This window comes from Plasmodium coatneyi, chromosome 13, assembly GCF_001680005.1.
Source record: "Plasmodium coatneyi strain Hackeri chromosome 13, complete sequence".
Lineage (NCBI taxonomy): Eukaryota > Apicomplexa > Aconoidasida > Haemosporida > Plasmodiidae > Plasmodium > Plasmodium coatneyi.
Window position 1 is genome coordinate 514014 of NC_033568.1, and position 288358 is coordinate 802371.

General features: G+C 38.3%; 45 protein-coding genes across 45 annotated transcripts; 23 read left to right on the plus strand and 22 right to left on the minus strand.

Annotated features, from left to right (window-relative positions):
• Positions 1–6504: 6504 nt before the first annotated feature.
• PCOAH_00048590 (Pvstp1) lies at positions 6505–10430 on the plus strand (the record flags this gene model as incomplete). Its single annotated transcript, XM_020061642.1, has 6 exons — positions 6505–7122; positions 7286–7874; positions 8088–8138; positions 8266–8364; positions 8539–8714; positions 9477–10430. 6 exons carry the CDS (start codon positions 6505–6507, stop codon positions 10428–10430), a joined length of 2487 nt encoding a protein of 828 aa, XP_019917298.1.
• A 1779-nt stretch (positions 10431–12209) lies between these two features.
• Positions 12210–13488, plus strand: PCOAH_00048600 (Proliferation-associated protein 2g4; the record flags this gene model as incomplete). The annotated part of the gene is made up of 2 exons (XM_020061643.1): positions 12210–12321; positions 12464–13488. 2 exons carry the CDS (start codon positions 12210–12212, stop codon positions 13486–13488), a joined length of 1137 nt encoding a protein of 378 aa, XP_019917368.1.
• A 771-nt stretch (positions 13489–14259) lies between these two features.
• Positions 14260–16773, minus strand: PCOAH_00048610 (Transporter protein; the record flags this gene model as incomplete). Its single annotated transcript, XM_020061644.1, has 1 exon — positions 14260–16773. The coding sequence occupies one exon, from the start codon at positions 16771–16773 to the stop codon at positions 14260–14262; it is 2514 nt and encodes an 837-aa protein (XP_019917470.1).
• Positions 16774–18515: 1742 nt separating this feature from the next.
• On the plus strand, positions 18516–20504 carry PCOAH_00048620 (Uncharacterized protein; the record flags this gene model as incomplete). The annotated part of the gene is made up of 1 exon (XM_020061645.1): positions 18516–20504. The coding sequence occupies one exon, from the start codon at positions 18516–18518 to the stop codon at positions 20502–20504; it is 1989 nt and encodes a 662-aa protein (XP_019917161.1).
• Positions 20505–20863: 359 nt separating this feature from the next.
• PCOAH_00048630 (Uncharacterized protein) lies at positions 20864–22981 on the minus strand (the record flags this gene model as incomplete). Its single annotated transcript, XM_020061646.1, has 7 exons — positions 20864–20935; positions 21087–21151; positions 21313–21387; positions 21493–21542; positions 21671–21798; positions 21930–22274; positions 22469–22981. 7 exons carry the CDS (start codon positions 22979–22981, stop codon positions 20864–20866), a joined length of 1248 nt encoding a protein of 415 aa, XP_019917263.1.
• A 1292-nt stretch (positions 22982–24273) lies between these two features.
• PCOAH_00048640 (Uncharacterized protein) lies at positions 24274–25119 on the minus strand (the record flags this gene model as incomplete). Its single annotated transcript, XM_020061647.1, has 1 exon — positions 24274–25119. One exon carries the CDS (start codon positions 25117–25119, stop codon positions 24274–24276), a length of 846 nt encoding a protein of 281 aa, XP_019917408.1.
• A 3340-nt stretch (positions 25120–28459) lies between these two features.
• PCOAH_00048650 (Exosome complex exonuclease rrp41-like protein) lies at positions 28460–29200 on the plus strand (the record flags this gene model as incomplete). The annotated part of the gene is made up of 1 exon (XM_020061648.1): positions 28460–29200. One exon carries the CDS (start codon positions 28460–28462, stop codon positions 29198–29200), a length of 741 nt encoding a protein of 246 aa, XP_019917146.1.
• Positions 29201–31201: 2001 nt separating this feature from the next.
• PCOAH_00048660 (CorA-like Mg2+ transporter protein) lies at positions 31202–32656 on the minus strand (the record flags this gene model as incomplete). Its single annotated transcript, XM_020061649.1, has 1 exon — positions 31202–32656. One exon carries the CDS (start codon positions 32654–32656, stop codon positions 31202–31204), a length of 1455 nt encoding a protein of 484 aa, XP_019917203.1.
• A 2284-nt stretch (positions 32657–34940) lies between these two features.
• Positions 34941–37373, minus strand: PCOAH_00048670 (DNA mismatch repair enzyme; the record flags this gene model as incomplete). The annotated part of the gene is made up of 1 exon (XM_020061650.1): positions 34941–37373. One exon carries the CDS (start codon positions 37371–37373, stop codon positions 34941–34943), a length of 2433 nt encoding a protein of 810 aa, XP_019917307.1.
• A 2320-nt stretch (positions 37374–39693) lies between these two features.
• On the plus strand, positions 39694–42190 carry PCOAH_00048680 (Uncharacterized protein; the record flags this gene model as incomplete). Its single annotated transcript, XM_020061651.1, has 6 exons — positions 39694–39862; positions 40068–40175; positions 40307–40445; positions 40748–40850; positions 40999–41932; positions 42063–42190. The coding sequence occupies 6 exons, from the start codon at positions 39694–39696 to the stop codon at positions 42188–42190; spliced, it is 1581 nt and encodes a 526-aa protein (XP_019917455.1).
• Positions 42191–50709: 8519 nt separating this feature from the next.
• On the minus strand, positions 50710–55934 carry PCOAH_00048690 (Uncharacterized protein; the record flags this gene model as incomplete). The annotated part of the gene is made up of 7 exons (XM_020061652.1): positions 50710–50766; positions 50910–51015; positions 51179–51294; positions 51453–51588; positions 51678–51742; positions 51844–52060; positions 52168–55934. 7 exons carry the CDS (start codon positions 55932–55934, stop codon positions 50710–50712), a joined length of 4464 nt encoding a protein of 1487 aa, XP_019917189.1.
• Positions 55935–57650: 1716 nt separating this feature from the next.
• Positions 57651–58203, minus strand: PCOAH_00048700 (Uncharacterized protein; the record flags this gene model as incomplete). Its single annotated transcript, XM_020061653.1, has 2 exons — positions 57651–57672; positions 57827–58203. 2 exons carry the CDS (start codon positions 58201–58203, stop codon positions 57651–57653), a joined length of 399 nt encoding a protein of 132 aa, XP_019917250.1.
• Positions 58204–59717: 1514 nt separating this feature from the next.
• Positions 59718–64450, minus strand: PCOAH_00048710 (Lipase; the record flags this gene model as incomplete). The annotated part of the gene is made up of 2 exons (XM_020061654.1): positions 59718–59796; positions 60012–64450. 2 exons carry the CDS (start codon positions 64448–64450, stop codon positions 59718–59720), a joined length of 4518 nt encoding a protein of 1505 aa, XP_019917148.1.
• A 1823-nt stretch (positions 64451–66273) lies between these two features.
• PCOAH_00048720 (Uncharacterized protein) lies at positions 66274–69660 on the minus strand (the record flags this gene model as incomplete). The annotated part of the gene is made up of 1 exon (XM_020061655.1): positions 66274–69660. The coding sequence occupies one exon, from the start codon at positions 69658–69660 to the stop codon at positions 66274–66276; it is 3387 nt and encodes a 1128-aa protein (XP_019917458.1).
• A 1904-nt stretch (positions 69661–71564) lies between these two features.
• On the minus strand, positions 71565–77396 carry PCOAH_00048730 (Uncharacterized protein; the record flags this gene model as incomplete). Its single annotated transcript, XM_020061656.1, has 3 exons — positions 71565–72300; positions 72413–76802; positions 76928–77396. 3 exons carry the CDS (start codon positions 77394–77396, stop codon positions 71565–71567), a joined length of 5595 nt encoding a protein of 1864 aa, XP_019917356.1.
• A 2877-nt stretch (positions 77397–80273) lies between these two features.
• On the plus strand, positions 80274–83669 carry PCOAH_00048740 (Phosphoenolpyruvate carboxylase; the record flags this gene model as incomplete). Its single annotated transcript, XM_020061657.1, has 1 exon — positions 80274–83669. One exon carries the CDS (start codon positions 80274–80276, stop codon positions 83667–83669), a length of 3396 nt encoding a protein of 1131 aa, XP_019917205.1.
• A 683-nt stretch (positions 83670–84352) lies between these two features.
• Positions 84353–85036, plus strand: PCOAH_00048750 (Uncharacterized protein; the record flags this gene model as incomplete). Its single annotated transcript, XM_020061658.1, has 1 exon — positions 84353–85036. The coding sequence occupies one exon, from the start codon at positions 84353–84355 to the stop codon at positions 85034–85036; it is 684 nt and encodes a 227-aa protein (XP_019917472.1).
• Positions 85037–85362: 326 nt separating this feature from the next.
• PCOAH_00048760 (Uncharacterized protein) lies at positions 85363–88062 on the plus strand (the record flags this gene model as incomplete). Its single annotated transcript, XM_020061659.1, has 1 exon — positions 85363–88062. The coding sequence occupies one exon, from the start codon at positions 85363–85365 to the stop codon at positions 88060–88062; it is 2700 nt and encodes an 899-aa protein (XP_019917411.1).
• A 1071-nt stretch (positions 88063–89133) lies between these two features.
• Positions 89134–91113, plus strand: PCOAH_00048770 (ABC transporter; the record flags this gene model as incomplete). Its single annotated transcript, XM_020061660.1, has 1 exon — positions 89134–91113. The coding sequence occupies one exon, from the start codon at positions 89134–89136 to the stop codon at positions 91111–91113; it is 1980 nt and encodes a 659-aa protein (XP_019917308.1).
• Positions 91114–91778: 665 nt separating this feature from the next.
• Positions 91779–94584, plus strand: PCOAH_00048780 (Dynein-associated protein; the record flags this gene model as incomplete). Its single annotated transcript, XM_020061661.1, has 4 exons — positions 91779–91887; positions 92016–92234; positions 92522–92633; positions 92679–94584. The coding sequence occupies 4 exons, from the start codon at positions 91779–91781 to the stop codon at positions 94582–94584; spliced, it is 2346 nt and encodes a 781-aa protein (XP_019917338.1).
• A 969-nt stretch (positions 94585–95553) lies between these two features.
• Positions 95554–96786, plus strand: PCOAH_00048790 (Arginine n-methyltransferase; the record flags this gene model as incomplete). Its single annotated transcript, XM_020061662.1, has 1 exon — positions 95554–96786. The coding sequence occupies one exon, from the start codon at positions 95554–95556 to the stop codon at positions 96784–96786; it is 1233 nt and encodes a 410-aa protein (XP_019917233.1).
• A 2491-nt stretch (positions 96787–99277) lies between these two features.
• On the plus strand, positions 99278–99802 carry PCOAH_00048800 (Nascent polypeptide-associated complex subunit beta; the record flags this gene model as incomplete). Its single annotated transcript, XM_020061663.1, has 1 exon — positions 99278–99802. One exon carries the CDS (start codon positions 99278–99280, stop codon positions 99800–99802), a length of 525 nt encoding a protein of 174 aa, XP_019917133.1.
• Positions 99803–101643: 1841 nt separating this feature from the next.
• On the plus strand, positions 101644–102129 carry PCOAH_00048810 (Ribosomal protein L21e; the record flags this gene model as incomplete). The annotated part of the gene is made up of 1 exon (XM_020061664.1): positions 101644–102129. One exon carries the CDS (start codon positions 101644–101646, stop codon positions 102127–102129), a length of 486 nt encoding a protein of 161 aa, XP_019917237.1.
• Positions 102130–103527: 1398 nt separating this feature from the next.
• On the plus strand, positions 103528–105030 carry PCOAH_00048820 (Uncharacterized protein; the record flags this gene model as incomplete). Its single annotated transcript, XM_020061665.1, has 4 exons — positions 103528–103816; positions 103969–104677; positions 104802–104876; positions 104964–105030. The coding sequence occupies 4 exons, from the start codon at positions 103528–103530 to the stop codon at positions 105028–105030; spliced, it is 1140 nt and encodes a 379-aa protein (XP_019917342.1).
• A 336-nt stretch (positions 105031–105366) lies between these two features.
• Positions 105367–107655, minus strand: PCOAH_00048830 (Uncharacterized protein; the record flags this gene model as incomplete). Its single annotated transcript, XM_020061666.1, has 1 exon — positions 105367–107655. One exon carries the CDS (start codon positions 107653–107655, stop codon positions 105367–105369), a length of 2289 nt encoding a protein of 762 aa, XP_019917444.1.
• Positions 107656–108395: 740 nt separating this feature from the next.
• PCOAH_00048840 (Uncharacterized protein) lies at positions 108396–109885 on the minus strand (the record flags this gene model as incomplete). Its single annotated transcript, XM_020061667.1, has 4 exons — positions 108396–108680; positions 108775–108865; positions 108966–109104; positions 109213–109885. 4 exons carry the CDS (start codon positions 109883–109885, stop codon positions 108396–108398), a joined length of 1188 nt encoding a protein of 395 aa, XP_019917176.1.
• A 1670-nt stretch (positions 109886–111555) lies between these two features.
• On the minus strand, positions 111556–112211 carry PCOAH_00048850 (Uncharacterized protein; the record flags this gene model as incomplete). The annotated part of the gene is made up of 2 exons (XM_020061668.1): positions 111556–111866; positions 111971–112211. 2 exons carry the CDS (start codon positions 112209–112211, stop codon positions 111556–111558), a joined length of 552 nt encoding a protein of 183 aa, XP_019917279.1.
• Positions 112212–112920: 709 nt separating this feature from the next.
• On the minus strand, positions 112921–115779 carry PCOAH_00048860 (DNA-directed DNA polymerase; the record flags this gene model as incomplete). Its single annotated transcript, XM_020061669.1, has 1 exon — positions 112921–115779. The coding sequence occupies one exon, from the start codon at positions 115777–115779 to the stop codon at positions 112921–112923; it is 2859 nt and encodes a 952-aa protein (XP_019917382.1).
• Positions 115780–116855: 1076 nt separating this feature from the next.
• Positions 116856–118550, minus strand: PCOAH_00048870 (KIR-like protein; the record flags this gene model as incomplete). The annotated part of the gene is made up of 3 exons (XM_020061670.1): positions 116856–117110; positions 117579–118379; positions 118467–118550. The coding sequence occupies 3 exons, from the start codon at positions 118548–118550 to the stop codon at positions 116856–116858; spliced, it is 1140 nt and encodes a 379-aa protein (XP_019917117.1).
• An 11035-nt stretch (positions 118551–129585) lies between these two features.
• PCOAH_00048880 (KIR-like CYIR protein) lies at positions 129586–131326 on the minus strand (the record flags this gene model as incomplete). Its single annotated transcript, XM_020061671.1, has 4 exons — positions 129586–129602; positions 129983–130286; positions 130408–131175; positions 131297–131326. 4 exons carry the CDS (start codon positions 131324–131326, stop codon positions 129586–129588), a joined length of 1119 nt encoding a protein of 372 aa, XP_019917414.1.
• Positions 131327–136674: 5348 nt separating this feature from the next.
• Positions 136675–141175, minus strand: PCOAH_00048890 (KIR protein; the record flags this gene model as incomplete). Its single annotated transcript, XM_020061672.1, has 4 exons — positions 136675–136893; positions 137036–137946; positions 139029–140130; positions 140699–141175. The coding sequence occupies 4 exons, from the start codon at positions 141173–141175 to the stop codon at positions 136675–136677; spliced, it is 2709 nt and encodes a 902-aa protein (XP_019917151.1).
• A 22-nt stretch (positions 141176–141197) lies between these two features.
• Positions 141198–186002, minus strand: PCOAH_00048900 (KIR protein; the record flags this gene model as incomplete). Its single annotated transcript, XM_020061673.1, has 12 exons — positions 141198–141206; positions 144458–145219; positions 155611–155673; positions 156161–156637; positions 160906–161328; positions 162429–163207; positions 171400–171643; positions 171845–172579; positions 181123–181287; positions 181475–182299; positions 185069–185839; positions 185988–186002. 12 exons carry the CDS (start codon positions 186000–186002, stop codon positions 141198–141200), a joined length of 5268 nt encoding a protein of 1755 aa, XP_019917384.1.
• On the plus strand, positions 158693–159584 carry PCOAH_00048910 (KIR-like protein; the record flags this gene model as incomplete). The annotated part of the gene is made up of 2 exons (XM_020061674.1): positions 158693–159475; positions 159570–159584. 2 exons carry the CDS (start codon positions 158693–158695, stop codon positions 159582–159584), a joined length of 798 nt encoding a protein of 265 aa, XP_019917281.1.
• PCOAH_00048920 (KIR protein) lies at positions 165059–166242 on the plus strand (the record flags this gene model as incomplete). The annotated part of the gene is made up of 2 exons (XM_020061675.1): positions 165059–165070; positions 165460–166242. The coding sequence occupies 2 exons, from the start codon at positions 165059–165061 to the stop codon at positions 166240–166242; spliced, it is 795 nt and encodes a 264-aa protein (XP_019917179.1).
• PCOAH_00048930 (KIR protein) lies at positions 177884–179289 on the plus strand (the record flags this gene model as incomplete). Its single annotated transcript, XM_020061676.1, has 3 exons — positions 177884–177904; positions 178091–178840; positions 179023–179289. 3 exons carry the CDS (start codon positions 177884–177886, stop codon positions 179287–179289), a joined length of 1038 nt encoding a protein of 345 aa, XP_019917446.1.
• Positions 186003–187595: 1593 nt separating the features above from the next.
• PCOAH_00048940 (KIR protein) lies at positions 187596–190759 on the plus strand (the record flags this gene model as incomplete). Its single annotated transcript, XM_020061677.1, has 4 exons — positions 187596–187604; positions 188012–188890; positions 189215–189370; positions 190322–190759. 4 exons carry the CDS (start codon positions 187596–187598, stop codon positions 190757–190759), a joined length of 1482 nt encoding a protein of 493 aa, XP_019917427.1.
• Positions 190760–191583: 824 nt separating this feature from the next.
• PCOAH_00048950 (KIR protein) lies at positions 191584–193138 on the minus strand (the record flags this gene model as incomplete). The annotated part of the gene is made up of 3 exons (XM_020061678.1): positions 191584–191874; positions 192140–192964; positions 193115–193138. The coding sequence occupies 3 exons, from the start codon at positions 193136–193138 to the stop codon at positions 191584–191586; spliced, it is 1140 nt and encodes a 379-aa protein (XP_019917325.1).
• A 1677-nt stretch (positions 193139–194815) lies between these two features.
• PCOAH_00048960 (KIR-like protein) lies at positions 194816–196076 on the plus strand (the record flags this gene model as incomplete). The annotated part of the gene is made up of 2 exons (XM_020061679.1): positions 194816–195415; positions 195819–196076. 2 exons carry the CDS (start codon positions 194816–194818, stop codon positions 196074–196076), a joined length of 858 nt encoding a protein of 285 aa, XP_019917224.1.
• Positions 196077–199470: 3394 nt separating this feature from the next.
• Positions 199471–201129, plus strand: PCOAH_00048970 (Variable surface protein Vir7-like; the record flags this gene model as incomplete). The annotated part of the gene is made up of 3 exons (XM_020061680.1): positions 199471–199870; positions 200044–200117; positions 200287–201129. The coding sequence occupies 3 exons, from the start codon at positions 199471–199473 to the stop codon at positions 201127–201129; spliced, it is 1317 nt and encodes a 438-aa protein (XP_019917119.1).
• Positions 201130–203420: 2291 nt separating this feature from the next.
• On the plus strand, positions 203421–205096 carry PCOAH_00048980 (Uncharacterized protein; the record flags this gene model as incomplete). The annotated part of the gene is made up of 6 exons (XM_020061681.1): positions 203421–203792; positions 203929–204024; positions 204167–204241; positions 204428–204659; positions 204795–204886; positions 205022–205096. The coding sequence occupies 6 exons, from the start codon at positions 203421–203423 to the stop codon at positions 205094–205096; spliced, it is 942 nt and encodes a 313-aa protein (XP_019917297.1).
• Positions 205097–205648: 552 nt separating this feature from the next.
• Positions 205649–206884, plus strand: PCOAH_00048990 (Uncharacterized protein; the record flags this gene model as incomplete). The annotated part of the gene is made up of 1 exon (XM_020061682.1): positions 205649–206884. The coding sequence occupies one exon, from the start codon at positions 205649–205651 to the stop codon at positions 206882–206884; it is 1236 nt and encodes a 411-aa protein (XP_019917276.1).
• A 4534-nt stretch (positions 206885–211418) lies between these two features.
• Positions 211419–212666, minus strand: PCOAH_00049000 (50S ribosomal protein L7Ae; the record flags this gene model as incomplete). Its single annotated transcript, XM_020061683.1, has 3 exons — positions 211419–211976; positions 212102–212413; positions 212664–212666. 3 exons carry the CDS (start codon positions 212664–212666, stop codon positions 211440–211442), a joined length of 852 nt encoding a protein of 283 aa, XP_019917182.1.
• A 2122-nt stretch (positions 212667–214788) lies between these two features.
• Positions 214789–216346, plus strand: PCOAH_00049010 (Ribosomal protein family L5; the record flags this gene model as incomplete). Its single annotated transcript, XM_020061684.1, has 3 exons — positions 214789–214861; positions 215225–216009; positions 216317–216346. 3 exons carry the CDS (start codon positions 214789–214791, stop codon positions 216344–216346), a joined length of 888 nt encoding a protein of 295 aa, XP_019917449.1.
• A 1602-nt stretch (positions 216347–217948) lies between these two features.
• Positions 217949–222198, minus strand: PCOAH_00049020 (Uncharacterized protein; the record flags this gene model as incomplete). The annotated part of the gene is made up of 3 exons (XM_020061685.1): positions 217949–218063; positions 218235–219482; positions 219575–222198. The coding sequence occupies 3 exons, from the start codon at positions 222196–222198 to the stop codon at positions 217949–217951; spliced, it is 3987 nt and encodes a 1328-aa protein (XP_019917387.1).
• Positions 222199–224107: 1909 nt separating this feature from the next.
• Positions 224108–226504, minus strand: PCOAH_00049030 (Palmitoyltransferase; the record flags this gene model as incomplete). The annotated part of the gene is made up of 10 exons (XM_020061686.1): positions 224108–224217; positions 224344–224407; positions 224512–224550; positions 224709–224777; positions 224920–224960; positions 225141–225177; positions 225498–225680; positions 225819–225943; positions 226094–226243; positions 226426–226504. Coding segments are annotated over 10 exons (897 nt in total), but the record flags the coding sequence as incomplete, so codon positions are not given.
• Positions 226505–288358: the final 61854 nt, after the last annotated feature.

Below are 288358 nucleotides of genomic sequence, written 5' to 3' on the forward strand. Positions count from 1 at the left end.
GAAGAAAATATTGCCGAAAGCGATTTCAAGCAAATGAAAAAAGTACATGATTATTACCACGACTATTCAACCATAAAGGAGCAACTTCTGAAGCATGGATATCAGTGTGATGACAAATATTACAAGCATCTGGAAGACATTCTTACAGTTTATGATAGTGTGAGTAATAAATGTAACGCGGTGTTCCCTAGTAAGTGCTGTAATCACTTTAAGAGCATGTTCAGTGACCTAGAGTATAAGAACCTACTGATGAACGCACGTAAGGTAGTGGCTGTCCCAAAGTCCATGGAACAACTTTCTGCACCCAGTACAGGAAGTACAGCACTTTCTACTGCTGTCTCTTCTACACTAGGCACATTAATAGGATTACCAACAATGGCATTCCTGCTATATAAAGTAATGATCATAATATAAATGTATATATATAATACATATATATGTACACACACACACACTTTAAAATATGTGAATAATAGTATTCCTATTAATATTTTCCCTCCCCACCTCTTTTTCCTTTTTTTTTAAAACAATGAATATAAGACGTTGTTCTATACGTATGGTGCATATTTCTAAACCTTCTTTCACTTCCTAATTCTACTTCCTTTTCCTTTTTCCATTAGTATAATCTTCTACCTTCCTGGATACAGAACTCTTTTGGAAAGAGTAGAAGCAGGAAAAGAAGATCAATAGGACGGAACTCTGGCAAAGGAATTGAAAATTTCACCGATTATTCCACGGACGGAACTTCAACAATAGGTCCAACAGAATATTCCACACAGGGTTCAACGGCAGATTCTACTGATGCATCTACCATATATGACGAGCAACCCAGAAGAAGAACAAGAAGAACAGAAAACACTGCGCAATATCCACAATCAAAGCAAAGGAAAAATGTGCATTATCATCGTATGTAATGTTAGGTGAATGTGGTGTTCCCACCCCCCCACATACGTCCTTTCCCAAGGGGAAGGGAGCTTCATATATAACCGAACCGAATAAATTTATGCAGTGTACAAAAAAACAAAAGGATACACACTTTTTTTTCTTCTTTGATTTTTCCTTTTTCTCCCTCTTTTCCACTTAAATTTTTTTCTGTTTCTTCCTTCTTTTCTTCTTTCCTTCTTTCCTTCTATCTGTTCTTTTTCTTTTCCTTCTTATTCCTTCTTTCCTTCCCTCTGTTTCTTTTACATTTGTATGTTTAAATAACAACTTAAGATAAGGTATCTCCAAAAACGGGAGCGGAACATTAAAAAAAAAAAAAAGAAAAATGTGCTGACCTTCCTTAAAGAAATATTAATGAATTTTAGAAAACAAAAAAAAAATATTATCAAGTTAAAAAATTTTTGTAACAAAATGAATAAGCATTTTTTTAATTCTTCAGTAAAGAAGAAATTTTACCAAACAAATCAAAATAAAGTGGGGAAGAAAAATTTTCACTTTCACTTACATGAGGTACACATGAACGTAAACAATTCCGTAAAATACAAGGGAAGAAAAAAAAAAAGGGAAGATGCCACTCTGCCCTTCTGTATTTTATGAACTACATGGTTACTTATACTTCATGAGGGAGACATCATATTCAAGGTGTCACATACAATGTTCTACATTCCAAATGTATGTTACATTGCGATGTGTTACATTACATACGTTGATAACTTATATTATTTCTATTCTGCCTCTGTCCCTGATGTTGTTGTCTACTATTTGTTCCTCTTCTGTTGGATGTTGGTCTATCAGTATATATGGTAGAAATGTCTGTGAAAACGGATTCAGTTTCTATCATTGAGTCCGTTATTGTTGAAGGTGCTACTGTTGAGATAGTGTCATCGCTTGTTACTGTATCAAAATTTTGTTTAATGGACCTTCTTTTACTCCTGTTCATATTACTATTATTGCTATTCCCGAAAATGTTTTTTATTCCAGAAGGTAAAAGATTATACTAATGGAAAAAGGAAAGATGGAGGGGGGGAAGGGAAGGATGAGTCTAAGGAGGAGGAAGGAAGGAATGTCTAAGGAAAGGAAAGGAGGAAAGAAGGAATAAAAAGGAAAGAAGGAAAGAAGGAAAGAAAGGAAAGAAGGAAAAAAAGGAAAGAAGGAAAAAAAGGAAAGAAGGAAAGAAGGGAAAAAAGGAGGGAAAAAGAAAAAAAAGGAGAAAAAAATTAGTATTAGAGGAAAAAAAAAGGGAAGTGGAGCCAAAAAAGAAGATAAAAAGAGAAGATAAGGAGGTGAATAATTCCTTCTTTCTCCTTTCTTCCCTCATTACTCCTTCTCCCTTCTTTTTTTTTTTTTAATAAGAAGAATGTATAGTGTATGTAAGTAAAGGAAGAAGGGAAGAAAAGGAAAAGTAAAAAAAATGAAGGAAAAAGTATGGAATGGTGTGGTAAGGTAATTTCTTCTCCTTCTTCCCTTTTTAAGAAATTGTCAGAAGTGTATAATAGGAAAAAAAGAGGGAAGGGAAAGGAAGGAACGGGAAGGAGGGAAAAAAGAAGAAAAGTTGAAAAAAAAAATAGAAAAAAAAAAACAAGAATGTGGGTAATTCCTTTTTTTTTCTGAAGCAAAGGAGTGCATAAGAAAAGGAAGGTTGCTTCCCTTTCCTCCTCACTTCTCCCTATTTTTAGAGAAGAATGTAGTGTATATAAGGAAGGAGGGAAGGTAAGGTTGCTCCCTTGTTTTTAAGGAAAAAAGATAAAAAGGAAATAGGGAAGTTTAAAAAAGGAAAAAAGACGTAAAAGAAAATGAAGTTTAAAAAAAAAAAAAAAATTTGAGGAAGAAAGGGAGGTGAGTAATTCCTTCCTCTTTTTGTTTTTTTTTAAAAGAATATATAGGAGGGTTGTTCGTAGAATGCAGCGTATAAGGACGGTTGCTTTTTTTGAGGAAAGAAAAGAAAATTAAAAGAAAAAAAGAAAATTATAATAAGGGGAAAATTCCCCCCAAAAAAAAAAGAAAGGAAGGTGGATAACTTCTCTTTCCTTTTTTTTCAGGAGGAATGCAATGTATACAGGGAAGGACGAGGAAGGGGAACTTTGCTCACTCCTTTTTCCTGAAGAAAAAGCTAAATTCAGGAAATAGGAAGGGAATTGTGGGTAATTCCTTCTTCCTTAAATTCATGTAAATAAGGGGAAAAGTGAGAATGCACATATGATGTGTAGATTAGTGAATGTATATAAAGGACGATTCATGAAGAAATATTATTGAGTAATATATAGGGGAAACGTGGAGCATAACATTAATAAAGAATTATGTCAAAAAATGAAGAAAAAATATGGAGGACATGGCTACGGACGTGGATCCAGAATATGGGGAGTCAGAAGGGTTCAGCGAATCAGGTAAGGGAATATGGGAAGCATAGGAAGAGAATAGGGAAAACTATGAATGTGTATGTACATAGGAATAGATTATAGAGGAACATAACGTAGAACATACGTCCATGTGTGTCTAATTTGTGTAAATATACTATAGGAAAAATTATGGAATGATTTTAAAGGAACATTTCAAGATTTGATCAATAGGTTAAAGGAACGGGAACCGAAAGAAATAAAGGATCTTTGCGCTTCAATTCCTCATAAGCGGGGCCAAGATGAATTATATAAGAAGGAAGTATGTAAGAGTATAGTAAAAATAAGATTCTTCATGAATGGAATTAGGGCGGGAGAAAGCAAGGGAAAGGGAACTACTGAGGATATAAATAAAATAGAAGCCTATAAGAGGTGTGTAGTAGGAAGTGTAAGTATATTAGAGTTCTTTCAAGGGTATTGTAAATATGAGGAAGTGGCGAATTATATAAAGAAAAATGTGAAGGAAAAAATAAATAATTACCGGAAAGGGGGGAAATTCCAAGGATGTGATAGTATGGACACGGAAAATATAATCATGGGGGCGAATTTTGTGGGAGAAAAAATTAAAGAATGGGTAAATAGCGAAAAAGGAGGAATAAAAGGAATGACTACCGTCGAGAAAGCAGGTAATTACCAGTGTAACATAGAAAGGCAGAAGCAGAAGGGCAAGGAGGCAGCTGGGGAAAATAAGGAAAATGTTATAAAACTACTTGGAAGAGAAAATGAGGGAGGTTTGAATGAATTAATGCATACTAAAAATAATATATCAACGGATGCTATTGAAAAGATGTTAAAGAAAATCAAGGAGCTGCAAGAACAGAGGAGAAAACAGGACGGATGCCACGGGAAGGAGAATGATGGACTCAGTGACGACGAAGAACGTACGCATGAATAATATTCTATTTTGAATGTTTAATAAGTATACATATCCTAAATATATGTTTCCTTACCCTATTACAGGTAGGAAATATGGAGTAAATATTAATGAATACGTTTAATTCATATGCATTATTTGACCCTTTCATACAGTTACTATTATGGAATGGTTCACAAATTTTTTCAATAATCCATCGGAAGATGATGAGAACATTGATAAGAAATATAAATGGAGGGAATACGAAGCATATAGTGCTGTGTGCAATGATGGGAGTGATAAAGACAAATTTGACCCAACTAAATATGGGGATTTTTGTAAAATAATGTTAAAGAATTTAATGATGGTGACGAACAAAGAGAACCAACATAATCCGCCAGGATTTAGTAATCCGCAATGTAGTAGGGAGAATATTGCGCCATGTGATTTACTGAAGTTATGGATGTTACACATGGGTGATTATTGTGTCCCCCGTGAAGTAATGAAGTATGTCTTTGATGCACTGAATGCAATAAAAGACTCTTGGGGTGGGGGTTCCAATTATGAGGAATGCAATTATGGTAATGTTTCAAACCTATATAGGGGAGAGAAGGATATGGGGCATGAAGTATCCAAACTATTACGCGGTAGTATGGTAAAAGAAAAGTTGGGTGAATTAAGTAAGAAAGACTGGTGCGATGCAAGTAAAGTGCAGCATCGAACACGGGACGCAAGAACAGGAATACATCCACGCGCAGATAAAACTGCACAGGGGGTACCAGACCCTGACAAAAAGGCACTGCAGGAATTAACAAAACTTGTTCAGAAAGTCGAAGCAAAAGTAAAAGAGGAGGAAGCTGAATTGTCACAAATTATTGAACAAGCCATGAAGGAAGTCGTAGGGGACTTACCGCAAACAAGATCCCCCCAGAATCCACCTCCTCCACCACCCCCAAGAAGTCCATCCACCCCAAGTGCTGCCTGCAGCGGTAAAGATAACCTATGTGATCGAGCAAAGTGTGTAGCAACACAATGGGGAAACGACAGACGTCGCCAAGATCAGGGAAATGCGAACAACATTGTAAGAAATAACATTTTTCACTAAAGTTTAGAGATATTCTAATGAATAGTATGTCTTATATATAATGAAAAAGAAGAAGGAACGGGCATGAACCTTATGTGTGTACCGGGAGTGTATATATATGTACTCTATTCTTCCTTTATTTGTGCAGAATACATTTTGGAATATCGACATCCAAAACAGAGTGGGACAACTGTCTACTGCTATGACTAATGGGAAGGAGACAGAAGAAGAATGTAAAGATGTCGAGGAAGATGGTGGCAAAAAGGATGGTGTAAATAGGAAGGTGTGTAATTATATTGTGAAAGGGTTAAAAAAAATATATGGTGTCAAAAGTGGAGGTAGTACTAGCATGGATAGGAATAATAGAATATTTGATCAAACTATGTTCTGCCTAATGCTAAATGAATACGGAAAACTTCTCGGGGAAAAATGCTCTACCGCAAAGGACGCAGTGCAAAAGGCATTCACTGCTGGGAAGTCTCTTCATGAATCTGGTACATGCACAGAGAAACCATGTGATAAATGCGAATGGGACACTTGTGCAGGTGGCACTGCTTATGGGAAGAAGATTCGAGACGAGGTGGAAGAACTGCTCAAACAGGATGATAAAATAACAAAAACTGTGTCTACTATAGATATTTTATGTAAGAAAAATGCAAAAACCAGCATCTGTCCCTAAGGGCAGTCTGCGAAAGCGGCTCCATAAACCAATGTTCCACCAGGATCGACATCACCACCACCAGTTCCAGCACCATCACTACCATCACATTCAAGTACTACTCATTCTTCCATCGTGTAATCCTCACTCTTCCCTTTCTATAGGTAAAGACTGCAGCAAGGAACCTACCTTATGTGCACGTGCACAATGCGTAGCAAACAAATGGGGTGTACACAATGAAAAGAGTCCAACCTGGGTAAGTGAATACAATATTATATTGTCCTCATTCGAATTAAAAGGAACACAGTGTTCTTCATTAGAAAATAAAAGGGGGAACACAATATATATTGTCTTCATTAGAATTAAAAGGAACACAGTGTTGTTCATTAGAATCAAAAAAAAAAGGGGGGAGAGTGGACACATATAATAATTATAAAGGGGGAGATGGACAACATAATAATTATAGGGTGCATATAATTATGGGGTGAACAACATAATTATAGGGGGTGCATATAATTACATAGCATACATTTGTTTTCTTCTCCCCTCTCTTTCCTTCTATGAACAGGAAAAGATGCAGGATGACATTAACGAGGAGGCCACAAAAATGTTTAATAAAATATCTGAGGATAGCAGCAAAGATATTCCAGATTATTGCAGTAATCTTACACTGCCAACTAGTAGAATAGTCACTGACCCAGAGAGAAGAACATGCCAATACATTACGGCCGGATTAAAGCATATTTATGGTATTGAGGAAGGGAAAGGTGAAGGTCATGCCAAAGACAACAGATCATTTAAGCAAACAATGTTATGCTTAGTTTTGAACGATTATGCGGATAAGTTGCAAGGGGAGGTGAAATCTCCCTGTAAGGTCGGGGAAGATACAATAAGACAAGCATTCACTAAAGGGAATGAAAAGATAAATGATTGGTGTTTCCATAAGGGTCCGAATGGAAAGGGTGATTGTGTTCAGTGTGATAGATATGACAAATATGCAGAGTGCGAAATAGGCGATGGCCAAGACAAAGAAGAAGTGGGGCCTAAGTTGGAGGAGTTGTTCAAGAATAACATCCAAAAAAGTGAAATACAAAAAACTCTAACTACTATAAGTTCCATAAATAACTTATGTGAACGTTCACAATGTGTAATAACACAATGGGCCAGGGATAGAAGGACAGGGTCCAATACGGTTTGGGAGGTTTGGAAAGGATTCGTATTGAACATTGCTGTCTAATTTGTGTAGAATTGAAATTGGGGGAATATATATATTCACAGGGGAAATGGAAATGTTTTCGTGAAGGTACAATTTATACTTACACGTACCTTCCTTCTTTTTTCCATTGTATTGGCAGAGTGCAGCCTGGGATGATGCTAAGGGTAACATACTGAAGGAACTGTCTGAAGCAATGACCACTAATAGTAAAACTGAGGAAGATGAGTGTAAAGACTTTCAGGGGAAAGATGGATCAGATGATGTTGCTAATAAAAAGGTATGTAATTATATTGTAAAGGGTTTAAAGCATATATACAGTATTACAGAGGATTTGAAGGGCACTACTGATCAGCGCAAAAAAAATTACAGAATATTTAAACAAACTATGGGCTCTCTAATATTGAATGAATATGGCAAACTTCTTGGGGAACAATCATGCATAGAAGAACAGGACGTACAAAAAGTTTTTACTGGTGTAGGTAATCTTCACATATATGCGTGTACGGAGAAATCATGTGATCAATGTAATTGGGACCCATGTTCAAATTTTATAATTGGACAGGAGGACACCAAACGGAAAGAAATAAAAAAAAGACTCGAGAAGAATGAAGACATAAAGAAAACTCTGGATGCCATAAGTGATTTATGTAAACAACCTGCCAAACCTGCCACAGCAGCAAAACCCGCTGCTACGAAACCAAGCGGGAGCGAAGATCACACAAGTTCAGGTAAGAATGGGCCACAGGAACCAGACTCTGTTACCTACACTTCCACTGTGGACCGTCTTGACGGGGTGACTTCCACCATAACAACCGCAGTTACCAGAGCTGGCACACCAAACATCGATGATGATGCACATGAAGTTTTTAGGAAGTTGAAGGAAAAGTTTCCCACAATAACAATGGATGGGTCCCCCACCTATCCTCATTCCTCCCCTTCAGGTGCAGTCCAAACTAATCCTGGTACCTCAGGTCCAACTCAAGCTAAGGATGGTAAGTGCACATAAAGAATGAACACTTCCTTTCAAGAAATTTGCATAAGAGTACACTTACAATCATAGAGTTTTAGTACCTTCCATTATATGGAACTAACATTACCTTCCTTTCATTCACTTTTCAGGAGCAGAGGGTCCAGATAAACCCAGTTCATCGAGCACTAGCAGTACAACACAACATAGTGGTGACCCCTCTGCTAGTGGTGCTGCTGGTGGAGGGGGAGGTACGCAAGGTTCAACCGGTCCAATTGGTCCAGCAGGTCCCGTTGGTCCTGCTGGACAACCTGCAGTTGTCCATTCTTCCTCTAATGGTCCAGGACAGCAACCTCCTCCTCCACTACCACCCAATCTAACATCAACTCAACTGACACCACTATTACCATCATTACCAACAACAGCAAGAACAATATTACCTAAACTAGGACCAGGGGAAAATGGTAGACTGCCATCCCGCCCTTCCAGAAGGGTGGTGGAGAAAGAAGGAGTGCTTGACCCTTCCGACCTCCTTACCCCATACCTTCCTACCATTCCTGTGTTCCTTGGTATATCTGCTATGACCTACTTACTCTGGAAGGTAAGAAAAGGAAAGAAAAGTAAAGGAAAAAAAAAAGAAAGAAGGAAAGAAGGAAAGAAGGAAAGAAGGGAAGGATTGAATGAATGAGTTAATGAGTAAAAGAGTGTAGGATTTCGCATTTTAGGGTGTGTGTGTAGGATTTCGCATTTTAGGAGTGTGCGTGTAGGATTTAGCATTTAGGGGTGTTTGTGTAGGATTTCGCACTTTAGGATGTGTGTGTAGGATTTCGCATTTTAGTGTGTGTATAGGATTTCACAATTAAGATTAATGTTTCACGGTATAAGAACAACAAGGTAGCATGATATTTAACTGTTTAAGTGTGTAAAGAACAGCAATGTGTCATGGTGTTCAGCTGTTTCAGGGTATAGGAACAACAATGTGGCCTGGTATTTAGCTTTTTCAGGGTGTAATAACAACAATGTGGCCTGGCATTTAGCTTTTTCAGTGTGTGAGGTCAACAATGTGGCCTGGTGTTCAGCTGTTTTAGGGTGTTAAGGACAACAATATGGCCTGGTCTTCAGTTGTTTAGGGTGGGGTATGCATCTAAAGTGTGGATGGAAAAAAGAAAAAAAAGAAAAAATTAAAAGAAAAAAAAAAAAAAAAGGAAAGAGTGAATGAGTAAGTTGGTGTAAGGTTTCACACTTAAGGGTGTGTGTAGGATTTCGCATTTAGGTTAAAAGTAGTAATTCTTGTTCTTAAAACAACATTCTACACTCTGAGGAAACATTTTCTCTCTTTTTTTTTTTTTTTTTTTTTTTGTAGTATTTTGGAATGCTTCGTAAGACAAGAAAACGTTACAAAAGAGCTCGTCAAATAACTGGTCCAACCTTGCAGGAACAAATTATTGATCATGTGGACGACCAGGTAGATGGTCCACATGCATATACCTTAGTAAAGGAGCGAAAACGAAGATCAACGCCAAAAAAAAGAAGGAAAAAATGTTCAGGTCGCCGCATGATTATTGATATTCATTTAGAAGTCTTAGACGAATGTCAAAGGGGCGATGTGACATTAACGAAGGAAGATTATTTCACCATTCTTGTTCAAGAATTTATGGGAATCGAATTCATAAAAAAAGACTTTGTTCCAAAGGAAGAGGTTTCTATGGTTGATGTTCCTAAGGAAAGTGTTTCTAGGGAAGTTGTTCCTAAGGAACAGGTTCCAAGTTTAGATTCCGGGTTTAGGGAGGAAAACTCTGTTCCTAAGGAAGATATTACCATGGAACAGGTTCCATGTTCAAATTCCGAATTTAGCGAAAATGTTTTTTCACAAACTACATATTGGGTTAATTGGATCGAAAAGAATAAAGCTGTGTTAGAGGAAATTAAAACACAACCTTGGTTTTATGACCTAAAGGTAAGTTGGAGGGAGCATCAGCGGGAACATGCTGACCGCAGTGAATTGAATGATGATAATAATTTTTCATTTGAAGAAAAAAGGAAAGAGTTTTTTAGGAGTTGGGTAAGGAAGCAACATGCCCTTATGGAATTGAACAGTCAAACAGCAGATTGGTTCAAGCATTTGTTGGGCAACATGGAAGAGTTGGAACCGGAACAGTTAGAACAGCAAGAATTGTGTCAAAAGTCCCATAAGAAAAATCGTTTAGCTGCCAAATTATGGATGCTAATCTTGGCATTGTTGTTTGAGGAGTGTGGAAGGGAAGAAAATGTGTGTAATAAGGAATTGTATTTAGATCATTTATTACAAAGTGTTTGAAGAAAGCATATGAGCATATAAGTAGAAATGGAATATGATAGCAATATTCCACTTTTCCCTTCCATTAAGCGACATACATAATTTGTTATAATATTTGTACTATTTGCTACTTTTTTCTTTTCTTTTTACAATGTTAATCATTTTGTAAATTTTTGTATGTAATTTCCTTTTTTTTCTTTTTTCTTTTTTTTTGTTCTTTTTGCAACTTCCCATAAATTGAACCCACTTTTTTAATCTTCCCACATTTTCAATTTTCAATTCTCACCTTTAAAAGGGGGGGTGCATATTTTCTATACTTACACAGTGGTGAGAGCTTGAGGGCCATCCACCTTTTGTTGTGTGCGGATACTAATGCGTTGGCAACAATGGTGTGTTCTTGAGGAATGTGTGCGAAATGGAAGGGAAAAGAAAATGTGTCCCTGTGTGCGTATTCGATAAAGATGTTGAATATTTAGATCATTTATTACAAAACACTTTAAAAAGTAAAAAAAGGGACTTGTTCCCGCAAGTTTAGAGTAAAGACCAACCGGTAAATCCGCCTAGAAATGAACTTAAATGTAGAAATAAACCTTTTGGGGGGAGCTCCTTCCTCATGTCATTTAGCCATACGTTCACCAGGGGTGTGCCAATTGCACAGGTTCCTGGGGGGTTCAAAGATATGCGCGCCTTATATACATACGGACGAACGGTACAATCGCCCACAAAGGGGGAAAGTAATAAAAAAAATAAATAAATAAAAATAATTGTAAACTGAAGAACAAACTGCTAGGGGGAATAAAGAAAAAAATGAAAAACCGTTGCAAAGGAGTATTTTATGTAGCATCGGAGCAATGACGAAAAAACTGCTAAGGGGAACGGAAAAAAAAATAAATAAAAGAGAATGCGTGGTCCGATTTAAAAAGGTACAATGAAGCGTTTGGATGTGCCTATGTAAGTGATGGTACACTTATGGGTGTCATGTAGTCACATGCCCACGGTATTGATTTTTGCTTATAGGGAGGCAACACCGTTACGATGAGAAAAAAAAAAAAAAAAAATACAAAATGGGGACGCAAATGGTGGCCAAGGAAGCGTACAAACAATTTGTAGGTCGAAGAATGCGAAGCGTAAGGAGGGAAAAAAAAATGCCACGACAGTTACTCAATTGTAGCACGCGTCGCCTGCGCTACTGCGTTAAATAAAACCTCTGCATTAAGGGAAAAGCTGAAATTGAAAATGCATCCAAAATGCAAACAAAGCAGAACGTGGGAAAATGCAAAGTTGCTAATATTTGTGAAAAACGTAAAAACATATCCTACGCAAAAAAAAAAAATAAGGAAAACTGTTTGAGCAGTACTACCTTCATTGCGTATGACGGTGCGCATCTGAGGCAACCTTCGTGAATCGAACTTTGGCAATTACGACTTTGCTTGTTCGTTACTCCTGTGTTCAGCATACAGCGCACAACATTACAGTGTATGATGTATATATGCGTTTTTTTTTTTTTTTTTTTTTTTTTTTTCTTTTCCATCTTCCCCTCAACCCTCTGTAATTGTTTCCCTCGCTACGTTCGATGTATAGCATACGGCGCGTACCGTGTAGCGAATAACGCAGAGAGCAACTTCCTTTTCGTTGATCCACTGCCCTACAATAGGCGTACATTTTTGAGGCGCAATCACTGTTTTGACCCTATACGTACTTCCCCGGTCAGCCGAAGCACCCCTCCTTTCTGTAATCCCTTCGTTGTGCCGCTTAACGGCTCCGTCCTGCACGTAAAAAAAAAAATTAACCCAAAGAAATATGGATCAAACACCAGACGCTAAGCCTGAAGAGATCGACTTGGAGAAGTACACCCACTCCGGGTCCATCGCGAACACCACATTGAAGAAAATCATCGAGAAGTGTGTAGAAGGTAAGTACGGAACACGTAGCTAACCAAGGGGAAGGGGCACACTACTGCTGTGCCAGTTTGTTCTTGCTGTATCATGCCCCTCTTCTGTTTTCCCCCTTTTCGATGACGCGACCCCTACACGTTAACCGTTCCATCTTTGCAGGTGCCAAGATCTGCGAGTTATGCGACTTTGGAGAGAAGGTACTGAAGGAAGAGCTAGACAAAGTGTACACAAAAAAAGAAAAAGGAAATAAAGTGGAAAAGGGGATTAGTTTCCCCGTGACGATTAACGTGAACGAAGTGTGCAACAACTACTCCCCTGCACCTTCCGAGAATGAGGAGACCATAAAAAGTGGAGACATTGTTAAGATATGCTTGGGCTGCCACATAGATGGGCACATCAGTATGGTTGGCCACACCATCTACATCGGCAACGAAAATGAAGTCATTGAAGGTCCCAAGGCGGAAGTATTAAAGAACGCGCATACCCTCTCGCAGCTATTTTTGAAAAGTCTAAAGGTTGGAGTAAACGCCAGTGACGTGACAAAAAATATCCAGAAGGCATGTGAAGAATTAAAGTGTACTGTAATTCCCAACTGTGTAACCTACCAGATTAAGAAGTACATCTTGGAAGGAAGCAAATTTATTTCGCTAAAGGAGAACCCTGAAAATAAAGTTGAAGACTTCCAGATAGAATCCGACGACATATACATCGTCGACGTGATGGTCACCACAGGGGATGGAAAAATTAAAGAGAGTGATCATAAGACTACCATTTATAAACGGGAAGTGCAAAAGAATTACCACTTGAAAACAAATTTGGGTAGATCCTTCATCAACGAGGTCAATAAAAAGTTTCCCGTCCTTCCCTTCCATGTGAAGCATGTAGAAGATCAGCGAGCCGCTCTCATCGGTATCCCCGAAGCATTAAGACATGACCTAATCAAACCGTACAATGTCTACACGGAGAAGAAAAAAGAATTTGTGTCTCAGTTTAAGTACACCGTTATGGTTAAGGAAGAAGGAATTAAGCAGCTCACTGGTATCAAGTGTTCTCAACTGAATAACTGTAAAACGGTGAATGAGATCCAGGACGAGACGTTGAAGGCCATTCTGGCTACGTCCCTAACGGCCAAGAAGAAGAAGACCAAAGGGAAGCCCAACGGGGAAGCGTCCCAGGATAACTGAATAGCAAGTGCACGAGAAACGTTCCTCCATGTCCCTTTTAGCATCACGCGAGTGATAGCCAATCGTTTGGTCCATACAGCAAATGCGTGACGGAAATGGCAGCAGTGGTAGCCACATTCGGTGGCCACTTCCACCTTGCCCTGCGCGCAAAAACTGCTAGCATATAATTAAAGCAAAACGAAAACGGTACGTTTGTTTTATTTTGTTAATTTATATATGCGTATCATTATTAATTTTTTCTGCTTTTTTTTTAAACTACACATTTTTTAAAACAACAGAATTTATAAGTTTTTCCGAAGTGGGAAGATTAACAAAAGTGACATAAACATATGTGGGGACATTTTTTTTTTTTTTTGCTCCACCCCAAAGGGTGGCCTCAAATTTGAATGCGCCTGGAGGGGGCGACACTTGGGCATTGTGGCAACATGGACATAAGCATATAGGCACACACATATACATGCACGTACGTGTATATATGTATTTTTGCACCCATTTCGCGGCATCCGAAATCGGGCAGACGGCCGTGTGGAACGACAAACTGGCGCGTTGACAAAAAAACGCCCGTGGGGGCCACATGATTGATTGATTGATTGATTGATTGATTGCACACAAAAAAAAAAGAAAGGTGTGAAAAAGAAGGGAAAAGATGAAGTGCGCGGTGGGTGGCCTCTTCACGTTTTTTCTTCTTCCTTTTCTATTTTTTTTTTTTTTTCCCTGTTGGCTAGCTGGAAAAAAAAAAAAAATTTTCCCTGCTGCTGCACACCGTGCCCCCTAAAACAAATTGTTGTACAGCTTATCCTTCTTGTAGGTAAACTTGAGCACGTAGAGGAGGCAGAAGGATATTAACCATGGGAAGCACGTCAGGATTAACAAGACGTTGGACAAAACGTGGACATTGTGCTTGTTCACATTCACGTGCACGTTGTTGACCTTCCTCTTGTCGATATAATTATATCGGTTGAGAAGGAAAGAGAGAAAAAAAGTGCCAATGATGGAAGACCCAATGTTCTCGAAAGCGCTCATCAACGCCATGACGAAAGCAGTGTGTCTCTGTTTGACAATGTCAATTATGATGGGTTTATGTGTGCCTATATTTATCCACCCACTTAAAATACCCATAAAGAGAGAAATTATAACAAAGTACATAAAAGAATCCGCTTCCTTGGGCACAAAAAAAAACATCGTGAACATTAAAATGATCCGTAAGCAGTGCGTACACATTCCTATCCTTTGCCGATTTATGTCTTTGTTCAATTTATAAATATAGTCGCTGATAATCCCAATGAAGGGAGAAATTAAACTCGCACAAAGCCAACTTAAGGATATGATTAGGCCACTTCGGAAATCCGATATATTACAGTACTGAAAAAAATAAATCATTAAGCTGAGGACATGTTTGGGGATTCCATTTAACATTCCCATGGTGATCATTAGCCAAAAACTGTAATTTTTAAAAACGTATTTAATTTCGTATAGGTATGAAAATTCATACTTCAACTTTTTATCTTTTTCCTTTTCGTCTTCTTCTAGTAGATTGTCCAATTCTTCTCTGTGTTCATACTTTTCTCTTTCTTCATTTCGCTTTGCAAAAATGGAGGAGGACGAGGAGGAGTTTGTTCCCTTTTTTGTGATTTCATTTGCATCATCTTCCAGCGAGTTTTTTTTCTTCTTCGCGTCTTTCGTATGATTCTTTCCCACAGTGGTACAGTCTCCCTCCCCGCTAACTGCACTTTCCCCGCTGCTACTCCTATTGGCTCCTACATTTAGTGCGCTACCCTTCAGGGAACTCCCCTTCTTCGAAGCCATGTGGCAAAAGGATCGCTTAATAAGATTACTGTTCATCCTCTCGCCGGTCGATATTAAACTAATGGTGTTCAAATCATCATTCGTGCTTGCGCTGTGCCTTACACCCAACTTGCTCGAATTATGTAACACATACTTGCTGTCGTAACTTTTGCTCGTTCCAAGGGGTACGTGACGATCCCCCTGTTCCACCTCTTCCCTGGCCTCTCCACAATTGCCCTTCATGGACTGTTTACCCTTCTCTTCGTTAAAAAGTAAAATTTCTTCCTCCTCTTTCTTCTTCTTCTTTTTCTTCTCCTCTGTCCTTTCGTTTGGCCTTTCCTTACTTGCACCCTGGAGATCCTCCAATTTGTTGTTTTTCCCCTTGCAGTAATTTTCCTCCTTCTCGCTCTCCTGACAGACATCCGTCATGTTGTCGAAGGAGACCAAGTAACTGAAGCTGTAGTTTTTGCTTCTGCTGCGTTGGAATTTTTTTTGCTTGATTAATCTTAGCAGGTATATACAGACGAGGATCGGAAAGAAGGATATTACGAAGTAACATATTCGCCACCCATTAAACCCCAAGTAGAACTTATTGCTCAGGTTGGTGTTTATCGAAATGGACAGCATGTGCGAAATGGAGGAGAAAAAATGAAGGAAGCCAAAAATGGTACTTCGGTTTTCACTAAAAACATTGTTGGTGTAAATTTTCTGAATCAAGATGTATATACATGAGTTGTTGATCCCCATAATAAACATAAAAAAAAAAAAGTACAGGAAATTATTTGACAGCATGATACCAAAAATGACTACCACGTAGACGATGGAAGAGACCAATAGAATGTTCAGTGTGTATCTGTATTCACCCCATATGACTTCGTCGCTGACGTACGTGCTATTATGTTTCTTTTTTTCCTCATTAGTTGTTTTTTCTTCTTCCACTGCGTTCACACCGCTGTTTACACAGGGCGCTTTGTTTGTGCTGCTCTCCTTCGCCCCTTCCTGCGCGCTCTCCCCCTTGAATTGTATTTCGTACTGGGTATCACTCACACCGCTATCCACACCTCCAACCCTGTCCTCCTTGACGCGGTCACTTCTCTCCTCATTGGCGCTGCCACTCGTGCTGACGCTGTTCTCCCCCACGCAGGCCTTCTCATACTTCACCAAAAATATCTTCTTAAAGGAGTAATCGAAAAAAAGCGCAAAAAAAAAATTGAAGGCAGAGTACGCCAACTTGTACATGGTGTTCACGTAGTACAAAGTTTTCACATCAATGTTGAAGTCATTTTCAATGGACTTGTACAAGGAGGGCAGAGTCTGGTCCAGGTACTTATGTATAAAGGTAAAAAACAGACACAACGTAAATGTGTTTACGTAGGTATACTGCAGATTATTCTGGGGGAATAAATTCTTGACGTTGTGAATCATGTTGGTAATTATTGACATGCCCCCTTTCCTCCACTTCCCTGCACCCTTGTTGGTGTTCGTCTCCGTTTTTTCCATTTATTCACTTATGTTGGGGAGTAAAAATTTGTTAAGGGTTGTTCTCGGTGGAGGGGGTTGCCGCTAAGCTGGTCATGCCTCTTTACGGTACTGGTGTGCACGAAACTGAGCAGCTTCCAACTGGCTGTTCCACTTAATCGTGATCCGCCCTACGCCGTGCACATCGAATGAGTGTTACATAAGTTTTAAGTGGTGACGGGTGCACACACAGAACGACAGGCGTAGCCATGGTCATTTCAGCACCCACCAATTGCGTCCGTGCAGGCAACCGGGTGGACAGACCCATATCACGCGATCTGCACCTGGACTGCCTCTTCCCCAAAAAGGAAGGTGAACCAACTAGTTGCACATAAAATATCTTCACAGTGCATACACATGAATGCATAGCAAAGAGAAGTTCGCTACATGGCAACGAATTAAAAATGTAAATGCCAAACGAGGTGAAGGGGAGGGGCAAACAGAAGTTCTATGAGATCTCCCCCCCCTTTGTGTCACTCCATATAGGGGACACTATATTTTACAAAAAATAAAATAAAATAAAATAACAAAGGGAACAGTAAGAATATCAAATGGGGACATAAAAATGGTGTTTACAAAAAAGTTGCCAACAAATTAAGCGCACTTGGATTAATCTTAAACGAAGCGGCGAATTGTTATTCACCAAACGGGTAGTTAAAACAATGTCGTTCTAATCAACCGAAGTGGCAGTTGCATACTTGTGCAATGCGTACAATAGCATTTTGAAAAAAGTCTGCTGCGCTGGGGCTATTCAGCAATTTAGCAGTTTAGCAAATAAGCAAATTAGCTGTTTAGCAATTTGGCAATTTAGCCATTGTGACCCTTTGGCGTTTTTTTTATTTTTTTCCAAATGTTCTGCCTTATTCAGGCTAAAAAATGAGCACCCACTTGGAAGCATATATATTCATGTGGGGTATTGGTGTATGCCCACTACACGTAAAAGGGTGCCTCCCTGGTATGCAAAAATTTGCATATATTTGTACGTAAGAATTGCCTACTTGCATGCGTATACACGCAACGTGGGTGAACCGAACAGTGGAGCAGCGTTCATGCGCTCAACTCGTACTACATCCGTACGCACGTGCGTACTTCGCCAACGCGCCCATATGAAACGTACAAATTCAGGCAAAGAGAAAAAAAAAAAAAAAATTAGTGACCCCTCATGGGCAAAAGTCCCACGCAGCGGAGAGATGCCCACTGAAGAAGAACAGTTTCCCATCGCGTACAAAGCTCCATAATAAGCAATTAAAAAAAAAAAAAAACATCTCTCCATTTATATATCTTTTTTGCAAACCAGTTGGGGAAAACTCGTGGAACTACTTATTACTCCCAAATTTTTGCGTCTCCAATTTTTTTTTTTTTCAATTCCCACCTCTCCCGTTGTTACGCATAGCCTCAATTGTAGCCTCAGTACGGAATCCGTACTGCCGGTTTTATTTGATTTTTTGAAAATCCCAAGATAGAGGGGGAGCGTCACACGTGCAGACTTACGTGCGTGTACTCTTCTGCAAGCTTGTGGGTGTACCATAAGACGGCAATTTTTTCCCCTTCAACTTTGGAATGAATACGAAAGCTCATGCGTACGTATTGCCACACGGTCATACCCTATGCATAGTTATGTGCGTGTAGAGCCCCTCCGTCCAGTCGTTGCGACAGATGGGAAGGCGCATAAAAAGTAGTGTGCCATCGTGAGAACGTTTCCTGGTATATTCTCGTCCTGCAAGATGAAGCGCAGCCAAATGCTCAAAGACACGCTGAAGAAAAGCAAAATTCCAACAGATACCTACAGAAAGCAACAAAAGAAGAAAGAGAAAAAAAAAAAAAAACAGGAGTGGTCCGAACAGCTGGAAAAACTTGTGAGAACAAAGAACCCACATGACGTCAAGGAAAAGTTAGATGCTCTCCGGATAAGGGAGCAGCAAGGGAAGCTCCTTCACGTGGAAAAAAAAAAACTGAAGCAGTATGAAATATTGTGGAATTTGATAAAGGAAAAGGTGAAGGATGGGAGCTACTTCTACAGTAACAATGGGGTGGTGTTCAGCATGAGTGAACAGCACGGGGAGGGCGCTGCAGGCAGCGGTGACGGTGCAGACAGCAGTCATGGTGTAAGTAACGTTGTTGGTGCAAGTGACCCTGTTGGTGAAGACAACTTTTCTGGTGAGCAACGCCAGGATGATGCACCTGACGATGAAAACGACTACGCCAGCTCAGATATCGAAGTGAGTTCGGAGTCATCCGATCAGAATGATGACTCAGGCAGCATGGAAAGTGATGACGTAAGCAGCTCACAGGGTGATGATTTAAGAAGACCTCCAGGGGAGGAGGACCAGGAGGAAGACTTCTTCCTGGAGTCCCTACCCTCCCTACCAAAAGGACTACCCGATGAATTTATCATACCAAACATGAATGCACACCCGAATGGGGGTTATTATCCCAATGCGAATGTAAATAGCTACCCAAATTACCAACCACCCATCCCTTTTAACGCCACAGGGAAAAGCGGTGGGTACTATGCGTATGGCAGTAATGGGTATTATGGTGGGTATCCAAATGGAGTAAATTTTTATTTCGGCCCTGGTTACCCTGCCCCATATGTACATGCCGTCGGGAGGGAAAGCTGCCTAGACAGGCAAGTTAAGAAAGTAGAAGCCATTCCAACAGATGATGGGCAACAAGAAGGGAAGAGCGAAAATTGCAGCAAGGACAACCTTCCCTGCCCTGGTGAAGACAACACGGATCCCACTTCTTCAAAATTGAGTAGTAACGTACCTAACGTTTCGAGCAATGAAAGGGAGTTTCCCCCCGAGGGAGATTCTACTTTAGCCACTGATGGAACGAAGGATGTTAACGCTTCCATGAGCGCCCATGGGGAGGGCCCTGCCATTTGTGCTAACCCTAACCCAGATGAAGGGGAGAAAAATTCCATCCATGACGGTGCGGGAAGCCACCTCAGCGGTGCCGAGGTTGATTGCAAGGAAGCAAACGAAAAAGGTGGCACAGCGCCACCGCCTCCACCGGGTGTTCCACCGAATGTTCCACCGAATGTTCCACCGAATGTTCCACCGAGTGGCTACCCCAACAATGGCACGCACAACCCTTTTATCGCTCCCATCTATGGTACAAACTACTACTACAATTACGCCCACCTGTATGGCAATTTTAATACGGGCCAAATGAACGGAGCCAATTGTTTTATCCCCACGAATAACAACATGGCCATGTGGGGCGCTCCTAATTTAAGGGGGGGACACGGGTATGTTGGCCCTTCAAGGAACTACGGAGATAGGGGAAAGAGGCATAGCAACCCTAATAGGCCTAGAGGGGGGAATCCGGCATCAAAGAAGGCTCGAATGGGAGCAAACGGGGCAAACTATGGTTTCCCTATGAGTCAGCCAGATGAGTATGATCAGAGTGGGCGTAGGGGGAATGCCCACGTAAGTGGTTATGGTGAACGTGGTCAAGGGGGAAGGCGGCCCCATCCGCGGCAACGACATCAAGAGGACCGGACGACGGAACCGCGCCATGGAAAGGAAGAGGACCCACAGCCAACCGCACAGTATTTCGTGCCCATCAATTTAAGACTAAAGAACAAACTAAACGATCTGTGCGAAACAAAAATTAACGCAGTTAAGAAGGAAACAAATGTTAGCGACAAAAATGTTAACCTAGACGTAGAATACAGTAAGTTCATAAAAGAGGTAGACTTGGGGTAGAAAAGAAGTGCCCCCTCCTTCCCCTATTTTCTTAATTCTTTTTTTTTTTAAGGTACAAATGAATTGCAGCTTAGGTGAGGCATTCATTTTTGGCGTACTGTACCAGTCGTACGCAGGTGTTTGTGTAGCTCCACATTTATGAGCAGCGCGTTTGTCTCCATCTGCACATATACGTGTGCGTGTTTGTTTTTGTTTTTAAGTTGATGTTTTCGTTGAAAGGTTGAGAATACTTTTTCTGTGCAAATTTCACGTTTAGTTTTTGCATTAGCAAGGAACTGCATTTTTTTTTTGTGTACATAACCCAGCATTGTTGGAAAAGTGGACGAAAAAGAGGCGAGGCGAACCCCGCCGTGGAAAATTTAAATCCCAATTTTGTTTAAGAAGAATAGGAGGAGCATGTTGAGCGGGATTCCGGGGACGACGTTCTTCGCCTGCGAGTGGGGAGGGACAAACGGTTTCGCTAAAAGGGCTGTAAAAGGTTAGCATGATGTAGCAAAACGTAGCGTGGCGTAGCACATCGTAGCAAAGCGCAGCAGAACGAGCGCTACGCGGGGCCTAGGCACAACCCTCCTCCGGAATTACCAAATAGGTACTGGTCGCTATTAAATTAATGGACATCAGGAGCATTATCAGATACTTGAGGTTTTCTAAAATGAAAATAAATTACATCACATATGGAAAGGGAAACAAAAATATAAAAGGTAGCATGTTTGTGGTGGTACCCAAAAGGGTGCAAATGTGGTGTTCCTCCTCCGCATCCTTCTTTTTAAATGCACCCAAAAAGGAACCCCCTCTTTGACTCCCTTACTGTTGGTCCTGGTTAGCAGTATGTAGGGGATCCAGAAGAAGCAAATTTTGGTCACCAAATAGTTGAATGGTATTCCTGCAAAAAAGAGAAGCAAAGATAATGATATCCATGAAATGCCTCCCTGATGAGCTGCTTTTTTTTGTTGTTGAGATTGCGTTAATCTCCGTTCCGAAGTTTTACTCGAAAGGACGTTGAAGTGGTGGAGAGAAATGTTGTTTTTAAACTCGTTCCTGCGTGGGGAGGGGGGGAGAAATGGGGCTTCGTCAGTTACGCTCAAGTGGGGTTTCTTGGGGGAAAAGACAAGCATGTACACATATATGCACGTATGTGCGGCCGCAGTTAACCCCATTCTTCTAACCGTAACAGCTCCCCGACGTCATATTCGAACACCTTGGAGAGGGTGAAATTTCCCGAGAACGCGAAGGGCACGTAGTTGTTAACGAAGTAGTACGCTGCCAGCCAGATGAACTTGGCGAATGTATGCACCTGGGGGGAAAGGGGGGTCGTAGAAATGGCGTAGGTGGAGGTAAAGCGAATTTTCACCACAAAAATGCGACGGCGTAACGGGGTGAACTCTTGTCCAAACCCTGTGCTGCTCCTTCCCCGCGTGAGCATACCTCGAAGCTGTCTATCGCCTGCGGCAAAAACACAATCGCACTTATGATCACCGCCACGAGTGCCTTGACTTCGTAAAACTTCCCCTCGTATGTCAAATATTTCACAAAAAAAAGCAGGTGAATGTACAGCCGCAGTTCCGTGCCGTGATAAGGATGCAAACTTCTGTCATTGTATTGAAAGACGCTTAAGTATGGGTTGGTTTTGTAGAAAAAGATTAAAAACAGGAAGGAAAAAATTTCTTCACCAGAATGGTTATACTCAACATTTAAAACTTTTTTTAAAAAGAACACAAGAATGAATCCAGAGAAAACTGGGCTTGCCAGAGTGCTGGTTATGAAGACGACCTGCGGTAGAGTGTATGTGGGGGAAGGGACGCGACAATCCGTGTAAGTATTCGCGTGACTACTGCACAGGTGTAACCACTTGGGGCGCTCAAAAATGATGTAACGAAAAGACAACAATTTCGGCGCTAGCTAAACAGCGAGATGGAGGGAAACAAAGTGGTGTCCTCCTCCCCCCCTTCACCTAGCACACTTACCCGACTGACTTGCTTCGCGTATAGAGACAAAAGCACAAATACGATGAAGAAGGTAAAGGCAATTTGGGTCAAACTGGCGTCATTTAAAAAAAATATGTTAAAAAAAAACTTAAATGAGTATAAAAGGTTAACCAAGTAATTTTTTTCGCTAATGCCGTTTTGAAACAGAGACTTGATACTTATGTCCTTCAACTTGTAGCTAAGAATCTTGTCGTAGTAGTCATAGTTGACACAGAAAAGAGACCACACCTTTTCATACTTTAACACATGCAAAATGTAATAGGATACAAAAAAAAAGGAACAAAATGTAAGAGCAAAGAAGTTAATGTTGGTAAAAATATCTTTTAATTCCCACAAAAATATTTTACTTTTAAAAAAAAAACTCCTAATAAGAAAGTGTGCAGGATTATTCGTACTTATAATCATATACAAGCAGATAAATAGCACGCTGATCGTTATTGCTGGTTCCAGGAAATCTATATTAGCATTCTTCCCAATGTTGAAGCTTTCCATTTTTTTCTTCTTCCTATTTATGACCGATTATGTGCTCATAGATGAAACTACTGTCATGATAGCAGGGGAGTTGCACACAATTTTCGTCCACTTTATTTTTTACATGTAGTGGTGGAATTTCTCTTTTTTTGTATGTAGTAGTCTTTTCATGGACATTCTTTAAAAAAAAAAAAAAAGAAAAAGAACGGGGGAATTATTCCACCAAAAATGAGAAAAGGAAACCTTCGGGTCGATTTGCTCCCACGCGAAATTGTTCTCAAAAAGGGGGAAAGAGGTTTACTTACTGATCTAGTTTTTCTTTCCTTTCCCGGGTGACATACCGACATACCCCCCCTCTCTGGGGGAGGTGCACAAATGGGGTACACAAATGAGATGCACTTACCGCGAAGGTGCGTTTTACACCCTCCCCAAGGGCAACATTAAAAAGTGCGCCATCTTTTACGCCGTGGAGCACAAACGAACGTGCGTACACATTTGCTCATTTCGAGGCAGCTTCCAAATGGCGCACTTGTTTGATTATTTCTCTTCTCATTTACGCTAAGGCAATATTACCCTTTACTTGGCCTTTCTTCTTTACGAGCACACTTCCAACTCCCCATGGGGCTCCTCCCCCCCACCCGCCTAGCATTTTTACAAAATGATGCCGATTTAATGCCGTTGTAATAATTTAAATGGGCGTACAGTACAGGAAATTTTGCTCAGTAATGTCCGGGTGTAGAACTTTAAAATAAAAAGGGCTGTACGGCTGAGCAGGTCCTCACGCGCATATGCACGTTTGGACGCTCCCACGACAGGTGTGTATGCGCACACACGTACGTGGAAATGGGTGATACATTGGTGTGTGGCAACATTAATGGGTGGTTGTGCAAAATGTATGGATAAAGGACGATACGTGTGGAGGCTCAAGTAAACACCGTGTAAACGCATGTGCCTTTCCACTTGGTGACATTTTAAAAGCTTATTAAATGGCGAGAAAAAAAAAAAAAAAAAAAAAAAAAAAAGCACGTACGGGTGTACACTCACGTGGTAAGCATGTGTATATGTACATATATACATGTATGTACATATGTATATGTGTGTGTGTGTGCCCTGGAGAGAATTAACGTGCACCTGATGAAGTGCACACATTTGCCATTGTTCATAAAAGGGATGGTTGAACAAAATTAGCCATTTCGTCAAGGGGTAAAGGATTATTTTTTCTTCCCTCCAAGCAACACACCTACTACTATATATGGTGTGTAACACACCATGATACACCGTTCATGGGTGTACCTACCAGGATCAGCAGACGTCTACTCAATCTTTGTCTTCTTTACATCCGTTTCGTCGCTATTCCCCACAGCGCTTTGTTTTCTCTTATTCGTTTTTTCTTCCTTCTGAGGATCTTCAGTATCCTTTGTCTCCACGTCTAAATCTTCTTTATCCAAATCTTCTTTCCCTAAATCATCCAGCTCTTCTTCCTCCAAGTCATCATCCAGTTCATCATCTTCTTCCTCTTCATTGTCATTGGGAACAAATTCTTCATCTTCCTCTTCATCTTCTTCCTTAAAATCAGCTTCATAAAAATTTTTGAGCGTATTGTCTTCTTCATATTCTTCATCTTCTTCTTCATCAGAGCTTAAGACTTCCACTCCTTCCTTATTATAACAGTCTACAATTTTTATGTCCGGTAGGAAGGCAAATAATTCTTTCCTATAGTTGGGGTCATCTGCAAATGGGTTAAACTGCACACCTAAACGAGTTAAATTTTTTAAATCCTTCAAGACTTCAAAGTCTTTTATATTTTTAAAATGGTTTCCTCCAATCTCTAGCGTTTTTATATTGGGGAATGTCTCTACAATGTACTTCAACACATCTACTGTGCTTAAATGGTTGTCCGTTAATTCTAGCACATTTAGGGTTTCGATTTTTGGTAGGTTCTCCAAGGTCTGCATTCCTGTTTGGTTCAGACTTAGCTTCTCTAGGTGAGTAAATTTCTTTAGCAACTCTACGTCTTCGCTTTTTATTGCAGTAAATTTTTTTCCATCCAGGATTAGCTCCGTCAGGTTCTCATACGCGTTTTCGTTCGTCGCCTCCTTTCCATCAGCGGAGTTTTCCTTTTTCCATTTCTCGACGCGTTCTTTAATGGCCTTTTCCATGGTTCAACAGGGGGGTAGTAATAGTGGATAGCGGAGTCGGGGTGAGGAAAAATCAGTGCTGCACAAAAGGGGAAGGAACGGGGCGTGCATAAGTGAGTGGATCTCCCTCCGGGGTAGAAAAAAAATGCGCAAGGGGTACACCACAGATGAATTTCGCACATGCGTGTATAAGCACAGATATATGCACATGTATGTAGGTGTGCGTGCTTGAAGTGACGACGTCCAAACGACACACATGCACCCATCTGGGCACTCGAACAGTCCGAAGACCTCGCTCAAAAAAAAACGGTCATGCGGAGGGTGCAATTGGGGGGACTAAAGTGGGGTACTTAACATGGGTATGGACCGATCTTTGCACACAAACTCCTTTGGGATTCTATTTCCCCACAATCGTTTTAATGCTCGCTCGGCGTAAACAGAAGGGCACATCTAACACTATGAACAATATCATCCAAACGGTGAGCACTTCGTATGTCTGGTCCAGCTTGGATGGAGTACACACTGGGGTAATTCACCAAATGGAACGAAATGCGAGCACATGGGCACACACAAGCAAAGCCTCTTTAAAGCTGCACACTACTTAACACATGTGAACGACGTGACCTCCTAATTACACAAACGATTAATCACGGGGGACGACGCTATGAGATGCAAAACGCGGGCATGAACATACGTCACTTTTTGTACTTTCCCACATTTGGGCTTCCCCTGTGCCTGTACAGGCCACTTCGGTGAAGAATACCAGTAGTGTTTTTCACCCAGCCATTCCTCTTTACGCGAGAAAATAATACGCTCATACACACATGGGAATGTATTGTGCTGCTAATGTGTGTAGGAGCGTATTATTTTCTCGCTCTCAGCAGGCATGGAGGTATTTGCCACGTAGAAGGGTATCCATCCAAGCAGAGGGACAACTCGCGCAGGGATGCGTGAATGCCGTAGAAAACGCGTTACACGATAAGGTATGAAGCCATATAATACGTACACAAATGTACACAAATGAACACAAATTTACATACATACACGCAATCCTTATATGTACTCATCCGCACATTCTGCGCTGCTTACGTGTTATTGCTGTAGCCCTGGCGAAAGGTAAAGTGAGACTGGCGAGCTCCTTGGTAGGGGATTCTCTCTTTTACGTAATAACTGTACTTTGTACTTTATAAAGCTTTAAAACTTAGCAAGCAATCAATTATTCAGTTCTGTGAAAATAAAATGTGATGTAAGTATATCATTCAATAAAGCCGAATGAATGGGAAAAAAAAAAAATCAGAAAAAAAATGAACTTGTAGATATAAATTTAAAGGCGAAATTATTATATGGGCATAATGTGTTATTTTTTTTCTCCAAAAAAGGGTTTCTCATTTTAGGTACGCAGGCACGCAGATGAGCAGATACGCAAATATGAAGATACTGAGATGTGCAGATACGAAGATACGCAGGGGTACGCGAGTGCACGCGTGCACGCAGGTATACCATGCACATATAATAAAAGTGCGGTGTGTTATTTTATTTTATTTATTTATTTTTTTTTTTTTTGAGCCCAGGACTATTTTCTAGCTCTGCAGTTTTGCTTATAGCTTCTCTGCCTTATAACGGAGTGCGTATTAATGTGCGTCGGTTTATTCACATACCGATGTTTGCTTTTATGTGTTCGCCCTTTTAAGCGCAATTTCTAATGCGAGAAAAAGTGCCTTTTTTTTTTTTTTTTCTTTGCATTCTCTTTATTTATACTGCGCCAGCCTTTCTGCTTACCTTCATCCAAACTTACGTGTACCGCGGGGGCCAGAATGCGAAAGAAAAGATATCGTAAAGTCACACACGTTGAAATTTAACTTGGACCAGGGATGAAAAGTGGATGGTACTTCTTTTCAGGCATATGTGTGGAGGAGGAGCTTTGGTGATTATTATTCTTTCTCCGTTTAAAGTCGAAATGAATTTCGCTTTTCACATTTTTGAGGAGCGTTATATGGATAAAGGGAGGTCCATTTTTTTCTTTTTTTTTTTTTTTTTTTTACGTAAAATTTTTACTATGTATGAAAGAAAAAAAAAAAACACTACGGGGTGATGCCGCATTCTCTATGGACTTAAAAATATAATTTCCCGTTTTTTCCCCATTTGAGGTTTCTCATTTTAGCTGACTGACATAGTATGGTTTGTCTCCCCATGTGAAGTATGCCAATGGGTGGGAGAATCACACACAAATGTGCGCAGTAGTATATGTGACGCACGGTGTGTTACGCCCCTCTCTACAGATAACTTGAATTTGTTTCGCATCCAGTGGCTCTTATAATGTTATCCGTTAACGCTCTATGCATGTCTATACCATTTTTACTTTGACGTGCATGCATGTCCTGTTGGAGTAGATACCCGAGTTTATTCACCAATTAATGCGCCAATGTGTGTACAGAAAAAAACGGGGGGTTCTTACCCCCCATCGGTAAGGTGAAAGATATAAAGAGGACGAACAAAGATGCGCATGACCAACTTTTATCCCACTTTGCGAACAATCTCTTTGGAGAAGCGCTGCACAAAAATGATGAGATCACCGCACTTATGTGTTTCTCTCCAGTTTTTGCCACCCATCGATCGTTCAACTTATAACTTAGAGGTGGTCCTTTTTGTGCGTTTCGTGGATTAAAGCAATTAGGCACTGCTCTTGTTTCCTTACGGGTAAGAACGCATCCCCATCCGTATGTTCTCCAACGTACAAACAGGTTGGATGCTCTCCTGTGAAGAATTAATCCATTAACCGAAGAATGGGTGCGTAATGGAATTCGCTACGAATGTTCCCCCCACTTTGAGGCTATAAGAAAAATTTCCCACCCGTTTAAAATAAGGGGTTCATATTCCACCATTTTGGAATCGCCTACCAATTTTGACCTTGCCACTTGAATTCTTCCCACCGGTGAACAGAACCAAGTGCGAAGGTTTTTTCCACACCTCTTTCCGCCAAACGTACATGCGCTCGGCGTAAAATTGGCCAAGTTGCGAAGGGGCTGCGTGAAGGGTTGCTACAACTCGGCGCATATCCACCACGCACGGTGCTTTTTTTCGAATGCGAGATAATCCCCTGGAGTTGTAAAAAAAAAAAAATATATGTATAATATAATGATTCTTTTTTTCTTCTCCTTTTTTTCCCCGTCGCAAAGGAATCCAAGGTCATCACCATCATCCACCATACGCTGCATTTGCGGGCCCCATTTTTTAGGTCAGCAAAAAAGGGCCCTCCATAAAAAGCGGCGGTTCATATATATACACCATTATTGACCGCAAGGGGAAAGGGCCATTTTTCCTGACCCATTTTTCACTCCATAATAAACACGTACATGTCGGTATGCCGCTTGTGGAGTACATCAATGAGGAGGGGTACCGACTTGACGGGAGAAAGGAAGACGAATGCAGGTTGATAAAAATCAGCGTGGGGAACGAAAATATATTTACGGATGCAGACGGATTTGCATTTTACGAAATAGGGAACACAAAACTCTTGTCGTACATACAAGGACCAACTGAATTGAAGAAGTCGGAAGACAAATGCTCCATAAAATGTGAAGTATTCCTCTCTCCATTTAATGTGTATGAAAAAAAAAAAAAAAAAACCAAAGATAGTGTAACAAATGAAATAAGTGCATACATCAGAAATATCTGTGAAAATATTATCCTCCTGGATTTATATAAAAATTCAGAAATAAATATTTTCCTTTACATAATAGAGCGTGATGGAGGGGTGAAACATGCTGCCATAAACACCTGCATCCTAGCATTAATTGACGCAGGCATAGCTATTAAGTACTTTATATCTGCCTGCTCAGTTTTGTACTTACAAAATCGTATCCTTGTGGATGGGAACCAGTTAGAAATAAACTCGGGTGCCCCCGAACTGACTATGGTCATTGAACTCAACACTCATAAAATTGTTTTACTAGAATTTGATGCCGAGGTCCCTATTGATATTTTCGAAGCCATGGTTCGCACCTGCATGGACTGCTGTGTCAATTTGGGCAACGTCATGAAATTAACTGTAAAGGAAAACGCCATCAAGCTGTTGTGTTTGAATAATATGTTAAATGCCTGACCGGGGAGCAGGCCAAATGGCATTCGTTGCACTTTGTACCAACAACCAGCACCTGCGGATAAGACGCATAGCCACGCATGATGGTCTATGGGAAACCGCCGGAAATTAATTCTGGCCCATTTACCAGGTGCGGATATTTCCACCGTATTCATTCGTATGTGTGTACATTTTTAATTTTAATTTTTTTTTTTTTTTTTTTTCCTTGTAATTGCGTGGCCAAAACTGCCTTAAATCTACCCCCAAAAGAAGCGGCACTTCGCCGATCCATTTGAACCAATAAATAAAACAAATAAAATGAAACACAATGCAACATTACATGCAGAGCGTCGCCCCTTTGGAGGATACTCCCCTACGCGAAATGCAAAACCTTCAGCATTCGAGCAATAGGCGGACACACCCCGTTTTGTTTCACCTGCAAGGGCAACTGCCCCCCCAAAAAAAAATAACCCCTCTCGTGGATTATTTTAAAGCACACATAAAGGAAAGCACACTCGTTGCGCTTGGTCTTTATTCCAATGGAAAAAAATGCCAATAGTGAACTGCACAAAATGCCATTTTAATAATTTCCTCTGCGTTGCCTACCAAACGAAGTGAGCATCACCATTGCCCTGCTGTGTAACCGTTGGGGAAAACAAAGCGAGGGAGTTACACCGCATTTCACCTGCACACGCATACGTGTATGCCACACATATGTACAGCACACACGCAATTGAACAAGAGGAAGTGACCAACTCGCAGCAAACATCATTCTTTCTTTTTTTCCTTTAATGTATGCCATCTTCGCATCACCTCAACCTGCTAGTGGAAACGCGTTGTAAACATTTGGCAAATCATATGCTCAGTACTTGTTCGCAAAGTTACTTGTGGACTCCTTTTTTGTGACCCCCAAAGGTTGAAGTTAGAATGCCCCATTTGTTTCCGCCCACTGTTTCATCATAACACACGGTGTAGCAAGCCATCTTTTCCATTTTTTTTTTTTTTTTTTTTTTTTTTTTTAGCTACCTGAGGTTTAAGTAGGCAAGAAAAAATTCGCTCTCCCAATGGACGGCGAATACGCGCACAAGCCACCAACATACGCTTGGGACGTAGGCGTCGGCCTAGATGCTGTAAGACAAAATATTATCGATTTTATTATTTTTTGCGGCTTCATAACAAGTATTTTGGGCTCATTTTATTTTTTTTACTGGTTGAAAACACGGGAAATGAGGAATATGTGCAGCAAAAATTATTAGGGGGAAAAAGTTCCGCACACACAAAAAGTATGTATGTATGTATGTATGTATGTATGTATGTACGTATGCATGTATGTACGTACGTATGTGTAGGGGTGGTGATTACTGTGAGTTTTTAAGACCACCGGATGACCTGATCCACGTTTTTACGGGGGAACTGTAAGCGTGCGGCCGCGCCTATGTTGCCAGCACGCACAAACTCGTGAAAGCATGCCTTTTCACATAAAAATTTTCACTTTGTAAAAAAAAAAAAAAAGAATAAGGCACAGAGTTCACACACACACGCATATGCATGTACACATACGCATGTGCATATATTTTTTTTCACCTTTTTACCAGTCCCACGGGGACACAAACTCAGCTTGCGTAACATGCGAGGTGCTATGACCGGTAAACCGCTCACATAAACATATGTCACAATGTTACGAAAGAGGAAAATGAAACACAAAATTGGGACTTTCCCACATGGTTATTTTCTGCTGTGTGTGTGAACCACATCGGCAGCAGTATTCCCCCACGGTGTCCACACGGTGACTTTTTCCTGTGCTCAAAATTGAAAGCCATTTGCAACACAAATATGTACGTGTGCACATGTGTATGGGGTGGAGCCCCTAAGTGGTGTACTCCCCCCGTTCCCAGGACGCACGCACAGGAAAGCAAAGAAAAACTAAACTGAATTAAACTAAACGAAACAAAGAGATGCTGGTGTTTCACGTACGCTTAGGAGATGCCTCTGGACATGCCCCTGGACATGGCACTATCCGTGGCGCTAAATGTTGACCCGCTTAAAAGACACGATTACGTAAAACAAGCAAAACACCGTTATGAGCATGAGCGAAAAGGCGAGCGTCCAGAACACGTACTGGTCGCTTTCAAAGCCGTTTTTCAAGTTCATCCCAAAAATGGATGCAACGGTACCGACAACGGTTATGATGATACCGTATATCTTCAGCCCTAGCTCTAATTTTAGGACATTATTTCTTGCGTCGTCTAAATTGAGCTCAACCATTTGGAGCACGTCATCTAAAGATTCATCAGTTCTATGAATAATTTTTAAAAATTCATCAATTTCGTGGGAGTAATATTCTAGTAACATTTCTGTGTCCTCATTATTAGGAGTAGGATCACATTTTTCCCATAATTCTGGTTTATCTCCAAAATAGGAAACTTCTAATCTTCGAACATCTTCATCATTATTTAGCACTGCATGTATCGCTTTATATACACTCTGTACCTTCTCATCAATAATTTTTATTTTTCTCCTCATTTCGGTCAATTTATTTATACATTTGTATATGCTTAAATTGTTACTTATAATTTGGAATAGCTTTTCTGCTTCACATATTACGGGTTCTATTTCGTTTTTTAGTTCTTCACATATATCTACAAAGATGGCTTCTAAAATGAGTATCTCAAAAGGTAAAGAATCTTTAATTAACGAAATGACTTTTGCATTTTCAATAAAATATTTGCACATTCTTTCTTCCTTCGCTGCAACTTCAGGAATTGGATTGTTCGTAAATGTCGGAATGTACAGTAGGAAGTCTTTAAATATGATGCACTTTCTATAGGGCAAATTGATAAGGACGCAATTCCTCTTTGGGGATATATCAAATCTGGTGTTGCTATTGCTTGAGAGTAGTTGTCTTATATCTCTGTATTGGGCTAGACCGCTAGAATTTATCGGAGTGTTTTCTCCTTTTATTTGGTGCACTATCTTTAACAATTCATGTGTTTGTAGTGAATATTGTACCGTTTCTCCGCTACTTATTTTATGAACATAGTGTTTTAAATATTTATTAAAGCATTTAATGCGTACCTTGCAGTCCTCATTTTTTGCATATTCCTCCATCTCTTTTCCGGAAGAACCTCCTTTATTTTCTTTCGAGTAGAGGAAATTTTTTCTACCAAAATGAGCATCCTTACACTCGCTGCTTCCCCTTCCGTTTCCGTCTAGTGCGTTTGCATACTTGGAAAATTCTTCCCTGCCGTTCCTTTTAAACCTCGTTTTGAGGTAATCCATGTATATATTTTCACTTCTTATTTTCCTTTCATTCCTTTTCATTAAATTTTTCATATCGTGATGTTGACCTCCGCGGAACTTGGACATCCCCCTTAGCGTGCTGCTCTGCTGTCTGTCCTCATTAGCATTTCCCTTAACTTCCCCGTCATTGTCACTCATGTTGAGCAGGGGTTTGTTCAGTTTTTTCTCTTCAGGCATCATTTATGAAAACGGCAAAAGTGAGGGACATTTGGGCAGTGTATATATATATATGGCATATATTTACGTGCACACGTGCTCAGGGGGTCAACACGCACACCCATGTACATACGTATGTATATATGCCATATATATATATACACATGTGGCGCTAACACGCTTTTAACACAAATGCGTGATCACGCCGCGCAGGGACAACTTCGCCTTTAAGGCGAAAAAAAAAACACACACTGAAAAGGGAGTGGCGGGGAAAATTCACGCACATACTCCCCAACTCCTCCACTCATTTATCCCCAATGCTACACTTCTTCACCATGTAGATATGCATACATGTACGTACGCGATAATAGATGGCACCAAATTATTTGCCAACCTTTGGTACCTTCAAAAACTGAAGGAGTTAATTTTGTTTAAGATTTCTCATAACACATTACCTTTAGCCCTGCATTTTTTTTTCCTTCCCCTTGTAACCTTAACTTTTGTATAAAACTGAAAAGTGGAGTTAAAAAAAAAAAAAAAAAAAAAAAAAAAAATCAGTGCTCTATTTAAATGTAAAGCCCAAATAATATAACGCGTTTTATCGGAACTCTGTCCTAACCTTTCATAACTGTGTTCAGTAAATTTCCATTAAACTTGCATAACTACACCGTTGGTTTTTAAAACGAGGGGGTGTGAAAAGTCAGAAAAAAATATGTACATATACATATAACGAAGTGGAGCGCGATAGGTGTGGGCTCCTAACTACTAAGCGCGGCGTGCGCAATTTTGAAATTTATTAAACAAGGAAATATAGTGTAAAAATCTGAAACGCTCGGGCACGCGCCCCTGTACAAAAATGGATAAATGTATAATACATACCTATATATATATATGAGCGAACCCGCAGGGTACTCATTTATGTAAATTTAGCTTACTATTCAAATTCAAAAAAGTTTACAAAAAAAAAAATATAGCCAAAATGACCTGGGAAGAAGTGGAAAATAGGAAATATCCAAAGAGAAAGGGAGAAAAATTAAAAGGTGCGTTATAACAGAACACAAAATTAATACCTTTGTAGACACCACTCCCGAGGGGAAGTTCACAACACGGGACAAATAACTAAAGGGGCACGATATGAAAAAATTGCCACAACATATGTTGTTCCACATATGTATATGTACTATATGTTTATATGCATACCCGTGGCGAAAGGAAACTTCCCTCCTCGCGCAAAAAGGCCGAGTCTATCACTTCGACTGACGTTACTGCAATTGGTTGAATGTGTCTATAAAGTTTTTTTAATGCATTATATTGTTACTTAAATGGTGGGGAGTAACGAGCAGGTTATTTGTTTAAGGCCGAAAGGAGCAAAATGTGTACCATGTTTTACTGCGCACACGGCCGATATACACATGTAAAGTGCCAAAAAATGACACTTGATAAAAACGGCCAATGCGCCCCTTCTTCTCACTAAGCATAAAAAAAGCAAAAAAATAGAGGGCACTCAACGCGTCAGCTTTTTCGCATTCTATGCATAATAATTATCACTGCGTTTTTTTTTTCTTTATTTTTTCATTCTTTGAAGTGCTTTTCCCTTAGCCTGCGCTTGCTCCCTCATGTGCGGCGCACTTTACGGATGGCTAAATTTTTTTTTCGATGATAAATAATTTATCCAATTTTTTTCCTTTCTTTTGCATGTCTTTGTACTCTCCTACATTTTGCACCTCGCGTGGGGAACTTGCAGCCCCTTTACGCCGCGTTATATTTTCCGGTGCTCAGGAACAAATGGGTTCACATTAAAATTACACATTGCGCCCTTTAACACGCAAAAAGGTGAATAAAACAATGTTAACCACAAGTTGTTGGAATGGCCCCCTTTTCAGAGGAAAAAAAAATATTAAAAAGTTCGGTTGAATATATTAGGCAGTTTATGTATCCTTTTTCATGTCTTTCAAAAATGCATGTTTTCAAAATGGGAAGACAGATATTCTTCCGAACAGAATAGGTGAGCGGGGGAGGTCCCAAAAAAATGGCACATTTGTATTTACACCGGTGTTGACAGGGGGAGCAGACAATGTGTCTCCCCCGTCGGTATATGTTTGCGCCAAACAGTACTAATCAAAACTTTAAAAAAAAAGGTTCACGTACCGACGCACAGATTTTTTTATGCAAATGCAATGCAACGTAGGTGAACAGTTACACACATACCCTTAACGGCCCCACTCGGCGCAATTCTCAGAACACCAATGAGGGTTGGGGGAGAAATACATATCCCCCTGCCCATGTACTGCATGCATTCTTAAGCACATTAAATAGCCAGCTCCTTCAAGTAACTCTTCTTGGACATGAATCTGTCCATAAACTCACTCTCACTGGAAGAAGAAAAGAGGTAATTAACTTCGTCCTTAATTTTCATATAGTTGGAAATTTTATTTTTGTAATTTTCACTAACACTGGAGGATGTGTCAATGTTTAGCTTTTCCTTGAGGTAGTATTTATTTTCCGCTGACTCCAGTTCTTCCACCTTTTCGTAGGCCTTTTCAATCACGTCTTTTGGTAACTTAGCAATTTCAGCAACATTGACACCATAGCTTTTGTTCGATGCGCCATCCTTAATTTCGTACAAGAAGCAGATTTTCTTCTGCTTCTGATCAATAGTCGTTTCGACATGCCTGTTGATGACTCCCTCACACTGATAAGCAATGTTTGAAATTTCATGAAAATGTGTAGCAAATAAACAGAAGCATTTTATGTGGTCCAAAATGTATTTTCCAATGGACCAACTGATCCCTAACCCTTCGTAGGTGGAGGTACCCCTTCCCAATTCATCCACAATGATGAAGGAATTTTTGTCTGCATTTTTAACAATAGCGGATGCTTCTATCATTTCGGATAGGAAAGTCGATATACCCTTTAACTGAAAATCAGAAGCACCTACTCTACACATAACTTGACTAAAAACAGGAACTTCACAAAAATCGCACGGCACAAACATACCTATTTGAGCCAGGATACAAATTATAGCTGTCTGTCTGATATACGTACTTTTCCCTCCCATATTCGGTCCAGTAACTATTATCAATCTGCTTTCTTTTTTATTCATGTTAATATCATTTGGAATGAAGTTACTCAAATTGTGCTGCAGTTCTAACAATGGGTGTCTGGACTTTTTCATAATTACATTCTCGCCATCTTCTACTACAGTTGGCCTTACGTACGGAAAGGGGGAATTATAACAAACAACGGCAAAGGATACTAACACATCCAAGGTGGATACAATTTCTATAAATTTCTCTATCACGGGTGTGTAGGTCGACACGGCACATATAGTCTTTTTGACAATTTCCAGTTGCAACGTGTTGTAAATATTTAAACAATGCTCATACTGTTTACATAGACCTTTTAAAGTGTTAGTCGTGAAGAGGAGTTCGTTTTTATTCATGCGAACTGATATGCATTTTTTTTGGTGTTGAATTAGGGTGGAATCCTTTTTGGATACTCTAAATAGGAATACGTTTGTGTTACAATCTACCAGTCGGATGTCTTCCCTGTTGGTCCTCTTATAACGTCTGTCACATACGTCTGAAAATAAATCCCTTTCGACGTCCTCTTTATGTCTTTTAATTTTTTTCATTAAAGCATTTTTTTCGTTTGATATTTCTTCCAGTTCTTCATCAAAATTTTTAGAAATTAAATATTCTTTGTTTTCTTCAATTTCTTTCAGATCTATGGTCATTTCGATCATGTCTAACAATTTGGAGAAATTATTTAATACTTCATGTAGGGGGTTCACAATCATTTCAATTATCGTTTGTTTGTGTTTCCCTTCAATTGATACTAAGGAAAAGTATATTTCCTTAAAGTCCAAAATGGCATAATACAGCTTGACAATATCCTTTAGAATCATTTCTTCATTATATCTAGAATTCCCCTTTAGTTCGTTATTTTGATTAATCTCCTTTAAGTAGTGATTCAGTTTGTCCAACTCGGGGATTCTTTTCAGGTAATTACAATACACGCTGTTGCGCAAATCATCCTCTTCTATGAACGTTTCAACGATGTTTAACCGTTTATTAATTTCGGCCACACTTGTCAAAGGCTGCGTTAACCAAGACACTAACTTCTTATACCCGATGGTTGTGTTACACTTATTTAAAAATTTTAGCAAACTCGTATTGTTACTGTAACTATGTGTGTTCTTTTTGTTGGGAAGTATATTTAGTGCGCTGATAGCTGCCTTGTCCAATCGCATGTACAGATCCATGTTGTGTATGTTAATACTACACTGGTAGTGTATGTCTTTATTTTCTTTAACTTTCAAATGGTTTATTAAAACCATTAAGCATTTGCATGCGTTTTGTAACTCTAAATGTTTATCGTAATTTCGAACGTCGTCATTTTGTGGAATTATTAATTTTAACTCCTCTTGCAAATTTGATACATCGTATTTTTTCCTCTCCAGGGTATAGGCCTCTATGTTACACATTTTAAATAAATTTAAAAGCCTCTCGTCATCAACCACATCGTTCATGCTGTTAAAAAAGCACTTGTATGGCCTCTTCTGTATCAACAAAGATTCCAAGGCCGTGAAATACCCATTATCAATAAATTCGGTCAACAAAAATTCATACTTTAAATAGTTATAGAAGCATACACCTACTGTTTTCTGGTACTTCTTCGTGTCAATATACAGGCACAATATTTGTTCATCGTTTAGTTCTACCCCCTCGCCGTTTTCCATTTTGTCTTTTCTGCTTATTCGAGGGAAGTGCAACTGCAGAGTTATGCAAAAGGTTTTTCTTTCCCGCGTTACGCTAAATTGGGTAATACTATAGACGGGCTAGGTGCGTTAGATACACGAATGTGCACATACGTAGTAACTATGCTTGGATATGCTCACACTATGTACGTAATTGTATATTCACGTAACTACATCCGTGTGGGCGCAAGTGGTTAGATTTTGCTCTTATTATGACACAGCACAGTGCGCCTCTTAATCCATTTGTCCCCCTTACAAACGAAAAATTGGGATATGTGTGTAGGGGAAAGATACCCTATACACAAATTGCACAACGGCGTGAAAGCTTTAAAGGCAAAATTGGGGGATTTAGTTTATCTCAAATTTGATAAAAATCGAAATGGAGAAAAAAAGGAAAAGGCAGAACAAAGACCGATTTTTGTTTTCTTCAAATGGCCTTTTGGCCTTAGCAATTCACGATATTAGGATACGTGATGTGGACTAAAAAACGTGCGAACGGGTGTACGTGCATACGTCACCACTGTTAACATATCTGTACAGATATACACAAATATATGATTTTTGTGCACGTGGGCAGGCGTATCGTCAGTTATAAACACATATGACATTTCTATTAGATTTTTTCCCCCTTTTTTGATGCGCGCGGAAAACCCATGTGAAAGCTCTCCCTCGGTGGTTTCACTCTTTCGAGTTGGTATTGTACACCATGTACATATATATATTTATATTTATGGGTATACCTTTGAACAAAAATGCCCCCTGCACACTTTCGTACATATTATTTTCACGAGGTGACACTCTTTAGCTATTAAACTTTTATGTACCACAGCTAAGTCCCACTTGAGAAGTAACTTTGCAACGTAAGGTGTATAAGAATATACAGCACAAAATTTGCTTTTTCCTGTTAACTGAAAAAAGGAAAAATGACGAAATGGGTAATTTCAAAATTGATTATGAAAAAATTTATTTAGGTTTTTTCAATTTTCTGAAAAATTTACAATGTTAAGGTGTGTATGAAATTACTTATCTGAGCTTGGTTTAGTTTGGTTTTTTTTTTTTTTATTGTCAAAATGGTATAAGGAAAAGTGTAATTTGCGCAAAACTTTTAAAAAAATTCATGTGTGAAAGACAATTTTGATTACAAAAAAAAATATGAAGCAGGAAATCTCTCTTTCGAAACTCTCTAAACATATTTGCTTGATCAAATTTCATACATATGACGAATGATGCTACTCGCAATCCGAAAAAAGGTGAACATACTTGTCAGTACATATAACCAGGGTGTGCATATGTACTGATCAAATTGATATATCAAAAGGAGCATAAACAAATTACGCACAAAAAAAAAAAAAATCATTGTGAAATTTCATTTTTATACGCTTTAAAAAACAAATGTTCCAACCCGCAAAAGGCGAATTAAGTTTGAAATTGAAGTTATCAGTTCCAGGTTTACAAAAAAAAATTGTGAAGTTCGGTCTCCACTCTTCTGTTTTCTTTTTTTCCTTTTGTGTGTTTAAAATAAAATACTCCTAATTTTACATATGTACAAATGTTGGATTTCCTTAATTTAAAACTTTTTCGAGGAACTTTGATGCAAAAATGAGATTACCACGTAAGCCCTTACAATTTTATACGCTAAAACGAGTCTTCCCTTAAGCGATGTACATTTGCAACTTTTTTAAAAAAGTTTATCATTACGCAGGCAGTGTAAGAAAATTTCTCGTTTTCCGCGCTTCCCGCGCTTGAAAAATATTGCATTAATTTTGTGCGCTTATAAATTTAAGCCGCATACATAAATAAAATATGTATATATAATAATATAGCGATATTTTTCCCCACCCCTTGATTTTAACCTTTTAAATGATTTTTTCCCTTTGCGAATTTTTTATACAATAATATATACTCCCTTGTTTTCTTAAAAAATGTATGTAACACTGTATGAATTGTTTTGAAGAATTCACATTTTACAATTTTCAACTTAAGCAAAAAAAAAAAAATATAAGAACGCATAAGTTTATAAGTGTACAATCCCATTATGTGAACTATGTCATGTTTGCTTTTTTCTCAAACAAAATAGAGGCGCTTTTTTAAGAACAACAAAAGAGGGGAGAAACATAAATGTGACGAACTATTACGTTTTGTTAAGAATAATGTTTTAAAGTACTTTAATGACAAATGAAATATGTAAAAATATAGAACATACACAATTTTTTTTTTTCTTATGCTATCTTATACGGCCGGTGTTCGTTAAAGCATTACTTAATTTTTGAAAAAAAAAAATTTTTTTTTCATCTTCTACATAATGATTTTCTTGGGATTAAATAGTGATTACAATGCTAGAATAAATTTTAAAATAAAATTTATTGTAAAATCAATAATAAAAGTTTTAACTAAGCATTTAGTATTAATAAGTATTTTAAATCTGATCATCTCACTATGCTACAACTATATTGTAAATGAAGACAATACTCGTAAGTGTCGGGAAGAGGAAAAATAAGCACATGTTTGCACATACACGCATGCACATATGTGTATGCATGTACAGAATGACACTCTGCCCATCTGTCAGTCGTTTGTGTCTGTCTTCGAAGGAATATAATTCAAATTAGATGCAAACTCATTTCACTCCATGTTAACACTCCATTTTTTCTCCCCCTTTTTTTTTTTCTTTTAAAGACCAGCTAAATATTGTAGCGCATTTATTAAGAGGAACGTTTGTTAGCTCCGTACCATCATGTTTAACCCTATCATTATTAATATTTTTTAAGGAGCACAGCCTAAACAGTAATTACCCTTTTGAGATGTTTCCATCGATGGAGATTATTGCATCATACCATGCCGAATATGTCCATGCATACACCTGTGTGGATATGTACATATGTAGTCAACGGCTTTTTCCTTTCTTTCCTACACAGATTACAAGTACAAGGAATGGAATTTGATAAACGTATTATGCGTAGTATTAACCTTTTATAGCATATTTTACACGAAGACTGTTTTTTCAAAGGACTATGGGAACAATATATACGATATCCTCTACGTGGCATCTATATCGTAAGTGCATAACAATCGTTAACAATTTTTTGTACATATTTTAGAAGTACATTTCGTCAGCGCATACATATGGGGAGAACATAAAAACGTTCATTTGTTAAAATATGCACAAGTACCATTATTGGAAATTTCCCTCTATTGAGCACAGCAGTGACACAAAATAAAACCTTGTCTTAGACAAAAATAAAACAAAACAATGTTGCTAGTGATTACCCCATTCAGTTTACGCAACGTAATAATTTAAATCTGTCCATATGTACTACACACATATGTTTGTGTACGTCCCCCCCTTCCCATCTTAGGTACATTTTGCAGAAAAGGTTCAATACCAGGAAGTTGAGCATTCATAATTTCCAACAATGCATGAACACGGAAACGAAGAACATAATTGAGCTCATTCAGAAGGTAAACATTTAAATGAATTTTCCATTATTTTATTATTTTTTTTTTCTGCGCCACCTCGAATTTTCAAGTGCATATGAAATTTACGTCACACACAAGTTGAATAAACAGCCCTATGTGCGTGAACACGTAACATTTTCTTCTTTTGTAGGGAATAATTTTAAATATAATGCCACTTGTTTGCTCATACGTACTGAGTTTCATTGTCGACATATTATTAACAATAATTAACAGCATTAGTTTCAACATTATCGTAAGTATACTAACCCACCCATTTGATGTGATATTGAGTTTGCCAAAAATATACAACTTATCAAATATCTACGTTCTTACGAATTTTTCTTATTGCGTCTCGATACTTTCATCAATATGGATAACGGCAATATTGGAATATCATTTTATAATTTTCAATTTTATATTTAATAAATATGACTGTAAAGTACTGACGTCGCTAGATAAATTCCCAATGCATAACCAGTGCTCCTATCATGATGAATTCTTCGTCGTTACGTGCATCTACAACTACTTGAAAGATATAAGCTACAGAATAAAAGGGAATAACATTGAGATAACAAATATGGACAAGAAGACCAAGTTGAAACTACTGTTATTTAAAAAATTAATATTAATTAATGCAAGTTTGAAATATAAAGATGAGATAAGCATCTTGAGTCACTTATGTAACCCTATAAACACAATATTATTTGAAGACAACAAGTTTTGGAACGCCTACATAGATTCATGTATACTGTGCATTGAAGATTTAATTTGTCAATTAAAAAAATATATAAATATTTTAAATCATAACCAAACTATTTATTCTGTTGAAGAAAAAGCAGAACTGAAGAGTGTATTAGAAAAGAACAGAATAAATAAATTAAAAGATACCATAGTATTAACATGTATATATTTAAAAGGAGTTGCCCTATGGTCAATTGCAATAAGCATTATCTGCAAAAATGTCATAGTATCGGTTATTAGGAAGTTATCCTCCATCATAGTTTCCTTATCCTATGTTTTATTTGACTTTTTAAATTTCATCAAAATAAATGAATTGTATGACCCACTGCATCACCTACTTTATGGTAAACCCCCAGTTTATTTTAGCTCGTGTCCTGCGCCCCAGCGCTTGCCACAGTTTTAATGAGCCATAAATATACACATGCATGTAATATATATGCATATTTACCTGCGTATTTCTTTTTCCCTTTTCAGAAATGAATTCCATTGTGGACATTTTTAAATTTTATAAGGAAGATATTTTAGACAACAAGTATCAGTACTCCTACAACTTATATAAAGGATTATCGTATCTGTTTAGAAATAAATCCCTAAGATACTGATTGTTTTTCGTCGTAACAAGACAAAGCACTTAATAATTTTATCCCGTTGTTAAAGTATGTTAATTTTCCCACCATTAAACATGCTATATCAACGTTTATTTTTTTTAGAAACATATTTTTTAAAAAGGCAATTTTCTAAAAAGAAAAAAAAAGTCTGTTACAGCATTTTTCATCATGACTCTTTTTTTTTAGTTTTTATTTGTCTAAAAACATACAAAATTTGTTCAAGCTTTTGTGTATTTTGTAAAAGTAACCTTGTTTTTTCTATTAATGTACATTTAGAAAAAAACAAATTAAATGAATTAAGTCGTTTAACTCTGTTTACGTAAAAACAATTCTTATATGAAATTATACTTATGCACAAGTTTTTACAATACAAAAAAAATATATGCATATTTTTACCGTTTTTTTAAAAATGAAAACTTTCTAAGAAAACTCTAATATTCTTAAATTTTGAATTTCATTTTTTTGTAAATGCAGCCTCGTATAATATTTTGCCGCAAGTTTAGGACAAATTGTCCCGAACTTCACATTATGTATAACGGACAGTTATATCATCCTTTACTATCGATTGAACGGTTGTGATAATTATATCTGCTTTATTAGACTTCATAAAATTATAAAAAAATGAATTCTCCACTTAAGCGTTCTGTTGTTATTCTTTTGCCCCGTATTATATATTCTTTAATTTGTCTATTCATAGTATTTTTCACTATTTTTCACTTCTTACCGTTTCTGGGTTTCTTCGCGTATGCTCACGATTAAAATAACAGGATCCAACATTTTTGTTACTTAATATGGGATAGTAAAATTTTCTTCCTGACGCACGAATACATACAATGTTAACGTATTACACGATTGCAAAAGAATTATATTTGCAATAATGTACCTCATAAATTATGCAGAAGGCAGTAAACATTACAGAAATATTGTAGACTTCAATTATTCTGCAGCTCTTTTGTGAAACCTATAACACACAATTTGTATTGATTTAATTCAAATATGTAAAGGAACGTGTTGTTTTTACATTTGAAAAAGCTGAAATGTTGCCACATTTTATCACGCGTAATGTTAGGAAAGCTTTCTCATCCGTAATTTACCTAATATCCTCAGCTTCAATAAAAATAAAATAAAAATATTTAGGCCCATTCAGTTTTAACACAAGGAATGGCCTAGGCATTATAAGAAAAGATGACCCTATATGCGGCTTTACATAAATTAAAAGTGAATTTTGTTATGATAATCGGTGGCAAATTTTATATTCTTGTACAGCTGGTGTTCTTAATGTTTTAAACAAAAAAATAAATGTGTCACAAATTTTTTTTTCATTTTAAAGCCATTTCAGTATAATATAAAAACAGAACATATTTTTAATATATACAATTGTTTCTGTTCTATGTCTACAGGGTAGGTTCATACATACAGGATTAAACATTTTCTGTTCTTAATGATCATATGTATGATTAGTAAAGAACTTTTTTTTACACTTATATGTGCGAGTATTTTATTTGTTTTAAATTATCACATCATCTCTGTTATTTCTACGAAATTTTCTTCTTTCGGCCTTAAAATCGTGAACCAGGGAATTACATATGTACTAAAAACTAAGAATAGTTAAATAAAACATATTCGATATTGAAATGTGTTTTTATGTAAATAACATGAGGAATAGACAATTTCAGAAATATTATGAACTTTTGCATAAGTTATCCTTCAGGTCACAACAAATATCTGCCAGATGGTTATTGGAGTGGCTCACTTGTGTGAAGACTTAAAGTTTAGTTTTTTTAAGTGAAAAAAAAAAAAAAATCAATGGTGATTCTTCTATTTTTTTGAGCACGTCATTATTAACATTTAAAATGTAATATGTATCTATACAGATGATACTTTCCATGTGTATAATATGCTATTTCTAATGATACGCCTATAGATTCTTATAAAATATTTCAACCCATTAGTTTATTTTTCTTAAATGACCTCCCGTTATTCATGCTTCATTCATGTTTATATTGATTACTATTACCTACAACTTAGTTTATTGCCCCTTGCTTACAGGGAAAAAATGTAAATTCCTTTTAAATTTGGCATAAGCTTTAAAAATATTTTATTTGTCCAAATAACATTATTCCCTCTTTACAACAGAAAACGAGATGTGTTTCATATGAACATAAAGTTTTAAAATAAAAGAAGACACATAATTTTGCTACTAGAAAGATTTCTGCGTCTTGTAAAAATATAAAATTTTGTAGAATATTTGTAATTTCATTTTTCTTTGGTTTCATAAAGAAAACATTAATTTCTGTTTATAAACAAAGATTTATTACCTTGTAGGATAGGGCAAAATAAAGATTTTAATCTTAAGGGTCCCACATAATGAAGCAATTTATAAGTCACATTCTATGATAAACTGTCTACTTTGGAGTGAAAACGCATGTTTACATTTCAAACTATTTTGCAATATAAATGTTTCTTAAAAATACAGTTGCTTTTTTCTAATTAGTTATTCAAAACATGAATAATGATATTCTAAAGGTATGCAAAACATGACAGAAACCATTCATTCTGAGAGAATATTTTACTGTTTCACAATTCAATATTTTTGTGCATACCTACTTTTACATTTTTAAGGAAATAACCAATATGCTACAATGCATGATATATGCATATATATATATTTTTTTTTTTCCCTAAAATGATTGACATTTCATCATACTTTTCATTCTTATCTGTTAGTAATGACACTTGTCTGTTCTCTTATAAAAACTATTCAGTATAGACTATATTACCATAAATACAAAATAGACAAATGCACACTACCAACACTATATTAACATACATTTTCTCCATTTATTGAGCACAAGCTTAATGAATTAGATTTCAATTTACTCCATGGGATGACACTTAAAACAATATAATATACATTTATATTAAAAGAATAAAAGTTCCACACAATATATATAACATAATTAAAACTTCATATGGGGCAAAACAATTATTGAATTTTCCTTTTAAAGATAAATACGTTTGAATTTTAGATAACCCGATATAAAATAATATTGAAAGGTCTATGATCCTTTATCGCATTAGTCATTTCAGAACTAAAGTAAAAATATATTTAAAATAAGACTTTCGCATAAATCGATATATATGAATTAACCTATGTAAACATGAATTAAAAGACAAAAATATTAAATTAAAAATTAAACTGAATGCATAAACTTAATATTTATAATACATATGTTTTGAATAATAGACAAATTAAAATAAATGGTATTACATATAAATATAAATTGAAATACATTAATCAATATATAATTATTATTAATATATATTAAATAATAATTAAAATTATTATAAATTAAATGAAATAAAATAAATAAGAAATAACAAAACTAACGAATAAATTAAATTAAATAAGCAAAAATATAATTAAAATAAATTAATTATTAAAAATATTATTTTTAGTTATTATTTATATATATATAAATTAATAAATAATAAATTTAATTAAATATATCAAATAAAAAATGTTATATTAATTATTAATATAAAATATATTAAATTAAAAAAGGCAAATTAATTATTAATATAAATAGAAATATATATTATAATTAAATAATATAAAAATTAATTTTACACATTAATTATAATTATTATTTAAAAAAATAAATAAGGAATATTTAAGTATTTGTTAATAATAAATATAAACTAAATGTAAAATTATAAACAGGAATTATAAATTATTTAAAGCATATATAATAAATAATTAAAATAAATTAATAATTAAATATATAATTATAAAAATTGTAATTAATAAATAATATATATAACTTAATTTAGAGCGTAAATAAAAATAAATCATTTTATTATTACTTGTTACATAAGTTAACATAACTATTAAAAATTAATTATATAATTAAATATTAAATAATTAACAAATTAAATAAAAATCAATTAGATTACTATATTATTAATCATTAAATTAATAAAATCAATGCAGTATAATATTTATGCAACTATTTATATATTAATTTAATTATAATAATTATTTTAAAACATATAAAATTAATTAATAAAAAATTTTCAATAACATAGTAAATATATATTTATTTAATAACTAGAGGAAAAAATAATGTATACAATAATATTAAATTATAAATATTAAATTATTTGATGTAAATTAAATATATTAAATAATAAATTAATTAATATGTTAAAAATTTTAAGTTATAATACAATAAATAACAGCAATTAATTAATAAAATTAAAATTAAATGAATTATTTTAACTAATTAAATAAATAAATAAATATATATATATATATATATATACTTTAATAAATTTAATTCATAATTAATTATGTAATAATATATATACATTTAATATATTTAATTAGAAAAATAAATATAAAAATTAACTAAATTTAGTTTTTAATATAATAAATAATAATTACACAAGAATTAATAATAATATGTATATTTAATATATTATATTTATTTTAAATAAATTTATTTTAAAATTAAGAATATTAAATAATATTTAATTAGAATTCATACTTTAAATTAATTTTAATATATATAATATATATTATTGCATATATTTCTTTTACTAAATTAGAAATATAATAGTTAAATATAAATAAATTAACACAATTTAAATTATAAATATTTAATAGGTTAATTGTTTTTTAATAATATAAAATAGAATGTATTTAATAATTAATTTATATTTAATATATTGTGTAATAAATATTTAATTAAATTATTTTAATTAAAATTAATTTATATACATTAATTAATTTATTATAATTAACTAAATAAATAATTATTATATAAAATTAAAATGAATCAAATAATTAACTAATATATTTAAATATTAGAAAATAATTATTATTATTTATTTATTTAATTTCACATATTAATATAATTAAATAAATATATAAGTATTAAAATAATTTTAATAAAAATAAATTAATATATAATTAATTATATATATAAATTAATGTATATATTTAAATAAAATATTAAAATTAATAATATTAAATTAATTGTTTCGCATTATAATAAAATAATAATTATTATTTTTTTAAATTATTATATTAAATTATTTCATGGTTTATTATAATAATAAATAATTAACTTTATATTATTAGCATTAAATTATTTTTTAGAGTATTTTAATAAAAATGGAACGATTATTTAAATATATATATATATTAATTTTAATAATAATTTAAATTAAATAATTAATTAACCTGAATAACAATAATTATAATAGGTTAAAATAAAATAATATCTTTAACCATAATTAAATATGTAAATTATTAATAAATAAAATAAAAATAATGAAATGAATAGTAAATTACATAATTAAGAGAATTATTTGCATTAACTAATTTATTCATGATATATACATTATAATTTCATATAAGCATAGTCTAAATGATAAATAGATGACTAAATATAAATTTATGTGATCGAGTTTATTATAATATTAATGCGATATTAGCCATAATCAGAGAATTCCTAATATGACTGGAAATGCAATGAGAAGGAGCAATGGGTATAAATATTTGTTCAGGGACATAATGAAATTTGTTTGTAGCATAACAAAACCTTCCTTTACGTCCCTTTTGTTTTAGAACACATTCTATTTTTAAAAATATTTTATTTCCTTTAAATGACATAAACTCTTTTGGTGTACCCCAACCTAGTTTATTTTTTTAATGATAGACTCTGTTTTTTTCTTTTTTTAGCTGATAGATTTTATTATGTAGTGTAACTTTTGTGTCTAATTAAATATATTTTTATTGTCTTAATTTACAATTATCTTTTTCATAATAAATAAATCGCAATTTAGTGTTTCTACCTGTTGTTCTGAAAAATAATTTACCACAATTTTGCTGTTTTAAAAGCTATGTATGCACACTTTCACGTTTGGCTAATGTTAACATGAAAAGGAGCTTTCCGTAAGCACAGAAATAATATGTTTATGGAAAAGTTAAATCCTTTTCTTTTTAGCAAGAATTGTTTATGAATTAACCATATAAATGTTTTGCTGTCAAAGAAATATGTTTGCACTAGTGTGAATGTGTAATTAAACCCAAGATAGCTTAGATTTATGTAAAGTTTTTCTTTTTTGGAATCAATTATTAAAGCACAATGTATTTTTCTATATAGACGTATGTAATCAGTTATTCTTTAGTATACCACACTGCTGCCACATTATTAAATGAATTTATATATTTATTCATGTGCACGAAACAAAGAAAATAATATGAGCGTTATCTAACCTGTATATAGAATAATTTACAAAAAGACAGAATATAAGATATTTCTTTATAGAAAATGTATAATTATCAATTTAAAAACAAAGAAAAGACAAATATATTGTGTAAATTTTTATTATTATCATGATAAATACTATGTGTATTCATCATGGAACACAGTTATCATATTATGCAGTTATGCAAATTTTGTTTTGCATCTAATATCACTTCAAAGACATGGGCTTTAAGGTACTTCGACAATCTTTTATGGCCTATAAATACAAAAGAATAAATCTTATTTTAATATATTATGTCCTGAATTTATGGAAAAACTAAATACTTCATAATATAAGAATGAGGCAACAACTTCATAAAATTTTACAATACTTATAAAAGGGATAGAGGAAAAATATATAAGATTCATGACTGCTGTAATGGTAATATTTTTTCATTATTTCACAATAACCCACGTCAGTATAAGTGGGAAAGCCCTAAAAATTTGTTAGTTTTAAAATTTGTCCAGAATAAAAAACTTTTTTCATTTTATCACTCACCTAAATATTTATAAGAAAAAATCTTTACTTTTAAGTAGAAGCACATATAGAACGATTAGAGGTTGATATACTAAAAAGGGTATTATTATTCTATGCTTTCAATAGTTTTTCCAGAAATAGAGAAGGGCAAATGAGCACTCTTGCGTTATCATATTTATATATGCGCAGGCGCTTTATTTTTTTTTTTTCTTTTATATTTTATAAACATTATGTTCTTAGTGTAACACACCTAAATCAGACATTTGAAGAGGCTATATTAGTTCACACACTGTAATATATTTCCTTTGTATGAACAGAATAGGAAAGAAAATACACCGGAATTTACATTCATAAAACAAATAACCTTCCTGTCCCCTTTTCACCTTGAGGGAAACATAAAGTATTACAATTTTTTCATATAGTCTTAACCTTTCTGTTAAAATAGAACTCCGTAAAAAGAGAATAGTTTTATTCCTTTGTATTTTCTTAAAGGAATGTTTAAACAAGGCATTCCATTTTTCTGTATGTTGCGTTGCACACTATAAGTTTAACTTTTCTTAGTTCTTTCCTTTTACAGTAAGTGCTATATTTCTTTTAAAATACATTTTAAACTATTGAATACATTTTCATTTTTTGAATCTCATGTTAGAGATGTATAAAACAAGATGATCTATCAAAATGATAGTTCTGACACTTGCAACGTAGGGGAAAAGTACATTTACCAGAATTTTTGTATTCTCTTAAAATAGATATAAAATAGGGTTATCGAAAAACATGTTGTAAAAATTTATATCTTAGGTTATATATGGCTTTGCTCTTTTAAAGATTCTGTCAACTGAAAAGAAGACCTATAATTTGCAAGCATTTTACAATATATTATATAGTACATAATATTAGTACACATAGAAAGTTTCATCTTTTTCATCTAAAGCATGTTTCAAAAGTATATGATACCTGTTGAACAAATTAAAATATGGAAAGTCATTTATAATATAGGATGTTATACTGAAGGAGAAAAAATGCGTAGGTTGATGCAATATAATTGGAAATAAAAACAATATAATGCTGTTAGACATCGCCCAAAATAGAAATTAAAGTGAATAAAGCAGGAAACAATTTCCTTGCAATCTTTGAATAGTTGGAGGACAAACATCATTTTAATGTGTACAACACATACTAAAGAAATATGCTATTTTAGAACGCTATACAGTAAAGATTCGCACTCTACTATGGTATGTAGGAGCCCAAATTACAAATGAGTGGCAGTTATTTTTATCTATCCCCATTTTACAAGTTATTAATTAGTAATTTTTAAATGTTTTTATTTAGGGTTTGGATTTCGTCATGAATAGAATAGCTACTGCAAGTTGGCAAATTTTAAGAAAGGGCTAAGAGTGTAGTTATTTATGAGTCCCTTTCTGTTTCCGTTTTAATTTAGTGAAAGAACAAGATTAACACTACGTTCTTCTTAAAAATACATATGTTACTAAACCTTAAAAATGTCTTTTTCTTTTTAATAATAACATATAAGACCCTAAATTATAAGTTTTTCCAAATTTATAAATATTGAAAAGTTTTTTTCATAAAAACATTTTGACAAACAAATGCATCAATGCATATAATAAAAAAAAAAGGGGTTAAACAAACAAAAAAAAAAAAAAAAAAAATGTTTTATTTATATATACAAACGCTTTTATATTTGTACATGAATAAAAAGACTAATTAATGATAACTGATGCTATTTTCTTAAGCTGTATGTCTTTATCGGATAATTCCTGTAATATAAAAAAAGAGTTACAAAAGCATTAGAACCCGTAAAATGTGTAGCATATCTATGCATTTGATTAATATATTTATGCATGTACATGTCATTTATTGGGTGCAACAAAATGTATATTAAGTACAAAAACATGTTAACCTTTTCTTTGAGAATTAACTTTTGAGTTTTTATTTCACATTCTTCATTTTTTTCGTATAGTTCTTTTTCCAGCTTCATTATTCTACTTTTCATTTCCTCTTCATTCCTGAAATGGCCGAAAGGGTGTGTATGTGTACGATTGTTTTAGTGTAATTAAAAAGGTGCAAACGAGTAATAAATGCGAATTATCTGTCTCTTATATTTTTATAGTGTTAAGAATGTGCATGTATATATATATTTATATGTATATATATATTTTTTCTTATCACTTTTCATAATTCATAATGTATCTCTTTGATATTTCCAAATTTTTGTTGGCGTTATTTAATTCCTCGCTTAGGTTTTTGTTCAGCCCTGTGAAGTTTTCAATTATTAATGCTTGTTCCTGTAAAAAAAGCATGCACATAGGTAAAAATTTTCATGAAAAGTTTGTACTATATTACACGTTAAAGTAAATCCACATTTCCATTACGTATAATTACATTTACATGCGTGTAACTTTGTAAACTATAAAACAGGATAAAGTATTTTTGAAGAAATTACCTTCAAGTCATTGTCACTCTTGTTTATTATGCTTTTCAGTTCTTGTATGTCACTGCTATATTTTTTAATATTCTTATCCTTATCGTCCAGTTCTTTCTTTTTGTCACTTAACTCTTTAACGACAACAATCAGTTTCCTGTTGAAAATGTGAAGAAAAAGGAGAATGTTATTATAACAAGGAAAATACTTATTTCAGTGTAGGTGAAAAAATAAAAGAGCGTTTACTTGAATGTCCCTTCCAGTTCATTGTTTTGGTTTTCTTCTATAGTTTTCAACTTCTCATTTTCACTCTGTATTAAAAAAAAAAAGGCGAAATAAGAAAATCACAAGTAAAAATAGCTCTAATCAAGCATAAGCCTTTATAATGCTTTTTTTTTTTATATTTCATTACAGTAAGCGAGTTAATGACGTTTACTCCCTCATTAATTCTATTTGTCTGATCTGTCAATTTGTTATTTAGTGTTTTGTTTTGAGTCTGTATTTGTGTGTATTTTGTCTGAAGTGATTTTAGTAAAGATTCCATTGAAACGGTTCTGTTTTTTATATTCACATTTTCTTCCTCCGCTTCCTTCTTTTGCAGGTATACCTCTTCATATTTTCTTTGCAGTCTACAAAAGAAATAAAAAAAAAAGGTAATGTTGTTTTGCCGCATTTAGCTTTTACTGCCACAATGCGATGCATTTCTTTTATTGTAGTTCCTTTTCTTGTCGCGTACTCATCTATTATGTCATTCTTCTGCGAAATGATATTCTCCAGGTTGTTATTTTCCTGTAGTTTCCTATTAATTTCCAACTCGTTTTCTTTTCTAATTTTTTGAATTAAGGCATTGTGCGCATTTTGTTTCTCTTCTATTTCTTTGTTTAGCACATTTATGACATCTTTATACCTCTCGAGGTCTTGCTTGTAGAGTTCTAACCTTGATTGCGATTCGTTAAATTGCGAATTTAGGTTTTTTATTTTATTCGAATAAAAACTAATGTCAGATGATCTCGTTATGTTATTGTGCAGTAAAATGTTTAGCAAATACTTTTTGGAATATTCATCTGCGTCCTTCGAATAGAACAGAAAATTGTGTAACAAGAAATTAAATAAATATTGTGTGTTGTATATTGTGTCAAAATAAAAGTTGAAGGAGCTCTTTCTGTTTTTTATCGTTTCGAAGAATATTTTGTCGAAATTAAGGAAAAAAGAATTTTCGTAATTTGCGCTTGCATATTGGTACTTTAAAGAAGGGAACATATTTTTACTTCCTATATGTTCACTGCTAGTAATATTTTTACTTAAGTTTTGGGAATAATTCGAGTTCATATGATTTGGTAAATAATTATCATTCTTTTCGTTTAGCAAGTACCTGTTCTCCTCTTCATACAGATATTTCTTATTCATATCTTCATGTTCGTATGAATTTCTTTTATTTAATTTGTTTAGTAGCGTGTTGTAATTATCATCTTCGTGCAGTGCTAAATTTTTCTTTGAACTTCCCTTTAAGAAGCCTTTATAATCAATAAAATTCTCTGTGTAATTTTCCAAATAGCTGTCTAAATTGTAATAATGTCTAACTATGTTTAAAATGGCTATTTTCATATTTGAAAGTTCAATATTTTTGTCAAAATCTAGAATGGACTTTTTATATAGTAGAAAAGATATTGAATAAACACAGTTATAAATTATTAGAGAATCTTTAGATTCGTACAGGGACGATATCAAAAAGGTTAGCGCTCCTGATTCGTACAAAGCTTTGTGTATTTTAATAATATTCGGCTGGTTGTTATAATGAATATTTTTTATAAATATACTGGACTTCAAATCCGCTGTTTCATTTAGGTTATTGGTTTTTTTATTTAACGAATAATTTAACAGAAGAGATATGTATCCACAAACTAATTTTATATTTTTCATATTGACACTCTTTTTCAGTTCCTCAATGAAATAATCTATATATTCAAAAGTATTTTCGTGTATCGTTTCGTAAAATTTGGTTTTCATTAGTGTAAACAGAAAATTAATAATGACAATGATGTACCTTGTTTTTTCGATATTTTCTTCTACTGGAAAAATGGCACTGGAAGAATAGACATCTGGAATTATATGCAGATTAATCAGTATAGCTTTGATAACGGTGTTCCTTTCATTTGTTTTTATATTGTCAAATGTCCTACAGAATATTTCTTTCTGTAATTTGGCTCCCTCGTTATCGTTATTCGACGCGTAGGAATAATTCAAGTTGTTTACATTTTTCGCTAAATTGCCCATACCTGCTGTTACATTCGCATTCTGCCCATTTGCATTGATATAGGAACTGTTTAAATTTCTTAAACTGTAGTTATTTGTATTTAGATGCGTTCCATATGCGGAGAAATGAGTGTTCGCGTTATTCTGGACATTGTCTAAGTGATTATTTTTTTTTGCGCAAAATTGACAATACAGATGTATCAGCTTGGAAAAAATGAGAGAAATCACTGTAGCCAAATTTTTGTTCTTATGTATAGTTGATAAGAACAGCATGTTTATGTGTTCATTTATGTTACTAAAAATGGAATTGAATTTTTTGTCTTCATTATATTTCATAATGTAATCATTATTTTCATTTAAAATGTGAAATATGGTTATAGACACATTTGGAAATTTAATTAAGATAATGTAAAAGAGGAAGGATATGTTTGTTATTAGTTCGTATTGTTTATTCGTTAACAATCTGGACGAGTACGTGACAAAAATGAAAAGCACCTTCGTTATGTTTATGTTTTCTTCAAAAAAATAGACAAATTTTTTATCATTAAAACAGAATATAAGTGTGTCTACAATGGTTCTCATTCTTATTAAATTTCCATTATTTACGATATTCTCAAAAAGGAGCATGGGGGAAAAGTAGTTTTCTTTTTCTAGTTCCTCCGGGAAAATGAATATATACGTCTTGTACAAGCTGATATAGAAATTTTTGTACACTTCAATATCTTCATATTCATTTAAATACTTGTAATATTTGGATAAAAATATTTTTAACTCATTTAAATCGTTACTTGAATTCATAATTTTCTCTCTCAGGGCGTCCAAGTTCATTAAGTTGTTAATTATGTTTAAGCACTTGAGCAAAATGGTACTGTAGGTTATTCTGTTCTTTCCCAGAAACAATAGTTCTTCTCTGCTGTCAATAAAGGATGGTAAATTGCTATTTGGGGTTCCATTTAGCACGTGAGAAGATGTCAGCACTTGTTCCTTTCGATTCCTGCGAACGCTACTTTCTGCGTGCATTTTCATCATATCAGAGTATAGTAGGGTGCCGTCTTTTATCATATCTTCAAGGTAAAAGTTTAACAAATTTAAAACGTAAAAAAATACTTTGTAAAAATAAACATTATTATTGAATATCTTGAAAGAGTTATACTCCCTTGTCGTGCTTCTAACATAACTTGTCGTATTGTGAACTGTGCTGTTTTGATGGAAATTTGTATTCATCTCATTTGGTGAAGGATGGTTTCGAAAATTCGATGTGGAGTACTTCCTTTTGATGTTGTTTTGAAAGCTATTCATCCTTACAGGATTCGAATATGTGTAGCCATTTTTTTCATTCCCTGCTACATTTAGCTCTTCATTTTCCACTTGCCGAATGTCAAATGTGACTATATTACTTGTTATATTTTCCAAACAATGTAAGCACAGGGTTAATAAATAAATGTTATTATAATAGTTTTCATTAACATTGTCCCGAAAGAAATATATTTTAAGAGAATTATAAAAGGAGGACAAATTTCCACTTTCTGAACTTAGGGAGTATTCAATTGATCTTATAAGGTAAAACAAATATTTGATTATATCGAATTCTTCTTCTCGCTTCATGTCATTGGAGGATAAGTCATCATTTGTGTACATTTTCTGGTTCTTCTCAGCATATGGACCTTTATTCGGCAGATCACCAAGGTTTCTATCACTAATGTTCCGATCACTAATGTTTCGATCAGTGAGATTTCCATTTGGCTTTATTCCATGATTTGGGAATAAGTTTTTCTTAATTGTCCTGCTTTCATTGCTCCTTTCTGCGTGATCTGGACCAATTTTATCATCATCATCGTCATTCGTGTCTTTGCTTTTTTTTACCGCCCCTCGCAGCATGTAAAATTTCAATTTATCTGAAATACTTAAAATGCTAATGTTGTACAGAGCTTCTACATGCCTCTTGTTCAATAAGTCCAGCTTTACGGCATAGTTTTCATTTGCATACGCCTTTTCGCTAGGGTTGTTACTCTCAAAGACGTTTATGACATTTTCGTAATAATTCCTGTACAGATAATTATAATAATTTACCAACTCTCGCATACATTCTTCATTTTCGTTTATTAAGTCTAAATCGTATATGTTATTTTTGTACTCCTCCAGGCACAAATTCAAATATTCTGAGTATTCATAGCTGAAATTTTCCTTTTTGTGAGAGAACCTTCTTGTTTCTTTGCTGTGCAGGTTTGATAGGCTGTCTCTTTTAAGCATCTTTTACTTGCGGCACATTTACAAGGGAACATGCACGTGTGTACGTACGTGAGAATGTACGTACCTGCGTATGTCACGTGGTGTATGTATAAACATATACATTAACCTGTACATGCGTTCACACATACGCATGTATTGGCACGTGCTTTTTTTTACAATAGGCGCGCCCCTTTCTTTGTGTAAAGTAAGCACGCAGGATGAATGGGTATTACATAACAAGATACATTTTCGTTTAACAAACATGGGCCCCCTGACGATGTGTCTAAGATTAAGATCGAAATGGAAAGTGCAAAGTTAAGTTGTAAATTTTGCTAAGAAACTCATATCGAATGTGTGTGTCGAAAATTTAACAGAAAAAATAATCGAACATTTAACCGAAAATTCACATGGAAAATTTAAATGGAACATAAAATAGCTCCTTTCGCTTTTCCTTCCCTTCACAGCCAAAGTGAACATACCATTTAAGTGTATAATGGCATCAATATCAGCATGTGTTAAAAATTAAGGATAATTATGGAAAAGAAAAAAACAGGGCATGCATAAAATGCGCAAAGCGCTTAAAACACAAAGAGGGAAGAATAAGTACAAAGTCAGAAAATAAGTCCTTTTTCTTCTTCCTTTTTTTACTTTGTCAAATATATAATGAAGTTATACTCAAATTAAAATATATAATTTTTAAAAGGGAACTTGACAAATGGATATTTTCACAAAAAAAAAAAAAAAAAAAAAAATGTAAATGTAAGATCAAAAAATACGTGTAAAATTTTTAGATGTAAGCTAATGCCATTAAACATTACATGTATTTTTTCCCTTAAAAAAGGATTTAAATTAAAAAAAAAATTTTTTTTTTTTTGTCCCTTTTGACTTTAGCGGGTTTATCATATGCTGTGTTTTACATATGTATAATTTTTTTTTTTTTTTTTTTTTTTTTTAAGTGTGTGCAATGTTCTATTTCATTTTAAGGAGCCTGTTAAGTGTATAACCCTTCATGATGCTCAAGCATGGTGTGAATATATTGTTTAGCAAACGCTTTTTTATCCCAATTTTTATTCATCCTTTTTGGCATTAACTTCAAGCAGAAAAGTGGCATACGGAAAATGTGGAAATAGTCGAAAAAGTGGAAAAATCGGAAATGAATTAACCACTATTATGCGGACACTTGCAACACTCGCCAAGGCGATGTATTTTTTTTTTTTTCTTATTTGTACGCAATTTTTAAGTCATTTTTCTGCTTCGTAAAAAGCATTACAGATGGAGTTGTTAAGTGTAACCGCGCATGGGAATGTATAAACAACACATTACGTTTAAGCGGTTCTGTATGGCACATAAAAAATTAGTAAAATGGGGTCTCTCTTGTACGATGTTCCCATTTTTACATGGTAGCTAAATAAAAACGTCTCATTATTCATGAATTCCGTGGGGAATTTTATCAATGAACAAATCATTAGTTTTTATTATTCTACTAAATGGGGAAATATGCGGAAGCGCGTCGCCGTAGGGACGTATATGGGCATGCATATTTCCCCCCTTTCTGCATTATTCGACGCGAATATAGTATACAGGATGAATTATTGAGCATAAAAATGGGTAGGAATAGACTTACAGCACATGTTAGTGATGCTAAAGGTGGAAATGCTGTTTTTAAGGAACGCCTGAACTGTTTCCCTTCTCTCTCCTACTTTTTCTTTTATGCTCTTTAATTCATCCAAGCTATCGTCAGGAGGTTGAATTTTTGTACCTGCGAAGGGGGAACAATATAAATGGGCAAATACAAGTTCATATGTATGTGTGTGTAGACTGTTGAGCAAGCATGCCTGCACACATGTGTGTTCACATGTGTACACCCCAGGAGGGAGAAACATCATATTTCATGTCAAAGCTTTTCGCCTAACCTATTTCTTATGGACGGCCTGTAGTAGTTTGATAAATCCCTAAAATGGTTGAACGATGAATTGTCCTTGGAATCTGGTTTTGGTTTGTCTGAGTCTAATGCTTTATCTTTTTTGTCATCTCCTTTGTTCATTTGTTCTTTCATTTTTTCTTTATTAACCATCATTTCTTTTTCCAATTCTTGCAGCCTTTTTTCCCTTGACATTTTCATCTTTTCATCTATTTTGTTTTTCCTCTCAAATTCCGAAACTCTCTTTCGATATTTCATGAACTTATAAATAAGTATAAAAGATATAACGCCCAACACTAGCAGGATCACATTTTTGACTGTCAGTAAATCCACTCCCTTTGCGGGAGCCTTGTTACCCTCCCTGTCCATTTTTAGCACACATCAACACAGCGAAAAAGAAAGAAGAATCAACACACGTGTGTCGGCATAAGCCAACATAATTAATTTACAATAAAGGATTCAATAACACCATTTGACATTTTTACTTTTTATGTTATTGTTATGCAACATAGAGAATAGGTTTGCCCTTTTCAATGTTCGCGGCTGTTTTATTCAGAGAGTTATAACTGCCTTTAACTCTTTTCAGCTTTGCCATACCCCCACCCGCAGTTGCGAATTAACAAAAAAAGAAGGGAAAAGGAAGAAGTTCATATAACATTCTCGTATTAGGTTTAAAAATACAAAAAGATAGGATGTTTTACCAATGAAAAATGGCTTCACATAAAATACGCGAATGTTTTTTTTTTTTGTTTTTTTGGGCGCTCGTTCCATTTGTTCATTTCTCAAGCAGTTTACACATACATCACCGTTATTATAGTATTACCGTTTTAGCAATTTTTAATTTTTCGTTACGCCTTCTGCATGTATGTGTGCCTCCTTTTTTTTTTTATTGCTTTATATGTACATAGGGGAACATATATATGACCTCTCTGGGTAAACGTCCCTCCTTTAACCAGCACGGCATCCCCAGAATTAAGGGGAAATGCTACCCCCCCCTCCCGACGATTTTATTAAAAAGGAAAAGGAGAGCCTTTTAGTTAACCTTTAAGTGTTACCTGTTATTGCACAAGTGCGATCTTAAAATTTCAACATAGCTGAATAAGTGTGCCCATTTTATACACACATGAGGCAAAAGTATGTGACTTCTAACACACCCTTTCCTTTCTGATGAGAACGATGCAATTATGGTGAATTGTGCACCGGTCTTTAACAAAACAAGAAAAAGTCTCACGGAGGCATAAAACCATGTCTTTGTAGGTACTTTCTACTTGCTCGAAAAATAGGAAATTGTTCCATTAACAAAAAGGAAGAAGCATTATTTCTGTTCGCTCATTTTTGTGCACCCTTGACTGCGAGTGGGGGAAAAGATGCCCACCTCGTAAGTTGCTAATGGGGGAGTTCCAAAGCACGTTGCGCAGTTCTATTTGCCACTATCAGTGTGGCTGAAATGGGGCTAACCAAAACATATGTCTACATGTTATCATATATAAATAGTGTTCGCGTGTCTTTAACAGTACCGCAACGCACACTTTATTTTTTTCTACCCAGTTGGGCAACATTCCTCGCTCCCTCCGCATGTGCGATTGAAGACTTTCCTTTTAAAAATAAAAGCAATTTTTTTTTTTTTTTAAATTGTGCACTGGTTTTGTTGCCAAGAAGTAATGGAAACAAATTGTTTGTTAAAAAGGGGGTGGAGAGTTGTTATTGAAAAGGTAACTAAAAATCACTGTGTAGAACAGCAGGGGGGAGTATTATAAATTATACTAAAAATTATGCACACTGTGCAAGAAGCGCGAAATGCGCAAATTATAAGAACTACATAAAATATATTGGTAACTGAAATGTACAAATGGGACACGGGGATGGTGGTTTAAAAAAAAAAATTAAATCCATAAAAAAAAGGATTTGTATCCATAAATCACAGACCCGTATCTGTGAAGCACGGATATACACTTTTTTACACTTCAAGAAAAAAAAAAAAAATTCATGTCATTAACAACTGATCAGGTGATAAATACGACACGTAAAATACAAACTGGGGGGCATCACATAATCTTCTCTCCCGTAGTGCCACTTGTATATACACACATATATACATATATGCACATATATATACGTGTATGAACACAAGCGCGATTCACAGGGGAAGACTACTTTCTCTGCAGCACCTGGACTACTTCTTAGATGTGCTACTTCTATACTTCTGGCTGCTCTGCAATTTTTTCATTAAATCTTCTCTATACTTTTTGTACACCTCCTTCGACTTGGTCATAATTTCGCTGTGCGTGAAATCAATAATGTCGAAGAGGAAAAACGGGATCAGGAAGAAAGTACCCCATTCTGCCTCATTCGCCCATCCGGACAGGAGAGTCAAGAACACATAATAAAAAAAGTAGTGCGTCTGTGAAATGTGTAACTCTCCCAACTCGAGAAAGACATTATTGTTAAAGATATATTTTACAAGGAGGTGTAACATGGAACGAGTCTGATTCCTTTCGTGATGAAACAGTTCATTTCCGTTGAAAATATTTTCACCAAAATCATGATTTAAGGTCTTCAAATCATTAACCTTAAAAATGATGGATAATTTGTTTTCTTCTTCTGGGTCCTTAAAATCGTTGAGTGCAGGAATTGCCATAGTGAATGGTACGGGGTCATAATCAATACTGATGTTATTACTAATGACACCACTTTTTCGGAAGTCTTCGGAAAACTGGTCATCAAAAAACATGGGCATGCCAAAAGTCACGGAGAGCACCTTCACCTTGGGATTATTTTTAGCCTTCAAAATTTTGGCTAAATAAAAGGCGCTCAAATGGGCCATGGCTGCACCAAAGGAGTGACCCGTAAATATAATGACATATGGATTCTCTTCGGTATACTTGGATTTCTCATCCTTTATTTCATTTAAAATGTTCTTCTTTAATACGTGCAAGTATGGCTTCACTACTCGTTTGAAAATGAACAAATACGCCTTGTGCACTTTTCCCTTTGTCAAAAAGGGGTACGAAGCTAGTTCGTATATCACATTTAGCATCCACATGAAGGGGCTGGCTGTTCCTTGAAAAGCTACAATATTTTCTACCAAGTGGAAATTGTTCTTGTCATAATTTGGTAAGGGGTATTTTTTGCTTCTTTTGAAGGATACAAAAAATTGTAAAGGATCAATGTACCTGAAAAAGACATACTTATCTTCCTCCAGGTGATGTAAATTCATTACCTCAGGAACTAAGGCACTTCCCACATGATCAATGTACCACGGGTTGGGGATAAATTTCGATGCTTCCCATTTTTTTATCACATTCCACATTTTATTTATTAAATATACTTTATGGGTAAATAAATAGCACACATACCAAGTTTGAAACATTTTCTTCTTATCTTCAGGTGCATCTGTAATGTCTTTCAGCAGGTCGATCTCAATTTGTGTTTGCACATTTGCGGGGACAAAAATGTCAATGACGTTTGAGTTCAGATATTCAAATATGGGTAAATCTACAATTTGGTCTGTAGTTATTAATACGTTTCTTTCTTCCTCCGTTAGGAAATAATGTTCCTTCATGTATGTTATACAACCAAAACTAATCATAACGATAAAGTTGACTAAATCGTACCAGTCACGATCTCGAGCCATTATATTATTTAGACATTTCGCAATGTTCAGTTCATTTTTCGATTCCTTTACAATTTCTTCATTCAGGAGAAAAAGAATATCCAGTAAGTGTGATTCTTCTACATTTTTAATGCACTGTTTTAGGGGTAACTTCCTAAACTTTTTAGCTATATTCAAAAATATCCGATACAAAATCGATTTCTTCCTCTTAATTTTTATTCTATTAATAGAGGGTTCTTTCCTCAAATGGTGTGATAAGAAACATATCTTTTCCACTAGCGTACTTTTCAAAGGTAAATATTCCCCATTACATATACTAGATCTTATGTAAAATTCTTTAAACATAATGGGATCTACATCTATTTTTGTCAAGTCCGCAAAATAATTCACTTCCTGAAATGTAGCATTGTCTTCCTCATCAGCCGTTGCTACAAAATTGGAATAAAATTTTTCACTTGCCTTTTGTTCATTTACAATGTGTAAATTGTGTAACGAAAAATCATACCCTGTATGGTACTTCATTTTTAAAGCATATTCATTTTTGTAATTTATGTCTACTAATTCTCTATTTCTTATTATTTCTTTGTAAAACTCATTTAGCTCATTTTCTTTCACCATTTCGCTGTATAACTTCAGGTCCTTTTTATACTTTTCGTACACATTTACATTGCTCGGTTTGTATAGGTATCGGTCTCTCTTCCCAAATTCTTTTTCTTCCCCCAAATCGTCATCACTTCCATTTATGTTCGTGCTGACACTTACGATACTCTCCGAGCTCGCGTTGTCAAACTTGTTGCCTTCCGAGGGGGTAGTCACGTTGTCCGTTTCAGTAGAACCGTCTTTTTCTGTAAGCCCCAAAGACAGTTCAATTTGCTCCACTTCGTACAGGTACTGATTTACTAGCTCATCGACGTCTTCCACTTCATCGTCCCCATCGTCTTCGTCGTCCTCATCATCGTCTTCTTCCTCTTCCTCCTCCTCCTCCTCATCACTGTCTTCGTCATCATCATCATCATAATAATCTTCATCCTCATAGTCGCTGTACAGTTCATCTTCCAAATGTAGGCCCTCCTCCCCAAGTTCGCTAAGCACCTCCTCCACCTGTTTGTTCTGTGCGTCGTCACCGTCGATGGGGCTATCTTCCGTGTTGGGATCTTCCTCTTTCGTGTCGTCATCTTCTACTTTCACTTCTTCCTCCTCCCTCTTCGTGTCGCCTGCTTTCCTTTTCTCCCCTCCTTTCTTCCTCTTCGACTTTGCGCTTTTGTTCTTCACTTGATCCACCCCTCCTAATGTTATATTATTCTCCCCTATTATTGGCACTTCGTCTTCATCATTCCTCTTTATCTCAATGCAAGATTCCCCTGCTTCCCCTTCTGGTACAACTTGCCCGCTCGAGGTGTCTAAATGTTTTCCTGCTTCTGAATCAGACCCTCCCACGTCTTCGTGTTCTTCTGCATTAATTATTCCTTCTCCTACGAGATAAGAATTGTTTGAGCTCGTACGAAAATCGAATCTTCCTGTTCCCATAATTTTATCTTCATCTTTTATTTCCTTTTCTGTTTTGTCGTAATCAACAGGTTGGACCATTGGGTAACTGTCGTCTATTTCTTGTATCATTCCCTCCTGGTCAAATGATGTTTCATTTTCTAAGTTTTTCTTTTCACACGCATCTAAATCCATGGTAGGAAATTCCGTCACGGAACATTTCTGTTCATTTAACTTAAAGTCTTCCTCATTTTTTATATTAGTCCTTTTACGCATTAATGGAATTAATTTTGATTTTTTGGTTCTTCCTCTTTTCTCAGCATTTGCTGGTTTGTTTGGTTTACTTTTTTTTGAACTTCGATTCCAGTAGCTGCTAAACCAACCCCTTTTACTGCTTTCTTTTTTTTCGCTCCATTTTTCTTCCTTCAGGGTCTCTTGTGTTACGTTTTCGTAGTTATGGGTGTGTGCCTCCTCTGTTGTGTCTTCGTTTAATTCTTCGCTTGACTCGTCGTTTGATTGTTCGTTTGTTTCTTCGTTTGTTTCTTCCTTTGCATCCTCTTTTGCCTCTTCGTTTGTTTCCTCTTTTTTTTCTTCATTTAATTGTTCGTCTGATTCTTCGCTAGATCCCTCTTTTGCATCCTCCTTTGTGTCCTCTTTTTTTTCCCATCTCGCAATTCGCTGCAATTTTTGTGCATATTTCCTTATGCTCCATGCTCCCGCTGTTGGGGCTATATTCTCTTTGCATTCTTTTCTGTTCACCTCGTGGCTAGATGCACGTTTTTTTGAAATCTTTCGACTAGCTATTTTCATTTCTTCGTGAGAGTTTTCCGCCTGAACGCTCGGACTTGGTACTTCGGTTTGTACACTAGTTGATGGGATGCTCTGGTTGTCTACTTGGGGGTGTAGGTAGTCTGACAGCATCTCTCGATTAGCTTCTTCATCAGTTAGGTGGTCTGATTGAACCACGTGGTCCACATTTAGGTTCGGCAGGGAGATTGACTCAACCCAGTCGTCAACTTCTTGGCTGTGTGCATGGTCTTCTTTGATCCTTTGGTGACTTCTTCTTTCGACCTTTTTTCCTCCTTTGGGTCTCCTTCCGCGTTGCAATTTGGGTTCCCCATGGAATTTATATTTATGTCTGGATTTCTTCATCACATGCTGCTCTTCCTTCTCTTCCTCCTCCGTTGGCCCCTCCTTCCCTGCCTTTACGTCCCCCTCAGCATAACCAACTGCATCACCAACTGCATCACCAACTGCATCACCAACTACACCATCAACCGCACCATCGACTACATCTCCATCCCCCTCGGGCATATCGTCATCCCCTGTAGGAATGAGGTCTTCAGCATACTCAGGGTTTGACTCTTTCAAAGCATTTATGTACTCAGCGTAGCTATTGAACGCAAAGGACTTAACATTTTTTCTGTTAATGGTTATATTACACGAAGAACATGACACTTTTAAAAAGTAGGCTAAAAACAGGAGGTTGAAACAGTACAATAATACGCATGGTATCATTTTTCCTTAAAAAAAAAAAAAAATATTAAATTCATGTTCAAATGATGGCATTTTTTGGAAAGAAAAAAATGTAAAATTTGAACATAAATTTAAAATATATTTTTTTTTTTTCTCTTCTTGCAAATTCCAGTGTGATTAAATTTTCTTGCATCGGCCATTATATGTACTACACCTTCAACGGGGGATTCTTAATGTGTATAGTACAGCGCGGTTTTACAGCGTGGTTTTACAGTGTGGTACAAACCGGGTGTGCTGCCGCCTGCAGCGCGAGGGCGGTGCACAGAAACACTCGTGCACGTAGTAGGTATTCATTATTCATTTCCTTCCCCGCTCTCTTCAAAAGTACTTGTAAATAGCAGAGGGGTAAAGGCACAAGGCAACAACAGTCCTGACGATGACTGCAAGAAACAGAGGAAGAAAGAAATCTATACACTACGCTACGTGGCGTCAAAAAGTTGCAATATAGTAACTCCACCCACCAGTGACAAGATAACTTTTTTTCCTATAATTGGTATTATGTGTTAGGACGTGCATCCACATGGAAAAAAAAAAAAAATAAAAGTAGAAAAGGTAGTATAAAGTTAAGAATATAGTCAGGATGATGTTAAGATAACGCTATCGCGAAGGTCAGATAGAACGTCAAAGTGACGTTGTGGTGACGCTGAAATCGCGTTGAAATGAAGGAAGGAGGAACAAATAACGACATAATATGTTTTACTACATATCATACGAAATCACCACCATCCCACGAAGCATAAAAAAAAAAAAAAAGGCATGAAGAAAAATAATAAAAAAGAACGGAAAGGTAACTTTAAAAAATTAGGCAGGCAGAGAGTTTTCACTGCTTTTGAAAAAGGTTGGTAATAAAAATGGTTGCAAAAAAAAAAAAAAAAATGAAGAGAACCGAGTACATAAAAATATATATTTAAATGACTTGTTCTATATTTGTACATCTATGTGCCTATTTTTATTCCCGTATAATACATTCGTATGTATATTATATGTATATATTATAATATGTACATATATATACAAGTAGTTGACGAAAACGGTTAAACGCGAAATGACAAACTGGTACTTTTTTCAACCGTTCAAAGAATAATCCTGTATGTTGAAAAAAAAAAAAAAAAAATCGAAAAACTCTGAGCTATTTGCAAAATGATTTCAAACGAGGAAGACACTCTTCCATTTAACGAAATAAAATTTACTTGTAAAACGAATTGAAAATTGAGAACAAATATAGTAACGGTGGAGGCATATACGTCCTAATTAGATCGCTGTAATTTTGCGTTTGCAGTTAAAAAAGGCGAAAACGTTCTTCTGCTTATCTGTTTATCCTGTCATATCAATCTGCTGACCTTTTCGCGATAAGCACAAACGAATGCCAAAGAATAGACCCCTTCGATTTCGCTTTTTTCTGGTTGTTCCACTGCAACTAGAATGGGGCGAGGGGGGGCCGCCAAGATATAACGGTTACTTTTCCATATACATAAATGGGTGCATATGCACCTGAGATGCATGTTCGCAAGCCGAATGCGGTGTAGCGCGCCATAGCACATGTATATATAAATACATGTATCTAATATATATACGCATATGTGCATAATATTTAAATGTATATGCGCACCCCGGCCTTGCACAACAGAATATTTCACGAAGGGGGTGGGATGACAAATTAATCTTCCAAAAAATGAGTCGATGGGGCATCCCAAATGGTGTGATAATAACGCAAAGGCAAATCCATGGAGGTACATACCAAATGGGGGGGGAAATCCCCCCCCTCCCCCCGGAACCTCTTTTTCTGCTTATATTCCTCGCTTGTGTCATTTTTTTTTATATTTTTCTTCAAAATATTTGGTATAATTCGCACCCTTTTTAAAGGTAAAATATTCCAGCTCCACTTGCTCACTATTTTCCTTCTTGTTTTCCACTACGAAATTCGATTCGTCGGTAAAGTTAAAAATTTTCTGTTTTTCCTGCTGGTCCCCACCATTTGGTGTGTTTCCACATGTGTCATTTTTTCCGGCCCTTCCTTCACCATAAAGGGGGGATTTCCTCTCTGGCGATGGTGATACGTCCCCCGTGTGTGGACCTGCCTGGGCATCGTTCACCCCCTCGTCTGCATTCAGGAATTCCTCCTTTGTGTAATTCGATCCCTTTTTCATGGTGACTGAAAAATTGACAGACGAGCTATTATTCGTCGCAAAGGATATATCACCATTTACAGACACGAAATCGAGCACGCACTGTGCCTGGTGAATGGTATGAATTTTCTTTATTAACGACTTCACATTATTCGTTGGCGTTTTAAGGAGCGTTTTTAATACGTCTTTTATTACGTCGTCGTAATTTACCTTTAATTTAGCGTTTTGAAAAATTGTTTTAACAATAAAAGAAAATTTCACTTGATCATAAATTTCTTTCTGTGATTTGTTCAAGAACTCTTCTAAACTTAACACTTTTTCGTTTTTATCATTTTCGCTACTTTGCATTTTTTTTTTCTTCAAATAACTGCTGTATAATATTTTCCCCTGCGCGTGAAACAACGTTGTGGGTACATTTAGGGATGAAATTTCCATTAATTTTTTATAAGCTTCCATTCTCCTCTGGTCTACACATTTGTTTTGTATGTCCTTCATGGCTCTCTCTTCAACTTCTTCTTGAAGCTCATCCACCGTTTTGTTATACTTTTTTTTCACATAATCATTTATATCTTGTTCATTCCTTTTTCGCGACTTGATATCCAACACATGTACCTCCAATATGCATTTGACTAAGTCACACTTTCCAAGTATATAATCATTTAGCGTTTCTTCATCACCTGATTCTTCCCCTATGTCCTTTTTTGCATTTCCTTCTTCACATTTTTCGTACTCACTGGGGTCACAAACGTTACGCAGAATGTCTTCCGTCTTTGAAGTTGCTCCTCTTCCGTGTAGTTTCTCGTCCAGGGAATTGATATCGTCTTTGAGCAGCTCCTCTAGGTACTTGTCGAAGTTTTTGTTGAACTGGGCTTCTTCCTCCGGGTTTGCCTCGTCTTCCATGGGGTGGTCCTGTAGCGACTGCGACGACCGATGGGATGGTGACGGTCGATGCGATTGCGCTTCTTCTTCGTCAACGTATTCGTCATCATTATCATACAAAGGGCTGTTATCGTTTAGGATAAATTCGATGTCCTGCACACCGGGGGTATGTTGGGAGTCACCTGGGCAGTTCCCCTCCCTAGTGGTACCCTCACCGGTTGTCACCTCACCCCTAGTCACCTCACCGTTTGTTCGGTCGCCGCTTTGTGCCTCCCCGTCGAAGAACTTGCCCTGGTTGTTCTTCAGAATGTCTTCCAGAGCCCGAAAGAAGCTGCGGCTCTTGAGCTTCTTAATTTCGGTGTAAATGACTTCCCTAAATTTGCTTATGCTCTCCTTGTCGATGTCCTTAACGTTGGGAGCTTCTTCGCAGTTGTTCTGGTCTGCCACATCGGGGGAGGAGTCAAAGTGCGCCTTGAACAGATCCACAGGGAGGTAGGCAGTTACGTTCTTTTTCTCATTTTTGGACAATCCGATAAGAGACTCGTTAAGCCCCAAGGGGTTGCAATTCTCCTTCACCGTGATGACTTCCCCATTCATGGAAATTACCTCCCTCGGTAGTTGATACCCTTCTTTGAAGTACTTTGTAAATTTAGAGCTTTGCAAAAATTCATCATAGTACTTACCCTCCTCCATGTCTTTCCTATTTGTATCATTAAATAATTTTTCATCATTTTGAGGGGTGTATTTCTCTGCCTTTTTTTCATCACACGCTTCTGCGCTGTTAATAAATTCTTCCTCCGTTTTGTCGATATCGATGAGGTCTTTAATTTTATCTCGGCTGCTCAATGCTTCATTAAGTGTTGTATCATCGGAGATTTCTTCTTGGCTACTTTTCCCTCCACGTTGTTCCAATTTGTTTACCTCTTCTCCTTCAACGCTACACATATCCATGTGGTATTCGTTACTCGAACTGTAGACCCACCCCCTGCACACATTCACATGCACATCGTCATTCCAATCCACCTTATGATTTTCATCCACATTTATTAAAACTTCATTTTCTTTTTCCATTTCATTTTTTATGACCTTTAAGAATTCCTTAAAAGTGCTTCCTTTTTCGTAAGGAGGTATTTCTACCTTCATCGGTAACCGGATATACGATTTATTAAATTTTATTTTTGGAAATTTATCAACCAAGAAGGTTAAATACACGTCGTTAAATTTGCCAATCGTTAAATGGTTAATGTTGTTCGTAAGTCTTGGGGATCCGATCAAATGTAGATTTTTCATTTTTTGATAAACCCTAATTATGTCATCATTTACATGCTTCAGGAAAATGTCCAGATAGTCCTCCTTCTTAATGTAATTAATTAAGTTGTTAATCGGTACGTCCTTCAAATAGGAGTATTCGTATTTATTTTCCTTCAGTTTTTTTTGCTTATATTGTTTTACACACATGTCATAGTAGTGTTCCCTCAGGCTGCCTTTAATATGCACCTTCAGCTGAACTTCGCTGCGTTCATTGTCTTCATCAATATACTCGATTGTTAGCAGTTCTTTTTGCATGTATTCATTTAACCTTTGTCTTTTTTCCCTTTCTTCCACAGACCCGTCTTGATCTGCCTGCGTGGTGACACCTTTGCCATTTTGCCCATTCTGATGAACCTCCCTATTCATAACCTCCTCAGCGGGGGTATCTTCCTTGCCCGCCTCCCCCATCGCGAGCCTCGATCCAAACTTGCGCTTTTTTTCCCATACCTCCCCTCTGCAGAAACGCCATTTTGTTCTCTTCCCTTCTTGCTTCCCCAATTGGGGCGTTAAAAAAAATAAATTCCTTGTCAACACGGAATTGCTTACGTTGCGTAGGAAATATTCCCCCAGCAAATTCAAGGGGTACCCTCTACAGTAAGTGCCTTGTTGACCTTTTTTTCCTCTTCCTTTGAGGGAGAGGAATTCCATCGATGGAGTGTCAACCTTTGCGTAATTGTGTCCCCTCGCGCTGAACCTGCCTCCTCTTTTCCCCGTAAGGATGTCGTCCCTCCCCTTAAAATTCATGCTGAGTTTACTTCTTCCCTTTTTATGATTCCCGTGGCGGTTTCTACTCAGGTGCAGAATTGCGTCAATGTGTTGCAGGATGAAGCATACCAGGAGGAACACTTTGGGGGGTCCTCCAAATTTCCCAACCATGTTGCTAATAGGCTTGCTTGGCCAGATTTTGCACGACTTTTCCGCAGGGTGGGAATGGTTATGTGTCCTTACGCCTTTGCATTCACCTGAGTATCCTACCTTCGCATGTCACGCGCATTAACATATTCGCTTGTGCATGAATGTACTTACACACCACTGCAGATGCGCCCCTCTGAATAAACACAGAAATGTTCAGGGGGTCCCACACATACAACATACATATGCGCCTATGGAGCATACCGTTGTGCATGTTTATTTGGTCTTCCTTGTTACTTCGATTGTAACCCTTACAACACTCACTCCACTTGTAAGAACAACGTTTCGGCCAACTGTTGTGCCAGCCAACGTTCCACTTATGCCACTTTGCGCGCAAGTAGCTATTCGCCTAGTTGCTGAGGCAGGGTTCCCTTTGTTATGTTCCATTGGAGTCCCTCTGTGCCTTCCCCTTCCCAGCGAGGTAGACTATGGCACGACTTGGAGCAGTGCAGTGCTAATTCACCTCATTTTAGCTTCGACGCGATATTACTTGGGTTGACTTGGCTCGAGTTAACCTTTCTTTAAAAAAAAATTTTCATTTGCAATTTTTTCCCAGAAAAAGCGCCAAGTGCGCCTCGCAAAAGAAGAGGACACTCCGTATACACCCTGGCCGCTGAGCAAAGCCACGCAGTTTTGCCGTGCGCGTCAGGCCCGGTTCACCCTTTTTTGCTTTGCTATATTGCATCACATTTTTCTGTGCCCATTGCGATTTTTTATTTTTTATTTTATTTTTTAGTTTCCCCTTCGTTTTTTTTTTTTTTTTTCCGCCTCTTCTTTTTCCCATTCCATTTTTTTACCTCACTGTACCAACCACCTTGGCGAAGTGACCCAAATTGCGCATCCCCAATTTGCCAGCGAAATCGCACAAAATCGGCATCACCCTTTTACATCGCACTAGGAGACGCTGAAGTCAAAAGTTGGCCCCTCGAGAGTTGTACGCTTTCGCAACTGAGGAAAGTCGAGAAGGGCGCCGTTTATTCAGTTAAGGGAAGTCCCCACCACGCAAGCGCATACACACACGAGCATACGATCGTTGGAAGGGCATACCATACTCCCCCCCCGTCGAGACCATGTCATACCCATATTACACCGAGTTTTTTGTACGCTTCCCCAAGTTTAAAGAGAGGGAGGAAAGCCAAAGGACCGTGGACCCCAGAATCGAATTGGAAAAAAAGTGCCAGGCAAAATGCGTGCGACCCGTGAATGCGTATCAGAGCTGCGTAAGCAGAGTACAGGCCAAGCCAGAAATGAAGGGAAATTGTCTTGGGCAGCATGAAGAAATGTATATATGTATCGATCACTGTGTGGCGAAGGATCTGTTTAATTATCTCGTATAGCATACTCCACTCCTACAGAGGGTTTACTCCTCTGTGTTCTTTACAAAGCGGATATTCCCCCGCAATATATCTGCGCCTGCTGGGCGTTTTTCCGAGCGCTTTTTGATTTTTTTTTTTTTTTTTTTTCACGTCCATTTTGCTACATTTCGCCATGTGCCACAACATTTTACCACAGTTTACCACATTTTAATTTCCTCCTCCTGGTCACCCACCCTCGCGGAAATGCTTTTTTAAAAACATAATTTATAAGACCTCACGAACGTTGGACGGAACACGGCGCACACGCACGTGCGTTACGGATAAGCAGCCGCCGAAGCGACCATCGTTCGAACGGAACGGCTGCAACAGTTGTAGAGAACTGACGGATAAACGGGTACACACAAAAAAAAAAAAAAAAAAAAAAAAAGTTACGTAAACAAATAGGCGGACTGCTAATACGTCGGCAGATTAAAAAACGGGTTAACATGAAGCGGACGTGGTGCCCAATCGGTCTAAGTGCCATGGGACCAATACAACCCCAATAAAGCGGAGTCACAAATTGGATGTCGTCTTAACAAACGAAACGGTCGTGTCGACCTGGTTCACGCTGCAGTACATGCGCGCAGGGGTGTTGTAGAGGGGGTCTCCAAAACTATGGTCGACAAAATCAATAATGCACTCCTGAATATTCTGTTCCTTATTGTAGGAATGCAACAGGAGGGATAGCTTATCTCTGTTGAGCATGTTTTTTTCGTCACTGGCCGTTTGGTAAGTCTGTGAATCGTTCTTTTTTACCTTCACAGACACTCCCAAATTTTGATACGGGTTATTAATCACGGGGCTCTTTGCATTGCTGGTGATGTTGTCATTTTTTTCGCTTTTTTCGCTTTTTTCGCTATTTTCACTTTTTTCGTTCCGTTCACTTTTCGACATGAACGTTTTGTTTAAACTTTTGGACGAAATGGTTTTGTTTATTCTGTGGAACTTGGAGGCACTTCCGCTCCATTTTTTTTCCAACGTGCTATTCTTGTTGTTCTCATTCAGGCAAATGTTTTTAATAAAGTCGTAAAAGTATTTCTGGTCCTTGGGGTGGATAACAATTTCCTTCTCTTCCGACTCCAGGATGGTATTTATCAAAGTGAAGATCCTTTTTTCATCCAAACCGTTGTTAAATATTTGATATAGCCATGCTGCTTTGTTAAACATTTGTTCACACATTTCGAATAGGAGGAATAATTTTTCGTTAAAAATAATTTGGTACTTTTTCCTGCATGTCCTTTTAATTTCCCTGGAAAAGTTGGTATCGCTGTATGTATTTTTTTTTTTTTTTTTTTTCCGAATTGACTGAGAAATTTTTAAAATAATTTTCCTCCTTGTTAATGTTGAAGCTGTTTTTATACCCTGTCTTCTTTTCGCTACTGTCGCTGAAGTCTACATTGTCACTGCTGTTTCTTTCTGGGTCGTTCATATTTTCTTGTGATTTAACATGGGGAGGATTGCTTCTTAACGGATTGCCCGCTGAGTTGCTTCGGTTGCTATTACCCGGGGGGGGAGTTGTTCCTCCCTGGTTATCCCTCCTTGGAAGGGAAGGGAAGTTTTCATAGCTACTCTTCCCGTACTGCGCTAGGTTATCACTGTTAAGCGGGTTGACTCGAAGAGGGCAAATGTTCATGTGACCCCTCTTCAGGTTAGGAAGGCTTCCACCAGCAGCATCATCCTTGGAAATCGAATTGGAATTGGAATGGGGTTTCCTCCTCCCTGCGTCATCACTCCCAGGGTGGTTCGTTGCAACGTTGTCACCATCCCGACTGTCTTCACCGCCGTGGTTCCCCTCCCACTTCTTCTTCTTTTTCCTTTTCTTCTTTTTATTTCTCCTTCTACCCCCCCTGTGAATACCTTTTATAATGGTAAACATGCTGGCCAGAATGTCCTGAATCTTTCGTACGTAAATCAACTTGGAGTTCATGACAGAGTTTAGGTAAGAAATGAAAAAGACCTTAAATGCACAGTCAAGCAAATCAATGATATTTAAATTTAGGAGGTTATCCAGGTTAAGCTCCCCCACGAAAAAGGTGTTGAATGGACACTTTATTTTTTTTATATAGTCATAGTTGTTCTTCACGTAATGGAACATCTTTTTTAAATAATCCTCCTTCCCCTTTTTGTTAAGGCAGTCATTTGTATTTCCTCTGTAGTATTTCTCATCTATTTCTTTGCATTTCTCCTTTATATAACCCACGTCTACATTTACAAAGTAGCTATCCTTTATGCTGTTGTAGCAGTGTTTGAGCACATTCTGGGAGGTGTAGCTAAATTTTCCTATGTTATTTCTATACCATCTTGCAAAATCCGTGTAGGTATAACTGTCCTTGTTGTTACTTCTTAAAACTTCATGTATCAGGGTGATCATGTCGTCTTGATTATTCACTTCCCTCGTTCCTCCGTTGTTTTTTGTTATGAACAGTTCCATGTTGTTTAATGGGTAAGGGAAAAAGTTGGATATCATCAGGGCGTTTCTTTTGTTCGTCTTTTTTTTCTCTCCTCCTGGGTAGACGCCGCTGCTGCAATTTGGCGCTTTGCCGGCGTTGTCACATATATTCTTACTAGGGTTACTACTGAGGTTACTACTGACGTTGTTACTGACGCTGTTGCTGACGGAGGAGAGGCCACGGGCAGGAGCCGCCTGAGAGCCAATACGCCCAATCGACTCCGTGCTCCTACTATACTCCACCTCCAAATTGGGAGAGCTGTTTTCATTACGCACCCCGTAGACCTTCCTATTGCCCACACTACTACTACTGTCATTCATTTCACAAGAATAAAACACATTCTCCTCATATGTACTTTTTTTAAAAAAATTTGTAAAACTATTACTGCTCTTACTCTGAGAAATGCTTACAAAAGGTTCACTTCCATTTATGTTGGAAAGGCTCCCATGGTTTGAGTTGTCCTTTCCCAAAGGATCATCCCTCTCATTGCAGAAGATACTTAGCGTCTTTTTCAACTTCATATGATTTTTCATTTCGTTTATTTTAAATTGCTGCGTGGAAATGTTTAACGCTTTTATATACTGTGACAGGATGGAGCAGCTGTACGAATAAACATTCAAGGGACCATAGGATAGGAACATGTGGTCGTTGAAAATGTATTCATTATTCTCGTACTTATTTCGTATGTTATCGAAGAACTGGTTCCATATGTAGTAAAATGTTTTTAGGTTGCTCGAGTGGCTGATGAGGTAGAAGAACAGAATGGTTATTCTTTCCTCGTGGTGGCACAGGAAGTACTTTTCCTTGATTTTTAGGAAATCCCTCACTAGTTGCTCTAGTCTGCTTCCGCTGCGTTGGGATGTCTTTTTCTGATCACTCCTGTCACTCTCACCATAATCGTCACTCTGCCCAATATGACCATTATTGCCACTCTGGCTGCTTTCACTGTTCCCCCTCTGTTGCCCCTTCTTTTGCACCCTTTTCCCCCTTGCCTCTATACTACCACGGGGGTCCCTCCCTCGCCTGCCCCTTCTATCATACCAGGAGACGCCCCTCCTCTTGGGAAAGTTGTCTCCCTTCTTTAAAATGAAGTGCACCTCGTTGGCATCCTTTTGGTACAGGCTGTGATACCCTCGGTTGCCCCCCTGGGGGAACAGCTCTCCGTCAATTTTGCTTACGAAGAGTTTTGCCCCGATGGGGTTCTGACTGACCCCCCCCCCCCTGTTCTGATTCATCACCACGTCATTATTTGAGTATCCCCCCCCGCCGAAGGTACTTTGCGCTTCCTCCGCACCGAAGCATTCACTGTGGGTGTTCCTCCTTGGTTTCAATTTCCCTCTAACTCCCCGACCCCGAGGCCATTCATACACCTTTTTTTTACTACTACTAAACATGTTACTAAGAACCTTGTCAATGTAGTACCTGGTGGTGTCCTCCTCTATGTTGAAGCAACTGTAGGTAGCAATTTCCCTATCCCTCACCCACTCCTTGTCTTTAAGTGACATAAACTCCATCAGATAATGCTGCACTGAGGATAACATATCGTTGCTGCGCTCCTTCCTATTGTCATTTCTTTTTTTCTTTAATTCCAACAATTCGTTGAAGTACAGCCTAAGGATGTTTTTCAAGAGGAAGCTGTTTTTTCCTTTGTACTTATCGTTGTTGATGAATCTGATTTTCCAAACATTCATTACTTTTTTTTTTCGTTTCTTCCTGTCCTGCTCGGTGTTGCGGGTATTTTCGTGCGGGTTCACATGAACGGGGCTGCCCCTCAGGTTGGAAAGGCCACTACTCAGATGAGAAATGCCACTACTCTGACTGGAAACGCCACTGCTCATATTTGAAACGCCATCACCGTGAGGGAAACCCACCCCACCCAATATCTTATACTCCATGTTGTTAATAAAGTTCAAGACATAAATGGAGACGAAGGGGCTGGTCTCACTTTTCGGTAAATTCCTGTGGCTCCTCAAAGTATGGTACAGACGATTGATTTCTTCGAAGGTGGATTTCCTTCTGGGTTTGACATTTTCGCCATTTGCCTCATAACTACTATTTTGGTTAGCAGATGGGGAGGGGTAAAACAGCAGAGATGAATCAGAATAATCAGGAGGGCTCTTCTCATAATTATCTCCTTCGTTGTCATCATCATTTTCATCATCGTCGTTGTCCTTCTCCTCCTGATCCTCCCCCTTTGCATCGTCAGACAAGATGTCCACTAATTTTACTTTTTTTAAATGACCCAATTGGTAATAACTTGGTTTTCCAAAAAGGTCATTTTTCATGCTTAACAGGTAGTTCCGAATAGCTATGCTTCGTTCTTCCTCTCCAGGGCGATTAACAATCCACCACCGGAGGGGAGTTGCCTCACCATTATCGCCCCTGTTGTCGAGGGATTCATTTCTCTCCTTCACAAGGCAACAAAGAAATATTCTTCGTCCATAAAATTTTTTTTTTTTAATATAATTATAAATATGGTTTAGGTACATTTGCGGGAAAACCTCCCTACTGTATGAGTTCCTTTTGTGCGTGTTTTTAAAAATGTAGATTTGTTTACTCTTCCTATATGTTTGGTTTTCCTTCTCCCATTCCCATCCTGTTATTCCTGCACTTATTGCACTTACTGCTTTTTCTGCTCTTCCCTTTTTCCCCCTGATCAACCTTTTTAAGAGGCTAAATTGTTTGTTCCTCAGGTTTACGACCCTGAGCACGTGGCTGCAATCTGGCTTGTCAATCAGGTATATATTTTTTATATACACATTTATTTTGTAAACGTTTTTCCCCCTCACGTTGGACAGATAAATGAAAAGGGAGAAAAGGGCCACCAGCTGGTCGTAGGAGAAGCACTTGAAGTAGTTGAAGAACTTGAAGGAGTTGTAGTTCACCTCGAACCCTGTGCCTTTGTATAGGGAGACGTAGTTGGCCTTTTCCAGCACACCGCAGGAAGGGGTGGTAACCCCATTGGCAGTTCCATTAGCAGTTGCAGTTGCAGTTACGTTGGTTGTTGTGCTGGTTGTTGCGTTGGTCGTGCCGCCTGCCCCCCCGGAGTCCTTCCTATGCACCGTTATATACGGGTGCACGCACTTAAAGTAGGTATAATCGCTAGTGTAGAAGTGACCGTGGTAGATGTAGTAGTTCTTGTCCACCGCGATGAAGGTGGGTAAGCAAATCTCCAACTCATTCAGGGCTTGCTCCAACGCGTTTAACATTAAGTTGCTTACGGATTGGCTCTCTATAACGATGTACTGCTCATCCTCCGGGGCGCTCCTGTCTATGAGTTCCAGTTCCACGTATTCATTCACTGCGTGGCGGGGGGTGGAAGGAGCATTAGTGAGGGGGAGGACACATCGGTTAGATAAGAGGCACTGCCCCCCATTTACTGCCCAACCATGGTTATGTCAGGTTAGCAGGAAAAGGAAAAATTACCGAAAAAAAAACGCTGTATGGGAAAGGTCCTGGCGGGGAAAAGCACAATCTCGGAGCAAGTCAAATTCCCATGCAAACAATAAAACGAATTCACCGTTTTCACATTTTCCTTGTACAGGTACGAAGTGTCATTCACATTAAAGGGGATCACATTTTGGCACTTATTATGAGGGTAGTAAATATAATTCAATTTTACACAGTAATCCTTCCTTATCACCAATTTTTTTAAAAAATTACACGTGTCGTCCACCGTGATGAACAGGGAAAGAGGAGCAAGAGGTTTGTCCCTCAGCTCAGCGTTAGCAAATGCATACTTTTTTTCATACTTCCTTTTGGTCTCCAGAATGTTCAGTTTTTTTAGACTGACTAGGATATCCTTTGTGAAAATTTCAAAGTCGCTAAGTCTCGTGAAGTCTGTGTAGTCGTCCTTATAAATCGTTTCGATTTTGTTCCTCTCTATGTAATTCATTTTTGCGCGTTCTGGTCAGGGGGGTTCGGCGTCTTCATAGGTACATGTGTGTGACAGTGCATTCCCTGTATGACCGTTGTGGGTGTTATGATGGTATGACGGTATGACTGTATGGACGCGTGCCAACTGGTGACCTCTTTTCCTCTTCTGGGATGCATTTCCTTCCTCTGTCACTGCCTCCTCAGTGCGATGTGGTCTACAAAGGGACCAACTCGTAGCTGCTCAGGCTGGGCACGCACGTTGGGGAGGCCATGTGCCGGCTCACAGTATGTTTTCTTCATGTTTTTGGCAAATCGGGCATAGGCATCAATGGGAAGAAAAAATACAAACGAGTGAAACAAAAATAAGTCCAAATTAGCAAAACATACGAAACAAATGTGGCAAAAATAGCCACGCGATTAAAGCAAAAAAAAAAAAAAAAAAAAAAAAAAAAACAGTAAACTTCAAAAAAAAGAGTAAATTTCAAGGAAAAAAAAGAGGAATGAATTTCCAAATTTTGGCGAAATAAATTCCCAAGGGAAAAGGCATGGCGTTGGCATCCAAAAATTTGTGTATGTATGTTATTGGGGTGTGGAAGGAAGGAGCCAATCAGCTGAAAAAGAAAAGGCAAACACGCAAACAGGAAACATACATATATGTAATATGCCACGTCATTCAATTCTTCACCAATGGGTAAGCGAGTTATGCACAGTTTGGGGAAATGCCTTTTGGGAGCATAAAAAAAAATAATAATAAATAAAATAAAAAGTCGACCAAAAATTGCGAAACGTTTCACGCAAATGGGATGGGTAACCGCGTTATCCATTTTTGTGTCATCTCACGCTATTTTTTATTCTCACTTTGGGGTACATTTATTTATTTTTATTTATTTTTTTGCTTCATTTTTGGTACATGTAATAGCACCAAGTGGGATGAAACGAGCAAAGCAAAAATTCTCTGCTTCACTTGCAATGCAATGAACGAATGAATGCGAAAAGACCGATCAGCATTTCTTCGCCTTTTCCCCGTCGCTTCGTGCCCATCGCGTGCATGTCTACAGGGGCATGTTAATACGTGTGATGGAGAGAGCCTCCCTTCTAAAAATTGGCACAGCCACCGAGCTGCCAAAAAACGAACGCAGCGCCATACCAGTAAGGAAGCAAATGTTACATCACAGGTGGGAACTTGCCCAGTTTGGGTGACGAACTGCACAGCTCGTTCTTCCTCCTGCTGGACAAGTACATACACGTATTCCTACATGGACACGTGTGTTGTAAGGGTCCCTCATGAAGCTTCACGGGGCAGATAAAATGGCCATCCTGATATCCTAACACACACCAAAGAGTAGCCACTCCATTTACGCAAAAATGTTAAAAAGCTGTTTAGTCGAAAAACAATTATCGTCACAACTGGCGCAGGTGCACACAATTCAGCTGTATGTGGCAAAGACGCTACTCGAAAAACGATTGATATGAAAAGGACTTTTTAAAAAAATGAGAAATTACCCCAATTAAACAACACAACAGGGTTATACCCCCTCTTCTGCTTTTTCTGCGTTGCAAAGTTGAAGGCGCCCCATGTGCAGTAGACGAGGAGAAGGAAGTCTTTACATCCTCAGCATATTGCTAACTGGAAAAATAAAATCCCTTTGGGTTATTTGTCCTCCCCTTTTTTTAACTTACCTTCCTGTGTGTATTTCCCCCCCTCTGTTTATTCATCTTCTTTTTATTTGCTAGCACATTTGCTCATTTTTATGCAACCCTATTTTGTTTTGGCTGCATGAGTGTTAGGGAGCCAAACGTAGGGCACTGAGGGGTTAAGTTTCCTTTCGCGTTAACTTGGAAAACTGCTGAGGCATGTGCACACCTCCTTGGGAATGCTGCCTTCCCACCTCGTGTAGGTGAACTGGCAACTCCGCTTCAACTTCCGCAGCAAAGTTGACCTCAGGTAATTGTCTTCCTTCGATATGCCAATATAGTTCGTGCGAAAAAAGGTTAACTCCCGTTCGTTAAAATTCATCTTGGGGTCTCTACCCGATGCACGAATGTTACTTTTACGTTGTCCTTTGCAATTGCTAGCTAGTCCTGTCGTGACGGCACGATGGACGTAGTTTTTTTTTTTTTTCTCTCCACAACACGGATGCGGGTGCTGTACGTCTTTAATTTTTGCCTCTCCCCTGCGTTGTGCACTTGGCCATATCGGCGCTCTCTTCGGTCACAACGTGTGTGCCTCATTTTCATTTTGGGGACCACCCTTTACTTGGTCACTTCCGCAGAGTTCAGTTTTCCCCCCTTTTTGGCAACGAAAAAGAACCAGTCCATTCCTGTTAGTACGACTGCATGCATGCCCCAACTTGAGAAGAGAAAGGGGTGCCCTCCTTTAGCGGCTCCGTTCCAACGAAAGGGAAAAAGGATCTCTCACACAATGCACCCCAAATGTATTGTATGCACCTTTTTACGATGCACTGGTTTCCTTTTTCCAATTCAACACGTTCATCGCATTTTCCTTATTCCTTTCGCCCTCTCCTTTGCACACCTGACAAGTGTGTGTGGGTGAGTATATACATTTCAGGAGGAGACCCAACATTTTTACTACCCCTCCTGGAAGTTCCGACCCGGGTAGGAATATCATTTTCCACCTGTACTGGCAAAGATCAGTGGAAATATTCTTTGCTTTTCTGAATTATTGACCTTTTGGAGATCCACGCGAGGGTCCCATTTGGGGGAATTGTTCGAACACGCCCCGTGAAGAGCCCCCTTTCTTCCCCCATTGACCTTTTCGCGGGAAAGTTTCCCCCTTTTTAAGCGCTGCCCTGTGTGTGCCTTAGCCGTTCCGCGTTACACATTTGGCTTTTCCCAAGGGAAGGGACGCGTGCCGCAATAGAGTAGCTAGCCACAAATGGAGGACGAGACGAACGTCAAGGGGGAAGGCCCCCAAGGGGACAGCCACGGTGGGCACCACAACACGCACCACAACCCGAAGGATAACCTGAAGGATGACCTGAAGGATGACCTGAAGGATGACCCCGATGAGCGAAAGCTGAAGTTCCTGATCGAGGGCAAAATGGTGGAGACGAAAAACGCAGTGGATTTCATAAAGCCCCTGAAGGACGACATTAAGGCGTTGGACTTTCTCCTCTTCGACATGCTCAAAGATAACCTGCCCAACAAGCTTTTCGAGACCTTATGCACTATCCACGATTTGTCTGAAAAATACAGCGAAAACCAAACGCAGGAAAATTTTAACTCTTTAAAAAGTTCTATATACAATTTGGATGATGAGTATTTAGGGACCATTGTGAATGCCTTTGGGCATATGTGTATTTTATCCAACTTTGCAGAATGGGCTCATAGAGGAAGGAGGAGAAAAGCGTTCGATATGTCCTTCACCCCGAATGAAAGAATATACGGGTCGGTGTATGAAACGCTGAAGGGAACCTTCCACATGCTAATCAAGAGCGGTTTCGACATAAACCTGATTTATGAGCAGCTATGCAATCAGACAATAGACTTCGTACTGACTACCCACCCAACGCAAGCCATTCGGACGTCACTTTTGAAAAACTACATACAGCTAGCTGAATTGTTACTAAAGCTGGACAACACAGATAAAGAATTGTACAAGAAAAAAATCTTATATGATAATTTGAAAACATACTTGCTAGCCGCATGGAAAACGGATGTCATTCGAAGGATTAAACCTACGCCGATCGATGAAGCCATTTCGCTAGTCGACATAGTGGAGAATTGCATCTTCTACAGAATCCCAAACATTATAAGGTATATTGATAACGTCTTTTATGAATATAATTTACCCCCCCTCAAATTGGAATCAAAAATTTGTCTTTTCTCCTCATGGGCAGGAGGAGACAGAGATGGGAATCCATTCGTGCTACCAGAAACGACCAGATACGTCTGCTATATGAACAAAATAAGGGGATGCGAATTGTTCATTCCGATGATAGAAAAACTGATCAGGGATTTAACCCTCCACCATTGCACTGAACATTTTAAAACGTATGTGAAGCTCCTCGAAGATGAAGTTTCTCACTACATTTTCGACAAAGACAAAAAGTACCTGGCGCAGAAATTCCTCTGGTTTTCTCCCTTATCTAAGACGAACAAAAGTGAAATATATAGAAGTGCTCTTCTAGTCGTCTGGGCAAAACTGAAAAGTACCGTGCAAGTTTACAAGTCTCTCATTTCCCACCAACCTGTGGATACGAATTTTGAAAAATTAATGTTTAACAGTTCAGAGGAATTGGAGGAAATCCTCATGGAGTGTTACAAAAGTTTGTCTGATTCTGGAAATGCGCTCATCGCTGAAGGGTACCTAAAAGATGTCATTCGAAATGTAAAGATATTTGGTCTCCATCTGATGAAACTGGATATTAGACAAGAATCACAGAAGCACATTCAGGCCATGGATTACATCTGTGAGAAACTGCAAACTGGAAAGTACTCCCTCCTATCTGAGGAAGAAAAAATCGACTTCCTTACAAACATCCTTCAATCGAATAGACCACTAATACCAAACAATATACAGCAGGAGGAAGACGTCCCTAGCGACTTCCTAAACGTAATAAAAACGTTTGATGTGTGTTCGCAAATTGAGGAGAGTGCACTAGGGGCTTACATCGTATCCATGTGCAACCACGCGTCCGATATCCTCCTAGTGGAGGTCTTCCAAAAGGAACTGAAAAAAAATGCAAAGAGAAAAACGCAAAGAGTTGTCCCCCTTTTGGAAACAATCCAGTCCCTCCAAATGTCTTGCACCATTTTGGAAAACTTAATTAAGAACCCATGGTATAGAACCCATTTGAGAACCCACTTTGATAACAAGCAAGAAATTATGATTGGCTACTCCGATTCGGGCAAAGATGGAGGCAGATTCACATCTGCCTGGGAATTATTCAAGGCACAGGAAAAGCTCGTACATATTGGGAAGCAATACTCCGTGGAGGTTCGCTTCTTTCATGGTAGGGGTGGCAGCGTCAGTAGAGGAGGAGGACCACAACATCTAGCCATTCTTTCACAACCAATCAATACGATAAAGAACTACCTTAGAGTTACCATACAGGGGGAAGTCATCACCCAAGATTTCTGCTTAAAAGGAATGATGCTACGGTCGATAGAAACATACATTAGCGCTCTCCTAAAATGCTCCCTCTTAAAGAATACAGTTCTAGTAAAGGACGAATGGAGAGAACTCATGGACCAAATGAGCCAACTCACCACAAAGGAGTACAGGCACGTGGTCTACGAAAATGAAGACTTCGTGAAATACTTCAGATGTGCAACCCCACAGGTGGAAATAGGAAAACTGAATTTAGGATCAAGACCATCGAAGAGAAAACAAGGAAATGTAGAATCGCTGAGGGCAATTCCTTGGGTTTTCTCCTGGACACAAAACCGAATGCATCTACCTGTATGGCTTGGAATAGAAAAATTGTATGATTACCTCATAGAAAAAAACAAATTAGGGCTCCTCCAAGATATGTATAAAAACTGGCCCTTCTGTACCAGCTTCTTTAACCTTATCAGTATGGTTATGGCGAAGGCAAGTTTGCAAATAACAGAGGAATATGATATTCTCGTCCCAGAGGAGCTAAAATATATTGGTATCATGCTCAGGGAGAAACTGAAAAAAGCCATGGAACTCACTGCACTCGTTACGAATGAGAAAACCTTCTGTGACAATGACATACTGACGAAACGCTCGATCGAAAGTAGGACCAAATGGGTGGTCGTCTGCAATTTAATTCAAATTCAGGCACTTAAGCGATTACGGGAGAGGCAACGTGAGTGGGAACTAGCACAAGGGAAGGATCTACCTAAAAAGAATAGTGACAACACCCCCACAGGACAGGAACAACCGATGACTACCCAAAGCGCCCACCCGATGCAGACACACACAAACGATGAAGAACAAAAACTAAACAATTCATTAACGAAGGATGAGTTGGATGGACAGTATGGAGGTCCTATAAGTCGGAAAAAAAGCAAACGCATTCACTCCTACTTGAGTAGGAAAAAAAGCAAATTAATTCAAAACCCAAAGTACCATCCTCTGTTGGAGTCATACTCCTCTGCCTACATACAAAGTGAAGGAGAAAATGACTTATTTTTTGAGGACCTAGGGGACATGGATCTGTCCTATGGAAAACCCGCCTCCAAATCGTACGATTCCACGTATGATGAGGTGACGAAGACCTACATTGATTACACCTCCCTCAATGATGCCCTCATAGTGTCTATCAAGGCCATAGCTGCGGGCATGCAGAACACGGGCTAGCGGAGGAGGTTCACCCGAACTAGCACATTTACTAGCCGGACACACCCACGTGAATCGCCTACACCCATGTTTACACTTCATACAGGTGCCCCGTTGGGCCTAAGCCAACCTTGCATATGTGCTTGCCAAAATGGTTATATAAATTGTATGTGGTAGTTCGCCACGAGGAGCACTCCGTTCCGGCTATAACCAGTTTGGAGAAAAGTCAAACGTGCAAAACCTTTTTTTTTTTTCATCGTGGAGAAATGCGCTAAGCCCCACGTTACATGCACCTGCGTGTCGAAAAGGTTGCAACGCTTTTGCAAGAATAACGCGACGTTTGCGTTTGTGCTTGCGTTTTCGCTGGTGTTCCCCGTTTTTTTTAAAAAAAAAAAAAAAAAACACCAATTTGGAGCGGACCCACCCAAACTTTAAACGCATAATCGTGATTTAAAAAAAAAAAAAAAAAGGTGTGTCAAAAGTGTGCCAAACGTTGCCTAAAAGGCTTGCCATTTCGATTATCCGCGTGAAAGTGGCCAATACCCTTGAAAACAGGGAGGGGAAAAAATAAGTGCACGCCGTGACGCATAATTCACTACACGTGTGTGCCCATGCTGGTCGGGTAGCTACACATGTAGGCGGGTTGGTTGCGGTCCAAACCCCCGAGCAGATTTAGAAGCAGCACATGAAAGGATGGCGCTGAAATGATGAACCTAGAGAAGGATAAACAGATACTCAAGGACAGGTTACGAGAAGAGCTGCAAAGACTGAGGGGGTACCCAATAGTCCAGTGTGTACTCTCCTCCCTCCTCCAACCAGAGAAAGAGACAAACGGAGGTGTGAAAAAAAAAAAAAAAGGAATTTTATACAGCCAAATCGAATTGAAATATATAGGAAAAATAGTGTATGATACGTTTGTTCACTCCAGGGGTGCAAGGAGGTATGATGGAGATTACGCCTTCCCCCTCTGTTGTGTAAAAAGGAAAGTTCACATTCAGAAGGGAAGCAAACAACTCGTCTTACGCTGCACCGATAGGGACATCCCCACCGAAACGGCATTCCAACTGATTAGCAGAGAGAAAGATTTTTTTATTTTCCTGAAAATTACGCACTATGTGAAGAAAGAAGAACCACTAGGGAGGACACCAGACGGGTCACTCTCACCCCTCATAGTGTTTCTCTACGATGTGACAGAAGCAGGCAAACGGGAAACGGAAAGACACGGAGGAAGGTGCACAGATGGGGTTCCCACCCATGTAGGGTGTCAAAATGGGGGGAATTCTTCTCTCACTCAGTTGCCCAACGTGAAGGGGGGAGTGGTAAACCCGAAAAGGGAACCCCCCCAAAAGGGGACTGCAAAAAGTTCGTTGATCGATACCTGTTGTTAGTTCACTACAGGAGCTATTGCAAGGTGACTCTGTCCCCATTTTTGAACTCCCTAACCACTGCAACATTTAAGCATTCACAGAGGGATTTGCATCCCAATTCGACTTCCATGGAAGAGCAGCACAGGGGTCACGATGAGGGGGGAGACAGCTCCACTTTGCCTACTCCCCATGGGAGGAGAAGAAAATGGCTCAAATTTTGCCACCCCAAAAAAGGAACAAACTGCTCAGAACAAATCTGCCACTTGTTAAAAAAACCAAATTGCCACATACATATTTTTACATGCAAAATCGAAAGAGGAAAGAAAATCTTTTTAACCTTCCACAAAATGAGTAAGTGCTTCTTTGTTTTTGTTTCTCCCATTTTGGGGCTCCTCAACAGAGACCACTTCCAAATTGTGTGTCTGCCGAATGGTTGGCACGGATGCACTACGCCAACTGCGTACGGTCGATCCAAGGAGAGGGATAACTCCCCCCAAGGAATTACCCCCTTCTTGGAGGAACTGTCCCATTCGATAAGAGCTATGTATAAGCAGAAGAAAAAGTTGATCAGGAAGGTAGAAAAATATTTGGCGAATAGGACCCTGAAGGGGTACATAAATTTCCATCACTTCGACAAACAACACATGCAGAAGGAACAACAAATTTACTCTTACACGTTTTATGACATTGAGGATAATTTTTTCCTGACAAAGGGGGAGCACTCTCCAGAAGCGGTTGGAGGAGGTACCCAAGGAAGGCGCCCAAGAAAAACCCCACAGGGCATTCCTAACCTGCTTCAAAAAATCAAACCCATTTTAACCCAGTGTAGCCATTTTAACCCCAAAGTGGATATACATTTTGCTGAGCGGACACTCGAAAAGGTGTGCACAAATGTCACTGATATGCTAACCTGGTGCAGACAATTTAGGACGTCCATAAGGTGGACCAAAAGGAGGGAGTGCATATATATATACTTCGTTAGGAAGGATTTCCCACCGGTAATTAACACCAAACGGAATGGTACAAATGGTCTTCTAGTGGAATGCCCAACTGGGTTTAATCAACCCACCCCTTCTCATAGTAATCATAAAAATATACGAACCAACACCAAGGATAAGAACACCCTTCAACGGGTTCAGTTAGTTTGTGCCTTCCAAGTTTTATCCACCAGAGGAAGAATCTACAAAATGACGAAGAAAGTATGCTTCCTTCTGTTTAGTCTTATTCACAAAATGGAGAAATTTCCCAACTGGGACCTCCTACATATGTTAAGACACGTCCACCACGTGGTTGTATCTTTTCCTTACCTTTACGTTTGTTACGCACAGGAGGGGGGCTCCACCAGTGGGAATACCTCCAATCGAGAGAAGCGCTATGGTCTGGGCAAACTTTCCCTGGCGCACCTCCATCCCCACGTGGGAGACCTGCAACGATTAAAAAGGAGAAGAAAGAAAGCTCTACTTAGGATCTTACTGAAGGAGGGAGAATTCCCCTTCCTACTAAAAATGCACAAACTGCTTCTTTATTTTTACCTGTACGTGATTGGAAATTTGTGCCCAACGTGGCTCAACAGCGGTAGAGGAAGCAGGGGGGCGACCAACGAGGGGGAAAAGGCGACATGCGAAGAAACACTGCTGTGGAGCCGATTCGACGAATTCATCAAACAAATTAGAAGAGAAAAATGGAAGAAAAAAATTTATTTCCATCTTCGAAACTGCATGGAGGTCCTCTTCCAGCGCGACAAAAAGGGTGCCCACACGGGTGAAGAAATGAGTAACAAATCGCACACCTTGGAAGGAGGAGCGAGAGGGACAAAAGGAACGCTCATAAATTCGTTTATCTTGAGGCCCATATGCATGGATGGGCATTTCTCGGGAAATGCAGAAGCTACCCATGAGGGGATGCCAGGAGACAGGGTAGTGGACTACGAGGAGGTCCTCTCTGCTGGCAGATCGACATCCGCTAACGCCGCCAACCGTGACAACCCACCCACGGGGCAACACATCCGAGGGGCACACACAGCAAAAGACGATTACGCCAACTTCTTCAAACTGCGAAACATGAAAAAGACGGTCCGCATATTGGGCCCAGCGGTGATGGAAAAAATGGCGAACAAACTGTACTACATCAGAAGGAATGCCTTTTTAAATGTGAATGCACACAGGGTAGAACTACTGAGCATAGTGAGCCAATTCGAGGAGGATGCAAAGGGTGTTCTATGTGCTGTAAGGGAAGCATCATTTCATGATCGGGGTGACCCAACACCCAGCCTCAACGGAGAAGAAGTGCAAAGATTGTTACACCACATATGCAAAAAAAAGCGAGTTAATAAAAATTTATCTATTTTTAACATCCCCAGTGGGTGCAAGGGAAGGGGAAAACTGCGCCATGTTGGTCAGACCAAGGTGAATAACAAGGTGGTGAGAAGTTTCTTCCGATTGGAGAAGTCCCCACGTGAGAAACGACCCCTTGAGGAGGCACTTCGACGGGGAAGTCGAAGCGGTACCCACAAAGTTGCCCTGAAATATCTGGTCCATTTGGTGAATGGACATATAACCTTCGCTGTGAATATTTTTTCAAAGGATCATAAAAAATGGGGGCCCTCAAAAAGTGGGGTGCACTTTCTCAACGTGTGCAAAAATGATGTAATTAAAAATATGTTAATAGAAAGAACAATTCACTTTTTGGAGGATCTCCTAACCTATGTGCACGAAAATCTCCTCTTCGTGGAGACAGAAAAGACGCATACCCCCAAAGGTTACCACCACTTCCCCTACAATGTGTGCAAAATATTTTGTTACGAATTGAAGCAAGATAAATGTGAGCTGAAAAAAATATACAACGTAAAACCGGGGAGGGAATTTTATGTACACCTTTTTACCTTAACAAGTCAGGCAACTGTCTTTCTCTATTCCACTGGGGGGAGCGGCGGCACCTTGTGTAACCCTTTTTTTGTGAAGTTTTTTGAGCAGAGTAAATTCTACGACGCGTTTTTGGAAAGTACGAATGAGGGGATCTGCGAAGAAAAGCAGCACAGCAATGAATAGCACGGGGGGCGATGAACACCTTGGGGGAAAACATTCTGACCGGGTCATAATTTTTCAAAAAAAAAAAAAAAAAAAACAGCCATTTATTATTACTTTTATTTATTATTTTTTTTTTTTTTTTTTTCCGTTTGGCTACCTCTGCTGCTCACCCGCACATGCAGCATTGCAACGGTCCCAGTTTGCAGCTTATGGTAGGTGACCGTGGGGACCCAGTTTTCCCAGTGTGTAGAGTATACGGCGCAACGACATAAGAACAGGAACAACTGGGCGAAACGTTCTCTGAGCGATGAAAAAAAAAAGGAAAAAAACGTCCACAAGTTTTGTATGCATATTGCTTTTTTCTTTACCTTACGCAAATTTGAGAATGTAGAACTGTGTATATATCTTTCCCAATTTTTTCCAACCCCAGAAACTGCTTACCACTATGTCGTAGTTAAGATAGTTTTCTTCTTTTGGTTATTTTTTTGGGAAGCCCCACAGTGTGGTTACCCCTCGGTTGATATGTATGCGTAACGGGGGAGGTTAAAAAAAAAAAAAAAAAAAAAACTGACCCTTTTTTCTTGTTCACCTACTGACGCTTTGTTTGCCGAAATAAGTGTACGTACATGCGTCTGCGTGGGGGTACTTACCAGTAGGGGTAGACCGCGCAGGGGGGGTGTATAACCCAAGCGCGCGCCCTCGGTCTATACGCGCAAGAGTAGGCACAGGCACACGTATTCAAAGCGCAAAGAATGTACAGCATAACACTGTTCAGTGAAGAAAATTTAACAGCTGTCACAGACAGCGAAAGGTGAAGTAAACTTAAGGCCGAAAGTTTCACCACCCCCAAAAGAAAAGGAGCCGCCCATAAAAGAGGAAAAGCATAACTTGCATTTGCATATTCTCGTGGAAGACGCAACATCCGCAACGCGGGGGACATAGAAGGTGAGTGAAAGCGCATAGGAAACATAAACAGAACACACAACGGGGGAAAGGACAGACAGGTGCCAAGCGCTAGTGGCAGATCATCCCTGAGGGAGAAAGAGAGCACTGCCGCTGTGAACACAGTTAGGGAGCTTCACTCCCCCCAAGATGGAGGCCTCCACGAAGGATCCCCCCACGAAGGACCCCCACGCTGCGTACGACAAAATAAAGTACGAGTTTTCTGACGTAAAGTACACCGTAGATCATGGCAAGCTGGAAATTCTTCACGGAATAAAGGGCATCCTTCTGCCCCAAACGATCACGGTAATAATGGGCCCCAGCGGAAGTGGGAAGACAACGCTGCTGAATATTCTATCCATGAAAGTGACGGACGGCGTGGAGGGAAATTTCCTCATTAACGATACAAACAGGAGCAAAAGTATAAAGAGCTACATGGGGTACGTCCTGCAGGATGATTACTTCTTCTCACGATTAACAGTATACGAAACGATAGAATTTACCGCCAAGCTGAAGTTAGACATTAGAGATAAGAGCAAGTTACGAGAATTGGTACACTCGGTTTTGGATATAATGAGCCTAACCCATGTAAAGGACACCATAGTGGGGGATGCCTTCATAAGAGGAATAAGTGGAGGACAAAGAAAAAGACTATCCATTGCAAATGAAATTTTGTCGAACCCACCTTTACTCCTCATGGATGAACCAACAAGTGGACTAGACTCCTCATCGGCCTTATCCCTAGTAGAGTGCATTCAGAGAATAGCTACCATTTCGAATACTACGATCATATCGTCTCTTCACCAGCCAAGCAGCCAAGTGTTCGGAAAATTCGATAGACTCATAGCAATAACAAATGGGTACATAATATATCATGGGAAGACAACCCACCTGAGTAAGTACCTAAAAAAAGTTGGGTTCATCTGTCCTTACGGGTGGAATATCGCAGACTACCTCATGGACGTATTATGCAACACAAAGTTTGAATCCATCCTGTTGGAAAATTACAACAAGTACCTTCGTTACGACAAGGAGGTTGGATACTACATGGATATCGACTCTATTGATAATAAGGTAATCCACGATGATTATGATTCTTTGCTAGCTAAGGAAGGAAACGAAAGTAGGGAACTGCAAAGCAACAACAAGTCACCAATTGGGGTAAGAAAAAAATCTCCAAAGATTTCTATACAAGAAATAAACAACGCAAGGGAGCAAGACCTGGATAAGCTAAAGGCAGTCGAAGTGTTAATCTCCTTGCAAGAAAAGAAGACACCCTACATTAGACAGAACTTTTTTCTCTTCACAAGGGGATTGAAAAAAATTATAATTGACGAAATAACAATTGTGAAGGTGATCGACTTGGTTGTTATTCTAACTTTGTTTGGTTTCCTGTGGTCCAAAACTTTTAAGGAGGATACGGAAGACGGGATCATTGACACCATTGGGGCCATTTTTTTTATTCTATCTTATTGGACATTCTACCCGGCTTACCTATCATTGTACTCCTTCCCTTCAGAAAGAGAAGTCATAGCCAAGGAGAGGAACATGAAAACCTTCCAAGTGAGCAACTACTTTTTTTCCAAGCTATTTGTGGAGTTTATTTTTTTCTTCACACTAATTGCCTTTTGGGTTCTAGTCACACACCTCATTTTGTACGGGACGCTGAAATTTGGGGTCTATGTAAGTTATGTCTTCGTCACATTATTAAACGCTCTAATAAGTAGCTCACTCGGATACTTCATATCAACCCTGTTTGACAATTTCAGCAAGGCCGTTAGTTTTCTTTCTGTTGTTTTGCTCACCATGACGCTTACAAACGGGTTCTACGTCGAGATAGCCAAATTGCAAATCCCCTTTAGATACCTCCAGTGGTTGTCCTACCAAACGTACTCCGCCTCAGTGCTAGCCAAAATTAAGTTCGACGACGCGTCTATCAAATGCTCTTCGGATAACCTCTCTACTCTATGCCAAACAGATGGCTTTTTTCCAGGCAAGATCATCATAGATAAGCGGTTTGCTACGCTGCACATTTCCTACTCCGTCTTCATCCTCATCAGCTTCTACGTCGTCATCAAGGCGGCCACGTACGTGTCTCTGCGCTGGTCCCACGCGCTCAGGATGAAGTGACGTCTGTGCATCCACTGGAAGACCCAAGCGGGCCACCTTTGCCAGCAAAACGGAAAAGTGCCGCATCGTTATTTTTTTTTCTCCCTTTTTGAAGGCGCGGGTTTATTTCTCCGTTTGGCGGTGTGGCCTGGCCATGCTGCGTAACTCTGCTGTGTGATTTCGCCTCCTACCCCTACTGGGTGCACTCCCCCTTATGTGTTATGCACACTGCACGAATATTCCTGCGCAGCTGTATCGTGCCCCTATTTTTTCTCCCTCCTCACCACTCCTTTGGAGAACGCAAATAACTGAATCGCCACAACGTTTGTAAGAAAAGACACCCGGTGTGCGAACGTGCCATAAAAGGGGACGACACGCATAGACATGTGATTCTCCCCCCCCTTTGGGACTTTCCCCGTTTTCACTTCAAAAGGAAGTGCAACGCAGTGAGACGTCATTCCTGAAACCTATACCGTAAGGAAGAAGCGCGCACGGGGAAAAGTGCACACAAGCGCGTTGGCACAGGGAGTAGTGGAAAAAGCTCTTCTTAACAACGCTATAATTAGTGAGAAGGATCCCCATTTTTTTGCAAAGACGGGACAAACATCGGCAAATGATAGCAGTTTCGCTTTGCCCAACTTCAGTGTGGTTTTTTTTTTCTTCCTCTTTTCCTGCCCCCCCCACGCATGTCGCAAATCGTGTACTTGGACGAAGAGAAAACGCGGGGGAGGTATACCTATCCGAATGGGAACGTGTACGTGGGCGAATTTAAGAATGAGAAGTTTCACGGGCAAGGTGGGCCACAGATCTGTGTGTGGGGGCCACGTCCCTCTTGAGAGGCAAACATGAAAGAAGTGGATAATTTGCACTTCGTTCATACATAAACTGTCTTCCCATTTTACCACCGTTCCCTTGGAAAATAGGTACCCTAGCATTTAAAGACAAGGGGGAGTACAGAGGCACCTGGGAAAACGGAAAACTTGTCCAGGGCCAGTACTACTACAGCGACGGACTGCAGTACGAGGAGCGGTGGAAATACCTGGTGGACTCTCCCTATTTTTTCAACGAAGAAATTAACAAGGACGAAATTATTGTAAAAGAGGAAAAAACGAACGCCTTCTTGGATGATATTTACGACATAGGTACGAGTGTTTCCGCTTTTGGGGCACACCACAACCGGTGTACCTATTAGCCCTCCATCCACTTGTGTGCATTTTTTTTTTTTTTGTCTAGCCATTCGATGATATGTGAATGTGCATGAAAAAAAGCTAGCTGTGTGCGTTTTTTTTTTTTTTTTTTTTTTGTCCAGCCGTGCATGCAAGTGTGTGCACACGCATTCGCGCATATAGGTACATGTGCGTACTTATCCCCACAAGGGTGTGATTTGTTCTTTTCCTTTTCCCTTTGCCGCCTTGTTCTCCCCCCCTAGGCGACGGGTACTGCAAAGTCAAGGAGAGTCTCGTGTACAGGTTTTCAGACGACAAGCTGGTCAGGCAGGTGAACGCGCGGGAGAAGAGCTGGATCGAAAACCATTGCTCCAAGTGTTAATAAAAAAGGCGCGCAGGTACACTTCATCTGAGACGAAGCCGCTGCCGCTGCCGCGACGTTGTCACCACTACCCCACCGCTGCACTTTGCCGACATGATCGACTACTACCACTGCTACACGAAAAAACGGAGCGACGTTGGGCTGCCGTGCGGGTTCACCAAGTCGAAAAGCCAAGTGATCGGGCGAATAGAGCCAAACGGAGAACTGCAAAAGAAATACATGCTCAAGGAAAATATATACTACAGTGATGAAAATGTGAAAAAACGCAGCGAGTGTTACGTAAACATAGAAAGTGTTAAACTGCAAAACAAATTCTTCTACCATAATGAAGGAGGGTGGACCAAGGACATAGATATCACTGACCAGCAGAACAAAATAAAATATGTGAAAAGGCTAGACAAGGACATAAATACAATAAACAGCGTAAAAATCCTAATGAACGAAACGACAAGAATTATTAACAAAAATAATAGCATAGGAATTTACAAAGAGTACTTCCAGGATGAGAACGAAACGGAGGAAGAGTTCAGAGTAAAGTCCATGCTAGTCATTAAAGACAAGGTCAGGAAATACCCCAGGTATGTTACCTCCATCAAATGGTCTACAGATAGTAGCCACAAATTAGCTATCTCCTACTGTGTTAATAATTATAAGCAAATTTTAAATGATTCTCCAAAAAATTGTCTACTATATAATTTAAACGAAATAAATAATCCCTACCAAATATTATTTTCTAAAACGTTCATAAAATGCTTGAGGTTTAATCATAAGAATTCAGACCTCCTCCTGGCGGGGTCGTACGATGGGACAGTCAACCTGTGGGATCTACGAAAGAAGAATACGCTGTGTGAGTCCTCCTCCAATCATGCTAGTCATAAGAATATCGTGCAGGATGTTATTTGGCTACAAACTAAAACGAATAACCACTGCTTATCTGTATCGAACGATGGACTCTGTTTGCTTTGGGATATACGAAATTTTAATGAGCATATAGAGTCCTTTTCCCTACACAAGGACAGTGGTGAGGTTTGCCATATGGTGGAAACCGCCAACCTGGACGCCGCTTCGTTGAAGAATTCCCAGGGGGGCGTGGACATCAGCCAGTTCGTCACTCAAACGGGGAACCTCACTAGAACAGCTGAAACGGGGGTGGCTAATCAAGCGTTACCCACAACGGGCACTGGTATAGGCGGCCCCAATGGAGTGGATCCGATTGGCCCCTCCGGCAACCTCTGCTACAGCGCCAACTGCCTGGAGTGGAACCTGGAGGCGGGTCCATCCAAAATATTGGTAGGAACGGACGAAGGGTATGTTCTCTCCCTTTCTAAGAGACAAGCCAAAAATTTGGAGATGCTTCAAAAGTACGGTGCGTCAAATGAGAAACATCTATCCAGCATTACCAGCATAAAACGCATCCCCATAAATTTAAAGTACTTCCTATCGACAGATAAGTGGGGTTTTAACATATGGTCGGAGGATATTAAATTTCCTATCATTTCCAATTACTACGATGAGTGTGTTATTAACAAAGGCCTGTGGATTACCGACTCTTCCTTCTTCATCCTGGCAAGGAAGGATGGCTACCTCGACTTTTGGAACCTTCTCTACAATTTCAATGAACCCATTATTCAGCACAAAGTTTGTAATTCCTCCATTACAGAAATAGATGCACACATGAACAATAAATACATTGCTATCGGGAATGAGCAGGGAGATACGCACATTTTAAAGTTGGGATGCACCTTCTGTAGGAACACCAGTGAAGAGAAAAATGCATTGGATCAACTGTTCGAAAGGGAATCCAAGAGGGAAAAAAATTTAGAATACATCCGGAAGCAGCTCAATTGTTTCAGAAAAAAACGCGAATGCCTCAACATGCAGGATGTGCACATATCGGACGACGTGGTGGAGGACACGCAGCGGGAGTACGAGTCTCTCTTGTGACACGCTTGCCGGGGGAGGGTCCCATTGGGAAAGGAAAGGTTTCCCCTGTTTATCGCCCTCCAGTTATGGTTTTCTCCTCATTTTTCCCCTCAGGGTGGTTGCCCTGCCATGAACCTGTGGCAAACCCGTGGCAAACGTGTGGTAAACCTGTGCGGGAGTGTATTCATGCATATGCACGCACGTGTGGTTGCACCCCTTTCCTTGTGTCCGCTCGTATGCCTGAGCAACCCCCCCCAACAGAAGTCACCATCTTTTAATCACCACAACAAAAAAACTTCAAAAGGCTTTGCGCAACCAAAACAGGTTCAATCGAGGAACAATGATTGTACATATATAATATATTGCCCCCTTTTATAGGTGTGCGTGTATGCGCGCATGAAAAAGTGTTCCTACGTATGCGCTAAAAAAAAAAAAAAAAAACTGCGCCGTGTCATGTTCCACAGGACTGTCGTTACTTTCGCGCAAATGCGGGCTGAAACGGCAAAAAAAAAAAAAAAAAAAAAAAAAATAGGTAATAAATGATAGATAAATAAATAGATGGATACATGTAAAGGCAAAAAAATGTAGTAGGAAGCAAAAGGGAACAATTGCGAAGGCACGCGCAGAACGGAGCCCCTTTTTTTGTACCGAAAAAAGAGCATACGAGCAGCAGTCGGGCAAAAATAAAAATAGGCTAAGCGCTCGACATGGAAATGGAAAGATAGAACATTTTTGCGCAGCTTCTTCCTCGACTCCTTCCTGAACTTTGTATTTTTTTTTTTTTTTTTTTTTTTTTTCCTTCTTTCCTGCACGTTAAGCGAAAAGTTGACAATAGAATGGGAAAAGAGCGATAGAACTCCCCATGGGTAGATTCTTTTTGTAGAACAGCTTCGCCCGCTTTGCATCCCATTTCGCGTCCCCCTTTCGATTCCCTCTTTTTTGGTAATTTTCCCCTCCCTTCCAGCCACTAACACGCCATTCAGCCTCCAAATGACCAACGCGAGCATCGCACCAGGCATGGCAAACAGGTACAACAAAATGAACCAGAACAAGTTCGAAATGAGGGAAGGCGTGTTCAACGAAAAGGGAGGCAAGGGTAACAGTTGGGACAAGGAACAACCCAAGGGATTTAGCGCAGAGGAGTTGCAAAGCTTTTTCACCACTTGGAGAAAATTCTCCAAGGAAAAAATAAACGAAGTAGGAGAGAGGAAAAACTTCCTCGTATTTGACAAGGAAAAGGATCTGGACAGCGGAAACACCGAATACTTTAACTCCTACAACTATATCCATATACATGAGGACATGATAAAGGATGAAGTCAGGACAAGGACATACTATGATGCCATTAGGAAGAACGAGCATTTGATAAAGGATAAAATAGTGTTAGACGTAGGATGCGGAACGGGAATTCTCTCCTTCTTTGCTGCCATGTCGGGGGCAAAGCATGTGTATAGTATTGAAAAGAGTAACATTATCTATACAGCGTTAAAAATTAGAGACGAAAATAATTTAACGGACAAAATAACCTTCTTGAAGGGATTGGCTGAAGAAATCGAGCTGCCGGTCGATAAGGTTGACATAATAATATCGGAATGGATGGGTTATTGCCTGTTGTACGAAAATATGCTGGATACGGTTCTTTACTGTAGAGACAAATGGCTAAAGGAGGACGGATTCCTCTTTCCCGATAAGGCATACATGTATATGGCTGGCATTGAAGATAGTTTATATAGGGAAGAGAAATTTGACTTTTGGAGAAATTGCTACGACTTAAATTACACTTCAGTGTTGCCAATATTGAAGGAAGAAGTTGTTATCGACTATGTAGACAGGAATTTCATCGTAACTGATACTTGTTGTATACTAAAATTGGACTTAAACACATGCACAAAGGACGACTTATCTTTTGCTTCCCCCTTTCGATTAAAAATGACCAAACGGGATTATTTGCATGCACTGGTCATATGGTTTGACGTTTCCTTTTCTGCCTGCCACACGGAGATCAGCTTCACCACGGGGCCGTATGGAGGACACACACACTGGAAACAGATCGTTCTATACACGGACCACGTGCTCACTGTGGAAAAGCACGAGGTACTGCGTGGCATGTTTGCGCTCAGGAAGAACGCCAAGAATAAGAGGCACATCGACATGAAGCTGCACTACGTTTTCGAAGGCGTCCACACACGCGCACGCGCCACGCAGTTCTTCAACATAAGTTGATGAGCTAAATCGGTGGAGCGGGTTAAGCGGCGAATATCGTGCGAAGTGATAACATCATGTGGAAGCGTGTTTTTTGCCCATTACGCCAATCGCTTGCTTTCACACCGTTTTTACCATTTGAACATAGTTGCACTACACGTTCGTAATTTGCACCCGAGGGTGAAGTTTTTACCTTGCCTGTTCATAACATTTGTGCGTTTTTCATGGCTAGTCGGGGAAAAAAAAAAAAAAAAAAATAGCTAGCCAGGTGGCTGTTCAAGTATTTTTTCCCCCATTTATGATCTTTGCCTTTTTTATAACATATATATGCCATTTCGAGCGTCTGTTCCTCCTCCCCAACCTGCTTATGTTCGCCCCATAACCATCCCGGGCAACATATCCCACTTTATTGTTTACGCAGTCTAGCCTAGCACATCGCAGAGGGCCCTTTCTGTTGTTTCCCCCGTTTGAATTTTTTTTTTTTTTTTCCCACGATTAACAAGTAGCGAATTCGTCCATTCGTAGTCACGCCTTTATGTTTTTTCTGTTGATGAGTTGGCCATCGCTTGAGCGGGTCCAACGGCTAAGGCAACCGAAGGCAGATACCAAAGGTCTGCACGTTGCAGACTGGTAGAGAACTCCAAAAGGAAATATAAGGTATAGTTAAGTTATCGCATCATACAGTGTTACGCTGCATCGCGCCCTGCGTGTGAAACGCTGAGGTGAGTTTCCTCCAATTGTGCATTCAGACTGCTCCACCATGGGTAACGCGTGCACGTGGGAAGAGATGACCCCCCAATACCTACATACACACTCACTTCCTATTGGCTCCTATGAACGACTATGACCAATCCGATGAACGAGTTAACTGCTGCATGGGGAAAACGCCCCTCCCTTTTTTTTTACATTTTAAGAGGAGCTTATATCCCCTTGTCTACATTGAATAATGGTTGCCCCTTTTAGTTCTTCTAGCCACTCACAATGGAGGCAATTTCCAGTGAATTCCCCCATTGTGATCGCATATGTAGGCGAAAGAACACACCGTTAGGTCATACGCGTAATGTTCATCGAGCATGCTACGCTATGACAGGAGGTGGCTCTCCCTTGGTGCAATGCCCTCTCTACCTCCGTCCTCAAGATGAGTAGTAACCTATTTAGTGGCGCATTACTCATTTAGTTTTTTCCCCCACGTAATCACAATTTTAAAGGGTGCACATGTTGGCGCTATAACCGATGCGTTGAAATAACAAGTCAGACGTTACAACACGTGAACACTTTTCCAACGTGAGACGTATGCCCAGGGGACACCTCTCTCATGGGCAGCCTCTGTAAAAGTAGTAGTGCTACACGAAGGAGGGGTGAAAACAAAAGGCAGAGTCCAAAAGTTCGCATACGGAATGGCTGTTCGGTTGAACGGAACATTCGACACAATTCTATGGAGAGGCAACAACTAGCCATGCTGAGTGCCAACGCTTATGTTTTTGTGAAATTTCAACGAATATGCCCTCTCATATGGTGCCACCTTTTCATATGCTCAGTTTTTTTTACGTTTTATTTTTTTGGCTGCTCTGCACCTGTTCCTGGTGCGCCAAAAACAGTTGTTCGGAGGCATTCACCGGTGTCAGCAACGAGTGGCTGGTGCAAGCAGTCGTTTACTGTTTACTCATGTTAGTAGCAATTTTTGTTTTATTTTTCCCGCCCTGCTGCAGCGCTGATTCCCCGTATTATTTTTTCCCCTCCGGGGTCGGCATTACCAAACGGGGTCATGCATATGTACTACTTATGCACAGCGTGTACCCGTTTTTTTTTTTTTTTTTTTTTTTTTTTTTCACTGCTTGCTGGGGAAGGAAACCCCATCCTCCCCCTTTGTTCCTTCTGCTTTTTTCGCTTATAGGAGAAGCGGGGTCGCCCTCCCGCACAGCATCGGCACGCAGCGGTTCACATGCAATGCATACATCCATGGTGCTCCATATGCATTCCTTTGCACTGTACCGTACCGACCAATTACTTGTGCTGCCATTTCATGCCGTTGCCCACGTAAATGAATCCACCCAGGTGCCATTTTTGACCGCTCGTCGCCATGCATACTACTCTATGTGCCATTTTTTTTTTTTTTTTTTTTAAACCTTTCGCAATTCACCAGTTTGTTATGTTAAGCGTAAATTCCCTCGGGAAGAAGTAATAACGTCCCCTTTTGCGACAGCGTTTTTGTTTGTTTTTTTTTTTCTCCCTTTTCTTTAAATTGAAAAAAATTATTTTGCGCGTTCGCATACAATTGTACGTTCGTACATGCGCTTGTTTTCATAACGTGTTTATTTACTTGGTCGCCGTTCGGTTTATCCCCCTCGCATTGCAAACCACTTGACAACTTGACACGTTTGCTCTCTTCGCATCTGTGCCACGCAGGTCATCCACACAGAATAGTTCCCACTGCACGGATTGTTCCCCGCTACCCGTTTCCCCTTAGTCGTTTTTTTTTTTTTTTTTTTTTTTCTTTCCCGACCAAGAAAAGATGGACAAAATATCACCAGAAATTTTAGCCGCCAGGGCGAAGCTGAAGGAGAAGATGGGAGGAAACCTGAGACAAATCGGTGGCAAAGGAAGTGCCAGAAGAAAAATAAAAAAGGTCCATAAAAACTCCATGTCCAATGAGAAGAAAATCAACTTAATTTTAAAAAAAATTGGTGCCTCCTACTTTGGGGACGTCGATGAGATATGTGTTTACAAAGCAGGAGATACCTACATGGAGTTTAAGAAGCCAAAGCTCTCTGCGTCGTTGCAGTCCAACACCTATGTCGTCACGGGAAAATTCACGGAACAGAAAATTGACATAAATAAAATATTCGAGGGACTGAAGGGAAACAAAAATGTAGATATGAATCTTCTGGAGAAAATTAAAAATGACCCCAACATAAAAAACTTGCTCAACAAGGAAAACAACGGAAATGCGAAGAAGGAGGATGCCGTGCAGGAGGCCACTGAGGTCCCGGATCTTGTAGAGAATTTTGAGGAAGTTTCCAAGGAGGAGGAGAAGTAATGGAAAGGCTGTCCAGTTGGAGAGTTACCCACCCGGCGGATCCATTTAATCCTTTTTTTTTTTTTTTTTACACACCATGCGTACGTCTTCCCTTGGCGCAGGTGCATATGTACGCCTATATTGTGTTCCCCTCCGTGTGCACAACACACCCATTAGTAAAAAACTTACCTCAAAACGGACAGCACCCCGCGAGCATAAACGCGTGTTTTTAATTTTTTAACCAACTAAACGAGCTGGCCAAATAACGTCATGCAACTGTACAACGAGGAGTTGCAAAAAAAAAAAAAAAAAAAAAAATATACCCCCGCGGGAGTAGTTCCACTGCTTATAGGCAACTCTGAATTTGATTCAGTTGGGGCTACACCTTAAAAGGGAAACGCACACAAATATATGCCAATGCGTGTGAACCGTGTCACACCCCCTGCGGCGTTATTTTATTTTATTTTATTTTATTTTTTGGGGGCCCCTTTGTGTATCGCCCAGCTGATCAACCTTCACGAATGGACATTCCCGTCGGAAAGCAGATTTAGCTAGCTGTTATCTTTCCCCACAGTGGGAAAAAAAAAAAAAAAAAAGTAGGCCTCTTTTATTCTTTTGGCGAACAGACAAGTGAGAGCTGCAATGGCAGCGGTGAGGGAATGGACGGGTTACTACCGCCCATGAGCGAAGCGGCTGGACATCTCCCCGTTTCATGATCAAATGGAAGAACACCATCCTTTTTTTTTTTTGTTTCACCGGAGGGGCGCCCCCCAAAAGGAAGGCGCTTGGACTGTAATCCTCCTCCCCAATCTGTGAGAAAATGTATAGAGCGTGCTTGTCCCATTTGTAAAAACATGGTAAAATACCCCATGGCGGGATGTTCTCTTTTTTTTTTTTTTTTTTTTTTTTTCCCTGCGCCACTAAAAGGGTTACAAACGATCGGGAGAGAAAAGAAAAAAAAAATGAAAAGATCGCACTCCAGAACGGGCCTTATCAATCATCTCGTATGTTTTGGAAAATCTGGATTTTTTTTTTTTTTTCCTCACCCACCCAATGTGACGCTTAAATAAGGTAGCCTTTCTTCCCCCGTTGACTGCACCTCGCGGTATTTGCGGGGGACCCCTTTTTCCACTTGGCGCGCCTGTGCGGCTTATTCGTGGTAAGGCAATCCCGGGGAGGTAAAAAAAAAAAAAAAAAAAAAAAAAAAAAGTATCGCTCTAGCGACCGTGACCCATATGCCTGGGTGTTGCGTGGTGAGCAGTTCTTTCATTTCTAGTGGAAGTGGCATTTTTTGCGCTCCCTTGGTATCCCCGCGGGTATATGCCCTCCTATACTTTTCATATGCAAATATACTTATGTAATAAAAATGTAAGCGACGACTCGGCAGGGAAACTCATTCACGCCACGCGTTTCGCACCGCATGTTTTGCGCAACTGTTTTTTTTTGCCACGCAGGAATACCGTTGAACTATTTTACCATTTTACTATTTTTTTTTATTTTATTATTTTTTTTTTTTTTTCCATTCATGTGTTCCAACGAAAGAGGGAAACCCCCACAGGAAGAGGAAAAAAATAAATAAAAAGGTCACGTGAGCCATTCGAAAGAGAATCGTTGCATTTGGCAGAGCGGCCCACACGATTGCATCGGGAGAAGGACGTATACGTAATAAAAGCATAGCTACAGGTAAAGCCGTGTGAATGTTTTCCTGCCTGACCGCGTATTCTGATCTGAGAGAGGAAACAACAAAACCCCCCTCCCCAAAACGCGCTCGCACAGATATATAGGCTAATATTATTCTTGCCCGTTTTCATCACAGGTAGCTAATTCAACCCTGCTGAACATATATCTCACAACTTGAAAAAATGGGAGGCAAGTCAAAGGGAAAGAGATCTGGCACGAGGTATAAGTTTTCCAAGAAATTCAGAAAACATGGAGAATGCTCAGCGAACAAATTTTTGGAAAACATCAACTACGGAGACTACGTGGATATTGTATGTGACTCGACTCAACAGAAAGGTATGCCATTCAACTTCTACCATGGAAGAACAGGAAAGGTATTTCATATAACCAAAAGAGGTGTTGGCGTGTTAGTAAACAAAAGAGTTAAGCACCGAATTATACAGAAGAAGGTTTGCGTGAGGATTGAACACGTCCGTAAGTCACGCTGCAATGAAGACTTCAAACTGAGGAAAGAAAAAAATGCACAACTTATTAAGGAAGCGAAACTGAAAAAGGAGTTTATTTCCATTAAGAGGCAACCCGAGGGACCTAAACCTGCCGCCATGATCAAAGTCCCCCCCACCAAAATTATTACCGTTGAGCCGTTGCCCTTTTATGAGGAGTATTAGAGGTAGATAGAACCAGCGTATCGTGGGAAGTAGCCACGTGAGCGAACAAGAAACAACGCAGAATGTCGGAGGACCGTTGGTAATGTGGAAGTCAGAGGAGGTCATAAAGAGAGAGCAAACAGAGACAGAACCGTGTAGCATATGGAGCAGAACAAAATGGTGCACAAGTGTGACGCGTTATATTAACAATGCATTTCCCCACACACTCTTCATGGCAGTTTTTTCATTTTTCAATCTCCTGTGATGGTTCTTACTTGCCTTTCCCGCGTTACCACTTTCTTCCGCGTCCAATCCACGTATTAACAAATTTCCTATTCATGTGAATAATTTTCCTTGTACCTCTTTTTTTTTTTTTTTTTGCTTCCCTGTTGTGCATGTTTTTTCCAGAAGAGTAACTCAAACGCGCAAGCAATTTAATCGAAAATTTATCTGTCGCTATAAGGTTCTGTGGCTTGTGTGCGGCCCAGACTTTGTTTTTCCTTGCGGGGTTGATAAGGGCATCATGCCACCTTACATACATCGCCCCATTGGCCCCTTTTCCAGGGTGCCCTCGGCCCGTGGGGACTGGCTGGGTATCTCCACCAGTCAGGCAACACAAATAAAAGGACCAACCTATCCACATGTGCGAATAATAAACAGGATGAAACCCTCCGTGTGTTACCATCTGCGCACGCGTAACCTCTGCATGTCGAATGTACACCCCCTCGGGGAGGAGTGGTGATGCAGACAGCACAGCCCCCTTAGGGAAGCCATACCATGTGCGCTGGCCTTTTGGAAAACTTCCTCGTAGTTCTTTTTTTTCCATTCCGTTAGCGTTATTCTCAGAAGGGTTATGCTGTACTTCCTTTTTACTTAATATGCTGCTCAGTTAGCCTACCTTACAACACGGGCAACCTCTTTCTCCAAAAAGGAGTTTCAAATCACTCTGTTGTCAGTCGCAGCAATTAACCCATGTTTCGAGCGAAAGGACAGAGGGCCCTCTCCCTTTGCGTGATGTAAGAAGAATTTCCCTCACCGAAGGGGAAAATTATCCAACGCCACGTTTCCCCCTTACCAGCTTTATGCGCAAGTGCTAACTGTTATTTTGCGTTTTGGTTTGGCCCCCTTCGGTTGTTTCGCTTTCGTTTTCGCTTTCCATTTTTTTCGCTTTTTTTTTTTTTTTTTTTTTTTTTTTTTCCGGCGCCGGATCATCCATTTTTGCCTGAACAAGTCAGAAGATTTTTTCAAAGCGTCATATACGCCGCGTTTTTTTTTTTTTTTTTTTTTTTTTTTCTGGTCTTCTTTTCGCTAGCCTTTCCAGACCACGCGTATATACTTTCCGAGGGCAACAAAGCCACTAAAAGAAAACGTGGCTACGGCGCGTTAGAACACGTCCATTCTGAAGTGAAAAAAAAGAAGATGGAGGAGGAGGAAGTCAACGAGGAGAAGATGGAAAATGGCAAGGGCAGTAGCCAACAGAATGACGCCCTATACGATGAATTATTTTCTCTCATTTGTGAGGACAAGGATGTTGTTAAAAGGGAGGCTTTTAAAATCCTGTTAGGTCTGATTGACGATGAGTCTATGGTGGCATACATACAAAAGAACGAAAAAAAATGTTTGAGGGTTTTGATTTCTGGATTGAACTCCAATTACGAGGTGGTTGCTCTGCAATGTTTGGTGAACTTATCCGCACACATCCCCAAGGGTAAGTACATCACGCGTGCATTATACGTGCATTATACGTGCATCACGCGTGTAAGTGGAAGGGCGGCAGTTAGCCCTCCCCCCCGTTGACTGCTTCACCGTATCGTCACTCCACCTGTTGACCGCTTGACCCCTTGACCGCTCCCCCCGCAGAGCTAATCCAAAGGAATGTCATCGAAATTGTGTTCGACATACTGAGGGAGGAGGAGGAGACCGAGGCAAAGAGCCACACGGAACTGTACATCCTGCTAGTGGCAAACCTATCCAGGGAAAAGGAAGGAATATATAAAATTCTGGACCTTCCGGAAGAGAAGCTAAAAGAGCAGGCGCAGGAGAAGGACCAGACGAAAGAAGAGTTAGCCGTAAGTTACTACCTTAACAAATTGTTGCATCTTTTCTCCAAGCCGATCGTTCCATCCACCATTAACAAACAAATCACAGACAAGTACTTTTTCATTTCTCACGTATTAATTAACGTATCCTCTGTAAAGGAGTGTGTCCCTTTTTTCAAAAGCGTCTTTCTGTTGAATATGCTAAGCAAACAGATGCTTCACCCGGAGAGATGCACAGCTGTCCTTCAGTGCGTAATAAATCTTTCCATGAGTGAACAACTCCATCCTTATGTGTTTCATGAAGACTGCTCTTTAATACCTCATGTCCTTTCCCTTGTCTACACACGTGGGAAGGGTAGCGAAGATAAGCTTTCAACACCCTCCTCGAAGGACACTAGCCAAAAAGGGACGAACAAAGATCCTGTGCATCATCTCATTCTGGATATGTCTACAGTGCTCACCACCTCCACGGATATAAAAAACAGAGTCATGATTCTTCTACGGAATTTGTTCACGCGGGAGCTGGCCAGGTGGGTACACCCACGTGGGGAGGCCATCTCTCCAATAACATCTGCATCGTCCTTTTCATGACCGACCTTTTGCAACCTTCCTCAATTTTCCTCTTTTAACTTTTTTTATCCCCCCCCCTTGCAGGGAAAAGCTCTGCAGCTACGGAATCGAACACGTCTTAAAGAACTGGCTCATTTACGAGAAGAACACGGGCATCGCGTAAGTGCACCGTTTATGAGTGACCCAAGTTTGTTCGCCCCCGTTTATGTGCCCAATTCATCGACCTGCCTTTCATCTTCCCCTCAGATGTGACGTCACCCACCTGGTCGACATGTGCACGGAGATAACCCCGGGCTGCATTTACATCGAATGAGGGTAACCACACAGGGGAAAATAATCCCCCTCCAAAACGAAGTTCAGTTAGACAACAGACAGAGTGACGACGAAGTGGCCCGTCATTTGATTAACGAAAGAGTTAACGGAGTGATTCTCTCTTCCCAACCCTCCCAATGCTAGCGGGAGGGAAAAAAGAAAACAAAAAAAGAAGCATAGCATTAGCATACCATTAACATAGCATAGCTTACGATAACTTAGCTAACTCCACCACGGAGTAACAGAATGGACAGGCCGATCCCCCGGCAATTCCACGACAGAACTACATTCACAGGGAAGTAGGTACATCTGGACGATACAAACGAACGAAACAGAATCAGGACAAAACGTTTGCCACCAATTCATTGAGGTGCTTAACTTGCTTCTCGAAAATGTCCAACATATAGGCGTTCATCTCTTGTGATAAAACGTCTACCCCTTCCGTTTTGCCAATCTTGTTAGACTCGTTTTCTTCACCCCATTGGGGATTGTTTCCATTGCATGTAGTAGAATGCTGCTGCCCTTCCGTTGAAAAATCCTTGGGCGACCCACCAGGACATGTTTCCACGTCTTCATCACACTTCTCTATACGTGAAGTTAGTTCTTTCACTTTGTCTTTTTTATTCTCTTCATTAATGTAGAACACGTTTTTCGAATGACGATCCCCCTCTCCATCTAGAGTAGGTTCCTTTGTGGGACTCTCCCCTGAAGAGGGTATATTTCCACAACAATTCGTTTCCGTCCCTGTTGGGAACTCTTCCCTTTTTAATACCTCTTGGCAGTTTACTTCTTCCTGTTTCTTTGTTTCGGTGTTCCCGCATGGGGGACCCTTTGTGGGGTTATCGAACTCGGCGTGTGTGTGATCATTCGGGCCGGTTTCCCCATCGTTACCTTCATTGTCCACCCCGTTGGAGACCCGTCCTATGGCCCTCAGAAAGCTCCGCTTAAACTGCGCCGATGACGTAGACAGTGCGAAAACATCTTCATTGTCTGTGCTCACACATCCTTCACTGGACGACGGGAGGCTTTCCCCTTGGCTGTTATGAGATACGGACAAGCCGAGGAGGTCATCCCCATCCTTATCGTTTGAAAAATTAAAATCTTCTGAAACGAAGCTTTTATAATTAAGCAGATTTTGGCTGTCTCGGTTTTGAATCCGTTTTTCCGCACTTTGGCTAGCTGCATCTACTTTTGCAAATGAGTTGGGTTCTTCCCCATTGCACAGTTCGTTTGTCACGCTATCGGAGAGCAACTCATCCCTTGAGTAATTGAGGCTGTCACAAAAGGTGGGTTTCTCACGTCGCTTCTGGTGTCGCGTCTGCATCTGTGTCTCCTGTCGCTCCTCCCCCGAGTAGAAGCCAAGCCTCTTTTTTATATTCATAATAATTGCCTTCACATTGTGCTCAGTCATCTTTTGGCCGAGCGCGGGTTCCCCCCTACTACGTAAACCCTTCTTGCCACTACTACCAAGCCTACCGTTCCTGCTAAGCCTACCCTTGCTTGTCTCACGTACCTTTCCCTGCTGACCCTCCACAACACCCTGCATACGCTTGCACAGACTTGTATTTAAAATCTTACTATAGTTAATGAGCTTAATTTTTTTGTTGTGATTTGTGTATAAATTTTTTAGTGAGTCGAATAGATGCAGTTCCTTGTCTTCCTCCAGTGAGTGCATTGTGTTGTCCACCTCAAGGGGGTGGTTGCCTACCGTCTGGTCAGTGTCCATCCGACTTGGACCGTCCCTAACCCCTGCGTCGAAACTCACCTCAGTGGGGAAGTCTTCCCTGAGATGTTCCCCCAAATGGTTGCTTACCCCCTCCAACGGGTCGAAGTTCAAATTGAAGGAGGAAAAAAGGGACTCCCCGAAGATGTTATTACCTTGTTGGCTCACCCGTCCTGCAGGGTTGTCCTCATCGCTAGAAGAATCGACCCCCCCGCTAGACAGACGGTCCTGCTCCCCTGCAGTCTTTCCCCCCATGCTGCTCGTCGAAACGGATAAGCTTAACCTGTCCACGTTAAGGTAATTTTGCACGCGCCAATTTTTCACCTTACTTTCCTCTACAGTCACATATGCCCTTTCGTTAAATTCGTCTGTGTAATAATGCAAATCCTCGTGATCTCCTCCTTCTTCTACTCCTTCCATGTCCTGCAATCCGTTCGTAGAGAGTAACTCCTTCACTTTGCTGGTCGTGTCTCTCCCGCGTGTGTGCGCGTAGAGGTGATGCTCCTTGCGGGGCTTAGCGGCCGCTTTTTTCGCCGAGTTTTTTTTTTGCCTATTTGGTACGTGTTCATTCTTCACCTGGTCATTAAAACGGCTGCTCTTTGAATCTTCTTTCCTTTTCCTTTTGTTGTCTTTTTCTGTTTTTCCCCCTACACATTCGTGGCAGTTCGGGCGGTCGTTCCCCTCAGGGGGACTCTTCCCGTCTGTATCGCCACCCTCATCGGTGTGATATTCCTGATTACCTTCCACAACGTGTGCAGCGCCATCATTATTGTTGGTCTGTTTCGTTTCCCCTTTTTGTCCCCTTTCATCACATGCAGCTAACTCCACCTTGCTGAACGTAAAGGGCAGGCTTTTAATAATATCGTCTTTAATGTCCCTGTGCATTTTCGTACCTGTGTACATGTTGGTAGGGGTCTCTGTGTAGTGAGAGCGGGGTGACTTTCCTTCATCCGTTAACACTCAGCATGGGTGCGTACCTCGAGCGATTCACACAAGGCAGGAAGAACAAAACGGAGTGGCGGGAAAGTGCCACGCATGCTCTGCTTGGCACCCGTTCGGCGGGACATGCCTTTACCTTAAAAAAAATACATAAAAAAAATACAAAAAAAATAAAATCCAATGCAATATGGTGTAACTTAACGAATTAAAAGTACCCCTCGTTATATGCCCGTTTCATATTACCGTTTGCCCCTTCTCCACGTATGGTGCGCTTAAAATATACACACTGTTCGTGCGGAGCGTGGGATCCCCTCGGAAAATTCCCCTCAGTAAGGTGCTCGTCGGCTCCTCCACCTGCGCCGCCACCATCACCCTGTCACTGACCACTACTTCGAACTTCCTCCCTGTGATGACCTCCTTTGATACGTTAAATTGGACATTAAAATGGCAACAGAGAAAAAAAAAAAAAAAAAAAAAAATCACATGCGTAAATTTTAAATCGGTATAAAGTTAACTTAAAAAATATTCCCATGTGGAATTAACAAAAAAAAAAGGTATAATAGGGCTAAAAAACAATAAAAAAAAATGGTTCGTCGAGGGGAATACACACACACACGTATCCGCTCATGCGTACGTGCAGGAATGAATGGCTGATGAAACACCATACGTTGAATCCCTCCTCGGATAGAAGAATTCCGAGTGAGCTAAACCTTCCGACGCTGCTTCAGCGTGGGGTGCTTATCTGAGACTTCTTTCATTTCTTGTATCTCTCCCTGGGTAACCAACTCGGCTTCTTCCCCCACTGCGTTGTCTACCTCGCCCTTACCACCAGGCTCCTTCTTAAAGTACACCTTCTCATACAAGCCGTAGTTGCTGCCAGCGCTCTTCTGACTTCTCTTCAGATTTTCCACCTTCTCGTTTATAATTATAAAAATAATAACTTCCAGGATGAGGGTGACGTAGGAGAAGACAATTCCGCATATCAGTCTCTGCGGGAGGGGTAGCGTAGTAAAGGGCTAAAATGGAGGTGGCCCAACTAGGCGCAAGAACAACCATGCATGGATGGACAGGCGCACAGCTTACCGTCGTAAACTTGGTAAACCCTAACAGGAGGCTCCCGTAGTAGCCGCTCAAAAAGGTGAGGAATATACCCAGAATTAAATTTATCCCGTACCTAGAAAAAAGGGGGAGGAAGGGATGTATGTGAATACGCATGTGTACATATCGGGCGAGGAAAAAAACAACTCATTTGGAACGTGCCGACTGATCCTTACGGGTAGGTCTTCTTGTAATTCGAGAAGAAGTCATTTAAGTTGTTGGTTTTTCCGATCAACTTATTGTAGGCCTTCTCCTCCTTCAGCAGGTTCTTGAAGGACTTGCTGTTTTGGTTTATGTTTTCGTAGATGCCTCTATCTGCAGGGAGGGAATTAAGGAGGGGGAGACATTACGGCAAAGTGCAGTCAGTATGGGCTAACAAGTAGCAACACCGATGAATGGTCACACCGTTGAATGGCGCCTTACACGTTATGTAGGAAGTGCACATAACACTGTGGGCGTTGATTTTTTCCATGTTGTTGTGGGTACAATACAAGTTGTAAAAGTAGAGCAGAATATTGAGCGTGTCAATGTCGATGCTTTCCTGGTTGAGCAGAAGGTGGATGTTTTTCGTTTTTTGGAAAAACAAGTTGGTCGTTTTGTCGTTTATTTTACTGGAATAGAGTTCCTTGTTTTTGTAACACCAGTCTACGATATGGTCCCTGCTTTTTGTGAACGTCTTAAGGAAGCTTTTTATTTCTTCCGTGATTTCTACGTTTATAATTCTCTTCACGCAGACTTCATCTGTTGGTATATCGGTGGACGATCCGATTTGCGCACCGGTTGATTGGCCTTTGGACTGCCCACTCTCCTTCCCGTTTTGCGTTTCGTCCGTTTTTTCACCCGCCACACTACTTGGCTTCTCCTTGGGCACTCCTTTGGACTTGCCATGGGGAGTCACTTCTCCTACATGAGCATCATCCTTTCCAGTGTCCACCACCTGGACAGCACCGCCCCCTTTTTTCTTCTCCTCCGTTGAAGTAACCGGGGGAGCTTGTTTGTCTTCCCCTTTCAGCTCGCTGCTATCCTTTTCCCCCGACTCACCATCTGCACTGTTGGCGCAGGAGTGGTCGTCCTTCTCACAAGAGTTGTTCACCATTTTTTCTTTTCCTCCCACTTGCGCTTGGCACTTGCAACTTGGCACTTGCAACTTGGCACTTGTGCTTTGCGCTCTGTCCTTTAAAATAATAAAAGTAAAAACAAAGATAAAAGGAGCATGGAAATGGAAAGGGAAACGGAAATTCAAATGGAAGTGAAAATTTGCGTCATCCTTTTGTGTATACATAAATTTTTTTTTTTTTTTTTTTTTATCCTCTTCGCTCATTTATTTATTTCCCTCTTTAAAATTTGGCCCTTCCATTTTGCTAACCTTTTTTAAAAAGAATGTACCCAGCTTGGAAAAAAAAAAAAAAAAAAAGAAGAATTTTTTATTTTTTCCTCCTTAGTTTAGTCCTTTCTGCTTTAGCCTTTGCTTTAGTTTTACTTTTTTTTTTTTTTTTTTTTTTCCACCTGGCACGTTTATGCTGTTACGTGAGTGACCTTACGCACATGTACCTGCAAGAACGAAATGCAAAGAGTGACTATTCTCAACCCCCCAAAGGAGGCCTGAAGGCGTGTCCCGACAGTTTCCTGCGTGCACGGAAAGGAGGCATACCGTTTGGTCCAGCGGAAAAGTGTGAAGGTTGTGCCTTTTCCACGTCAAGCTGTTTTTTTCCCCACTTTTGCATGTGCTGCATTTCCCCCACTTTGGTGCAAAATAGTTGCTTCCCCATTTTAGCCCCTCTTTTGCTTGCTCCTTGTAGCTTCAGGAAAAATCGTGTGTGCTTTGTTTGAATCGATCGAGTTGCTGGAGAGCCAATCACGCAGGGGGAACAAAATAAAAGAAACAATGAGGCAAGGTTCCCCTTCCTCCTGCAACGGACGGAGTTTCCCCATCTGGACGAAATGTCAAAATGGTAGTCACCTGGGGAGTGTATCCCGCTTTTCTTTTTTTCCCTTCCTCCCCGTTGAATACTAAAAAAATGTGAGCAATTTCCCGTTTGCCATATCTACTCCCCCTGTTCACATGAAACGTACACGCTGGATGAACGAACCAATTAGCTGCGTTTTAAAAGTGTGCACACCTCACCACCGTTACACTCGAAAGAGGGAGACAAAAATGGGACAAAACATGTCCCCCACACATGGAAAAAAAAACAGCAAAGTTGATCTTTCACACATATGGAAAAATGAACAAATTGGAAAAGGCAGACACACATTTTTTAATACCTCTTCAGGTGAAACTGCATTTCTGCAACGTTTTTACCTGCACGGTCATACGGTAGAGCGGTCTTATAGTTTTAATCTCACCCGTTTTGGCTAGCTGTTTGGCGCATTAACGGCAAAAAAAAAAAAAAAAAAAAAAAAAAAACACCAGTTTTGATAAAATGATTAAAAAAGTAGCTAGCCAATTTTTCAATAACCCGAAGGGGTAGTAATACTTCTCTCCCCTTCTCGCTCAAATCGTCCTATGACATGCACCTCCTCGATCAACATAAAGGGGGAAAAATCAATAACAGATACATTTGCAAACTTAGTCAAGTTGCTTCGAAGGAGATATTCGTGCGGGCACACTGCCTTTTAAACCATTTTGCCGCAAGGATGTTTCTTCAAACGTGGACACAGTAGGTGGGTATGTCTGCGTGGGGGTCATAACTGAGTTTAGCCGGAGCGGCACTGTGAAGCGCCACTCCTCAGACTTAAATACGAGAATGCTTCAAGGAGAAGACATCACGCCCTTCCAAGCATGCCACGCAGACGTTGCGCGACGCTCTGCCGCAACTGCGGGTGCGTGAAGTAGCAGGCAGCGAATTCATAAATATCGTCCGGCTTCTCCTTAAGCAGATCACACACAAAAATGTGAATGAGGTATTTTAAAATTTTATTTTTTTTCAAATAAACTTCATTCTGTAAAACCTTTTTTATTTTAAAGTGGTTGACTTTTTCTTTCTGTTCCTCGGACAAGTCAAAGAGGGTGATTATTTTTTTGTGTTCTCTTTCCTCGTTCACTTCCTTCTCGAAGGTGATTTCGTCGCGAGGGCCTGACAAAGGGGAGGGAAGAATTGAGAGAAGGTACTCAGTTTTGGGGGAGTTTTTTCCCGTTCGTATTAGCATTGCGTCTACCTCACCGCTTTGCACGTTTTACCTCCCTCCCCTGCTTCTCCACATTCCCCCGCGGGCCGCCTGCTCAAGTCGTTGGTTAAAAAGTACGAGGGCTCTATCTTCTGGAAGTCCAGCACGGAGTGCGTGAAGTTTGCATTCAGAGACGTGGGGAAGTTTACTAGCCTCCTGTGGGGTTCATTTGGTAACTCTTCACCCAGGTCTTTCCGTCCATTACTCTCCCGGCGTCTAAAATTTAAGAGGTGGAAATCCTCTTCCTGGAACATTTTTCCTTTTCACGTGTGGGGGATTGTGTGCAAGTGGTAGACAAGTACGTGGCTGTTCAGGAGGGCGTAAAAATGAATAAAAAAGAAAAAGAAGATATATGGTCATGGCATGCTCTTCATTTTATTTTCCCCCATGACGATCTTCCAAAAGGGGCGACTTCGGAGGGGGCATTTTTTCCATCCGCGGTGAAAAAAAAAAAAAAAAAAAAAGGTGCGAATGACGCGATGCAAGGAAGTCCAGGCGGTCCTGCAGACCTCTTTTAACGGGCCAAAAGGGACGGCCGATGGAGAGGGAAAAGGAAGCTCAGTTTATATTTTTCACAGCGAGGCGAATTTAAAAAATTAAGCTTGAGGACAAGTTGAAAGTGGGGAGGGGAGATCACACAAAAAGGGACAAAATAAGTAGTAATCATCGTAGTGGTAATCATGGTGGGTAATGCACACCGGTCAAATCAGCCTCGAATGTGCCCACCAACTGGGGATTGCCCATCAGAAAAGAACAAAAAAAAAAAAATTAAAAAAATGCCAAAGGGAGCATGAAGACACACACAATTTGGGGTGTACAAAAAAAAAGAAAAAAAAATTAAAAAATGCCCCAAAAAGGTTATCTATCATCATGTTGGTAAGTCGAACGGATGTGGCGGTGCAGGGAGGAGGACACTAATCAATCATTCATGCTGCTCACTTGGACCAGTAATATTCACCGTTGCTACGCCTCGTTCTTGCGCTTGACCCGCCTGAATTTCCCCTCGTGCGCGGTTCTGTCCTCCTCCAAAGTGACTTTACACTCCTTAAAGTTTTCAAGAAACTTCCTCAAAAAACTGGAGATGATCCACTCATCCAGTCGGTCAAAAAAGGAAATTAAAATATGCATGTACATGTATATGTGTTGCAAAACGGTCTGAAACACATCCTTCGTTATTCTAAAAAGGGAGCATAGAACGGAACACGTTGTCCCCTTCATGTAGAGGAAGAGAAAAATGGACAAATACAACTTGTTGTGTTTCCTCTCCAATTTATCATCGTCAAAAAATTTCTTCTTCTTTTTTCCCAAAAAAAAATTATTCTGATTTTTCAAAGAGAGCATATTAATAATATCACTGTCAAATTGTAGAACGTGAAAAATGATATGTTTTGTATAATTGTCTGAACACATCATGGTGATGAGATTTTTCAAAAAAGGGAGGTAGTAGGAAAAAGAAGCTATATTCAAATTATGTGGGGAGCAAATATAGCACAGATGAAAGCTGTAATTGAAAAGGTACAACCGGTCATACTTCTTCACTTCAGATAACAATTCATACCCGATGGATACACTGAAATTGCTTATACAGAGAGATTTTAAAAATTTGGTGGGGCGGAATTTCCTTCCGTTCTTTTCCACCTGAATGCACTTGTGACGGATGAGCACATTTATGACGCCGTGTATTTGCTCCTTCTTCGCTTCGTAAAAGATGCGTTCATAGGGGGTGAAGTTTTCTTCGTCCACTTCGAGGGGGAAACAACTCTCCACCTCCGCGTTTGTGGAGCGGAGAAGCTCATTCTGGGGGGTATTCCCAGCAGATTGTCGAGCCGACTGACCAACCGATTGACCAACCGACTGACGGGGGGAAGAAGCCTTCGGCGGAAATTCCTTCGGCGGAAATTCCTTCGGCGGCACCGCCCTCGAGAGGGCCACCTCGGCAAAGCAGAGCGAGAAAGACAGCATGGCAACCACATCCCTCACAGACACGGGGCGTTCATCCAGCAGACAGAGAAACTCAACTATGTACTTTTCCATTGCGTCGAGTGAAGCCCCATCGTTTATGTTCATGGTGCTGGTAATGTTCGTGCAGTTCTCCTGAAATATTTCGAGAATCTTTTTTTCATGCTTCTTTTCCACGAGGAGGAAGGAGTCCCCCTTGTTCTGCCTCGCCGCCCTGCCGATCATCTGCTTATACTGTGTCACGCTTAGAAAATTCTGCGCGATGAAGGGGGACGATATTAGAACCCGATCCACAAACAGGTTCAACCCAACGGAGAGAGTCGACGTGCAGGTGAGCAGGAAGAGCGTCTTCTCCTTGTAGGCCACCTCAATTAACCGCTTAATAGAATTTGCAATGTCGCTGTAGTAGTAGCAGATCCCGTTAGACACCAACCTGCTCATGCTACTGTATGCGTATTCATCCAGTTGGCGAATTTTTTCATTCAGTTTATCCCTTTCCAGTTGCACTTCCCTCGGTGTATCATCCACAGGGAAGGCACTAAAGTACTGATTAATCAACCTCACATAAACTTCGCAATTCTTCCTCGTCGAGCAGAAGATAAGGGTGTTCAACTTATTCACTCGACTGTGTAGGGAGAAAAAGAGAAGCGAATTGATCAGGTTGTTGTTCAGGGAGAGGTTCCTCACCTTCAGAAAATGAGCAATGTTATTTCTCGTATTTTGGTAGAACGTAGTTACATCTTCGCTCAGGTTGCACCTCTTGAAGTTGCCAACATTTCCTACATTGTACACGCATCGTAACTTCCCTTCATTAGACTTATCCTCCCAGGTTTCATAAAAATCATGCACATTGCAGAGGTAGGAAAAGGGACACCCTTCCTTCTCCTTTCGATACACACCACAGTTGCAAATGTAATGCTCTGTTATCTCCTGGGGACGTCTATAAGGCGAAACATATATTTTCGCGTTCATCCATTTTTTCAACGTGGGGAAATTATTAATAGTGCCACTCATGCAAATGACCTTTATCTTTGCTTGCTTTCTATTCAGGAACAAAATTTTTGAAATAATATTCTCGATGTATATTCCTCTTCCCTTTTCGCTGATCAGGTGGAACTCGTCTATCACGACGATGTAGTTCTGGGGGGAGTGTTTCCCCGGGGTGCTACTAACCCCTTGGGGTGACCATTTGTCTACACCCATCTGACGATCAATCTGACGATCCATCTGATGATCCATCTGATGATCCGTCTGACTGTCCGCCCCCTCCTGTTGACCCTCCAAATAATTCCTGTTCAGAAAATTGTTCATCCTCTCGTAGGTACACAACACGATGTCATTTTCCGAAAACGCACTACCCACTTTTATGTTCGTCCCGCTGCACAGCTTCTGGAAATAACTCATCTTCTCATTTATTAGCGAATTTAGCGGAAATAAAAAAAAAGTCTTTTCCGTTCTGTGCATCTGCTCGAAGGCAAAAATTTCAGCAACAAGCGTTTTACCACCTGACGTTGGAGCCACGAAAATGAAACTTTCCCCTTCATTCCATTTAACCGTTTTTAGCTGATTTAGACATTCTGCCTGCCACGGATATAACTCCTTTATGTTTTCCCTTTCGTAGTTTTCTACGATGGCTCTATTTATACAATACGCGTTTAACTGTTGGTAGTTGCCCTGCGGGGTGCTCCCCAAATGGTCTCCTCCCCCATGTTGCCTACTCAAGGGGGGCCTACACCCCTGCTGGCTACCATGCTGCTTGTTTACCTTGCTTTCCGTCTTCCTCACTTTCCCGTGGTCGCTGATTTCATGGCTACCTTTCTTGTCTAGCAGATTTTGGAGGTGTGTGATCCAATTCACGTTCATTTAGGGGAAATGTTCAGGGTGACGTGGGTCTGCTGCTTATGCGTGTGTGTATTCTGTGTGCATGGGTTTATATATGCCGACACGTACGTACCTCGGCGAATTTGACTTGTGCGCTCGGTCAGTTGGTTGGTTGATTGGTTGGTCAGTTGAACGCTTGCCTATTCGGCCTTCTGACCCTTCGCTCATTTGCGCGCGTGGCCCCTTCGCGCCGTGGCGGGCCCGAGAGCGACTAAACTACATTGCAAGTCCGATATTAGGTCACTAAGGCGCCCCTAAGAAAAAAATACTTACCCATTTGCGCTGTATACATTTGTATCTCTGCGCAGAGGAGTTTTTTTTTTTTTTCTTCTTCTTCTTCGTTCTTTTATTGTTTATTTTTCTTGTTTTTTTTATTTTTTTTTTTTCTATGAGCAAAATACATTTTCTTCTTTCCTTTTTTTTTTTTTTTTTTTTTTTTTTTTATTCCTTTTAGCCTTATTCTTATTATTCTTTTTTTTGTGCACGATGAGTAAGGCGTTTGGAAGGCTACAAAGCGTTTTGAGAATAAATAAGGGGAAAGACAGAATTGGAGAAAAAAAAAATGGGTGAAAAGAAAAAGTGAAAAAAAGATAAGAAGATTCTTCCTTGCTGTGGGCACCTTACGTATTTCGATCTTAACGAATACCCTTTCCCCGCGGCAACTCCTCCCCGACTACCTACAAAGAAGAAGGGTGGCCCTTTCACCAAAAGGAATTCATCTTAACTTTGACGGTTGAATTTTATGAATGTGCAAAAAAGAAAAAGGAATGGGAGTATCCTGCGCACAGTTTTGTATATATATTCTTTACGGTATGCGCACATACTTCACAAACAAAGGGTTCGTTCCGTTTCTAAGACAATCACGTGTGACTGATATAAACAGAATAGAACGGGAAAAAAAAAAAAAAAAAAAAAAATGAAGGGAAGAAATGCAAAGAAAGACAAGAAAGTAAAAAGAAGGGGGGAAAAAAAAGGGAAAATGTCATTTTTTTCCTATACTGTGTGAACCTCGCTCTCATTTATGATCCCTAAGGGGGTAAGTTTTCCTTTTTCACGTGTTACATGCTCCCATATCCTATACTGTTCCGGTGACCTGCAGTATTATTTTCTCCTCTTTCTCCCCTGTTAGGCTGTCTTGTGTATGCAGTAGAGCGTATCGTGGAACTGTCGGCTGCTGAGTCACCTACTATTGATTCACTGGCCGAATCATATGTTGAGCTGTCTTCTGCGAACGCAGCAATGTCACGCCCGGATGATCTTCTCTTTCTTTTTCCACTTGAGTGGTTACCAAACCACGAAGACCATGGTTTATACTGAAGGGAAGGAATGGTTAAAAGGGGAAAGGGGTTAAAAGAGGAAAGGATTTAAAAGGAAGAAAGGGTTAAAAGAAAAAAGGGTCTAAGGAAGGAAGATTGTCTTTCGGGTGGAAGGAAGGTTGTATGGGGTGAAAGGAAGGAAGATTGTTAGGGGTGAAAGGAAGGAAGATTGTTAGGGGTTAAAGGAAGGAAAGGTTGTTAGGGTGGTGGTAGGTGGGTTGTTAGGGGTGATAGGTGGAAGGAAGGAAGGTCTAAGGTGTAAGGGTTTGAAGGAAGTGTTAAAGGAGAAAGGATTAAAAGGAAGAAGGGGTTGGGGTAGGAATATATATTACACATATTCATATATGTATATAATATGCATAGTTTATTTTGCAATTATGGTTCATGTAGAAATGGTGTCTGTGCGTTTTATTGTTTATATTTTTTAGTAGTAACACTAATTGTAATGGTAATTGATGTACATACCTTATATAGAAGGAGAAGGATTGTTTGTAGTCCCACGGCCACCATTGAGGAAGTAAGGGAAGCAGTCGTGGTGGCTTTACTTACGGCATCGTTTGCTATAGAAGATGCTTCTGTTTGTGCTGCCTGCGCTGCGTGCGCCATACTTTCCCGTAAAGATTTTAATTCACAGTTCAATTCTAACAGGTTTACCATATTACAATGATCCATGTACTTTCCTTTGAATTCTTTACAATATTCATGTTTTTCACCGTTCCCTTCTCCTGCGCAATATTGTCTCACAGTAGTACATGCTTCAGAAACTTTTTGCCGATATTTGGACCATTCTCCTTCACAGTTACCCCCATCCTCCAGTACCTTCTCTTTTATAGTACTATAATCATAAGAATTGTCGAATATTGTTTTTTGACTATTGAAAATAGCTTTTGTAGGATAATCACAGGGAATTACACATACATGATTATTCCCACAGTAATTCTTTATAGCCATGCAAATATTATTTATGTCACTATGGAAAACATTACTCAGCTTATTACTCTTAGATAATAGATCTCCTATCCAATAATATAAGAAATGATAGGGTTCACTGTTGGATGGGGTCTTGCCCTTTTCCGTATACATTTTGTTCGCGCAGCATACTGCTCCTTTAACTTTTCCAGAATGATGTCCTACTTTGCTCTCTAATGTTCCGAGTTTGTTCATATTATCAGTGCACTCCTGTATACAGTTTCCGGATTTGTCCTTTCCGCTTTCGAATTTCTCATAGTAATCCTTATATGAAGGAAAAGTGTCCTTCTTCTGCGGCTGCAAATATATAGTTGGAAGAAGGAGGAAGGAGGGAAGAAGATGAGTGTGGAAAGGAGTGGAATATATATGTAAGTGTAAATGTACGCTTCTATATATATATTTTTCCTTTTTTCCCTTTTTGGATTTTATTATGCTATGTATAAAATATTTTAGGAATAGTATTTTCATATTATTCTTGAATAAAGGAGAACTAACATCTACTTCTGCTGACATGGTTAATATATATATGCTTCTATATGTGTATAATAAAATTATTCTGAAAACTGTTAATACATTCAAAAAAGAGGGGGAAATACAAAGGTTGTACTTGTTCAACAGTGATTATTGATTAATATTGAAATTTTTCACTTTCTCTGTGAAAAAAATATTACACATATTTCTTCTAATTTTCAGAATAGGAGTAATATGTACATATTTACTGAATCTCCACATGTATATAATTAGTGAAGAAATGTGCACAAATATCTTAGAATTACAAGGAAATACAGGCAAAATAAGAAGTCAAAAAAAAAGAAAAAAAAAAGAAGAGGAGAGAGGGAAAAAGGGAGTATACACCTCCTTTTTTTTTTACACACAACGTTCCTTTATTTATGTATTCACTGTACTATTCTATTGTGCTGTGCACACTATTTGTATGGTGTGTTGTTGTGCATAGTTATTCAGAACATTGTACCATTATTATTCACCCTATCTTGTTATTAACTATATATCTAAGAATGCAATTCCTCGACCCCTCCTCACCCACACCTTTTAGGTTTATGTTCATTTCATCATGTGATATATTGTAAGTTCATGTTTCCCTTCTATTATTATGAAGAAAAAGCATTAAGAATTATTAAGGGAATTATTATTAAAGAGAATTTTTTCCATAACGTACATGTTATATAGTTCATGTGTATGGAGCAGAGAAAGTACATTCTACACCTCTTTCCCTTCTGGAATAGGTGCACATTGCACATTATTTGACTTCCTATCCTGTTACTCATCCTCTGCCCTTTCATTTCTTCATTATATTTTTGCATATATATATTAAAGTGTGCTCTCCTCCCTCATTTTACCTTTCCTTATTTTTTTCTTTTTTTAATTTCCCTTTCATTCTTTTCGAAAAGTATCCTGCAAATAGGTCATTTATATTAATGTGCGACACATTACACATCTGATTTATCTGTTTCCCTCCTCTAATAAATGTGCACACTATATATTGCATATATTAATGTATCCTTTTTTTTTTTTTTTTTTCCCTTACAGCTTCCTTCTTTACACCCTCCTTCTTCTTTTTTTCTTTCCATAAACATTACTTCTTTACACCTTTTCTTTTTCTTCCTTTAACCTTCCTTCTCCTTAAACCTTCCTTTTTTACTCCTTTTCTTCTTTTCAACCCCCTTCTTCTTTTTTTCTTTTATTTCTTTCTTTTCTTTTCTTTCTTTATTTCTTTTTAATCTCTTTTCCTTATAATTATGATACAAACAGCTCACTTATTTGGGTGGAATGTGCATATATTATGTATATTATGTGAGCTACCCCCTTTTTTGGTGCACATTGTAGATTTTTTTGCACATGTTAATGTGTACACTTCCCCTCTTTTTCTATCTAATTTATACGATTTTAAAAGGGTTCAGGAATAAAAGTAGGGTTCAGTACAAGTTTGAATGGTGTTAGGGTTTAGGGTTCAAAGGAGGTTTTTAGAATGGTTTGGGGACGTTTGGAAGGGTTTAGGGTGGTAAAAGGTAAGATAAGTGAAGAACTCAAGAGTTTCTCTTCTTTTCTTTGTGCCTTCTCTTTGTTCTTGCTCCATTCCATGATGCGATCTTTCTTTGGGGCTTCATTCTTCGTCTCTGTTCTTATTTCTACCTTAATTATATGTACATGTGATGATATTGATGTGCATATTTGTGTATAATGTGTTATCATTGCTTTAAGAATTAATGTATACTATTGGAAAAAAAAATAAAATAAAATAAAATAAAATAAAACCTATCATATTCCTCTTTATACTTATGATTGAACAAGCGAAAAGTTCCTGCACACATGAACACATTCTACATGAATATATATAAGGAAGGAAGAGCACACACCTTCTAACATATAAATTCATTATATACGCAGAATACATTATAACAATGTCAGGAGGGGTAACGAAGGAATTTTAAGTTGCTTCCACTTACTTCCACCTGTTTAATATGTTTCATGTATATATATAATCTACATAGTACTCCAAACTTCCATGTACATAAAATAATAAATATAAGGAGTGCATATATATATATATATTATCCCCGTTGTACTTGCAGGCGCTCGATCAAAATAGATTACCTTCGAAGGGCCAATTTTATAATAACTTTAATTCAGGTAACGATACATGTAACGTAGGTCAAAGTAGTACGGAAGACATAAAAGCTGAATTGGATAAAGCGCTCTCAAAATATCCTGATGTTCATGGTGACACTAGGAAGATTATGAATGCATACTGCTCTGCATGTGCACAAAATGGACTACCAATGTTTGGAGATGCACCCTGCCGTTTCTTCTACTACTGGTTGGGAAGTACATTCTGGGACAAATTAAATAATGGGCAACTGTCTGACGCCCTAAGAATAATTAAGGAGAAGTTGGAAAAATATATCAAGGGGAAGAAGTGTGAAGTTAAGTACATAGATGTTGGTAAGAGCATTTTCGAACATAGGAAAAAAGTATTCGAATATTCCTTCGATTATAGTAAGGTGGAGGAAAATTTACGGAACGGGGAGCCTAATTGTAATAGTGACTGGTTGAATTACCGCAAAAAAGTTACAGCAGCCTGCACTGCTGTAAGTGAGAAGTGCCCAGAGGAGGGAAGTGCTACTAATGGCCCCTATTGTAAGGATTTCAAAGAGAAGTACAAGTTCTATTGTGGTACGGCGAAATTGTTAGAAAAGGTATGTGAATCCCAGGCTACAAAATTAAAGGTTGAAACATGTTCTTGTACGGAACACGAATCACAAACCCAGCTATTATCAAAACAATTATCTGCAGCAGAGGCAAACTTACGTTCTGCCACAACAACAACAGCTCTTTCTTCCATAATCGGCACACTCGCAACGACAGCCCTTCCTTTCGTATTGTATAAGGTAAAGTTATAATTAAAATACTACTATAACTAGTAGTATATTCTCCCCTTCCTCCTCCTTAAACCTTCCTTCCTTAGACTTTCCTTCCTCCTTAGACCCCTTCCTTCCACCACCTACCAGCCTAACACAACTTTCGTTTTACCCTAACGACATTCCTTCCACCTACCACCCCTAACACAATGTTCCTTCCTTCCTCCTTAGATACTTCGTCCCTCCTCCTCCTTAGACCCCTCCTTTCCTCTTTCTTAGAACCCTTCAGTTCCTCCTCCTTAGACCCACCTACCACGTTCGACCCTCCTTTCACCCATAACAATCTTCCTTCCACCAACCACGTAACAACATCATTCTACTACCCCTAACAACCTTCCTTCCATCACCCTTAACAACGTTCCTTCCCTCCCTAGACCCTTCCCTTCTTCTTTCCACCCCTATGAACCTTTTCTTCCACCACCCTAACAAGCTTCCTTTCCACGTACCACCCACCTAACAACCTTTCCTTTCCTTCAGTACACTTCCCTACCTTCATGGATAAGCAAAAATTTTGGAGGAGAAAGGAGCGGAAGCAGCAATAGAAGAGAAAAGAGATCTACACTGCAGCGCAACATTGATGACAACTCCACAGAAACATCAACAATAGGCTACACGGACAGTTCGGAAACAAGTTCCACATTTGATTCCACCACAGTACGTCCTGCTGCTGGGTACAAACGACCGCCTACTAGAGAAAAGGAAAGAAGGAATAATGCCGGGGGTCGCGGGATGGTAGGTTATCAGAACATGTGATGTAACACATTGATTGGAATGTAACACACACATTGAATGTCGTGTCCTTCCCACGGAAGGATGGCATAAATAACCCCAGAGTTCGTACAATCCAGAAATAGAATAATATTACTTTTTTTTTTTTTCTTTATACTTTTCCTTTTTTGTATTGTATTAAATTGTTTACGTTCATGTGTAAACAATATAAGTCGAAAAAAAAATTTTCTCACTTCATTCTGACTTGTTTGGAAATTTTCTTTACTGAAGACCCAAAGTGCTTATTTATTTTGTTACAAATTTTTATGTTTGTAATTTTTTTTCCTTTTAAAGGCTTTTTTTTTTTTTTTTGGCTAATTTTTTCTGTGACAAATTTATTAGGGCACTTTTGTTTTGGGGGGGTAATTTTTTTTTGGACTAATATTATACTTAAAATCGAATTAACACACAAGGAATGAAACGCAGCTTTCCTTTTTCTCTTCTGTGAGAACATTGTGTAATTTTGCACTTTATTATAAACTCTGCGCATCTAAAAGATGTGTAAAACAATAGTAGGTATCATACACTGTGCGCAGTGCTACACATACTCATTTTATGAAATAAACGGAAAAAAAAGAAGTAGCCCCCTTCCTTTTTTGACACATTTATTGGGGCATTTTTTTTGACAAATTTATTAGGACACCCTTTTTTATTTAGTGCAATTTTTTGTGTGACAAATTTATATTAGGGCATCTTTTTTTGGACAATTTTTTTTTTTGTGACAAATTTATATTTTAGGGCATTTTTTTTGACTAATATTATACTTTAATTCGAATAAACACACAGAGAATGAGACGCAACTTTCCTCTTTCTTCTGTGAAGAAAGTTGTCATTCCCCTTTTGTGTGAACTGTGCACATCTAAAAGATGTGTATAACATAACAGGAGGGGGGCAGGGCGAATCACATTCGTGGACCCCCGCGCACAATTTGAAACACACCTTTTCAAATGTCCAAAATTGGAATTAGGAAAGAGAAAATTATTAAAATAGAAAAAATTATGAACGTAAAGAAACCTATAACAAAAAAAAAAAAAAAAAAAAAAAAAAAAAAAGATTTAATGAACATATTTTAGATCTTCAGTAAAAAAATTCACCAAACAAGTCAGAATAAAGTGGGGGAAAATTTTTTTCTTTGAAGTTATATTGATTTACACATGAGCGCGAACACTTTAAGGCAATACAAAAAAGAGAAAATAAAAATGAAGGAAAGAAAGAAAAATCCTTCTGTTCGTACACTGTATAAACTTCGTAGTTATTTATGTCACTCCGGTGGTGACATTAATTCAATGTTACATTCCACAATGTATTCTACATGCGACCGTAACCTATATTCGTTCTCTGTCCTTGCGTTCGTTGTCTATTACTCCTTCCTGCGGGTGGCCTTTCATATATAGTAGAACTTTCTGTTAAATTTGATAACGAACCTATTGTTGAATATTCTGTTGAGGAGTCGCCTGAAGAGTCGTTTAAGTTCTGTGTGATGATTGATCTTCTTTTTCTGCTTCTACTAATGTTGCTTCTGCTCCTCGAAGAGGAACCTTTCACCCAATCGAATGCAGAAGTATACTAAAAATAAAAGAAGAGGGAGAATGAGGTGAGCACATATGTGTGCGCAGAATATATATATATATATGTACAGTTACTGGTCACATTTTAAACATTCACATTTTAAGCATTCATTTTTCTTTAAGCATTCCATTTTACATTAAACATTCATTCTACTTTAGCATTTATTTTAAATAGAAAACACATACTAATATATGTGTTTCTATTCATATTCTAATTATAATTGTAATGGTAATGGACGATTATAATTGTCCACTATAATTATAATTGTAATTATATTGGGCAGTTATAATTGTACCTTATATAGAAAGAAAAGAACTGTTGGTATTCCTATTAGTGCAACCGTAGCAGACACACCAGGTACAACACCAGCACTATCGCCAGAAACAGCTTCTTCTTCTTCTTCTTCCTCCTCCTCCTTCCCTGAATCTAAAGAAAAAATAGGAGTAAATGGTTCTAGTGTAATGTTTCCTTTTTTCTTCTTTTTTTCTTTTCTTCGAATATTAATTTTCTTTTTTTTTATTCCATTTTGTTCTCTTTTTCTCTTACCTTCCAAAGGAGGTAGGTCATAGCGGAAATACCAAGGAACACAGGAATTACAGGAAGGTATGTGGTAAGGAGATCGGAAGGATCGACCATCTTTTCCTTCCTTCCTCCAAAGGGGGGTAGTAATCCCCCTTTCCCTAGTTCTGTTGTTGTTAATGATGTTCGTGATGGTGTTGGAATCGGTGCAGGTGTCTGTCCTCCTGCTGGTGTTGTTTCCCCCTTAGAAGATGGTCTTTGTGGTTGTTGACTGTTCAAACTAGTGTCCGCTTTCTGAGTAGTCCGATCCTTCTGGTCTGCCGTTACGCCTGAGCCCTGACCACCATCAGGTTGAGCAGTAGCAGCAGAAGCTGCAGGAGGTTCTGGAACCTTTAGAATAGAATCTTTACCTAGGGGGAAAAGTAAAAGGGAGCGTAGCTTCAATAATATGGGAGATCACAAAACCTGAAATGTTTCTGCACTCTTTGGGTGCACACACTTATTTTATTTTTTTCCTTTCTAATTTTTTACGTCCATAATTTTTTACACTTGTTTCACTTTGTAATTTTTTTTACGCGTCCGAATTTTTTGTACACTTCCTTTTTACACTTCTTTCACATTCTTTTCTTTTTTCTCTTTCTTCTTAACACTCTAACACCACAGCACACCCCTAATGTGCTAAATACCGGGCCATATGGTTGTCCTTACACCCTAAAACTGCTAAACAAACAGGCCACATTCTTGCTCTTACACCCTAAATCAGCTAAATAGAGGGCCACATTGCTGTTCCTAAATCCTAAACCTTAACCCTAATTGCGAAATCCTACACACACCCACCCTAAAATGTGAAATCCTACACACACACACCCCTAAAATGCGAAATCCTACACATACACACCCCAAAATACGAAATCCTACACAAACCTTTACCCACTTATTTACTCACCTATATTTTTTTTTTTTTCTCTTTTTTTTCTTTTTTTTTTTTTAAAAAACCCTTCGGCCGTATTCCCCCTCCCCCCCTGGGGCGGTTAAAGTAGCAAACCATCTTATGCGGTCATTAACCTAGAAAAACCCTTCGCTCACACACTCTTACATCCTTCCTTCCACCCCTAAACCATCATTCTAATACCCTGAACCCTTTCATTTTACCACCCCTAACAACCCTCCATTCCAACACACCGTTACAACCTTCCTTTAAACCTACCACCCCTAACACTACCTTCCATCCACCAAGCACCCCTAACAACCCCTTCATTCTAATACACTTAATCTCCAGCCTTTATATCAGAATCTTAAATCCTAAAACCCTGCACTATAAACCTAAGACCTAAAATTTTGAACCTTAAAACCTAAACCCTAAACCCTGAACCCTAAACCCTGAAAACTGAACACTAAACACTGAACGCTAAAACCTGAGCCATAAACCCTGAACCCTCAACACTAAAACCTTGAACCCTAAACCCTCAATACTAAAACCTTGAACCCTAAACCCTCAACACTAAAACCTTGAACCCTAAACCCTCAACACTAAAACCTTGAATCCTAAACCCTCAACCCTACTCTCACACGCTTGATCCTAAACGGAAGAAGGAAATCATTATTATAGGACAACCGTAATCGGAAAAAAACGGGTACATTTATATATAGCATGTTGTCCGAATAGAAGAGGGGAGGAATGAAATCAGATGATGGAATATGTATTCTGTATGAACAAAATATTTATAATACAGTCATTGACATGGAGGAAGGGAAGTGAACTCAATTTGTAGCCTCCAGTATGTATTAAATAGAAAGGATGTACGGTTCGTGTAGTGTGCACTCTGTGCGAGGTTATTATGTGTTTTAGACTCATCGGATGAGAAGAAAAAGGCGGAATACATTAATGTGTGAAATATAGAATGTATTAGAAGAGCAAGGAAGGGTTCAAGGGACATATTGCACACTTCTCATATAAATGAGTTCTCAGTAGTTTAATCATAGGATGGAAAAAAGGAAAATAGGATCACCGATATGCATAGTATGGATTAAAGGAAGAGGAAGGTTAACACAGATAACGCAGTGTGGGTCCTGTATGAATGAACTCTTTGTACTATATCCTTTTGGACCTTCCTTATAAATGTACATTCCTCCTGCTGTATATGAGGACTTGTACATATATGAAGGAAGGAAAAGGGAGGGAGCATTTCCTATATATAAATTGTGCATGTGTGCACAACTTTTAAGAAATTTCAATTAGCTCTCTTAATAACCATAAAGCATGAATTAATAGTGCATACACAGAATTCTTGCTTAGGGGCAAAATTCCGCCCCATTATATCTACAATAATGGAAGTTTACAAGCAGGAATATATTATTCATAATACTCACATATTTCTTTTGCATAAATGAATGAATAATTTATGCATGGATTCATCATGTATAGAGTGTGTATGAGGAGTAGCAACTGCAGAAGTATTGGTAAGGATTATGAACTCCTAGGAATGAGTGCAAAAGTGTTGTTCCCATAACACTTTATTCATATTACAGTGCGAATAAGGTTACATATGTACATTTGTCCAATTATGTTAATAGGGGTCAATTCAGCATAATTCACCTTTAGAAAATATGGAAGACAGTCCTCAAGGAAAGGGACTTCGCTGTAGTATGCCCCTAGAGGCTTTGAATAGTTATAGGGGACCACTGGAAGCAGCGTTATTGGGGAGAGAACATGATGGAAAACTTGTGGACGATGTTCTGCATGCCTGCTGCTGTGTATCTGGCATAATAGGATGGGAACTCTCGAAAGAAGAGCGCTGTGATCTTTTATATTATTTAGCAGGAGCCATAATATATGGAAAGTTGGAGGACACAAGTTCATTTGACAGCATTATGAGTGAACTCCCCAGAATATTGAATACATTAATCGGTATAGAAGAATGTGATATAAAACAGGAGAATGGTGGAGAAAGATTATTCGCTGAAATGAAGGGAGTGGGCGGGGCTTATACCTCGGACCCTGAGGATGTGAGGAGAGATGGGGGGGAACACGGTACGATCAGTTGCGTAAGATATGCTGATTATTTAAAGAATATTGCCGAAGCATATGAAACTATACAAGGACGATGTAAAATCCCTGGGAGTATTGTAAATTGCGAGGAAATTAGGAAAGGGTATAGGCAAAATAGCCCGCAGGTTCTGTACGATGCAATGTATAAAGGAGTACTTCCGCCGGGACCTACATTCGTATTACCAAGGGGGAATCAGGTAAGGAAGTTTGTTCCCTTGTTCAACATAAATACACCAATATGCGCATTGCAGTTTTCGTGCAGTGTAATGGAAATGTGTGAATGCATGATGGTATATATCTGTTTCATTTTTCCTGTTATCTACACTTATAGGGTACAGGTGAGACCAAATTATACTCAGAATGGATCTATGATATGTTAAAGTATGGAGGACACGAGCCCACTGGCGGTGGCAAATTGATCATGTCGTCATCATCGCTCAGCACACTGCCTCACTATACGGCGCTCACTTCTTACCTGGGCACAATGGAGAGTGCATGGAACCTCATATCCAAAATAATGGAGGCAGATGCAGCTGACAGTACCATCTGTACGTGGTTTTATTTTTGGTTGGGACATATGCTATTTGAGGAATGTGCTTTGAGTTCAATTTCGGATGTTATAAGTAAAATATATGAGCAATTAGGGGCTCCTGCTGATGAAAATAAATGTAGCCTTTTGGATAACCATAACAGCAAAGATGCCTTCCTTAGGGGGAAGAAAAAATTCGATTATAAAAAGGACTATAAACCAGAATGGACGAAACTGCAGACTTACTATAAATCGTGTCATGAGAGTTACGCCTGGAAGCCGGAGGATATTCCCTCAACTTTCCACAATGTGAATGATAAATGTAGTAAGAATGGCGATTCGGATCCCTATTGTGACAAATTTCAGAAGACATATAAGGATTTCTGTACTTGGGAATCAACCGGACTAAAATGTAAAGACGTATCTGAAGTGGAAACTACAGAGAGGCATGGGGACAGGGGAGAGTTGTCATCTCAAGTGGAAGAAACCCATGCAACGGTAGCAGACACACCCAAAAACATCCTTGCCATATCTGGTACAATTAGTACGGTAGGACTGGGATTCATTTCCCTTCTTGTATATAAAGTAAGTGAAGTAATAATTATATATAATAATAATCATTATAATTATTCATAAAAATATTTTTATTTAAAAACGGAATTTTTAAAATCAATGCTAAAATAAAATGAATGCTTAAAATGAACGTAAAAAAAATGAGCAGTAATGTACATATATATTCTGCGCACATATTTTAACCTTTTTTCTTTCTTTTTTTTTTTTATTTTACTAATATTCTTCAGTACACTTCTTTATTCTCTGAAATAAAAAACTCCTTTGGGGGCAACCGAAGCAGAAAAAGGTCTGTTAGGGAGGACTTAAATGAATTATCGAGCGATTCCTCTACAGATTATTCAACCACAGTGGGTTCTTCATCAAATTTAACAACAGCGCACACTTCAACAATAGCAGATACGACGGATGTTTCTACCATATATAATGGTGGTAGGCCAACATCCAGAGGAAGAAGTAATAATAGAAGAGGTGAAAACAGGAACAGAAATATTCGTTATCAACGTATCTAAGATCATATCGTATGTAACAACACACTGTGTGGAATGTAACAGACATTTGGAATGTAGAACATTGTATGTGACACCTTGAGTATGATGTCTTCCTCATAAAGTATAAGTAACCATGTAGTTCATACAATACAGAAGGGCAGAGTGTAATTTTCCCTTTGTTCCTTTTTTTTTTTCTTCTATTGTATTAGGGTGTTCATGTTTATGTGTAGTTAATATAAGGCGGGAACAAATTTCCCCCCCTACTTTGATTGGTTGGTAAATTTTTTTAGTGAAGATCCAAAATATGTTCATTAAATTTTTTTTTTGTTATAATTTTTTATTTTCGTAATTTTTTTTAGTCTTAATAAATTTTTTTTTCCTTTCTTTCCTAATTCCAATTATGGACCCATTTGAAAAAAGTGCTCCTCCAAGTTTGTGTGAAGGTTCTCGAGGGTTCGCGAAGGTTCGCCCCTTGCCTATTCTATGCCCTTTAATTTTACCTCTTTGGCTTTTATTATTTTTTTCCCTTCTTCTTTTTTCCTCCTCCTTTTTTTCTCAACTTCCCTCGTTGTCACACATCGCGAGCTTCTTTAAAAAAAAAAAAAAAAAAAGTAGTCGAACATAGGTGGTGGAACACATTGATATAAAATTTGTCCTTACTCCCTCCTTCCCGCGGGGTCACATGTGCGCGCCCCCATGAGGAAATTAAGGATGCGCGAGAAAAATTGTTTGAAGGTGGAGGAAAAATAAAATAAAATAAGTAAAAAGAAAGAAATACCACAGCATGGCACAACATAACGCAGAGCGACACAAGGCAAAAGAGCGTAGGGTGCAGAGTTAACACAATCGTTAAAAGAAAAAAAAAAAGAAAGACCACTTTGCTCTTTCTGCACTGTATGAATTTTTGCGCAGTTATTTATGCCCCTTCCATGAGGGCATTCATTCAATGTTCTACATGCGGGCATAACCTATATTCCTTGAATTTTGTTGTCTCTGTTGTTGCTGTTGTTTTTCCTTCCGTTGCCTCTGTTGTTGTGGTTGTTGTTGTCCCCTTCCATTATTTGTTGTTCTTCTTCTAGGCGATGAGTTATCATATGTTCTTGAAGTTTCTACAGAATCTGCTATTGTTGATGCCTCTGTTGAATATAGTGTGGAAGTGGCATCCGTGGAAGTGTCAGTTAACGTATTAAAGTCGTGTCCAATTGTTCTTCTTCTTCTATTATTTCTGCTGCTTCCAAATTGGTTACCAAACCAAGAATGTAGGAGATTATACTAAGATTGAAAGGAGGAGGGAAGGATGGCAAGGACATAATATATATGTGTTGTATATACATATATATATATTTTTTTTTTTTTAACGTTGGGGGATTAATTGTTGTAATTATGTACTTACTTTATACAAAAGATACGTGATGAATGGTAATCCTATTCCTAATGTGGCAATTGTGGAGGGGACAATGGCAACAGTGGAAAGTGCTGTATTTGCTGTACTGGGTACAGAAAGTTCTTCCATGGACTCTGAGACAGTCACTACCTCACGTGGTTCGTCTAATAGTGCCTTATACTTTGGTTCACTGAACATGTTGGGGAAGCCATTACAGTGTTTACTATAAGTCGGCCCCCTGCATTTATTCTGCGCAGCATTATAAGCTTTAAGGATATCGTCCACGTGCTGGTCATATTTTTCATCACATTTGTTCCCACTACCTCCTAACTGCGTCTGTATGGTTGAATAGTCCTTATAGTATTCATACATTTTTCTCATTTGTTCGAAAGTCCTCTTGTCAATATAATTACTTATAGCTTCACATTTTTGCCCAAACTTCAATTTTTCTAATGCATTATAAACTTTCTCCATGAAGTCGACGAATCTAATTTCTCCTGATTCTTGGAAGACTGTACTCCCTAACCAATAATAAAACCAATAACACCAATCACTACCGGACGACTTCGTCACTCCCATTTTATCATGTGCATAGCACCAGGCTCCTACAATTTCATGGGCAATGTCATCTATGTTCCCATATTGCTCTAATTTATCCTTCAAATCGTTCTTTACTTCTTCGGCAGAACCATCAATTAAAGTGGAACTGCTACATTTTGTGACCCCACTCAATTCAGCGTACCTCTGTTCTGAAGGCCATTGGTACCAATCATTCACCTAGAAATGTGGTGAACAGAATATATGTGCCTCTACGCATTTTCCCATTTATTTATTATATTTTGAATAGGATGTTATATGAATAGTACACATATGTCCACCCTGCACAGAGAAAACATACAGTTAGTGGTCCTTTCCCTCTTCCTGACATGATTTATGTGTGTATATTTTCCTTCTATATGTGGAATGGAATTTCTCTTAAAATATGTTCCTCCATATGTACTAATACAGAAGGAATATGTGAGAACTCCCTTCGGTTTTATAATTGTAAATATGAAATTTTTATTTCTCCTCCAACAATACACATTATTCAAGTAATGATAATGCATACATATGTATCAAAATCATTAGATGTGCACATATATAAGCCAAACGTAGGAGAGAATATGTTATGAAATAGCGAAATAGAAGGAAAGAAGTAGAAGTTTCATATGTTCTTCATTCACTGGATTATTGGATGAAACGGAAATACTCGGAATACTATACTATTTTTTATACACGCACCTCCTTCTCCGTTATTAGTCCATGTACACATACCTAGAAAATATTGTTCCTTTCAATATATATATGTGGAAAAACATCTTATAACACATGTTATACCATGTATTATTTATTTTAAACCTTTTCTTCCTCTATTACTACTACTACTACTCAGAAAAACTGTTATGAACTTCTAAGGTAGATATATTGCGTAGTTTACATATGTGCAGTACTTCCTCACTTCCTCCTTTCGATTATGATCGATTTGTTATAATAATTTTGCACCAACCTTCTTCCCCCCTCCTCTTCTGCAATACTTTTTCCCTTTCCTTATAATAACACTATAAGCAGTTTAAACACAAAATATATATTATACTATTTGAGGTCTTTTCACTTCTCCTTAATCTATATTATATAATGAAATTCATTTTACACCTCCTTCTACCTCCCTCCTCGATCTGAGTGCACTACACATACTTCACTCATATATGCAATGTGTACCTTAGGGGGAGAGAGAAAAGCTCGAATAGCATAGTGTGCACATTCTACACACATATATATATGCAAATGAGTTCATTTCTAATGGACTCACCGAATGGAAGAAGGGAAGAGAAAGAAAGAAAGTGAAGGAAGGTGGTGTAAGGGGTGGAAGGAAAGAGAAGAAAGGAAGATATTAATGTGCGAAATGTAGTGTACACATATGGGGAAAAAAGGGAGAATGAATTCCACATAGGTACCTGAACTTTACTACATATTTGTTAAAAATTTGAGGGATATGTTTCATAATATAACAGTCGGAATAGTTATGTGTACAAGCATAATTCAATAATATAATATAATGAATAGAAGTAATGTATATGAAAAATTTCGACCCCCCTCTGCCTTTTTGTTCAGTTCTTTTCTTTCTTTTTTTTTTTTTGTTTGTTTTTTTTTCTTTTAACTAGTCTATTATATTTGTTCCTACATTTTTGTTCCCTTAAATTATATATATGTGCAAATATAATCATTTTGGTACATATATATATAATGTGTTACCGCTACCGTCCGAAAATTTAAACACGATATATATACTTTTAAGGAAAAAATAAAACGATCGATATTCATATTCATCAATAATCACACAACAACAACAGCAGAAATAAAGCATAGAATGCTTACAACCTTATACTACTTAATATATAAACAACACATTTTAATATAAATTCAAATTACATATATAGAGGACATACATACAAGGAAAAATATCCACACAAACAATAACAATGACAACAGTAATACGATTTAATTGTCCTGCAATATGGACAAGTACATACATATTAATCACATAGTACTCTATATATAATATAATGAATATAAGGAATACATATATATATATATATTATACTAATTATATCTGTAGGTGTATAATTTGAATAATTTACCTTCGAAGGTCGATTTTTATGATAAATTCAAAGAGGGCGCACAGCATTGTACAAACGAAAGCGGCGAAAATATAACAGAAGTTACAAGTAAGTGCAGCGTAAATGGATGTGATCCTAATGAAATACAAAAGGCAATATACAGTGCATGCCAAATGTATAAAGACAAGGGCAATAAACCATCCAACAGGGAAGCCTATCATTTCTTATATTATTGGATAGGAGAACAATTATCTAATAATACTGCAACAAGTTCCTCCTTCCCACTTACCATAAGTCTTATTTGCGGAAAGATAAATAGTTACTGTAAGGGGGCACAACAATGTGGAATTCCCTGTGATAATCCCGATAGAGTTCTTTTCGGTTACAGAAAAACCATATTTGATTATTATTATGACTACAGTAGGATAAGGGGAAATTTACAAAATGGTAAGCCTAAGTGTGAAAAAGGGTGGTTAGGTTATTTAGAGGATGTTTCCTCAGCATGCACTTCTGTGAAGACAGATTGCGAAGCACACATTTACAGGAAGGATAAACCATATTGTAAGGAGTTCGAAACAGAGTACGGGGCATATTGTGATGCGGCGGAATTCCTAAACTTGTACTGTACTGCAAAATCTGACCTGGAATCTGAAAGAGGAAATGCAGCACAGCAGGCACAATTAGCATCCTTAGCAAAAGACCAAGCTGTTCGCAGCGCCACTACCACCTCTTCCATCACCTCCATTTTCGGCACCTTAGCAACAATAGGTGCTCCTTTCTTATTATACAAAGTAAGCATCCAAAATTTTAAAATTAAAAGTGAAATAATATAAGTAACAGTATTTCCTCCCTTAGACCCATACTTCCTCCTTAGACCCACTTACCACGTTCGACCCTCCTTCCCTTCCTCCTCCTTAGACCCTTCCCTCCACCCCTAAGAATCTTCCTTCAACCCTTAAGAACCGTCCTTCCAACCCTAACAACCTTCCTTACATCCCTCTTACACCCCCCTACACTGCTTCCTTCCTGAACCCTAAACCCTAACCCCTCTTACACCTACTACCACCCTAACAACCTTCTTTCCCTTAGCAAACAACTTCCTTCCACCTACCACCCACCTAATAAACTTTCCTTCCACCTACCACCCACCTAACAATCTTTCCTTCCACCAACCACCCTTAACACAACCTTCCTTCCACCAACCAGCCCTAACAACCACCCTATCACCAACCACCCTAACAACCCACCTACCACCAACCACCTAACAACCTTCGTCTTCCTTCCACCAAGCGCCCCTAACAACCTTCCATCCACCTACCACCAATCACCCTAACGACCTTGTGTCACCCCCTAACAACCTTCCACCAATCACCTAACACAACCTTCCTTGCACATACCTCCATCAATAACAACCTTCCTTTCACCTACCACACCTAACAACACTTCCTTCCACCTTCCTCCTCTAACGACCTTCCTTCCCTTCAGTATAAACCATGGTCTTCTTGGTTTGGTAACCGCTCTTCTGGAAATGGAGGAAGGGGCAAGGATAGAAGAAACAGAAGATCGACTGAGAGCATCTTTGATACACTCACAGAAAGCAGTTCAACACACGATTCAACGGACACTTCCACAATAGGTCCAACAGCAGATCTAGCCGAAAATTCCACACTACGCTCTGGTGCATACAACACAAGACCGCCTAACAGGGGAGGGAGAACAAGAACAAGCAATATGCCAGGTCACCAAAATATAGGGTATCAGCGTACGTAACATCCAGGGAAGGAACGTCTCTCTTTTATTAATTATAAATAATATACATTGTCCCCCTTTTAAGGTACATAAATGATTGTGCAATTCATGCATTTTATACAGTGTGTAAGAAACAAAATGACATTTCTTTCATTTTTCCTACTTCCCTTTTTTTCTACTTTTTTCTTCTCCTTTCTTTGTTCCTTTTCTTTTTGTCTGTTTTTCCTTTTATTTGTATTTATGAATAACTGCATGAAAGAATATACTCAAAATGAGACGGGGGAAAAAAAAAAAATTAAGTTGAATGAATCAGTGAGGGGTATGTAGGATTCCGCACTTTAGGGATGTGTGTTGGATTTCGCATTTTAGGAAAGTGTGTATGTGTAGGATTTGAAATTTAGCATAAGGTTTTAGGGTATAAGAGCAACGAGTTGCCTGGTATTTAGCTGTTTTAGTGTTTTAGAACAACAATGTGGCCTGTTATTAAGCCGTTTTAGGATGTAAGGTCAACAATATTGCCTTGTGTTCGGGTGTTTCATGGTGTAAGGAGAACAATGTGTCCTGGTACGTGGCTGTTTGAGAGTGTAAAGACAATAATGTGGCCTGGTTTTCAACTGTTTAAGCACGAATATGCATCTAAAGTTTGCATACAAAAAAAAAAAAGAAACTGTGTACACAATTACACAAATTTTTTACCATGTCACATATATGTGTGTATATGAAAGGATCAAAATTATAAAGGACAAACACTGGAACAACAGAAAAAAGAAAAAAAATTAAATTGAATTAACTAAAAATATAAGGAAAAAAAAAATACTGTCTACCCCTCTAAAATTTAAAAAAAAAAAAAAGGAAAAAGATGGAAAAAGAAAAATAGGAAAGAAATGCCACTTCATCCTTTGCACTGTATGTAAACTATGCGCATAGCCACTTAATATTAAGTGGGAAGGAGGAAGGAAACATTACACATTCATTTAATGTTCTACATTCAATGTGTTACATTCCACACTATGTGTTGTTACATACGATGTTACATCAAATACGTTGATAACTAATATTCTTGTTTCCTGGTCTTCTATTGCTGTTCTTGTTCCTGCTCTTCTCTTGGTGGTAGATGGTGATGGTGTATCATATTCGACAGAATCTGCTACTGTGGAATATATTCTTGAAGCTACTGTTGAAGATGCTGCTGTTAAGTATTCTAAGAAGGCATCTTCAGTTGAAGCATCAAAGTCCTGTTCAGTTGTTGTTGTTCTTTTATTCTTCTTCCCTCCTCTGTTCTTCACAAGGAAGGTGTTACGTATTCCAGAGAATAAATTGGTATACTAATAAGAAAAAAAAAAAAAAAGAGGTGTGCTAAATCTATAGAATATACCTTACTTTTTACATTCATTTTTAAATAAAAAAAATTATATATTATTATTAATAATAATTATTATTATTTATATTATTATTTTAATTATACTTACCTTGTAAAGGAACAAATCGATTAATGGAAGTGCTACTGCGGCTGCAACGCCACCAATAGCACGAGGGATAATGGTGGTGGATCATCACTACGACCATTAACCACGGCGTTGCCAAGGTCGAAATCATCTCCAGCAGACGGTTTCTTCATTCTTCTTCTTTCTTCCATCCCCCCTTCTTCTATCCCCCTTCCACCCTACCACCCTTAACAACCTTCCTTCCACCTAACAACCCACCTACCACCTAACAACCCACTTACCACCTAACAACCCACCTACCACCTAACAACCCACTTACCACCTAACAACCCACTTACCACCTAACAACCCACTTACCACCTAACAACCCACCTACCATCTACGACCCCTAACACCACCTTCCTTCCACCAACCATCTTTTATTATCATCTGGATGATGATGATGATGATGTATATGGAATTGAATATTCTGTTGAATCGAATGTTGATTCTGTTGTTGTTGAATAATCAGCTGAGTACTCTGTTGAATTATACTCCGTCAGCGTATCAATGTTATGTGTAGTTGATCTCCTCCTTTTTCTTCCTGCGCTATTTTTACTGCTATTCCCAAAATGGTTATGGAGCCAAGAAGGTAGCAGCTTGTACTAATAGAAGGAAAAGAGGGTGGAAATATGTATTATGTACATAATAATGCACATTTTATTCTACATTTATTTGTTTGTTCGGTCTATAAAAGTAAATATGAATAATATTGTTATTATTCCTACTATAAATTATAATTTTCACCTTATATAAAAAGAAGATAGCCGCTGGTATTCCAATTAGTGTGCCAACTGCGGAGGAGACGATTGGGGCAACACCACTACCATTCTCCTGTCGTGATGATGGTGATGATTGAAGTGATGACGTTGTTTCTGATGATGCAACAACTGCTGTGGTTGCTGCAGACAACTCTTCCAAACAGGAAAGGAGATTTACTTCGTCCGTTCCGTCTGATGGAGGGTCCTGTTCAGACGTTGCTTTAGACTTCAAGTCTGATGGTCTGGGGATAGTGTTGTTGCCATCATTCGGCTGGAACTTCTTCTTCCAGAATTCTGTGCAGAACTTATCATTACTAATTGCACAATTTGCTTGCACTCTTCCATAAGCTTGTTTAGCTCCGCCATTTCCATTAGATCCAACTAGATAATCCTTATACTTCTCAAAGCACAAGGACTCACCGGATCCGCAATTCTTCAATTTCCTCCATATCGTTTTATAATCGTAATAATAATCGAATATAGCTTTTCTTTGGGGGTTAAAATTTTCCTCCAAATATTGAAGTGCATTGCTTTCCACACACACTTCGTTAAACCCATCCAATTTCTCGGTGATTTGTTTCATAACCTCCTGAAGTGAGGTATCCCATCCACTCAATTTGCCAGATAATAAATTCCCTAACCAGAAGTAGAAGAAGTCACAAACTACTTTACATGATTGTTGTTCTTTCTTTGTATCCAACTTAGATGTCAGATACCAAGCTCCTGTAACCTGTTCCGGTTTAACTGTGCCCTTGTAATTCGGCTTCATTTTATCCCATAAAATATCCCCAATTTCTTCTGTTACCTTACAACTGCTATCTTTATATTGATGATGTTTGCCACCATTCTTGAATTTGTTATATATTTTTTGTGAAGGTAAATCATTCACATTGCATTCTTCCTATGAATGGAATTTAGTAGAATGTATTTACTTCCTAGATTCTATTACATTGTGCATGGAGAATATGATATGCATAATATGCAGTTGGCTAGTTTGTAAAGAAGAAGCGAACCCCTACCTGCGTCGTCATTCTTTCTTTTATTTGTATATGTACATTATTTAGTATATATGTAATTTGAATTTATATGTAAGAAATTATTCATATTTTTATTCATATATTCATTCACATATATGTGCAGAATAGATTGAATGTGCGAATTTCGTCTCTTTAACAAGGATTATAACACAAAAAAAAAAAAGGTAGGAAAGTACAAAATGTCTGCTGTAAAAATATTTTTCCCCTTTTTTAAAGAAGAATTTTTCAAACATGTAGTATTTTATATATGCATTATTATACTTTAAGTTGTTCATTTAAAAAAAAAAAATTGTTATCACATATGCATGTATATGCATATTGTAGTATACAGTTCCATATATATGTGTGCTCAATGTCCTCCCCTTCCCACTTTTGCGGAAGTGTGTACATACTTATTCATCCATATTTAATGAAGAAGCGGTGAATACATAAATTAGGGTGAGAATATATATATAGAACATAGGGGGGAGTTGTATGAATTATATATATAAAAAAAATAGGAAGAAAAAAGAATTTTATGTGTGTGCGCCCGTATCCCTTTATAGAATAGCACTCCCCCCCACCCCAACATGACCTTTTTTTGCCCTACCTTCCTCTTTTTTTATAATTGTTTTCAATAGCAATAATAATAATTTGTTCCTTCTCCTCTTTTTTCTTAAATTTTCCTTTTTTCATCAGTACATTATGAATAATTCATTCATAGATGTGAAATATTTGCACATTATATTATGTATACCATTTTGAGATACTCACTTATGGAGTTATTCACCTCTCCATAGGGATGATGATGTGTTCATCTAGAAGATGATCATCATCATCTAGAGGATGATGCAGTAGTGTATGGGATGGAATATTCGGACGAATTTATTGTTGTTGAGGTGTCGTCGTCCTCATCATCAAACTCATTAAATTCTCTCCTAAAGGACCTTTTCCTTCGTGCACCAGTATGGTTATGCTTCCTCAAGAAGAAGGGTTTATACTTGTAAAAAAGGAAAGCAGCAATTGTTGGTAATCCTACTGCTGCAAGTCCACCAGACACAGCAGCAGGTATAACAGCACTTCCACCAGCTTCGGAAACTGTAGTACCGGGTCTTGGACTACCAGTGTTCTGGTTTCCCGTGGAACCGGTACCAGAAGAACCTGGGTTCCAGGTTCCCGTACTACCTGGTCCAGAAGAACCTGGTTTCCAGGTTCCTGTACTACCTGGGCCAGACGATCCAGGAGACTGGTGTCCAGTACTACCGGAACCAGAAGAACCAGGATTGCACGTTCCAGTGGATCCGGTACCAGAAGAACCTGGGTTCCAGGTTCCAGTAGAACCGGAACCGGAAGAACTACAATCTACGACGGCGTCTCCTAAGTCGAAGTCGTCCCCGGCAGACGGTTTCAGTTTCTGCTGCACTTCAGCTAGCAAAACTGATGGTGCTGGAATGCTAGTTCTACCACTACCAGTAGTGAATTTTTTATTAAATTCTGTACAGAAAACATCCTTAGTTGGGGTGGTGCTATCACACCTTCCCCTTATATCATTATAAGCTGAATCAGCTGCGTCTAAGTATATTTTATATTTTTGACCGCATTCGGATTGCCCACTAGTCCCTATTAGTGTTTTCAGTTTTTCATAGTTGTGCCAATAGTCGAAGATGGTTTTTCGATGAGGGAATGGAATGTTGGTGCCATTACTGTAGTAATCAATGGAACAATTTTTCGGCGAACCATTTATACTCAAGTCGTCGTAAATTTTTTCCATATGGGCTGAAAATCTTTGGCCGATGTCGGAATTTTTAGGTAATAGACTTCCTATAAAGTGGTATAAAAAACTGCAACGCTTGGTGTCCACTGTCCTGCCGCTGTACCCTATTGTTAAAGAACACCACGCTTCTACAATTTGGTTTAGATAATCCTCAATGCCCGCGGTAATGAAATATGCCTCCAACTTAGGCTTCTTCAGGCTGAAGTATATCTTATTTTGGTCATAACAATTTGCCTTCTTAAATTCATTGTACATGTCCCGTGAAGGTAATTCCTTTAAACATTGTTCCCCCTCCCCTTCCTATAAATATGTAATTAACAAAGAAAAGAGTGTGAAGTGCACACACACGTGTACGTGCACATATGAGTATGTGTGCACACATACTCATCTGCTGCTACACTTATATTATAATAAATATGAAGTATTACATGAACCACATTCATGTGCATATAATCATGGAAGAGAAAACATATAAGTGTTAATTCTTCCTCCTTAGACCCTTCCTTCCCTCCACCCCTAACACCACCTTCCTTCTTCATAGACCCCTTGCTTCCTTCCTTAGATCTCCCTTCCTTTCCCTTTCTTTTCTTTCCTTCCTTCTTATTCCTTCTTTCCTCATTCTCTCTTTCCTTATTCCTTCTTTCCTTATTCCTTCTTTCCTTATTCCTTCCTTCCTTCTTATTCATTCGTTTCTTCTTATTCCTTCTTTCCTTCCTTATTCCTTCTTTCCTTCCTTATTCCTTCTTTCCTTCCTTATTCCTTTTTTCCTTCCTTATTCCTTCTTTCCTTCCTTCCCACCTTAGACCCTCATTCTCCTTCCATCCTTAGAACTCCTTCCCTTTATATCCTCCTTCCTTACCTCATTTCCTGGGGGAATTCTTTCATCATACAAGGACGAGCATTGCCTTTTCAATTGCTCAGGACTTTTGCCATCACCCTCAAGTACGTCTTTAATTTTTGTGCAAAACTGATCCTTAGTATTAGTTGCGCAATATTGATTCATACTATTATAGTGTTCGGAAATTCCTTCCAAGTATTTGGAATATTTCCTTTTACAAGCGTAGCCATCGTCCTGGTCCAAATTCTTCTTTATTTCTTTATAATTGTAGTAGTAGTCGAAGAGGTTTTTTCTCTTTTCAAATTCGTATTTCCTGCTATTTTTGTATATTACTTCACATTTCTGATCAGCAAAGGACGGATTTAACGCCCCATATATCGCATCCATAACTTGTCCAAATTCACCATTGCCCTTACATGTCTCGTGAATGAGTTCCCCCAACCAAAAGAACAAAAAATAGCAGGGTTCCTTATGGAACTCATCCCCAGTTCTCATCATATTTTTTATTTTGTACCACGCGCTAGCAATTCTATTCACACAGTCGTCAGTGACATAATACGTGGACAATGATTTCTGCAGATTACTCTGTATTGGTTTGACATTGTCCCACGTACCATACAGGGCCTTGCTGTGGTCTAAGTCATTGTACACATTCTGCGAAGGTACATATTGTAGATCCGGATCCTATAAATATACATATAAGGAAATATATATATTTTAATGTACTTTTTACCTCTTTACATCTTATATTATATGTGAAGTATTATATATGTGAGTATACACAATTGGGTTATTCATTTTGAAGATGAGGTAACCTTCGGTTTCGTTCCGGTATTTCCCATCGTTTATTTGTATTTATCCGTATTTAATGAAATTACTCCGAAATGTGTTCCCCTTATATATTTATACGGAATAAATACTTAAGTACTGTTCCTCTTTCCTGGCAACTACGACTAATATATAAGTATCGAATTTTTACTCTTCCCCTTCCTTAAAAATGCGTAATCTTTATCTTTTCAAAGTACCATAATATACACTATATACACATACACATCAAAATCATTACATATGTATATATATAATCAAGAGGGAAGGGAAATATATATATGAAGAACATATATATATGGGAAGAATAAATTTAGTGAAGAACAAATTTTAGTCCCTTATACAAAAGCGTACACACATATAACAAAGAGAAGGAAGGATCCGAAGAAAGGGAAGGACAAAGAAGGCTCTGAGGAAGGAGGAAGGAAGTGGAAGGAATCAAATTCCTTTTATACATTCCTCCTATTTATGTATTATATTATTATTGGATGATATATACTTATACGTAATATAACCTTATTATTTCTATACACGCACCCTTTAGCTGCTTCTTTACATATATAACATACATATATGTCCATATATGAGTATATATACACACATATATATATGTATTTATAATAATATGATTTCTGCCCTTTTAATCAGAATATTAATATATGTATTCTATGAATTTATGCTCAATTATGTTATTAAAAAAAAGTAGTCATTAAGAAACTCATAACACATGTATATAGTGCAATTCACACTCACGGAAGGCTCATTGCTCCAGAAAAATGTGCACACTTATTATTATGCCATAATGAGAGCATGTATTCATGGAATACATGAACAATGAATATAATGTACCAATAATGGAATAAATTCTAACTAAGGATGAACGGGGAAAGCTTCAATGACCATAGCAGTATTTCGCACTACATCTTCCCTCACCTGCAGTCGCTAATAATAACTTTCTTGGTTTTCCTTCTCCTTTTTTTTTTTTTTCTTCTCTTTCCTCTGATAAGTTTACTACGAATAACTCCTCCATAATGAAAACATACATTACTATATTTCAGGTACTTCATTCTCTCTCTTTAATGCACATTCTAGTTTACACATTAGTGTACCTCATTTCTTCCTTTATATTTCCGGGAATTCAGAACGCTTGCAGTGGTTAAGAATATCCGAACTAATCAAAAGACTATAGAGATTAAAGTTATTGCAGAAGGTCATGGTTTAGCGTTCAGGGTGTAGATTTTAGGGGGTTAGGGGTTTAGGAGTTTATAGGGTTTAGGAGTTTATAGGGTTTAGGATTTAGGGTTTAGTGCTCAGGGTTTATGGTTTATGGTTTAGGGTTTATGGTTTAGGGTTTATGGTTTAGGGTTTATGGTTTAGGTTTTGGAGTTCGGGGTTTTAGATTTCAGTGCTCAGGATTTAGAGTTGTGTGTTCAGTGTTTTAGGGTTTATTTTTCAGAAATTTTGGTTTAGGGTTCAGGATTTGGTTTAGTGTTCGGGGTTTTCTTTATGGTTCAGGCTTTGGTTTACGGTTCAGAGTTTCCTGTTCAGGGTTTACTGTTCAGGGTTTACGGTTCAGGGTTTAGGGTTCAGTGTTTAGGATTCAGGGTTTAGGGTCTCGGGTTTTAGTTTTTTGTGATTTAGTTTTCATGAATTGGGGTGCTGATATTCACTGTTTAGAGCTAAACGGAAAGGATTAATGCGATGGTTTTGGGACGAGATGAATAGGAGGAATGATTACCATCCTAAGGAAAGAAGGGGAGCAATCTTCCCTGAAGGCAAGGAAGGAACAACAACTTGCTAGGGGAAGGAAGGTTGTAAGGGATGGAAGGCAGGTACTTTCTAAGGTAGGGGAGCCTGTTAGGGTGTTTATGGATGGAATGGTTTTTACGGGTCGGTTGTTAGGTGGTAAGTGGGTTGTTAGGGTGGCAGGTGGGTTGTTAGGGTGGCAGGTGGGTTGTTAGGGTGGTAGGTGGGTTGTTAGGGTGGCAGGTCGGTTGCTAGGGTGGTAGGTGGGTTGTTAGGTGGGTGGTAGGTGGGTTGTTAGGGTGGTAGGTGGGTTGTTAGGGTGGTAGGTGGGTTGTTAGGGTGGTAGGTGGGTTGTTAGGTGGGTGGAAGGAAAGGATGGGTCTAAGGAGAGAAGGAAGTGTCTAAGGAAGAAAGGAGGGGTGTAACATTCCGGATTTAGGGTGAAGGAAAGTGGAAGGGGGCGGAAGGAAAAGGGGAAGAAGTGACCTTCCTTAGGAAGGAAGATGAGGAAGGAATAACCTTCCTTAGAAGGAGGGGGGAGAAGACTACCTTCTTAGGGGAAGTAACGTTCCTGAAAGAAGGAAGGAAAGGAACAACATTACCTTCCGCCAAAGGGAAGGAAGGGAACATTTCCTTCCTCAGGAGGGAAGAAAGAAAAGGAAGGGAAGGAAGTGTCTAAGGAAAAGGGAAAAAAGGAGGGTATGAGGAGAGAAGTAAATTTCCTAAGGAGGAAGGAAAAGGGTCTATGGAAGGAGGATGTAAGGAAGGTTGGAAGGAAGGAAGGTGGTCTAAGTAGGAGGAAGGAAGGAATGGATGTCTAAGGAGAAATGATGGAAGAAAGTGTCTGAGGAGGAGGAAGGAATGGAGGGTCTAAGGAAGTAAAGGAAGGATGTTAGATGGAAGGTGTCTAAGGAGGAAGAAGGAAGGGCTAGGAGGAAGGAAAGGAGGTGGTCTATGCAATAAAGGAAGGAGGGTCTAAGGAATAGGAAGGAAGGGGTCTGAGGAGGAATGGAAGGAAATGAGGGTCTAAGAAGGAACGTAAAGGAGAAAAAAAAAAAAAAAAAAAAAAAAAGGAAGAAAAAGGTGAATGAATGAGTAGATTGTGTGTGTAGGACTTCGCATTTAGGGGGGGTGGAAGGAAGGGGTCTAGGGAGGAAGGAGGGGAAAATACTATTATTTATATTTCACAACTATTGTTGTAGTTTTTACCTTGTATAAAAGGAAAAGAACGGCTGGTAATTCTAATGCTGCTAGCGTTCCGAAAGCAGAAGAAAGAGAAGAAGCTTTATTTGCTTGATGGATGACGTTGCTTAATTGGATGGATGCTGCAGAGGATGCTGCTTGTGCAGTCGCCAGTGTGCCCTTCACTCCTTCTAATGCCTGTTCAATGCCCATCTTATTATTTACCCAAAATTTAGTACAGTATTCATCACTTATGTCGGTCTTACAGTGTGTGTCCACTTTTCCCTTTGCTTCTTCGAATTCCTCTATGTAACTTTTACATATCTTAAAACCTTCAGACCCACTAAATTCAAGCAGTGCTCGTACGGCGAAGTGGTCGTGCCAGTAGTCGAATAATATTTTCTGACTGTTGAAAGCTTCTTTGTTAGGACTTTCACAGGGAATATCACACCCTCCTCCTGACCCCCATGATTCTCTTATTCTTTGGCAAATAGTACTTATCATACCGAGAAAATCGTGACTTGTCGCTTTACTCTTAAATAATTCATCCCATATCCAATAGTAAAAGAAATGGCATGCTCTACATTCGGCTGGTGTCCCACCTTGGGACGAATTTTTATCTTTCCCTCTGTATTCTTTGTATATATAGGCCAATGCTTTCGAAATATCAAGCCGATGCACATTGAGACCCCTAGTTGCCAAGTTATACTGATCTATTTCGTCGTTGCAACCATTTCCATCGTCACAGTTTTTTTCCTGACTGTTTTCGAATTTATCATAGAAATCGGTCTTGGAAGGCACAACATCCCGAATTTTATCCTACAGAATTAAGTAGGAAAATATACATATATATGTGTATATTCTTACATAATTGTTTTATCTCACACTACACAACATCACATCAAACATATATCAAATATTATATATGCCCCTTCCTTTAAAATTGTTCCTCACCGCTGGTGATGACGACATGCTTAATATGTGTATATTCCTGTATATTGTGAACTTATTCTAAAAACTGCTAATACATTCAAAAAGGAAGTAGTAAAAGGGTTGTACTTGTTCGATAGGGATTATTGGTGAATATGACGTTATCACCTTATGCTTATTACACATTCCTTAATTCTCGAATGGCTATAACACACTATACGTGTACGTCAAATCAGTACATGTATATATATTTAATGCACAAAAATATGAACAAATATATTGAAATAACAAAATACAGGCAAAAAAAGAGAGGGATACACCTCCTTTTTTTTTTACACACAACGTTCCTTTATTTATTATATACTCACTGTACTACTCTATTTGTATGGTGTGTTGTGTGTTGTTGTGCATAGTTCTTCGAAGAACATTATTCAAAGAACATGATACGATTATTATTATTTACCTTATTTATTTACTATATAACAGCGTAACTCCCTTTTTTAAAGGAAAATATTTCATCATGTGATATATTGTTGTTCATGTTTCCCTTCTATTATTAAGGAAAAAATCATTATGAAAATTGTTAATGTAGATATATATGGTATAGTTCATGTGTATGGAGTACTTCTCCCTCCTTGAAGGGTGTATATATGAATCCATATATATATAGTGAGAAGAATTGTGCACATTCATAGAATAAATGGAAGGAAGGAACATGTTAAATTAAAAACAATTGAGTTATTTGTGTGAATAAGGAATATGTACACACATTCCTTATATAATAAAATTTCTTTTTGCATAAATACACTCGTTCCCCTTCCTTTTTATTCATAACATCTCAGTAGTAATAAAAGTTCCTCTTCTTTCTTTTCTCTTTTCTTTTTTTCTTTTTTTCTCTTTTTTTCTTTTTCCATACTCAATTATGATACAAACAGCTCACTTATTTGGGTGCAATGTGCATATATTATGTATACTATGTGAGCTACCCCCGTTTTTGGTGCACATTATATATTTTTTTGCACATGTTAATGTGTATTCTTCCATTCCATTCTTTTTTCTTTTTTTTTTTCCCTTTATAAACACTCCGTAATAATAAAGTTTTTGAACTGTTTTTCCTCTCTCTCTCCCTTTGACAAATACACCATGAACAACAACCATTTGTATGAATGAATATATGCACATTATGAACTATTTGAACTAATCTTCACTCCTTACCTTTTAATTCACGTTATACTTCTACATAGTAATGTCACCTTATTCGTCATCTTTTTTCTTTCTTTCTTTTTAACTTCCCTATGCCCATACATTTATTCCTATTTTTAGTTTAATTATATATGTGCACATATAATTATCGTATATATATTTGTATAATGTACTAGTGTTACTTGAAAAGTTTTGAGCAGTGTGTGTGCTGTAAGGAAGAATAAAAAATTTCTATATTCATATTTCTTATTCATAATCATCATAGAACAAACAGCAATTTTGCACATGTTTATTCTGTCTAAATATATAGAAGGAAGGAACGACACACAATTTCCAATAATAAGTTTATTATACATATATACACAACAGAAAAATATACACATGAACCATGGATCCCACACCGGTAAGAAATAATATTAAGGAAAGTAGGGAAGAGGAGGGGAAAGAACAAGTCCGTTCTTCTTTGCCCTCCTTTCCTTTATCTTCCCACGAAAACAGGTATATGCGGGAGCACATACTGTATGTCGTGTCCCATGGAACTAAAATATAGCAGCACACATATGTACGTCGTCCATTACGTTTGCAGCAACGAATTAGGAGTCAGCTGACCTCATATAATCTGTTCTATAATAACTTCAGTAATGGTTCGGACCAGTGTGATGGCGGAACTGCTAGGCCTGAAGATTTGGATACCAAATTAAAGAGCCGTTTCCAAGGATGTGAGCAAATTATACAGAACGCTAAGAAAATTGCCCATGCCTATTGCTTCGCATGTGAGCAGAATAAACAGAAAAAGTATGGTGATAAACCTTGTCACCTCTTTTACTACTGGATGGGACATACATACCGACAGCATTTAGGTGATAAAAAATTGTCAGAACTTCTGAATGAAATTTACACTACGCTGAATATATCTTCTGATATGGAAAAATGTAGCATTAAATACGACAATATTAACGAAACACTTGTCAGCCACATGAAAAGGTGTTCGAATATTACTTCGAACATGATACCATGAACAAGCTGTTACTACAGAATGGGCCCAACTGTGACACACAGTGGTTGAGTTACCTAAATGAAATTTCCACAGCATGTAAGGCTGTAGAACCACGTTGCACAGCAGAGGAGAGTCATAATACTGGGTCATATTGTTACGTCTTTAATAACAAGTACAAGGCACATTGCAATACCGCGAAAGCGTTAGAATTTTACTGCACAGAAAAATCTAAATTGGAACAACTAACAGAACAGTACCAGCAGGCAGAACGAGAAAAACAAGAAGCATCCGCCCATGTACAATCCAAATTAAACGAAGCCGTGCGTTCTGCTAGCACCACTTCTTCCATCTCTTCCATCCTTGGCACCTTAGCAACTATTGGTGCTCCTTTCCTTCTATATAAGGTAATAATATACAATTAAAGAGCGAAATAATATAAGTAATAGTACTTCTAACACCCCTAACAATCCACCTACCACCACCCTAACAACCCACCTACCACGAAACACCCCTAACAACCCACCTACCAACAAACACCCCTAACAACCCACCTACCACCAAACACCCCTAACAACCCACCTACCACCTAACAACTCACCTATCACCTAACAACACACCTATCACCTAACAACACACCTACCACCACCCTAACAACCTTCCTTGCACCACCCTAACAACCCACCTAACAACCCACCTAACAACCCACCTAACAACTCACCTATCACCTAACAACACACCTACCACCACCCTAACAACCCACCTAACAACCCACCAGCCACCCCTAACAAATCTTCCTTCCCTCCTTGCTTAGACCCCTAACACCACCTTCCTTCCACCTACCACCCACCTAACACAACCTTCCTTCCATCCTTCCACCCCCAACACAACCTTCCTTCGACCTATCACCTCTAACACAACTGTCATTTCACCAACCATCTAACAGAACCTTCATTTCACCCAACCATCCTCCCACCAACCTAACAACCCACCTTCCACCCTACCACTACTAACAACCTTCCTTCCACCTACCACCAACCACCCCTAACAACCTACCTACCACCACCACCCTAACAGCCCACCTACCACGCCTAACAATGTTCCTTCCCTTCAGTATAAACCATGGTCTTCTTGGTTTGATAACCACTCTTATGGAGGAAAAAAAGGAAGCACAAGAAAGAGAAGAACCATCAGCAATGAATTCGACACATTAACGGATGATGCTTCCACAACAGATTCAACCATAGCAGATTCCACAGAAGATACTTCTACCATATATGATAGATCACCACCCAAAAGAGGAATAGGAACAAGAGGAGGAACAAATACCACAAATAATAATACTACACCAGGTCATCATCAAAGAACGAACGTAGGTTACGGTCGCATGTACTACACATATGGAATGTAACACTTTGGAATGTTGAATGAGTGTGTTCCCCTCCCCCCATCAGAGGAAGCAGAAATGACCATCATAGAGCTTATATGCAGTGTAGGAAAAAAAAAAAAAGAGACACTTTCTATTTTCTTCCATTCCTTCTTTCCTTTCCTAGATCCTTTCTTCCTCCTTCTTAGAACCTTCCTTTCCTTCTTATTCCTTCTTTGCTTCTTATTTCATTACTTTTTTTTCTTCCTTCCAATTGTAAGTATGAATAAGCACATAAGCGAAGGAGGTACCCCCTACAGAGCGCGAAAAAAAAGGAATTAAAGGAAAAATGCTGACCTCTTGAAACAAATATTCATGTATTTTAAAAAAAATAAAAAAAAAATTTATGAAGTTAAGAAATTTTCTAACAGAATGAATAAGCATTTTTCTTAATATACAACAAAAAACAATTTTACCAAACAGATAAAAATAAAGTGGGCAAGAAAATTTTTTCTTTTACACTTCCACTTATATCAGGTACACATAAACATGTAAACAATTTAATTACAAAACGAAAAAAAAAAAAAAAATGTATTTAGTATACCCTAAAACCCGGAACACTGAACTTGGAAACTCTTCCTTAGGAACACGTTCGTAGGATATTTAACCATAGAAACTTATTCCTTAGGAACAGAGTCATCCTTCCCTAAACCCGGAATCTTAACTTGGAACCTGTTCCTTAGGAACACCTTCCTTAGGAACAAAGTCTTCCTTAGAGAAACCAGGAATCTGAACTTGGAACCTCTTCCTTAGGAATAATTTCCTCCGGAACATAGTTTTCCCTCCCTAAATCAGGAGTCTGAACCTTCGATCTGTTCCTTAGGAACATCCTCCCGAAGAAACATTTCCTTAGCATCTTCTTCCTTATGAAGAAAGACTTCTTCACTAAACCCTCAAATATAAACGCTCAACCGTAAATCCTCAAGCTTAAACCCTAAATCCTGAACCCTAAAACCTAAACCCTGAAACCTAAACCCTCAAAAACAATTGCTGAAGCCTAAACTATTAATAATAAACCCTAAACCATCCACGCTAAATTCTGAACATTAAACCATAAATCCTAAACCTTACAACCCTGAACCCTAAAACTCTGAACCCTAATCCATGAACACTAAACTCACACCCCTGAACCCTAAACCCAAAAACCTAAACGCGAAACCCTAAAGCATAAATCCTCAAACCTAAAGCCTAAACCCTCAAACCTAAATCCTAAACCCTGAACCCTAAAGTCTAAAACCCGGATCTTAAAACATTAACCCTACACGCCACAAGCTATACCCTAAATCCGGAACCCTAAACACTGATCCCTCAATTCCAAACACACACAAAACCTCAATCATACCCACTGAATTTTTAGACCCCAAGCCCTAGAGACAAATGCTTAAAGTCTAAACCGCGAATCCCAAATCCCAAACACCGAAACCCAAAGCCAGAACCCCTATTCCTGAAACCTAAAGCAAAACCCTAAACACTAAACGTTAAAACTAAACCCTAAACCCTTAAACGTAAACACTAACACTCAAGCCTAAAACCTTAACCCCTACCGCTAAACCGTAAACCCTAAACCAAAAACTTAAACCATAAAAACAAAAAACTAAAACTCGCAAAACCTAAGTCCCTCAAAACTAAACCCTAAAACCTAAACGTCGAACCCTAAAACTTGAAACCTAAACACTAAAACCTAAACCCTAAATCCAATACACTGAACCGTAAACCCTAAACCCTGAACCCTAAACCCTAAAATCTGAACACTAAATCCTGAACCCTAAATCCTGAACCGTAAGACCTAAACCCTGAACCCTAAACCCTAAACCCTGAACCCTAAGGCCTGAACCCTAAACCCTTCAACCTACGAATAAGGAAACCGTAAAAGGGTTATTAACCATATAAGGCCCCGTCAAGTCTTTAATTCTTTTAATGCCGTGAACTCTTTTATCCGTCTTATACTCCTTAATGCCATGGAAGAAGAGGAACCAAGAACAAAAGGAAGTATGCGTTAGTATGTGAATAATGATATGTAGTACGATGAGAATAGCTTAGTTGACATAATGTGTACTATTCGTATGTATGAGCTACTTTTAATGTACCTATTGGAAGGGAAAAAAAAAAGGGAACAAGCAGTGCTATTACTGGGTAATCATAAATAAAGAAGAAGTATGTGTGATACACAAAAATTCCTTTGAAAATGGGCCTGAATTTTTTTTGGTCCAATATAATGGATGTAATTCTTCAAATTCTATCCCTTTATATTTGATTTATAAGTTCATGCTTTTTATTAAGTCTGGATGAAGGTGTAAATAACGGAGAGAAGGGAAGAATGCTCTCTGCATATATAAAACACATTGCATATGTCAGCAATTTTTAACGAACTTCCTCGGAACACTAATAAAGTAGAAACCAATAGTACATATGTTAGCTGTTTTTTTATCCAAGAAAAGGGGATAAAATCATATATATTATTATATATGTGTAAAGAACCAACTAAAGGGCACATGTATAAATAAAAGTATAGTATTACGCATAAGCAGGTATAGCGGAGTAATACCTTAAATGAATAAGGAATGCATAGGATACATAAGGAAAATGTGCCTACTTTCTCTGTTTCATTATTCTTCGCCGAGTTGTTCAGATTTCCGTTATAATTATATATATGACCATTTGATGTATATATATAATATGCTATAATTGTTGGAAGACAGAGAGGAATTCGTACTAATTTAGAAATAAAAATTTGATATATACTCGTATATGACCACTGCTAAACGCGCAAGATTCTTACATGTGTGTGCTCAGGAAATATATGAATATATGGGAAGAACACATTTTAAAGTAGATTTCCTGTATACATAAGAATGTATGTGCACAGTAGGGGGAGATGGCACCATTAACACAGGTTTGTTTCTTTTTATTTAAAATGGATACGTAAATATTATGTTTATAATATTTTATCTATAATACAAAAGAAATATAAGGAATACATATATCTTCCCCGTTACACCTGCAGGATCCGCAATTAGGAAGCTCAACTTCAGGGAGCATATATACCAAATATAGTAATATAAAGCTGAAATGTAGTAGGGGGGAAGAATATTTAGGAAGGGTGAGTATTAACTGGGGTAATATACTGCCGGGACTTGGGAATAATCAGATCTATGTCAAGAATATTTTACGTGCCTGGTGTTGTGTTGCTGATATATATAACTGGGATCTCCCAGCGGACGGGCGCTGCGGTCTTCTGTATTATTTAATAGGGAACATAATATATGAGAAGGTAAAGGATAAGAACTTATTCGCGTCAACTATGAGTGAGCTGCACAAATCATTAGGACAGTGGTTTAACACAAGAAGGTGCAACAATGAAGAAAGAACCCATGGAGCCGAATCTTTCGCTCGAGTGAAGAAATTATTCACGTATACTTTAGAGCAGGAAGAACTATTGAGTAAAATGGAGAATTCTGTTATTACGGAGTGCACGGAATATGCTGATTACATAAGAAGAATTGCCGAAGCATATGAAGCAATGTGTGCCAAATGTAAAGAGAACAGTAGCGATGATGGGTGCAGCGAGTTTAAAGAATTCAATGCGAATAGCGAGTGTGGCAAGAATCCGTCTGCTGGAGATGACTTCGACTTAGGAGACGCCGTGGTAGATAGTAAGTGGTACATTTTTTTATGGTGCTACATTGCTTTATAATAGTGTGGTGGTATAGCGGAAGTAGGGTTGTTAGGGGTGGTAAAATGAAGGTTTAAGTTTTTTAGAATAAGGTTTTAGGGGTGGTAGGTGGAAGGAAGGTTGTTATGGGTAGTTGGTGGAAGGAAGGTTGTTAGGGATGGTTGGTAGTAGGTGGGTTGTTAGGGGTCTAAGGAAGGAAGAAAGGAAAGCTTCTAAGGAGGGAAGGAAGGAAACAAGGTCTAAGGAAGGAAAGAGAAGGGTCTAAGGAAGGAAAGAGAAGGGTCTAAGGAAGGAAGTTTGTTAGGGTGGTAGGTGGTGTTAGGTGTGATAACGGTGGAAGGAAGGTTGTTTGGGGTGGTAGGTGAAAGGACGATTATTAGGGGTCTTAGGGGTGGATGGAAGGTTGCTAGCGGTGATGATTGGTGGAAGGAAGGGTTGTTAGGGGTGGTAGGTGGAAGGAAGGGAAGGGGAAGGAACATTACCTTCCCAAGGGAACAATATTCCCTCTGGAGGAAGGGAACAACCTTGCTTCCTAAGGAGGAAGCAAATGAGGAATCGAACAACATCCCTAAGGGGGAAGGAAGGGAACATTACCTTCCTAAAAGAAGGAAGGAAAATGAACAACATGCCTTCTCGTTCAAGGGGGAAAGGAAAGGAAGAGTACTTCCTTAAGGGAAGGAAAGGGAATGAGGAAAGAAGAAAGAAAGAAGAAAAGGGAATACGTTCATATTATTCCTTTTCCTTATTTATTTTTGAGCTGCAGCTAGTGGAGAAGGAAAGGGAGGGAGTTACGATGGTGGTAGTCACAGAAAAGAAACTGAACCACCGGCTGTTGGTGGTGCGGTGGCACCAGCTGTGTCTGGTGCATTAGCTGCAGTAGGATTACCAACAATTCTTTTCTTTTTATATAAAGTAATTACTCCTAAGTTTAAAATATGAATAATAGTACCATTTTACTAGCATTTAATATTAATATATTTATTCTCTTTATAAGTAAAAAAAAAAAAGAAAGAAGTGAGAGATAATAAACATTTTCTTTCCTTCACTCTTCCTTTGCCCTCTTCCTTTTTCCTTTCTTCAGTACACTTCCTTATTCTCTGGGATAAAAAACTCATTTGGGGGTAGTAGTAGTAGCAGAAAAAGGATGTCCGTCCGACAAAACTTAAACACCTTCTCAGGCAACGACTCTTCTACAGAATATGATTCTACAACAATAGGAGGTTCATCATCGAATTTAACATCAGCACCTTCCACAGATGGATCTACCCTATATGGTGAACCACCTATAAGAGAAAAAGCAAATAATAGACAACAAAGAAGAAATAATATACGTTACAATTCCATGCAGCATTGAATGTAATGTTCCTTTTCCCTGAAGGAATGAATAAATAACAGTACGTGCCCACACAGTTTATATATACAGTGTGTAAGAGAAGGAAACAAAATGACATTTCCCTTCCTTTGTTTTCACCCCTGTTCTTTTGCCTCTTTTTTTCTCTTTTTCTCTTTTTTTTCTTTTTTTCCTTTTTTTTTTTTTTTTTTTTTTTTTTTTTTAAACATTTTTTTCCTTTTCTTTTTTTTCGTATGCACACTTTAAGATGCATACCCCTTTTTAAAACAGCTAAATACCAGACCACATGGTTTTTCTTACACCCCTAAAACAGCTAAACACCAGGCCGTATTGTTGTGCTTACATCCTAGAACAGCTAAATACCAGGCAACACTGCTGTTCTTATACCATAAAACTCCTAAACAACCGGCGATATTGTTGTTTTTACACTCTAAAACACCTTAATATCAGGCCACATTGTGCTTCTTATACCCTAAAAGCTTAACCTTAACTGTGAAATACGAAATCCTACATTCCTTCAAGTGTGAAATCCTACACGTACACCCTAAAATGTGAAATCCTGTACACACACCTCCCTAAAATCCGAAATCCTACAAGCACACACTCTAAAATGCGAAATCTTACGTACACACCCTAAAATGCGAAATCATACACACCCCCTAAAATGCGAAATCCTACACACCCTCTAAAATTCTAAATCCTACACACCTCCTAAAATGCGAAATCCTACACACCTCCTAAAATGCGAAATCCTACACACCCCCTAAAATTCTAAATCCTACACACCCCCTAAAATGCGAAATCCTACAAACACACCCCCTAAAATGCGAAATCTTACACATACACTCTAAAATGCGGAATCCTACAAACACACACCCCTAAAATGCGAAATCCTACACACCAGCAGTGATTCATTCACTCCTTCCTTTTTTTTTTTTCTTTTTTTTTTTTTTTTTTTTTTTTTCCTACATTTGTATATATAAATTACTGCATCAAGGGAAGATCCTGCCAACGAAGGGCGCAAAAAAAGAGAAATAAAAAGAGGTACTGACCTTTTCAAAGAAATAGTGTTATATATTTAAAAAGGAAGAAACCAAGAATTATGAGCGTTAAACATTGTAGAAAAAATAAATAAGCACTTTAAATATTAAGTAAAAAAAATGCAAACAAGTGAGAATGGAACGGAAGAATTTTCTGACTTATGTTTACTGCACGTTGACATGAACATAATAGTACAATAAAAAGGAAAGTAGGACGTGTCACATTGCTTCTTTCCCTACACACTGTATATAAACTGTGCGGACTCTGCGCGGTGGTCATTTATTTATTGTTCCTTCCTTCCTCCGAAGGGGGGCAGGAAGGAAACATTCCCCTTCCCCATTCTGGTTGCATTGTAGGTGTTACATGCTACCGTAACCTATATTTTGTCGATGACCTGGTGTATTATTATTATTGGCATTTATTCCTGGTTCTGTTCTTCCATTCCTAGTGGTAGATGGTCTTGTAGACGGCGTAGTGTATGCAGCAGGAGAACGTAGTGTGGTGGAATTTTCTGTTGGACCTATTGTTGAGCTGTCGTCCGTTGAACCTATTGTTGAGCTACGCTCTGTGAGTGCATCAAAGGTGCTCTCAGCGGATCTTCTCTTCCTTCTGTTGCTCCTTCTTCCTCCATTTCCAGAAGTGTGGTTACCAAACCAGGAGGATAATGGAGTGTACTAAGAAAATAGAAAAGGGAAAACATATGTATTACATATATATATGTATATGTGTATATATATACTGCAGTTCATTCTGCAATAATTGTTTATATAAAAATGGATGGTGTGTGCAGGTTCAGTTATATTGTCCACATTTTTTAGTTGTAGTTGTACCTTATATAAAAGGAGAAGGATGGTTTGTAGTCCCACTGCGACCATTGAGGAAGTAAGGGAAGCAGTCGTGGTGGCACCACCTACAGCAGTGTTTGCTATATAAGATGCTATTTGTGCTGCAGAGGATGTTATACTTCCTTGTAGTGATTTCAATTGAGATTCTAATTCACATTTCAATTTCGGCACTTCTATCTTATCGCAGTATTCCTTGTACTTGTCTTTAAAATCTTTACAATATGAATCAGTACTAGGTTCCTCTTCTGCTGCGCAATTTGCTCTCACAGCAGCACATGCTAAGGAAACATTCTTTAGGTAATCTGACCACTTTTCCCCACAGGGAGACTCACCATTTCCTAACACTCTCATCACAGCATTATAATCGTAGAAACCATCGAATATTTTTTTCTGACTACTGAAAATAGCTTCTGTGGGACGATCACAGGGAATTTTACATTGCTGTGTCCCACAGTAATTCTTCATAGCTCCACAAATAACACTCATTTTAGCTGAGAAAATAAAATTTGCCGGAGGGCTCTGAAGTAATTTTTCCCCTATCCAATAATAGAGGAAATGATAAGGTTCACTATTGGATTGTTTCCCATTTTTTCCGTATACTTCGTATGCATAGCGCAGTGCTTTCATAATTTGTTCCCCATAATTTCCAAGACTTTCCTTTGACATTATAACCTTCAATATTTCTGTTTCACAGGTACCTGTACATTCTTTTTCTGGTTCCTCAAATTTACTATAATATTCGGACTGTGAAGGTAAATTCTCTGGAGAGTAACCCTGTAAATATATATAATTGGCAAAGAAGGAGGAAGGACGAAGGAGGAAGGAAGAGGAGTGTGTGGAATATATATGTAAATGTGCATGTTTTTCTATATATATATATGTATTTTCCTCCTTTTTTTGCATTTTATTATATATACAGGGAATATGAATGTGAATAATATTTTTCTATATTATTCCTTGAATAGATGAACTAACATCCATTATTCCTGCCGTGGTTCATGTATATATTCTTTTGTGTATAATGAATTTTATATTGAACTTTCCTCTATATATTCGAAAAAAGGTAGTATAAGGAATGTGCCCGTCCGATAGTGAATATAATTATGAATATGAAATATGAATATGGAATGTGAATGAATATGGATGAGTATATGTAAATATTGAATAATATTGAAATTTTTGCTCTTTTTATTCTCTGTGTGTGAAAAACCATACGTACACATATTCCTTCCTTCTAATTTTTTTCGAATAGTAGTAGTTATAGCACACTATACATACATGTACGTCAAATTAGTATATGTACATAATAAGAATAAAATATAAACGAACTCATTCAAATAGCAAAATACAAAGTAGAGAAGGAACGAATTTCTCGTACATTCCTTATCTATGTATTATATTATTGCATTGTTCACGTGACTGTTCGTAATGGTTCGGAAGAAGTACATTATACCATTATTTACATATTCCGATTATTAACTATATATAACAATGCAATTCGCTCCTACCCCACACACCTTTTAAAATGAACATTTCATCATGTGATATATTGTAGTTGTTCATGCTTTACTGTTCTTTAAGGATCAGTTAATTAAGAATTATTAACGTATGTAGTGTAGTATAATTCATATGCCCATGTGCAGGGAATAATATTCTTCTCCTCGCCCCTCCCTTATCACATATGTACATGCTTATCCATATGTAATAGGTAGAGTGTGTGAACTTATAGAAGTAAATAAAAATTACATAGTAAAAGAAATTACGTGAGTTATGTATGTGAATAGGAAGGGAGATGTACACATACACATTACTTATATAATAACATTTTACACTACCCCTCGCCCCTTCCCTATTCATGACTTCTCAGTAGTAATAAAAGTTCCTTTTCTTTTCTTTTCTTTACTTTTCTTTTTTTTTTTTTTCTTTTTGCATACTCAATTATGATACAAATACATCATTCATGCAGAGGATGTGGACAATATGTTCTTTGAGCTACCCCTTTTTTGGTGCACATTATATATTTTTTGCACATGTTAATGTGTACACCACCCTTCTTCTTTCTTTTTCTTTTTTTTTTTAATTTATATACGATATGAAAGGGTTCAGGAATGAAGGTTGTTAGGGATGTTAGAATGAAAGGTTGTTAAGGGTTTAGGGTTCAAGAAGTGTTAAAATAGTTTAAAGGAGTGGAAGAGAAACTCAAAAGAGTTTCACTTTCTTTTGTTTCCTTTTCTCCCTTTCCTATTTTGTTATTCCAATAAGCTCATTACCCTTCGCACACATTTTCTTTTGCCTTCAATTATATATGTGCATGTATAATGATTTGATGCATATGTGCGTATAATGTATTATCGTCACCTAAAAAATTAAGCATTGTGTATTATTAAGGAAAAAAAGAAGAAGAAGTAAAAATTTCATACACTTAGAATCAAACAATCCAATCATCATCATAGAGCAAACAAAATTTTTGCATACACTTCCCCTTATACTACATGTATAAATATATGAACAACAGTTCTTCTTAAAATTGGAATATATACAAACAAGAATATATACATATAAGAAAGAGATGGCTGATGTAATACCACTTTATTCCTTCCTTATGTCAAAGGAGTATTTGAATAATATGTGTCCATATATAATAAGCACATATATATATATATATATATGTACTTACATATATATATTCCATCAATCCCCTTCCACTCTTCCTCCTCTTCCTTGCTTTGCCAACAATTATATATATTTTTGCAGGGTCAATTTCCACAGAGTTTTCCTTCGGACAACAGATATTATACTATGTTCGATGGAAATCGGGGAAACTGTGATGGAGATAATGGAAATCCTCAAGACCTGAGGAGTAAATTCGAAACTCCACTAAGGTCGTACCCTGGAGTTTCAGATAAAACTGATCAGGCCATGAATGCCTATTGCTTCGCATCCAAAATGAATGAGCAAAATCAGTCTGATAATATAGCATGTTATTTTTTTTATTATTGGTTGGGGGATACATTATATAATGGTCTTACTATAAAGGGACAATTCGGGAGCGCGCTAAGTTCCCTCTGTGGATTAATAAATGAAGCAAAGTGGAAAAATGGATGTGAACTTCTAAAGAATAATATTAACAAAGACACGTTCTACAATAGGAAAACAATCCATGATTATTCCTACAATTATAATAAAATAGAAGGGGATTTACTGAAAGGTAAGCCCCATTGCGGAGGGAAGTGGTCGACCCACCGGAAGAAATTTCTCCCAGCATGCAAGGCTGTGAAACAGGAATGCCCTGTAGGGAGCAGTCAGGGCGGTGAATATTGCAAAGAATTCGAAGACAAATACAAAGTATACTGTGATGCGGCCGAAGTGTTTGAATTGTACTGTGAATCAGAATCTAAACTGGAAGCTAAAACAGTGGAAGTTAACGCATATTCTAGTCAGAAGGAACAATTACTGAACTCACACAAATCAGATCTATTAGCAGCTGAGGAAGCCGTAAATAAAGCCACCACCACAGCAAGCATATCCTCAATCTTTGGCACCTTAGCATTTACCACCGTCCTTCCTTTCTTATTATATAAAGTAAGTAATAGAAGCAATAAAAAAAAAAGAACTAAATTATTAACAGTATAACTAATATACACTTCCTTAGACCCTCTTTTGCTTCACTCCTTAGACACCTTCCATCTAACATCCTTCCTTCCTCCTCCTGAGAACTTCTTTCCTCACGTCCTCCTTAGTCCCTTCCTTCCTTAGACCGTTCCTTTCCTTCGCTCCTTAAACCTCCTTCCTTCCACCCTACCACCCCTAACATCCTACCTTGCTTCCACCAACCACCCCCTAACACCACATTCCTTCCACCACCCACCTCTAACAACCTTCCTTCCACCACAGCACCTAACAGAACCTTCCTTCCACCTACGACCTAACAACCTTCCTTCCACCAACGAAAAACTACCTAACAACCTTATTCCACCCTAACACATCTTCCTTTCTTAGAATCTCCTTTTCTGCCTTCCTCCTTAGACCATCCTTTCCTTCCTCCTTAGATCCTTCCTTTCCTTCCTCCTTAGATCCTTCTTTTCCTTCCTTCTTTGCTTCCTTTCAGTACGGTCTTTTACCCTCTTGGTTCCATAACCAATTTGGAGGAAAAAGAAGGAAGAAAAGAACAACAATTGAAAGCGACTTTGATACTTTGACGGAGGGTGCCTCAACATACAATTCGGCCAGTGAATCAATAGTAGGTGATTCAGTAGCAGAAAGTGCAACAGTACGTTCTGTTCCATACACAGGACAAACCAGGAAAGGAAGAGCAGGAACAGGAACAAATAATAATACTGCAGGTCGTCAGAATATAAGTTACGGTCGCATGTAGGAACTGGATGGGAAGGACGTATCTCTTTTATTAATTATAAATAATATGGAATGTCCTCCCAAATTATAAATAGTATGTAGCACTAAATGAATGCTCCCTGGAGAACACATAAATAAGTGCGACGTTCATAGAATGTAAGAAGGAAAAGAACATTTTTCCTTTTTTCACTTTCCTTCTTTCTTCTTTTTTTTTTTTTCTCTCTACTCTTTTTTTTTATTTTCTCCTTTTCCTTTTCATTGTACTAAAGTATTCATTCTAATGTGGAATCAATTTATGGCAGAAAAAATTTTCTCAGTTCATTTTAACTTGTTTCCAACTTCCCTATTTATAATTCAAAATGTTTATTTATTTTTTTTACAATCTTTCATTTTCATAAATTTTTTGGTTTTAATAATTTTTTTTTATTTTAATAATTTTTTCTTTCCCTTCTCTTCCCTAATTACAATTTATGGACATTTGAAAAGTGGTTTCAAATTGTGCGTACGTTCTCGCGAAGGTTCGCCTAGGTTCGCAAAAAAAAAAAAAAAATATTCACTACACCCTAAACACGGAAACTAAAAATGCAATCTGTTCCTTAGGAAAATATTCCCTAGGAACAAAGTCTTCTTTCCCTAAACCCGGAATCTGAACTTGGAACCTCTTTCTTAGAAACCTCTTTCTTAGAAACTTCTTCCTTAGGAACAAAGTCTTCCTCCCTAAACCCGGAATCTGAACTTGGAAACTGTTCCTTAGGAAAATTTTCTTGTTTTATAAATTGGGGTCCCATAAATTCTTCTACAATTATTTCAAAAAAGTCTTCTTTCGTCGAATGGAGGTCCCCTTTTTGACATTCGTCTAAGACTTCAAAATGAATATCAATAATCATGCGACGACCAGGAGCCCGTTTTTTCCTCTTTTTTATAGGCGTAGAACGAGGTTTGCGTTCCTTTACTAAGGTATATGCATGTGGACCATCTGCCTGGTCGTCCACATGGTCAACAATCTGCTGTTCTAAGGAGGGACCACGTACTTGATAAGCTCTTCTATACCGTTTTCTACTCTTACGAAGCATTCCAAAATACTGAACAAAAAAGAAAAAAAAAAAAAAAAGGGAAGAAAATATTTTTCTTTAATAGGGATGCGAAATGTTGTTCACACGCAACAGTAATTATTAATTCAAACCCTAAAATGTGAAATCCTACATACACACACCTTTAAATGCGAAATCTTACAAAACCCCTAAATGTCAAACACTACACCACTGAATACGAGATGCAACACAACCCTAACTGAGAAATCCGACACACACACCTTAAATGCGAAATCCCATACACTCCTTTACTCATTTACTCATTCATTCACCTTTATTTTTTTTTATTTTTTACCCCCGCCTCATTTTGAGTATATTCTTTCATGCAGTTATTCATAAATACAAATAAAAGGAAAAACAGACAAAAAAAAAAGAAAAGGAAAGAAAGAGAAGAAAAAAGGAGAAAAAAAGGGCAGTCGGGAAAATGAAAGAAACCTCATTTTGTTTCTTACACACTCTATAAACTGCATGAAATGCACAATCATTTATGTACCTTAAAATGCGGACAATGTATATTATTTATAATTAATAAAAGAGAGACGTTCCTTCCCTGGATGTTACGTACGCTGGTACCCTATATTTCGGTGATGACCTGGCATATTACTTGCTCTTGTTCTCCCTCCCCCAGTAGACTGTCTTGTCGACGGCGTAGTGTACGGGTCAGAACGCAGTGTGGTAGAATCATCTGTTGTTGAGTCCACTATGGAATTGTTCTCTGTTGAAGTGTCTGTTAAATCGTCAAAGTTGTCACGTTCAGTGGATCTTCTCTTTCTTGTGCTCCTTCTTCCTCCATTTCCAGAAGTGTGGTTACTAAACCAGGAAGACCATGGTTTATACTGAAGGGAAGGAAAGGGTGTGTTAGGGGTGGTAGGTGGAAGGAAGGTACTTTCTAATGGAAGGAAGGCTGTTACGGGTGCTTCGCGGAAGGAAGGTGGTGTTAGGGGTGGTAAGTGGAAGGAAGGAAGGTTGTGTTAGGGTGGTTGGTGGTAGGTGGGTTGTTAGGATGGTGGTACCTGGAAGGGAAGGTTGTTAGGTGGAAATACTGTTGTTTGTATTATTTCACTTTTAATTTTAAATTTTTGGATTCTTACTTTGTATAATAAAAACGGAGCACCAATTGTTGCTAATGTGCCAAAGATAGAAGAGATAGAAGAGGTGGTGGTGGCAGAACGGAGGTTTGCTTCCATAGCTGATAGATCTGATTTGTGCGAGTCCTGTAATTCATTCTTCTCCCTGGAACATGCCGTGTATTTCTCTTGTTCAGCTTTCAGTTTAGATTCTAATTCACACTTCAGTTCTGACAATTTCGCCGTATTACAATATGCCTTATACTTACTGTTGAAGTCGAAACAGTAATCGCCTTTTTTATAATTTTGCTCTGCTTTGCAACTGGCATTTACAGCCTCACATGCTTTAATAACTCCCTCTCTGTACTTTAACCATACCTCACTACAGTCAGCCCCATTTGGTTGTAACCTTTTCCATATTTCTCCATAATCGTGGTAATATTCAAATATTGTTTTTCTATTATTGAAGGGTTCCCTGTTTATAGGGTCACAAGGAATTTTAGATCCTTTTTTCCTATATGTATCATTTATTTTTGAGCAAATATGATTTAGAAGGCCGTTGAAATGAGTATCTGCAAGACTTGCAAGTAATTCATGCCCCACATGGTAGTACAGAAATTGACTAGACTCCCAATCTAGTTCAACCTGTTTTTCTATTTTAGGTGCAGAGCATACCGTTCTTATAACTTCATCATCCTTAACCCCCTTATCTTTATATGATCGGAGCATGACGTCCATACCTGTATCGCACCCACTTCTAGTGCTCCCCTTTTGGCTCTTGAATATATCATAGAATTGAGTTTCTGAAGGTAGTCTACTTAAGTCCAGTACCTATACATAAAATTGACGAAACATATGAATTCTTCACATTCCCATTATTCCACACTACATTACATTACTGTTACATCATACATATATGAAATATTACATGTGAACACATTGTGTAATTATCTATGTTACATAAAAAGAAGAAGAAGAAAGAGGACGGAACAGGAAGGAAAAAAAGGGAAGTGGGGGGGAAGAAGCAAAGAGCAACCCCCTCCAAATATTATATTTCCCTTACCGTTGATTTCACCATTTTTTATGTTTGTATATTTTTCTTCTGTTGAAAATATGTATATGGTAGAATTTATGTTAAAATATATGCTCTTCCTTATATATATATTTATACATAGAATGTGTTCATGTGTGCAGGTATATTTTGCCTGTTTGTTCAATCATAAGTATAAAGAGAAATATGGTAGGTGTTTTATCTTTTTTTTTTTTTTTTTTTCGAATAATATACATTAATGCGTAAAGCAATGTTAACACACTATACACAAATATGCATCCAAAATTTATTATATGTGCACATATGTAATTAAGGTAGAAATAATAAATGGGACAAAGAATGAAGCCCCCAAAAGAAGAAGTCGCACAATGAAACAGGAGGAGAAGAGGAGCAGAAGGAAGATGAAAGGAAAGAAAAGGAAAGAAAAGGAAAGAAAAGTGAAACTCTTGAGTTATCTGCACTTATCTTACCTTTTCAAACCATTTTTAACCTTAAATAAAACTTTCACAACCTTCGTTAACCTTTTTTGAACCCTAAACACATTACACCATTTTAATCCTTCCTGAACCTTCTCCAATCCTTTTCAAACTTCTTTAACTTAAACAAAGAAAAAAAAAAGAAAAAAGATACATTAATATGGAAAGATGTAATATATATGTCAAAAGAAATGTGAAAAAGAACTCATGTAACTTGGTGTGCACATCTTCTTCTGCATGTAAGTGTATTTATTTATAATATGCACACATTCAAGGAGAAAAAAAAAAAAAAAAAAAAAGGAGAAATGAATACAATCAATATACAAAATATAATATGGATTAAAGAAAGGAGGAAGTGTTCAAATGGTATAATACACACATTTATTCCTATAAATGTGCGTATTATTCACTATATATATTAATTCATGTGTACACCTCCAAGAAGGAGAAGTATTCCATACACATGAACTATATAACATGTACGTTAGAAGTTTTTAATGATTTTTCTAACAATAATAGAAGGGAAACATGGACTTACAATATATTACATTCTTAATATGTTCATTTTAAAAGGTCGAGGGAGGAAGGTTGCATTCTAATATATATGGTTAATAACTGGTGAGAAGCGCATGCCTAAATAATGATAATGGTATCATGTTCTTCGAACAATGTTCTTCGAAGAACTATGCATAAAAACACACCATACCATAGTATAGTGAATAAATAAAGAACGTGTGTAAAAAGTGTATCCTTGTTTCTTTTTTGATTTCACTTCGTTGCCTTTATTTTGTTATTTCAACATATATAGTTGTTTATATGTGTATGCATTAAATATATATATATACATATGTAATGATTATGATACGTACACATGTAATGGTAATGTATGCTATAACTACTACTACTATTATTATTCGAAAAAAATTAGAAGTCTAATATGTTGTACGTATGATTTTTCACACAGAGAGAGTGCAAAAAGTGCAAAAATTTCACACATTTACCATCATCATGAAACAAACGCAGAAAATTTTTTGGCATACACTTCCCTTCCCCCTTCATATTGAATGTACGAATAAACAGAAAATTTCAATATATAACTTCATTATACATATACATAAACTATAACAATGTCAGAAACGGTAAAGGAAATAATATTGGGGGGGTTGCTCTTTCCTCCTTTTTGTGCAATGCAAACAGAAGTACATAGAAGGAAGCACATATAATATTTTATGTACATGGTGTGATTGTGATGTAGTGTAAAATAAGGAATGCAGGAATGTGAAAAGAATAAATGTATACATATGTACATGTACGTATATACATATATGTATATATATAGTTATATATATATATATGGAGCATTATATGCGTGCACTATTGGAATGTCCACATTTTGTATATGAAATGTCCACACTTTGAATATGCACTTTGAATATGCACTTTGAATAAAGTGTCTGCTTTGGATATATATATATATTCCTCACTCCTCTTCCTCCCATCCCTTCTTTGCCAACAATTACATTTATAGAAAATAGATTTGGAGGAGTTATTACCCTCATGGACCCAATTCTATGATAAATTCGAAAACAGCGAGGAAGACTGTTCCAGTGGAAGTAATTGCGATAATAATAACACGGCACTAAACTATTTAAAGCCTAAAATAGGACAAAGTGATAAAATACAAAAGGCAATATGCATTGCGTGCAAAATGTATAAGGCAAGTATGGGTCCCTTCAAGGAAGTAGTCTGGCATTTCTTCTATTATTGGGCAGGGGACAAATTATCAAAGAGTTCTGTGCAGAAAGAACTTTTCGGAGCTGACATAAGTTCTATGTGTGGACATATAAATAATTCCTGTGGTAATCAGCAATGTGGAATTCCCGATGAACACATTAACCAGAACATTTTCACCAGTAGAAAAACATTATTCGATTTCTGGTATGACTGTGAAACTGCGCAAGCATTGTTAGATCATAGTGCGTCCCTGGATTTTGACAAATGTGAAAGTTACGTAAAAGATGTCGAAGCAGCACATAAAGTAATGCAAGCATATTGTCAGACCAATTCTAGTAATGATAAATACTGCGAAAACTTTTGGAATTCACGTGGGAACCACATTAAGGGCAAACTGAACAAATTGGAATCTGCATTAACAGCTGCACGAGAAAGAATAGCACAGGAGGCAAAATTAGCATCTCTTCAAACAGACAAAGCTATCCGTGCTGCTACTACCACTTCTTCCCTTTCTTCCATCATCGGCACATTAGGAATGACAGTCGCTCCCTTCTTATTGTATAAGGTAAAGTTATAATTAAAATACTACTATAACTAGTAGTATTTCCCCCCCCTTCCTTTTCCTTAGATCTCCTTTCCTATCCTTCTTACCTCCACCCTAACAACCCACCTAACACAACATCCTTCCACTTACCGCCCTTAACAACCTTCCCTTCCACGTACCACCACCCTAACAACCCAAACACCCTTCATTCTACAACAGCAACAAACTTCCATCCTACCACTCTACCACCTAACAACCTACCTAACACAACCTTCCTTCAACCGACCACCGCCCTAACAACCTTTCCTTCCCTTCAGTATAAACCATGGTCTTCCTGGTTTAGTAACCACACTTCTGGAAATGGAGGAAGAAGGAGCACAAGAAAGAGAAGATCCACTGAACGTGACAACTTTGACGATTTAACAGACACTTCAACTGTAGGATTCACAGAAAGTTCGGAAACAAGTTCCACAATAGACAATTCTACTACCGTTCGTTCTACCGCCTACATAGGACAACCCACGAGGGGAAGAACAAATAATAATAGTACGCCGGGTCGCGGGATGGTAGGTTATCAGAACATGTAAACACCAAGGAAGGAAGATGAGGGGGAATGTGTTTCCTTCCCTTCCCCGTCCCTTCGGATGAAGGGAGGAAGGCATAAATAACCATGAGATTTATAAAGTGTAAACAGCAAAATAACCTTTTTCTTCTGCCCCCTTCTTTTTTCATCCTTTCCTCCCTTCCCCTTCTTTTTTTTATTCAATTTTAAGTACCAAATTGCACCAAAAAAAAAAGAAAAAATGCCCTGGTATAAATTTTGTCACACAGAAAAAATTGCGCAAAAAAAAAATAAAAATTGCCCTAATATAAATTTGCACACACAGAAAAAATTGCACCAAAAAAAAAATTGTCCAAAAAAGAAAATAATGCCCTAATATAAATTTGTCACAAAGAAAATATTAGACAAAAAAGAATTGTCCAAAAAAATTGGTCTAATATAAATTTATGTCACGCAAAAAAAATTGTACAAAAAAAAAAAAATGCACTAATTTGTCGCAGAAAAAATTGCAAAAAAAAAAAAAATTGTCCAAAAAAACAATAATGCTCTAATATAAATTTTGTCACACAGAAAAAAATTGCTCAAAAAAAAAGAATTACCCAATAGAAAAAATGTGCCCTAATATAAATTTGTCACACAGGAAAAATTGCAAAAAAAAAAAAAGGGAGGGGCTACCTCTTTTTCATTTATGTGGAGAAATGAATACGTACAACACTGCGCAGAGTGTATGATACCTACTCTTATGTTATACACATCTTTTAGATGTGCAGTTCATATATAAAGTGCAAAATTACACAATGTTCTTCACAGAAGAGAAAGAGGAAAGTTGCGTCTTTTCCCCCTTTACCAATAAGGAACATGGTCCATTCTATCATAAATGGGGAAGGGGCACCTTCCACTTTTCCTTTGGGGGGTAATTAATGTAGTAGTTGTTTAGGAACTTATTCCTTTTTAGTTATTCCATAGAATATATTTTTGCAATAAGTTCATTATACCTAATGCAGGAAGGGGGAAGTTGAAATTGTATACGGTAAATATTGGGGAATTATAGTATATGCAAGGAATAGGATGTTCGTATGCCGTTAAGTGTTAATGTATAGAAAGTAAGCACATATATCCATATATATTCCTCCTTTATATATGTAAAGTGCCACATACCAAACTGAACACAACAACACAAGCACAACACAGCAGTAGCAATAAATATTTAAAATATTAAAAAAATTCTGAACGAATCACACATCCACACATATTCAGCACCTTCCACATGTATTCCACACATTACACACATATTCTATATACTACCTCCCACAGATTTTTTCCCCTTTAGCATATTCTTCCACTTTACATATTCTTCTCCTTTGCACATATATGTCCATCCCTTATGCATATTTCTTCCTTCCTCCATGAATATATATATGCACTGTAGAATATTGATAATTAAGTAACATATGGGGGATAGAAGTGATCCATAATATGGAATGAATGTACGTATTCTATGAAGAAATTCTAACTGTGCATATTCACGGAGGTGCAAAATATATTTTTGAAGGTAGAGTAAGGCTATTTTAGAATTTTCCCCTTAGGGAGGGGGGAAAGGTAAATTATATTTTAAAAAAAAGGGAAAAAATTGTATTCTGAGGGGAAGGAAATGTAAAAAGGAAGAATATAATTGAAAAAGGAGAAAAGATTTTAAGGAAAAGAAAAAAAGGTAAGAAAAAAAAAATAAGGAACAAAGAAGAGGAATAAAAAATAATCATTAAGGTTTTTACACATACAGAAGTGACTAAACAATGAATACCCCAGGAGATGTATATAATACATGGAATGATGATAAAGGAAAATGTACATGCTGCAGAAATGAGTGGGAACCTATGATGAGTGCATTTCAGAGACAGCTGAAGAATCGCATTGACCTTTGGGTTGACTTAACTAGAATGACCAATGCTTGGTGCCAAGTGAAAAACATGAAGGACAATAAAGAATGGGGACCTAAATATTGCCAATATTTCTATTATTGGCTAGGGGATAAATGCATCAATAAAGAGGGGGTAAAGGACAGTAACTTTTTGAGTGTTATGAGGGAAATATATCAAATACTGCAGAGGGAAATTTCTGTGCCTAATTGTACTTCTCTATATAACAATATTGAAGTGGTGACCCACTTCGAACAAATGAAAATCCTATTCGATTTTACAAACAATTACGACGCAGTGGGAGATTGGGGAAATGATGTTAAATGCAAAAAATTCTTTAAGAAAGGAGGATGTAGCGGGGACGACTGTAAGAGGAAATGCAAAGGAGACTGTGGTAAAACATGTAACGAAGTTATGCAGGAGCTTGTGGAAGTCTATAATAAAATGGACAAAGATTGTCCATATACTAATGATCCGGATGATGAGACTGATTATTGTAAAGAATTCCGTGAAGTATTCACGTGCACCATTCCTAAAAACCTGCAGGAACTGACGAAAAAATTAGGTAGTAAATTACAGGTTGCAAAGAGGATAAAGGATATGTGTAGCAGCGAAGGAACTTCATGGGGGGAAGAAATCGAAATAGAGGAAGAGGTCGAAGAGGGAGAAGTGGACGCCCTGAAGATAGAGGAAACTCAACCACAACAAGAAACTCCTCCTGCAGAAGGAACATCAGGTGCCACCACTGGTGTAGTAGGTACACTAGGTAACAGATGTACGATCAAATGTATCATTGCAGGGAAAAAGGAGAGAGCATGCAAAAAAAAAGAAAACACATGTCACAGGAAGGAAGAACATACATCCCCTACTAACACTCCACATGCAACATTTTCCTTTCATGTTGTTTGTTTTTTTCCCTTCCCCCCCTCCTTTCTATTATACTTAACCAATACTGTTTTTCCCTCTCTATTATACTTAACCGACACCCATATTATTTTTTTCCTCTCTTCCTTTTTTTGTGTATTTATTATTTACTCTTCAGGTGATCTTCACACTACGTCTGAGGGACCAAGTGGTATGCCGGGGAAAGCGGGTTCTGGTTCACAGGTCCCAATGCAGACATTGGAACATACCGGGGGGGACACTCTACATAGGGATGCTGGGCAAATGGGAAGTCAAGGAGGTCTAGTGGATCCAGCAGCAACAACAGCAGAAAGTGAAGCAGCAGGTGGGACACCACTTTCCACAATTATCCCTTCTGCTGCTGTTGCAACAATCGCATTACCATTGGTTGGTCTCTTTTTTTATAAGGTAATTATCACAATACATACACATTGAATGTTCGAATAATATTATATGCCTGCATTATTTTTATAAAGCAAGGGGGTTGGGGCAATGTAGAATAGAATACATTGTATATAACGCATGTTTTCACCCACCTCTTTTTATTAGTACACTTCTTTATTCCGTGGGAAAAGTAACTCCTCCCTTAAAAGAAGAAGAAGATCTATAGAACAGAGCTCGAATATGCAAACTGACTATTCTTCAACATTTGACCAAACAGAATATTCCACAACAGATGTAACAGATGTAACAGATGATTCAGCAGAATATTCTGCGGAGGATGAGTCAACAGAAGGTTCCGCCCCATACACTACTCATTCCAGAAGGACAAGTAATAGGCGGGAAAGGAATATACGTTATCAAAACATTTAGAACACATTAAATGTAATGTAACTTTGGAATGTAACATTAAATGTGATGTCCCTCCACGGAAGGACATTCATTAAGCATGGCGCATTGTGAAAAGGACATTGTGCGTACGCATCCTACCGGCTCCTTAATTCCTTTCCTTCCTTTTTTTCTATTTTTGCATCCCACATGTTAGGCTATTATTACGATATGACATAATATTTTGCTCTGCTCCTGCTCTTACAATCTTTTCCTGTTATATTTCTCTGTTACATTTTTTTTTTTTTTTTTGTTTTAAGTATTATGACTAATACAATTTAATTTAATTTTTTTTTTTTTTGGCTAATTTTTTTGACATTCTTTTTTTTTGTTGTGCCAGTGTTTGTCCTCATAATATTGATTCTTTTCCGTATACACACGCATGTGTGACATGGTTCAAAATTTGTGTAATTGTAAACACAGTTCCTTTTTTTTTTTTTTTGTAAGAACACACTCTTTTTTTAAGACACTTTTTTTTTTTTTTGTGCGTTGAATTTAAAAAAAAAAAGGAAAAAATTACAAAGACAAAAATTTGCGACAAAAAAATTTAACATATTGTATCGTCAATAAAACAATTATCCCAACGATTCAATGAAATGAAAAAATTTTTTCTCCTCTTCCACTTATATTAGGAACACATGAACGTGAAGACTATAGTACAATGGAAAAGAAAAAAAAAAAAAAAAAAAGAAGGAAGAAGGAAGGGAAAAAAGGAAAATAAGCCAAAGTAGGGAAGAAAGGCTATTTTGTTCCTTACGTTTTATGAATGCTGCAGTTCTTTATGTTCCTTCCTTGGCGAGGAGGCATTATGTGCTAATTATAATTAGTGAAGGGGTATATTACATGCAAGGCTCCATGGAAGATTCTACATGCGATGGTAAGCTATATCTCTCCTTCGTTCCCCATTCCCCTGGTGTTGTTGTTCCCTTCGTTGCCTGTGTTGGCTTTGCTGCTGCCTCTGCCGTTGTCGCGGTTGCCTACTATTTGGTGTTCGTCCCGTTCTTCCTGTTCTTGTGGACGCTGTAGTATATGGGGAAGAATATAAGGTAGAACTATCTGTGGGACCTCGCACAGTGGAATCTACAGTGGTGGAACTAATTGTTGAACTGTTTTCCATTGTGTATTCCGTAAGCGCATCGAAGTTGCGTCTAAGTGCTCCTCTTTTTCTTCTTTTATTATTATGTCCAAAGGAGTGGTTTCGTAATCCAGAAAATAATGGAGTATGCTGAATAAAGGGTGGATGGAAGGATGTTAGGGTTACGAGCATGTACCGTATATATAGAGCGTACAGCTTACGCTTTTTCCTTCCTTTCTTCTTTCCTCATTTATGATTGTTCAGTATAGAGTAGTGGTCATAACCCACTTAGGTTTCCTTACACCCCCCTGTGATGGTAATTATGTACTCATAATTATGTTAATTACTTACTTTGTAAAGAAGAAAGGCGACTACTGGTATTCCTATTAGTGTGCCTACTGTTGAGGAAATGGCTGGGATGCTTACTCCCGAAGAGTTAATTTTTGCTCCCTGCTTAGATCCTGCTGCTTCAGGTAGTGATGTGCATTCGAGATCTTGCAATTTCTGACCACAGTAATCTTCCCCGTTCCCATTCGAATTGAACCAGGAGCAGTATTGATCACTACTACCTGCTTCTGCGCAGTACTTCCTAACAGTAGTACATGCTTCACTAACTTTCTGCTTGTACCTTAACCAATGGTTCAAACAGTCGCGATCGTCCTGGTTCAAATACTTTTCTACATCTGTATAATTGTAATAATGGTCGAATACTACTTTCCTATGTTTGAAAGTGTCAGCGTCAACATCTTTGTATGTAATTTCACATTTATTTTCACCAAAATAAGTTCCTAGTGTATCGTATATATCTCCCAGTACTTTTGATACACTATTCCCCTTATTAGTGTCTACGATATATTTTCCTATCCAATGATAAAAGAATTGACACCATACATCATCATCAGACATCTCCTGCTCCCTTTTATCACATGCGTAACAGTAAGCACCCATGAATTTATCCGCAAAAGAAGTAAGTCCTGAGTATGCATTTAATTTCCTTTCCAACGAACTCCTCAACCCTTGGGCCCCCCCAATAGTAGAGGTACATGCGGTCCACTGAGCACTATCGAATACATTGTAGAATTGGGTCTTTGAAGGTAATTGATCCAATTTCACTTTCTGCAAATATATTCTCCATAAAAAAGTAAAAATGTGTAAGTGTACATGTTCCTTCATTTATTTTCGGTGATTCTATTATATTATATGCATGGAAGTTTGACGCACATCACATATATGTGTACATGAAACATATTAAACAGGCAGAAGAACAACATAAAATTCCTTCTTTACCCCTCCTGACATGGTTTACGTATATTCCTCTGTGTATATAACAAAATTTGTGGTCATGATTTTTCCAGCACATTCAAACAAAGTGCATATGTGAACATTTTGCTCCGTTCCCTATGATAATTATGAAGGACCGTATGTTACTTTTTTTTTTCCTCCTTCTTCAGTTCTTCACATAGGTCAATTTTAAAATAATGAATAACCTACCACATATATTTTTATGTGTATCCAACTGTTCCATATATAATTGGTGCAAAATTAAAAAGGAATTAAAACAGAAGAAAGAGGAAATTGTACAGTACGAGAGGGAAGAAAAGGAGAAAATTTAATCTTCACATGCACATGTGCTCATTCATTATTATTATGGGTTGTTTATGATGGTTCTCGATGTTGCACACAATTATTTTGCACCCTTCCCATTTATTATGCGCGACTAGATGCCAATTCATTTTTGGGGTAGAAAATTCTTTACCACACTGTTCCTTAATGTTCTACTGCTATTTTAAAGGAAGGGTTGAAATTTATTAGTGTATGTAGTATATGCATAGAAGGTGTTACTTTCCCCCCCCTTTTTTGATTGTGTGTGTACACTTTCCCTTCTTTTGCTTGCCATTCTTTTTTTTTTTTTTTAAATTTTAGAGGTGATAGACGGATATATTTTTTTCTTATTTTTTTTTTTTTTTTACACATTAAAGGTGAAGTGAAAAAAAATTACTTTTTCAGAGTGGAAAACACGTAGCAGTCAAGCCAAAATGGAAGGCACAAAAGAACGATCAACCATTCCAACGAGCGTATATTTTTTTTTTTTTTTTAAAAAGTTATTATTTGGGGAAAGCATACCATACTGAATAAGTTGGCGCATGAGTAGCCAAAAATATGAAGCATGAAAAAAAGGGGGCCTATTTTAACTGTTCCAAGTTTATCAAAATGGAAGTAAATTAAGGTATACCCCTTTGGTGCAATTTTCTTTCTGTTGTGATAGGGATCCTCCTCCTGTGGTGGAACACCCAAAACGAAGTTGCTAGCTTTTTTTTTTTTTTTCCATCAAGAAAAAATTAAAAGAAAAAAAAAAAGTCGAGACCTGTTCAACATTGTTTTTACACTTGCATTAATTTACACCATGATCGGAACTTCTTCCTTACACTAACACAAGAAAAAAAAGAAAAGTGGCGCAACCACACCACCACTTCACTATGAAACACTGTTTAGGGTGTTATATAGTCCACATCCAACAACTGTCAACAGTACAAAATGTAGTTTCTAAGAGCAGTGTGCAATTTGTTTTACATGTTGTGTAGTTATTTATTTATTTATTTTATTTATTTATTGTTTGTTTATTTATTTTTTGTTTGTTTATTTATTTTATTCTGTTTTTTGTACGCCACATAACACAGTACCATTCTTCCTGAACTTACCATCTTACCATTCTTTCCCATTTGTGTATTTAATAATTAGTGTAATTTCACGCATATATAAATGGAATATGTGTACATGTCCTTAATATAGGTTAATTAGGAATTATACTTTATACAGCGAAGAAAAAATAAGTATTTTAGAAAAAGAAGTAAGAGTTCTCTATGTATACTATGGAAAAATAATCCTAAGAAGATGTGAAGATTATATATGGGTACACTCAAAGATGACCATAAAATTGGAGCCCAAACATTAAAATAAGTGTATTGTGCACAGGAGATCGCATAAAATATACGGGAAGAAAGGACAAGTAAGATAAGGAATATGACATATATGTGTTTTCTCAAATAACCATTTCCCTATGTTCAATTATTAATACTGCACATATGAATAATGTATACATCCGTGTAATCTGAGTTCACGAGCAGCTACACCTTACAGTACAGGAGAGAGCATAAATGTTAACTATGGAGGAAATAAGAGTCTCATATATGAGCATAAATAAATATATATATTAGTAAAGCAGAAGGGCAGTCAAGAGTATATCGCAAGATGAATATGTATCAGAAGTAAAAGACTCAATATAGAATTATTTTAAATCAGAACATTTTAACATATAAAGGAAAAATGGAGCGTCTGGTAAGTGAAAGAATAATGCCCGTGTAATGTGTTCTACGCAGTGCATTGAATCAATATGTACATGCATAATGTGATGTCTATATTTCACTAATTACATTTATAGGGAAGAATTCCAAGTGCACTCCCCTCCGACTTTGTATATGCGAACTTCAATAGAACCAGAAGGAATTGTAGGTGTTGCGGAAAGGGGGGAACAATGGAAAGGGAATTAAGTAGATTATTAACAAATTGTAGGAATGTAAGGAATGATATAATGAGGGTTATGAATGGCTGGTGCGAAGTACAAAGTATGGAAAAAATATCAAGCCAAAAAAGGAGGGAATATTGTAATTATTTTTATTATTGGTTAGGGGATATATGGTTCAGGAATTTAGATGAAGACAGTTCATTCTCAGAAGCTGAGAATGAAGTGTATGGAAAGTTAAATAGTAAAATCCCAGTGCCAGAGTGTAAAATCTTATATAAAAATATTATCAAGAAACATTTTGGTCCAATGAAAGCATTGTTCGATTATAATAAAAACTATGAGGATATGAAGAAGAAAATAGATGGTAGTGACGAAACCTATAAGGCGAAATGTAGAAAATGTGTACAGGGTGCTGCGGAGGCCTACAAGAAAATGGAAGATCATTGTCCATATGTTAATGATCAGGATGATAAGATTGATTACTGTGAAAAATTTCGTGATGTATTTACGTGCGAACGTATTTCAGAGCTGAAGGAACTTATGAAAAAATTAGGAATTAGCACGAGGAATGTAGAGGAAACGAAGGGTCGCTGTGCCCCCGCGGAACCTGAGCGCAATGAAGAAAGGGAAGAAGCTGAAGAAATGGGACATCACGATAGTGCTCAGCAGAAGAATGCAGAAGCTGCAAAGGCTGTGCAGTCCCGCGGTGGAGAGCAGGAAACGGAAGTGGTGAGAGTTACTGAAACCCAAACGCAAACTACCGAAACCCATACAGTAGCTACATTGGCTAGGGATGGTAGTCCACAATCTTCAGTTCGGGCAGTTTCTCCGGAGGAGTCTCCCCAAGTTTCTAGGCATCAAGATGGGGACAATGAATTAAGTGCCACGAACCATAATCCTGAATTAAGTCAAGATTTTGGACTAAAGGAGCCTTTTGGACACGACAACTCTCGGACAGATGTGGCTCTTACCAGTACGGACAACACAGTACCTGACGTTCCTACCATCCCCATCGTATCGACCGCACTGCCAATAGTAGGAATGGGAATCATTACTTTCCTTCTATATAAGGTGCAATTTCCCCGTATAAGGAAGGAAATTTGTGTTTATGTATATAATCTGTATAATCTGTAGTACAATGTACTAATGTTTGTCCCGCTTTCTATATTTTTTCTACATAAAATATAGAATGGGTACTCATGCCGATGCCCATATGTACACAGTATATTACATTCTCCCGTCCCTGTCCCCCTTACTTCAGTACACTTCATTATTCTCTCGGAAAAGGAACTCTTCTGGGAGAAGCAATAAAAAAAAAATGTCACTCAGAAGTGAATTTAATACATCATTGGAAGATACAACAGACGACTCAGTGGACTATTCCACCGAATATTCAACAGAGGCTTTTACAGGAAGTTCAGAAAAAAATTCCACAACAGAATCAACATACAATTACACGGACGATACGGCGGAAAATTCAAAAGCAGATTTAACGGAAGGTTCTACGGAAGAATTTATCATATATGATAGACAACACAGAAGAACACGAAGAACAAAGAATAGAGCAGGTCACCATGAAAGAAATATAGGTTATGGTCGCATGTAGAATATTAAATGTAATGTTCCCTTCCTTAGCAATTGCAAATAATACATAGAATATGTTCTCTATCTGTGGAAAAAAGCATAATGATTTCCTTCAATTGTGAGGTACAATAACAGAAATAATTGTGGAAAATATGACCTCAAATTATAAGTACATAATCAAAATAATTATAGAATATGAATGAAGAAAGGATGGGTCTATGGAAGGAAAGGAAGGGAAGGAGTCTAAGGAAGATGGTCTAAGGAGGAAGAAAAGGATGTCTAACGAGGAGGAATGGAAGAGAGGTCTAAGGAGGAGGAAGGAAAGAAGGGTCTAAGGAAGGAAGAAAGGGATGCTCTAAGGAGGAAAGAAGGGTCTAAGGAAGGAAGAAAGGGATGCTCTAAGGAGGAAGGAAGGGGACTAAGGAGGAAGGAAGGGGTGTCTAAGGAGGACGGGAGGGAACCTTGCTTCCCTGAAAAGGAAGGAAGGGACCTAAGGAGTGAGGGGGTTTAAGGAGGAAGGAACGGAAGGGAACATTACCTTACCTAAAGGGGGAAGGAATGGAGTAAACAGTGCTCCAGTGTGGATTGAGTGTATATGTACCTACATAAAAAAAAAAATTTTTGAAGTGAAAAATCTGAAAGGAGGTATGGCTTATTCTTTGAATGTAAGTAACATAATTTAAAAATTTTTAACTCTTGGAGGCGGGAAAAAATTATATTCTGCGAGGGAAGAATAAATATTAAAAGAAAGAACAAAGGAAAAAAAATAGAAAGAATTGCACACAGAGTACAGTAAAATTAGAAAAAGAAAGAAGGAAGAAGGTCAAATAAATAAGGAGCACACCACAACACACGCTGCTCTTCCTTCCTAACTTACCATCCCATCTTTCTACTTCGTGTATTCAATAATTAATATACTTTACACATATAAAACTGACACGCATATACTTCCCATATACTTCATACATATATTTTACATATGTAAATAGTATATAAATAATATAAACATATATACAGTCGAGGTTAACTGTAAATTATTCTTTAAAAAGAAAAAATATAATATATAAGGAGCACATAAGTATGTAGGGGGAACTAGTTCTTCAGTGTGTAAATAGAAAATTAATATAGAACCATATGTATAAATGAAGCAGGAAGAACAGATGCATAATCAAGGAATAAACACTTCAACGAAGGGGCGAAATTGTATCTATACCGAAGGATATACGCACATATTGGAATGAAATTCTTATGGATCAGAATATTACAGCAGGAGAAAAGGAGAAATGGCACCAGGAGTGACAGCGGTAAGGAAGGTTTTTTTTTTTTTTTTTCTTCTCTTTAAAATGAACAATGCACCAATGTATATATTTCCATACTGTTCCTTAGAATATTGGAATACAGGAACATGTATGGAAATATATACATTTATATTTGGCCAATTCCATCCACGGTATTTATAGGAGGAATGTTTGGATCAATTACCTTCACAGAGGATATATGCAGAATTGAAGAATGCCCACACTTCACATCCGGTTATATCTGAGGATGAGGGCCCGGATCTGGGTTCCCTAGGTGGACTCTTGGAGGGTGGTGATAGTGCAGCGAAATCTGCGATCGCAGCTTGGTATTTAGCATCTAAAAAGAAGAATGAAGGAGGCGATGAGAAATATTGCCACTTTTTTTATTATTGGGTAGGTCAAATGTTAAATAGCTCGAATAGGGATGAATCATTCTCACTGTATGTGAATCTAATATACAACCAATTGGAAGGGGTAAATGTTAATGGCGTCAAGTGCCCAAATATAACTACTACTGACAATGTTACTTGGTCCCTCTTCCAAAAACGAAAAACTGTCTTCGACTATTACCACGACTACGACACCATACAACAACAATTATTACAGCAGGATGGTGATGGTAATTGGTGTGAAAGTACACATGTCGATTATCTAAAAGCAATTTCCTTAGTTTATAATGATGTTCTCACGAGTTGTGCAAATGATAACAATGACCCATGTTGTGTCAAATACAACAGGGAGGTAAAGTCTGCGGCAGGGGACGGAAACGACGACAAATATGAGCTACTGTTGAAACAAAGCTGTGCTGCAGCGGCAACTGAGAAGGAATCGGAGCAATTTACCACATTGCAAGGAACTGATTCCACCACTGCCACCATCCCAATCGTCTCTTCTGTACTCGGAATAATGAGTCTTCCTACCATTGTTTTCTTTTTATATAAGGTGAAATTATAATTATAGTGAAAATGATATAAATAAAATAATTTTTGGTGCATTATTTTTATATATGAATAATAATAAAAGTATAACGAAGTGCCTTCAATTACATATATATATTCTGCGCACATACGTGCCCACCCCTCCTTGTCCATCCTTCCTTTCTTTTTTTCCTTCTTTCCTATTAGTATACCAATTTATTTTCTGGATTACATGGAACCCTCTCCCCTACGAGCAGAAGAAAAAAAAGGGAAGGATCCTTCAGACATGAATTGAACACCTTAACGGAACATGATTCTCTCACTGAATACTCCACAGATTATTCCACAGAAATGAATTCCATCAGAACATATTCCATGACAGAATATTCAGCTCCACCACCGTCCAGCAGAAGAAGGAATAACAGCAACGGACAACAACCACAAAGAACGAATATTAGTTATCATCCTAGGTAAAATGTCTATCCTCCCATCCTCCCTTATCTTTCAACAACTATACGAACCTGCAACGTGTTAAAATACGTTACCACAGAATATTTCACAGAGAGTATATTTTCTGTACAGTTCAGAAGAATAAAATAATAATACAAGGAGTGAGCAAAGACGAAGAAATATCAATTACCGTAGGACCATTGAATTAATGTTCTCTTCCTCAAGAATTATAATGATGTACACTTTTTTTAAGTGCTCATTACCACAGAAAATATGCTATAACACAGTGTCTGAAAGAATAAAAATAATGGAATAAAAAAAGGGGAAATGTGGGTTACTATAGCATATAATGATCTCTTCCTTCAGCAAATATACAGGTACTTGCAATGTTAAGTGAATTATCCGTGATAAAAGTATGAAATATAAAAGAAGAACTCTACAAGAATTCTGAAGTGTCACAAAGAAAAGGAATTGAAAAAAAAAATGAAGTGTAAAAGAATGAAGAAAAAAGGAAAAAGACTAAGAAATATTTTCGAAGAAGGTGATCAAACTCCGCGTAATTAGGCGGGGCGTAATTTGTAAATTAGCTATTTTTTATTAGTAAATTTTTTCTTTTTTTTCATTCCAATTTTGTTTTTTTGTTCATTCAATTATTAATTTTTTTTTCGTAACATCAATATTTCATTGATGGTTTTTTTTTTCTTCTTTCTTTCAACCTGTTTTTTGTAATATTTTATGCCGTGTAATATTGCTTTGCGCGCGCTTGCTGGTGCACGTTGTACTTTTTTCGCACACAAGCGACGGGGACAAGCATGGAAATCCTTTTTGCACGTATCATCATTCACAGTTTTCATTTTAACTGTGTTCACGTTTTACCAGTTTTCATTTTTAACTGTGTCCACATTTTTTACAGTTTTCATTTAAACTGTGTCTACATTTTTACAGTTCACATTTTACACAGTTTTTCATTTTAATTGTGTTCACATTTTGCAGTTCACGTTTTACAGTTTTCATTTTAACTGTGTTCAGATTTTGCAGTTCAAGTTTTACAGTTTTCATTTTAACTGTTCACATTTTTTACAGTTTTCATTTTCACTGTGTTTACATTTTTTACAGTTTTCATTTTAACTGTGTTCACATGTTAACAGTTTTCATTTTCACTGTGTTCACATTTTACACAGTTTACATTTTAACCGGTTCACATGTAACAGTTTCCATTTTACACAGTTTTTCATTTTAATTGTGTTCACATTTTGCACAGTTTTCATTTTAACTGTGTTCACATTTTACACAGTTTTCATTTTAACGGTGTTCACATTTTTTACACAGTTTTCATTTTAACTGTGTTTAAATTTTACACAGTTTATATTTTACAGTTTTTCATTTTTAACTGTGTTCACACATTTTACACAGTTTTCATTTTAACTTTGTTCGTCGTTTTGCAATGTCAGTACGAGTAAGTGCGGAGCCAGGTAGAAAAGCGTACGAAAAAAAAGGAAAAAAAGAAAAAGAAAAGAAAGGAATAAATGAAAAGGAAAGAAAAAAAAGAAAGAAGCGAAAGAAAGGAACGAAAAAAAAAGAAAAAGAAGGGGAAAGATAAGTTTAAGAAGGAAAAGAAGAAAAAAAAAAAAAAAAGAGGGGTCGTTCAATTCCTGCACTGCATGAAGTTCCCGGATACTTATGTCCCCCCGAAAGGGAAATTCCCATCCAGGTGTTCTACATGCTCTGATAGCGTATATTTCTTTGTCTCTGTTGTTGTGTCTGCCTTCTATTAGTATTTGCTCCTGTTCTTGTACCTCTTCTGGGTTGTCCACTATATATAGTAGAACCATCCGTAAAACCTATTGTCGAAGCAACCGTTGAGCCGATCGTGGAATTTGTTATTGAATCGTTGTCTGTGAATGTGTCCCAGTTCCTTGCACCTGATCGTCCTTCCCTTCCATTCCTTCTATTACTTCTACTGGAGGTGCTCCTTCCTCCTCCAAAGAAGGTGTTACTTATCCAGGAAGGTAAGAGATCGTACTAGGAAAGGGAAAAAAAAAAAAAAAAAGAAAAAAAATGGGCATCAAAGGAAGGAATAAAAAAACGAAACCCTGTCAACAAATAAAACACCGCCAATCACCTAACACAACCTTCCTACCACTACCACAGTGCTCACCACCACTACTGCATACATATGTATATAGCTCTATGATAATTGTTACTTTACTTTGTAAAGGAAGAATGCAGCAATTGTTGGTAATCCTAATGCAGCTAATCCAGAAGAGACAGCGACGACCTCTGGACTCATGGTGGATGCAAAATTCAGTTCTAACTTAACGTCTTTATAAACTGTAACTTGCTGGCCTGGTGGAGTTGTTGCTGTTGTCTCATATGTTGACCCATATGATAAGATGAGTGGGTTCTGACCATTACTTAGATCATAGGTATTTTTGAACCACGAACAATATGGGTCATCATTATTTGGGTTTTTTCCCCCTTTGTCACCTTTGCTTTGACAATCATTAAGAACCTTTTCAAATGCTTCTTTAGCTTTGGTGAGGTGGTTGTAATAATCTTGGTCGCAGGAATAATTATAGTGTTGCAGTTTTTCCTTTATATGTTGGTAGTCAAAGGAGAGGTCATCTACTTTTTTCCGATGATTAAACAGGTCCTTGGTGATGTTGTCAGTGTGTGGAGTTGGGCACTTATTACTAATATTTATTTTACTTAACTCTTCGTAGACATCATTCATGCATCGGGGGAATTTGTCAGATGGGTTAGTGAGGTTGCATAGCTGACTCCCTATCCAAAAATAAAGGAAACCACAACGGTCATCCTTATTGGACAAATTGCTTATTTCCATTTTAGGTGCATAACAATAGTTGTTTACAGCTGATTCCTCATAGCTGCTGTGGTTGCCATGCTGCTCTAATTTACCCTTCAGCGTACGTATTACATCCGTTGCCCCGCTATTAGCATCACAGGAATGTTTATCAGCACCATCGAACTTCTTGTAAACATTTGTATAGGAAGGCACTTGTTCCCAATCTTCCTGCTATGAATGTAATGAACAAATTGTATGTACATATATATATGTATGTACATTCCCATGTATATATATATATTTTATACACCTCCTTCTCTCTTAATACATTATATGTACAATATATGTACATTATACGTACATTATGTGTACATCACATGTACAATATATGTACAATATGTACATTATATGTAAGCATACATTATAGTATTTCATTTAAGGATTTTATTTACATATGTACAGTTCAAACAAAACAAACAAACCAACCAAAAAAAAAAAAAAAAAAAATTAACCTTTAGGTATGATGTTCCTCCTGTTGACATTTTACCTTGTGCGTTGTTTTATGTACGTGATGGAATTTATGTTAGAGATGTTGTTCATATATGTTCGCGCATAATGAATGTGTCAATTTTTCGAACATTTTAGGATGGTTATGCTCATAGTTCATGGGATGTACACATATGTTGTACATATTATACATGTAGAATGTGTGAAGTCACTATGTACACTATGTGCACAATGTACACAATGAAAAAGGAAGGGAACATTTAAAATTTGACATACATCCCTTTACTAGTTACATTATTAGTATCCTAAGTTCATTTCATTTGAAGAACATTACATTATTATTTTTATCATACAGTTTATATACTGCGCACACACATATATAGAGGAAGGAAACTTATTTCCAACAAAATATGTAACCATGTGTTATTAATGCCAGTTTTATTGCTATTTCAGAAGGGGAGGGAGTGTTAATTATAATTTTATTAGAACCTATATTAAAGTTTATGCATACAGAGAGTATTCCTTTATCTTCCCTTTCACCCTCTTATCTCTTTAACGAATATATATTAAATAGTTCATTTATATATTAAATATACATTATATACTATTTTTGAGCTATATGTACCCCTTCTTCCTTTCCCCCTAAAAGGAGGAATTCCTTTTCTTTCCACTTCCTTTCGTTCTAAAAGCAAGAATTGTTTTCCTTCCTTTCTCCTTTCCTTTCCTAAACTGAAAAATACCTCTTCCTTTCCCTTCTAAAATGAAGAATTCTTCTCTTTCCTTCCTGCTAAAATGAAGAATTCCTTTTCTTTCCGTTTTTCCTAAAATGAAAAATTCCTTTTCTTCCCTTCTCACCCTAAAGTGAAAATTTTACTTCCTCCTTTTTCCTTTAAAAGATGTAATTTTCTTTTATTCATCCCTTCCATTCCCTCCTAAAATGAAGAATTCCTCTTCCTTCCCTTTCCTTAAAAGTGTAAATTCTTTTTCTTCTCTCCTTTTTTTCATGTATATTTATGATGGTTTAGTTATAATAATAATGCTCTTTTCTTTATTTTATTTTTTTTTTTTCTGATGAGCATTATTTTAGCTTATTTATATGAGGAATGTGCATTGTGTGCCATTTTGAGCTAACCCTTCCCTCTCTTTTTTCCTTCCCCATCCCTTAAAACCCTTCCTTCCTTAGACCATTCCTTCCTTAGACCCTTCCTTCCTTAGATCTCCTTTCCTTCCTTCTTTCGTTATTCCTTCTTTCCTTTCCTCATTTCTTCTTTCCTTCCTTTCCTTCTTTCCTTCAACCTCCTTATTCATTCTTTCCTTCTTATTCCTTCTTTCTTGCGTCCTTTCTTTCCTTGTTTTTTTTTTATTCCTTCTTTTGTTCTTCTCTTACCTTCCAAAGGAGATAACTTATGACAGAAGTACCAATGAAAACGGGAATGGTAGGAAGGTATGGGGTTAGGAGATGGGAAGGGTTAAGCTTGTTGCTAACAACTGGGGAAGGAGAAGGAAGGGTGCCTACGGCGCCCTCCCTCCCTCCCTCGGCCACCTGCTTTTACTGTTGAAGCATCCTCCGCAGATGACGATGTTGTTCTTGTTAACGACGTTTTCGGTGTTGGACACATGCAAGACAAGGGGAAAAAGTGGTCCTCTGTGCGCGGTCCAACATAGGAAGTCTACAGCGTTCCCAAATGGTTGCCATTTCCAGTTGCGGAGTATATGTGCCGCCGGACGCAAAAAAAAAAAAAAAAAAAAGGAAAATTTAAGGAGAAAGAAGGAAGAAAGAGAAGAAAGTAAAAAAAAAAAAAGGGGAGTATAAAAAATAAGGAGCATTCCATCTTTCCACACTGTATATGAACTGTGCGTGGTTATTTATTTATTGCTCCTCCCTTCCTCCGAAGGGGGATGGGAAGGGAAAGAAGAACAATCCCCCATCCCTTTCCCTTCCTGATGTTACATGCGACCATAACCTACATTCTGGCGGCTGAGTGTATTACTATTTGTTCTTATAGCGGATGCCCTTCCTTCTCCTTCTCTGTGGGTAGACGGCCTTGTATATGCAGCAGAGCGTAGTGTGGTGGAATCATCCGCTGTTGTGGAGTCCAGTATGGAATTGTTCTCTGTTGAAATGCTTTCCGTTAATGTATCAAGGTCGTGTCCAATCGTTGATCTTCTTCTTCTATTATTTCTTCCGCTCCTTCCATTTCCAGAATGGTTACCAAACCAAGAAGACCATGGTTTATACTAAAGGGAAGGAAGGTTGTTAGGGGTGTTAGAATGATGATGTTAGGTGTGTTAGAATGGTGCTAGGTGTTTTAGAATGATGGAGTTAGGGGTGTTGGTGGTAGGTGGGTTGTTAGTGTGGTGGTAGGTGGGTTGTTAGTGTGGTGGTAGGTGGGTTGTTAGTGTGGTGGTAGGTGGGTTGTTAGGGGTGTTATATTTTTAATATTTCAATTTTAACTATAATTGTAATTATAATTGTACCTATTATATTACCTTATATAATAAGAAAGGAACAACAGTGGTAAGGGTGAAGGTACCAAAGATGGAAGAAAGAGCCGTGGTGGTGGTGGCACCACGGACGGCTTGACGTAGGTTTGCTTCTGCTGTAGAGGCTGCTCCTTGTGCTGCCTCCGCTGTACGTTGCTCTCTAGATTTTATTTCTGATTTCAAGTCTGACAGTTTCTGTAGGATGTCTGTCTTATGATTTGGCCAAAATTGATTACAGTATCCACCCTCGGTGCCGCCACACTTGGCATCCATAAATTTAGTGGCCGCTTGAACTTCCTTGATGTAAGTGTTGAAGTCCGTATTGTGGTTATTACTATAGTATTGTAGATATTCTTTTATATTGCTGAAGTCATGGGCGAAATCATATATTATTTTTCTCTCTTTGAACTCGTCTTCACCAATGGGTGCACAGTTAATTTCACATCCATGTTGCTTATATGTATTATTTATAGCATTGCAAATAGCATGTAGGGTAAACCCGAATTTGGTTAGTGCATGATTCTTAGATAACATATCCCCTATCCAATAATATAAAAAGCCACAGCGTTTACTGGGATAAGTATTCTTTTGGTGCTTATACATTGCGGATACATAGCATACTGCTCTATTAACTTTGTCAAAATAACTTCCTCCACTAGTATCTGTATTCAGAGCATCCTTTATACCCTCCACACATTCACTTCTATCTGTCTCTGTGGTGCAGTCGAATTCACTATAGAACCCTTTATAGGAAGGTAAACTCTTCACGAAAAGAGTCTATAAATATATAGTTGTCGCAAAGTGGAATGCACATATCTATATACATATATATATATATATGTATAGAGACAGTCGTATTTCTTTTTATATATATATATTTTTTAATTTCCTTCACTCCTTTCCTCCACCCAATATTCCCCCTTACCACTGCTGCTGCCATGTTTTGATATATATGTGCTTCTATGTGTGTATAATGTGAATTTATATTAAAAACTGTTCCTCTATATATATATATTCGAAAAAAAAACAAAAGAGAAGGAACAAAGGAAGTATGAATATTCTGCTTATTCTATAATGATTGTAAATGAGTATGATTATGAATATGTGTCAAATTTTTGCACTTTTTGCATTCTCTGTGTGAAAACCATACGTACACATTTTACACTTCTAATTTTTTTCGAATAATAATAGTAGTGATAGCACACTATACATATGTGTACGTATACGTATCAGAATCACTACATATATATATATGTATAATGCATAAATATATAAACAAATGTATATTTAGAATGACAGAGAAGTAGAGACCAAAAAAGAAGTTAAAAAAAAATGAGAGGGGAATATACACTTTTTTACACACGTTCTTTATTTACTCACTGTACTATTACACTATGCACAACTGTTCATAGTTCTATGAAGAACATTGTACCATTATTATGTAGGCATGTGCTTCCCAGTTATTAACTAAATATAAGAATGCAATTCTTTTCCCCTTTTAAAATGAACATTTTAAGCATGTGATATATTGTAAGTTCATGTTTCCCTTCTATTATTATTAGAAAAAAAAATCATTAAGGAGAAAAAGAATCATTAAGGGAATTTTTAAGGAGAATTTTTCCCTTAATACGTGCACATATACATTGTATACAGTTCATACATATAAACAAAGCGCTCCTCATCTCTTTTCCTTCTGCGGAATGTGTATATATTTATTCATATGTAGTAAGTGGAATGTATACACTTATAAATATACAGGCGTACGTTATAAATAATTGTAATTATCATATATGAATGAGGAGAAGAAAAAATATGTACGCATTCCCCATATAAGAATATGTTGCAGTGTACACATTTTCCCCTCTTTCCATTCATGATCGTTTTATAATTATAATTCCATTCTACTCCCCCTCCTTATCTTATCCCTTTCAGATGAGTGAACTATGAGTAATTCGTATGGAATGTATACACATTATATTATTTGAGATTCTTCTCTCCTTTTTTTTTTATGTGCATATTGCACTTTATATGTTAAAGTGCTCATTTCTTCTTTTTATCTTAATTCATTTTTTCAGAAGTTTAGTAGGGTTAGGGAGGGTTAATAATGGTTTGAAAATAAATTAAAATTGGGAGTAAGGGAAAGGGAAAGTGGAAAGAGAAGCTCAAAAGAGTTTCTCCTTTCCTTTCCTCCCTCCTACAGCTCCTTTCCTTCCTTCTGCTGCTCTTTCTCCTTCTATTCCATTGTGCAACTTCCTTTTTGGGGGGCTTTATTCATTCGTACGCTCGTTCTTACCTTTAATTATGTGCACGTGTACATATGTAATGATTTTGATACTCACACATATGCATTGTGTATAATTATTCCTTGAAAAATGAGGAATATGTGTATTGTTAAAAGAACAAAAACGCGATATCTGTTCGTTAATGTTCATTATTTTGTACTGTATGAAGTGCATACACACAATCCCCTTAAGAAAGTACAAACAACCTCTGAAAATTTTTTTATTATATACGGATTACACATACAGGAACCATGGCACAGGTAATATAGAATATTGGAAGGAAGGGAGGTCTATGGGAAGGGGGTTACTTCCACTCCACCTCCTACATTCATAATGAATATATACATATACACATATATACATATATATGTGTATATATATATATGTATATGAGTACATGGACCTACATATGTATATAAGTATATATATATGTACGTATATATCTCTACATATATATGTCCATATATATATTCCACTCTCCCTTCCACTTTCTTCTTCCTTCCTTTCTATATGGACGACCGCATAATGAACATATAATATTTTATATATGATGTAATGAAATAAAAGAATGTGTGAACACATAGAAGTATGTATGTGTATGTATATATATATTCCTCACATTCCACACTCTCTCTTCCTCCTCCTTCTGCCACCTATATATTCGCAGAACCCACTTTTAAGTCAATTAACTTCATACAGCCTGTTCTATAGGGCCTTTGATGATGATAGTAAAGACGACTGTAGTAGCAATGGTAAGAGTGCTCAGGAGTTAGGGGTTACATTAAAGAGCAAACTAGGGCAGTATTCAAGAGAACCCAATGAAACGAAGAAAATTATGAATGCCTATTGTACCGCATGTGAAAGGAAGCGGTTGGGAAGCTGGGGTGATGCACCCTGTTATTTGTTTTATTATTGGTTGGGACATAATTACTGGAACCCAGGAAATAGAGAAAAATTGTCAGACCTTATGAATAAAATTTACAATGCGCTAGGGGCACATTTCAAGGGAAAGAAGTGCGAAGTTAAATACGAGGAGGTTGATAGGAAACTTCTCAATAATAGGAAAACAATATTCGAATATTATAACGATTATAATAAGATAGAAGGGGATTTACTTAATAGTAACCCAGATTGTAGTAATGACCAATGGTCGGGTTACCGGGAGGACGTTATAGAAGCATGTAAGGATGTACAAAATGATTGCAAAGTAAGGAACAAGAAATCAGATGACCAATATTGTAACGACTTCAAGGATAAATATGACGCATATTGTGATATAGCGAACCTATTACAATGGACATGTACTAAAATATCTACGTTGGAAAAAGGAACAATAAAAGAGAAGGATACAGAAATTGACCGCCTGAGGGAACAATTACAGGGCCAACGGGAACGCGTATCAAAACTGGAGCAGGAAGCAGCTGCAGCACAAACAGCAGCATCCTTAGCAAAAGACGAAGCTGTTCGTTCTGCTACCACCACCTCTTCCATCTCATCTATCATTGGCACCTTAGCAACCATAGGTGCCCCTTTCTTATTATACAAAGTAAGAATCCAAAAATTTTAAAAATAAAAAAAATTGAATCATTTAACAACCTTCCTTCCAACCCTAAGAACCTTCGACCCGACTACCACCCCTAACACAACCTTCCTTCCACCATCCCCCACCCTAACAACCTTCCCTTCCACCTACGACCAACAACAACCTTCCTTCCACCATCCACCACCCTAACAACTTTCCTTCCACCAACCTAACAACCTTCCTTCCTCCTCCTTCCTTCCTTTCCTCCTTAGACCCTTCCTTCCTTCTCTTTGGACCTTCCTTCCTTAGACCCTTCCTTCATTTTATTCCTTCTTTCCTTCCCTTCAGTATAAACCATGGTCTTCTTGGTTTAGTAAGCACACTTCTGGAAATGGAGCAAGGAGCAACAGAAGAAGGAGAAGATCTGCCACGGGCAATATTGATGCATTCACAGAAAGTACCTCAACATATGATTCGACGGACACGTCCACAATAGATGGAACAGTACGCTCTGCTGCTGAATACACAAGACCGTCTACCGGGGGAGGGAGAACAAGAGCAAGAAATATGCCAGGTCACCAAAATATAGGGTATCAGCGTACGTAACATCCAGGGAAGGAACGTCTCTCTTTTATTAATTATAAAAAATATACCTTGTCCCCCTTTTAAGGTACATAAATGATTGTGCAATTCATGCAGTTTATACAGTGTGGAAGGGAACAAAGTGACATTTCTTTCATTTTTCCCACTGCCCTTTTTTTCTCCTTTTTTCTTCTCTTTTCTTTGTTACTTTTCTTTCTCTTTTCTTCTCTTTCCTTCCTTTCCTTCTCTTTTTTTTTTGTCTGTTTTTCCTTTTATTTGTATTTATGAATAACTGCATGAAAGAATATACTCAAAATGAGGCGGGGGTAAAAAAAAAAAAATTAACGTGAATAAATAACTGGGTAAGGGTGTAACATTTCGCATTTTAGGGATATAGCTGTAAGATTTCGCATTTTAGGGTGTGTGTATAGGATTTGTCATTTTAGGGATGTGTGTGTAGGATTTCGTATTTTAAGGTTTGTATGTGTAGGATTTCACATTTAGGATGTGTGTAGGATTTCGCATTTTAGGGTGTGTGTATAGGATTTGTCATTTTAGGGATGTGTGTATAGGATTTGTCATTTTAGGGATGTGTGTGTAGGATTTCGTATTTTATGGTTTGTATGTGTAGGATTTTACATTTTAGGGGTGTGTACGCGTAGGATTTCGCATTTTAGGGTGTGTGGATGTAGGATTTCGCATTTTAGGGTGTGTGGATGTAGGATTTCGCATTTTAGGGTGTGTGGATGTAGGATTTCGCATTTTAGGGTGTGTGGATGTAGGATTTCGCATTTTAGGGATGTGTAGTAGTAACTACTGTTGCGTGAACAAAAATTTCACACCCTAAAAAACACTATCCTTATTTGTTTTTAGTATTTTGCTTCTTTTGGTAAGAGAAGAAAACGTTACAGAAGAGCTTATCAAGTACGTGGTCCTCCAGCTTTGGAAGAACAACTCCTTGATCCTGTGGACGACCAGGATGATGCTGCACATGCATATACCTTAGTAAAGCAGCGAAAACCAAGATCAACACCAAAGAGAAGGATGAAAAAACGGGTTCCTGGTCGTCGTGGTGGTGTATGTCGCCGCATGATTATTGATATTCATTTAGACGTCTTAAAGGAATGTCAAAAAGGGGACCTACATTCGACGAAGGAAGACTTTTTTGAAATATTGGTTCAAGAATTTATGGGAAGTGAATTTATGAACGAAGAAAATGTTCCTATGGAAGAAGTTCCTGAGAAACAGGTTCCAAGTTCAGATTTCGGATTTAGGGAAGAGGACTTTGTTCTTAAGGAAAAATGTTCCTAAGGAACAAGTCCGAAGTTCAGATTCCGGGTTTCGGGAAGAAGACTTTGTTCCTACGGAAGAAGTTCTTAAGGAAGGTGTTCCAAGTTTAGATTCCGGGTTTTAGGGAAGGAAGACTTTGTTCCTAAGGAGCAGGTTCCATGTTCCGATTCCGAGTTTAGGGAAGAAGACTTTCTTCCTACGGAAGTTGTTTCTAAGGAAGAGGTTCCAAGTTCAGATTCCGGGTTTAGGGAGGAAAACTTTGTTCCAAGGAAAGTGTTTCCTGAGGGAACATGTTTCAAGTTCTGATTCTGAGTTTAGGGTTTAGGGTGTAGTAAATATTTTTCTTTTTTTTTTTTTTGTATTGCATGAAAGTGCGCAATTGGATGTGTGGTCAATATAAGCGGAAAAAAATTTTTTTTCACATTATTTTGTTTTTTTTGGTAAAATTTCTTCTTTATTGAAGAAATAAAAAATGCCTATTCATGCTGTTATGAAATTTTTTAACTTCATAATATTTTTTTTTTTGTTTTTTAAAATACATGAATATTTCTTTGAAAAGAGGTCAGGATCTTTTTCCGCATCCGCGTTGGAACTATTCTTTCCTTACGTGCTTATTCAAACTTACAAATGAAAAGGAAAGAGAAAGAATAAAATATGAAGAAAAGAAGGAAGGAAAAAAAAGAAAGGTAAAAAAAGAAGGAAAGGCAAAAAAAAGAAAAATGGTCATTTTTGCTTCTTACATTGTATGAATTTTGCGTGGTCATTTATGTCCATCCTCCCTTCCTCCGAAGGGGGGCAGGGAAGGGAAGGAAACATCCCTCCCCATCCAGGTTGCATTGTAGTTGTTACATCTGACCGTAACTTATATTGTTCTGGTGACCCGACGTACTATTATTTGCTTCTCTTTCCTTTTCTCTGGTAGACGGCCTTGTTCTCCCTCCCCCGGTAGACGGTCTTGTGTATTCAGCAGCAGAGCGTACTGTTCCATCTATTGTGGACGTGTCCGTCGAATCATATGTTGAGGTACTTTCTGTGAATGCATCAATATTGCCCGTGGCAGATCTTCTCCTTCTTCTGTTGCTCCTTGCTCCATTTCCAGAAGTGTGCTTACTAAACCAAGAAGACCATGGTTTATACTGAAGGGAAGGAAAGAAGGAATAAAATGAAGGAAGGGTCTAAGGAAGGAAGGTCCAAAGAGAAGGAAGGAAGGGTCTAAGGAGGAAAGGAAGGAAGGAGGAGGAAGGAAGGTTGTTAGGTTGGTGGAAGGAAAGTTGTTAGGGTGGTGGATGGTGGAAGGAAGGTTGTTGTTGGTCGTAGGTGGAAGGGAAGGTTGTTTAGGGGTGTATATTAGTTATACTGTTAATATTTTAGTTCTTATTTTTTATTGCTACTATTACTTACTTTATATAAGAGGACAGGTATAGCTGTTGCTGTTAATGTACCGAAAATGGAAGAAAGGGAGGACGTTGTTTTAGCTGCACGGACCGCTTCGTCCATTGCGGTGGATGCTGCTTGTGTTGCATGGTCCTTTTCTCTTCTTAGTTGATCCTTTTGTTGGGAACATGTCTCATTTGCTTCTTTTTCTATTTGTAGTTTAGTGTCCGATTCACATTGTAATTTTAGCAGTTTCGCCAGAATTCCTGCTTTCTCCGGTTCCCAAAATTGTTTACAGTAATCATTATTGGGAGTGGCTGTACAGTGTGCACTTACAGCAAAATAAGCTGAAAAAGCATTTTCTATGTGTTCCTTATGTTCACTCTTACATTTGGACACCCCATCCTTCAGTAATTCCCGTAAATCATTTTGGTTATACCAGAATTCGAATATTGTTTTCCTCTCTTTGAAAACATCCCAGGATACATCTTTGTATTTAATTGTACACTTACTTTCAGTGAGCACACTATTTAGAGTACCGTAAATTTTATTCAGGAGGTCCTCCAAATCCTTGCAATCTGGGTTCTGGAGGAATTTATCTCCCAGCCAATAATAGAAAAGGTAGCAAGGTGCATTATCGGATGGGTTCCCCTTTTTCAATGTGCATGCATAACAATAAGCATTCATGAACATGCTCCCAGAAGTCTTAAGGCCTTCGTACCTATTTAGTGGACCATTTAATATATTATCCCAACCTTCGGGCCGTTCACTATAACTTACACATCCGTTTTTTGGATTACTACATTTATCATAGAATTTAGACTTTGACGGTAAATTCTTTATATTCGGTTTCTACAAATTTGTAGAAGGCAGGAAAGAGGAAGATACATGGATATATGTCCCTATGTGTATTTCTTACATTCCTAAATTTATTGTATTATACATGGATTATTGTACATTTAGCATGTAATTATGTATATTAAGAGAAGTGAAAGAACAAACCAAGGATGGTGGTGCCGGTTCCATGGTTCATGCGAACAAATGTATATATTTCCTTCTATATTATGAATTTTATGTTAAGATGTGTTATTGTTTATATTTTTATATGTCGTGAATTTTATGTTCACAGGTTGTGTTGTGTTGTTGTATATATTTTTCTTCTCTTTTGTAGTTCTTGTATATATATATATATAATGTGAATTTTTATATATATGTTATATAAAAAGGGTTGTGTTGTACTGTGTTGTGTTGCTGCTCTTCCTGTTCAAATATATACACTTCTTTGTATATGTATATATGTATATAATGTGGAATTTATATGTTAGAAGGATTGTTTATATATATTCATTCAAAAGAAGTTTGTAAGAAAATTTGCACCCAAATCTAATGATTACAGAAGAGTGCACATTCAACTACTACACTATCTCATAATATACTTTAATTTTTAAAAGCAACAATGACACATTATATACACATATGTACATGTATAGTGCACATTTCATATATGCAGATCATGCATATATATAAGCATGCAGAAGAGCACATTCTTTCTTCCTCTCCTTCCATCAATATGCACATTTTTGTATACTAATATTCAGCAACACACCATCCCATCCTTGTTATACATAATTAACTCATTCGATTTATAAGCTAAGCTACTTTTAGTAAATATTAATAACACATGTACACATTTCCATAAGGAAGGAGAGGGGTAAGTGATCCGTATATATGAACTATACTACACTACGTACATTAAGAAATTATTAATAATTCTTTTTTAACAATAGTAGAACATAATATGAATAGAATACATGCTCAAATTTTCCTACTTAAAAAAAAAAAATTGTGCTCTCCCCCGCCCCCTCCCTCACCATATGTGTACATTAGAGGAAGTATGTGTATAATAATACAGTGTTCTGAAGTAGTTTTACACATTTGAATAATATAATTGATATATGTTTAGAATATATAAAAAAACTTAACCATTTCTTCTTTTTTTTTCTTATTCTGTTTACTCAATACATTTGTTCTTACTTTGTACTATTAGTCGCGCATATATAATGATTTTGATGTACATGTGTATGCACAATCTGTTTTCTGTTACTTTTGGAAGAAATTAGAAGTGTAATATGTGTACGTATGATTTTTCACACACAGAATAAAAAGTGCAAAAATTTTCAATATTCATCAAAAACCACTATCGAACGTGCACAATATTCATACCTCCTTTATAAGGAGTGAATAAATATATATAAGCAACCCCCCCAAAAAAAAAGTGTTCACCATATACAACAGAAAAATATACACTTATAAACCATGTCAGGGGAGGTAAGGAAATATAATATTGGGCGTTGCTCCTTTCCTTCTTTCTTTTTGCAATATGAACAAAAGCACATATAATGTGTCCACATATAATACTTTCTATACATACCGTATAATGGAATAAAAAATTTCAGAAATACATGGATGTATATATTCATATATTCCACTTTCCCGGAACTATATGTGCAGGAACTGCATTGGGGGAGTTTACCTTCCGAAACCGGATATTATGGTAGGTTCAATAGAGATCAGGAAATGTGTGATACATCTGTTGGAAATCATCCAGATTTAGAGCGTAAATTGGAGACTGCATTGAAAGGGCATCATCAAGTTAATGATAAAGAAAAAAAAATTAGGAGAGCCTATTGTCACGCATGCTCGATGAATGCAGGCCTGAATTATAATAATATACCCTGTGATTTCTTTTATTACTGGGTGGGAGATACATTCTGGAACAACTTAGGTGGTCATACATTGTCAAACCTTTTGGATAAAATTTACAGTACGCTGAGTACTCTTTCCTATGGGACGAAATGTAACATTAAATACGAAGGTACTGACGAAAGAACTGTCAAACAGAGGAAAACCCTATTCGATTATTCTTTCGACTATAATACCATAGAAAAAGATTTACTTGAGAAAGATGATCCTAATTGTAATAGTCATTGGATAAGTTACCGTCTCAATGTATCTACAGTGTGCAAGGCTGTGAAACAAAGTTGTGAGAAAAAATATGACAGTGATGAATACTGTAAAAAATTTAAAGCACAGTATAGGGTATATTGTGATGCAGCGGAATTCTTAAACTCATACTGTAATTCAAAAATTGAATTAGCATCTGCGCGAGCAACTGCAACAGCTGACGCACAAGAAGCATCCTTGGCAGCAGAGGAAAAGTTACGTTCCACCACTACCACAGCAAGCATCACGTCTATCATCACCACACTAGCAGCAACGGTAGTTCCTTTCCTACTATATAAGGTAATAATATACAATTAAAATTGAAATATTAAAATTACAGTTCCGTCTATCCTCACTTTCCTTCCTTAGACACTCTTTTCATTCATTCCTTTAGATCTCCTTCTTTCCTTTCCTTCCTTAGACCTCCTTTCCTTCTCCTTAGACCCTTTATTCCTTCCACCTACCACCCACCTAACAACATTCCTTCCACCATCCACCACCCTAAACAACCTTCCCTTCCACCTACGACCAACAACAACCTTCCTTCCACCATCCACCACCCTAACAACCGACCTACCACCCACTTAACAACCTTCCTTCCTCCTCCTTCCTTCCTTTCCTCCTTAGACCCTTCCTTCCTTCTCTTTGGACCTTTCTTCCTTAGACCCTTCCTTCATTTTATTCCTTCTTTCCTTCCCTTCAGTATAAACCATGGTCTTCTTGGTTTAGTAAGCACACTTCTGGAAATGGAGGAAGAAGTAATAGAAGAAGAAGATCAATCGGGGGTGACATTGATACTCTAACAGAAAACGATTCAAGGTACGATTCAACGGACACTTCCACAATAGGTCCAACAGAAAATTCCACCCTGGGCCCTGGTGCATACAACACAAGACAGATCAGTGGAAGAAGAAATAATAACGCGGGGGGTCGTGGGATGGTAGGTTATCATAACATGTAAAACAAACATTGGAATGTAACATATTGTAATGTAACATTGAATGAATGGGTGCTCTCTGGAGGGACATAAATAATCCCAAGGTCCGTACTGTATAAGGGTAGAATGATATTCCTTCTTTCCTTTAATTCTTTTTTTTTGTTTTGTACTAAATTGCTACATGTTCTTGTGTCGTCAATATGAGGCAAAAACAAATTCTCACATTATTCTGACCTGTTGGTAAAATTTTTTACTGAATATTTAAAATATTCATTTATTTTGTTCCAAGTTTTTATTTTCATATTTTCCTTACCTGAATAACTTTTCTTACCTTAATAATTTTCTCTTTTAAGTTATAATTATGGATATTTGAAAAGTGTGTTTCAAATTGTGCGCGGGTTCGCGAGGATCCGCAGTGGTTCCCCCTTCTTTTTTATGTTACACATCTTTTAGATGTACAGTTCACATAAAATATAAATAACAATCATCCCTGCATAAAAGAGAAGGAAACTGCGTTTCATTCCTTGTGTGTTTATCGTAATTTAGGTATAAAATTAGCTAAAAAAAAAAAAATGCTCTAAAATAAATTTGTCACACAAAAAAAATTGTAAAAAAAGAAATTGTCCAAAAAAAAAGAATTACCCTAATATAAATTTGTCACACAGAAAAAATTGCGAAAAAAAAAGCATATGCGCGAACTTACAAGCATGCACATATATATGCAAATTTTACAAGCTGTGCGCTTGTATTTTCACACAAATGTGTACCACAGAAAATATAACAGATTTAAAGCGTCGCATTATAATATTTGGCATAACCATGCGAATTATGTGTGTCTCCCCCCTTTTTCTATGTGTTACCTCTCCCTAAAAAATTTTATTCGGACCTTGGCACTGGAATTTCAATCCACTTTTTTTGTGCACAACTTCCGTTAAAAATTTTATATTTGGACTTTTACAACTATAAAATTTCAATCCACCTATTTTGTGCGCAACTTGCGAACAATTCTATTTTTAATGGGAAACTTTTAGTAAGCATAATTCTGTGTTGTGATAAGTACACTAGTGTGCGCGCTCTTTCCGATCATCCCAACTTTATTTTCCCATTTTGGCAACTAATAAATGTTTTCACACAATAAAATATGAAATAATTAGTCACTCTGTGTGCGTGCTAGGTACGTTTTTATATTTTGTCCCTATTACACAACTGAAGTTTCTGAAAATTTATAACTTATGAATATGAATGAAATAAATGTAAAGAAGGATCCCTTCACAGTTTTTTTGTTATGTGTGGTAATAACAAAAATTTCTACGAGCGATGCCCCCCAAGGGAAAATTAAGCTAAATGATAGAATTCAGGTCTTATGAGCTGAAGTAAATGGATTCCATAGAATCCCTTTTGTTCTTTATAATTTTGTGAAAAATAAAATCCCCCCTTTTTATAATTCGTTTCGACGTTCTTTTTTCTGCCGAATGGGGGGCGATGCTGATAATTCCTTTTTTTTGCCATATTATCTAGGTAGGTGTACTGAATAACTCATTTTAAGTTCATTTTTATGCATAAAAATAGAAGGTTGTCACCTTGATGAAAAAGGGGAAGGGGATTTAGGGAATGGCAATATTTGTGCGCAAAGAAAAAGTATACACATCTTTCACTATTGTTTAATATTCTTCCATTTTGGCAACTCACAAAATTTTATTACACCGTGGAAATATAGAAATTGATCACACACTCTGTGTGGGTGGCAGATGTCCAATAACAACGTTCATTCATTGCAGGATGCTAACAATACTTCAATTACATGCATTCATAGTCCATTAATAAAACAAATATGTGCGTGCATACCACACATAGTTATTCTCCCTTCCTTCCTTCTCTTTTCCTTCCCCCCTCCAAAAAACCTAACAAATTAGAAAACTGGGAGGATGAAGTAAAACCCCATAATAGTTGTTCCAATACATCGCAAACCTTAACCCTGAACGCTAAACCCTAAACCCTGAACACCTAAACCCTGAACACCTAAACCCTGAACTCCTGAACCCTGAACCCCTAAACCCTATACCCTAAACCCTAAAACCTTAACCCTAAACCCTGTAAACTATTCAAAATGTTCCTCCAAACACTTTAATCTTAGCAGTCTTCAAATAAGGGAGCAGTAGAATAATCTTTAAACTTGGCACCCTCTCGGATGCCTGAAGATCTTTGAGATCGCCTAGCCCTTTTGTACTTCTTAATCCGATGATACCAAAAGAGAAGAAATGGTGGGAGACAAGGGCACATTAATATTGGGAAATTTAATATGAATTTAAAGTAGGAAAGAATAGAGAGAAGATAACGCAGATATTATAATACATTATTCATATCCATAGGAGAGTTGTTTCTTGTGCACTTTTTAAATAGGAGAGAAGGAGGAACGGAAGTTAGAAGGTGCTCGATAGTTATAAGTGAAAGAAGGAAAATTATGCTACAAATAGTGGAGTACTATAAAGATATGTGCCCATTTTTTCCCCCTATCCTTAAAAGAAAAATATAAATAATCCAGTTTCCTCTTACTATATATGGTTCCTTCAGTTATTTTATGTATATGTGCGCAATACATTAACTAGGAATAAATATAGGGATATAGAAAGGGGAGGATAAATAGTATGTAGTTATGGCCTATGAAGTACATGCGAAGAATTTTTAATAATGATCTTGAATAATAATAAAATATAAATTAATAAAAGAAGCAGAAATTCCTATCGGTAAACATTGTAATCGTTTACAAAGGAAGAAAGTAGTATATAGGGAATAATGTAATATTAGGAATAATCGAGTATAATATAATAATATAGTGAGTGGATAAGAAATATATAAAGAAATTGTATTATGTTTCATCCTATCTCTTTTATTTTCTTCTTTCCCTCTGCTTTTTTCATTTTTAACTTGTTTAATTGGTCATATAATAATTTGATACATATATGTATGATGTAATGTCGTCAGTTTAAAATTTAGCAATGTGCAATTTTTGAGAAGGAAGAGTAAAAGTTTAATACTAATAAGTATAAAATAGAAAGAATTTCCATGCGTCAATTAATTCTAAATATATAAGCAGCCCCTTAAGAAGAAGTTCATTATATAAAAAAGGATACATATAAACCATGGCATCACCATCACCAAATGTTTGTCGTTCATCCGTCAACATGAATAATTACATACTTCATATACATTACTCTATATACAACGCAATAAATTGGGAAGTAAGGGATACATGGGACTATATATATATATATATTTCACTTTTCTACGAACTGTATATTTGCAGACACTGAGTTCAAGTAGTTTGCGCGCATATAAAGATTTCTATAAGAAGTTCGATGAGGCTAATTGGAGAGCATGTACCTTGGATGATAAGAAGAAGAGCACATTGGAGAAAGAGATGAACAGTAAATTGAATAAGTACTCCATAAGTTCTGCTTTAACAGGGAGTATCATGGGAGCTTACTGTACTGTGTGTAAAATGGAGGACAAACCGCCGGAATTTAAGGATATACCATGTAAATTTTTCTACCATTGGTTGGGGACACAGCCAACCGTTGATGAAAAAACGAATGAATTATCAAAAATACTGGAAGATATTTACAATGTGCTGAAGAATGATACCGACGGGCATAAGTGTGAAGTTAACTACGACGATGTTGACAGAGACAAATTCAAGAGTAGGAAGGAAGTATTTGACCATTATTACAACTATGAGGATGTAGAGAAGTATGTACTGGGGGGTCACTCAAATTGTTTAGCAGAGTGGATGGATTACCAAGGGGGCATTGAATTATCATGTAATGCTATGAATACATACTGCAATGGGGGGGGCCACATAAGACTGATCCATTTTGTACCTGGTTTAATGGAGAAAATGGGAAAAATAAAGATTACTGTACTATAGAGAAACTGGAAGAACTGAAATGTCCTGAAGTACCCAAACCTAAACCAAATCCCAATCCAAATCAAGCCGGCAGCAGCGGTTCCTTTAGTGATTCTGACACTTCTGCTTTGACAGATAGGGCCAGTGGTGGGGAAGGAAAGGTGGGTACAACCAGTAGTATGATTAGTGTTGGAGAAAAGAAAGGGGGTTCGTTCCTTCCTCCTCCTTCCTTTTTACACTACAGACGAGCATATAATGTGTATATAATATTCTATGTTTAACATAATGGGAATGTGGGGAATATGTGTATTTCCATAATTACATTTATAGGGTTCACTTCTGGGAAGGTTACCTTCAAAATTAATTTTATACAGTGATTTAAATAAAGCAAATAGTTCAAATAGATGTAATAATGCCGACCACACGGACGAAGTGGAAATGGAAATAAAGCAATATCTGAAAGATGGGAACCATGCTGCAAATATTGTGGGGGCCTACTGTTACGTACATGATATAAAAAGGGTCAACACCCACACTCATGACCTCTGCTATAAGTTATATTATTGGATAGGGCAGAAAGTAAAGGACAATTACAGCAGTGTGAATACTTTCCCTTGGGCTATGATGAAGATTTACGATCAATTGAAAAGGGTAGTTCAGGACGGTCCATGCGGAAATATGTACAATAATATTGACGGAAGTCTTTTCAGTCAAAGAAAAATAGTATATGAATACTCTGAGGACTATACAACTATGGAAGGTCATTTTACAACTAAAGGAGAATCATGTGATGACGAATATAAAGCTCACCTGGAGGCCATTAAAAAAGCATGTACTTCTGTGAAACCGAAATGCTCAGGAGGAGAGATGGATAATCCATATTGTAACCATTACAATCAGAAATATAAAAATTACTGTGAGAAGAAATTATCAGAACTCGAAAATCTGAAAGAAAGGAAATGTATTAAACCCAAACCAAACCCCAATCCAAATCAAGATGGTAGTAGTGGTTCCTTCACTGATAGTGCCGATAGTGGTAGTGCTGCTAGCAGTGCCCTTGCACCTGCCTCTGTGTCTGGTGCATTAGCTGCAGTAGGATTACCAGCACTTGCTTTCTATCTATATAAAGTAATTAACACTATGATAAAAGTTAAAATAATAGCATTTTACTAATACTTTCTTTAAATAAATATACACATAAATAGACATAAATAAGACTGTACACTACATATATAATACAAAATTCCCACCTCCTCCTTCCTTTTCTGTCTTAGTATACCAATTTATTTTCTGGAATACGTGGAACTTCTCATGGAAAAAACAGAAAAAAAAGATCTATTGGACGTAACTTTGATACATTCACGGAAAATGCTTCAACGTTCGATTCTACAGAATATTCAACAGTAGCTTCAACAATAGCAGATTCTACAGATTATTCTACTGAATATGATGTGAAGTCCCGAAGAGGAAGAAATAATAATAGACCACCAAGGAATATAGGTTATCAACGTATGTAACACATTGGAATGTAACATTGAATGTAATGTCCTCCCCAAAGAGGCATAAATAACCCCGGAGATCATACAATACCAAAACAGGTTGATATTTCTATCTTTTCTTTTTTAACTTTTTTTTTTTCCTCTTTTTTTTTTTTTGTTGTGCCAGTGTTTGTCCTTAAAATATTGATTCTTCTTTCGTATGCACACATACATGTGTGACATGGTAAAAAATTTGTGTAATTGTACACAGTTCTTTTTTTTTTGGTAAGAACATTTTTTTTTTTTAAAGAACACTTCTTTTTTTGTGAAAACACTCATTTTTTTTTTTGCGGAGGAGAAGAGCAGCGCACACATGTGTGACATGGTAAAAATTTGTGTAATTGATACACAGTTCCTTTTTTTTTTTTTTTTTTGCGGAGGAGAAGCGCGCATTGTGATGTGATGCTAGTGGGCGCTAGAAATGGACTATCTTTGTGCGCAAAAAAAAAAAAAGCTGGTAGAAGCCAAGCCCCTCCTTTTTTTTTTTTTTTGGCAATAAGCCCCTTTTTCTTTTTTTTTTGTGGTTGTTCCTTCTTTTGGTTGCTCCTTATTTCGGTTGTTGTGCTTCCTCCCCCCCCCTTTTTTTTTATTGTGTGTGTACTCTTCCCTATTTTTTTTTTTTTTTAAATTTTTAGAGGGGTAGATTTTTCTTTCTTTTTTCATTTTTTTTTTTTAGCCTTTTTTTTTTGCGATAGTTGCCAATAGTTTTTCCGTTCTCGTGAATGGGGCGCGGGCGAAGATGACTACTATTATATTCTGCTTTGTTAGCGTTTTATTTTTCGCTTTATTTTCCGGTTTACTTTACGGCTTATTTTTCGCTTTATTTTCCGGTTTACTTTACGGCTTATTTTTCGCTTCACATTTCATCACTTTGCTGCATCTTCGCTGTTGCACTTCATCTTATCACTCATTTTATTATTTTTCCCCCGTCCTTCATTTGTCTCTGTCGCCTTGCCTGTTCATTCCCGCCAGAACAGGGAAAAACGCAAACGCTGCGTTAGGTGAACGTGCCGCGTTAGGCAGTATGCTCTGCTCAACCAGATCGAGATGATAACTCTTATATAGATTGAACAAGGAACAACGAATGATCTACCCGTTGGAGAACTTTCACACTTAACAAAATTAACACGTCCAAAATGTTCTGAACAAGAAATATTTTTTTTTTTTTTTTTTTATTTTGGCTAGTTGAATAAAAAAGCTAGTAAAAAAAAAAAAAAAACACACACACACACACACACCACTAGTTGTGCAATCATGGACAAGGCGCTAAATGAAAATGCCAATGAAAAAGGTTACAATTTTAAAACAGGCGCACGTGTACAAGCGCATATTTGTACACATGTAGACATACTTATGGTGAACTAATATATATGCCTAAAATGTTGAAGCACCACTTTATCATGTTCCCGCCTCGCCGACTCTCCTTGGTGTGTGCGTACGAAGTTGATATGTCTCCACACACACTGCAGTAAACAATGCGAATCGTTGACCTTGTAAATCCTGAAGGAGGGGAGGACCCCCTTTCGAATTGTGCCTCTTTCGGGTGTTTATCGCAAAGCGGGGGTTAGGGGCACATAATTGGGAAAAAAGTAAAAAATTAAAAAATAACAAAATGAGACACCCCGCCGGCACACCCGCCGTGTGAACAAGACAACTCATCACAAAGGTTGCCTCGCATGAGTCTGTTGCACACGCGTATAGGCAACGAACAGTGCTGCGACCTCCCACGAACATGCTCAAATGCGTGCACAGCGACTTGCGTGCGAATTATTTAATTTGTCCACAAGAGGGGTGTACCTCCTGGCTACGAACATCTTTGCAGTTTTTTTTTTTTTTCTCATTTTTTTCCTTGCCTTTCTGCCTTTTTCTCCAACCCACCACACACACGCTCTCCCCCCAAACACATGCATCCTACCCGTCGTAGAAATGCAAACCTTCTTCAACGAAATAGAAGACCTTGTTAACGAAGCAGAGGTGAAGAGAAACTTTAACGAGGCGGAGGAACTGATGGGCAGCACGTGCAAAGAGTTAATCGAGAAAAAAAAAAAAAACAGCAACTCCCCAATTCACGAGAAAATAAAGTTATTCCTCGAGGAAGTCAATTTTATTAATTACTCACTTGACGAATATGCCAAGGAGAGCCAACGTAGAAAAGAAATTTCAGACAGGGGGAAGGGACAACTAGGTGAGCTCACATCCCAGGGGGAGTACTTCCCCTCCAAGGAGCAGGACGAAATTTTGAACGACGTAATTTTTTGGGAATTAGGCTTGAAGGAGACCTCTCCAGTTGTCGACGAGGTAAGACACAAGAAGTAAAGCAGGCGTTATTCTTAACGTGTCTGCCTTTTTCTCCATATGTGACTTCCTCTGTTCCAGTTGAATGTCCCCTCTGTGTACTTCACTCCGCCTCATCATTCTTTACCATCTCGCATAGGCCAAAAAACTGCTGCTACTAATTAGCGAGAATTTTGAAAAAATCGAAAACAAGGAATTCGTACTCACCACGGAAAAGGCTCTGGACATACGGATCGTACTTTGAAAAATGGAACAGAATAAAATGATTGGAGGAGGACGATATGATCAGCATATCTCTATCCATGGGTACACACCCGTGAACGGAAAAGTCAACATAGAGACCCACCGAAACGTTACCTTTCCCCTCCCCCTTGCAGGATGACTTTCGAAGGAACGAAATAAGTGCAGATTATTTTTCCAAAAGGATAAGTCAGATACACGCGGACACGGTGGTAATAGGCACTGCTATGAGCGTTTCTGTGTGTGTGATTTTTTTCTTTTTTTCCGTCCCCATTTGTCCCCCAGGCGCAGCATGGCAAAGCAGCAAACACGCTCCACCACTACTACTGTCGCTGTTGCGATTGCGGTTCAGTTTGTTACTTTTTGGTACATTTTTTTTTTTTTTTTTTTTCTGTTAGAGCCAACTTGCACGTGAACTAGAAGAGAAGGAGAAGAACTCCACGACCATGTGCCAGGAGAATACATCAAAGGAGGGTCCAGAAAATATGCCAAATGAAGAACCTACCAAGGTGAATTTAACTGTGGTATCTTCCATGGAGAAGGACGCCGGTGAAGCTACAACAGAAGGGGGGACCCTCTCCAATGCTGCCTTCTCTCTAAATGAAAAATCAGGAGAGGCGAAATGTACAGGTAAAGGAAGGTGGTGCCGTTGTATCGCTCTACATTTTTATGGGGTGTACTTCATGGGGGAGTTTACCCCATAGAGGCACTTCTCAACCACGTCGTTTCATAACCACATCGCTATTGTATGTACCACCCCCTCAGCGCACACACCCAACTCGGGGGGAAACAACCCCCGGCGGAAAAACCGAAATGAGCAGAAAATGGTCCATTCGAATTTCTTCCACAAGAAAAAGGTACTTCACCATAATGGTGTGCAACTGGTCGTTGTGTGTCCGCGACGAATTATCCAAGTGTAGCGTCGCATAACCGCTCGTGTGCACTTATCGTTTCTGCCCCATAGTACCAACCTTCTCCCTACACACACTCAGATGAAGCTCATGGAGCGCTGGCAGAAGGTGGCCGAAGAATCCAAGCTCATCAACGACTCGGACGCAAGTTGTTAAAAGTTCAGTTTATTTTATTTGTTGGTATGTTGTATGGTCTGCGTGAGGTTCGCATGCTGCTTTGCTGCCACACAGTACAACGTTTGTGCTTGGCCCCATGCGGGTTGAAGTGGCAATGCATAGGTATACTCACGCGTACACATGCCTCATTTGCGGCGATAATGTGTGGACTGCCGTTCGCGGACTGGGGGTTACCTCCATCCGTCACATGTGCCTGTTCTGGAACAAGTTCATTTGCTTCACTTTTCCTCATTTTACTTTATTTTAATTTTTTTTATTTTTTTTCTGTATTTTTATTCCGGGCCCATTTTTTAAACCCCGTGGTTCCGTCGCGCATTTGACTTTTTAACAAAGTTGAGTTGACTGCAGCTTGGCAATATAGTTATCGAGGCTCCGCACACCTGGTACCATTTCGTACCACTTCTTCCCGTGTGTTCATTTTTTTTTTTGCAAACTTGAAAGGTAGCTCTGCCTCTCAGCGTGACTGCCGTTCAGATGGGGTAGCCCGGTTACTACTTCCATTTGCTTTTCCCCTCCACCGTTGTGTGCCCAATGCCAATGATCTTGCGGAGGAGTCCCTTTTCAAAGCTGCTGAGCAGCAGGACGGCGCATGCCGTCTTTAGAGGAGGCGTCCCCAAGTTCGTCTCTCTGCCCAGGCTGCACAAAAGTAGTACTACGAACGAATCGGAAGAGGCACCTACTAACGAAGCAACCAATCAACACTTTAGCCACCACAGGTATGTGGACTTCTACCGCGATGAATCAATGAGTGTTGGCATTGTAAGCTTTAGAAACACCATCAATGGAAAAAAAAATATTTTCGGTGACTTCCTGGACGAGTTAAAGAATGTGATAGAGCACGTCAACAATATCATTTCGAATGAGGAGACGAACGCCTTTTGTATAAAAGAATTTCCACGGAAGGATAACTACTTGGTGAAGAATTTGCGTAACAGGATTCCTTACTTGGACAACCGGTTGAAGGTGCTCATACTTAACTGGGGGGGTGGCAAAACTGAGGGTGAGACTACCACTACTAGCGTGAGCACCCCGGATTATAATTCTTTCCTGAAGAACGACGAGAAACTCAACGTAGAGCTTTCCAATTCATTCCGCTACCTGTGTAACACCATACAGCATTTGCCCCTCATCACGATTAGTAGCATCAACGGCCAGTGCTACAACAGCGGAATTGACCTCCTCCTCTCTACGGACTTCAAACTATCCAGTGAAACAAGCACCTTCGGTTTTAACAAAACACATTTAGGATTATTTCCCTACGGAGGGAGTACGCAGAAGTTGTTCCGGGCCATTCCAATGAGTTACGCAAAGCATCTCCTCCTCACAGGAGACACGATAAATGCGAAGGACGCACTGAAGATTAACCTAATAGATATATGTATGGGTCAGAATGAGGACCATTTTATTGACAACTCTTGTGTTAAATTTGACACGAACTTCACAAAAAAAGAAAAGATGGAAATTTTAAAAAAAAGTGTTGTAACGTTCTTTGCAGATATTTTTTCAAACGAATTGTTTGACCACAAAATGAAGGATAGCTGTTTTGTCTTTTCTCTTTTTTTTGCCTTCCAGTTTTTTTTCATTCCTACCAATTTACTGCAGGGCGTTAAAATGAGTATCATGGAGGGCATATCGCTCAGCGAGCCAAACCTGTACTTGGATCACGACAGGGCTGTTTTCGAGCGTAACATTAACGCACCTCAGAGGGGGGAAATTCTCGCCTACTTGAAGCGGACAGCCAGTACCCCAACCACAGTACCCACCTAACAGGCCACAAAAGACACTACAGTTTGTATGTATAATCCACCACGGTACGTCCCTCCAATCGAGCAAATGTCCAATGAGCCACGCTACTGGGAGTAATAAAATTTTGCCCACCCGTCAAAAAAAATAAATACTACTTCCCGTCGTGTGCATTCCCCATTTTTTTATTTTTTTTTATGTTAAAAAAAAAAAAAGGCGTTGTAACGCATAAATAACTCATTACAACGTTTTTTTTTTTATTTTTATTTTTTATTACCTAGACTGATTATGACCTTTTTCATTATGTTGAAAAGATCCTGCCCGCTAGGGATATTTTACACGCGCGAATTTCATCGACGTGATAGAAAATTGGTTTGTCTAAATGGCACACGTGGACTAGTGACGGGTGGGCGAGAGTGACCTACATTCCGGCACCACTGTCACAACCTTCGATGTACATACCCCATGAAGCACGAATATTATTAAATCGTCTCTCACGAATAACTCGTAAAGTAAAACGATAATAGACGTGGGATTATGATATGTTTTTTTTTTTTTTTTTTTTTATGCCCTCAGCCGAGATGCTGTTACATACTCGGTACGGATGGAAGGCGGATGTTTTGCTCACTTGTATGTGGCTTCGTCCGTCTCCCTTTTTCCGCCTCAAGGGGTGTTTTATAAAACTGCTCACCAGTTATACATTAAAAGCCTTCAACACGCAGCGTAGGTTCCTGCAATGCGTGGCTTCATTTTCGTTTGGTAAAATATTGCGTCACTGCTGTACAGCTTTGGCGCTCCATTTGGCCTCCCTTAGCATTTGTTTCCTTATTCTTTTTCACGTTGGTGGAATTCTCACATGGCGGTGGTACACACCCCCATGTATCCCTCATATTTACCCACCCCCTCTCCTTTAATGGCTTTCCTTTTTTTTTCAGCAAAGCAACAAGTATCATCTCAATGTTATTTCAGAAACACAGACCAAGTGCATTTCATGTCATCACAAAAAAAAAGGAAAGCGGTAAAGTACTTCCTGGGAGAGTGGGACTCCACAGATGAAGCATCACTTCGAAGGGGGGGGATTCGTTTATTAAATATTCCTTGAGGGGGGTACAACACACACGCACGCACCTTTTTTTTTTTTCTTTTCTGTGTGATCAAAAAACGAGAAAATGGCTTTACATAAATGGGCCAATTTCAAGCTGGATAATCAACAACTGCTCATTCTTGCAAGAAATTATTTCGGCTATGCTTTAAGTCACCATAGCTGAACTCAAAAAAGATCTTGCACAGGGAGGCAAGGAGGGGAAGCAGCATCCACAGCCGGTGGTGTGGACACTCGTCAGAGGAACACGTAACTTTGCACGTTCTACATGATGAATGAGCCACACCAGCAGCTACGGATGTCACTGCCACTCCAACCTCTTCTATTCGTTTGGTAAAGGACAACTGTGGTGGGCACCTCTAAGTATCTACACGCAAGGGTACATAGGTGTTATGGCTACTTTTCCCCGACTGTGGATCACTCCAGATGAAACCTCATCACATCCCTCTTCTAATGAAGAAGGAAATCACACACTATGCAACTCTCATTAGTATGAAAAAAAAAAAAAAAAAAAAAAAAAATCAGTGAATCCTAATCATCATTATTTAACACTTCAGACCCGAAAGGCTTTGATTTAAATGAAAGGTTTCTTATCATCCTTTTTTTTTTTTTTTTTTTTTTTTAAATTACAACCCTGGCATCGTCCTTGAACAAACACCATGGGCCTTTTTCTTTTCGTTTACTAAATTTACAACACTCAAAGAGATGACGTAATACGTACGATCCCTTCAGGTAAAATGACTACTATTGTGGGTACAACAAACAGGAGGCACTCAAAACATACTCCTCTCTCGTGCGCAGGTAGTATATTCTACGTCCGTACGACGCACGTCACTACTTCCAAGATGGAAAAAAAAAAAAAAGCAACAAGCAATAAGCAACAAGAAATAAACAATAAGCGGTTGGGTTGGGTTGGAAAATCGAATGAATGGTGAAGTCGCCCTGGCTTACGCTTTCTCCAGCGCAGAGCTTCACCACGTTCACAATGCAAAAAAGGGAAAAACAAAATAAAGTGAAGCAAAAATAAAGCTAAAACAGTGTTAAAGCAAAACAAATTTATTTCATTTTATCCCCTCAGCCAGGCACTCGGTCGCAATGGTAACCTGCTGCATCGTCATACATGCATACGCAACAATCAGCGCGAATCAATTTTTGCAAAAATAAAGAAACAAAAATTATGAACAATCCTCCACGCAGTTTGGCTATTTTTTTTTTTTTTTCTTTATTTCTTTTAAGCGCGCTCCTTAATGTTATCCCCATACGTGCAGGGAAAAGGGGAGCGGGGGTAAAAGATGCACCGCCGCCGACCCTTCCGGCGACCCCCTGCACGCTTGTGAAAATAAATTTACAATAGCAGCACAACCTCCCTTTTTCTTTTATGTTCCATTGGAGTGGAAAAAAATATTGGTGGTTAATTTTTTAAACGCATCAGATGTACCTCTCCGACTGGCCATTTAAAAGTGGAAAGGGCCACATCCAAGGGGTAGAGTCAACATGGTTAACTCACTAAAAGCATGATGCATGCGGGAAGGGGGAACATAACTCCAAAGCGTGGCTGCAGGACTTTTCCCCCGCCCAAGCAGTTGTTCCATATAATTTTTATCCATGTGAGGGTTGGTTCATATTTCACTTTGTTAAAATTAGTGGCTACTTGGTTTTTTTTTTTTTTCTTTTAACGGAGTGTAGTTCCCTTTATCCGCTAATTCGAACAAACTTCACCATTTCGATATGCCCCTAACCCGCCGGAAAATAGACTTGATACCTTCTGTTTAATTACCACACAGGGGTGTTCTACCCGTATGGTATACATACGCGCTTATTTTGTGAACAGCATGACGAGCCCGTTTACGGTTCGTTTCGCTCTTTTGTGCTCCCGTCCACTGCGAGGGGATAGCCAATCAAGCGACCATAAACGCGGATACCCACCATGTGTTCGCATAAAAAATGGGTCGATCGGTTTTCCTTCATTTAAAACTTTTTTTTTTTTTTTTATCGTTGCGTAATAGAGGGGCACAACTCCTTTAACAATAGAAACGCTTCTTAAAACTCGGAAAATGAACGGTGCCTAGGCAACTCCCCTCAAAATGGACAGTTCAACCCAGTTGCCATATCGCCCGCATGCACAACTTGTTTATGTGTAGCACATATTTTAACCCCGAATGGGGATTGGTGAAAAAATTTTTACAAGTTAAAAAAAAGAAAAGAAAGGAAGGAAAGGGAAAAGATGCAATATAATATACGATATGATAAAATAAAGTAGTAGAAAAGTGGAAAAGAAAACGCGGGGGAAGGGGAAGTGGCGAAGGCTAAGCAATTCGTCACCACCCATCTACACGCGCGCAGCCGCATCGGGGAACCTATACGGATATGTTCCTCCGAATCGGTTGTTCCCGTTTTCACCCTGCGGATTCATTTGAACTTGTCTTAAGGCTCTATTGTTTTGTTTTCCTCTTTTTGCCACCTTTTTTTTTTTTCTCTTTTTTTCCCCTACCGTTTGGGAGGTCACCCCAATTTATCACCTGACTCTTCAGGTAAAAAATTGCCAAACGGTTGTGAAAAAAAAAAAAAAAAAAAAATTGCACACGGATTTTTAGCTAGTCAACCAAAAAGGATCAGCATAGCGGAAAATGGGGGGAGATTATTCCTTACTTCAGCAGTCCCACTTACACCAAATGAGGATACATCGTTCATGTAAGTATATGCATGATTCGTTCTGACGTGTGCGTATTCTTCTCTCAATTTCCCGTTGTTTTGTCTTTCTTTGATATATCAGCGTTCTTCCGTTGGTTACCTATAATGAATGAACAAAGTGACACAATATAAAACACCGCGAAAAAAAGGAAGATGAGCACAAATCATGACGGCGAAATTGCCAGCTACTCTCTCCAAGCGCATTGAAAATAATTATGTTCAGATATGTTTTTATTATCGTCAACATGTATACTCAGACGGCACTTCCTGAAAATTTTCATCATGATAATTATTCTCAATGGCGCCTTCTTTTCCGGCATGTAAGAATAGCACACACGTTGATTTTTGCACATTAGCACATGTACACGTGGGTGACCTTTTTTTTTATAAAGAACACATATATGCACACACGGGGAGAGGGGTTAACCTTCCCTTGCGCGTGAAACAAATTGTGCTCATAAATACGGCCCACTAAAAAAAATTAATCAATTCTTTCAATGGTTCCTAAAATTATGAGAATTATTATCGCTGATTTCTAGCAGTTGACACAACATGTTCGAGTCGAATATGTCCACTGTGGCTAAACCAGCAGGGGTGGGCAGTTACTCCGGGAGCCACTTAGAAGAGCATTTTTTTTTTTTTTCCCAAATATAATTCACGTGATACGTGTACATACATGCAAAGTGCACCGCCAAACGGGATGAACATATTTGCGGAAATGCGCAGAGGGGAAGCACAACAAAAGAGTTGCATTACGAGCAAGCACGTTCTTTCCCTTTCCTTACCTTACAGCTTGGCGGAGATTTCCTTCTTCTTGGCCTCTTCAATCTTCCTGGCCTTGTCCTTGAGCTTCTTCAGCATCATGGACTTGGCGCTCATTTTCTGGCCTCCCCATTTTCTTCTAATGTCCACATTGTCGCTGAAATTCTCTCTGCATATTTTTGCAAAGTAGTCCAATTTTTCTTGGTCATCTTTTGAAACATTCTGTACGCAAATGGCTGTGGCTGTTTTTTTATGAACGAGTTTTCCGAGGGTGGCTTTATCCTTCACAATGCAGTAGGGAATATCCTTCAGTCGACATAAGGTGGGTAGGAAGAGTACCAATTCGATTGGGGAGACGTCGTTAGCAATGACTACAAGGTTGGCCTTCTTTTTCTCCACCAACTTTGTGATATGGTTAATTCCGTACTTTATCATCATTGGCTTCTTATCTTTGGAAGCCACCTTGTTCAATGCATCCTTGGCTTTGTTCAGAAGTCTCTTTTTCTTTTCGGCCTTCGACTCTGGCTTGTACGCCTTGAGGAAGTTCACCAGGTCTTGCGTCTGCGTGGGGATCAGTAACAGGGGGAGTAAAGGGAAATGTGGGTAAGTAGTAGCAAAACAGAACGGCGGGGTGGGAGAAGTAATACTCGCTTCTCTCCTCTACAGTGCGGTTCAGTGTGCCATACCTGGCCCTTCGACAGCGTGTGGTTAAATTGGTTAATGGAGGGGGGGACCTTCAGCCTCTCGAGCAGAATCTTCTTCTTCCTCTGGATACGAATGTACTTGGGCCACTTGATATACTTGGATAGGTCCCTCTTGGCACGAACACCCACACCGATTATGTTACTCTTCTTCTTTTTCTCGAAGATGAGTGGGTTACTTCGAATTCCCTTTTTCCTTTCCTTCTTTATATCCTTCTTCACGGTTTTCTTGTTGCTCAGCGGGCAGGGCGCTGGCGTTTTCTTCGAGGGTTTCTTAGGTTGCTTTTTATCTTTCGCCTTCGAAGGGGAAAAAAAAGAGGAACGGCATGAAGTGGAAAACAAAGTAGAACATAATATAGGGGGCGTACTAGTAAAGAGGCACCCACCCAAAACCACCTGAATGTGCCTAAATTTGTTTCAGCAAATCAGGCCGCTCAGTTCGAGTCAAGCAACGAGCTTTTCTTCCTCTTTTTTTTTTTTTTTTTGTCGCCGCGCAGATAACGCCGCCATTCGCCTCTTAACAATACATATTCGCAGGTATGCTTACCATTGTGTGAGTAAATATTCACGCAGTTACCGGGGGAGGGAATGTTTAGATCCTCTTCGATTGACAAAACGTAATGATGTAGGTATGGCCAAACTGTATATAATATACAATGTGTTCCTACAGGCGTGCGACGGTAAATCAACCGATCTCCCTTTTTTTTTGTTTTTTTCCTTCTTTCCCTTTGGTCAGGAAGAACAATTTTATGTTGCGAAAATGGGGCGTATCATTCGCAAGGAGAAAAACGCGTTTTCGTTCCTTACTATCGATAAAAAAAAGGTAAATAAAAGGAAGAAAAAAAAAGTTTTAAAAAGCAAAATAAAAATTAAAAGGCAAAGTAAAAAAAAAAAAAAAAAAAACTCTTTTACAGGAAATAGCCCTACAGCCGAAATGTAAAAAAGAAAAAATGCGTACATATGTAAAGAAATCGCCAACAGGTCATAACTTTTTTTTTTTTTTTTTTTTTGCCCTCAAATGAAAGCCGCGTATGAAATATATTCAGGGGTTCCCAAGAGGTAGGTAAAAAGTTAATGGTTTAAAATGGGAAAAGGGGAATACATTTAAAAAGCGGGGGGGAAAAAACGCAAACTGGGAGGCGACAGGCATATATATATTTATATGTCCCCGTCGCCAATCAACTAAAATTGTGCCTAATAGCTTTGGTCGAGGTAGCTATCCTTAACGCGATAAATTATAGCCCACAAGAAGGAACTTATAGGAGGGAATTTATGCATATAATGTATACATGTGCGTTTGATGCGTAGGCTCACTCGGTGGCTATAATAATGTTTCTTTTTTTTTTTTTTTTTTTTTCCAAACAGCATAGTGATACAAGCGGTGCAACGGTGCTCCGCGTGGGATTCAGGCATATAGCGTTCGTGGTGAGGCAGAGCATACAATCCTGACGAGCATTCACAGGGTGGGGGGGCGCCATACGTGTTATAATATATTTCGACCCATATTCTGAACGTTCTGCCGCGGTGGAAAAAGTCCGCGTTGGTTTTTACGGCGTATGTCGCCTTCCCCGTGGGTTATAAATAGGGGGCCATGCGCCTAAATAAGCATAATAATTGTTCACCTTCGCAAGTGCGTATCATCCCCCCGGAGCGGCACCAACCCATTATGGGGGACCTATTTTCCCATAATACCTTGGGCTCTACCTATCATAGTTGAGAAGGAAAAAAAAAGCTAACAGAACGTTATTAACTTCCACTCCATAGGGTGTTTTTTTTTTCTAGGGGGGGAATATTATACAAATGTTACACCCATCAATTTGTGTAGTCCCAGTTTGTCACCTTAATTGGGAAAACATGCACCAAATTGGAAAGAGTGCATATATCTCTTCCCCTGCACCTGTCAAGGGGCCACAATACGAGGAGGTAACTAAAGTGCATCGCATCGCTGTGCCAAGTCGGATTACGCCACGAATGCATTTATGCGTACCGTGTACGTTTCTGCTGCCCGCGCTGTGCCGCATATATCCGAACAGCTAAGCGCGTGAAGCGAAGCAGCCACTTTTTATGCGCAAAGTATGTGGTGCCCACTTAATGTATTTCCCCCCTTTCCATGACGGTGGTCCCCGCAACCGTATGCTCCTACGTAGCAAGGTATCCTCCTCGGCTCTCAATCTGGTGAGAGGAAAAAACGGTGGTTTAACAAACGACGATATGTTCGCGTCGCGCCATACATTTGGATAATAAAAATTTACCAAACTCTACATATGCGCAAGCTTCAACGCAAAGCTATTTACCCAAACGGTTATGTTTTTTTAAAAAAAAAAAAAAAAAAAAAAAAGGGAACAGTTTGCAAATACCTACGCAGTTGCGGCATTCATTTTTTTGATCGATCAGTTTTTACCTCCCTTTAAGTATTATTTTTAAAAAAAAAAAAAAAAAAACATTTTTCCTTTTTCACTTATAATTTTTCGTTTTCCATTTTTCTGTGTATTTCTGCTTATGCAGTATTTTTCACGAACGATTATCCTCTTTTAACTTCCCGCTTGAGGCGAAACCGCGTTTTACGTGTTTTCTTCACTCCTGCGTGGTCACTGATCCTTCACGCAGTTGCTTCACACGTTTGTGTCACATAAGAGAAAGAACATAAATCCGCGTGGAAAAAAAAAAGCAAAATGGCATACGTCAAAGTTGTTAAGAATAAGGCCTACTTTAAAAGGTACCAAGTGAAGTATAGGAGACGAAGAGGTACGTTCACATACGCGTGGAGTTTGTATGCATCATATACGGGGGAATGTATGTATTATACCGCCCACCATTTATATCAGTTGCATGCCCATGCCTTAAATAAATGAACACGTTCTTAATAGCAAAAGTTATGAGAGATGGTTTATTCGAGGCTAAATTGAGAAAAAAAAAATGCCACTGATAAAACGAGTTACGCATTTTCCGCAAGTTGCTGACTCACCTGACTTTGGCACATTCATCTAACCAGGGGAAAGCGTAACCTTTGTCGGGGAGGCGACCATTGCTCCCTTACCTGGATCTACACTTGTATGTTCCTATTTTCATTGTGCACCTTTCCACCCTTTTAACCCCCCTTCTCTGCAGAGGGCAAAACGGACTACCGAGCGCGAAAGGCCCTAATCCTCCAGGATAAAAACAAGTACAACGCGCAGAAGCTCCGATTTGTTGTGAGAAAAACCAACTGCCAGATCATATGCCAGATAGCAAGTGCACACATTGAAGGGGATAAAATATTGGCGGAGGCCAAGTCGAAGGAGCTCATCCGATATGGAATCCCTGTAGGGTTAAAGAACTACGCTGCTGCATACGCCACAGGGTTACTATGCGCAAGGAGATTTTTGAAGTCCCTGAATTTAGATACGCAGTTTGTTGGAGTGGAGAAACTTACAGACGACATGAATGAAAACAATGACGATAAGGAAGAAGATGAGGAAAGAAAACCAATTAAAGCATTCTTAGACGTTGGTATTACCAGGACGACGACTGGTAACCGCGTCTTTGCTGCTTTGAAGGGAGCATGCGATGGAGGATTGAATATCCCACACGGGACCAACAGATTCCCTGGATCCAAGAATGAATTTAATCCAGAACAATTAAGGAAGAACATTCTTGGTATCCACGTTGCTGAATATATGAAGACATTGCAAGAGGAAGACATGGACAAGTATAAGGCCCACTTTAATGATTACATAAAGAACAAAATAGATGCAAATAATATCGAGCAGATGTATCTGAATGCTCATGAGAAGATAAGGAAGAATCCAGAGAAGCTGCAAAAGAGCAAAGATAAGGTGAAGAAATTTGTCGCCAAGCATGAGAAGCCCAAAAAACTAAACGCCAAGCTGAGGAAGAAGCGCGTAAAGGAAAAGGTAATAATCCCCCTACATAATGGAGCGACTTTGCGCTTAAACCGATGGGTAGTTGACCCATTATGGTGACAAGCCCGTCCATTTGCAATCACATTAACGGAGGGGAAAGATTTTTAATGATGAAAAAAACAGACCTGATTCGAAACCAATTTGAGAATGAATTCTACGTCTGAAAAAATCTTTTTTTTTTTGGCGCAGTAGATTGCCCACCGTGGAATATTTTGCGTACTCCTTTCCGTGTATATTCCATCATGTGATCTACGCATATTCGCACTCATCACCCCTTTTTTTTAACACCCCTTTACAGTTGGCCAAATACGTGGAGAAGTTGCAGTGAACCCCATGACCGAGTGGAGGAGAAGCACACCAGTTTTATTAACTGTGCATTGTCCACATATACTTATGTGTTACTCCTAAAGGGGAAAAAAAAGGCACATGAAAAGGAATGATAAATCAATACGTAGTACATATTAAATGACGCACACGTGCACGTGGAGAGTAAGCCATTCGCACAAGATGCCTGTCATGTGTTATCCTCCCGTGCATCCATATATTTTTTTTTTTTTTTTTTTTTTGGCGAAATGTTACGAAAGCACATTCCCAGAGGTACATCGCCGAGTAGAAGACCACCCCGAGATAGTTTCGCAAAAAAAAAAAAAACTACGATTTAAAATTTAAAAAAAAAAAAAAAAAAAAAATCATCAAAATGGACAAGTGGCTTTTTCCTACATGGTGCGGCCACACGCATTTTAAGATGCGACAAACCGTATCATTTATGTAGACGCCATCCATTTTGGCAAACGAATGCTCCCCCCCCTCACGACAGAAAACAACGCAGACGCTTCATTCCATGATGAACACTAAAAATATCTTTGGGTAATTTACGTCTGAGATTTTCTGATGAATATTCCAGACTAGATCTGACGAATGAAGCGCACGCATTGTTCTGTCGTGGGGGGAATTGTTGGGGGGAGAAGTACCAATATAGTTGTGCCCTTTTTGGAAAAAATGATGTGTCTTCTCCAGTTGGGTGAAGCAGCAGAGGTGTTACCTGTTTGCCATATTGGGATTATTCACCTGGCTTACCAACCCCCAGCCGCTTCACTTAAAAGGAAAAAAAAAAAAAAAAAAGCCACCCTGTAATGTCAAATCGTATGTTCTATCAAATTGAAAAGGGACACGACACAGCAGTGGGAGAAGGGGTTCATGTCCAAACGGATTAAACTGTTCTGTTCAGTTCACTCCCTGTGACCGGAGCGGTAGTCGAAACGTGTAGAACACTCCGCCCCGCACAGCTAATTTATTCGCAACATTATTCCAAACCAAAGGGATTCACCTCCCTCAAATAAATGTTTCCCCTTCTGTGTATGATGAGAAAAAAAAAAAAAAATTAACTTTCGTTCTTCTGCATTTAACGAAATGATGATGAATTTGACTCTGACACGGAAAGGGAAAAAAAAGAAAAAGACGGATGGAGGTTGAACGTGGAAAGCAATTCCCTTTGATTGACGACCAAGCCAGCATGCGGTGTGGCACCTCCACAGTTTAAAATTTTCATTTCGGGGGGAACATCCCCATTGGCGATACCCACTTCGGTAAAAGTAATGACCAAACAAAAAAAAAAAATTTCAAGGGAAATCCTAAACGGATCAGTCTTTGCAGTGTACTACACATGGGTAGAATAAGTCGACGTACAAATTTAAGTCAAAAAAAAAAATAAATAAATAAATGGTAACATATTATCATTGGTACGCAGAGGCTACACTTGTATAACTTCTAAGTACGGTTACTTCACGCTGAATTTAAAAAAACAAATTGCATCGACTTCATCCCCGTGGGGGGATACTACGCTACTTCTGAAGGCGACTGTCCTGTCACTATGTTACTCTTCCCTGCAGCTTCCATGACGCTAACTTCTTTCCCCCTGGGAGGGACCTTCTCACCGATGGACTTCCTCCTCGTACTTCTCCAAGCACTGCATGTGGGTGACCACTTTGGCTGAAAAGTAGGCGAAACGTTTTTCCGCGATTGGGCTTTTGCACACCTGGCAGATTCTGCAACGGGGTGAGAAGAAGTGGAAAAAACAATATTAGTAGGAATGGTAGTTGGGCAAATGTGCATGGCAGCATAAAAGTGGCTGCTCGAAATGGAAGGCCTTCTCACAGTCAATAACAATAGGGTTTCTTCCTAGCCACACACACACATGCATGCTGAAGCTCCCTTACAGTTTATCCTTCACGAGGAGGCGCTGCTCCTTGTCCTCAATGAGCTTGTAAGACGCACTAAGGTAGTTGGCCTTGACCAGATTGTGGTAATGGTGCAGGTCCATGTACTGGTTGGCCTTCTTCTTTAACTTTAGGCTGAGAAACGGAAGGACCTCCGAGAGGGACCACTCCTCTGGAATCATCTCCAGAACATATGCGTTTTCAAAGTCGCCGTGATGAGCATATTTGTTCAGTATATAAGTTACGTACTCCTTGTAGGCTTGCTTGTTCTGTTCACCAACCTTTGGGTCATTATATTTGTCCAGACATACCTTCACAAGGAGGAAGAAAAAACCACAGGATCGGTCCTTTCCGCTTCGGTAGACGTCGAAGTAGTCTAACACGTCTACATCCAAATTTTTGTGCTTGCTACTGCTGAATTGTTCCTTTTTTTTTTTCGCTTCTTCTTCGTTCCTCATTTGACGCTTCCTGTTTGTGTTGCTTCCCTTTTTTTTGGAAAGCCTCCTCCTACTTGGAACACCCCCTCCGGGTTGCTTCTTCCCTTTCCGTTTTCTTCCCATCACATCGTCATCAACACTGGAGGAGCTCTTCCCATCGGAGGAGGTTCCCCCGTCTGAGTCGGTACTCACACCCGAATCAGTGCTCACGTCGCTCCAAGAATTGGAAGACAAATTGGGGTTGTCTACAACACCCTTCACAAAGTTACTGTCCCCTTCATCGTAATAAACTTCACTTAGCTGATCATCACTTGAGTCTTCCCTTTCTTGTTCCATCAGACTTAACATAAAAAGATATTCCTCCTTTCCGTTGGACGTGTTTTCGTCCTTCTCCCTGTCGAACTGACTGTTCTTGTTTTTTCCTCCTCTCCTTTGGTTGTCCAGTTTGGTTACTATTCCTTTTTCCATGTCGACGTAGACCTGCTTGTGATAGTTCCTCATCATCCTACTGATGAATGCGTCGTTCAGTTTTTTCTTCCTTCTTCCATCCTGGTTGAATTTGCTTGCGCGGGTCGGACGACTTTTCTCCTCGTGGTTGTCACTCGATCCCTCCTGATCCTCTGCTACATTTCGCATCTGCCTATACAAACCTTGGTAAATCTTCTTCTCGTTGTGGTATAAACTTGCAAAGAGCCTGTCGTGGTCGTCTTTGCTCATCCTCTTGGCTGCATCCTTAAACAGGAGGCTGCGGTAGAGGCAGTACTTCTCACATATGGATAGGTTCTCCTCCGTTAGGATGACTAGACTGTCGCTGCGAAGGGGAGAGGGAACAAATAACACAATTGTGATGGTGATGACACTACTTCGGTGTGATGGTGTCACTCTCCCCGGTGAGAAACTTACTAGTGGTGGTCCATCCGGCCAAAGAGCAGCGCCTGGACAAGTGGGAACTGCCCTTGGGGCACCATCCGAGCCAAGTAGGAAACATCCAAAGGATAGCTCGACCGTAAAAATCGTAAAATCTTTTTTTGCCTAACTTGTTCAGGAATTTCCACATCGTTCAGGTAGAATTCAACCAAACCGGTATTCACTTCCTTATTCATTTTATCATATTTTAAAAAAGTAGAAATATATTTTTGCATGTATTGTTTTGCTTTCACGTGTAATTTATCCTTTTCCATTTTTTTAAACATGCTAAGAATCTCCTCCGGTTTTAAAAGAAAGTTTCTGGAAACAATAAAGTCAAAAAATGCGTTTTCGTTAAATCGTATCAAAAAGGGGAAGGCATTTTCAAACAGTTTTTTTATTTCACTCTTTTCGACATCCATCATGTGTATACTATCGTTCAGCGTGATTAGTATGTTGTACATTTCCTTTAACAGTGAGTGCAAGGTTGTTCCTTTAACGACATTTTTTGTAAATTTCTGTTTCTGGAAGAAGTTCTTCCACATATCATCCGGCTGATCCACGTCTCTATGCGTATACAATGGGTTGTCATCCTTTTGTTGGGCTTCCCCCACGTGGAGCCATCCATTGTAGACGCATAAAAACGTGGCGCACATTTTTATGGCCTCCTCAAAATGCTTCATGCGTATACACATCAGTGCTGTCTCCACGAATTTTGAGTGCTTCCTTAAAAAGAGGATACACTCATCCATGTGTAGGTGTAAGTTTTCCGTCTTCATGAGGAAGTGGGAGAATCCAGGCCAATCATTTATTACCATCAGTTTTATTAGTAAATTGTCTACGCAGCGGAGGAGGTTGTTCCTTCTTCCAAACTGGGTCGTTGCATCGCCGCTTTGTTGCACCTCCGTAACGGTCTGCTCCTCCTCGTACATTCCCATCATTCCTCCCTCCTCCAGGACAAACTCATTTCTCTTCATAAGTAAGTATTTAATAAAACAATTGTTCGCTACTTTTAGAAGTTTTTTTTTATCCTCTTCCTGTTGTTGCGGTATCTCCCCCTGATCATTATTCCCCTGTGAGGATAAATTCCTGTCGACTATTTCTTCCACACTACATAGGTTTGGTACGAAAAAACTGAAGGGCTTACTGATCACTTCCTGTGGCTCATTTTGGGGAGTACATCCCATGTCATCCGGTTGCTTTGCATCCCCTCTGCTGGAGAGGTACCTCTCCCAGAAGGATAACAAAAAAGGAAGATTCACGTCGACCCGTTGGAAGTGCACAAAGGCTAGCGCAAACTGACCTCGGGAGAAGAGGTAATATGCACACGCTTTACTATATCCGTTGAGGGTGCTGACCCTTTCTACATTACTATCGAAAAGGTAATTATCTATGAGTTGGAACCCCTTGTCTATTCTATCCTGTTGGATACACTTGGGGAGGTACTCAAATAACTCCTGGCACCTCACCACCTGAATGCAACTTTTGTTAAAGAAGTAAATGTAGTTGTTTGCTGAGGTGGGGTCAACTGCTTGATTCGCAAATTTGGATGCGTTCACTAGGGGGTCATCCCCTCCAGGGGGACTTTCACGGTGGTGATGGTGGTGACGCTGGTGCACATTTGTGAGAGTGGCATCCAAGTCCAGCTCATAGCGGGTGCGTTCATCGGGGTCCTCTCCAGGGGAGTACTTCCCCTCCAGGAGACCCTCCCCGTCATGCCCCTCCTGATCCAGAAGCAGCATGGAACACATGAACGAGCTGCACACATCACTATAATTGACAACGGCATCTACATACTCGTCCATGCAGATGGTCTGCACATGCTGCTGGTTATTTACGTTGTAAAAATTGATGACCCCCCTGGAGTTCAGAGAACAGAGGAAGAAACGAAAGGAGATGAGGTGTCTCACATTATCCACCAACGAAATTGTATTCTTCCTAGACGGCATGGATGTTTCCACGTCGTAGAAAACTCCAACGTTCAGGTCACATACAATAAATATCTCATTCACGTTAATTAGGGTTATGTACTTATATGTCTGTTCATACTCATGGCTGTAGAGAAGAATTTTCTCATTTTTTTTTAAGCGTAAAAGGTAGTAGCTCTTTTGGACTGTAAGGAAAAGGGAATCACTGACCCACAAGAAGGATGTTATGAATTCACTGAACGACTGTTCCTTCGTAGCCTTATATTTCCCATTCTCCAAATGGAAGAAAAATAATTTTTTTTTTTTCATGCTATACACCAATAAGTCACTTTTGTTCTTCTCATTCACGGTGCATATATTAGCGTCCTTACAAAGGAGAGTTAAACTTTGCATTTGAGATTCTTTGGCAAAATAAACTCCATCATTTATTTGGATAATCACCAGGGATTCCTTTTCCACGAGGATGATTTTTTCTACCTTTTGGTTCTTCTTCACTGAGTTGTTTTCCTCCAACTGGGCCTGCATCTTGGGGGTGTTCCCACCTTCTAGTTCCCCTTTTGGTTCCTTCTCGATGCGCCATTTTAATATCCGCCCATCGTTCGTACCAAAGTATAGCTTCCCATTCAGGGCACATGCGTAACTCACGTCCGCGTTCAGCTCCACCTCCACGAGCTCCTCCCGGAAGAGGTCCATCCTGGGGGGGACGCACGGGGTAGCTTGCCTATTTGTGCCACGTGGGTCTCTTCATATAACATAAGTAAAAGCATAGCGACGTCCTATCCGAAGAATTCGCAGTGAACGGGGATGAAGTGAAGTGTTGCCCAATCAGGGGCTGGGGATACGTTGAGTAGCAAAAGTAGCTAAATTCAACCAGGGGTGACTTAAAAAAATTGTTAAATGGCCCGGCTCGACCATCACTTCGAAAACGACGCGCCATCAAATGGCATCTCCGCATGCATCCTTTTTTTTTTTTTTTTTTAAAAAGGCCCACTGCCCATCTGCCACGTGGGATAATTTCACGGGGCAAGCAATTTTGCCGGTGCCGAAAAACGTACAACATAGGTGGAACTGATGGTGCGGTGACGACGGAAAGTCATCAGGCGAATCATCAGTTGGGTCACCAATCAGTGGCTACTCGTCCGCGCACCCACCCCTTCACCATTGTATAATTTTTCCTTTCCTTCCATTTTGTGCACTTTCTCCCCCGAATCAGTATTATTACCACAGTGGGGCTCACCTATTTCAGAATCACCACCCTTCCATGGGGATGGGCCCTTTGGAAGGATGAATGAGAGAATGCTCACCCAAACAGAGTCATGCCAAATCTGTCGAAGCGTCACAGATGGGAGGGAGTCACTCCAAGTGATAATGCAAAGGTTGTAACAGAACGGAGGAATGACCTTTTTGCCATGTCCTATCGCATTTTTTTTTTTTTTCCTTTTCGGTGTACACCTAAACATGCGGTTACAGATAAAATGAGCCATACACATATGTGCATCACGCCTTTCCCGCGAAAGAGTACCCGTAGGACAGTTCGAAACAGATAGCTTTCCCCTACCAGTGCATAGTGATTCCTGCTCGTGTGAAGGGACATGCCCCTCATTCGTTCTAACTTGTGAGTGTGCTTCAATGATCTTCCTGTATTCACATGTCGTACGGAATGCACTATAGTGGGGAGGTTTCGTTTATGCGATTTGAATTTTTTTTTTTTTTTTTTTTTTTTTTTTTTGTTTCACCTTGTTTTAGTTTTTAAGATTTGCTACCCACAATTTGGCAAAGTGTGATCACTTCATAACTTGGTCCTCTTTGCGAAAACGATTATGCCACGTTCAGCATAGAAGAAGAAACGTAAATTTTTGTTTGCACAAAGTGGGAAAGTATCACTTAAACTTTTTTTTTTTTTTTTTTGGCTAATAATTCATTTTGTAGTTTTTCTTTTTTTCTCAGTTGTGTTTATAATAACATTTTTGAATTACGTGTTAAATGAAAAAAATGTTACACATTATGGGGGGGCAAATTTCCACTCGGATTGCGTTTGATGCGGCGTAGCATGGAACACAGAAAAAAATGGCATCAAAATGGTATCAGATGCCCAAGGAAAAATGAGGTACACAAAAAAAAAGGCACAAAATGGGGTATAGAAGGGGGTGATCTTTTTTACACACGCTTCCAAATGAGCATGCGCCGCAATGTTTACATGTAGACGAAGCAACACAGTTTGGCGCTGGTGCTCACGCAGAACCTGTGTCTCACTAATAAATTGTGGCTTCCTTGGGGGAAAAAATCACAAATGGGGGAACAACGGTAAAATGCTAGCAGAATGCACAAATGGGGGAGGAAAAAACGGGAAAAACTGCTAGCAAAACGCACAAAAGGAATAATCATGCGAATTCAAGAATTGCTGATGGAACAAACAAGGGGAACGAATAACTTGCAGGGGGGCCCCCTGCACAATGTGGAAGAAGTAGAAATGGCAGCTGCGCCATGACACAATTACGTGCACGCATATCGGCAGACATGCGCATATGGAACAAATGTGCCCTTGTCCTGAACCGTACCACTAAGGTAAAAATTATTTCCATTCTCCGAAGACGCACACAAATCAAACGTTTTCCTCTTTCGAACTTTCGTTGTGGCTAGCTAAAAATGAATCATCCATGTCGACGCTGTTGATGTTGAGGTATATGTCGTTCAGCGGGTACAGGTAGTCTTCTGCAGGGAAAAGTAGAAAAGATGCATCAATGTTTCCGTGTGAACCTGTGCATAATAAAGGGTAGATCACTCTGGGAAGCAACATTTCGCAGGTCTCATTTTTGAAATCCATTTGGTTTAGCCTACTGGTAGGGTAGAGATTTTCGGGGGTAAGGGGGAAGAACCACTTCCACTTGAATTCGCCAAACACCTGTATGTTGTGAGTTGTGTGGGCATACGATGAGTACCTTCTCTACCCTTTTTTTTTTGTTGTTGTTTCGGCTGTCTTCGCCGCCTTTTCAACATGGTGTCTACCATTTTCCAGTTATTGTACGTGCCCAAGTCATAGGGGTTCTACGGGGGAAGGCGAGAACATATAAAAAATTGGTACAAAAATTTGCAACCTTAGTAAAATAACTAAATTAGTCCATCTTTTATGGAGGAGAACGAAGGGTGGTGACGCCCTCTACCCAGTGTCGGGGGTCAAATGCTGCTTTCCCTCCTTTACTCACCTTATCCGTGTACGACGACTCTATTACAGTGATGTTACGAGAAATGAAATAGATGTACTGGCAATTCATCTGAGAGGGGGAAGGTAAAAAAGGGTGGCAAAAGAGGCACCGTCGTGTATATATGGGCATGCTTATCTTTCCGAGCAGTCAACTGCTTGGCCCCTCGAAGGAATTTGTGCAAACTTCGAAGCATTTTTTTTTCCTTTATTACGAAGACTAGGGCTATCATCATTGTCAGGGAAGCACAGACGGCTACGGAGGAGTGACAATGGATGGGTTATACTTCCTTCAGTAGAGACATACACATACACCCACACGGAGGATAAACTTATATGCACGCATGTCTGCAAGGAGCGCGTAGGCTCAGCATCCATAACATGTGCACATTTTCCACCCACTCGGGGGGGGAATATATTTTCCTGTTCTTTTTACTGATCAGCAGGGCTCCATGGTGCAGCGTTTTGGAGGCCTATGATGAAGGGGGGGGAGAACAAATAAGCAAACAAATGAACAAACAAACGAACGAACGAACACATGAACAATATGAACAACATGAACAACATGAACAACATGAACAACATGAACAACATGAACAACATGAACAACATGAACAACATGAACAACATGAACAACATGAACAACTGGACGAACAAATGAACAACTATACATGTACAGATAGCCCGAGTGGCGATCTACGCAAAGTTACTAGCCTAATGCACGAGTGATTGCTTAGTGGGAAGTGCACCCAAATATAGTGCCTGCGGGATGTCCCCCCTCACTGGACTTTACCTTGTTACTTTCGCTTTCCTGTAGGGCCAGTATAAACTTGGGGCTAATCGTAATGGCAATATACACCGTCGTGAGCAGCCCGTAGGACAGAAAGAGGAAAAAGAACTTCAAGTTCCTCTCGCCCACGCAAGTGCCTATCCATGGGCAGTGGTGGTCCATCTTCAGTACGCATCTCTTGCAGGACTGTATGGGGGGGGACAACCGTTCGTGTGTGCCAGCGGACGTACATCTGGTATATGCATGGCAGAAAGCGTTATAGCATTGCATCAACACACCTTGTCGTGTATCTACCCTTTTGCTGGGCGACGGCGTGCAACTTACCCGGCAGTGGTGGGCCCTCTCTGGCCTCACGAGAAAATTGCACTTGTCGCAGATGGTGTACTTATTCGGCGTGTAGTTCATAATTTTCCGCTTTTCGATCGGTATGTTATTTTCTTCTGCGTTTGCTGAGGGGGGCGACGAACAGAAGAAGGGGGAGAAGAAAATTATCTCCATGGGAAGTGCGTCATCATAACATGTAGTAATTGCTCCCCATGGGTATAGCGAACACTCCATGGAAATTTTCTCAAACCAGTTGGCACTCTCTCATCTCTCACCTTCCCATGTGGTGTCCACGTATCCAGGGTTGTTAAAGGAGCATTTTACAAAGGACCAATAGTAGCAGACAAAAAAAGGGGCACTCAGTGCTCCCAAGATTATGCGCACGGTACGACCATAGCTGTTTAGGTATTCATTTTGGAGGCAGTCTGCAATAGAGGGGTGGAAGGATGGGTTGTTGTTGGTGGTGGTGGTGCATTGCAGGGTGTAATCCACGTTTGGTGGTTCTTCCATGTACATTTGTTTGCACACTTCCATATATGCGCTTCTACATTCGAGGAAGCATGTGCGATGCAAGTGGCGATAGCACGATGGCGGCTGGCATACTCACATAGGTAACATATATAAATGAAGGCGCTCAGAAGTGTCACGAAAAGGAAGGACAGAAAATTGTTCATGTGGACGGTTCTCTGGGGTTTCAAAAAGAGAAAAAAAAAAAAAGGGCGAGGGGAAGGGCGTGGTACGGAACTGCAAAGGGGGAGCAAAACAGCGGAAGAAAAATGTGAAAATGGCGTAACTTGCAGCAGCAGAGGTAAATGTTTCCATGCAGAACTGTGGCGCAAGGATCAAAACAGACATTTCGCAAAACGATTCCTTTCTCACCTTTTCAAGTGTGGCTAATTTGGCAAGCACAAGTATGCGCATTGGTCTGTTTATCGTTCTTATTATCGTTCTCTATGTGACTATCGGGAGTTACGTTTTTTTTTTTTTTTTTTTTTTTTTTTCTTTTTTTTTTTTCCCGTCCCCACCTTGAGTCAGAATGCACTCTTCCACCCCAGCGTTGACCCCTCAGGACGGACATACAATGGATGGGTAAGTCTGCGAGCGCGCGCAAATGCATGCACAGGGGCATACGTGTGGCATGGTTTAAAAAAAATTGTGCGGAAACGTCTACAACACATGTGTCACCAGGTCGATTTGTTCGATTCGCTTCCTTTGGATTTCTTTTTTTTTTTTTTGATTTCTTCCGAGTGATAGTGTGAAGTTTCTCCGTGGAAATGCAAAACGGGAAACGCAAATGTCGGAACGAAAAAAAATAATGATAAGGAAAAAGGCAAAAAAAATGGGACGAAAAAAAAAACAAAACAAAATCAAACAAAACAAAATCAAACAAAACAAAACAAAACAAAACAAAAACAAAGCAAAACAGACAATAATAAAGTAACTTCCCCAAGGACGCAAATCAAATGGTTGACAAAATACGAGAGCGATTTCGCCTCCCCTGTGAAGTACAAAAAAAAAAAAGGCGACCACGAAAAAAAGAAAAAAACAAAAAAAACATGCATGTGTTGCACAGCATGTTTTTACTCAGTATGCACATCGCGGAATTCTAACACTCTTGGAATATATAAAAAGAATGAGTTTTTCCTTTTTTCCGAGTTTTCTCACATATGTGGGTTACACACAAATGTGCCTGTATTGGCGCTAATCGCGTAAGAACAATTTTTTTTTTTCATGTTCTACTTTTTCTTTTTTTTTTGTTCATTTTTCTTTTTTTTTTTCATTATTTTTTTTAAGTACATCCCTCACTTAAACCGTAAATAATTAAGTAGCAGGCCATACTGTTCTTCCTAATACCTAGGAAGGGACCCTATTCCAACACCCTGAACCTTTACTCAGATATTTTCTTTTTTTTTTTTTTTTTTCTTTTTTTTTTTCCACGATGAGTAAGGCGTTTTTGCGAGGCCTCAAAATTGGTTTGAGAATAAAAAAAAGGGGGAAGACAAAATGAACGAAAAAAAAGAGTGAAGGGAAGATGGGAAGATCCTTCCTTGGGAACGCGCAGAGCCTGCGCGCAGTCTGCGCAGAGAACCGCCCATTCTCGAAAAAAGGGGAACCCAAGCCCCATTGGGAACAAAATTTTCCCTCTTTTAAGCTACTTTGGTGGACAAGAAAGCCCCCTATATTTCGCTCACCTTGAACAGGCGAAGATAGGGCGAGAGCAAATCCGAATTATAAAAAAAAAAAAAAAAGAAAAAAAAGGAAAAACTAACACAAACTGCACAACACTTACACTCGCATAAAGAAGGAAATAAGAAAAAAAAAAAAAAAAAATTGTCAATTTTGTACCTCTTTTTTTTAAGCGTGCATTTTTCGCGTTTTGCATTTTTCTTTTTTTTTGAACTACCAACTTTTTTTAGCTGAACGTCACTGATCGATGGTTATGCGCGCATTACGTGCTCACAAAAAAAAAAAAAAAATATATGAAAAAATTGCACCAACAAGGTTAATTATTCAGCATGTTGGAAAAAATTAAAAGGAATTTATTTTCCTTCCAACTGTGATGAACCCATCGGCGAACACTTCATTTTGTAAACGGGCTTATTACATTTTAGCTTTTTCTTCTCCTGTCTCTTCATTCATTTTCTTTTTATTTTATTTTTTTCTTTTTCTTCTTTTTTCTTTTTTTCTTAAAAAAGAGAGAAGGAGGTGGAAGAAGGGAAGAGGAATTTATCTAACATAAGGAACAGAATATAACGTAGTAGAATCGTCCCCTGCTGTGGGATTTGCTGTCGAAAGTTCATTTGAATATTCGGTAGATGTGTCGTCTTCTGTTAATGTGCTGATTCTTTGTCTGATGGTGGACCTTTTTTTCCTTTTATTGTTATGTCTGCTGCTGCCTCCAAAGAATTTGTTTATTCCAGAAGGTAGAAAATTATACTAATGAAGGAGTAACATGTGGGGAAAAGGTGTAAAGAGGGAAGGAACATATATATATATATATACATGCACACAGCCTGTATTGTATTTTTATTTTAAATAACAATTCATAATAGGGGGCACTATTATTTATATATTCAATCATAACTGGTACACTTACTTTATATAAAAAGAGAGCAAGTGTTGGTAATCCTATTGCTGCAGCAGCACCACCACCAATACCAATATTAGTAGTATCTATTCCGGAGGAGACAGAAGTAGCTGGTGATGCGAACCGTGCTGGTGGTCCTCCCGCAGGGAATGGTAATTGTGGAGGTTGAGGTTGCTGCTGTTGTTGCTGTTGTTGTTGTTGTTGCTGTTGTTGTTGTTGTTGTTGTTGTTGCTGCTGCCCTCCATCCCGTTCACCTGAAAAAAGTAGTGAGAAGAAATTCTCTTAGTGTAATCATTCCTTACTTTTTTCCTTTTCCTTCTTAAAGTGCATTCCCTTTTTGGGGGTGCACATACGCACTTCCTTTCCGGAAGTGTCTATTTCCACCTTTTCCACTCCCTCACAGTATGGGACTGCTAAAGTAATGTTAAGAGAGGTAGTTACACCTAACTGCTGAGGTAGTTACTTCCACTATATGGTGTGTATAGTTTTTTACGCCCATCTTATGGTGTATAGTTTCACTCTACTTAAGGTGTATATTTTTACTGAGGTAGTTCTTCACTCTATACATACTTACTTGCTTCAGTTGCTTCAGGTCCTGGATGTGCACTTACGGAAGGTTCCTGATCTGCGATATCGTCACTTCTTTGGAGACTTTCTGTAGGTTGGGCAGGTGCTGCGGGGCAGTCTAAGTTCTGCGGTGGCTTATATTCCGGCTTCTTTGGGGGGGGTTTCTTAAATTCGTTACAATATGGTTCTCCATGAGTGCCTCCGCAATCTGTACTTACTTTGTTATATGTTGTTTGGGCTTCCTGGAAGGAATTATTCCATTTTTCAGTATTGTAATATTTACTACAATCCTCGTTTTCCTTTAATTTATGAATGTTATAGTACCAATCAAATAGTATTTTAGCCTGTGGGAACCTGTCTTTGTTAATATTAGAGTATATAGGAGTGCATTTATTCGTGCATTGGACTTCCGTCAACTTCTCATAAATTTCCTTCATAACCGGTGAAAACTGGCTTTCCCTCCTCAATGATTCATTTCTTACTTTATCACCTAACCAGTAATATAGGAAATGGCAGGGGTCATAGTAGCTCCCTGGTTTCTTCTTTATTTTACATGCGTAATAATAGTTCCTTACAATTCCATCGGCCAATGTTACATCATTCTGCCACCTTTCTAGTACTCCTTCTACTTCCCTTTTTACATCCTCCTTACAGTCGCTCACCCCACGGGTTACTGTACAAGTCGTTCTTCCATCGAACCTACTGTATTCTTCTTCTGAGGGCAATTTAAATGTACTTGTTACCTATAAATATAATAAACAAAAAAAAATGGAACATGTGTAGTTGGGTGTTTCCCCATATGTACTTCTTCTTACATATTATTATTATTACATTAAGTATAATGTACTGTATTTATATATATTTATTCATATACGCTAACTAAGGAGGGGACCAACCTGTGTTGCTGCTGCTAGATTTTCCACTGGAGCTCCTGCTGCTCGTTTGGCAGTAGCATGGCAGTCTAATTTTTCTGGTTCTTTATATTCTTCCCTCTTTTTTGGGTTCTCCTTAAAATCGGTACAATATTGATATCCGCCTCTGTTTCGGCAATACGAACTCAACTGCGAATATGCTGTTTGGGCTGTGCTGTACAAGGTTTCACATTTGTTCTTTTGGCAATAATTTCTACAATCGTCTTTTTTTTTTGGTAACTCCTTATAGTTATAGTTGTAGTCGAATAGTGTTTTACCTTGGTCGAAACGTTCCTTCAAAATATCTCCGTACAGATTTTTACAATCACATGTAGGATCGAATTCTGTCAGCTTATCATAAATTGTCCTCATAATCATTGAGAGAGACAACCCCTTAAATTTTTCCTTTATTTTTTCGCCTAACCAATAATAAAAGAAGCCGTAAAGATCATCATCACCCAAATATTCCAACCAATCCCCCCTTCCTCCTCTGTTACAAACGTTACAGTAGTTTTTTGCAATTATATGGATCAACTCCCAATCTTGCCCTTGGTACGAGTATAATGAGTTCTTCAGTGGTCCTTCCAGTTCACTGACGTTCTTATTTGTTCCTTGGAATCTACAACTTCTTCCTTCTCTTCCCTTATCAAAATGAGCATATATGTCCTCTGAGGGTAATGAATGTGAATCTCCTTCCTTCCCCTAAATAAAATATATGGAATTGAAATATGTGTGCACATATCCTCCCACATTACTTCCTATTATATGATATACATGTGGAACATTATATATATATGTATGTGTACACACATACACATATACTACTATGTGTATATATACACATTTTTAATAATGGAATGAACTTTTTATTATTCTATTACCATTGTTTATGTGTACATATTCCTTATATATGATATGAATTTTATATATTAAAATATGTTCATGTGCTCATGTGTTCATGTAGTTTGGAAATACATATCCCAGTTCAAATTGATTTATGATGATTATGAAATGTGTAGGTATTGAATTTTTATTCTTCCTTTCCCCTCACAGTACACAATGCTTAATTTTTCAAACAATGATAATCCACAGTCCACATGCACTGAAATCATCATGTGCATATAATTAAAGTAAAAATATCAATGAACACACACAGAACTGTAACAAAGTAAAAAAAGTAAAGAACGAGCTCTACTCCCCTCCTCCTCCCCCCCCCTTTACTACTTTCTCCTTCATTATATATTACTGAATTCTGCAAAATTGCGCATAAGAATATGTTGCAGTATACACAAATTCTTCTCCTGCATTCGTGATCATTCAACAATAATGATTCCCTCCTTTTATCTTTCTCAGTTAAATACATACAAATAACTTATTCACACACAAGGTGTGTATACCATATTATCTAAGCTTCCCTTTCCCTTTTAGTGCACATTTAAGTTCATCTTTTTTTACCTACCGCTACCCTTCTTTTTCCTTGCATCCTAATATGTACAACCTGAATATTTTTATTTATATGTGTGACGCGTACATTCATTATCCGAGCTACTACTTCCGCCCCCCCTGAATCCACAATATACCTTACATGTTAATGCACTCTTTCCCTTCGTTTTTTCTTTTTTCTTTTTTCCTTTTTTTTTCCTTTCTTTCCTTTTCTTCCCCTTTCTTTTTTTTTCCTTCCTTTTTTTTCCTTCCCTTTCATTCCTCCTTCCTTATTCCTTCCTTTTGTTTCCTTTCTTCCTTCTTTCCTTTTCTTTCCTTCTTGTTCCTTCTTATTCCTTCTTATTCCTCCTTTCCTTAGACCTCTTTCCTTCCTTCCCTCAGGAAGTACCTCCCTTCTAGCACCCCTAACAACGTTCATTCTACCATCCCTAACAACCTTCCTTCCACCTACCCACCTAACACAATCTTCCTTCCTCCATCCAACCCCCCATAACAACCTATAACCTACCACCCTAATAACCCACCTAACAACGCACCTACAACCCTACCACCCTACCACCTAACACCACCTTTCTTCCACCAACCATCCCTAGCAACCTTCCTTCCACCCTAACAACCCTTAACAATCTTCCTTCCACCTACCATCCTAACAATCCTCCTTCCACCAACCACCCTAACAACTTTCCTTCCACCAACCATCCCTAACATAACCTTTATTCCACTGCTAACAACCTTCCTTTCCATCCCCGAAACAACGGTTCTCCTTCCACCACTGTAACAACCTTCCTTCCACCCCGAACAACCCACCTACCACCTTACCACCACTAACACAACCTTCCTTCCACCCTACCACCCTACCACCCTACCACCCTACCACCCCTAACACAACCTTCCTTGCATCCCTAACAACCCATCCTCCACCAACCACCACCATAACAACACACATACCACCTAACACAACCTTCCTTCCTCCTAACACCACCCTATCATCCTTAACAAAACTCCCCTGCCACCTCTTTCAAACTTCCTTCAACATTTGTTCAACACTCCTTCATCCTCTCTTCCTTCCTCCTACTTAGAGCTTTCCTTCATAAACAATGAAACATAAAACCTAAAGCCCTGAATCCTGAACCATAAACCCTCAACATTAAACTCTAAACTCCGAGCAAAAATCCTTAAAAACTAAATCCTAAAGCCTGAAAGCCTAAACCGTGAACCCTAAAATCCTAAACCCTAAAAACCTAAATCCTCAAACGCTAAAGCCTGCACCCTAAACCCTGAACCGTAAAGCCTGAACTCTAAACACATAACCCTAATCCCTGAACCCTAAACCCTGAATCCCTAAAACCTAAGCCCATAAACACTAAACACTAAAGCCCTAAACCCTGAACCGTAAAGCCTGAACCATGAAGCATCGGAAAAAATTGTAGAAAGTAAAAGGAAAAAACAAAAAATAAAAGAAAGGAAGATGAAGAAAAAGGGAAGGAACAGATGGAAACTTACTGTTACTTAGTGGTTATAAATGAAAAAAGGGTGTTGTACTATAGAATAGTACTATAGGAATTTATATATTCCTCCTTCTCTTTTAAGTATATATTAATTCAAGTCTTGGTATATTATATATATTGTTCATGTATTCCTTCTATATGTTCACGCTTTTTTCATTGCAGTATTCATATATTCATACATTAAGGGGGAATACCGTACATGTGAACTGTACTACATATGAATGAGTGTACACATTTAGGGGGGAGTAAAATATTACTTATATGAACTATACTATATGTATTCAAACAATTTCTAATTGTCTCCTTCGGTAACAGGAAAGGATAAGTGAATAATACATGCTAAAATTCATGCAAAGGAATATTATCTCCTAAGCACACCACAGTTAATGGAAATAAATGAAAGTAAGTTGCTGTGGGTTATTATGTGCAATTGAATAGTATAATGAATATATAAAGAATGCGCAAAATTAGGGAGTCAAAATCTAGTGCTCATTTACGTATAATCATTATAGAAAATGGAAAATGTTCATGTGTTTATTCTGTATAAATATTTAAGAAGTATATTTCAATATAAATTCATTTGGCATATACAAAGGAATATACACACAAACTATGACAGGGACAAAGGATCCATTGAAGGTTCGTTGTTATCCGTTCAAAATGAATTATTTAATTATGTGTGCATAATGTATTAAGTTAAGAAGTAAGAACACATGGGAACATACATATTCTCTTATTACATTAATAGGTAAAGAAATTGGAAGATTTACCTTCGGAAAGAAGGTACAAGAAGTTTGATGAAGGGGAAGGGGGTGCTGTGGAAATGGACGAAGAGGAAGGTGGTACTGAGTGTAAAGTGGAAACGGTGAAGCCCACTTTAGAAATTACATTAACTCAGTATAAGGATATGGAGCCATATATTGATAGTATTGCAAGAGGTTGGTGTTCCGTAATTAATAGTGCGAACGAAAAAAGGGAAGCAGCAGGAACGGGAGAAAGGAAAAAAGAAGTGGAGGGTGTTGTATATAACCTGTTTTATTTTTGGCTGGGGAGTAAAGTGTGGAGTGATGAAAACGGAAGTGGGAACTTCTCAGGAACTATGGGAAAAATTTACCAAGCACTCAAGAAGGACTTCCCCGCCCCAAAATATACGTTTGGAAATATATGCACGAAGAATATTGACAGAGAGACTTTTAACCTATGGAAACTAGCATATGAGTACTATAAGTACCATGACGAAATAGGAGAGGACTTGGGGGAAACTAATCCTGATGTGACTCCTTGTACTTATGAGTACAACGAGTATCTGCAGAAAGCCTATTCAGCCTACAGTAGAGTGTATGAAAGATGTAAAGGGAATACTAATGGTACATATTGTAAAGAATTTACAGAAATGTTTGAAGATTATGGACATGAGAAACTTTCACAATTCAAATGTAGGGCGGTATATAGGGAAAGACCTATAGCCCATACAGGCACCACCACTGCAACCGCCATATCATCCATATTCTCCATCCTAGGACTTGGACTAGCCGTTACTTTCTTTTCATATAAGGTATAGGAACAATTGGAATAAAAGAAATATAAGTAGTATAACTAATATGCACACACACACACCATTATTTTTATATATGGAGCAATAAATATGTAGCATAAACTATGTATATATATGCCTACACGTCCATATAAACATGTACATATATATATACATATCGGTATATATATGTGCCGTATATGTGTATATATATGTCTAAACCCCTTCTTTCTTTCAGTACACTTCATTATTTTCTGGGATAAAAAACACCTTTGGGGACAGCAACATTAGTAGAAACATAAATAAAAGAACAACAATTGAAAGAGACTTTGATACAAGAACAGAGGATACATTAACGACATACACAACTGAAAGTTCAACAGTAGCTTCAGCTGTAGGTTATACGGAAGAAGAATCTACCATTTATAATGGTGGAAGACCATCCACAAGAGGAAGAAGAAGAAGAACAGTAGAAACAAATAATAATGGAAGGAATGGTCAACAACAGAAAAGAAATAATATAAGTTATGGCCGTATGTAGTATGTACCATTGGAATGTAACACATTTCAAATGTAATGTTTCCTTCCCCTATTAATTATGAAGTAAGCTGTCTATGTAATGTTCAGTACATTACCCCCAAATAATTATGTAATATGCGAAAGGCAGGGAAGAAAAAAAAAATTCCTTCCTTTCCCCTCCATTTCACTTTATTTTATTTTGACTTGGTTTGGTTGGTTGGGATAAATTTCTTTTTTTACTTTATTTCGATTGGTTTGGCAAATTTTTTGTTCTGCTGAACATCTAAAATGTTCATTAAATTTTTTTACAAGCTTCTATTTTTCTAATTTTTTTTATCTTAATAATTTGTTTTTTCTCTTTCCTAAGATTCAATTAATGGACATTTGAAAAGTGTTTCAAATTGTGCTCCAAGTTGTGCGCGAAGGTTCTCGCGGAGGTTCCCACGAAGGACGGTCCATCCCCTCCTTTTATGTTATACACATCTTTTAGATGTGCAAGTCACATATGAAGCTGGAATAGTAATATTAACATAAAAGAGAAGAAAAGTTGCGTCTTTCCCTGTGTGTGTTTATTCGATTCTACGTATAATATTAGCCAAAAAAAAAAAAAGGGGAATGCCCTAATATAAATTTTGTCACAGGAGAAAAAAATTGCAAAAAAAAAAAAAAAAAGTTCCCTAATAAAATTGTCCAAAAAGAAAAAATTAGCCCAAAAAAAGAAAAATTGCCCTAATACAAATTTTTCACAGAGAAAATTAGCCAAAAAAAAAAATGTCCAAAGAAAAAAAAGGATGCCCTAATATAAATTTGTCACACAGAAAAAATTGCAAAAAGGATGTGTCAGAAAAATTGTCCAAAAAAAAAAAAAACAAAACAGAGCAAGGCAGAACAGTGCAAAACACACAATAATAAAGTAACTTCCCCACGGACGCAAATCAAACGGTTGACAAAAAACGAGAGCGATTTCGCCTCCCCTGTGAAATACAAAAAAAAAAAAGGCGACCACGAAAAAAAGAAAAAAACAAAAAAAACATGCATGTGTTGGCACAGCATGTTTTTACTCAGTATGCGCATCGCGGAATTCTAACACTCGTGGAATATATAAAAAGAATGAGTTTTTCCTTTTTTCCGAGTTTTCTCTCACATGTGGGTTACATACAAATGTGCCTGTATTTGGACTAATCGTGTAAGAACAATTTTTTTTTTTCATGTTCTACTTTTTCTTTTTTTTTTGTTCATTTTTCTTTTTTTTTTTTCCTGTCTCTTCATTCTTTTTTTCGTTTTTCCTCTTTTTCGCTTCTTCTTTTTTAAATGAAAGAAATTATCTAACATATGGGACAGAATATTCAGATGGGTCCGTTATTGAACCTATTGCTGTCGAACGAACTGTTGAATATTCGGTAGAATTGTCGTCATCTCCAAACTCATTAAATTCTCTTCTAATGGCGAACCTTCTATTTCTATTTTTACTGTTCTTTCTTCCTCCTCCAAAAAAAGAATTACGTATCCATGAAGGTAAAAGATTACGCTAATAAAGGAAGAAATGGATGAAAGCGGGAGGGGGGCAACGTAATATATATGTGTCCGTATATATGTATATATGTGGACATGTATATATATATGTACATGTACTCTATTCTGTACATACACACATGTGTACATATTCATGCATACATATATGTATGCACGTTGTACAGTCTATTCTATATTTGTATTGCTCAAATAAGGAAGGATTAATAATAAGGATAAACATCATTTTCCCTAATATTTTCACTTCACAATTATAATTATTACTTTGTACAGAAGGTAAGCGACTGCTGGTAGTCCCACAGTGGGAAGTGCAGAGGAAATTGCTGCAGTAGTGGTGATGGAGCTACTCCCTGGAGTACTTGTATTTGCTGGAAGGATAGATGTGCTCTGCTCATCCCCTCCTGATAGAGTACTAACCGACGATTCACTTGACAATTGTTTGTCCTTAGGAAGGTTCCCATCGGGGGACAACGTGACACTCTGAAGGTCAACTTTACTTTCCGTTTCACGTTCTTCCTTCGGCCCCTCCTGCGTGCTTCCAGCTTCTTCCCGAGGAGAATCTTCTTCTGAGGGGAGGTCTTGAGACAGTACTGTAGACACTACTGCAGGTGCTGAAGTGCAGTCTAATGGTTGTGGTTCCTGGTGTTTCTTCCACCAATCAGTCCCCTTAAAATATTGGCAATACTTATCATGATTCCTTTCACATTTATCACATAATTCTTCATATGCTGATTTAAAATTCCCGAGCTGTCTGTTATATTTCACACAGCGCGGATATGTATTCTCGCCCGGTTTCCCCTGTAGAGCACTGTAGTTATATTCACCCTCGAAGAATATTTTACTCTGTTCGAAAACGTCTAAGTCAACATCGTTGTACAATTTATTGAACTCATCCTTACATTGGTCACTCGGAAGTTGACTGTAAATTTCCTTCATGATATCTGGAAATGAGCCCTGCTTCAAGTTGTTCTTTATTTTTTCACCTAACCAATAATACAGAAAGTAACAAGGTGTATTATCATCGGTTTCTTTTTTTCTTAATTCGCACACATAACAATAGGGGTCCATAACTTCCTCGGCAGAAATACCATTTCCTGTGCGCGTTTTTAGTACTGTCTCTAAACTATCCCCCTTCCTCAGGCAGCATTCATGTGCTTCTTCCTGTCCACCACACCCTATGCCTTCTTCTAACAGAGCGTACATGAATTCGGAGGGTAATTTAACTGAGTCATCCCTACCCTAAAAGTGTAAAATTAGTAAATAATGGAACATATAGATGGATGTTGCTATGCGCCCTCTCACTCTTCTTCATTATATGATGGGGCAGGAGTGTTACACATATGTAGGTTGTTACATGTGTGTGTGTACACACTACTGTGTTAGTCACCCCGAAATGATAGGAGGTTAACCGTTAATACTCCCGTTGATGATATCGGCATTAATGGAGGTTCCGCTGCCCGCATTGCATCACACTCTAACTCTGACTCTGATATTGCTTTGTACTCCCCCTTTAATTTACTCTTACATTCTTGACAATATGCAGCATCGGCAGTACTGCTACGGCCACACGTATCCTCCAATGTACTATATGCTTTCTTAGCTTCGTCCAATTTTCCCTTTAACTTTTGACATAAGGCAGATTCCTTATGCTCAGGTTTCTTCTGCAGTTTATAGTAGTTATAGTAGTAGTCATATAGTGTTTTAGCCTTCTGGAAGAGGTCCTTGTCAATACCAGGGTATAAATTATTGCAACTCCATTCGGACTGAAATACCTGCAGTGCACTATGAACAAGGGAGATGGCAAAGGGGAACCTGAACTCATCGATTTTTCCTTTTATTTGATCACCAATCCAATAATATAGGAAATTACAACGTTGATAATAATATAATGGTCCTTCCTCCTCCTTCATTGTTAATGCAAAACAGAATGCATTTACAATTTTGTCCACATAATCCTTATTAGTACTCCGTAACCAATCTAATAATATTTTTAATTCTGTCTCTATTTGCTGCTTCCTATCTTGCTTTCCATGAACTTCACAATGATTCTTATCTGTGTAGAACATAGCATATATTTCTTCTGAGGGTAACATATTTGGATCTTCGTCCTACAAATACAATTAAGTAAGAATCAAAATATATATGTAGATGTGAAAACATTTCCAAATGTGCATGTATATACATTGTTCCAGTATATTCCGTTATGAATTCGAAATGTGGGAAGGAATGAAAAGAATGGGATTTTTTCCTTTCTCCTGTGTACTCCTTCTGTTTCTGTGTTCCACCCATCTTTTTGGACACTTACATCTGCCCCTAGTGCCATTTTTCCTGCAATTGCATATATCTCTTGTATGTAAAATACACTTTTATGTGTTAAGGAGGGCGAAAATTTTATTTACTTCCCTCTACACATGTTATATATATATATTTATATATAACATGTGCGTGTACAGGCAGCACATCACTACCCCCCCTTTTCACACCTACCACATTCCCTTCCTACATTCCTTAGACCCTTCCTTTCCTTCTTTCCTTTTACATTCCTTTAGTACAGTATGATATGATAGTTCTCTCCGTACGCTATTCTTTGAGGACATTGTAGAACATTACAGAACAGTGCATTATTATTATGTATATTACACGCAAGCATGCTCCCCTTTATTATGCACATATGGAGAGGAAAGGGTGCTTGCACAACTGCCTTTCTTCTTTAGAAAAAAATTTCAGCATGTGACATTTATTCTATATTCTATTTTGCTATTCTTAAATGGAAAGGGGGGGCGTTGGGGTGGGGGTGGCAGGTGGGTTGTTAGATCATTAAAGTATTGTTAGATCACATATATATATATTGTGTGGTGCAGTGCACAGTTGATACGTATTGTATGCGGTTCATTTTATATATGTGCAGCAGAGAACAACTTCCTTTCTCCTCTTCCTTCCATTTACCACCCCTAACAACCTTCCTTCCCCCATACGGGGCAATGTGCACATAGTTATTATTAGTACTCATCGGAATAATCTTAATTTATAGTGTACATACACTCCCTCCGTGTGACATAAAGGGAAGGAACTGCACTAAATATTACATATGAACAAAGTTCCTCATGCATTACGCACCTCCATTTTTTATATAGTAGTGCCGTGCCTCCGTCACACTTTCTCCCATACATGGTAGGGGGGGGGAGGGGTGCGCATATTCCTTTTTTCCGCTTATGGTTCATTAGTGCGAGTGTAATTACATTTTTATCGCCCCCCTCACATACATGGTTGCCTGGTAAATAGGGGCGCCCTCCCCCTCCCCATACTTCCCTTTATCAGGCCCTAATTTATACACTACGAACAGTTCCTATTAGGTGCATGCATTGTGTTCCTGAGGTACCTCTTAACCTCCTCCCTTTCTGCCCTTGCCCAATCCACACTATACTTTACATGTTAATGCACCCTTCCTTTTCTTTCTCTTCTATTCATTTCTTTCCTTTTATTTCTTTTTTTTTTTTTTTCTTTTTTTTTTTTTTTTATTTTTTACTTTATTTTTTTCTTCTTTCTTTTCTTTTATACTTCTTTTTTTTTATACACCCTTCCGGGTGTACCCCCCCCTGCGGTCATTAAGTAGCAGGCCACATTGTTGTTCCTTATACCCCAAGAAAACGCTTAGGTCACACACCCTGAACCTTTCATTCTAACACCCAGAACCCATATTCTTACACCCCCCCCCTTAAGTGCAACCACCTTGCTTTCTCCGTTCTACCACCCCTAACACCACCTTCCTTAGACCCCTTTCCTTCCTTAGATCCACCTGTTCTTCCCTTTCTCCTTAGATTCCTTCGTTCCTTCTCTCCTTAGGCCTCCCATTCCTTCCTCCTTAGATCCTCCTTCCATCCTTAAGACCCCTTCTTTCTCCTTAGACCCTCATTCATTCCTTCCTTAGACCCTCATTCATTCCTTCCTTAGACCCTTCATTTCCTTCCTACCACCATACCACCACTAACAAACTTTTTTCCACCTACCACCACCCTAACAACCATCCTTCCACCAACCACCCCTAACAATCATCCTTCCACCAACCACCCCTAACAATCATCCTTCCACCAACCACCCCTAACAACCATCCTTCCACCAACCACCCCTAACAATCACCTTCCACCAACCACCCCTAACAATCATGCTTCCGTCAAAACCCTAAACAATGAACCCTTAAACCAGAAACCTGAACCCTTAAACCAGAAACCTGAACCCTTAAACCAGAAACCTGAACCCTTAAACCAGAAACCTGAACCCCTAAACCAGAAACCTGAACCCTTAACCCTAAACTCTGAAGACTAAACCATAAAATCTGAATCCTAAATCCAGAACCCTAAACCCTGAAACTGAACCCTAAACCCTCAAAACCCAAACCCTAAACCCTGAAACCCAAACCCTAAACCCTGAAACCCAAACCCTAAACCCTGAACCCTAAACCCTAAACCCTGAACCCTAAAACTTCCTTCTCCCGTAGACACTTTCCTTCTTTTTAACCCTTTGCCTTCCTTAGACCCTCCTTCCTTTCCACCTTACACATTTCTTCACTTGCTTCCTTAGATCCCTCCTTTCCTTCCTCCTACTTAAACGCCTTTCCTTCCTCCTACTTAAACGCCTTTCCTTCCTCCTTAGACCCTTCTTTCCTACAAACCCTGTCCTTCCTTCCTTAGACCCCTTTCCTTGCTTAGGCCCCCTTCTTCTCTTCCTCCTTAGACCCTTTTTTCCTTATTTATTCTGTGGGGGGGACGCGCCCCCTCAAACCAGACACGCAAAACCAACCTGCTCCGTGGGAAAGCAAATCCCCCTTCTTTTTCCGGAAGGGGAACCAACGAAAAATGGACCTCCTCCCGTTCAACAGAGAGAGACGCACATATGATTGGATTGCACTCCCCTCCCTGTCCTTCATCCACCAAAGTGTGACCTCTCCCCCTTGCAGCGAAGCTCAGTCTCCATTTTGTTGCACACAAAATAGGTGGATTGAAATTGTATAGTTGCAAATGTCCAAATATAAAATTTTGTAAGAGAAGTTGCGCACAAGCATGGTTATTCCATTCATATATAGAACGTCCACTTAAATTTCCTTGGATGTGCGATGTGCACACTCGTCCCTCCTCTTTTTTTTTTCCGTGTGTGTGTTCGCAAAGAAAATATATGCTATACAGTTCAACAGTGTAAACAATTCGGACGCGCGAACAAAAACATGGTTCCCCCCCTTCTTTTCTTTTTTTTGACAATTTCTTTTTTGGTTAATTTCCTGTGACAAATTTATTTTAGGGCATTTTTTATATTGACAATTTTTTGGACAAATTTTTTTTTGTGCAATTTTTTCTGTGTGACAAATTTATATTTTAGGGTAATTTTTTTTTCTTTGGACAATTCCTTTTGGACAATTTTTTTGGACAACTTCATTAGAACATTTTTTTTTTGGACAATTTCTTCTGTGTAACAAAATTTATATTAGGGCAATTTTTTCCTTTTGGACAATTTTTTGGGCAATTTTTTTTTCGCGGTTTCGCATATATTGATTGCACGTGGACGTAAACAATTTAATACACAAAAACAAAAAAAGAAATAGAAGGAGAGAAAAAAAGAGGAGGAGATGAATACCATTTTTCCTCTTATACTGTATGAACTTCGTGCTTATTTATGCCTTCCTTCCTCCCATGAGGGGTGGGGAAGGAACAATTACATTTAATGGTACATTCAAATGTGACGTTCCACATTCCATACACAGCAATGTGTTGTGCTACATTCAACGTTACATGTTTTGATAACTAATATTGTTCCTGTTTCCTGGTCTTCTATTATTTGCCCCTCTTCTTCCAGATGGTGGCCTACCACGATTATATATGGTAGATGCATCTGCTGTAGAACCTACAGTGGAAGCGACAGTTGAGTATTCTGACGTTGAGTCGTACTCCGTTGAGGCACATTCTGTTAATGCGTCAAAGTTGTGTTCAACTGCTCTTTTTTTTCTTTTATTGTTACTACTCCTGTTGGTACTACTATCCCCATAGAAGTTTTTTATCCCAGAGAATAAAGAAGTATACTGATGTGGGAGGGTAGAAAATTGTATATATATATATATATATATATATATATATAGTATACTTTTATTTATGTGTATTTTTGTATTTAAAAAGATAATATGAATAAAATGTTAGTAAATGTTATTATTTACACTTCTACGTATAGTAGTGGTCATTATTTTAAAGTACAGTTGTCCATTATAATTACAATTGTAATTATAAGTGTAATTATATACTTACTTTATATAAGAGGAACATTATTGTGGGAAGTCCTACTACTGCTAATCCACCAGACACAGCAGCAGGTGCTACACTATCACTTGCACTACCACTATCAGCATCACTAAAGGAACCGCTGCTTCCAGCTTGATTTGGGTTTGCATTGAAACAGGAACTGAGATCCTGATATGTTTCTTCCGATGGAGGCGCTCCTTCTCCCGTAGCTTTAGACGGCAGTTCTGATGGTTTTGGGATAGGGTTGTTACCACTTGTATCCTTGAATTTCTTCTTCCAGAATTCTGTACAGAAGTTATCATTCACAGTAGTGGGACAGCTTGCTTCCATTTTTTTATAAGCATCTTCAGGTCCATTTATGTATGTGTCATATGCATTACTGCAGGGAGAAGACATCCCCGATAGGGAGTTTTTACTCACCCATAGATTTTTCCATAGGGTTCTGTAATCGTAATAATAGTCGAAGATGGTTTTTCTCTCCTTAAAATCATTGCAGCCTACAGTGGTGTCCATAGGTTCGTAACTGCATGAAACATTGGAGTCGCCTAGTTGACTATAGATTCGCTGCATAATAGTCGGAAGTGAAGGAACTCCTTTTCTTTTATTACATAGCACATCTCCTAACCAAAAATAAAAGAAGTGGCATATCTCTTCTGTGCATGGTTGCTCTTTTGTACTCATTTTAGATAAAAGACACCAGGCGTGCGCAATTTTTTCCGCACACTCCTCCTTTTCACCAGCACAAAATGCATTGCTCCCCATTTTGTTATCTAAAATGTTTTCTATATCTGTTTTCCAGGTGCTGATGTTCGTACATTGCTGTTCGCCATTCTTTCCAAATGCTTTATACACTTTTCTGGAAGGTAATGCAGCCACACTGCAGTGATTCTGATCCTACAAATAGAATGGTTCGAATTGGCAAAATATGTACATTTATTTCTTAGTTCTTAATTCATTATATTATGCACATAAAATGTTATATGTGAGCATATTAATGTATTTATTTTAAAATATAGAGAACCAACATTCCCTGGTGCCATTGTTCCTTATATACATTTTACTATATATGTATTTTTAATTTATATTCCAGAAATATGTTCTTCATATATATTCACAGAGAATATATGTGTGAGTATTTTCCTTATTTGGTAATGGTTATGAATATATATATAGTAAATTTTTACTCTTTCTACATAGCGCACGTTTCTGAATATTCATACTATGATATCACATTATATATGCATTAAATTATTATTTATATAAATAACCATAAGTGGGAACAAGTCTACTATAATAGGAAATTTTGAAGGGAACAGAAGAGCTATATTCTCCTTGCATACACTGAATTACTAAATCACAGATGAACACCCTGAACATTATTTCACAACTTATACGTTCCTATCGTTACACATACAGGAACTTCATCTTCATGCATAGAGAATTCAGCACGCAATATTAATTTATGCTACATTAGTATATTAAGGAGGATTCCTCAGAATCCTTAATATATACGTAGTGTAGTTCATATATAAGGGGTATACCTCCTCTATTAATTGCTTACACTGTTAAATATCTCGTTCATGCAAGGTGTGCAATATATTATTTGGACTATTCGCTTCCTAATATATACTATTCTTCATATATTAATATATTCATTCCTATACTCCTTTTGTCACCCTTTTTTCTTCCTCCTTCTATAGTATTAAGAAGATTAAGAGCCTTAAAGGAGTTCAAAGAATTAAAAAATTCAGAGCAGCCCATAGGGTTAAGCATTATTCTAGTGCATTTTTATTTGGGGCTTGCACATTTTAAAAGTGTTTCAGAATATTTTTAACAGTTTAAATTCTTTAAAAATACATAAATTCCTTCCTTCATGCTTACTATTTCAATATATATGTTTCAGGGTTAAGGCTATAAGGTTTAGAGTTTAGCATTTCAGGGTTTAGGGTTTCAGGGTTTAGGGTTTCAGTGTTTAGGGTTTCAGGGTTTAGGGTTTCAGGGTTTAGGGTTTCAGTGTTTAGGGTTTCAGGGTTTAGGGTTCGGGGTTTAGGGTTTAGGGTTCAGGGTTTATGGTTCAGTGTTTACGGTTCAGGTTTTATGTTTCCATGTTTAGGTTTCAGGGTTTAATTTTGAGGGTTTAATTCCTAGGATTTAGGGTTTATTGTTTCATGGTTTAATGTCCAGAGTATACGTTTAGTTTCTAGCTATTATGCTTCCAGTTGTAGGATTCACTGTTGAATGTTTAAGTTTGACGCTTCAGCTAAAATGTTTCTTACGTAATTCGATCTTCAAGAAATGATACCCTAAACCCCAGTCCCCTAAACACCAGTCCCCTAAACCCCAGATCCCTAACCCCTGAAACACTAAATCCTGAAACCCTAAACCCTGAAACTCTAAATCCTGAAACCCTAAACCCTGAAACGCTAAACCTGAAACCCTAAACCCCGAAACCTAAAACTTGAAACCCTAAAAGTTGAAGCCCTAAATCCTTGACCCTTGAACTCTAAACTCCTAAACTATAGACCCCTAAGCTCTAAACTCCTAAACCCTAGGCCTGAAACGCTAGACCCGAAACGCTAGACCCCGAAATCGTAGACCCCTATACCCTATAGCTCGAAACCCTGAACCCTAAACCGTGAAACTTTAAACCCTAAAACCCTATACCCCAGTTCTCTATATCCCACATCCCTAAACCCGTGAACCCTAAACCCTGAACCCTAAATCCCGAAACCCTAAACCCTGAAAACTTAAACTCTGAAACTCTAAACCCTAAAATCCTAATCCCTGAAACACTAAAGCCTGAATCCTAGACCCTGAAACCCTGAACCCTAGACCCTAAACCTAAACCCTGAACCCTAAACCCTGAACCATGAACCCTAAACCCTGAACAATGATCGCTGTAGCCTAAACGCCAAACCCTAAACCCTGAACAATGATCGCTGTAGCCTAAACGCCAAACCCTAAACCCTAAACCCTAAACCCTGAACCCTAAATCCTGAACCTTAAACCCTACGCCCTACGCCCTATGCCCTGAATCGCTAAAGCCTGAATCCTAAAACCCTAAACCCCGAACCATAAGCACTGAACCCTAAACCCCTAAATCCCGAGCCCTAAACCCTGGACCCTGAACCCCTAAAACCCTAAACCGTAGACCTTGAACCCTATAAGGCTGAAAACCCTTGAACATTAATTCTTAGTACAATATACCAGCCGTATATATATGAACTATCTATAACCTACTTATGAATGGAGGGAATGGTAGATGCGAAATGTATTCTATAATGTAATATAATTTAAGGAAAATAAAAGGGAAAGTGAACTTTTAAAATGAATTTTTTGTTTAGAATACTTGTAATATGATTTTAGAGGAAGGGTAAAATATCCGAAAAATGGAGAGGTGGTTGAAAAATTATTTTAACAAATCGATTATGTAGAGGGAGAGAGGGGAAGAAATGCTACTTCTCATAAACTACTACGACTATTACAGGAATTTGCATAGAACATCACTTTTGAACAGAAAGAGTATATATTCTTGCACTACACTGTTTCCTTCTCTATTTGTATTGTAAATATACACATATCTTTTTGTCTGAGCATAAATGGATGTGCAGAATCATGGGAGGCAGTAGGGTGATAAATATTTTGAACATATGATGTACATACTGCAGATATATGTGATAGGAATTTCTTATTAATCCATGAATATTATTTGGGAAATATATATTAAAAAATGTGCCCCGTGAGAATTCTCTCCTTAGAGGATGTGTATTTGTATTCCCTTATATAATGAACAAATGAAGCATGTAAACAATGCTAATATAATGATACAAATAATCACATTACCATCGAATATATATATATAATAAATAGAGCACAAGCATAAAGAGGGAGGAGGAATGTTTACATATGTGTTCTGCACATATAAGAACCTCTTAACACACATTTGTATATATAAAAAAAGATATGTGCATAAAGAACTCTTAGCACAAATTAGTTCTATATATATGAGAATATATATATATAGGAAGGAACAACACAAACAACTTTTAATATATATAAAGTTCAAATTACACGCACATCAGAAATATATGTACATATGAACCATGGATGAGAAAATATTAACGGTTATCCCTTCTTTTGAGAGAAGTGAACACATAAACATGACCTATCGTACAATAATCATACAATACTTCATTCATATGACAGCTAAAATGAAGGATGGGAAGTAATATATACATTTCTTCCCCTCCCTATTCATATTTATAGACGTCCGATTTGTTGAAATTACCTTCAATTGAACTGTATGATAAATTCTGGAGTGCCCATTTCGGCCATAGTCATGGCGACGCCGATAAAATAGAAGATGCCCTGGAAAAATATAATAGCTCCATAGAGCAGTACACTAGGATCAGGGATGCCTGCGGTAAAGCATTCAGCATGAGCAAGGGGGGAAGTGACAACGAACCACTATATGCGGAACGTTGTAATTTTTTATTCTTTTGGATAGGGAACTACATACTGCTTAAATGGAAAGGTCAACAGAAGGAGAGCAAATTTAATGAAATTGTGCAGGCTCTTTGTGGCGCATTCGAAAAGGTAAAAACTGCAGAGGAATGTACCGTTTCTTGTAAGGGCATTGACAAAGACAATTTCGAAAAAAGAAAACAAGCCTATGAATACATCTACGACCACAGTTACATAAGGGGGAAGGTCGACGCCCATAAAGGAGGTTGCGATCAACAGTGTAACACGTATCTGAATAAGTTAGTTTCAAATTATGAGAACGTACATACAGATTGCCAAAGTAATGCTGGGTCTGGTAGTTATTGTGAAAAGTTTGAACAGAAATACCAGGAAGGCAGGGATGGGGACCTAGGCAAATTGGCGTGCACAAATGTGGTAGATGGTTCCTACGTTGCCGTCGGCAAAATGGATCTGGAAGAAAGGAAGGATGTATGTTCTCTTGCTTCACATGGAATGAATTAATATATGTGTGTTTACACATATAATATTTTTATTCCATGGAGTAATAAACTGGAAGGTTAGAATACATAGGAACATATATATTTTACTGAATTACATCATTCATAGGATCCAATTTTAAGTAAAGTACCTTCCACATTAGCATACCAAAAATTCAATAATCCCAGAAGCACCTGTGAGGAAGATGGTGATGGGAGTTTACCTGGCGAAATAGAAGGAGCATTGCCGATGAATCTTAAGGAAGGGCAACATAAAGAACACCTCAAAAAAGTGTGGTGCTTCGCACAGAAAGAAGGGAATAATCAATTGTCCGGTGAGGAACGTTGTAGTTTCTTGTATTACTACATAGGGAATATATTCTCTGACACTTTCCTCAACAATGATAATTCATTTTGGACTTTTATGGATAAAGTGCGTAAGGAGTTGCAAATTCTGACTGGTAATGAGAAGTGTGACATTGAGCTCAGTAATGTTAGCAGGGACAATTTCCAATATGAAAGGGGAGTATACGATTATTACAAAGACCATAATACTATAGAAACGGAGTCTGCAGTTGGTGGATCCTCCTGTAGTGTAGAACTGGAGAACTACCTAGAGCAAGTTGCACTGGCATATAGCAATATAAGGGGCCACTGTGAAAAGGGACTCTATAGCGGAAATGCATATTGTAGTAACTTCAATCGCGACTATAAAAATCTTATTCTGCAGGAACTCCGAAATTCAAAATGTACACCGGAGACTGCACGAGGATTTTTACGTGATGAGGAAGGTCCAGTATCTGCAGCCGCCGCTGCTGTTTCTTCCGTCCTAGGAATAGCAGCATTACCAATAACCACATTTTTTTTATATAAAGTAAGTAAAGTAACAATTATAATTGTCCATTGTAATTATAATTATTTATTCTTATATATACAGTATATAGATAGAATAAGTTGTGCATATATATACACATATATGTACACAATTAAAAGTATATAATAAAAGGCATTCTATTAATATATACCTCTTTTTTTTTTTTAAAAAAGAATAAATATAGAGAGTATGCTTCATTATACACATGTATTGCACACTTCCCCCCACCCCTCTCCTTTATTTCTTCCACCATCCGTTCCCATCACTTCATTCCTTCCCCTTTCCCCCATACTCTTTCCCCCCCCCTTTTCCTCCTTCCATTCTTAGCCCCCTCCTCCTTAGACACTCCTTCCATCCCTTCCCTAAGCACCCCATTCCCTGCTGCCTCCTCTACCTTCGAAAAATGTTGTTCATATTCACCTTTCTTCGGTGGAGCTATTTTTACCATTTTTCTTTTTTTACCACACTACTTATTCAATGAATGGAATCGTTACTAAATGGAAAATAGTATTTCATTAAGTATCTACATGTGTGTACAACAGAACGCACATACATTCGTTCATTCTTATACCTTCCTTCATCCTCCTTCACCATCCGTTCCCCTTCTACCCATAACAACATTCGTAGTACAATTTCATACCTTCCTGGATAAGTAACACTTTTGGAGGGGGAGGGAGCACCTCCGGTAGAAGCAGTAATAGAAAAAAAAGAAGTTCCGCTACAAAGAGCTGGGACACATTCACAGAGAACGATGGTTCCACAATCGGCTCAACGGACATCTCAACTGTAGCTTCGACAATTGATGATTCCATAGATGCATCTACTATATATGGTCGACAACGCAAAAGAGAAGAAGGAGCAAACACTAATAGGAGGCAACCACAAAAACAACGACCACAACAAAAGCAAAGACAACAACAGAGACAGAGGGAGCAAAGGAACCACAAGAACGAACAAAGACAAAGGAATGGGGAACGAAGGAATAATATAGCTTATCATCGCATGTAGAACACATTGAATGTAGTGCTCCCTCCAGGGGACATAAATATCCGGGAATTTCAAGCAGTGCAGGAATGCAAGGGCACTTTCTCTTTTTTTTCCTCCTTCTTTCCCCTTAAATTTCTTTTTTCCTTTCTCTTTTTTTTCTTCCTCCTTTTTTTCTCAACTTCCCTCGTCACACACGGTATGCTTTAAAAAGAATAAAAATAAGTCCAACATACTTGCTGGAACACATTGATATAAAATTTGTTCTTTGTCCTTCCTTCCCGTGGCCACATGTGCGCGCCTCCATGAGGAAATTAAGGATACGCAACAAAAATTGACAAAAGGTGGAAAAAAAAAAGGTCGCGCACGAAAAAAAAAAAAAAAAAAAAAGGGTGCATGTGTTGCAGCATGGTTTTACTCAGTATGCACATCGCGGAATTCTAACACTCTTGGAATATAAAAAAAAAAATGCATTTTTCGTTTTTTTCGAATTTTCTCACATATGTGGGTTACACACAAATGTGCGTGTAACTTTGGACTAAACGCGTAAGAACAATTTTTTTTTTTCTCTCTTTTTTCCTTTTTTCCTTTCTTTCCTTCCTTTCTTCCTTTCTTTCTTCCTCCTCTAGGAAGGGAAAAGAAGAACTTATCTGACATAGGGGACAGAATACACTGTGGTAGCATCACCTTCCGTTAGGTCTGAATCTGAATATGATCTTGAGTCAAATGTGGAAGAATCATCTTCCTCATTTTCTATATTTAACCTTCGTACTAATGATGTTCTTCTCTTTCTGGTTCTTTTAGGGGTGGTGCTTCCTTCAAAAGTGTTACGTAATCCAGAAAATAAATTGGTATACTAAGGCAGAAGGAAAGGAGGGGGGAGGGTGTAAAAATATGTGTTGCATATACATATATGAACATATATATATGTGTATATGTACTATATTCTGTACATACATACATGTGTACATATTCATGCATACATATATGTATGTACATTGTGAAGTCTATTCTATATTTGTACTGCTCAAATAAGGAAGGATTAATAATAACAATAAACATCACTTTCCCTAATATTTTCACTTTACAATTATAATTATTACTTTGTACAGAAGGTAAGCAATTGCTGGTAGGCTTACAATTGGAAGTGCAGAGGACACAGCAGTGACAGTGCTGGTGGTGTTGCCACTCCCTGGAGTACCCGTCTCTGGTGGAAGCACCGATACCATCTTTTCCCCTCTTGATTGAGCACTATCTGACGATTCACTTGACAATTGTTTGTCCCCCCCACGAGGCCCATCAGGGTGCGACCTGGCACTCTGAAGGTCCACTTTACTTTCCGTTTCACCCATTTCCTCCCCGTCCCCCTCTGTACCTGCAACTTCTGCGTCATCTTTTTCCCGAGGAGGATCTTCTTCTGCAGGGAGTTCTTCTTCTTCCGAAGACAACCCTGAGGGATCTTCTGAGGTGACGATTTCCTTCTCGGCCCCTACTCTGTTAAGCGCTGTTGTAGGACATTCTAATGCTTTAGGTAACTCATATCCCCACCCAGCATTTTCACCTTTAAATTTTGTACAATATGAACTAGGGGTGGTCTCCTGCCCACAAATAGTACTCAACTTCTTATATGCCTCCAGAGCTTCCCCTAATTTTCCCCTTAATTTCTCACATAAGGTAGAATCCTTATGCCTAAGATTCGGCTCCACTTTATTATAGTCGTAGTAGTAGTCGAATAATTTTTTACTATTATCGAAAAGGTCTTGGCTAATATTAGAGTATGTATAATTGCAATTCCTCGCGGAGATGAATTCCGGCAATGCACTACAGACGACGGAGGTGGCATAGCTGAAATTGGAACTACCGATTCTCCCCTTTATTTGGTCACCAATCCAATAATATAGGAAGTTACAGCTGTTATCATAATGCTCCTGCTCTTTTCCCATGGTTAATGCAAAACAGGAAGCATTTACAATTTTGTCGGCATAGTCCTTATTATTATTATTCCGTAACCAATCTAATACTGTTTTTAACTCTCTCTCTATTTCCTCCTTCTTATTTGGTTTTCCATGATGATTACAATGCCCTGGGCATATGTCGAACGCACTATATATTTGTTCTGAGGGTAATGGAGGTGAATCTGTCTCTTCCTTCACCTAAAGGAATATAGAATTAACCAATGAAGTAGGAAATACATACATATATATGCTAATTACATATATATGTAGGTACCTTTACTTTAACACCCACATATACACATATATATAATACACATACACACATACAATACATACACATATACACAATATACACATATACATACAATACACATTCGTATATGTACACCCATATACAAAAATTTACACATATATACACTGCCGCTGCATGCACATATATATTATATTCAGTTGTGTACATATAATGTTCCATTATGTTATTACATTCTCTAAACATAGAAGGAGGAGGAAGGAAGGGGTCTAAGGAAGGATAAGTCCCTTTTTCCTTCCGCCAACTTTTTCATTCCTTACCTGCGGTGCCATTTTCCCAACCGTTCTTTTCTTTATTCTTTCTGTATATATAGAACAAGCACAAAAACAGACGAGCAAACACGCAAAAACACTCCCTTCCTTCATATGTTAAGGAGGAAAATTGTTTACTTCACTACATTCATATATATATATATATATATATAAGATGTACGTGTACAGGAAGCACATCACTACCCCTTCCCCTTTTCATACCCACCACATTCCCTTCCTACATTCCTTAGAATCTTCCTTTCCTTCCTCCTCCTTAGAAATTCCTTTACTACAGTATGATATGATAGTTCTCTCCGTATCGCTATTCTTTGAGGACATGGTAGAACATTAAACTATTATTATTATTATGTATATTACACGCACGCATGCGCTCCTTTATTATGTACATAATATATAGAAGGGAAGAGGCTTGCGCGAAATTGCCTTGTTATTTAGGCAAAAAAATTTTCAGAATATGCTACTCCATGTTCTATTTTGCTATTCTTAAATGGAAAGGGGGCGTTGGGGGTGGTGGTGGTAGATGGGTTGTTAGATCATTAAAGTATTATTAGATCACATATATATATATTGTGTGGTGCAGTGCACAGTTCATGCATATGTGCATGAGGAGCACCTTCCTTTCTCGTCCCCGCCCCACTCCCCCTTCATTCTAACCCCCTCCTTCTAACACCTTCCTCCATACGGGGGAGGGGGGTAAATGTGCAATGTGCAAATAGTTATTATTAGTACTCATCGGAATAAGCTTAAATTTATTGGATAAAAATTAAGCTACACATGAAACATTGAAGAAGGAAGGGAATGGAGGACCTGTACTAAATTGTGTACATATATATATGTAGCAGTAACCGAGTTGCTCATGCATTACGCACCCCCCTTTTTATATAGTAGTGCTGTGCTTCCGTCACACTTTCTCCCATACATGGTGTGTTGGCGGGTGCGCATATTCCTTTTTTCCACTTATGTTTGATTCGTGGGAGTGTAATTACTTTTTCTCGGCCCCCCTGAATCCACTCTACACCTTACATGTTAATCCCACCCTCCTCTTCCTTTCTTCTCTCTTTTTTTCTTTTTTTCATTCCTTCTTTCTTTCTTCCTTCTCATCCATAACCACCTTATTCCTCTTTTTTTTTTTTTTTTTTTTTTATACACCCTTCGGGTGTACACCCCCCCCCCCCCTGGGATGGATAAAGTAACACGCCACATTGTTATTCCATAACCTAAAAAAACCCTTAGGTCACACAAACGAACCCATATTTTTACACCCCGAACCCATATTCTTATATCCCGAACCCATATTCTTACACCCCTAACAACCATCCTTCCACCACAACAACGGCCCTTTCTTCTATCTTTGGCACCTTAGCAACAATTGGTGCTCCTTTCCTTTTATATAAAGTAACCAGTAGTACCAAATAAAAAAAAAAAGAACAAAAGTATTAACAGTATATCTAATATACACCCCTAATAATTATCCTTCACCTTCCTTCCCTCCTCCCTTAGACCCCTTACGTCCTCCTACTTAGACCATCACTTCCTTCCTTCACTCCTCCTTAGACCACTTTCTTCCTTCCTCCTCCTTAGACATCCTTCCCCTAAACACTGAACCCTAACTTTACCCTTTCCTTCCTCCATCCTTAGACCCCTTCCTTCCACCTACCACACCTAACAACCTACCACCTTCCTTCCACCACTCACATAACAACCCACCTACCACCCCTAACAATCTTCCCTTGCAGCACCCCTAAAATCTGACAACTTTCCTTATAACACCCTTAACAACCTTTCATTCTAACACCCCTAACAACCCACGTACCACCCTCCTTCCTTTCCTCCTTAGACCCTCCTTTCCTTCCTTCTTAAACATTCCTTTTTCCTTCCCACTTAAACGTTCTTTTTTCCTTCCCACTTAAACCTTCCTTCTTTACACTTATACTTCCTTAGAACTTCCTTCTTTACACCCCTAACAACCTTCGTCCTCTTTAGACCCCTTCCTTCCTCCTTCCTTAGACCATCCCTTTCCTTCCTTCCACCCCTAAGACCCCTTCCTTCCACCCCTAAGACCCCTTCCTTCCACCCCTAAGACCCCTTCCTTCCACCCCTAAGACCCCTTCCTTCCACCCCTAAGACCCCTTCCTTCCTCATTAGACCTTTTTTTCCTCCTTAGAGCCCTCCCTTTTTTAACTCTTTCTTTGTTTAAGCCCTTCTTCCTTTAACCCATGCTCCTTTTAACCCCTTCCCTTCTAACCCCTTCTTCTTCTGTTAGGGGAAACAACAATAAATGGATCCCCTCCCCTTCAACAGAGGGAGACGCACATATGATTGAATTGCACTTCCCTCCTCGCCCTTTATCCACCAAAGTCTGACCACTCCCCCTTCCAGGGAAGCTCAGTCCCCACTTTGTTGCGCACACAAAAAAAGTGGATAATGAAATTCTATAGTTGCAAATGCCCAAATATAATTCTACGGAGTTGCACAAAAAACGTACAATGTTTTTCGCGAACACGGAAAAGAAACAAAACATCAGTGCGTTTCGTGTGTGTTTACATGTAATTCACCTTATATTACTAATAAAATTTATATCTGCGCGCTTTGTGTTTAAGCTCATTGTACAACAAAAGAGCGAACTCGAAAGGCAAACTCAAAATGCGGAATAAAAAAAGGGGTATGTAACAGAAGAGTGGGTATCATATACTTTGCGCAGTGCTATACGTATTAATTCTATGAAATAAACGGAAAAAAAAGTAGTCCCTCTTTTTTTGGACATTTTTTTTTTCATAAATTTTTTTCGCAATTTTGTGTGACAAATTTATATTAGGGCATTTTTCTTCTTTTTGGACAATTTTCTCTGTGACAACTTTATATTAGGGCATCTTTTTTTGGACAATTTTTCTTTTTTTGGTGCAATTTTTCCTGTGTGACAAATTTATGTTAGGGCAATCTTTTTTTGGACAATTCCTTTTTTTTTGTGCAATTTTTTTCTGTGTGACAAAATTTGTATTAGGGCATTCTTTTTGTTTTTCGCAATTTTCTGTGACTAATTTATTAGGACATTTGTTTTTTTTGGACAATTTCTTTTTTTTTTGACAATTTTTTCTGCGTGACAAAATTTATATTAGGGCATTTTTTTTTGACAAATTTATAGAGCATTTTCTTTTTTTTTGGGGGGCTAATTTTTTCTGTGTGACAAATTTATATTAGGGCAATTCTTTTCTTTTTTCGGGTAATTTTTTTTTGGCTATTATTATACCTAAAGTCGAATTAAACACACAAGGAATGCGGCAGCTTTCCTCTCTGTTTTATGTAAACATTATTATTCCCGCTTCATATGAACTGCGCATCAAAAAGATGTGTATAACATAAAAGGAGGGGGCAGAAGAACCACTGCGGACCTTCGCAAACATTTCGCGAGAACCTTCGCACACAATTTGGAGGAGCACTTTTTTGAAATATGCCCATAATTGGACCTTAGGAAAGAGAATATTATTAAAGTAAGAAAAATTATGAAAATAAAACTTTATAACAGAAAAATAAATAAGCACTTTGGATCTTCAGTGAAAAAAATTTACGAGGAAGTCAAAATAAAGTAAAATTTTTTTTTTCTGTACTTATATTGATTACACATGAACACGTAAACACTTTCATACAATACAAGGAACGAAAAAGGAATGTGAAAAGGAAAAATCCTTCTGTTCGTACACTGCATGAACTCCGAGTTAATTTATGCTCCACTAGGAAGAACATTACATTCAATATTACATTATATACAACGGTCGTCACGTGCGACCGTAACTTATATTCTTTCTTTGTCTGTTCCTACTATTTGATCCAGCTATTCGTGTACGTTTTCTATTATATATGGTAGATACGTTATCTGTCGAATCAACTATTGTTGAAGGTGCTGTTGTTAAATTTGATGACGAACTCACTGTAGAATTATCTGTCTTATATAATGTTGTTGAGTCGTCATCGTCCGCTAATTCATTCAATTTGTGCTGGATGGATCTTTTTCCCCTGCTCCTGCTTCCGCTACTACCTCCGAAGAAGAAATTTTTCATGAAAGAAAATGTGGAAGTGTACTAAGAAAAGAAATGGAAAGGACAGGATTGTAAAAGTGTGTGTCATACGTATACATACATATATGTATGTGGTCCATTAAATATTTGCTCTTCATATGAGAAGAATGATGTGTTTGCGTGTGTTGGTCCGTTTGTGTGCACATTAGTTGTGGTGTGTGCGTGTATATGTATACACACTTTTTTGAATAAAGAACACGGACAAACAAACAAACAAACAAACAAACAAACAAACAAACAGAAAAAATATATATATATAGTAATGAATATGTTTATTATTTATATACTTTTAAATGTTTATTAGTAATTGTAATGCTAATTATAATTGTTACCTTATATAAAAAGAACAGCATTGTTGGTAATGCTACTGTGGCCAATACGCCACCAGATATAGCAGGAGCGACACTGCTAGCAGCACTACCACTATCATCTTTTTTCCCTTGGTTTTGAGCACCTTCTGCTTTCTTCCCTTGGCTAGGACTTCCTTCCGCTTTCTCTTCTAAGCCACCTGGAAAGAAATAGGAGGAACACAGACATCGTGCAATCTTCCATTTCTTTGCTTTTCTTTTCTTTCCATTCTTCTTTTTTTTTTTTCTCTTTTTATACAACCTTCCGGACCAATTCTCCCCCAACTCGGGTAGCTAAAGTAGCAGGTCATATTATGGGGCATTAATCTAGAAAGACCCTACCCCTACACACTTAACCCTTTCATTCTAAAACCCCTAACAACCTTCCTTTCACCTACTACCCACCTAACAACCTACCTTCCACCAACCACCACCCCCAACAACCTTCCTTCCACCTACTACCCACCTAACAACCTACCTTCCACCAACCACCACCCCTAACAACCTTCCTTCCACCTACTACCCACCTAACAACCTACCTTCCACCAACCACCACCCCTAACAACCCCTAACAACCCCTAATAACCCCTAACAATCATTCTTCCTTCCACCTACCATCTCTACACTCGTCAATTACCATCTACGACCGCGTCGCCAAGGTCGAAGTCATCTCCAGCAGATGGTTTCTTTGCGCAGGAGGAATCGGGCGGTCTGGGAGTGCAAGTTCCCGTAGAACCGGAACCAGAAGAACCAGGTTTGCATTCCTCCTCTAAATTCAGCAATACTTGTGGATTCTTTCTCTCATAGGTACTCCTAAATTTCATACAGTACGAACTATTCTTATTTCTACTATTAGTGCAGTAATCATCCCGTATAAATTTATATGCTGAAAGAGCTGTACTCAAGTATGTCCCATATTTTGAATCACATTGAGACCTAGGAAGTTCCAATTGGTTTTTTATTGTATCATAGTTGTAGTAGCAGTCGAACACTGTTTTCATCCGTTCGAACGTTTCTTTGTCAATATCAGTGTATAAATTCTTGCACCCATTACCACATTGGTATTGCCTTAGATTACTACAAACTGTCCCTATAGCACTGTTAAATGGGTGATGACCTAATTTTCCTCTTATTTTGTCTCCAATCCAAAAGAATAAAAAATTACATCGTTCATTATCGGACAAATCGATCATTTTCATTATATGTGCACAACACCAGTTTTCTGCAATTAAAGTGGCATAGGGCTTACTATATGTGAAGTTCCTTAATGCGTTATATAAATCATTCCTCGTTCCTCCGCAGCATCCGTGCCCCTTATTCTTCCCTTGACACTGTCCATCTATGTCCAACAGAGTGTATATTTTCTGTGAGGGTAGATTATACGAATGTGTGTTCTAAAAGTGTAATGAAGCGGGGAAATAGAATAAATGTGTATAAATGGGTGTTCCCATATTCTATATTCATCATCCTGTAGTACATATATAGGGCTGCATGCACACACATTCCCCCTGCCATTAACTGCTGGAGAAGAGAATAATTTTCCTTCCCATCACCCTCTCCTACTTCCTTACATCTGGCGCCATTTTTTTATTATTTGTGTACTTTTTCTCCTTTCCATAAAGTACAATTCTTTCCTTCCTTAGATCAAAAATTTTTGCATTATGTTCATTCGCTCTAAGAAATATTCCAAAATCCCACTTCCCTTTACATTTCCTTTATACTCCTGTTCTATGTGTAAGTTCGTATATTCTTACATTACTTCTCACTAATTCAATTTCCTCCACCCCCTCACAAAATTCACCTTTTTTTCCCCTATTCAAAATTAAAAATTCTAAATTAAGTATCTATTGCCTGGAAATACTCCATACCCAAATTCTCCTATTCAAAATTATTATCATACTGCATGCATTCCTAATGCGAACATTAAACAGTTTACTACCGACATCCACCTTCCCCCTTTTTACTAATACGTGATTATGCCTTTCCGTGTGGTAGTTCCTTCGTACATTATTATATTATTCCCTTCCTTTTTTATTACCTATTTTTATTTTTCTACAACATAATTGCTTTCCCCACAGCCACCCCCTAAGTTAAAAAAATTAAAATTGCGCTATTTCGACACTTAGAGAAAAAATATTACACACCCCACAGGGATCCTATTAAAACTTACACACAGTGTACGCACCTTCTTAAATTCATTCCACATATATTCAGAATAATCCTCCTTCCTTTCCCCCTTCTAGTCGTACATTATAATTCGTATAATAATGCACACTTCCCTCTCAAATATTAGTCCTAGGAGTGTTTAGGATTTAGGGTATAGGGCTTAGGGTTTGGGCTTCAGGGTTAAGGACTTAGGATTTTTTAATGTTAAGGTTTTAGGGCTCGGGGTTTAGGAAGGGAATTCAGTGTTCTGGCTCTAGGGTCCAGGGTTTAAGGTTCAGGGTTTTGGCGGTTTAGGGTTTAGGGTTTAGTGTTCAGGGTTGAGGCTGCAGGACTTAGAGTTCGCGGTTTCAGAGTCCAGGGTTTGTGGTTCAGGGTTTTGGCCGTTTAGGGTTTAGGGTTTAGGGTTTAGGGTTCAGGGTTCAGGGGTTTAGGCTTCAGGGCTTAGGCTTCAGGATTTAGGCTTTAGGTTTTTACGGTTAAGGGCTCAATGTTTAGTGTTTAGGTTTCAGTGTTTATAGATCAGTGTTTTGTGATCAGCCCTTAGGATTATGTTTTGAGGGTTTAGGGTTTAGGCTTCAGGGCTTAGGCTTCAGGGCTTAGGCTTCAGGGCTTAGGCTTCAGGGCTTAGGCTTCAGGATTTAGGCTTTAGGCTTTAGGCTTTAGGCTTTTACGGTTAAGGGTTCAAAGTTTAATGTTCAGGTTTCAGTGTTTATAGATCAGTGTTTTGTGATCAGCCCTTAGGATTATGTTTTGAGGGTTTAGGGTTTAGGCTTCAGGGCTTAGGCTTCAGGGCTTAGGCTTCAGGATTTAGGCTTTAGGTTTTTACGGTTAAGGGTTCAAAGTTTAATGTTCAGGTTTCAGTGTTTATAGATCAGTGTTTTGTGATCAGCCCTTAGGATTATGTTTTGAGGGTTTAGGGTTTAGGCTTCAGGGCTTAGGCTTCAGGGCTTAGGCTTCAGGATTTAGGCTTTTACGGTTAAGGGTTCAAAGTTTAATGTTCAGGTTTCAGTGTTTATAGATCAGTGTTTTGTGATCAGCCCTTAGGATTAAGTTTTCAGCGTTTAGGGTTTAGGGTTTAGGGTTCAGGTTTTCGGGTTTAGTATTTAGAAAATAGCGTCCGGTATTTAGAGTTTAGGGCAAGTAGTTTAGGGTTACAGGGGTGTGTATTTACAATTGAGCTTTTAGTGTTTAGGTTTCAGGGTTTAGTGTTCAGCGTTTAGGGTTCAGGATTTAGCCTTCGGGGATATAAGACTTAGAGTTGTGGGATTTCTGTATTCAGCGTTTAGGGTTTTAAGGATTAGCGTTGAAAGTTTGGGGATTAGCGTTGAAAGTTTAGGGATTAGCGTTGAAGGTTCAGGGTTGAGGTATCAGAGTTTAGGTTTTCAGGGTTTAGGATTCAGTGTTCCGGGTGTAGAGTTCATTATTTAGGTTTCAGGGCTTAGGGTTCTGGACGAGCCTCTTAGGTTTGAGCTATTAGCGTTTAGAGTTTAGGGATTAGCGTTCAAGGTTTAAGGTTGAGGTATCAGTGTTTAGGGTTTCAGGGTTTAGGATTCAGTGTTCAGGGGTTGGGATTCAGGGTTATGTGTTTAGGTTTCAGGGTTTAGAGTTTAGGGTTTAGGGTTCAGGGTTCAGGATTTAGGGTTCAGGGTTTAGGGTTCAGGGTTCAGGGTTTAGGGTTCACGGTTTAGGGGTTTAGGGTTTAGGGTTCAGGGTTTAGTTTTAGGGTTCAGGGTTTAGGTTTAGGTTTCTGGGTTCAGGGTTCAGGGTTTAGGGTTCAGGGTTCAGGGTTTAGGGTTCAGGGTTTAGGTTTCAGGTTTGAGGATTTAGGGTTTAGGCTTTAGGGTTCAGGCTTTAGGGTTCGGGGTTCAGGGTTTAGGGTTCAGGGTTTACCGTTTTCGGATTAGCATTCAAGATTTGGGCCTCGCGGCTTAGGGTTAAGTTCATCGTTTAGGGTTCAAAGAGTCGTAATAAAAATATAAGCTTTATTGAAAATCTTATGTTCGTGTTTTTTCGATATTTCTTGTTGCGAAGTGGAGAATGCTAAGCATGAAATTCTGCACGACAAACACTAAGGACTAAATTCCAGTCGCAGACCCCTGACCTATACACCCCGTATAACTTAATCATGAACCCGACAACCTGAAAATGCTAAACACTGAAGCCTAGAAACATTACCCATGAACCCTAAATTCTATACCCTGAACCATAATACCTATAACACTGAAATATAAGCCCTGGGCCCTAAATCCAAAAATCCCAAAAACACAACCCTAAAACCTTAGACCTAAAGCCTAGACAATAAACACTGATCCCTTAAATCTAAACACTGATCCCTGAACCCTAAACACTGATCCCTTGAACCTAAACACTGAACAATGAACACTAAAGCGTTAATCCTGAACAAAGAACCCTAAACCTAGATCTTAAAGCCCTAAACCCTAAAATTCTAAACCCTAAAAAAATAAACTCTAAGCCGTGAACACTAAACATTCAGCCCTCAACCCTAAAACCAAAACCCGAAGCTCGAAAACCTAAAACATAAACCCTGAAAACTGAACACTAAAACTTGAACACTAAACCCTGAAACTTGAACCTTAAAAACTAAAATCCGAACCATAAGCACTGAACCATAGACACAGAACCTTTGAACCCTGAACCTTACAACATCAACCCTAAACCCTTAACCTTAAACCCTGAACCTCAAATCCTCAACCTTAAACCCTCAACCTTAAACCCTGAACCCTAAAGCCGGAACCCTAGACCGTAAGCAATTAAACCCTAAACCCTAGGCCGTAGTACCTCAGAATAAAAAATAATGGTATGATGATGAACCCTAGTGTGTCCTTCAAATCTTTTAGTTCCTCTAATACCTGCAATTCCGTGAACCCTGCTTAAACCCCTGTGAACTACTTAATACTATAGAAGGAGGATGAAGGAAGAATGGAGCTTATGTACGAATGTGTAGGAAATAATATATATTGAGGGAGAAAAAGTTCTCTGCTATCATATTTATATTTTATATAAATATATTCTTTCTAGTGTGCCTATTGAAGGACAGAAGTGAAATACCAAAAAATTATTATTCCTGTGTGAGCATAAAAGATGGAGGGGTATATTTCACATAAAGGTACTAGAAAGATGTGTGTTTTTTCTCTTTTTTTTTTTTTTTTTTTTTTTTATTTAGCGATAATATAAATCTATATACTCTACTATTTCCTCTATTATTTTATAAATTTATGTTCGCTATTAAATGTGTGTGAGTGCACGTATATATAAATGAGAGGAAGAGGGAATTGTTGTATTTATATAAACCATACTATATATATTATTAATTCCTAATAAGCCCTTTAATAAGAGGGAAACATAAATAAACCGTGTGTGCTAAAATTTTTGCCAGGTAAAAATTGGGTCCTTATGTACCTAGTAACTGTATGAGGTAAATAATAGTAGAATACTGAAAACGGGCGGGTATCATTTAATAATATAATATATAAATAAGGAATGCACAGAGTATTCATTACCTGTTTTGTAGTGTGCTACATTAGCATATTCATTCGATTATAATTCTCCCTAAACTGTATAAGTAATGATTTGCTGCATATGTTGGCTATTGTGGCCCAAGAACTGAAGAATATGTATTATCGGTAAAATAGAAAATTAATATGTACCTGTTAATAGTAATCTTCCCGAAGTATGGGGAGTTCGCACATATTTATTATGGATAAATAGAGAACACATTTTAAAATAAATTCCATTATATACCAAAAAATATGTTCACATAAACCATGTCACCAGACCCGGCAAAAACAGGAACAACACCATTAACGGTTAACACTCCTACTTAAATTTTGTATACACACACACATATATATATATATATGTAAAGTATGCACAGAGTATTCTATAGGAAGGGATGGCACATCAGATTAGGGAATGTTCACACACATAGGAATGTACATGTTCCACTTTCTCCTTATCTCAATTCCATTTTTGCAGGTGACAGATTTAAATAGTTTACCTTCGAAAAAGACATTTTGTGATGATCTCGATAGCGCAGGGAGTTATTGCAATATCAATGGTTCCTATGGAGAAGTAAAAAATGCATTGGAGTCTAAATTGGATGGTTACTCAGATGTTAAGCCTTATGCAGGGAAAATTGCAGGAGCGTCTTGTTATGCATTCAACATGGGAGGTAGCCAATCCTACAGCCCCAAGTGCCATTTGTTTTATTATTGGTTAGGGGACATATTATTTAAGGAAACACAGATCCAAGAACCTGTAAACATTATGAAAACGATCTATAAGGAACTCAAAAGTGTTTTGTATGGGAAGGCGTGTGAAATTATATACGATGACAATAAAATTGACAAAGACCTCTTTTCTAATGCAAAAATAAAATATGACTACGAACAAGACTACCAAGCCTTGCAAAATCAATTAGAAACTGGTGCGAAGTCTTGTGATCAAAAATATCACGACCACTTAGAACAAATTAAAAAAACGTGTGCCGCTATAGAGGCAGATTGTGACGAAAATAACGGGCCAAAGAGGGGTGGTAGCTATTGTAACCAATTCAATGCAGCGAGGGGGGGAATAGGTGGTGGTTACTGTAGCAAAGAGAAGCTGGAAGAATTAAAGTGCACTGTAGTACCCGAACCACAAGCTGCAGAACCTGAAGCAACCACTTCAGGAGGAACTGCTCTCCAAGGTAGTAGTACTGCCGCCTCTATTATCCCCTCCGCCATTGGAGTAATTGGACTTCCCACAGCCCTATTTTTCTTATATAAAGTACAACCACTATACTTAGAAGTTTAAATAATAATAATAATAGTGTTTATTATTATTTATTTATTTCCTTCTTACTTAAAAAATAAAAATATGGGGAATAGGCTGTATATATATATATGTACAACTCATATATCTTATGTCCTTCCTCCTAAATCTCTTCGTCCCCCCCCCTTCTTCAATTTCTTAGTATAATCTTTTACCTTCTTTGATAAAGAGGAAAAACAACACCTTCCTCTTTGGAGGAGGAAGCAGCAGTAATAGAAAAAGAAGGTCCGTTCGGCAAAACCTAAACACATTCTCAGAAGGTGATTCTTATACAGAATATGCAACTACAGTAGGTTCATCCTCAAATTTAACAGAAGATAATTCTTCTTTATACACTACACCATCTAGCAAAGTAAGGGGGAATAATAATAAGCCGCCGCGTAAAAATATAAGTTATGGACGTATATAATATGTACCATTGGAATGTAAAGCTGTTCCTCTCCCATTAATTATGAATAACGTATGTAATGTCTTCCTCTTCCCATTAATTTTAATTAGTATGTAATGTCCCCTTCCCTTCAAATTATAAATAATGCACATAATTTTCCATTCAAACTATAGTAATTTCAAAATTTTGAATGCATTACCATAGAAGAATTATGTGAAATGTACAGGGAAAAAAATTTTATAAATGTGTATATACTGATAAAGGAAATTACCATAGGAACTATGCAATGTGCATAGAGGAAAATATTTCCCATCCGCCTGCACATGAATAATATTAAATGAAAGAGGAAGGAGAACAGTGGAAGTGTAGTAGTAGGAACGAAGGAAAATATGTGAAAGGGGACCACAAAAGAAAATACTACGATTCAGGGTGGAAGCAGCAACAGAACAATTTGGAGAAGGAACCTGTTAATGGGGAATATATTCTTTCTTCCAATGTGGAAGCACCACAGAGGCAACAGTTCTGTAAGCAGAAACAATTTGTAGCCAAATTGTGGATGCTAATTCTTGACAAAAATTGTGATGTTTGTGGAGTGTGAAAGTGAAGAAAATGTATGTGATAAAGAGGTTTATTTGGATAGTCTATTACAAAATGTTTGACATTAAAGAAAAGGGGCATATAAATAGTAATAACATTTAAAATTATAGTACTTCATTTCGCTCTATTAAGTGATAATCTTAATATGTTACAATATTTGTACTACCTTCTTTTTCCTTTTATTTCTTTTCTTCTTTTTTAAAAGAAAGGAATTATCTAACATAGGGGACAGAATATTCAGATGGGTCCGTTATTGAACCTGTTGTGGAACCAATTGTTGAATATTCGGTAGAATCGTCCCCAAACTCATTAATTTCTCGTCTAATGGCGGATCTTCTGTTTCTGCTTCTATTACTGCTGTTGTTCCCAAAGGAATTACGTAACCAAAGAGGTAAGGATGTGTACTGAAAAAAGGGAAGGAAGGAATGTCAGGGGATGGGGAAGGACATAAAAATATGTGTTTCATATACATAAATACTCATATATGTCTACATACATATGTATGTATATGTGGACATATACTTGTATATGTACAGCATAGTCTATTCTATATTTGTACTGCTCAAATAAGGAAGGATTATTAATAACAATAAACATCACTTTCCCTAATATTTTCACTTTACAATTATAATTATTACTTTGTATAGAAGGTAAACGATTGCTGGTAGGCCCACAATGGGAAGTGCAGAGGAAACTGCTGCAGTAGCGGTGGTATTGCTGTTCTCCCCTGAAGTACTTGTATCTGGTGCAAGCACTGGTACACTTCTTTCCCCTCTTGATGGAGTACTACCTAAGGATTCATGTGACAATTCGCGGCCCTCACTTAGGTCCCCATTAGGGGGGAACCCGTGACCCTTAGGATGGAGTTCATTCTGCGTTTCACGCACTTCCGTCTCTTCCCCGTCCCCTGCACCTGCAGCAGCTTCTGCGTCTTCTTTTTCCCGAGGAGGATCTTCTTCTGCAGAAGAAGAAGAAGACAACCCTGAGGGGCCTTCTGAGGTGACGACTTCCTTCTCGGCCCCTACTACTTTAGACGATGTTGTAGTACATTCTAATGGTTGTGGTGGGTTATATTCCCACCTAGCATTTTCACCTTTAAATTTTGTACAATATGAACTAGGGGGGATCTCCTCCCCACAAATAGAACTCAAGCTCTCATATGCCTTCAGAGCTTCCCCTAATTTTTCCTTTAACTTTAGACATAAGGTAGAATCATTGTGCCCAAGATTTACCACCAGTTTATAGTAGTTATAATGGTAATCGAGTAGTATTTTCGCTGGACCGAAAAGGTCTTTGCTAATACCATTGTATATATTACTGCAACTCCATTCGGACTGAAATACCTCCAATGCACTATAAACGACGGAGGTAGCATTCTGAAATGTTGCATCCTCATGCAATTTCCTCCCTAATTGGTCACCTATCCAATAATATAGTAAATTACAACGCTGACCATAATGCTTTCCCTCTACCTCCATGTTTAATGCATAACAGAGCGCATTTCCAAATTTGCTGGCACAGTCCTCATTTTTACCCTGTAACCAAGCTAATTCTGTTTTTAATTTTGCCTCTATTTCCTGCTTCCTATCTGGTCCCTCATGGAGTTCACAATGCCCTGTGCTTCCGTCGAACGCATTATATATTTCTTCTGAGGGTAATGTAACAGAACCGGCGTCCTAAAGATATGAATGTGATAGAGTGTGCAGTATTCGGACCAGTTTTCCCACAAATGTGCTTCTCCCATATTATTATTATTTCAATGTGTGTATAAATTATTTCATTTATAATATTTATTCCTCCCCTAAAAATATAAAGTAACCTGCGGTTCTAGTGGTGCCATTTTGCTCTAGTTGCATATAATTTCTGTATATATAAAACAAACAAACAACAATATACTTTCTCCCTTCCTTCATGTGTTAAGGAGGACGAAAATTTTGTTTACTTCCCTACATTCATATATATATTTATATTTATATATATAAAGCATGTGCGTGTACAGGTAGCACAGCACTACCCCCCTTTTCACACCCACCACATTCCCTTACTACATTCCCTTCCTACATTCCTTCTACAGTTTCTTTTACACTTCCTTCCTTCACTTCCTTTTAGATTCGTTCATTCCTTTACTAAAGTAATATATGATAGTTCTCCGTACCGCTATTCTTTGAGGACACTGCAGAACACAGTATCATTATTCTTATTTGTACACGCACGCATGCGCTCCTTTATTATGCACATATATAGAAGGGAAAAAGGGGGCTTGTGCAACTGCCTTTCTTCTTTAGAAAAAAATTCAGCATGTGACATTTACTCTATGTTTTATTTTCATTCTTAAATGGAAAGGGGGCGTTGGGGGTGGTGGTAGGTGGGTTGTTAGATCATTAAATTATTGTTAGATCACATATATATTGTGTGTGGTGCAGTACACAGTTCATACATGCATATGTGCAGTTCATATATTGTATGCGGTTCATTTTATATATGTGCAGCAGAGAACACCCTCCTTTCTCCTCTTCCTTCCACCTACCACCACCCTAACAACTTTCCATCAACCTATCATACGGGGGTAATGTGTGCACATATTTATTATTCGTACTCCTCGCAATAAGCTTAATTTATAGTGCACATAAATTCCCTCCGTGTGACATAAAATGAACGAACTGCACTAAATATTACATATGAACAAAGTTGCTCATGCATTACGCACCCCCTTTTTATATAGTAGTGCTTTGCTTCCGTCACACGTTCTCCCATACATGGTGCGAGGCGCGGTGCGCATACTCCTTTTTTCCGCTTATGGTTGATTAGTGCGAGTGTAATTACTTTTTCCCTTCCTTTCCTGCTGCTGCTCCTCGTTCCTTGTTAAATAGGGGCACCCTCCCTCCCCCATACTTCCCTTTATCAGGCCCTAATTTATACACTTCAAACAGATCATATTAGGTGCATGCATTGTGTTCTTGGAGCATCCTTTTCACCTCCTTCCGCCTCCCCTCCATCCACAATATACCTTACATGTTCATGCACCCTTCTCTTTCTTTCTTTTCTTTCTTATAACCTTTTTTTTTTTGTTTTCTTTTATTCCTTCCATAACCACCTTATTCCATTCTTTTTTTTTTTTTTTTAATACACCCTTCGGGTGTACACCCCCCCAGGGGGATGATTAAGTAGCAGGCCATATTATCGTTTCGTTAACTTACAAAAGGACCCTACCCCTACACCCTGAACTTTCATTCTAACTCCCCAAACCCATATTCTTATACCCAAACCCATATTCTTATACCCAAACCCATATTCTTATACCCAAACCCATATTCTTATACCCAAACCCATATTCTTATACCCAAAACCCATATTCCTACACCCCTAACCCTTCATCCTTACACCCCTAACCCTTTATATTTACACCACTAACCCTTCATTCTAACACCCCTAACACAATCCTCCTTCCACCAACCACCCCTACACCGTTCATTCTACAACACCTAACACTTCATTCTAATACCCATAACACCCTTCATTCTACCACCCCTAAGAATATTCCATCCTTCCACCCCTACCACCCCTAACAACCCACCTACCACAACCCTAACAATTCACCTACCACCCTACCACCTAAGAACCTTCTTTTCACCACCCCTAACACAACCTTCCTTCCACCAGCCACCACCCCTAACCACCTTCCTTCCACCTACCACCACCACCTAACAACTATTCGTTCCACCTACCACCACCTCTAACAACTCTTCCTTCCACCAACCACCACCTCTAACAACCTTCCTTCCACCAACTACCCCTAACAATCATCCTTCCCCCTTCTTTAGACTACCTCCTCTCCATCCCTCCTCCTTAGATATCCTTCCTTTTCCTTCCTCCCTAGACCCTCCTTTCCTGCATAGGTCCCTTTCCTTCCCTCCTTAGACCTCCTTAGACCTCCTTCCTTCCTCCCTTAGACATTCCTTCCTCCCCTCATTTGACCCCTTCCTCTTCCTTCCTTCCACCTACCACCTAAAAACCTTCCATTCTAACATCCCTAACAACCTTCCTTCCAACCACCTAACAACCTGTCTCCTTTAAGCCCTCCTTCCCTCCTTAGTTATTCGGTGCGGTGGGCATGCCCCCCCAAACCAGACACGCAAAACAAACGCGCTCCGTGGGAAAACAACCCCCCAATCATTGGAATAGCAACCCTCCTTTCTTTTTCCGGAAGGGGAACCAACGAAAAATGGATCCCCTCTCCTTCAGCAGAGGGAGAAGCACATATGATTGGATTGCACTCCCCTCCTCGCCCTTCGTCCACCAAAGTGTGACCGCCCCCTTTGAATAAAACTCAATCTCGACTTTGTTCCGCACAAAAAGAGTGGATAATGATATTCTAGTTGCAAAAGTTCAAATATAAAATTGTTAAGGGAAGTTGCCACAAATTGAGTTGAAATGGAGTTGCAGGGTCCGAATAATATTCAAAGGGGGTAGCATAATATAAGGGCACATACAATTTACGCGATTGCTCACAGTGCAATACTTTAATTCCGTTCTACTTTATATGATACAGCTATATAAGAATGCAAGCGCGGCTTGCATTTACATTTAGCATATATATGTGCATGCCCTTATACGTTCATGTGTAATATATTTTTTTTTTCTCTCAGTTTAAGATTATGCACGCACATTTGTTAATTTTTTTCCTAGCAATTTTTCTGACAATTTTCTTTTTCCCAATTTATTCCTGTGGCAAATTTATTAGGGCGTTTTTTCTTTTTTGGGGGGCTATTTTTTTTTTTTTTGCAATTTTTTCTGTGACAAATTTATATTAGGGCAATTTTTTGGACATTTTTTTGCAACTTTCCTGTAACAAATAAGGGCATTTCTTTTTGGACAATTTTTTTTTCTATTGTGCAATTTTCTCTGTGTGACAAAATTTATATTAGGGCAATTTTTTTCTTCTTTGGTTAATTTTCTCTGTGTGACAAATTTATATTAGGGCATTTCTTTTTTTTGGACAATTTTTTTTCTTTTTCGCAATTTTTTCTCTGTGACAAATTTATATTAGGGCATTTTTCCTTCTTTTTGGACAATTTTTCTTTGACCAATATTATACTTAAAATTGAATAAACACACAAGGAATGAGACACAGCTTGGCATCTTCCCTTCCGTGAAGAAATCGTCATTCGCGTTTTGTGCGAATTGTGCATCTAACAGATGTGTATAACATAAAAAAGAAGGGGGCGGACCCTTACTGACTTCTTCTAATTTACAATACTTTCCAGAAGTCCATAATTGGACTTTAAAAGGAAAAAAAAAAATTATTAAAATAAGAAAAAATTATTAAAATTAGAAAAAATTATTAAAACAGAAAAAATTATTAAAACAGAAAAAATTATTAAAACAGAAAAAATTATTAAAACAGAAAAAATTTCATCAACATTTTAGATCTTCAGTACAAGTAAAATTTCCAAAGAAGTCAAAATAAAATGGAAGAAAAATTTTTGACTTATATTGCCTAAACATAAACGTAAACACTTGCGTACCATACAAAAAAAAAGTAACAAAGAAAAAAAAAAAAGAAAGAAAGAAAAGGAACAAAGGGAAGGAAGAATGCCATTGTAACCTTGTATTATATATGAGCTTAGCGGTTATTTATTGTTCCTTCCCAAGGGGGTTAGACATCACATTTAATGGAACGCATCACATACGTCCATAACTTATATTATTTCTATTCTGTTGCGGTCTCCTATTATTTGCCCTTCCTTCCCTTCCTCTGGATGGTGGCCAACCATCATATACGGTAGATTCATCTGTCGAATCTGCTATGGTTGATTCTGCTGCTGTTGTTAAATTGGATGACGAACCACCAATTGTTGAATATTCTGTAGAAGATTCGTCTTCGTCGTTTGAGAACCTGTTTAATTCGCTTCTAATGGCGGACCTTTTTTCTCTTCTGCTCTTCCCAAAAGAGCTTTTTATCCCAGAGAATAATGAAGTGTACTGAAGAAAGAATGTATGGTGGAAAGCAAGGGAAAAATTACATGCAGTACATATCTACATATATATATATATAACGCACATAATAAAATTTATTTATTCAAAGGGAAGAAATAAATATTTAGTGTACATGTTGCATTATTTATATATATTTTAAATATTGAAAACATTACTTTGTATAAAAAAAAACATAATTGCAGGCAGTCCTATTGCGGCGAGTCCACCAGAAACACCAGAAACGACACCACTACCATCGGAAGTTGCTTCAGCTTTTTTTCCTTGATTCTGTGCACCTTCTGCTTTTTTTCCTTGATTTTGAGCACCTTCGACCTTCTTCCCTTGATTTTGTGCACCTTCTGCTTTTTTTCCTTGATTCTGTGCACCTTCTGCTTTCTTTCCTTGGTTTTGTGCTCCTTCTGTTTCTTTCCCCTGAAGTCCACATAGGAAATAAGAAAAAATAAAGTGAACAAATAGTGGTTTTAGTGTAATAAGCAATGATCGCAGCAAAATTCATCAGCTCAAACCTTCCCCCCCCAAAATGTGAAATCCTACACACATACACCCCTAAAATGCGAAATCCTACACTCATACACCCCTAAAATGCGAAATCCTACACACATACACCCCTAAAATGCGAAATCCTACACACATACACCCCTAAAATGCGAAATCCTACACACATACATCCCTAAAATGCGAAATCCTACAAACACCCCTTAAATGGGGAATCCTACACATACACACTCCTAAAATGCGAAATCCTACATACACAACCCTAAATTGTCAAATCCTACACATACACACTCCTAAAATGCGAAATCCTACATACACACCCCTAAATTGTCAAATCCTACACACACACACCCTAAAATACGAAATCCTACATACACATCCCTAAAACAAGAAATCCTACACATACACACCCTAAAACACGAAATCCTACATACACATCCCTAAAATGCGAAATCCTACACACACACACCCTAAAATACGAAATCCTACACACACACACACCCTAAAATACGAAATCCTACATACACATCCCTAAAATGCGAAATCCTACACACACACACCCTAAAATACGAAATCCTACACACACACACCCTAAAATACGAAATCCTACATAAACATCCCTAAAATGCGAAATCCTATAGAAACACACCCCTAAATGGGACACCTTATACTCACTTCCTTCCCCCTCATGAACTCCTTCACTTTCACTCCTTGTACACCCCTTCCTTCCTGGAGAAGGAATGTTGTTCCTTTCCCCCTGAGGAGGGTTAATCCCTCCTTTCTCCTCAGGTAATTCACTTCCTTTCCCCCTTCAGGAAAGCATATTCCCTTTCTTCCCTTTTTATTTGTCTTACATGCTCTCTCCTCGTCGTCAGATGGCTCCATACATGCGCTGATTTCAGGGCATGTAAATTCTGGTAATTCCGTCGGTTCCCAGTGATTCTGTTTCCAGTGTTTATTCCTAAATTCTGTACAATATTTATTCTTATTACTTGTACATTGATTACATGACCATAAATATCCGTACTGCGGACTCCCAGGATCTGTGGTGTTTCCTGGAGCAATGGCATATTTACTACACTCCGGTTTTTTCTGTAAGTAATTATAGTTATAATAGTAATCATGGAATTTTTTAATCGCTTCGAAAAGTTCCGGGCTAATTTTTTCGTATAAATCCTTGCACTCCCATTCTATTTTACCGTCCCAAGTGAATTTCTCCAATTCTGCGTAAATGTCTCCCATGATTTCCCAAAATTTTCTATTCTGAGGCCTTTTTTCCTTTAATTTGTTATTTATTTGGTCACCAATCAAGAAGTAGAAAAAATAACAAGGTGCATTATCATCATTGGGCTGCTTGTCCCCTGTGTTCAATTGTTCCTTCATCCAACATGCGTAACAATAGTTCTGTAGAATTTCATTGGCATGTTCCTCAGGAATGCTTGTGTACATTTGTAATATTTTCTCCAGTTGCGTCTTTATTTCTTGCTCCTTCCTCTGCCCCTCATCCTTCTGTCCTTCATAAAGTACATGACACCATGGACCTCCATCTAATAGAGCATATACATTTTCTGAAGGTAATTTTTTTGAATCTGGACCTGCCTTTTCCTACAAAATGTGTAATTAAAGGAGAAAATATATAGAACATATAGGGACACTCCTATGTGCCCCTCACATATACATATATACATATGTATACATACACATATATGTATATATATATATGTATGTATAGAGCATTATATGTGCGTGTATATATAGATGTGTGTATATTATTAAAATATGCAGTTTTCATATGAAATGTCTATTTTGAATATATATATATAAAACTAACGGCCACTTCTTCTGCTACTTCTGACAAGGAGGTAAATTTTTCCTTATGTTTAGATAAACATTTTGATTTCAAATCTCTTGGACTATTGCCTTCTCCCTCAAGTACTTCCTTAATTTTTGTACAGTACTGATCCTCTGGATGCCCCAGACAATATCTATTCACACTATCATAGTCCTGGCCAATTTTGTCCAAATAGGTTGCATATTTCCCCCCGCAGCCGCCTTTATCACCCTCTATATACTCTTGTATAGTTTTATAGTTGTTCCAGTAGTCGAATATTGTTTTTCTCTCGTCAAATTTGCCTTTACTGTTCTGTTTATACGGAAATTGGTCCTTCCCCCCACAGGATGACGCTCCTAACGTATCATATATAGTACTAATAACCGTCTGAAATTGACCAGTATTCCCTCCTACCAATTCCCTAAAGACTTTTTCTCCTATCCAAAAATATAAATAATCGCAGTACTTATCATCCTTAGGCTGCCGTCCTTCCCTTTGGTGCGTTACATAGTACCAGGCACGACCAACCTCCTTTAAACACTCATTCTTCTTCGAATATGCGCTCAATGCTCCCAATAGACGATTTGCGGGGAAAGCTGCAAGAGTATCAGCGTCCTGTAGTTTCCCATTATCGTCCAATTCCTTATACACTTGATATGAAGGTAAACTACCTAAACATGCATCCTACAAAAAAAAAAAAAAATATATATACAATGAATGAAGAATATGTGCGCATATATTTTTTGTTTCTCAGTTTTTCTCATTTGAATTTGCTATATTACACATATGGAGCGTTATATGTTCGCTGCTTAGTTGTTCGTTCTAAACAAGGAAAAACATACCTTCGATGTTTTTTCCTCTGGTTCCATTATGTGTGTGCAACTTTCTATATATAAGCTGTGTTCTTACTAAAATTGACTTTCATCTATAAATACGAAATACGTATTTGAAAACATAGTTCGCTCTATAATGGTCATATTTATGGAAAAAAATATTGAACCCCCACTTCTTACATATAGAGAACTTCCAATTTTGGAAGAATGATCGTGTAGTGTACATATATATTAGACTATTATGCATATAAGTCAAGCTAAAAAAAGGAAGTAACTGTGCAGGTGGTAACAGGGTAGAGACGAAGCGAAATGCTATTTGATTATTTCCTTCTTATTATGTTACTCAATTCTGCACGATTACGAAGAAGAATATACATCAGTGTACAAATTTTCCTAATCATTCATGATCATTCAACAATAATGATTCCCCCCTTTTATTTTCTTCAGTTCAGTCCACTAGAAATAACTTATTTATACAGAAAGTGTGTATCACTTTACCTAAGCTCCCTCTGTTCCATTCCACATTCAATTTTTTTTTTGTTCACCTACATCTATCCCTTTCCTTCCCGCTATGTACACCATGAATATATTATTCATATCTCATGTGTACATTTCATTAATGGAGCTACAAATTCCCTTCCTTAATTCACCTAATACATATACCCCTAAATGTTCCTCTTCCTTCCTCCATTCCCTCAAGATTATTACAACATAATTCATTTAAAAACAAATTGTGCATATTCCATTATATAAGATATACCTTTTCTTCCCTTATTAATTGATATACTCGCCCATAATTTATTTTACTTCATTTTTCGAGGAGTACACCATAGAAAACACGAGCGTAAGAAATATTCACTGTATTATTTGAGTTCCATTTCTTCTTCTGCTTTAAATACATATTATATATCAGTGATAAGGGCTCAGAATGCACGGTATATTTTTTAGGCTTCAGGGTTTAGTGTTTAGTGTTCAGGGTTTAGTTTTTAGTGTTCAGGGTTTAGTGTTTAGTGTTCGGGGTTTAGTGTTTAGTGTTCAGGGTTTAGGGTTTAGTCTTCAGGGTTTAGGGCTTTAGCGTCTAGGATTCAGTGCTCGGAATTCAGGACTTAGATTTAAGTTTTCCATGCCTATGATTCAGGGTTCAGAACTTAGGGTTCAGGCCTTGGTGTTTAGGGTTTAGGATTCACATTTCAGCTGTCCACTATTTACCATTTGTGCTTTACATTCCTAGATAATGTAATATACATGCTCGAAATTGCGCTAAATGCTTAGCTAGGAAGGTCATTCATAGAACCTGATCCCCAATGCCTAAATCCTAAACCCTGAACCATAAACACCGAAGACTGAAACCTAACCTCTGAACCTTAATAATTTAACCCTAAACCCTAAACACTAAATTCCAGAACCTGAATCCCGAAAGCTTTAACCCTAAAACCAAAAACCCTAAACCCTGAAACATAAAAAAAATACCCTGAACCCTAAACCCTCAAACCTAAATCCTGAAACCTAAAACCTGAAATCTAAAACCTGAAATCTAAAAATTTAACCCTAAAAAATAATACCTAAACCCTAAACCCTAAATCCTAAAACATGAAACCTAAAACCTAAAACCTAAAACCTAAAAGCCTAAACTCAATCAGTGAACCCTAAACCCATGAAACCTAAACCGATAAAGCCTAAATCCTGAACAGTATGTCTGGAAGCTTGAATTCCCGAATCCTAAACCCTGAATCCTGACACCTGAATTCTGAACTACAAGACGTGAATCCTAAAAACTGAAACCTAAATCATGAAACTTACGGGCCAAAACGCGAACCCTAGATCACAAAACCCTTAACCATGAGAACATATGTTCTAAAGCTTGAACGCTGAACCCTAAATCCTGAACCCTAAAACCTGATCTATAAAATCTAAACTCCAAAAATCTTCTCATACTGAAGCCTAAACACAGGAGATTAAGGCTAAAAGCAGAAATCGTAAACTATAAGCCCTAAGTCCTAAACCTAAAGCCCTAAATCCTAAACCTAAAGCCCTAAACCTTAAACGCTAAAACCCTAAACCCTAAACTCTTAAACCTAAACGCTAACAGTTCAAATACAAGCCCTGAATGATAAACGCTAAACCTTCAACCCTAAACCCTATACCAGAACGCTACACATAAACACTATACCCTGAACCCTGAACGATAAAAGCTGAAATTCGTAACGCTAAACCCTAAAACGTAAACCCTGAAACTTGAAGCCTAAACCCTGAAACCTAAACGCCGAACGCTTAAACGCAAAACCCAAACCCCGAAATCGCAAATCCTGAAAGCTACATTATAAAGGCTGAACGTCGAAACTCTAAACCCTGAATTATAAAGGCTAAACAATGAATCTTATTTCCGAAACATAAACCCTAAACCTTGGACAATAAAACTTAAACCCTAAATCCTAAACCCTGAACGCTCAACCATAAGCGGCTAAATCCTCAACCTTGAACCCTAAACACAAATCCTGAACTCTAGAATCTAAACCCTAAAACAAAAAAACCTAAAGCAGAATTTTAAAGCCTAAACCCAAAACCTTACACACTAAAACCTAAACATTAAGCCCTCGACCCCTAAACTAAAAAATCCTTAACCCTAAATCCTGCAACCTTAAATCTGAACTCTAAACCCTCAACACCAAACCCTGAAACCTAAAGCCTAAACTCTAAAAATTAAACACTGAACCATAAACCTTGAACACTAAAGACTGAACCCTAAACCATTAACTCTAAACCTATAAACCCTAAACCCTGAACCTTGAACCCTAAACCTTAAATAGGAACCAACATTAATCCTAAACCCTGCACTCAGCACCCGAAAGCGTGAACCATAAACCTTGAACCCTAAAACACTAAATCCTGAACCCGAAACACTGATTCCTAAAGAATGAACCCTCAACCCTAAACTATGAATACTAAACACTGAACTACAAATGTTAAACCCGAAATTCTCACCCTAACCCCTCAACCCTAATCTCTAAACCTTGAGATCTAATCCCTAAAGCCTGAACCAAAAATCCTAATCTTAAAAGCCTAAACCATAAGAGTGGAACCCTAAACCCTAAACCCGTGAGCACTCAACCCTAAATTTCAAATTCCTAAAATCTGAAGCATAAATACTAAACCCTGAATCCTTTGAAATCCTATAAATTAGATATAGGAAGAAGGGATATCCACATAAATATGAAAAAATACAATGTGTACCAAAAAAGAGGTAGCTGAGGCAATCTGGTGCACATCCTCTGCATGAATGAGGTATTTCTATCATAATTAGGGGAAACAAAGAAAAGGAAGAAGGAAAAGAATGAAAAGGGAAGATGGAAAAGAAAGAAAAGGAACTTTTATTATTACTGAGGAGTCCTGAATAGAGAAGGGAAGAGGGGAGGTGTGGGTGTATTTGTAGTACAAAAAAGTGTGTTATTATAAAGGAAATGTGTACATATTCCTTATTCACGCAAATGATACTCACGTGATTACCCGCTTTTCATTTATCATTTTCACTTAATTCATATGTTCAAACTTGCTATTACATAAAGATACATGTAAACCTGTGATGGGGAGATAAATGTACTTTGCACGTATATGTTCTCTACTATACATGTGTTAACAATTCTTATTTAACAATTCCTAATAAGAATTGAGCATAAATGGAGGAAGTGTGCCAGCATGAATTTCTATGCCATGAGGTAAATCATATTCCTGCACCCACATGTGTGTTTTGTTCATAATGTATGAACATATATAAGGAAGAACGCACATTTTATAGCATAAATTTCTATTATATACACAGATATGCACATATACAATGGTGGACGAAGTACAAGAAGATGGTGAAGCGCAAGAAATATTAGGGGTATGTGCTCTTTTTATGTTCAACATCAATTATTGAGAGAATGTGTTCATATAATATTTTTATATGAGTAATATAATGAACTGATAGGAAGGGGCGGTACAAATGTAAGAACATATATATTTTCTTAATTACCTCTATAGACGTCAGATTTGGGAAAATTACCATCAAATGCAATGTACTATAAAATGTTTGATAAAGGCGCCAGCGGCTGTGAGAAAGGTAACACATGGTATGAACAAATGAAGAGTAAATTGGAGGCAAATCCAGATATAAAGAAATATGTGGACAAAATTATAAAGGGCCTATGTTATGCATCAGGAATGGTGAGTGCCAATTCGTCCAAGAAGGACTTCTGTGATTTCCTATATTTCTGGATAGGGGAGAAGTTATCGGGGATTTCAGATGATGTATCATTCAATGCAGCAATGGAACTGATTACGACTACATTAAATTCTACTGAGGGACAGCATAAGTGCAAATTTGAGCACCGTACGAAGCACAAGGACTACATCAATAAGTGGAAAAAGGTGTATGACTTTTCCGTAGACTGCAGCCATATGGAGGGAGAATTACTATCTCCAGGGGTCCTGTTTACTGAGGACTATTACAACCACCTCGACCAAGCTGTTAATGCTTATAATGCTGTATGTAGGAATGATCCAGGGAAGGGTGATACACACTGTAAGAAAATTGAACAAACGATTGGGGGTTACGAGGAGGGAAAAGAGTTACAACTGAAGTCAACGAAGGACACAGTTTCAGATGAATTGGTACAGTCCTTACGTAGCGCGCAACCACAAGGCGAAGAACTTCAGGAAGGTACTACAGTATACAAGAATGTATGCTTTGGATTTAGTAGTACTACTACAGGGGATTTTACATGTTCCACTACGGAGGAGCAGCGTAGAAGTGAAGCACACCCACAGGACAGTGCAACATATCCCCATCTGGATCGTGAAAAACATCCTTCTGCTTCTACCCAGGTCCGTGTAACAACAACAACAATAGAAAATTAATCCTTCTTCTTTAGGATGAATATACACACACATATATTGTATTGATATAATATTTAATGTGTACATTAAATAATTTAGAATTAGGAAATATTTTGGTGATACATATGTATATTCCACTAATTATATTCTTGTAGGACCCATATTTGCGTCAATTACCCTCAAAGCAAGTGTACGGCAATTTCGACATTGGGAAGTTGATATACGACAATAATAGGTACCATGATGTCAGCACCATAAAGAATAGTCTAGGAAGTATATTAGGACATTACCCAAATGTTAAGGACTCCATTGATAAAATTGCATGTGCATGGTTCTATATATCGAAAATGATGGGGGAAGGGGATTCACAGTATCCTCAACGTTGCAACTACTTCTATTACTGGTTGGGAGATATGCTACCTAGGAAATTGATGGATGAAGGTAAATTCGAGGGCGCTATACGCACAATCTATACAAAATTACCGCATGTGGGTGAAAAGGAGAAGTGCAACATTCTGTATGAAAATATTAACAAAGATCAGTTCCTGCAAATGAAAAAATTATTTGATCACTCTCAAGACTACGAAGCTATACAACAGAGATTACAGAATTATCGTACTCCTTGTGAAAATTTTGAAAAATACCTGAAGGACATCTTTAAAACTTATGATACTGTAAAAGGGGAATGTGGAAGTATTAATACTCCTGGTTCGCATTGTGACGGATTTGAACAGAAATATAAGGCTTCCTGTAGTAAGGAGTTCGCACAATTATCATGTTCGGAAGGAATAAGTGCGGCAGCTGCCGCTGTGTCCTCCATCCTAGTAGTAGTCGGTCTACCAGCGGCTGCCTTTTTTTTATATAAGGTATACAACTACTTTTATAGAAATAATATATATACACATAGCACCGTGTATCTACAGTATTCTTGTCAACAATATAGAGATAGAATAGGCCGTACATCGTACATATATGCCCATATATATATATATATATATATATATATATGTACATAATGCATCTCATTCTCACCTACCACCCCTAACACAACCTTTCTTCCACCCTTAATATTCTTCCTTTCCCTTACCTTTTACCCCTTTTCTTAGTATAATCTTTTACCTTCTTGGATAAGTAACACCCTCTTTGGAGGAGAAGGAAAGAACTCCCCTAGGATTAATAGAAGAAGAAGATCCACTGCAAAGAGCTGGAACACATTAACGGACAACGATTCCACGATCAGCTCAACGGACGTCTCAACTGTAGCTTCAACAGTAGCGGACTCAACGGATGCATCTACCGTATATGGTGGACCACCATCTACCCGAAGAGGAGCAAATACTAATAGAAGGCAGCCACAACAAAAGCAAAGAACACAACAACAACAGCAACAACAGACGCAGGGACGGAGGCAGAGGCAGGGGGGAAGGAACAGCGGAGGAAGGAATATTGCTTACCAAAACATGTAAAAACATGCAACATGGAACATTAAATGTAATGTTTGCCCCTATGGAAGGAACAATAAATAACAGCAGAGTTTATACAGTGTAAGAAGAATAGAATGGTATTTCTTCCCTCATTTCTTTTTTCTTCTTCTCATTTTTTGTATTGTACTAAAGTGCTCACGTTCATGTGTAAAACAATATAAGCCGGGAAAAAAAAAAAAAAAGAAGCAAATATGTACGTGCATTACCTTACCAGATTGGTAAAAAAAAAAAAAAAAGAAGGAAAAATAAAAGAAAGAAAAAGTAATAATGGTGTGTATATGAATGGAGAATGGGAATGACAACGTGAGGGGTTGCGTTACCCTTATGATTATGTATACACCGATGAGCATTTACCATGTACAGGTATACTGTAACGTGGATTAGCGTGCTTTCCCTTGCGTATGCGTGCGTGTATTGAAAGAAATGACCGTCGCCCCCCTCATAAAGGAATCATTGCAGTGGAAGAAAAAAAAAACAAGCGAGTCTGCATCTCACAGGAAAAAAAGGCCTCTTCTGAACGCACCATTAGCTGCCCTTAAAAAGGGGGGAAATATATACGTACGTGGGAAGGAGGAGGGGCATTATCAGGAAAAGAAAATAAATAATAATAAATATTCTCGCAACTTCTGCTACTGCCCCTTAACTTCTAAACTTCTTCAACTAATAATACATATTTCTCCTTCTTTTTCTTGCTTTGGTGGGAGTTCATCCTCCTCCTCCAAAATTGCAAGCACATAATTCGAAGTGTTTACCATGCCTTTAACGGAGATAACAGGATGAAAAGGCTACGAAACATGCCTGGGAAGCGTTCTTACCACCACCGAACGTGTGCTCCTGTAGCAGCGTCAAATTAAAATCCCGGAGGTTACCCCTCAAAACGGCGTCCACCACACCTTCAACACAGGTTTTCTGAATCGTTGATTCATGTGTTACAGAGGAATACAAAATAAGAAAAAAAAAGGAAAACAACGTGACGCACACTACCAGGTTGTATCCCCCCTTTTTTCTTATCCTTCACCTCCGCGTGGTAGGATATATTTTTTTTCTTTTTTTATCCCCCCTGAATGAAGAGAATACGCTCTTTTTTCTTCTAATTCCAAATGACCCATTCTGGAAGTGGTGGAAAAAAGGAAAAGGCCGGCGTCATTTCCCACTCTATTCTCTCATGATGAAGTGTTAACACAAGGTGGGGAAAAAGAAAAAAAAGTAAAATGTGTTCAGTGGGGAGCGTCTACGAAGGGATGCGCAATATGACTGTGCCAGGTGCGTAGGGGCCGAGTGGATGGCTTTTCGTGGGGCAACTAGGCAAGCGCGACGAGCCTTCAACTGCTTCCCAAAATGCGAAAAAACAAAAAAAGCAAAAAAAGCAAAAAAAGCAAAAAAAGCAAAAAAAGCAAAAAAAGCAAAAAAAGCAAAAACAACAAAAAGAACAGAAAAAAAAAAAAAAAAAGTCGCGCCCCTATTTTTATGCACTCGCACGTATGCCATTGCGCCTGCTCCTGCATGTTTCCCCCTGTGGAGGAGAGGCTACATTTATAAAGGGAGGCCACAACGAAGCAAAGTAGCGTAGGAAGGGGGTAACGCTTACCACATGTTCTTCTTGAGAAAGTAAAAAAAAGGGTATCGCGAAAGGGTGGTCCTCCCACCCGGAAAAAATAGAAAAAAAGAAAAAACATTCAAAAGGGGGAGCAAGCCGAATCGCGCACCCTTTCTCCAGTTGACCGCAACTTGACGGCATCTCTTGACCTGTAATTTTTTTTTTTTTTTTTTTTTCCGCTTTCTCTTCTTTTTTTTCCTTTTCCTTTTTCTTTTTTTTTTCTTTTCCTTCTTCTTTTTTAAAAGAAAAGAAATTATCTAACATATGGGACAGAATATTCAGATGGGTCCGTTATTGAATTTGTTGTGGAACCCACTGTTGAAGCATCTTCTGTAGAAGAATTGTCGTCGTCGTCATCATCAAACTCATTAAATTCTCTCCTAATGGTGGACCTTCTATTTCTATTTTTACTGTTCTTTCTTCCTCCTCCAAAGAAGGTGTTGCTTAAGGTGGAAAATAATGAAGTGTACTGAAGAAGAGAAGGAAGGAGGGACAAAGAAAAGGGTAAAAATATGTGTTATATACACATACATATATGCCTACATACATATGTATATGTTATATATATGTATGCACATTGTACAGTCTATTCTATATTTGTACTGCTCAAATAAGGAAGAATTAATAATAACAATAAACATCACTTTCCCTAATATTTTCACTTTACAATTATAATTATTACTTTGTACAGAAGGTAAACGATTGCTGGTAGGCCCACAATTGGAAGTGCAGAGGAAACTGCTGCAGTAGCGGTGGTATTGCTGTTCTCCCCTGGAGTATTCGTACTTGATGCAAGTACCGATACGCTCCGTTCTTCTCTTGATAATTGAGTATCTAACGTTTCACTCGGCAATTCGCCGTCCCTTCCGGAGTTTCCACGAGGAGACAACCGGGGACCCTTAAGAGCGAGTTCATTTTCCGTTTCACTCACATCCTCCACCACTTCTTCGTCGTCTTCATCATCTTCATCCTCAACCACTTCTTCCATTTCGTCCTCTTCCTCATTGCACGTTAATTCTGGTATGTTTTTCGTTTTCCCTTGTTTACATGCATCACCATCCCAATATTTACGTTTAAATTCAGTGCAACACTTATCACCACTATTCTCACAAAGAGTACATAACTGTTTATATGCAGCCTGAGCTTTTGTCTGCTGATCCATATATTCTGGACTAGAGGAACCTACCTTACATCCCGTGTCTTTTTGCCAAGCATTAACGTTATAGTTGTAATCAAATAATACTTTGCACTCTGGGAAAACGGTTATGCCAACATCGCTGTACAATTTATTGAATTCATCCTTACATTGGTCACTCGCCAGTTGACTGTAAATTTCCTTCATGGCATCAATAAAATTACTGTCCGTACTCAATTTCTCCCTCACTTTATCTCCTAACCAGTAATAAAAAAAATAACAAGGTGTATTATCATCGGATTCTTCTTTCCTTAATTCACACGCATAACAATAGGCGTCCATAATTTCATTGGCAGAAATGCCATTTCCTGTGTGCGTATTTAGTACTGTCTCTAAACGATCCCCCTTCTTCTTGCAGCATTCATGTTCTCCTTCCTCCATACCACACCCCATGCTTTGTTCCAGCAGCTGGTACATGAATTTGGAGGGTAGTGAAACTGAGTCAATCCCATCCTAAAAGTGTAAAATTAGAAAATAATGGAACATGTATAAATGGGTGTTTATATGCACCCTCTCACTCTTCTTCATTATATGATGGGCAGGAGTGTTACACATATGTAGGATGTTACATGTGTGTGTGTACACACTACTGTGTTAGTCACCCATAAATGATAGGAGGTTAAGCATTCATACTCCCGCTGATGTCTTCACTGATGGAATTTCCGCCTCCTGCATTGTAGCACACTCCAACTCCGAAGGCTTCTGCATACTGGCACTTTTGTCCTCTTTCTTAAACTCAGTACAATATGAATTAGTAGCGTCGAACCCACCACAAATACGTCCCACTTCTTCATATGCTTTCTTAGCTTCGTCCAATTTTCCCTTTAACTTTGGACATAAGGTAGATTTACTATGTCCAGGTTTCTCCTCCAGTTTAATATAGTCGTAGTAGTAGTCGTATAGTACTTTTGCATGGTCGAAGAGGCCTTCGCTAATGTCGTCGTATGTATAATTGCAACTCCATTCAGACTGAAATACCTGAAGTGCACTACAGACGACGGAGATAGCACTGGAAAAACTGGAATCACCGATTTTTCCTTTTATTTGTTCACCAATCCAATAATACAAAAAATTACAACGTTGATAATAATGATCATTGCCATTTTTCTCCATGTTTAATGCATAACAGAACGTATTTACAATTTTGTCGGCATAGTCCCCATTATTCTTCTGTAACCAACCTAATACTATTCTTAATTCATCCTTTATTTTCTGATTCATATTTGGTCTTCCCTGAGGGACAGTACACTCCTCCTCCTTCTCCTTAAATTTAGCATATATTTGTTCTGAGGGTAATGTAATTGTATCCCCCTCCTGCTAAAGATATGAATGTGATAGAGTGTGCAGTATACGGACTAGTGTTCCCACATATGTACATTCTTTCCCATATTATTATTATTTCATTGCGCGTATAAATAGTGTTGCATTTATAACATTTATTCCCCCAAAAAAATATAAAGTAACCTGTGCTGATGGTGGTGCCATTTCTTTTCTTTTCCTAAAGGTATGATTCTTCTTCTTCTTCTTTTGTATGTATATATAAAACAAACAAAGGAACAAACAAAGAACAACACATACACGTACCAAACAAATGGACAAACACACAAACGAACAAACACACTCTTCGGCGTTAAGTGGGGGAATTCACCCCTCTCTCTATATATTTATATATATAAAACATGTGCGTCTACAGACAGCACAGCACTACCCCCCTTTTCACACCCACCACATTCCCTTCCTACATTCCGTTCACATTCCTTACTATGTATGTGTTCCTTGAATACAGTATATGATATGATAGTTCTCTCCGTACGCAATCCTTTGACGACATTGTAGAACATTGCATTATTCTAATTTGTACAGGCACACATGCTTCCTTATTACATTGTGCAAGCATGCATGCGCTCCTTTATTATGTACATATTAGAAGGGAAAAGGGGGCTTGCGCGCAACTGCCTTTCTTCTTTAGGCAAAAAAATTCTGGAACATGCTATTTATTCTATGTTCTATTTTGCTATTCTTAAATCGAAAGGGGGAGCGTGGGGGGGGGGGGTGGTAGGTGGGTTGTTAGATCACATATATATTATTGTGTGGTACAGTGCACAGTTCATATATTCATATGTGCAGTTCTTATGCATATGTTCATTAGGAGCACCTTCATTCCACTTACCACCACTAACAACCTTCCATACGGGGGGTAATCTGTGTACATATTATTAGTACTCATCAGAATAAGCTTAATTTATAGGGTGAATAAACCTACGCATGGCACACGAAGGAATGGAACTGTAATAATTGTGTATATATATGTATGTAGCAACTGAGTAGCTCATGCATTACGCACCCCCCTTTTTATATAGTAGTGTTGTGCTTCCGTCACACTTTCTCCCATACATGGTAGGGGGGAGGGGTGCGCATACTCTTTTTTTCCGCTTATGGTTCATTCGTGGCAGTGTAATTACATTTTTATCGCCCCCCTCACATACATGGTTGCCTGGTAAATAGGGACGCCCTCCCCCTCCCTATACTTCCCTTTATCAGGCCCTAATTTATACACTACGAACAGTTCATATTAGGTGCATGCATTCTGTTCCTGGAGGACCTTTTCACCTCCTTCTATCATCTCTCAATCCATACTATTCCTTACATGTTAATGCACCCAGTCCCTTCCTTTCTTTCTTTTCTTTCTTTCTTTCTTTCTTTTCTTTCTTTCTTTCTTTCTTTCTTTCACTTTTTCCTTCCATAATCAACTTATTCCTTTTTTTTTTTTTTTTTTTTTTTTTTAATACACCCTTCGGATGTACTCCCCCCCTGGGGCGATGAATAAACTCCAGGCCACATTATTCGGTCATTAACCTAGAAAGGCCCAACTCCTACACCTTTAAACCCTTCATTCAAACACCCCTAACAATCATTCCTTCCACCTACAACCAACCACCTAACAACCTTCCACCTACAACCAACCACCTAACAACCCACCTACCACCACCTAACAACCTTCCACCCTACCACCACCTAACAACCTTCCACCCTACCACCACCTAACAACCTTCCACCCTACCACCACCTAACAACCTTCCATCCTACCACCAACCACCCCTAACAACGTTCCACCCTACCACCAACCACCCCTAACAACGTTCCACCCTACCACCAACCACCCCTAACACAACCTTCCTTCCACCACATAACAACCACCTAACCGTAACCTACCATGATAACAACATTCCTTCCCTTAGGAAGTACCTTCCTTCCATCCATCTAACAACCTTGCTTTCACCTACCACGACCCTAACAACCCACCTACCACCTAACAACAACCCTACTTCCACCTACCACCCCTAACAACCTAAACCCTTCCTTCTAACACCCCTAACAATCTAAACCCTTCCTTCCACCTACCGCCCCTAACAACCTTCCCTTCCACGACCCTTAACAACTTTCCTTCCATCCTAACAACCCACCTACTAACCCTAATGCCCCTTCCCTCCACCAACGACCTTCCTTCCATCCACAAACCACCCTAACACAACCTTCAATTGACCCCCCTAACAACCTTCCCTTCCACCCACCTAACAACCTTCCGTCCACCTACCACCCATCTAACAACCCTCCCATCCTTCGACCCCTGGCTTCCTCCTTAGACATCCTTTCCTTTCCTCACTTAGACCCTCCTTTCCTTCCTTAGATCCTTCATTCTAACACGTCTAACCCTTCATTATAAGGCCCCTACAACCCTAAAACCTTGATCATAAGTACGAAATCCTACACACACCCCTAAGTGCGAAATCCTACAGTCACCCCCCTCCTTATTCATTCACTTTTATTTTTTTTTCATTTTTTCTTTCTCTTTTTAAGTTTTTTCCTTCTTTCGTTCTTTTTTTGGCAATTTTTTTGACATTTCTTTTTTTTCAATTTTTTCTGTGTGACAAAATTTATATTAGGGCACTTTTTTGGGGGGGTACAACTTTTTTTCTTTTTTTTTGCAATTTTTTCTCCGTGACAAATTTATATTAGGGAATATTTCCTTTTTTTTGGACAATTTTTTTGTGCAATTTTTTTCTGTGTAACAAATTTATATTAGGGCAATTTTTTATGGCAATTCCTTTTCTTTTGTGCAATTTTTTTCTGTGTGACAAATTTATATTAGGGCAATTTTTTTCTTTTTTGGACATTTTTTTCTGTGCGACAAATTAATATTAGGGCAATTTTTTTCTTTTTTGGACATTTTTTTCTGTGCGACAAATTAATATTAGGGCAATTTTTTTTTTTTTTTGGACAACTTTTTTTTTGTGCAATTTTTTCTGTGTGACAAAATTTATATTAGGGGAATTCTTTCATTTTTGTACAATTCTTTTTTACTAATGTTGTACTTAAAATCGAATAAAAAGAAAGGGCAAGGACGCAGCTTTCCTCTTTCCCTTCTTCGCGGTGGTGGTGGTCATTCTCCTGGTCGTTCATTGTAGATGGTAGAAATGTCTGTTGAAAGGTCTGTAGAAGAGATGTCTGCTGTTGTTATATCAAAGTCCCGTTCAATTGTTCTTTTCTTTCTGCTTCTATTATTATTCCTTCCTTTTGGTGTTTATGAATTACTTATTTTAGAAAAGAAAGGGGTATACTGAAAGAAATGAAAGGTGAAATGAAGGAAGGTGAAGATGAATGAGAAGAACAAGGATAGGAATAGATGTAAAAAATATATAACACAGTCCATTCTATGCGTTTATTTTTTTTTTAAATAAAAAGAGAGAAATATAAATAAAATGTTATCCATTATTATTTATATACTTCAAGTGCATATATCTCAGTCGTAATCATTACTATATATAAATAAAATGCGATAGCCGATAGTCCAACGCCTGCTACTCCCAATATGGAAGAGACAGCAGCAGCGGCCGTGGAGGTGCTCGTCTCCCCCGTCAACTGTTCGTTGCAAATGCTGGTTTGGTCGTTAGGCAGATCAGCAACTTTAGAAAGGGAAGAAGGTGAAAGTTGAAGGACATGAGTCAGAAGCGGACGCACAGGAAGTTGGTGCCAATACGCGAGAAGAGAAATCTGACGTTAGGGTCCAGAACGAAGGCCTCCCCTCTCAAGC